Genomic DNA, 288,358 nt, shown 5'->3' with positions numbered 1-288,358 from the left:
CTTTTGCATATTCTGCTTGATGGTAAGGGGAGGAGAGAGAATATCCAGAAAGGCTGCAGTCTTTGATTGTGATGGCTGCTTTACTGAGGCAGCGAGAAGAGTAGATGCAGTCCATGATATGCTGAGTTGTGTCCACAATTCTCAGCAGCTTCTTGCAATCTTGGGCAGAGCTGTTGCCATACCCAAACCATGATACATCTAAAAATTGGTGAGTGTCAAAAGGGACTTGCAAATTTTTTTTAGCCTCCTGGGAATTTGAGGCCCTGCTGCTTTTTCTTTGCTGTGACATCAATGTGGTTGGACCAGGAGTCTATTGGTGATGTTCACTCTTGGGAACTTGAAGTTCTTAAATCTCTCAAGCTCAGCACCACTGATGCAAACAGGAACTTCTGCACTGCCCCCTTTTCTGAAGTTAATGACCAACTTTTCTATTTTACAAACATTGAGGGAGAGGTTGTTATCATGACACCATTCCACTCAGCTCCCTTTCTCTTCCTGTACTCAAACTCATCATTATCAGCAATTCAGCTCACTACAGTGGTGTCATCTGCAAACTGGAAGATGGAATCTGAGCAGAATCACAGTAATGAATGTATAGGAAGGGAAGTAGAGGGCTAAGGACAGAGCCTTACCATAGAGGTATTCCTGCCAATCCTTACTGATTGTGGCCTGTTGGTCAAGAAGTCAAGAATCCAGTTGTAAAGAGCAGTGTTGAGTATGTTTGAAATCATAGATTTGAAGGCAAAAATATAGTCAAAAAACAACTGTTTAATGGAGTTGTCTGCTGTCCATATGCTACAAAGATAAATGCAGGCTTGCTGAGATGGTGTCCTTTGTGAACCTGTTCTATCAGTAGGCAAATAGTAGTTGGTCGAAATTATCTGGGAGACTAGTGTGGGGGCTTTGGAAGTGATAAAGAAAAGTTTCACCAAGATATTGCTTTAATACAGTGTATTAATTATAAGGAAAAATTAGACAAACTTGGATGGTTTTCTCTGGAGCATCGAAGACTGAGGAGATAAGCTGACAGAAATATATAAAACAAAACTGAATAAGATAGACGGAGTCTTTTTAATCCCCCAGCAGGAAATGTCAGTCTCTTGAGGACATAGGTCAGAGGGAGAACATTTAAAGGAGATGTGCAGGGCAAGTGTTGATTTTTACACAGAAAGATAGAAGATGCTACTAGGGGAGGTGGGTAGAAACAATTATGCCAGCAATGTTTAAGAGGCATTTACTCAGGTGAAGGCAGAAATTGGAGATATATAGACCAAGTATATGTAGGTGGGATTAACTTAGACTGGCATCATTGTTAATGCCCATACGGTGGACAGATTGACCTATTTCTGTGCAATATTGTTCGATGTTCTACATTCTGTATACTGCGGTGGAAAGTGATAGGAAAGAAAGGGAAGAAGGAAATCACTCCTGCGTGTTTGAATGCTATTGGAAGAAATGATATTGACTATGTTTTGAACAGCTATTGCCAACAGTCCTTGATCACCAGCAGCTGACAATGATGTCAATGTGTATTTCCTGCTTTCTCTTCTCACCTGCCATTGCACAAGTTTGACCATATAGTTTAGCTCCCTTCTCTTCAAGCCAGCTTAAAGAGTCTCACTGTGAACCTTGTACTGAGAGCAGATCATCACGGCAAGTTTGGGCTGTAAATGCAGACCAAAATTTTGGAGTTGCCTCCATGCAACTCAGCCTTGAATTAGACTTGGCTATGCAGCAGCAAACAAATGGCAGCAGTTTATTTGGCCACTGTGGCACTGACACCAAGCTATTCTCAATTTCATGACATTTTCCAGTTTGCAATGGCACAGCCACGAGTACTATGTGTCAAAATAGTAATGGTGACAGTTATCAGGGTTACACAATGATCCACAACCCAATCTTTGTATGCTACCACCAGTTGTTAGATACAGCTTTATTAATACAGTGTCTGCCAGTCACATCACACCGAATAATTTCCTGCTTCAGGAGCCCTCAAAGTGCCTCAAAAAGTGAACAACACAAAGCGCAGCTTCACCACCAGGCCCTCTGGAAAAGTGGCTGTGGTTACAAGGATTCCACTGCAGCAGTAAGTTTGAAGAAAGTACTAATAGTTCACTCAGAACCCATTCCCGTCATCTCCAAGCTTAATTAGACAGTAAGTTCTGAAAGCTGAGCAGGAGGAAAGCTGAATAATTTGCAGCATAGGTCATGAATCGTCTGTCATTTGAAACAAGGTTTAATTTGTAGCTTTATTGTAAATAGATTATGAACAAAGCATATCTCAAATGAAGACAAAATCTGAATTTGTAGTGCTTTCTCGCCATCTGACTCGGGTATCCTTTGCAAATTAACATGTATTTTCTTGACTCTTTTTAAAAAAAAAAATAGGCTAACAAATTATTAAGCTTGCTACCTTGTATTTTTGCCTTGTTCCTGTACACTCTTCTGTCTCCTCTTAGCCTTGGGCATCTACATCATTTTGGTCTCCTAACAAAATGCTGTATTTTCCGTATTATAGATCAGCTGAATCTATGGGAAGTATTTTCAGTTTTGATTCTGAATTTGATATTTGACTTTTTGCATTAAAGTCATTTGATCTGAATAATCTTTTAAACCTGAAAAGCAGCTGTCATTTTCAATGCTTATAAATCATTTACAATGCAGATGAACTCTAAATCAAATGAGCCCTTGAAATAATGTGGTAGGAATTTGTTTTCAGGAAAAGGTAATATCTTATAATTCATTTCAATACTTCAGACCTGGAGTATATGCTGACACAGAAAAGCAGTCAGCTAACCTCACAGTAGAATTTAAGTAGAATTCCTGCACAGCATTGTGATTGGAAACAGCACAAGCTAAAGAACTGTGTGCCTTGAGATAATAAGTAAAACAATTATAATCACTTAGAGAGCTGAGAGTACAAATTGTCCTAAGTAACAAATGGATTCCACGTGGATATGGATGTCAATATGTTGGAAAATAATGGCACCAAAAGCACTTAAAGACTGATAAGGAAGAACAATGAAGTAACTAGTTCTGTCATTTGTCGAAACACAATGTAAGTTCAAGACACAAGGTGCTGGAATCTGAAGCAATGATCTACTAGAGTAACTCAAGTAGCATTTGTGGGAGGAAAATAATTGTCAATGTTTTAGGTTGAAACCCTTCATCACAACAGAGGGTGGAGAGGTAAGATGATCAGTATAGACAGGAGAAGGGAAGTATCATGAAAAGATGACTGAGGGGAGGTGCAAGATGATGGGCAGGTAGTGCCAGCTAGGGAGGTCAGTGGGACTGGAGTTGGGAGACTGGCAGGTGAATGATTATGGGAGCTAGACAAAGTGAGAGGATAAAGAAAAGAAAACAGATGGAGAAATGTCGGGGTGGAGAGTGTGAAGATGAGAGAAAGCTTCAGGAAGGAGATAAGCAGGGAGGCAGCACTACCAGAGCTGATTAAGAATAAGTAAAGGAAGTAAGAATGGGAACCATTAGAGAAGGGAGAGGTGAACAACAGCTGGAGCTAAAGGGGGAGTGGGCGGAAAAAACCTGTGGGTGAATTGGGTGAATGTAGTCAGGAGGAGGAAGGGGACTAAGATGGGTGAAGGGTGGCTGGGGGAAACGTGGGAAAGGGGACAAAAATGAGGAGACTGGTGAATCAGGGGAGGAAGAGACAATAAGAGCGTAAGACATAGCAGCAGAATTAGGCCATTCGGCCTAGTGAGTGTGCTCCACCATTCCATCATGGCTGATTTTATTATCCCACTCAACCCCATTCTCCTGCCTTCTCCCCTAACCTTTGACACCCTTAGGAGGGGAGCAAGGAGTGGGGAAGATGGAACAATCAAAGGGCTGAGGTTTATCTAAAACTGGAAAACTCAATATCCATGCCATTAGATTGTAGACTACAGCGGAAAAATACACTGTAAGTTGTCGCTCCACAGGTTTGCATTAGGCTTCTTCCTGGCAATAGAGAAGGTCAAGGATGAACAGGTCACTCACTGTGGCACAGGAAGAACAGTTGAAATTGTAACTTGAAGCTCAGAGTGGCCATTATGGATGTTATTTGTTAGTCAGACTTCTAAATTTAATAATAATAAGGGAGCACATTCAAATATAGGGTATGTTGGGTGATTGTAACCCATATGCATCCTGATCTGGGGATTCTTTACCATAAAGATGAATATATTCAAGACAGACTTTGATAGATGCTTGGATACAGAGGAGAATTAAGGGACATGTGGATAGTGATGGAAACATGAACAGATATATTAGTTCATATTATTTAATGGCTGACCAGCTTTGAGAGGACTCTTGTACATGTTTCCTCTGATCTTGCTCTCTAGTCACCTCCCTAGTTCATTCTTGACGTTGAATGGCTTATCTTTGGAAAAAGATTAAGTTTTTGTATATTACTAAGATTTTATATGATTCTCCTCAGCTCCCTTCTCAAAGCACTGACCACCAACTCTGCACGTAATCGCAAGAAACTGCAGAATTGCGAACACAACTGAGCACATCATGGAAATGAGCCTCTCTCTGTGGACTTTGACTATACTTCTCACAGCCTCAGTAAAGCAGTCAGCATAATCAAAGACCTCACACACCATAGAGATTCTCTCTTCTCCCCTCTTCCATTACGCAGAAGATATAAAAGTCTGAAAGCAGGCACCAACAGACTCAAGAACTATTTCAACCCTGCTATTTTAATAATATTAAGTAATTTCTTAGTTCAATAAGATGGAATCTTGACCTTAATGTACCTTATTATGATCTTTCACCTTATTGTTTACATGCACTGCACTTTCTGTGTAGCTATTAAACTTTACCTTGCATTGTTACTGTTTTACCTTATACTGCCTTAAGATCTGATCTGTATGAAAAATATGCAAGACAAATATTTCACTGTATCTCGGTACAGGAGACAATAATAAACCAATTCCAATTCCGATTTCAGCCATAACCTTCAATTGGCTAGCATCAGCCTGGAATCTACAACAGAGTATTTCAGATCAGCAGGGCTCAGCTTTGTAGGGTTTTCGCCATGATACCAAGGTCTCTCACATACTCTCCAATTCCCCTTTAAAACTTACCTGCACATTTATCCTTTTACACTTTGTGGAGCTGTGCTGTGCAAATAATTGCAACAGAGGCTATACTTGAAAAAACTTCAGTTGGTTGTGTAGCATCTGGAGACATCCTAAAGTTATAAAAGATCCTATATAAATTTAAATCTATCCTTTCTAAGTTGCTCATTTTATTTTCCTGATCCTTAATAACTCACTTTTACCAAAATAAAAAAATAAATGTTCACATTTCAAGAGAATGCAAAAAACAGTTAGAATGTATGCTTAAGGAGATATAAAGATAGTGGAAAAATCTAATGGAAAATCAGAGTGCCTTTAAATATGGATTAGAATGAGAAACCATTGATATGATAACGCTTACAATTTCTCTTATTGTTAGTACTAGACGACACTTCAAAGCACATGATTGAATCTGAATTGAGTCCTCACTCATCTGCACGCAACATACAGTTTCTGGGAAAGTATGAAGTTTGTACTTTGAGAGGTCAACTGCAAGCTGAAAGTATACCCTTAATGCAGAGACTTTTAACAGCATTAATATACAGAGAAATCTTGGAGTCCAAGTCCATAACTTCCTGAGAGTGGCCATACAAGTATACAGAAAATGAAGTTATATGGCATACCTAGATCCAAGATGGCGGCACGATGCAGCTTGCAGCGGCCACTCCAGAACTGATTATCTGTTATTTGTGAAGTGGGGTGCCGTGCGCAATCATAATCGATTGAAAATGGACATGGAAGCACGGAGAAACATCGGGAAATTCCAGGTAGACCTTCTTTGTTGCTGCTGCTGCTGAGAGGTTCGGGACTCTGCTGGGAAGAACAGGCCCCCAGTCCTCGGGGTCGCGTTGCCGATGGCCGTTGGCGGGGCCATCTTAATATGCTTGGCAGAGGATGGTGCTCGGAGAAGCTGTGCTGGAGGAGATGGTCGTCGGCTCGGAGTCCTTTCGACGGACTCAGGTCGCTTTCGGTGTGTGCTGCTTCTGCGAGGCTGAGTCGGGCGGTGCCTTAGAAGTCCATAGCGGGGGTACTCCCTTCTGCCACCAGCGTGGGATGGCGAGTCTGTCGGGACCGTGGGGACTTGTGGAAACTGTGGTGATTTCTTTTGAACTTACAGTTCTTTAACATCTTGGACTATTTTTACTGTGCCCATAGTCTGTTTTTTTTAATCAATTATGCTATTGTTTACACTGTTGTAACTATGTGGTTTTGTGCAGGTCTTGTAGCTTTAGTTTTTGGTCTTGTATTTGTCTGGTGGATTTGGAGCTCCTTTCCGGGGAACACGCTAGATGATAGCGCGATATTAATACGCAGCAGCCTCTCCGGACTCTGGATTGGGGATTGCCAAACGTAATGTGGATTTTCTGGTGTAGTCTGTTTTGTCATGTGCTTTTGTGATATCATTCTGGGGAAACGTCGTCTCATTTTTTAACTGCATTGCATTTGTGGTTTCTAAATGACAATAAACTGAATCTGAATCTGAATGCTTGCTTTCATTAGTCATGGCATTGAGTATAAGATTAAGGAAGTCAATTTGTAGCTATATAAAAAACCTTTGGTTAGACTACACTTGGAGTATAGTGTGCAAACCTGGTTGCCACATTAGAGAAAACCATTGGATAAGGTGCAGAAGAGGTTTTAGCAGAACCATGAGCTATAAGGAGAGATTGAACACAGTTGAGTTGTTTACTCTGAACAATCGAGGATGAGGGCAGACCTGATAAAATCATAAGGTCATGATTGGTGGACCACAGCTTTTTCACGAGGTAGAAATGCCAAATGCTAGAGGACATACACTGAAGGTGAGATGGGGAAAATGTAAAACAGATGCATGATGAAACAAACACAAGAAAATCTGCAGATGCTGGAAATCCAAAGCAACACATAAAATGCAGCAGGAACTCAGCAGGCCAGGAAGCATCTATGGAAAAGAGTGAACAGTTGACATTTTGAGCCAAGACCTGAATCCTGAGGAAGGATATATTCAAATTTTAATGGAACAAAATTATTGACATTCAGAATTTCCAAGTTTACAATTCCAATAATGAAGTGGAATAAAATTTAAATCTTAATTCAGAATGTTGACTGTAAACATGCTTTTTTATTCTAGTCCTTCATATTTTGTCCAAAATCATTTGAAACAGTAGGTAAAATAATTCTACTTGACAAAAGGTCAAAATGAAATATTGTAATATTAGGCTTCTACATATTTCACTTGGCAGGATTTTTCATTTAATTTAAATTAGCTTTGCAATATGATTAGGTTCTCTATTGCAAAATTAAAGGCCCATTGCAAAATTTGCATCATACATTTTTGAGATGTTTAAAAAACTTTTAATCATTGATCAATAAGTGTTCGGGAATGCTAATGAGCTACATCATAGAGTAATTGCTTTTTTTTGGCATAATTTATATTCTCTCTGTGTTAAGATAGTAAGAAATTACTGAGCATGCCCCAGAACAATTTATATCCTGACATTAAAACTGCTTTTTTATTCAATATGTCCAACAGGGAGCATAAGTAAATAGATAATTGGTGCAATGAAGATCCATGCTGAAAATGTTCATTTAAAATGACAATTTTCATTGGTATCTCAGAAATCAAGACTTATAACACCATGGGTAGCAATTTCACTTGTGCCTACTGCCAATGAGTAGAAGTATAGAACGATTAGATAGATGAAAGTATGGCTAAGGAATTGATGCAGGAACAAGGTTTCATATTTCAGAACTCTTCTGGGGAAGATATGAATTCTCTACAAAGGCTGGATTACATCTGAACTCCAGGAGGACTAATATTCTAACAGGCAGGTTTGCTAGAACTGTTGGGGAATGCTTATAGTAATTTGGCAGGTGGATGGGAACTGGAGAATTGGGCAGTGGGTGGGGCAGTTTGTATACAAGTAAATGCAATGCGTAGTGAGGTTGTGAGGAATGACAGGCAGATGAGTAGAAAAACTTTCAGTCAATGATTGAAGTGTGTCTTTAAACTAAATAATAAGTTCTACAGTTTGGAAAAGTGAGAATAAGTTCAAAGGGAATGAGTGTTTAGGAGAATTTAGGTAATGAAAGTCAGCAAGATAAATAAAAAGACAAGAAGTTTTAAAAAGGGAGAAGAATTTAACTTCTTGCAACATGGGACAAAACTGAAAAGACATTTGGCCATTAGTCAAAGGGTCATGAATAAAGGACTGAAACTGTTATATTTGAATACACATAGTATATAGAATAAGGTAGATGATCTTGTAGCACAGTTAGAGATTGGCAAATATGGTGCTGTGGACATTACTGAGGTGAGGCATGGCTGAAAGAAGGTAACAGTTAGGAGCATAACATAAGACTATAAGATCATAAGACCATATGACAGAATTAGGCTATCTGGCCCATCGAGTCTGCTCCGCCATTCAATCATGGCTGATCCCTTTTTCTATCTCCTCCTCAACCCCAGTTCCCATCCTTCTCCCCATAACCTTTGATGCCTTGTCCAATGAAGAACTTATCAATCTCAGCCTTAAATACATCCAATGACCTGGCCTCCATAGCTGCATGTGGCAACAAATTCCACAAATTTACCACCCTTTGGCTAAAGAAATTTCTCCGCATCTCTGTTTTGAAAGGGCACCCCCCTAGCCTGGGGCTGTGCCCTCTTGTCCTAGACACTCCCATCATAGAAAATGTCCTTTCCACATCTACTCTGTCTAGGCATTTCAACTTTCAAAAGGTTACAATGAGATTCCCCCCCTCTCCATCCTTCTGAATTCCAGAGAGTACAGACCCAGAGCCATCAAACGTTCTTCGTATGATAACCCTTTCATTCCTGGAATCATCCTTGTGAACCTTCTCTGGACCCTCTCTAATGCCAGAACATCTTTTCCAAGATGAGGGGCCCAAAACTGTTCATGCTATTCAAGGTGAGGCCTCACCAGTGCCTTATAAAGCCTCACCATCACATCCTTGCTCTTGAATTCTAGGCCTCTTGAAATGAATGTTAACATGGCAATTGCCTTCCTCATCACTGACTCAACCTGCAAGTTAACCTTCAGGGTTTTCCTGCATATAAAAAAAAGGCAATGTTATAATTATCATGGGAGATATCAATATGCAGCTAGATTCTCATCACAAACAATAGCTAGTAACTTCTCTTTGGAGTTAGATGACATATTAAATGTGCCTGTAAAAGTAGACAGATGCTGTCAACCAAAAACACTGTAATAAAGACACACATGAGCAAGACAGAGCATACGGAGACTCACACTCTGTGATTGAAGATATTTTGCACACTTTATCTGTTTCAGGACACAGAGATGGCAATTGGGTGACCCTGCGGTTGGATGGGGCTGCAGTGAGGATCCAGGTGAATGCAGGTGCAGCAGCATTGCTGGTATCAAAGATAGCTTACAAAGAGAAATTGCAGCAACTCACGCCAGAGGGGGCAAGGTTGATTTTAAAGATTTACACTGGTGAGGTTGTTCCAGTGACGAGAGTAGTACTTGTTACAGTGAAGAATAATGAACAGAGAAAGAAACTTCCACTGTGCATTGTCGAAGATGGTTATCTCGTGCTTCTGGGCCACTTGTGGTTGGAACAGCTCAAATACAACTGACACAAAGTGCATTTGATTGATGGGAGCACTGGTCTACAAGAAGTAATAAAAAAGCACATAGACAAATTCAGTAGAGAACTGGGCAGTATGAAAGGTGTCCTGCTGAAGGGTTCTGGTCCGCAAATCACTCTTTTCCTAGATGCTGCCTGGCCTGCTGAGTTCCTCCAGCATTTTGTGTATGTTGCTTGGATTTCCATCAACTGCAGATATTCTCTTGTTTGAGTATGAAAGGAATTACTATTAAACTGGCTGTTAATCTTGACACAACACCTGAATGCAAGATCTATTCCATACACCCTCAAACACAAGGTAGAGGCTGAATTTGAAAGACTGGTGCAGAGTAAGGTATTGGAACCAGTGTGTGCATACACATGGGTAGCTCTTGTAGTTCGTGTCCTAGAAAGGGATGGGTTTTTAAGGCTTTCTGGAGACTTCAAGGTAACCATTAACTCAGTTCTTACAGCTGATCAATACTCTCTTCCCCATATTGATGTCCTTTTTGCAGGGTTGGCCAGAGAACAGATATTTAACAATAGACAATAGGTGCAGAAGTAGACCATTCGGCCCTTTGAGCCTGCACCACCATTCTGAGATAATGGCTGATCATCTACTATCAATACCCGGTTCCTGCCTTGTCCCCATATCCCTTGATTCCCCTATCCATAAGATACCTATCTAGCTCCTTCTTGAAAGCATCCAGAGAACTGGCCTTCACTGCCTTCTGAGGCAGTGCATTCCACACCCCCACAACTCTCTGGGAGAAGAAGTTTTTCCTTAACTCTGTCCTAAATGACCTACCCCTTATTCTTAAACCATGCCCTCTGGTACTGGACTCTCCCAGCATCTGGAACATATTTCCTGCCTCTATCTTGTCCAATCCCTTAATAATCTTATATGTTGCAATCAGATCCCCTCTCAATCTCCTTAATTCCAGCGTGTACAAGCCCAGTCTCTCTAACCTCTCTGCGTAAGACAGTCCGGACATCCCAGGAATTAACCTCGTGAATCTACGCTGCACTTCCTCTACAGCCAGGATGTCCTTCCTTAACCCTGGAGACCAAAACTGTACACAATACTCCAGGTGTGGTCTCATCAGGGTCCTGTACAAATGCAAAAGGATTTCCTTGCTCTTGTACTCAATTCCCTTTGTAATAAAGGCCAACATTCCATTAGCCTTCTTCACTGCCTGCTGCACTTGCTCATTCACCTTCAGTGACTGATGAACAAGGACTCCTAGATCTCTTTGTATTTCTCCCTTACCTAACTCTACACCATTCAGATAATAATCTGCCTTCCTGTTCTTACTCCCAAAGTGGATAACCTCACACTTATTCACATTAAACGTCATCTGCCAAGTATCTCCCACCCACCCAGCCTATCCAAGTCAACCTGAATTCTCCTAACATCCTCATCACATGTCACACTGCCACCCAGCTTAGTATCATCAGCAAACTTGCTGATGTTATTCTCAATGCCTTCATCTAAATCGTTGATGTAAATTGTAAACAGCTGTGGTCCCAATACCGAGCCCTGTGGCACCCCACTAGTCACCACCTGCCATTCCGAGAAACACCCATTCACCGCTACCCTTTGCTTTCTATCTGCCAACCAGTTTTCTATCCATGTCAATATCTTCTCCCCAATGCCATGAGCTCTGATTTTACCCACCAATCTCCTATGTGGGACCTTATCAAATACCTTCTGAAAATCGAGGTACACTACATCCACTGGATCTCCCCCATCTAACTTCCTGGTTACATCCTCGAAAAACTCCAATAGATTAGTCAAGCATGATTTGCCCTTGGTAAATCCATGCTGGCTTGGCCAAATCCTATCACTGCTATCTAGATATGCCACTATTTCATCTTTAATAATGGACTTTAGCATCTTCCCCACTACTGATAGGGCATAGCTGACAGGACGATAGTTCTCTGTTTTCTCCCTCCCGCCTTTCTTAAAAAGTGGGATAACATTAGCCATTCTCCAATCCTCAGGAACTGATCCTGAATCTAAGGAACATTGGAAAATGATTACCAATGCATCCACAATTTCCAGAGCCACCTCCTTTAGTACCCTAGGATGCAGACCATCTGGACCTGGGGATTTGTTAGCCTTCAGTCCCATCAGTCTACTCATCACTGTTTCCTTCCGAATGTCAATCTGTTTCATTTCCTCTGTTACCCTATGTCCTTGGCCCATCCATACATCTGGGAGATTGCTTGTGTCTTCCCTAGTGAAGACAGATCTAAAGTACTTATTAAATTCTTCTGCCATTTCTCTGTTTCCCATAACAATTTCACCCAATTCATTCTTCAAGGGCCCAACATTGTTCTTAACCATCTTCTTTCTCTTCACATACCTAAAAAAGCTTTTGCTATCCTCCTTTATATTCCTGGCTAGCTTGCGTTTGTACCTCATTTTTTCTCCCCGTATTGCCTTTTTAGTTAAGTTCTGTTGTTCCTTAAAAATTTCCCAATCATCTGTCTTCCCACTCACCTTAGCTCTGTCATACTTTTTTTTTAATGCTATGCAATCTCTGACCTCCTTTGTCAACCACTGTGGCCCCTTTCCCCCCTTTGAATCCTTCCTTCTCCGGGGGATGAACCGATTTTGCACCTTGTGCATTATTCCCAAGAATACCTGCCATTGCTGTTCCACTGTCTTTTGTGCTAGGATATCCGTCCAGTTAACTTTGGCCAGCTCCTCCCTCATGGCTCCATAGTCTCCGATCTGCCCTTATCCTTCTCAAATTGCAGATAAAAACTTATCATATTATGGTCACTACCTCCTAATGGCTCCTTTACTTCAAGATCGCTTATCAAATCCTGTTAATTACACAACACTAAATCCAGAATAGCCTTGTCCCTGGTCGGCTCTCGTACAAGCTGTTCCAAGAATGCATCCTGTAGGCACTCTACAAACTCCCTATCCTGGGGTCCAGCATCAACCTGATTCTTCCAGTTCACCTGCATGTTGAAATCCCCCATAACTACTGCGACATTACCTTTGCCACATGCCAATGTGGCAAGATTTACTTGTGTCAAGATTTACTTGTGTCAAGCGTACTTGCAGATGCATGTGGAGCCAAGGTCACAGAACTATAGTGACTCACAAAGGAAGGTTCAGATACTAAAGGCTTCTGTTTGACATCACCTTGGCTCCTGCACTTTTTCAATGAGCAATGGCCCAAATCCTGAGTGGGCTGGCAGGGGTGCAATGATCTTCGGATGACTTACTCATTCCTGGAAAAATGAGTGTGAGCACCTACAAGGCTTGGATGCTGCACTACAAATAATCCAGGAATATGGGCTAAGAGTCCGGATGAACAAGTATGAGTTCTTTTGACCTTCGAATGAATACTTGGGCCGTGTGATCGACATCTCAGGGCTTCATAAGGCGTCATCAAAGATTAAGGCAATCATAGAGGCTCTATCACCACAGGATGTAAGACAATTCTTTGGACCACTAACATACTACACAAACTTTGTTCCTAACCTAGCTACCATGCTGAAACCACTTTATGAGCTTTAAAATAAATCAACACACTGCTAGTGGACAGACCATTGTGTAGAGGCTTTTAAAAAGGCCAAAGTACAATCTGAAGTGCTCACACATTTCAACCCATCTTTGCCCATACAGTTGGCCTGCGACACATCACCCTATTGTGTGAGTGCAGTTATCTCACACATCATGCCAGCAGGTGAAGAGCATCCAATCACTTTCATATCAAGGACATTAAGCAAGTCAGAAATTCACTATGGCCAGAGTGGGTAGCACTCACTATTGTCTTTGGAGTTACAAAATTCCGTCAATTCCTCTTTGGCTGATGATTTACACTACTGACAGATCATCGCCCCTTGCCGTCAATTTCTGGTCCACATGTGGGTAGGCCTTCCCTGGCTGCTAGTCGAATGCAACATTGGGCTCTGTTATTATCTGCACATTGGTATGATATAAATCACAGAAGGACAGAGCACCTTTCAAATGCTGATAGACCATCCAGACTTCCTTTAGCTGTTACTGCTCCAGAGCCATCCCTGAAAGAGATCTTTTACTCCAAGGAAGTACTACAGCTCTGCTAACTGTAGTGCAAGTTCTATCTAAAGTGGTGAACAGGGCAACTCGTGAATGGGAAGGAGATCCAGCCATAGAACTGAAATCTGACCAGCCTCGATGGAAGAAGCTCACAGTCCAATCAGTAAGTTTAATATGGGGCTACTCTGTTGTCATTCCTATACCATTCCTACAAGTGGTTGACGGATGTGGTAGAAACATAGAAAACCTGCAGCACAATACAGGCCCTTCGGCCCACAATGCTATGCAAACATGTACTTACTTTAGAAATTACATAGGTTTACCCATAGCCCTCTACTGTTCTAAGCTCCATGTACCTATCCAGGAATCTCTTAAAGACCCTATCCTATCCGCCTTCAACACCGTCGCCGGCTGCCCATTTCAAGCACTCACCACTCTTTGCGTAAAAAATAATAGTTCAGATTTTATTTGAAATGGTGAGAGGACAGATGCTGTGGAAATACAGAGAGATTCGGAGCAATGTGCATAAAAAACCTACGCCTGACGTTTCCTCTGTACCTATTTCCAAGCACCTTAGAACATTGTCTCAATACATTGTCTCATCAGGGTTCTATAAAGCTGGACAAGACAACTCCACATTTGTACTCAAATCCTCTTGCAACAAAAGCCAACATACTTAGATCCTTTATTTACAAGTTTCATCTATTCATAGATTTTCTTGCACCATTTATTTGGAAAGTCATCTTTTACTATTTTCAGCAAGAAGATCACAGTTTCACACTGTTTGCCTGAATTCTCCCATGACAAACACGGCAATGCCTTGTTAATGTCAATTTATATACCAGCAAGAAATCACATTGAGAGAAGAGACTGACCAGCCTTTCATTTGTGATACAGTTTAGGGCCAATATTGCCAGTGAAAAGTTTTGCTTTGTGACCAATATGAATGGTATGTCACATTGAAACTTTTCAAAGGCAGTTCCTAATCTGTTTGATTCTCACTTTTCATTAAGGCAGACACAAACTGACATCATCCATTACATAACATATATGACAGCTCCTCCTCCATAAAGCCAAGCAGCAGACAAAATCACCACTATAACATGTTCTTTTGCAGCAAACTAACACAGTCTCCTTTTCCTTGTGTCTCTCATAAGTCAAATGCTGTTTGATGTTCCTTGCCAAGACTCCTCTCTGGTCAGAAAGTGGTATAATGACACTAGAAAATTGTAAGATTTGATAATAGAATACCATAACATTGTACCACATCTTGGACTCGTATGACTTCCACAATATTTTCAGATTTTCTTGCCTTTGAAGTTGTACATTCAAAATTGATATCAGCAGACTTTTGGATATTAAGGAAATCTACAGAAAACTACTGAGGTGGAGGATCAGCTCTGATCTTACTAAATAGCAGAGCAGGTATGATTGGCCAAATATTTTTTCTGTTTCTGCCTTTTCCTGGACTTGTAACAATCAATTGCTTCTACTTTAATCCAAGTGTAAGCAATTTATATCTGGACAAATGAACATCTGCTTTTTAAGTTTTGCAACACATTGTACGTTTCCTGAAAAATTCTAATATTCAAAAATGTTCTACCTCAGTCCTCTTGGCTATTTGCACAATAATTGAATATTTATTCATCCTTACCTTGCAGTGAACTTTCCACTGTAAATTGGAATGAAAATTTCATATCATACAGTAGTTTTATGCAGGAATAAAGGGCATTATGTAAACTGATGGTCAAATATTCTCAACTTTTCACACTCACATTCAACTGTCATTCAAATGCTGTCCTATGAAGACTCCTACCAGATCTGCATATAGTCAGCCCATAACGTTTGGCTGCAACTGCTTAGTTAAATATCACCTTGTAGTCACCACAAAGTCAAACTGTTTTGTGTAATTTAGGTATTTCCGCAGCTGGTGTGCCCAGATCCTGGGTTGTCTTCTCCAGAAACTCATTTTGCTTCAGTTTCTGCAGTTCTGTCTCCATCTGGTTCTTCGATATGTAGAGAAGATTGCCTTTACATCTGGTTTGGTAAGATGAATTCTGTATGCTATCATACGCATGTAGGTATTTCAGAACACTTTTGCATTTTCCCCCTTTTATATACCTATTTATGATTTTGTAATATACATATGACTTATGACTTTCCAATCTAGCCTTCATTTCTGAGACAACTTCCTGTGCAATCTTTACTTCTCTGTTCTTTGTCCGACTGCTCAAATTTTAGCCCTAAAAAAGTCAAGATTCCCTCAGAAACCACAGTAAAGAAAGGAGTTATTCACATTTACTCCATGCACGTTCCTGCAACTGTTTCAGCTTTCATTTCTAAACACTTCCAGAACCTCACCACTTAGCCATTTGAAAAGAACAAATCTTGCCAGGAGTGAATTTTATTTGAGCCAATGAAAAGAAGCAAGGTGTAAGCAGAGCAGACAAGGTGGGAGCAACCATTGTGGGAGTGGGCCAGTGTTAGAGTGGTTAGGATTTGGCTCAACAGGCTTTGACGAGAACAGGCAGAGGTTAAGGTCATTTGTTATCATTTGTTTCGATTGTGCAACTTGGTTTTGAGAAGTTGGAGCCAAAAGTGTAAGAAGTCCAGCGAGAAGTAAGTGACCTGAGTGTGAAACTCAAAATTTTCAGAGAGGAGGCACAGGTAAGAGCAGGTAAGCTTTTTTCTATTGTCTGTAAATCCTTACTCCTTAGTTCGGTGTAGGCAGTATCATTAAGGCAGTGAAATGCTTCTCCTGTGAGATGTGGGATTTCAGACACCCCTTGTTTGAGGGAATCTCTGCTCCAGGCAAAGCCCAGTGGAAACTCTCAAAGTTGATATGCTGGGTTTAACTTTTTGGAGTGAAGGAAGCCAAGGGAAGACCCAGTAGAGATATATAAATTAGTTGGCCTAGATAGGGTAGATAGTAGGAAATTTTTCACCATAACATGGATATCTAAAGTCAGAAGGCAAAAATTTAAGGTGAGGAGTAAGAAGATTAGATAAAAACCAAGGATTTTTAAATGCAAACATTATTTGCTTTCTGAAACATACCGCCTAAGGATATGGTGAAGATACTCTAATAAGATTGCGTGGAAGACTTCTGAAGTATTTAAGAAATGGCTGACGTGCTGCGATATGGAGCTGCAGAGGAAATCAAGCAGAGTTCTTCTGTTTATTGATAACTGTGAAACATTCCTTAATGTAGAATGCTTGAGAAATACCCAGCTGCAATTTCTGCCTGTCAATACAACATTATTGGTGCAGCCAATGGATATGGGAATCATAAAAAAAATTAAAATGTTGTGTCACAGGAAGTTGGTGAACCACATTCTCAAAGCATTTGGAGAAAGTCTACTGATATCTCCTTCAGCAGCTGAGGAAATGAGTGCAAGGGTTAACTTTTTTCGGATAGTGCAGTTTGTCAATGATAGTTGGCAAGAGATAAGCAGCAAGACAATTCCAAACTGTTTTGTTCACTGCACTTTCAAGCATACGGGTGTGGAGATGCCAGAAAAGGGCAGGAGTGAAAATGAAATGATTTCACTACTTCAATAATTTGGGGACTACACAGAATTTGATGGAATCGACAATAATCTTGAACGTTACAATGAAAATGAAGATTTGGGAGATGCATTGTATCACAACACCAAGGTGGGGAACACGGAGATGCGGAAAGTGATGAGGATGAAGCAACGGAACCTGAGCTAGTGACTACACAGAATGCCAGGAAATTTATTGTTGGATTATGACATTACTTCATGCAGGAAAGCAGTGAAGCAGCCCATTATCGGCACTAGGTGTCTACACTGATTTTGTTCATTTGCAGTCAATCAAAAGAACACATCAGCACACACTCGATTAATTCCTCTGTTGGTAACCATTATGAACTAATACATAGTTTTACAGTACTGTAGTAATTATGATTATGTTCTAATTTGTTCTACATTTCATTTAAATCCTTAATATGTTACTCAGTTAAACAGTAGTTTGTCTCGTTTAATGCCTTTTCAAGTACTTCCATGAAACTCTGGATAATTGGACCAGCTACTGAACTGGGCCAAAACATTCTGGTCCCAAAGTCCACATTAACCAGAATCCACAGCACATTATTATTTATTTAGGGAGATGACTAGTGATCTGAATGTATGAATCCAAATCTGACCATGGCAGCTGGGGGATTAAATTTATTTATTTATATAATCCTAGAATAATATAACTGGCAAGCTCTGCAACAGATAATGCTAGTTCACCATAGCTCCAGTGAACTATTTTGAGCCTCACCTCCAGCGTTCCTTGCATGGAGTTTGTATGTTCTCTACCACTGTTGGGTCCTCTCTCAGTCTTCTCTACATCTGTGCAGTGAAAGGAATCTATTGGATTACCATAAAACCAAACTGGTTCATCAACAATCTGCAATGAAGGAAATCTGCCAGGCTCAACTGGTCCAGCCCATATGGTCAGTTAATGTGGTTAAATCTTTACTGCTCTCTGAAATAGGCTCATATAGGCTTTAGCAATAAATCCTTTGTCGACAGTCACGTGCACAGGCCATGAAACAAGCAAGCAAAAATGTCCGTACAACACGCATATTTACAAATTTATTGCATTCAAGTGTATTTCAAGTACATGGAAGTAAAACCTCTATAATATTTTCAAATACAGTTACAACAGTGAAGTAGAGTATCAACTCCAACACTGTATATGGAAAAATATCTTTAAACCATACATGGCAACAAAGGTGAACATAGATTGATAGAGCTATACAGTCCTTCAGTCTAGCTTGACAATTTTAAATATTGGAATTGTACTCACTCCACCACTTCATCTGGCAGCCTGTTCTATATACACACAAACCTCTGTGTGAAAGTCAAAACCCTCAGACCCTCTTTAAATCTTCCCTCTCTCACCTTCAACCTACAACCTATGATCTGTAGGTTTAGACTCTCCTACTCTGGGAAACAGACTATAATTTGAAGTTGCTTATAATCTGAAGAAATTTGGGCGTTACCCAAGCTTCCTTTGCTCCAGGGAAATAGGCCCCACATATTCAATCTCTCCTTAGAACTCAACCCCTTCAGACAAGGCAATATCCTTGTGAATCCTTTCTATGACCTTTTTAACGTCAAGAGCCTGGGACATGAATGCCAAATATTAAACTTTCTCAAGTTTGAAATAGTGCAATGACGCAATTTGTTCAATGTCACCCAAAATCTGGCCCTGCGTGTCATAGCCCATTCAGTTTTCAATCAGCTGGTATCCACCTGTGAGTACCAGTGGCAGGGTGTCTATTTTGAATCATGTTTAACATGTTGCCCTGTTGCATTAATCATGTCTTTCTAATGTCAGACAGCTAAGCTGAACTGAAGGCAAGTTGGTGTAAGGCCATATTTGAACTTGCGAGGCTGGGTAAAGGGAAGCAAGAGCCATTTTTGTTTCTTCTTGCCCCAGAAAAATATATCAGCACTGCTCCTGTGGTCCTCTTCAGTTGGACTCGCAGCCAAGGATGGGACAGAAATTCAGGCAGTGATCTCTACCAGTGGGTCAGGGTGCTGTGAGTTTCTGGAGCCCCAGTGCGCCAATTGACTTTTAGTGATTAGAAATAAGTAGGCCACAGTTAGATTTATAAAAAGAAAGTAAATCCCATCTAATTTAAATTTAGTATGTTTCCGAGAAGATTTGATTTTCTCAAAACAGAGTCAAAAATAGTTTTGCTGGGCAAAAATAAACTAGCTATTAATGAGGCTCAGCACTCTATATCAAGAAACACATCACCCATACGTTGACAAACAACACTTACAGGTGCAGAAATCCCACTTGAAAGTAACAATTCATCATCAGCAAGCATCTCAGAGAGAAATGATTCACAAGGGGTCAACACAGCAGGTTCCCACTACTCCAGTTAAACTTCTTGCCTCCTACTCATGCCTGTGCAATGATTCATCTAATCCAGCCCCCGCCAACTCCCCATCTGCAAAATGTAGGCAGTCCATAGCTGTGCTGGTACTTGCAGCAGGTTGTATGAGAAACACAAATTCTGTGAACTCCCACTTGTTTCCTTGCTCTTGGACCTCAAGCTAGATTTTTGCAGTAAGCTTCCAAATATAAGTAAATGTTACATAATAATACAGGGAACTCAAACATTCACAAATGGCCTTAACTTAATAACCTAGGAATTCTGCACTCGTTTGTCTGACAGTAAACAGGTTACCACATACACAATGCAGCAGGCATGCAGTGCTCCTCAGGTACATACTTAAGTGTCAATTTATTATTGAATTTTCTTTCCACACATCAATCAGAAATGGTTCCTGGTTTCAGAGTGCATGTCCATCACCACACATTGATCTCAAACAGCTTCAGACTTGCAAATGACATGAAGGCCCACCACACCCTACACAATTCAAAGGCATCATTCGGTTCTCACATGTTAAGATGCTGGTTTCTCATGTCAAGCTGGTCCATTTCAGGATATTTTTGCACCATTCTTCTCCTGTACTTTGTTAATTTAGAAAGTTCACTTCTTTATGTAAAAGAAATGTTGTTTTATTGCAGTATTTGTGCTTCTTGATCTTCTGGCTGAGGGTTTGGAACATTCAAAATGAGGCTGGAGAAAAAGAAAGGAAAGACGAGAGGAAGGCAGTGTAATCAGGAACCAGAAGGGGCTGTTCACCTTCATCTCACTGACCATCATGCAGCACTGGAAAATCTCAGAGCCAGCTCAACCCCTTCAGTGTTGCCTCCAGGCTCGGCTGAATAACTCGTTTAATCATTAGGGATGGTCATTAGTCATGGGTATCTGATGTCTTCCTCTATTCCTTTACAGCTTCAAAGTTAAGAAGTTCATTGGACTCATGGTTCCTACTGGGGAGCTGAAATTTTTTCGTTCACCTAGCCCGTGTGTTGTATTTTTTTCCATTATCTGCCAAGCATAAGCAAAGCCTTTCCTGTCTTCTGAGAAGAGCTTCAAAGTAGGGAAAGGTTTACAGTCAGGAGACTCAAGTATCACCCTTTCTCCAAACACAGTAGAGTTGTAACAAAACAGCATAATTTTTATTCCCCTCTGTCCCAAGTTCCCCACCTTAACCTAGACGTAATGGTTTAACTTGCTATCAGATGAGGAAGTATAGAGAAGAGAGCACCTCTGAAGAGTGCTGGCTGGAGGAAAATGATTCAAAGGAAGTGATGGGTTGATTAAGAAACTGTAATAGATTGAGTATTGGTGAAGAGGGTGATCAGATGAGTAGATTGCTGAAACTCTTTATTCAGAAGGGAAGTTCACATGCCCGATAATGGAGTTGAAGTCTGCTTAATGTAATGGCATGTTGAAAGCTCCAGCTTCTCCTAGGCTCAAGCAACATCACAAAAGCTCTTCCCTTTTGCACACAATTCTCTTGTCTTGAAATTACAGAAACTTAAAAGAAAGCAAGAAGAAACCTCGTAAAATAAAAATCACACACACTGAATCTAACTTCCGGATAGTGCATTGGTCAAGCACACCCCTTATCTAACTTGCTTGAAAAATAATTGTGCTCGAGAAGGGTTAGATCTCTATTTGTTATTTTCTTAACTTTATTTGCCATCTGGGGGTGGTGGGGAAGATGGCAAAGGAGTTATGTTTTTGATGGCCTCACATACAGGTTTCACAAATACCCAACAATATCAAAGATTTCTTTTTCATTTGTTTATACAACAGACAGCCAAGTTGATCGACATGCAACAATGTCACAGGTAATGAGAAGATGCTGCCAGTATCCTCTAGGGAGGTGGATGAGATTGTGGCGGAAAGAGGAAATGGTGATCAAGAGCAGCAGATTGTGACTGGGAGTCTGACTATGGGGATTAAGGATAGAAGATGGGAGTGAAAAGGGTGCAAGATCACTATCAGGAAGGAACGATCACACAGGAATGAAAGAATATTGGTTGAGGAGGTGAGTCCTATTGCTAGGGGGCCATACATATGGTGGAGTTTAGTGTTAGATTGTAGACTAACTTGCTAGATTAGAGGAAGGACTCTATCAATAAGGAGAATATGTCCATACAGATGGAAACTTTAGATCTTTTGTGCCAAGCAGCACCACCACTTTAGTGGATTAACAGCCCTACCTTCTTTATCTGCATCATGGTTTAACAAATTGGATCCAGGCATGTCACTAGTGCAGGATCAGCTCAATAAATTGAGCTTCACAACAATGGGTTAATCTCGAGCAAGAGCAGAAGAATGCAAATTGACATGAGCTAAATACCAGGCAAATATTCCACTGTAACTCTTCTGTCCCAGGAGGCCCTGTAATGGGAAAGCTACAATATAAAGTAAGAAGTTTTGTTTTTTGCTATTGATATGATTTACAGCCTTGTAAAATAGATGAAATAATGGTGATAATATAACTTCTGAAAACAAACTGCCTTTGTCATAAATGGGATGTGAGCAAGTGTGCACAAATGGGTCAAAGCTTGATCATGTGACTCTCTTTTACCATTGGAGTGACCTTTATTGGTGACCTCATTCCACAGCTTAAATTTATCAGACTGGCAAGACTCTCTCAGAGTAATGAAACAATGTAAGAAAACTAGTTTGAATCAATATGTTTAATTAAAAATGGTAGTAATCTGTTAATGGTGTAGTTAATGCACAGTAAGTTTGTTTACATATTGCTACATTAAAGTAAAATGGAATGAAGTTTTGACTGAGAATAGAGAAAAATAAATGCTGATGTTATTTGATACAAACATTACACAAAGCCAGATAGTTTTCCTGATAAATACATGCATAAATATTTAAATCACTGTTTCAAATTTCATGAATTACTGTAAATTTTTTAGAGGAATCATGGTCAACTGTAACTATATATTCAGAGAATATACATGTATGAATTAACCTATAAAGAAGTCTTCTTGCATGCTAATTCACCAAGAAGTTGCATTGAATATAAATGTTTCAGAGAAGAGCTTCAATATGAAAGTTTTATTCTGTATAGGATTTTTAAGGAGTATTCCCTCCCAAAAGAAAAAGATTTGGAGGTAATGTACTTAAAATTTTAAATAAATTGGAGTAATACACTTTCTATGATCCTGTTGAAAATAAGCATCCTAAACCAAGCATTTACCATAAAAATATGGATTAATTTACTAAATGTCAGCTTAACCAGTAAAAATTCAAGCAGATAGCAAAAATGGTGATAGTTTTGTTAATTTAGCAGCATAGGAAATACTAGACTATATTCTATTTAGAGATATAGTGCAGAAAAGACCCTTCTGGACCAACAGGCTACAGGACAGCTTCTTTCTACAAGCCATTAGACTTATAAATTCACAAATCTGTACATTGCAACAGAGTCATTATGCAAAGATTTTTACTCCCTCAAGTTGTGGGACAGATGAATTTAAATAAATTCAATTCAATGGCCCTTCAATCGCAGAAGTTACCACGGCTCCAACAATTTCTAACAACTATAGAAATCTAGAAGTTTTTTCTGCCAAAGGCACTCCATGCAAAAACAATTCAAGGACATGTAATTGTTCACAGCTCTCCACCATACATCTGTAGAAATATACAAGAGACTTCAGTGACAAATCTCTTCAAACTCCAAATGAAGTATAACTGCTGGGGTGCCTTCTTCATAATTGCATCAATGTATTGGGCCCAGGACAGATCCTCCAAAATGCTGACACCAGGAACTTGAAGCTCCTTATCCTTCCCTCTGCTCACCTCTCAATGAGGAATGGTGTGTATTATCGTAAGTTCTTCTTCTTAATGCCCACAATTAATTCCTTGGTCTTGCTGACACTGAGCGTGAGATTGCTGTGGTGCAGCTAGGCAATCAGTCTTATTTTTGTAAGTCTCCTCTTCGCCGTCTGAGATTCGACCAACTATGGTGTCATTGGCAAATGTATGGATGGCATGCGAGCTGTGCCTAGCATCTATGTTGATTGTCAACAAGGAGATTTTATTAACAATCTGCGCTGCTGCCCAATAAGGAAGCAAAGGATCCATTTGTAGAGGAAGGGACAGTGGCCCAGGCAGTTTAAATTTCGGCATGGACTAGTTGGGTTAAAGTGTTTTTCTGTGACTCATGACTCTAAGCCCGAGATTCTGTTACAGAGGGAGGTGTTGAGACCAAACGTACAGTTTAACAGCCAGCATCTGTGGAATGTGGGGAATGATGATATTGAATGCTGAACTGAAGTTGATGAGCAACATTTTAAAGTATATTTATTATCAAAGTAGTATATAGTGTACTACCCTGGGATATGTCTTCCTGCAGGTAGCCATGAAACAAAGAAACACCTTTGAACCTGTTCAAAGAAACCAAAGAACAAATCATGCAAATGGCAAAAGTGAATGATTGACACACAGAATATTAAAGATCAAACCGCAGAGTCCTTGTAGTGATATATGGTTGTTCAGTTTAGTGTTGTGTCATTCGCTGACTGCTGCCTGCAGAGCCAGCCTGCGCCATAGTGCCCCAAACAAATTGTACAAAATAACAACAGAAACCAGGAACACATGGAACATGAAGCACAGAGTCCTCCAAAAATGAGTCCACAGCCATGAGCCACTCTGGTCAAACCCTGCAGCTTGAGGAAGACTCTTGCATCTTCCTCCAGGAGCAGTGAGCGAGAGGGAGAGGGAGGCTGGTCAAACACAGATAGACAACACTGAACACCCACTCTCCTTCTGCTCTTGTCCCCATTAATCTCAATCTTGCTCAGTGCTTTAATCAGTGAGGAGCAATGGAGCTTATCATAGGTTTGCACTCCGCCTCTAGACCACACACACTGCTTTCAAGCTTGTCAAATTTCCCCGGAGACAGCAAATGCACCAGATCACTTAGTCAGCTCAAAGACACATATTAAAATGTAAATTATAGCCTCCTATTGCACACTGTTCAGTAATAGAAGTATATTTAAAAGAAGTAGTTTTGTGAACTGTGTAGAACTTCACTGTTAGTCATGCTGATCACTGACACCATCTTGTCTTAGATTCTGACGTAAGAGACACTATTCTTCAGGTGGAACAGAACTGAGTGGAGGGCAGAGGCTATTGCAACATTAGTGGACCACTTTGAGTGATATCCAAACTGGTAGAAGTCCAATATAATGGGAAGGCAGAATTTAATGCAGTTTATGAGCAGCTGCTCAAAGCACTTCATTGTTATTGATGTTAGTGCCACTGGACAGGAGGTGTAAGGCAGATTACCATTGGCCTCTTTGGCACTGGGATGATGGTAGTGACTTTTGGCAGGCATGATGGACTGTTTCAGAAAGATGTTAAAGATGTCCGCGAGAATATCTGCTAGCTGGGCTGCACAGTCTCTCAGCACCTGGCCAGGTAAGTTGTCGGACACCACAGCTCTGCGTGGGTTGACCCCGACTAGGGTCTTCCTTACCTCGGCTGTGGCAAGTCAGGGTGCCTGCTTGTCAGAAAGAGGGGGCCTTCTCCTACACATTGTTCAGTGCATTAAGCCATGTGTAGAAGACATTCAACCAATCAGGAAGAGAGGTGTCACTGTCATTGATACACAGTGTGGTACATTATGACCTGAATACACTGCTACATTCATCATGTGTTCCTGCTATCACAGGAATGACTGTAGGTTCTCTATGTGTAGTCCCATTTCACTTTCCTGATGGCACAGGAAAGCACATCTCTTTTTGACCTAAGAGTCGTCTTATCCCGTGGACTGAAGCACAAAATGTTGTGCTTTCAGCAATGCCTAGACCTCTGCTGTCACTCATGGCTTCTGATTGGTGCAAATGGTAATGGATTTAATGACAACACCATCTTTGATACACTTCACCGGATCACTGCATATGTACCAATGTTTATATGATGATCATAATTACGATCTTCTCTCAGCCACAACTCAGTGATGCTCATGACATCATATCTGCAAATATTTAACTGCATTACATAATCATCTAACTTATTCAAAGTTTAAAGCCCAAAGTAAATTTATTATCAACGCACGCATATGTCACCATATACTAACCTCAGATTCATTTTCATGTGGACATTCACAGTGAATACAAAGAAATGCAATAGAATCAATGAAAAAGCACAGGCAAGATGGATAAGATGGGCAAGATTGAACCAATGTTCAAAAAAACTGTGCAATTATAAAAAAACAACAAAACAATAATAATAAATAAATAAATAAACAGCAGTGAGAAGAGAGCATGGCCTGGATGGTGGAGGTCCTTGATGATAGATGCCACTGTCCTTCAGCAGTGCTTCTTGTAGATGTGCTCAGTGCTGGGGAGGGTTTTACTCACGATGGACCGGGCTGCACCCACTACTTTTTGAAGGCTTTTCCATTCAATAGTTTTGTTGTTTCCATACCAGGTTGTGGTGTAACCAATTAATATACTCTCCACCACACATCTATAGAAGTTTGTTATGCTGTGTGTTTCATATACTGTGTTCAAATAAAGCTCCTTCAGTTCTGTATTTATCATCCTTTTAAATTCGCCCCGATGTGACTGAAAGTCAAATTTTCACCCTTTTCTAAACTTCTTGTCTCTTTATTTATTCTGGAGATTTCTGTACCTCTGTTGCACTGTCCTTCACTTTTACTTATTCCTCACTTTTCTAAACTGTTCAAACTTCTTCAAACCTACTATTTAGTTTAAAGACACAACTTCAATACATACCAGAGGCTGCAATTTTTCCATGTTAACCACCTATCCTTCCTCAGAGAGTCTCCACATGCTGCATCTCTGTCCTATCACTCCAGTTTCCATCTCCCTGGCAAATTAGTTTAAACCATCCCCAACAGCTCTATCAAACCTGCCCTGAGGGATATTGGTTTCCTGCAAGTTCAGGTGTAACAGTTCCTTTTTGTATAGATCATGCCTTCCCAAGAAGAGATCCCAATGATCCAGTAATCAGAAACCCTGTTCCCTGCACCAATTCTTTAGCCATGATGAGAGGCATTGATCGTGTGGATAGCCAGAGGCTTTTTCCCAGGGCTGAAATGGTTGCCACAAGAGGACACGGGTTTAAGGTCTGGGGAGTGGGTGCAGAGAAGATGTCAGGGGTAAGTTTTTTACTGAGAGAGTGATGAGTGCATGGAATAGGCTACTGGCAACGGTGGTGGAGGCGGATACGATAGGGTCTTTTAAGAGACTTTTGGACAGGTACATGGAGCTTAGTAAAATAGAGGGCTATGGGTAAGCCTAGTAATTTCTAAGGTAGGGACATGTTCGGCACAACTTTGTGGGCCGAAGGGCCTGTATTGTGCTGTAGGTTTTCTATGTTTCATGCATTCATCTGCCAAATCATCCTATTCTTTCGTTCACTGACACCTAGCTGAAATGTGAAGTATTAAAGTGCTTGCTAGTCAAAAGTTGCTTCTACCGTGTCAGTTGTTCATTGGCTCTTACCCAATGGTTGCCTTATGTGCTACAGCACCATCTTCCAATTCTAGGTGCCCCAGCAGTATGAGACTAGCACATACGACAGACTCATTCTCTTTTCTTTATCTCCAGGCGCTCAGCTTCACACAGAGGTCACGATCAGTGCTGAAGAACCATTGCAGATATAGGAGGCCCTCACGCACACTCAGATAAGTATCTGTTCATTGAATCTTTAGTTTTGTAGTCTTGAAGAGACTTAACAAAGTATCTGTTGAATTAGAAGTGTTACTGAATGTTCAGTGTCGTAGTTTTTGTAACTTAGGGTGCCTTAGATGTTTGGTCGCGTGTTTTACTGTTAGTAAGTAAATGGTTAATGTGCTTACTCATGTGCTCACCCTCCCCCTTTCTCGGTCTGATCCAAGAAATCACCAACCCTGGCATCTGGGAGAGGCAACGTACCATCCAGGTGTCTCTTCACATCAATAGAATCTCCTGTCTGCTCCTGTAACTATTGAATTCCCTATCAATACTGTATCTTCCCCCCTTCCTTTCTGAGCCACAATACCGGAATCAGTTCCAGAGACCTGGTTACTGCAGCTTTCCCCTGGTAGGTTGTTCCTCACCCCATCCCCCAACAGTATCCAAAATGACATACTTATTATTGAGGGACATTGGCACAGGGTACTCTGCTCTGTTTTCCTATTCCCTTTCCCTCTCCGGACAGTCACCCAGCTACCTGCCTCCTGCAACTTAGGGCTGACTACCTCCCTATAACTTCTATCTATCAACTCCCCATTCTCCCAAGTGAAATGAAGGTCATTCAGCTGCAGCTGCAGTTCCCTAACATGGTTTGCAAAGAGCTGTAGCTAGATGCACCTCATACAAATGTAGTCATCATGGAGACTGGAGGTCTCCTGGAGTTCTGGAGTCATTGAGTCGTGAAGAACACACCACCTGACCCTGGATTCATTCTCACTGCACTTGCTATGCACTAAGACAATAAAAGAAAGGAACTTACCTGGAGCCTTTCCATCTTTGAGCTTAAGACTTAAGCCAAAGCCTGATTAAGTGGTGTTGCAAAAACAACATCACATCCAACATTATTAAGGCCAAGGAAACCACTATGGACTTCAGGAAAGGGAAGTCAGGAGAACACCTCATTGATGGGTGAGTGGTGGAAAGAGTGAACAGTATCAAGTTTCTGGGCATTAACATCTTAGATCCTGAGTCCAACAGGTTGATGCTATCATGAAAAAGCAATGCCAGCAGTTATATCGTGTTAGGAGTTTGAGACTTGGCATGTCACCAAAGACTCTTCTAGCTTCGGCCCACTTCTCAATCACCATATTTCATCAATCTTCAGCAGTGGTGTTAATACAATCACAGCATCTTTCAGAAAACTTCCATAATGTTAGAACATGTTTCATGTTTTCTAATCTTGTTGTGAAGTGGTGCATGAAATAAAGATGAAGATTAGTTTTATTTGTTACATGTACATTGAAATATTGAAACATAGGTTGAAATACGTTCTGGATTAAAATGCACGTCCTCAGATCAACACAGACCGAGGATGTGCTGGGGGCAGTCCACGTGTCACCATGCTTCCAGCACCAACATAACATGCCCACAACTTACTAAACCTAGCCACTACATCGTTAAAATACCTGAAGACACTGGAGCACATGGAGGAAACCCACTCAGAAATGTGAGAATGTACAAATTCCTTACAGACGGTGACAGGATGTGAAACCTGATCAGCAGCTCTCAAAAGCATTACACTAGCTGCTACATTCCAATATGCATTTTTCCATTTTAAAACTTTCAGCCAGCCTTTTCTGGTCTGTAAGCATAGTAAGCTACTATTACTGGCAGCTTTACAATGTGACCATTATGAGAAAGTACGAACGCAAGAAAATCTGCAGATGCTGGGAAGTGCTTATTACAGCTGAGCTAGTTTCAGTGTCTGACTGGTACATGTTTTTAAATTCAGCATGCTTTTTAAATAATGGCAATTTACTCAAGGGTACAACTCAGAGTAAAGGGACTGAGATGAGGAGAGAGTTCTTCAGACTGAGGGCGGTGAATTTGTTACCAAGTCACTTGACTTGAGGTCAAGTTACTGAGTCTATTTAAGGCAGAGATAGATAGATTCTTGATTGGTAAGGCAAATAAGGATTATTGGGGGAAGGCAAGAGGATGGAGATAAAGAAATGAACCAGGATTTATTTCTGCAGCGGAGTCCAGAATTGGCCCAGCTCTGTTTCCATATTTTATGGTCTTAATGTCAATAGAAACCTCTAAGCTGTGCCCATAATCTGATAGTCAGCTACCAGCAGTGTTTATATTAATGTGCTAGTTGTTAACTGGTATTTCAATTTTATTGTCACCATATTTCCACTCATTATTGCCACTCATAATGTTTAAGCTGTTTTTGTTTTTTCTGTTCAATCTGTTAATAATCCTTTTTTTTTGTTGCAAGAACAGGAAAACAGATTATTATCTGAACGGTGGCCGATTAGGAAAAGGGGAGGTGCAACGAGACCTGGGTGTCATTGTACACCAGTCATTCAAGGTGGGCATGCAGGTACAGCAGGCGGTGAAAAGGGTAAATGGTATGTTGGCATTCATAGCAAAAGGATTTGAGTACAGGAGCAGGGAGGTTCTACTGCAGTTGTACAAGGCCTTGGTGAGACCGCACCTAGAGTGTTGTGTGCAGTTTTGGTCCCCTAATCTGAGAAAAGGCATTCTTGCCATAGAGGGAGTACAAAGAAGGTTCACCAGATTGATTCCTGGGATGGCAGGACTTTCATATGAAGAAAGACTGGATCGACTAGGCTTATACTCAATGGAATTTAGAAGATTGAGGGGAGATCGTGTTGAAACGTATAAAATTCTAAAGGGATTGGACAGGCTAGATGTAGGAAGATTGTTTCCGATGTTGGGGAAGTCCAGAACGAGGGGTCACAGTTTAAGGATAAAGGGGAAGCCTTTTAGGACCGAGATGAGGAAAAACTTCTTCACACAGAGAGTGGTGAATCTGTGGAATTCTCTGCCACAGGAAACAGTTGAGGCTGGTTCATTGGCTATATTTAAGAGGAAGTTAGATATGGCCCTTGTGGCTAAAGGGATCAGGGGGTATGGAGAGAAAGCAGGTACAGGGTTCTGAGTTGGATGATCAGCCATGATCATACTGAATGGCGATGCAGGCTCGAAGGGCCGAATGGCCTACTCCTGCCCCTATTTTCTATGTTTCTATGTTTCTATGTAAGCTTCATTCCCCATGCACTGTTGAGGAAGCAGATGTCTGCAGAAGGACTTAGACAGATTGGAGGAATGGGCAAAGAAGTGGCAGATGGAATATATGCAGGGAAATGCGTAGTCATTTTCTATGGCACAAGGAATTTTCTAAATGGGAAAAAGTCAGAAATCAGAGGTTCAGAAGGATTTGGGAGTCCTTGTGCAGGATTCCCTGAAGATTTACGCAGGTTGGGGCAGTTGTAAGGAAGGCAAATGCAATGTTAGCATTCATTTCAAGAGGACCAGAATATAAAAGCAAGAATATAATGCTGAGGCTTGATAAGGTATTGGTCAGACAACTCTTAGAGTATTGTGAAGAGTTCTGGGTCCCTTATCTAAGAAAAGATGTGCTGGCATTGGAAAAAGTCTAGATGAGGTTCACAAGAATGATCCTAGGATTGAAAGGGTTAACATTTGTGGAGCATTTGATGGCTCTGGGCCTGTACTTGCTGGAGTTTAGGAGAATAAGGGGACCATTGAACATAGAACATTGAAATCTATCAAACGTTGAAAGGTCTGGATAGAGTGTATATGGAGAGGATGTTTCCTATATTGGGGAACATCTAGGACCAGAAACCATAGCCTCAGAACTGAGAGGCATCCATTTGGAACAGAGAGGAGGAAAGATTTCTTCAGCCAGAGGGTGATGAATCTATGGAATTCACTGCCACAGATGGCTATGCAGGCCATTAGGTAAATTTAGGTAGAGGTTTATAGGTTCTTGATTTCAGGGAGAAGGCAGGAGAATGGCATCGAGAGGCATGACGGTTCAACCATGATGGAGTGACAGAGCAGACTCAATAGGCCGAATGGCCTAATTCTGCACTATGTCTTATGGATTTTACGCTCAAATGGATTGTATCATATTTTTGATTTAATATAGTAATTTAAATTGAAATTATTTGTCCAGGATAATTGATGATGATTCACGAATGCCCTTTATTTATGACCACTTTCACAAAATGCAGATAGAATGATTGAACATTGATCTCGAGGAAGCTTTTGTTCTAAAGATGAATAGCATGAAAAATAGATATATGATCATTTTAAAACAATGCAACAAGACTATTGGAAGTTTTTATTTTGTTTTGATGTAATTGACTCACAGTTAATACTTGAATGGATAAGTTTCTACCAAAGTGAAAACAATCCAGAGTAATGAGCACTGATTCGGTCACACTATTTAATGATGTTTCATGCCAAAATATGTAGTTGGCACTTCAGATCACTTTCAGATCAAAGGTTCAATTGGAAACTGTAATAAAACAAACTGTCTGCGGCTTGTCTCAGAGTTGACTCCCTTCAGCCTTGACATTTATGATAGTTCTTGCTATTTCATATTGCAGTTTACAGTTGCGACCACATGATGCTTATCAATGGAGAATTGGCAGATCTTTTTGCAAATACATCAAATCTATATTACTACCTTTTGATTTCTTAATCGCTATCTAGTTTTCACCACCTTCTTTCCATATTCTACTTTTAAGTCCAGATATTGCCTCGTCAATGTGAATCAGAAGCCTGATATTTTTTAATAATTTATTGTATTTATATTTATTTATTTAGAGATTCAGCACAGTAATTGGCCCTTCCAGGCCAAAGAGCCAATTATACCCATGTGAACAATTAACCTACTAACCTGTACGTCTTTGGGATGTGGGAAGAAACTGGAGCACCCGAAGGAATCCCATGCAGTCTCAGGGAGAATATATAAACCCCTTATAGGTGGCAGTGGGAGTTGAACTTGGACTGCTGGCACCGTAAGACATTGCACTAACTGCTACATTATTGTGCTGCATCCAAATTTAATTTAATATTTAAAATCTCACAATAAGGAGATTTTAATCACCTTGAAATGGAACCCTGCAAGGGAACAAAACTTTCTGCTGCTGTTCTTTAAAATTGTGATATTAGAACCTTCAATATTAAATAAAGTTTTGCTGCTGGGCATTGAATATAGTCTGAAGGAAGTTTGGCCTGTTGCACACACAGCATACACATAACATAACATTGAGTTCTAAATCCACCATTATACACACAAAATCCATTTCCAATATTCCAACACAAAATGCTGGCAGAACTCAGCAGGCTAGACAGCATCTATGGGAGGAGGTAGTGACGACGTTTCGGGCCGAAACCCTTCATCAGGAGTGAAGTAACATGGGATGGTCGAGGGGGGATAAGAAGTGAGGGGAGGGATGAAGTAGAGAGCTGGGAAGTGATAGGCTGGAGGGAAATGGGCTGGGGGAAGGTGGAGAATTATGGGGAATAAAAGAGAAAGAAAGGTAGGGCTGGGGGGAGATTATAGTGAGGGGGGTAAAAGAGAGAGAAAGAGAACCAGACTAAAATAATAGATAGGGATGGGGGTAAGGGGGGGCAAGGGTATCAATGGAGGTCTGTGAGTTGGATGTTCATGCCGGCAGGTGGGAGGCTACCTAGGCGGGAGATAAGGTATTGCTCCATCGACCTGCGTGTGGCCTCATCTTGACGGTAGAGGAGGCCATGGACAGACATGTCGGAGTGGGAGTGGTCTGTGGAATTGAAGTGTGTGGTCACAGAGAGATCCCGCCACTGCTGGAGGACTGAGCGCCGGAGTTCGGCGAAACGGTCTCCCAGTCTGTGGCGGGTCTCCCCAATGTATAAATGGCCACATCGGGAGCATCGGATACAGTATATCACCCCAGTTGACTCGCAGGTGAAGAGGTGGCTCACCTGAAAGGACTGTCTGGGGCCTAGGATGGTGGTGAAGGAAGAAGTGTGGGGGCAGGTGTCGTACTTCTTCCGTTTGCAGGGATGAGTGCCCGGAGGGAGGTTGGTGGGGAGGGATGGGGGGGGGGGATAAATGGACAAGGGAGTCGCATAGGGAGCGATCCCTGCAGAAAGCCGAGAGTGGGGGGGAGGGGAAGATGTGGCTGGTGGTGGGATCCCGTAGGAGGGGGCGGAAGTTACGGAGGATTATACGTTGGATCTGTAGGCTGGTAGGGTGATAGGTGAGGACCAGGGGGACTCTATCCCTGATGGGCTGGCAGGGGGATGGGGTGAGGGCAGAGGTGCATGATATACAGGAGACGCGATGGAGGACAGAGTTGATAGTGGACGAAAGGAAGCCCCTTTCTTTAAAAAAGGAAGACATCTCCTTTGTCCTAGAATGAAAGGCCTCATCCTGAGAGCAGATGCGGCGGAGGCGGAGGAATTGAGAGAAAGGGATAGCATTTTTGCAGGAGACAGGGTGGGAAGAGGAATAGTCTAGGTAGCTGTGGGAGTCTGTAGGTTTGTAGTAGGCATTGGTGGATAAGCTGTCTCCAGAGATAGAAACAGAAAGATCTAGAAAGGGGAGGGAGGTGTCAGAAATAGACCAGGTGAATTTGAGGGCGGGGTGAAAGTTGGAGGCGAAGTTAATGAAGTCGATGAGCTCAGCATGTGTGCAGGAAGCAGCGCTGATGCTGTCGTCGATATAACACAAGAAAAGAGGAGGACAGATACCGGTGTACGCTTGGAACATAGATTGCTCCACATGGCCGACAAAAAGGCAGGCATAGCAAGGACCCATGTGGGTGCCCATGGCTACACCTTTAGTTTGGAGGAAGTGGGAGGAGCCAAAGGAGAAATTGTTAAGGATGAGGACTAATTCCGCAAGGTGGAGTAGAGGGTGACTGGCTGGGTCTGGAGTCCAGGAAGAAATGGAGAGCTTGGAGACCTTCCTTGTGGGGGATGGAGGTATATAGGGACTGGACGTCCATGGTGAAAGTGTGGCGGTTGGGGCCAGGGAACTTGAAATCTTCAAAGAGATGTAAAGCATGGGAAGTATCACGGACATAGGTGGGAAGGGATTGAACAAGGGGAGATAAAACAGAGTCGAGATAGGCAGAAATGAGTTCAGTGGAGCAGGAGCAAGCAGAGACAATGGGTCTGCCTGGACAGGCAGGTTTGTGAATCTTAGGTGGGAGGTAGAAACGGGAAGTGCGGGTTGTGGGAACTATAAGTTTGGTGGCCGTGGATGGGAGATCTCCCGAGCTGATGAGATTGGAGATGGTTTGGGAGACAATGGACTGGTGCTCCCTGGTGGGGTCATTGTCCAGGGGTAGATAAGAGGAGGTGTCAGCGAGTTGTCGTGGTGCCTCCGCTATGTACAGGTCAGTGCGCCAGATGACAACAGCACCCCCCTTATCAGCGGGTTTGATGGTAAGGTTGGGATTATTACGGAGGGAATGGAGAGCTAATGATTAGTCATTCAGTATTTTCATAAATAAAAAGGACAATTAAGGAATTGGGGCATAAGACCATTAGACCATAAGACGTAGGAGCAGAATTCGGCATTTCAGCCCATCAGATCTGTTCTGCTATTTATTATCCGTGGCTGATTTATTATTCCTCTCAACCCCATCCTTCCGCATTCTCCCCATAACCTTTCCCGCCCTGACTAACCAAGAATCTATCAATTCTGCATTAAAAATACACAATATCTTGCCCTCCACAGCTGACTGTGGCAATGAATTCTACCAATTCACCACCCTCTAGCTAAAGAAATTCTTCCTCATTTCTGTTCTAAAGGGACATCTTTCATTTCCGAGCCTGTGCTTTCTGGTCCTCAACTCCCCCATGATAGGAAGCATCAACATTCGATAAATTTCAATCAGATTCCGCGCCCCCCCCCCCCCCCCCACACTTCTAAACTCTAGAAAATACAGGCACAGAGTCATAAAATGCTCCTCATGCATTACCGTTTCATTCCAGGATCATTCTCATGAACCTCTTCTGGACCTGTTCCAATGCCAGCACATCCTTCCTTAGATAAGAGGCCCAAAACTCCAAGATAAGGGTCACTATTCTCCAAGTGCAGTCTGAACAATACCTTGTAAAGCTTCAGCATAATGTCTTTGCTTTTATATTCTTGTCCTCTTAAAATGAATGCTGAGACTCCCACCCAGTGTCCACTTGTGACATTGGATCAAACAGTGATAGAAATAGCTGACAGCCCTCTGAAACAGGCATTAAAAAAGGTGAGAAACACTCAGAAGATCAAGCTGCTTCTCTTCTGTGATATGTTGGGTCTGTTGTGCACACTAATGAGGAGTAATAATGCTTGGTTCCTGACACAGGTGCAAATCACATTGAGACTGATTAGAAATTATGGTAGGTTCATTTGCCATCTTCCCAACAGTTCTAAAAGGCATTGCTGAAGGTTTCCAACAAAAAGGAGAACTTTAGAGTATTAATTTGGTATTGAAGCTGGGAGACTGCAGCCAGCCAATGCTCATGTGCTATACACTTTCTGCAACCTCTCCCAACTTTCAGCATAGCCACCAACTTAGGTAGGCGGTGCAGCCTCACACCTTGTAAGCTACTGGTCCACATCAGCAGAGACTCACATTAAGCCATTACCTCAGGTGTTGTCTTTTGTGGAGATTGTACATTCGTTGTGTTACCAAGTGGTGATCCAGTTTACACCCAATCCTAAAGACATGTATATTAGTCGGTTTATTGTTCGTTGTAAATTACCCATAGTATGTAGGGCTTTGGAGAAGTTGATAGGAATTTGAAGAAAACAAGAAAATATGGATTAATTGAAAATTAGTTGTAAATAGACATTTGATGTTTGGCATGGTCTTGGTGAGCCAAAAGTATCTCTTAAGGCACAAGATCATCTATCACAAGGTCATCTGCTTCAGTAAAAAAATAGTCACATTTACCAAGAGTTATATTGATGAAGCCCGAGTCTTAATTTTGAATGAGGTGCAGATCATTGAGTTCTAGAGTATAGTCCAAAAGAGACAATTGTTTCATGTCCAAAAATAGGCATAACTAACATTGCTTATCTGACACTCCAACAATCAAGACAGAAAGACCATTGCTGCAAACATTATTCTCATAGCTGAATTTAATTGTGGATCCTTTTTTCAACCATCTACCACACTATCCAATATCTGTTTATACTTTTGATCTTAATGCTATTCCAGCAATTATTGATTCACCTATCCGGATGCATCATAGTTTGGTTTGGCAACTGCCCTCCCTTTGTCTGCATAAAACTGCAGAGAATTGTGGACACCGTGCAGCACATCACAGAAACCAACCTCCCCTCCATGGACTGACTACACCTTGCTGCCTTGTTCAGCAGCCAACACAATCAAATACCCTAACTCATCCCCTTTCCCATCCAGACATTCTCACCTCTCCCCACTCCCATCAAGCAAAAGCTTGAAACCCGGCTCCAGGACAGCTTCTATTCCACTCTTATAAAATTACTGAACAGTCCACTAGTATGATAAGATGAGCCCTTGACCTCACAATTTATCTTGTTACGGCCTTGCATCTTATTTGCAGCCTGCATAACTGTAGCACTTTATTCTGTATTCTGTTATTGTTCTTCCGAGTACTGCTCAGAGCACTATTATAATGAAATTATGTGCATGGATAGCATGCAATACAAAGTTTTTCACTGGACCTCTGTACATGTAACAATAATAAATCAATTCCAATTATTCCCACATCCTGTGGACATGTCAGGGTGAAAATAATCACCAAACCTTTGGAAAAGTAATTTCTGTAATGCTGTCTATACATCAAATATTTCAAGCAACAAACCGGTTACAAAGGAAAAGATTTTGAACAAGGTCATGAAAAATATAGCACATATCAATTAGAACAGAATTACTTGAAAAAAATAATTGACCTGGTGAGTAAAATCAATGGCAAGATAATTGAGAGTGAAACTTCCAAATCATACTACAAATGAGACAGATTCAAAGCATCGTAATAAGGGTGCATGGGCAATCTGTTTGCATATTTTTTTCTGAATTGCAGAAAATAATAGCTTATATTGCACTTTCAATCGTATTAATAATTTGCATTCTCCAAATTTATCCATTTTGATGCACTTGTAATGTATTCTAGTAATAAAGATAGAAAATATTTTCAACAGGCAAACATTTAATATGCTCACTTGAGATTTCTCCCATTTGTAAATTTAATTGCTGAGGCTCATACCTCTAGTGGATACATAAAACAACTTAGGCAGTATTTCCAGTTTATACATACAATGCAGCTTGAAAAATCTGCAGAACATGAAAACGATTATTTGCTTCTTATGGTATGCTTTTCCTTGAGCTCAAAGCAATTTACTTTATTGATAATCTCTATTATTGTTAAAAATGTGATTGTTTAAAATATGTAAATACATTTGCTATGCAAGATGTAGATGTGGTTTCACCACAGAGATCCTCAGATAAGACAGAGAAGCAGAATTAAGCCATATGGCCCATCGACTCAGTTCTCATTTCTAGTGATGAGTGCTAACTTGGACTATAGTCCTCAGACATTGAAAGTTAAAATATGCATTCCCAACTCTTGATAATAGTTTTATCAAATGGTTTCAGCATTTTCTTGATTTACCTGGTTATACATTGAGAATTAAGCTGAATTCTTTCAAGTTGAGTAATTGAAAACAAATATTTTGTATAATACAATTCCGAGAGCATTTAAATTTGATTGAAAGCAAACACTCCCTGTATTACACTTACTGCCATTGTATATTTCACTTCAGCAAAATGATCACATCTGCCCATTACAGAGTCTCACAACTGTCAGAATCATTACTAATCAAATATCTCCACCTTCACTCTCCACATGATAGCTACTGAGTGAGTACTACTGACAGAAATCTTGGTATATAGTCTTAATTTTCTAAAATATATAATAAAATCTGTGTTTACACTTCACATGCCGTCCTACACTAACAGGAAATTGCAAATCCCATATTAACTCACTCAGGTAAAATGCATATACAGATTTATGAAAATGATCCAATCATAAACCTCCAAATACACACTATTCTATTACCAAGCTCTTATCCCAGTCAATCTTTCATGTTTTCTTACAAATTCACACTCAGTCCTCATTTGGAAGTTATCACAATGCATTTTTCTTTCATCATGAAGAAACATATTTACAAAACAACATTTGAGGTATCTTTATTTAGGAAGAAACTACACAAAGCAACTATGTATCTAGCAAATAAATAATCCTTTTTAATGAAATTATGAAAAAGGTTTACTTTTGTTTGCATGAATTTTACTGTTGTACATAATATTTAGAATGTGCTTCAACAAAATAGGATATTTCCCTGCTATTGGTGAGTGTGATTGTGGTTGACCAATAATAATATTATTATTAATATTGTTATTACAGGATCAAACTCAAGAATTACCTCATAGCTATTTATTTATTGCAACACTTTAAGGTTCTTTCAGCTAAATAAATTTTGAAGTTCCACCAAACAACAGGAACAATTTTCAGGAAAGGATAACTTACCATAATTCAGAGTTCCCTCTGAAAGGTATCTGATGTTTTGCAAATAAATACAATCCGTTCCTTCCAGAACAAAACGCTGAATGCTGCCTTTTCTAAGCAATTGCTAATTATGGTATGAAAATAGGACACATCAGTTCTAATCATTGTATTTGCTACCTTGAATATTTTAATCTCAGTGGGATTTCTATATCCAGTAATTGCTGAAGAAATTGCTCTGTGGATACTGGCTGAGATTGCCAGAGGCAAGCAGCTACCTTTGCAGTGATTGTTATCCACGTTTGCATGATTTCACACTTACTCCATACGTTCAGTTGTCAGATGGAATATATGCCACAACATGAGTAACCTGATGTGCTTTGACAGATAGACAGAGAGCAAAAAGAATCATTTAAAGTTCTTCACTGCTGAAACCTGAACACAAACTTACTGGAACATTATGATGCACCTGTTAAGTAGTTTGCATTTTGAAGTCCAGTAACTTTTAAATATTTCCCAGCTAGTTTAGGTAATAGCAATGTTAGAAAGTTCCAACTCATTCTGAGTTTATCTGTCTCTGGAAATGAAACATTATACATTCTGTTTTGTCTTATAAATCTGAGGGCTTGTGCCAGATGTCACATTTCTTAGCTTGATAGACATTCGTATAATCTCATTGATCAGGGCTGGACAAGAAGAAATTTGAATATATAATAGATTTATCATTATTTAATATTTAGCTGATTACAATTGTTGCATTGAACTGTGTAATTATTACTCTCTTTGTAGTTTAACTTTTCTATGCTTATTTGTGTTATTATATTGTTACCAACATACAGTAATGTTACTGTTCATTGCGATTTCTAGTGGTTGTGGCTGCTTTTGTAACAAGTTAGTTGCAGTTGTGCATATCATATTACTTGAATAGGGACTATCTGATTGGTTAATTGTTATCAATGGAAATTCAATGGATTTAGCAATCTGATTTAAAAAGACTTCAAGCTGTCTCAGTCTCTTTTCTCTCTATTCTTTCCCCCTTTGTTCTTTCCCCTGTCACTCAGACTGACAATTCGCCTAGATCTTGCTTCAATATACCATCTAGTGGAAGCCTAAGGGTGGAGGAAAACTATTATATGTTGCTATCCTGAAAAAACAAATCAGCACTAAAAGTAACATTATATTCAAATATAGTTCATACAAACCAGAGGAGTACCTAAGAAATCTTCCAATTGTCATCTAGTGTTTAATAAAAAGCATTTAGATTGCAATCCGATGAGGAAAAAAATATCATTTGAATACCAATAAAATATTGATTGTAATCCTTCAAAATATCAACAGCAATCCTATAAAATTCTGATTGTAATCCTAAATTCCAGCTGCGATCCTATAAACTTCCTATCAAATAAAAGTCTAATTATAATCTTAAAATAATATTTCAATTCTAATCCTAAAAAGATTATTCCAATCACAATCATAAGATATTTTGATTGGAATCCAATATTTTCACACAATCCAGTCATATTTCAATCACTGTCCAAGTGATTGAAAAGTATGTAAATTCAGTGTTCTGTAAGCTTGAATTAAGACAATTGTCAAAGTCATGAAACCCACTTCAGAATAAGGGGGACCTGAACCACTTGTGTGTGAACAAATGACTGAGCGTTTGAGTTCTTACCTGAAAAAAATATTTCAATTTGATGAGATTAATGAAAAAATCTAGATGAAATATACCATCGCTGTTGATTCTATTACAAAGCATATAGTAAGGTTGAGAGAATGCCTGAGGGAAAAGATAATTTGGATGAGTTTTTGCAGTTTTATTGTAGTTAAAGATATGAACTCATAATCGAATGCATGAACAAATGAAAATGTTAATGGAGCAAATGGAAAAGCTAACTGAACTATTGGAAAAAGAAACAGTGAGTTGTGATAAACTATGAAAGCAGCTTGATAGAGAAAGTAAAAAGTCTAAAGACCAAGTCTTTGAATGAGCAAAAAAACAACATATATGTTGTAATCAAATCGCAATGCATTGTACAGAGCAAATAGAAGCAGTTATCAGAAAGCTCAGCAGGGATGTCAAGTAGGTGTTTCAGCCAGTGACACCTCTCCTTGGGTAACAGCCCCCAATATTCGACAGTATTCTGAGACAGCACCACCATCCAAACCTCAAGGAGTTATGACATGGACTCTACAGTGACCTCTTGTGACTCAAGTGAGGAAGACAGTGAAGAAACAAGAGGATTAGCACTTGTTCTAATAAAGACCAAGGAAGTGAAGATGCAGAACAATGAAGATGGAACCTATGAAAGAAGACAGATGGCTTTCCATCAACCTTCTGAACCAGAAAAGATAGATAAGAAGTCCAGAGAAGTTTCACATCCTAAAAAAGGAAATTTGAAAACCTGAAATGAGCTCCAACGTATTAAGAACATGTACAAACTGTACTCATATGATGGCATCCAGATTTTGACTACTATGTTGTGTCTTCAGCAAAGCAGACAGTTGACTTGTAGAGTTGTCTATAAAGTGGGAGATGATATACAATATGGTTGGAATGCTATTAAGAGGAAGAACAGGCCTAATGCCAACTCATTGGAGGAAAATGATTAATTGCAAGCAAAAAGATTTCTTAGGATGTTTCTGAATATGAAAAAAGCTGCAGGACAGTGTGGTTAAGTTATTCAGGAGTTCCAGAAGTAAATGAAGATAACATAGTGGTCTATATGTATGGTCCCTTGAATTCCAATTTTATGGCTGGGTTTGAAACCACATTTTTCCACAATGGTGAAGCTGACAAAACGGAATTGTATTGAAGTTGGTGGTCCATATAGTGAGCTAATGCAAGCTGCTAAACAAGGGCACTGGGATATCAATATCCAAATAAGGTCATCATAGGTGGATCAGTTATCTGTTACCCAACAGCCACTGACCATGGGTCAACAGTCATCGCTTGCCAGTCAACCGCCACAGCTACTGCAGGTGAGTCAAGAGCCAACACCTTACGAACCAACAGAAGAAGCCAGACATTAGAGGAACTCCTAACTAGAAAACTAAACTAAGTCCATTTGAGGTGGTAACAAGCAATCATATGCCACTGCCGGGAGCCCTCAATCTGAGACAGGCTGATATTATGGCAGACAGTTTAGCTAACTATTATGTGGAATTAGCCCAAGCTGTACAGTCTGGTCCCTCAACAGGTTTCTGCTGCTTGGCGTGATTCAACAGAAGAAGGGCACAATCTGATTCCTGGTGAGTGGGTCCTATTTAAAAACCACATAAGGAACGACAAGGAACTCAGTGGGAAAGTCCTATCAGGTGCTGTTAATTAGCAACTCGGCAGTGAAAGCAGAGGATAAAAGTAAGTGGATATATGCTAGCCATTGAAAGCGAGCCAAAGTTGTACCTGATGAAGACAACAAGCGCTGTGGTTAATGTACTAGTAACCTCTGGCGCATTGCCAATGTTGCTCGGTTACAGTGAGCAAATCACTTACCAGCCAGAAGACTTCAAACAAAGTCGACAACCATTATGAAGTTTATTCTAATATTATTTGCTGTTATTATATTTTTGACAATTTTCCCTACTCATACTATGCCAATTGAAATGACCAATAACATATACTTGTGAGTTCACACGAATTTACTGATACTGTTGACACCTCTAGCTGTTGGGTAGGTCAATATATACCACACAAGCTGAAATAGTCATCATGTGTAAGGTAGTTCATCAAAATCATATGGCATTAGATTTTTCTCTTCACAGTTAAGGGGGGGGGGGGGGGAAGATGTGCAGTTCTAGGCAAGGAATGTTGCACTTACATACCTGATGAGTCTGTAGGCAAATGATTTGGCTGATCATATTCATAAAGAAAATGCTAAAGCAAATCAGTCTGATGGATGGGATTTCTTTGACTGGATTTATTTAAGTCTAGGGAGCTGGGGTTACTCATTATTTCGAGTCATATTATTTGTCCTGATATGCATTATCATAATTTACATCTTTTTCACTTGTATAAGGGTGATTATTAATTGACAATTCAAACTCACATTATTGTGCCTCCTTGCAAAGGCAATCTACCTAACAGTGACATAATCCTATGAAGTTCCAGAAGTTTGATATTTTGATATTTTGGTAAGTTTGATATTTCCATAACTTTTTAATTTTTAATTATTTTATACGTACTATAGGTACCACGTTTATCTGCCTATACATTTTTGGATGTAATGATTTTGGATGTGTGATTGAGAATCAAAGGGGGAAATGTAGGATTAGGCTGAATATTTGTTACTTCCCTTGTAGATTAACTTTCTCATGCTTGTTTGTGTTTTTGTATAATTGCCTATAATTGTTCAATGTGTTCTCTCATGATTGCTGTTGCTCTTGTAACAATGGCTGCAGTTGAGGCTATCACATTACTTAACTATGGGCAATCTGATTATCTCTAATATGCTTTAACTAACTATGCTCTGATTATCTAATTATCTATGGAAATTCAATGGAATGAGCAACCTGGTATAAGAAGACCACTCCACATTGTCTCAGTCTCTTTTGTCTCCCATCTTTTTTCCCCTTTGTTCTTTCCCATGCCACCTGGTTTTCTTTCTTTCTCTCTCTCTCTCTCTCTCCCCCTCTCCCTCTTACTTTATCACTCCCTCTATCTCCCTCTCCCTCTCCCTCTCCATCTTCCAGTCTCTCTCTATCTCTGTCTCTCTCTTGCTTCTTCTTCCTGCTTTCATCTGCTTTGTCCTTGTAACAATAAACAATTGTTAGCAACAAGTTTATGCCTCATTCTTGACTTCTGAAGAACCGTGGATCAAATTCTTTCACAGAAAAAACTTAGAGATTGCTTTAAGCAGGAATTAATCAATGATCAATAAATCACTCCCTCAGGATATTTCTCTCAATTTATTTCATTTAAGAAAACTACTGAGCTTCTTAAGTTAACATTTCTAAGCAGTGCCTTTATCCAAAAACAAGAGAAAAAGTCCTGATAAAATTCCTCCTGCATTTTGTGTGAATGACCTTTACCCAAAAGTGGAGTTCCACATATTACCAAAAATCCATTTGCCTTTGTACAAAGAATGCATTTATACAGCAGATCTGGCAGAACTACTTACCACATAGAAGAAAATTTAGAGCATACGAAGCTCAATGTGTTGAGTGTTGTTAACGATCTTTCAACCAATGCTAAAGTAATCTTTCCAGTTAGTCTGGATTTTTTTAATACTGCCTTCAATTTTCAAGAGTTAACAAGAATCAATAAAGAATAAATGAGACTTATGTGACTGATGTTTCATCTTCTGAATTTGTTGCAAATTGCAATTTATCTGAAATCCAAGGTATAAAGCAAACTCCACTTATCAATAATAATGATGAAGTTCTGATGAAGGGTCTCGGTCCAAAACATTGACTGTTTATTCCTCTCCATAAATGTTGCCTGATCTTTTGAGTTCCTCCAGCATTTTGTATATGTTCCTCTTATCAATATGACCTATTTCACAGACTATATCAATACATGAAATATTGCATATGTTAAAATGCTGCTGTCAGAATAAATTACGTATGACTAGTGTGTATGCTACAATAAAATAACTTTATTTCCTACTCCAGTATGATAGATCATTTTGATTGACCATACTTGATATAGACTCAAAGACACAAATAGACCAGGGTGCCACTCATAATAAAGCAAAGTATTTTAATTTTAAAATAATTGCCATTACCTAGGCTGCGCAAAATCCAGGAAAGTGGTCAGTCATTTCCACAACAGAAGAGAATCAGATGGTTTGATATACTGAGAGCATTAAAAGAAGAAAAAGCTCCCAAGTTTGAAAACAAATTAAACCTTCTTAGCCCTCATTTCAAATAGAAACAAATACAGTACAAATCAACCCTGGAGGCTGGAAATATGGTGAATCTGGAGGCAGGATGGTATGATCATTCATTATAGAAGAACCGTATTAGCATAAATTTCTCTTTAAGTTCCATCGAATGTCATGCAGATTCACCAGCTGGCTGATGACAATAGTAAACCAATTTACCATTTTAATCTGTGGATTGGGTAGAACAGTTTATTCAGTCTGCATTCATATAGGAGATTATCTATTGTGGATTGGGTGTTGTTTGATAAACCAGATTGATTAAGGAGCTTAAGGTAAAGGAACCCTTAGGAGAGGGTGATTATAATATGATAGAATTCAGTCTGCAATTTGAGATGGAGAAATGAGGTCAATGTATCAGTATCACAGTGGAGTAAAGGGAATTACAAGGGCATAAGAGAGGAGCTGGCCAAAGTTTATTGGAAGGGATCACTAGCATGGATGGCAGCGGAGCAGCAACGGCTGGAGATTCTGGGAGCATATCAGAAGGCACTGGATAGATGCATCTCAAAGAAGAAGGAGCATTCTAAAGGCAGGATGATGCAACCATAACTGACAAGGGAAGACAAAGCCAACACAAAGGCAAAAGAGAGGGCATATAATAGATCAAAAATTAGTGGGAATCAGAGGTTTAGGAAACTTTAAAAAAACAACAGAAGTCTTTTTGGGTTGAGACCCTTCAGCAGGACTGGAGAAATAAGGATTCTCAGCCTGAAAAGTCCACTGTACTTTTTTCCATAGATGCTTCCTGGCCTTCAGCATTTTGTTGGAGTATTATGAGCAGTTCTGGGCTCATTTAAGGAAGGAGGTGATGGCATTGCATCATATGTGCAGCCTTTACTCACTGGAATTTAGAAGAATGAGAGGGGATCTCATTGAAACCTATCAAATGTTGAAAGGCCTAGATAGAGTGGATGTGGAGAGGGTGTTTTCAATGATGGAGGTGTCTAGATCCAGGGGACACAGCCTCAGAATAAAGGGATGCCCATTTAGAACAGAGATGAGGAGGAATTTCTTTAGTCAAAGGAATTTGACTCTATGGGCAGCTGTGGAGGCAAAGTCATTGATTGTATGTAAGGTGGAGATAGGCTCTTGATTAGATAATGTGTGAAAGTTTACAGGGAGAAGGCAGGAGAAAGTGGATGAGAAGGAAATGGATTGGCCACGATGAAATGGTGGTGCAGATTCAATTGGCCAAATGAGCTAATTCTGCTGCCATGTCTTATGATCTTGTGTTCTTGTATGGCAAACCTGCCATCCCGTTAATTAATCTGGTGAGATTACTTTCCACATTATCTGTAGCATGTATCTCTTTATGTAGGAGAATAGACTGGTACAAAATATTCAGGATTCAGTCTTTCCAGATTGCTTTATGACAGATCCAATTGTCTTTATCCTTGCACTAAAATTACTCTTTTGATAACCTAACCTGGTCCCACAACACCACCTCAATAGCATTTTCTGAGGAGATTCAGGTGTGCAAAGCCACCCTTCAAACAAATTTCTGCAGGAGCACCATCCAGAGTGTTTGGTTTGGCTGCATCATTGTATGGTATGGAAGCTGCAAGGCATCGAACCACAAGACCCCAGAGTATAGTAAAAACTGCTGAGAGGACTCCCTCCCCCTTATCTGTGATACTTACTGAGAACATTTTATATTTAGGTCCCAAAGCATTGTTGAGGATCCCAGCCACTCATTTCTTTGATCCATTGCCATCAAGAAGGAGGTATGGGAGCATCAGCGCTCAGACTGCCAGACTAGGTAACAGCTTCTTCCCTCAGGCTGTGAGAATACTGGGTACCCTGCCACCAACAAGGTCTTCTCACTAAGACAGTGAGCTGTGAGCTGTTTACTGTTTACTCTGCTGTTTATTGTTTACTGTTTACCTGTGCTGTGTACTACATGCACTTTGAATTATATTTTCTTAACTTATTTGTGGTAATATTTTGTTTTTCATGCTGTGTGTGACTTATGGGATCATGGGTACACAATAGTCCATAAGACCATAAGGTATAGGAGCAGAAGTAGGCCATTTGGCCCATTGACTCTGTAGCACCATTCAATCATGGGCTGATCTAATTCTTCCAGTCATCCCCACTCCCCTGTCTTTTCCCCATACCCTTTGATGCCCTGGCTAATCAAGAACCTATCTATCTCTGCCTTAAATGCTTACAATGACTTGGCCTCTACAGTCACTCATGGCAATAAATTCCACAGATTTACCACCCTTTGACTAAAGTAATTTCTCTGCATCTCTGTTCTAAATGGACGCCCTTCAATCCTGAAATTGTGCCCTTTTGCCCTAGACTCCCCCGCCATGAGAAATAACTTTGCCATATCTAATCTTTTCAGGCCTTTTCACATTTGGAATGTGTCTATGTGATTCCACCTCATTCTCCTGAACTCCAGGGAATACAGCCCAAGAACTGCCAGATGTTCCTCATACAGTAACCCTTTCATTCCTGGAATCATTCTTGTGAATCTTCTCTGAACCCTCTCCAATATCCTTTCTAAAATAAGGAGCCCAAAACTGCACACAATATTCAAAATGTGGTCTTACGAGTGCCTTATTGAGCCTCAACATCACATCCCTGCTCTTATATTCTATACCTCGAGGAATGAATGCCAACATTGCATTCACCTTCTTCACCACCCACTCAACCTGGAGGTTAACCTTTAGGGTATCCTGCACAAGGACTCCCAAGTCTCTTTGCATCTCTGCATTTTGAATTCTCTCCCCATCTAAATAGTAGTCTGCCCATTTAGTTCTTCCACCAAAGTGCACGACCATATATTTTCCAACATTCTTCACCTATTCCCCTAAACTCCCTAAGTCTCTCTGCAGGCTCTCTGTTTCCTCAACACTACTTGCTCCTCCACCTATCTTTGTATCATTGGAAAATTTAGCCACAAATCCATTAATCCCATAGTCCAAATCATTGACATACATTGGAAAAAACAGTGGTCCCAACACCAACCCCTGTGGAACTCCACTGGTAACCAGCAGCCAGCCAGAATAGGATCCTTTTATTCCCACTCTCTGTTTTCTGTCGGTTAGCCAATGCTCCACCCATGTTAGTAACCCCCCTGTAATGCCATGAGCTCAAACCTTGCCAAGCAGCCTCATGTGCGGCACCTTGTCAAAGGCCTTCTGAAAATCCAAGTACACCATATCAACCGCACCTCCTTTGTCAGTCCTGTTTGTAACTTCCTCAAAAAATTGCAGTAGGTTAGTCAGGCAGGGTTTTCCTTTCAGGAAACCATGCTGGCTTTGGCCTGTCTTGTCATGTGCCTCCAGGTACTCTGTAACCTCATCCCTAACAATCAATTCCAACAACATTCCAATCACTGATGTCAGGCTAACAGGTCTATAGTTTCCTTTCTACTTCCTCCCACCCTTCTTAAATAGCAGAGTAACAGAATCTATCAATTCTTGAAAGATCATTGTTAATGCCTCTACAATCTTTCCAGCTACTTCCTTCAGAACCCAAGGACGCATTCCATCAGGTCCAGGAGATCTATTCACCCTCAGACCATTAAGTTTCCTGAGCACCTTCTCAGTTGTAATTTTCACTGCACATACTTCACTTCCCTGACACTCTTGAATGTCCGCTATACTGCAGATGTCTTCCACTGTGAAGATTGATGCAAAATGCACATTCGGTTCTTCTGCCATCTCTGTGTCATTTTCTATTGGTCCTATATCTACCCTCAACTCTCTTTTACCCTTTATATACTTAAAAAATCTTTTAGTTTCTTCTTTGATATTAGTCACCAGCTTCCTTTCATAATTCATCTTTTCCTTCCAGAGGAACATTATCATTTTTTGATTGTATATATAGTCCCTCTCATATTCCCCTGAAATATTTCACCTTTTGCCATTTAGCCATGACCTCCAGTTATAGTCTCACCCAACTTTTGAAGAATTTTTCTTTAAATGACAATACCGAACCTGCCTCTACCACTTCTACTGGAAACTCATTCCACACAACTACCACTCTCTGAGTAAAGAAATTCCCCCTCATGTTACCTTTAAACTTTTGCCCCCAACTCTCAAATCATGTCCTCTTGTTTGAATCTCCCCTACTCTCAATGGAAAAAGCCTATCCACGTCAACTTGATCTATCCCCCTCATTATTTTAAATACCTCTATCAAGTCCCCCCTCAACCTTCTACGCTCCAAAGAATAAAGACCTAACTTGTTCAGCCTTTCTCTGTAACTTAGGTGCTGAAACCCAGGTAACATTCTAGTAAATCTTCTCTGTACTCTCTCTATTTTGTTGATATCATTCCTATAATTCGGTGACCAGAACTGTACACAATACTCCAAGTTCAGCCTTACCAATGCCTTGTACAATTTTAACATTACATCCCAACTCCTATACTCAATGCTCTGATTTATAAAGGCCAGCATACCAAAAGCTTTCTTCACCACCCTATCCACATGAGATTCCACCTTCAGGGAACTATGCACCATTATTCCTAGATCACTCTGTTCTACTGCATTCCTCAATGCCCTACCATTTACCATGTAAGTACTATTTGGATTATTCCTACCAAAATGTAGCACCTCACACTTATCAGCATTAAACTCCATCTGCCATCGTTCAGCCCACTCTTCTAACTGGCCTAAATCTCTCTGCAAGCTTTGAAAACCTACTTCATTATCCACAACACCTCCTACCTTAGTATCATCTGCATATTTACTAATCCAATTTACCACCCCATCATCCAGATCATTAATGTATATGACAAACAACAGTGGACCCAATACAGATCCCTGAGGCACACCACCAGTCACCGGCCTCCAACCTGACAAACAGTTATCCACCACTACTCTCTGGCATCTCCCATCTAGCCACTGTTGAATCCATTTTACTACTTCAATATTAATACCTAACGATTGAACCTTCCTAACTAACCTTCCATGCGGACCCTTGTCAAAGACCTTACTGAAGTTCATATAGACAACATCCACTGCCTTACCCTCGTCAACTTTCCTCATAACCTCTTCAAAAAATTCAATAAGATTTGTCAAACATGACCTTCCACGTACAAATCCATGCTGACTATTCCTAATCAGACCCTGTCTATCCAGATAGTTATATATACCATCTCTAAGAATACTTTCCATTAATTTACCCACCACTGATGTCAAACTGACAGGCCTATAATTGCTAGGTTTATTCTTAGAACACTTTTTAAACAATGGAACCACATGAGCAATACGCCAATCCTCCGGCACCATCCCCATTTCTAATGACATTTGAAATATTTCTGTCAGAGCCCCTGCTATTTCTACACCAACTTCCCTCAAGTTCCTAGGGAATATCTTGTCAGGACCCGGAGATTTATCCACTTTTATATTCCTTAAAGGTGCCAGTACTTCCTCCTCTTTAATTGTCATAGTTATCATAACTTCCCTACTTGTTTCCCTTACCTTACACAATTCAATATCCTTCTCCTCAGTGAATACGAAAGAAAAGAAATTGTTCAAAATATCCCCCATCCCTTTCGGCTCCACACATAACTGTCCACTCTGATTCTCTAAGGGACCAATTTTATCCCTCACTATCCTTTTGCTATTAATATAACTGTGGAAACCTTCGGATTTATTTTCACCTTACTTGCCAAAGGAACCTCGTATCTTTTACCTTTTCTAATTTATTTCTTAAGATGCTTTTTACATTCTTTATATTCCTCGAGCACCTCATTTACTCCATGCTGCCTATATTTATTATAGATCTCCCTCTTTTTCCGAACCAAGTTTCCAATATCCCTTGAAAACCATGGCGCTCTCAAACTTTTAACCTTTCCTTTCAACCTAACAGGAACATAAAGATTCTGTACCCTCAAAATTTCACCTTTAAATGACCTCCATTTCCTCATTGCCTCCTTCCCAAAAAACAAATTGTCCCAATCCACTCCTTCTAAGTCCTTTCACATCTCCTCAAAGTTAGCCTTGCTCCAATCAAAAATCTCAACCCTGGGTCCAGTCCTTTCCTTCTCCCTAATTATATTGAAACTAATGGTATTGTGATCACTGGACTTGAAGTGCTCCCCAACACATACGTCTGTCACCTGACCTATCTCATTCCCTAACAGGAGATCCAACACTGCCCCTTCTCTAGTCGGTACCTCTATGTATTGCTGCAAAAAACTATCCTGCACACATTTTACAAACTCCAAACCATCCAGCCCTTTTACAGAATGGGCTTCCCAGTCTATGTGTGGAAAATTAAAATCTCCCACAATTACAACCTTGTGCTTACTGCAAATATCTGCTATCTCCTTACAAATTTGCTCCTCCAATTCTCGCTCCCCATTAGGTGGTCTATAATACACCCCTATAAGTGTTACTACACCTTTCCCATTCTTCAATTCCACCCAAATAGTCACCCTAAATGAGCCCTTTAATCTATCCTACCAAAGCACTGCTGTAATATTTTCTCGGACATACAATGCAACACCTCCTCCTCTTGCCTCTCCGATTCTATCACACCTGAAGCAACAAAATCCAGGAATATTTAGTTGCCAATCACACCCCTCCTGCAACCATGTTTCACTAATAGCTACAACATCATATTTCCAGGTATCAATCCATGCTCTAAGCTCATCCACCTTTCTTACAATGCTCCTAGCATTAAAATAGATGCATTTAAGAAACTCTCCACCTCTTCCTCTCTGTTTATCCCTAACGATGTAATCAACTTTATTATCTTTTTCTTCCTTCTCCCCTACATCTTCGGTCTGAGCGCTCCCCTTCTCTATCACCTGCCTATCCTCCCTCACACACTGTCTACTAGCTTTCTCTATTTGTGAACTAACCTCCTCTCTCCTAGTCTCTTCAAACTGATTCCCACCCCCTAACCATTCTGGTTTAAAGTCTCCCCAGTAGCCTTAGCAAATCTCCCCACCAGGATATTGGTCCCCCTAGGATTCAAGTGTAACCCATCCTTTTTGTACAGGTCACACCTGCCCCAAAAGAAGTCCCAATGATCCAGAAACTTGAATCCCTGCCCTCTGCTCCAATCCCTCAGCCATGCATTTATCCTCCACCTCATTGCATTCCTACTCTCACTGTCGTGTGGCACAGGCAGTAATCCTGGGATTACTACCTTTGCGGTCCTTCTTCTCAACTGCCTTCCTAACTATATTCTCCTTTCAGGACCTCTTCCCTTTTCCTACCTATGTCATTGGTACCTATATATACCATGACATATGCTGTAATATTTTCTCGGACAAGCAATGCAACACCTCCTCCTCTTGCCTCTCCGATTCTATCACACCTGATGCAACAAAATCCAGGAATATTTAGCTCCTCACCCTCCCACTTCAGGATATCTTGGACGTGATCAGAAACATCCTGAACCCTGGCACCAGGGAGGCACACCACTGACATGTGTTGTGCATTTTGTTATTTTGTGTCAGCAGTGCAGTGCAAGACATAATGGTTGGTGTCAAAATGGTTGATGTGACATGTCTTAGTGTGTTAGTGTAGTGGATAGTGCTTGTCGCTCTCACTTTCAGCTTCCACTGCTGGCTAGCAGTCCTGCAAAAAGGAGAGCTGAATGTGTAATTCTCTCCCTGCCAGCACATACCCTCTCCAACAGCAAGCCTCATGCAGTGCCTCCTCACTGGCGACACATGGAATCTGAACTCCTTTTGGATTCAGGCTGAACTACGGAGGATGGGGAGGAGGTCTGGCCCCTGCACACATAGCACACAGGCTCACCTGTGTGTGGACACGCCATGGTGCTCATGAACCAGATCCCCAGCTATGGGTAAATAGCCCCACTGCCTTGTGGGCAGGTTTGGGAGAGATGAAAGCTATGGGAGTAAACCCAGACAACAGATCCGGAGTGGAGCCCTTAAGGCAGCTGGACATCATTGAACATCCTTCTGTCACCTCCTGCAGCCAAGCTGCTGCCAAATATAATGCTTCATTAGCTTTCCTTTGGACTACAGTGGTGAGGCCGAGAGGGGGATCTCGATGCTGGGCAACTTAGGAATCTCCATACCTTCCGTCCAGGCTTGTGATGTTGACCATCATACATTATCCTTCGAGACAGACAGATGCCAACCTCCAACCATAGTGCAAGGCATAAGAAGTTATAAAAATAAATAGTACAAAAGATGCTGTTCTTGGGATCACAAACAATTCAGAAATCTGATGGTAGTGGGAAGAAAGCTATTCCTAAAACATTGGGCGAGAGTCTTTAGGCTCTTGTACCTACTCCCTGATGGTAGTTATGAGAAGAAGGCCTATCCAAGATGGTGAGTGTCCTCCAACGATGGATGCCAACCCTCTTGAAGCACCATTTCTTGAACATGTTCTTGATGCTGGGGAGCTGTATGCCCATGATGCTGAGTCTACAGCCTCTGTAGCTTGGAGCCTCCATACCAGACTATGACACAGCCAGTCAGAATGCTCTCCTCCGTACAGCTGTAGAAAGTTGGTGCTTTCTTTCATGGTATACCAAATCTCCTCACATTCCTAAAGAAATACAGCCTCTGGTGTGCGTTCTTTGTCATTGCATTATTGTGCTGAACTCAAGATTGTTCCTTTTGAAGCAGTTGGGAACCTCTGATTATAGCAGTGAAAGTTTGAAGATGTCCTTGAACATTCTAATCAGTAGTCAGCATAAAATTTCAGTATCCAGCCAGGTACACCATCAGAGCCACCTTGCAGTGGTTCAGTCTCTGGAAATATAGTCTGATATCAATCTCCAAGACAGATCACAGGGTCACCAGATGCTACGGAGATTCAAAATGTGCATAAAAGGCATAGAGATCATAGGGGAGTGAAGAATCACTGCCATTTATGCTGTTAGGTTTCACCTTATAGAAAGTAATGGCAGTAAAATTCTGCCACAGCTCCCATGACTCTGATTGCCAGAGATCTAGCCCTCAGCAACTTCAGATATCCTTGTTCATCCAGGGCTTTTGGGTTGGGAAAACTCAGTATGTTCTCAAAGGCACACACTCATCAATGCAGGTCTTGATGAAGTCAGTGATGGCTGTGGAATATTTGTCCAAGTCCTGAATGATTCAAAGTTGTCCTGTAAATTGCTCCTCCACCTTCCTTGACCATATCTTCATGGTCTTCTCAACTGGTGCTGTGGTCATCAGTCTCTGCGCATATGTTGGGAATAAAAATGTAACCAGGTGATCGGGCTTGCCAAAGCAAAGGCACAGTATGGCTCAGTAATCGTTCTTGATGGAAGTGTGATAGTGATTGAGTGTGTTGGCTCATCTGGTTCTGCAGATGAAATGTTGATGATAGTTTGTCAAAAACTTCTTCAATCTGGCCTAGCTAAAGACACTACGATAATAGGAAAGGCATCAGGATATACTGTCTCATGAATGCTGATCACAATGCTCAACATATTCAGTGGCAGCTTGATATTTGACTGGGTTGAAATGTACACTGTTACCAAGATGACAGTGTTGAACTCCATTGGCAGATCAAACAGATGACACTTGACTGCCAGATGTTCCTGGTTGGAGGAGAAGAGGACTGAGACAGAACTGCTACATCTTTGTACCACCATGAGTTAATAATGATAGAAATTCTAACATTTCTTTTGCCTGCTGCTGCCATTTAGTCCACACTGCAGACGTTGAAGCCCTCTTGTTGATGCACTGTGTCTGGAGAGCTGTGTGTGAGCCATGTCTCTTTGGAACAGAGTACACAACAGTCTCTGATGACCCCTGGTACTGCAGACCCCAGCCAGCCTACTTGCACTGCAGCTCATACCTAAGATAACTTTGAGGTGGAATATATACAGAGTGAGATGTGGGAATGAACAGCATGTTTACAGGGTAATAAATGAAAGAGGCCCAGGATTTATTAAAACACAGCTGGAGACTATTCAGTCCATCAAGATCAAGCTAATTTCCAAAAGAGCAATCCCTCTTTCTATTTCCCTGTAACCATATAACTTACTCTCTCTAATATGCTGATCAAATTGTCTTTGATTATTTTGTCACACACCCTTACTAAGAAACATTTTATCTTGGCCAATTAACCTACCAACGTGGGAGGAAACTGGAGCAATTTATGAAAACGCAGCCAACAGGCAAATTTGCAAACTCTACATAGATTCAAACCCAAATCCTTGAAATTCTGGGACTGCAACACCACCTTAATACATTGCTGCAGTGAAATCTAAAAATAATTTTAAAGCTACTTATCATACACTATCAGTCTGCTCTCCCCACACTCAGAGATTCCTTATTCTAGCATCCACTGACTAAATCTCCCTTCTACTTGTCATTTGCCATTTACTAGCTATAGACAGTATATTAAGGTCAAATAAATAAACAGAATCTCAGGTCCTCGAGCTTGTTGAGTTTTTTGATGATTTTTATCCTCCGGTAATAATTGGGTGTAGCATAACTAATGACTGGCTCAACTAGTCTCATTATAATTGGATTTGTGCAGCAGCTGCAAATTGAAGTTGTAGTATTTACAACTTTTAGAGTATCCACTGGAACATTGCAGATTACTACTAAGTTGGGTGATAAAATATAGTTGACAGATATGTTTGGTGCCCTTGCTGCACTTTATGGATGGTTAGATCAGTTATTGGAGATCAAGGCTACAATGTCCCTTTCCCTTGGCTGGTATCCTGATGTGCTGGATGATTACCCTGGTGATTCCAGAGGACTACTTGAATGACAAAGCTTCTACCTTTTTCTGCCCAGTGTCATTAACAAGAATTTCTCCTCAGTGGTTGAATCAAACTATACCAATTGAAGGTTCTGAGACATTAGCTGAATACCTACAGGCATTTTAAAATGATTATTTGATTACATTATAAAGGAAGCCAGTGGGCAAGTGAATATATTTTTCTATAATGACACACTACCTGGTCGTTTTGATTTTGTTATGGGAAAACTGAGTGCCTTAAAGCCTAAATGTCCAGCAATAGCAACATCACACATAGCAAAAACTCTCAAACAAGTTTCCAAACCTCTTTTATTACTTTATTGTGAACATCTCAGAGTTTACGCATTTAATCCAAAGGAAAATTCAACACACAAGGATCTAATATTCTTAATTGATCTGTGATTTCTTATGAATTACAACTAACATAATGCTATTCACAAATTAAACAGATTTTGCAAATTAAAGACTCCATTACTGAGATCAGTCCAGACATAAACTTCACTTGGCAAGTAAGTGTTTGGTGCTAATAACATACTTGTTTAGTTAGTGTCATTGCAATCCTTTAAGCCACATGAGTATACAACAAAAGCCTTCTCGTTATGTATAAAATTCATTAAACTGTGACAAAGAAGAATGTTATGCTGATTAAAGTTATTACTTTATTCTTCTCAATATGACCATCAATTTAATTCATCGCCTGAGACTGTAATCTTCTTGCAAGTGCAATTATATTTTACAGATAGCCAGCTGATTATGCAAAAACAGAAATAATTCATCAGAAGATTTAAAAAAAGACTAATCAACAAAATATTTAGTGAAAGTTATATCCTCAGCTGTTATACAATAATGAAATCTTACTAACAAATATATTAGTCAAGCTGCATTGGGGATGCACAAAGCATGCTTGATTTTTTGAAAATTAATACATTTAAAAGAATCATTTTAATAAGCATCTGAGAGCTGCAGCTTCAACTAAAAGCATATCGATCATTCACCGGATGACTGCCCACCAATGCTGACAATATCTCTTGAAGATCTATCTTTGTTTCTCTTGCAAATAACTTTTTTTCAATGTTAAATCCTGCAAGTAAACCAAGCAATTGCCATTATAAGTAACTAATTATGAAAGACAAACACACTGAGTAAAATGCATACAATCCATGTTGCTGGATAATTTGCACCAATGAAAATAATTAGATTTTGTATAAATGGTGTTATCCAATTAGCCACCTTTGGTACACTAAGTTTAATTATCACTTCCATTCATTTCATCTGAAATTATCATCTAACAGTGAACCCAGGAAAATATAGTGCCACTTTCTGCTGCTGTGTAATCATTCTGACTGAATTCATCCCCTTAAAGTGTTGGGGACTCAGTACTGAGTAAGGTACACAAACTCTGACAAGCATAACAGTATTAAACCACCAGCTACACTAGTGAACCCTCAGGCCTAAACTTCTCCAACTGGCACGTAGGATTTTTTTCGGATTGGGATGAAGTGGGAAAACCCCATTTATTCATTTAATATTTGTGAACTTTCTAACTCAAGCAGTAGCATCCTTGATGTGTATCATGGAGCCTGCTACTGAATTTGATCTGTGAGCATTTAACTACAGGGTGCTGTGTGGTTTGGTCAGTACTGCAGCAGAGTATCACAGAGACACCACTAATGCTGGTCATTTGCATAGAGGCCTTGGATACTCCAGAAATGGTCAAAAAGAGATGCACTGATGACATTGCAGGTGAAATATAAGCACTATGACAAGGAACTTCTTTGTGACTGACGCCTAATGCCAGGGACACCTTAGTCTTGTCATCCAATCCACAGATGTAAACAGGTGGGCAGAAATGGACTCTGATCATTGCCAGACTCATTTGGCAAAAATGCATGAGATTGTGCAGTTAACTCACAAATCAGCAAGCCAGGTTCTACTCTGACCTCAGACACCATCTGTGTGAGCTCACACCATTCTCCCTGTGACAGTGGGGGCTTCCCCTGGGCAATCTGGGTTCCTCCCACATTCCGAAAAGTGCTGGTTTGTTCATATGGCTGGCTACCAAATAACATTGTGTAGCAGGATGGTAGGAAATGTGTGTGCGACTATTTCAGAAGTGCAGAGAGGATTCACCATGATGTTGTCTGGGATGCAGCATTTCCAGGCTCTCCTGTCTGTGAAGAGGGACAGGAGAGCTGGGCTAGTTTCCCTTGGAGCAGAGGAGGATGTGGTGTTCTTGATATCAGTATATATGATGAAGAGCATAAAAAAGGTAGCTAGTGAGAAAAGAATTCCTTAGTGTTACCCTCAACAAGAGAACACTGTTTTCATGTAAGCGGGAGGAGATTCAGAGTGGATTTCAGAAAGGGCTTTTTTTTCACCCAGCTCTACCTGCGGCTGTAGTGGAGGTGCATACCCCAGCAACATTTAAGTAGAATTTAGATGACCACTAGAAAAGCTGTAGTATAGAAGACTACGGATCAAGGTACTAGATAATGAGATCAGTATAAGTCTTTTCTTATGCCTTATTTACTAGCACCAAAGGATTCTTACCTGTAGAGCAGCAATTCATTTCCCATTCCCCTCTGCAACTGCTGATTGATAACCATCACTGTGTCAAGCACGGAGAGCTGAACGATGTGCAGCTGCTTTATCGAATTGTACAGTTCTGAAATAATGGCTTTTAAAAAACTACATCCACACCGACCTGTCTGCCCGTCAACAGTAACCACACAACAGACCACATTAACTTTTTTTCTCAGCAGACAGCAATCAGCCCGAGAGGCCATTTGTTGGTGACACAGCACAAGGTTTAAAAAGAGCTCCGCTGCTTTTAGGCTTTGTTCTCAGCAGGCAGTGATCAGTCCAAGAGATTGTTCATTGGTGATACAGTGTGGGGTTTAAAAATAGCTCAGGTTTTCTTTTTGGCTTTTTTCTCAGTTGCGTGGCAATTAGAGCTGGGCCAATAAAAAGAAAGAAGGTGTAAATGGAACAGTCATTATTGGAGTGGGGCAGTGTTAGAGTGGTCTGGCTTTGGCTCAACAGGCTTAGGTGAGAACAGACTTGAGCAAGCACAGACAGAGGATCTAAATAAACAAGGAAGTTTCTAGTAAGGTTTTTTTTAGTACATAAGGTTTTTTTTTCTTTTAGTGCACTGAGAATCGTTGCAGGGGTAGTGGTATGTTTCCTGCGTGAGATATGGGAGACCTACAGTCTCCCTAATAACTACTTCTACACAAAGGTTACAGAGTTGCAGCTCTTTAGATACCATGTTAAGGAAATGGAGCTGCAGCTGGATGATTCTGGCTCTGCGACTCAGAAGGGACGGGAGAGAGAAGACGAGTGATAGGGGATTTGATCAGAGGAGTGGAAAGCAGATTCTGTGAAAGAGACACCCAGATGGTATGTTGCCTCCTAGGTGCCAGGGTCAGGGGTATCTTAGATCTCAGCCAGATGTTGTACAGCATATTGGTACCAATGACATAGATAGGAAAAGGGACGAAGTCCTTAAGAGAGAATATAGAGGGTTAGGCAGAAAGCTGAAAAGCAAGATCTCCAGCATCGTAATCTCTGGATTTCTGCCTGTGCCACGTGTTCGTGAGGTTAAGAATAGGACAATATGGCAGGTGAATGTGTGGCTGAAGAATTTGTGCTGGGGACAGGGTTTCATATTTCTGGATTATTTGGATCTCTTCAGGAGAAGCTATATCCTGTACAAAATGGATGGGTTACACCTGATCCCAAGGGGAGCCAATATCTTGCAGGCAGGTTTGCTAAAGCTGTTGGGTAAGGTTTAAACTAATTTGGCAGGAAGACTGAAACTGGAGTAATAGGGCTGAGGATAGGGCAGTTGATACACAAGTAGATGCAGTGTATGGGGTGTCAGGGAGAGGTAGCACCTCTGGGGGAGCATGTTGCGTCCTTTTTAGGCGGATTGTCCACCTTTGGTCCCTACCTGGCACTCAGCTCTCACCTGTGGCTCCCCATAGCTGTTTGCATGTGACAGCGGCCACACCTTGGGCAACGGCTTCAACAAACCGGCTAAACCAGGTGAGGGTAGCCGACAGGTCTCAAACCCTCGGTGAGATAGGGAGTTGTCTATCCCAGCATGTGAAGACAGACTCCGGTGGATTGAGCGGATGAGACCAATGGAAGGTCCAGCAGTCAAGAAGGCGGTCTCTGCAAGCGTCGTGCAATGTGTAGAGCATGACATAGACACAGATGATGTCCTGGTCATCCACTGCACCTATTCCTATCTCCAGCCGTCTCAACTTTTCTTGCCACTGGATCCAGATAGGAATTGGCAAGAGAGAGTGAAGCTGATGCTAAAACCAAGCGCTAGTCTCAACACCATAGCCGGCTGGTGGCATAGTGGCAGCAGCGCTGGACTTCGGGGCGAGAGGTCCCGAGTTCGAATCCAGCTGGCTCCTTTGCACACTTTCCATCCGTGCTGGGTTGAGCATCGAGATAGCAACTCGACCTTGTAAAAAGTACTAATGGTGTCAAGGTCTTCATTGATGACGATGGACAAACTTATTATTATCATTAGATGCAGTGTGTAGTGAGATTGTGAGATGATAGGGCAAAATTGCAGTCAGTGGGATGAGTTAAATTGTAATGGGGGACAAAGTCAAAAAGAGTGATGCATACAGGACTGAAGGCGATATATTTGAATGCATACAGTATACAGAATAAAGCAGATAATCTTGTGTACTTAGAGATTGTCAATATGATGTTGTGGGCATCTTTGAGTCATGGCTGAGAGAAGGTGATAGTTGGGAACTTAAAATTCAAGGATAAATATTGTAACAAGACAGGCAGATAGGAAGAGGGTGTGTGGTGGCTCTAATGGTAAAAAATTATATCAAATCCTTGTAAAGAGGTGACATACCTCTAGGATTGGAAAATATAGAGTTCCTGTGGGTAGATTTAAGAAAATGCAAGGATACAAAGACACTAATGATATAGGCCTCCAAACAGCAGCCAGGTTGTCAGCAACAAATTACATCAGGAGATAAGAAAAAGCATGTAAAATGGGCAAAGTTGTGATAATCATGGGGGATTTCAATATGCAGGTAGATTGGAAAAATTTGGCTGGTGCTGGATCCCAAAGAGGGAATTTGTAGAATGCCTACAAGATGGCATTTTAGAACAGCTTGTGGCTGAGCCCACTAGAAGAATGAAAATTCTGGATTGGATTTTATGTAATGACCCAGGTTTGATTAGGAAGCTCAAGGTAAAGGAACCCTTCATATGATAGCATTTTTCCGGCAGTTTGAGAAGGAGAAGCTAAAATTGGAGGAATCAGTATTACAGTGGAGTAAAGGGAGATACAGAGGCATGAGAGAGGAGCTGGCCAAAGTTGATTGGAAGGAGACACTTGCAAGGATGACAGCAGAACAGCAATGGCTGATGTTTCGGGAGGAAATTTGTAAGGCGTAGGAAAGATACATCCCAAAGATGAAGAAGTATTCTAAAGGGAGGATGATGCAAACATGGCTGACAAGGTTATGTCAAAGTCAACATTAAAGCAAAAGAGAGGGCATATTATATAGGGAAAAAAATAAAAGGAAAATAGATTGGGAAACTTTTAAAAACCAACAGAAGGCAATTAAAAAGCCATAAAAAAAGAAAGGATGAAATATGAAGGGAAGCTAGCCAATAATATAAAAGAGGACACATAAAACATTTTTTTCAGATACATAAGGAGAAAATAGGGACAAGAGTGAAATTTGAAAATGACACTGGGAAGGTAGTAATGGGGGACAAAGAAACAGCGGAGCAACTCTGTAAGTGTTTTGTGTCAGATTTCACTGTGGAAGACACTAGCAGAATTCCAGAAATGTGAGAGTATTGAGGGCAACAATGATTGCTGTTGCTACTACCAAGGAGAAGGTGCTTGCGAAATTGAAAACTCAGAAGGTCGATAAGTCAGTATGACCAGATGGGCTGCACTCCAGGGTTCTGAAGGATGTAGTTAAAGAGATTGTGGAGGCATCAGTAATAATCTTTCAAGAATCACTAGGTATTAGAATGGTTCCTGAGGACTGGAAAATTGTAAATTCCACTCCACTCTTTAAGAAGTCAGGGAAGCAAAAGAAAGGAAATTATAGGCTAGTTAGCTTGACTTTGGAGGTTGGTTGGAAAGATGTTCGAGCCTATTATTAAGGATGAGGTTTCGGAGTACTTGGATGCACACGATAAAGTGGTTTTCTAAAGAGGAAATCTTGCCTGACAAACCTGTTGGAAATAACAGGCAGGATAAATAAAGGAGAGTCAGTGGATGTTTTTTTCTTGGATTTCCAGAAGTCTTTTGATGAGGTGACACATGAGCCTACTGAACAAGATAGATCCCATGGCATTACAGGAAAGGTACGAGCATGGATAGAGCATTGGCTGATTAGCAGGAGGCAAAGAGTGGGAAAAAAGGAGCCTTTTCTGGTTGGCCGATGGTGACTAGTGGTGTTCTGCAGGGGTCTGTGTTGGGCCCACTTCTTTCCACGTTATATGTCAACGATTTGGATGAAGGAATTGATGGCTTTGTGGCCAAGTTTCCAAATGATATGAAGATAGGTTGAGGGGCAGATAGTGTTGAGGAAGCAGGGTGGTTGCAGGAGGATTTAGACAGATTGGAGGAATAGACAAAGACGTGTCAGATGGAATATAGTGCATGGAAATGCATGATCATGCAATTTGATAGAAAGAATAAAAGCATAGTCTACTTTCTAAATGGGGAGAAAATTTAAAAATCTGAGGCGCAAAGAGATTTGGGAGTCCTCATGCAGGATTGCCTAAAGATTAACTTGCAGGTTGAGTCAATGGTAAGGTTTGCAGATGTAATGTTAGCAATCATTTCAAGAGGACTAGAATACAAAAGTAAGGATGTAATGCTATGGCTTTATAAGGCATTGGTCAGACAGCACTTCTGAGCATACTGAACTGTTCTGGTCCCATTATCTAAGAAAGAATGTGCTGACATTGGAGAGGGTCCAGAGGACGTTCACATGAATGATTCCAGGAATGAAAGGGTTAACATATGAGAGGTGTTTGATAGTTCTGGGCTTGTAGTCACTGAAGTTTATAAGATTGAATGGGGATCTCATTGAAACCTATCGAATATTGAAAGGTCTGGATAGAGTGGATGTGGAGAGGATGTTTACCCTAGTAGAGATGTCTAAGACCAGAGGGCACAGCCTTAGAATTGGGGGACTCCATTTTGAACAGAGGTGAGGAAAAATTTCTTTAGTCGGAGGATGGTGAATCTGTAGAATTCTTTGCCACAGATGGCTGTGCAGGCCAAGTCATTGAGTATATTTAAGGTGGTGGTTCATAGGTTCTTGATTAACGAGGGTGTCAAAGGTTATGGGAATAAAGCTGAAGAATGAGGTTGAGAAGGATAATGAAGCCATGATGGAATGGCAGACCATATTTGATGGGCCATATTGCTCCTATGTCTTATGGTCGGTCTTGTGGTCTTAATGTCTTAAATTCTTCCATGCCTTGCCTATTCAACTGCCTGTTTATAACTGTCATTGTAATTACATCATATTCTACCACCTCCTCTGACAGTGCACTCCAAGTATCAACCACTCACTGTGGGAAAAATCCTTCTACTCAAACCCACTTTAAAACTCCCTCCTTTCCTCTTTAACCTATGACCTCTTGTTTTTGATACCCCTACCATAGGGAAAAGTTCTGACTGTCTAGTTAATGTGTGCCTCTTATTGTTTTATGCAATTCTGTTAGGTCGATCTCAGCTTTCTCTCCGGGGAAAATAAACCCAGCCTCTGTGGTTTCTCCCCATTACTGGCTCAATCCAGTCAACAACCAAGTGAATCTCTGCTGCACCCTTTTCACTGCAATCACATCCTTCCTGTGGTGCGGTTACCATAACTGCACACAAGATTCTAAACAGCGTTTTGTGAAGTTGCAAGATAATGTCACAATACTTTTATGATCTTCAGTAAAGGGTGGGCATATCTTATACATACAGACTGCAGTTGCGGGAATATGAAGCAGGAAACAACATTCAAATCAAGTAACATCTGTGGGGAGAATGAAGGTCAAAACTTATTGAGTCCTGATGCAGGGCTTCGACCCAAAACGTTGAGACTTCCTTTCCATCCACAGGTATTGCTTGACTTGCTGACTTCTTCCAACAAATTGTTATGCTATTTACCTGCTTCATGACATTGTCTCCCTCTGTTGCAACTTTCAGGGAACTATGGACTTGGGCCCTAACGTCTCTGTTCATCAACATTCCTTGCCACCAACTAGTTACTGGAGATTAGGACAATGAGGGGAATCTCATTGAATATTGAAAGGTGTGGGGAGTGGGGGAGTCTAGGACCAGAATGCACAGCCTCAGAATGGAAGAACGTCCCTCTAGAACAGAGATGAGGTGGAATTTCTTCAGCCAGAATGGCAAACCTGCAGAATTCATTGCTACTGATGGCTGAGGAGGCCAAGTCAATAAATATATTTAGAGTGGAGGCTGATAGGTTCTTGATTAGTAAGGACACCAGAAGTTACAGGGAGAAGGCAGGAAAATGGGCTTGAAGGGATAGTAAATCTGTTATGATGGAATTCTGCTCCTATGTCTTATGGTCTTATGGTTCCTGTATTTGCCCTAACCCTACTTGACTGCCCAAAATGGACATTAGGATTAACTTTCATCTGTGAGTGTTATATCCAGCTTTCCATTGGATCTGTATGCAACTACATCCCTCAATAATTTCCTTTGCTCTTCGCAATGCTACCAGTTTTTATGTCACCTCAAAATATATGTTAAAAAGGTGATCTAAAAATAAGGTGAATTAAATATATTAAAAATAATTAGCAAACCATCCTTTACTAACAAATTGCTGGTTAAGAAATATCATCCACAGAATATCTTGATTTACCTTATCATTCGGTTAGGGTCTGGAGCACGGGCCACAGTCCTCATTTGTTATTTTCATAACCATCTGGAAAAACGTAAGAGCACAGAGTCACTTTAATATGTATGCATAAGAATATACAACAAATTAATACATTTTACAATCAGAAAATTTCTAGTAATTCTCTCTCTTTCTTATGAGTACATTGAAGATTTAATTTGGCAAAAGAACGCTAATTTCTGCTAATAGTCTGAGATTAATGGTGAGCAATATCCAATGTTGTGTCCAAAAACACTGTGGCTGGCTGATGTGTATAAAGCATTAGAATCATTTTACACAATATTGATATTTTGTCTTTGTAAACACTGTGTTACTAGCTCATTTACAGCCTTATAACATGCGAGGAATAGTGGACAGCAAAAATGCAGCACTTGATACATTCTCCTAAATTTCAAGCTTGTTAATCTAGTGTACATGCTGAACCAATATTTCTGGATCAATATTCGTTTATTTTTTTCCTCAATAAGTAACTTCATGAAGTATTGTGAGTGTATGTTAAACCAATTGATGTGTATCATTGAGGTCCATCAAGTGATTTAACTCAATGGTAGGTTATTACAAAATGGTTCCAGTTAAATGTTATATTTTACTTGATGAATCCCCACATAAATCCAGATAAACTGCCATCTTGGTTTTGTAAAGTACTAAATCTTACCAAGTCTGTGCACCTAATAAACCTACCCTTGAACTTTGCTGACCTCCTTAAATGAAATCCAGTTTTCTGAATTTCTCCTGTCCCCTTGATACCTGAAATGTACACCATGACCTTTCAGCCAAGTCTTCCAATTTCCTTAAATGACACATCTAGCACAACTAGAAGTGTCATTGTTCTATCCAACCACCAAACATATACCGTAGGTTCTGATGTCCTGAACTAGAGAGTAGTAGGTAGCAGTAAGCATGAATAGTATGTTTTTTTCACAGACTTTCTTTAGGAGAAGAAAACCTTGTTTCTAAATAAATGTTTTATCTGGTATTTAAAGCAGATAACCAAGTTACAACCTTTATAATCACAAAAAAGGGACATAATTAAATCTTTGGGCAAAACTAATAGGTAAAACACTTTTATTCCAAAGTGATAATGTTTAAAAAAATAATTAATAAAGGGAAGCATAATTAAAGGACAAATTTTTAATTAAATATCTTTAATAAATACTGTAAATCCAGCCACAAAAGAGGTGCTTAAGAAGAAGGACAAAGATCAACAAGGACTGAGAAGAGTAAGAAACAGAATCTGGCAACTATTGTTCCAGTTAAGGCTGACACCAACAGGAAAAAGCGAATCTCGGTTCAGTCGCTGGGATGTGCCTAAGGAGAAGGTCTTGCTGGAATAAAAATTGTAGCGCACTATTGGACACAATGTTGAGGGGGAAAATAAATCGGCCATGACTCCTGCTTTTGATTATTCTTTTCATATAGAAATCAGATGACAGCAGGGTCAATTGAGACACATGGAACTCCAGTAGTTATCTCCAATCTTCAGACTCTACTCCATCCACCTTGATTTGTCTGTTTTCCTTCTCTCTCTGCGTCCCCTTCCATCGGTCAATTGCCAGTCTTCTGACTCCACCCTACTCGCCTCTTCCACCAATCATCACCTCCCAGTCATCTTAAACCCCTCCTCAGTTCACCAATTACCCTCAAAGCTCAAAGTAAATTTATTGTGAAAATACATACAGTACTGCACAAATGTCTTAGGCACAAATATGTACTGTAACTAGGATGGCCAAGACTTTTGCACAGCACTGTATTTGTGCTGGAGAGTGAGTTTGTAAATCTGGCAGGAGCAAAGGATGTTGTAAATGGCAAGGGTGGAGTGGCATGGAGGAGAGTAGGATGGGTGGCAGAGAAGGAGTGCCAGCAGTGGTAGGGGTTGCAGACTCACCCAGCCCTGAGACACCAGGCAAGGCCATTTGGTTCCAAACAATTGGATTATTGATCATTACAGAACGTCGCTCTGGTGCTGCCTGCTCCCTCCACTCTCTTTTCACCAATTTCCAATCACTATTCTCCTCTCCCTGCCTCCTCCCCACTCTCAATCCAAAACAGAGACCCATAGTAGAGCTAGATTTATCATCACCTACATATGTAGTAAAATTTGTTTTTTTTTTGCAGTAGTACAGTGCAATACATAAACTTACTACAGTACGGTACAAAAATCGTAGGCACCCTATCTATATATATGCGCCTAAGACTTTTGCACAGCACTGTATATATTACCATATACTACTACTTTGGGGTTCATTTTCTTGTTGCAATTTACAGAGAACATAGAACAATACAGCACAGTACAGGCCCTTTAACAGGTCCTTTAACATCTGCCGGATGATGCTGAGGATGTTCTACGAGTCTGTGGTGGCCAGTGTTATCATGTTTGTTGTTGTGTGCTGGGGCAGAAGGCTGAGGGTAGCAGACACCAACAGAATCAACAGACTCATTCGTAAGGGTTGTGGGGGTAGAACTGGACTCTGACGGTGGTGTCTGGAAAGAGGATGCTGTCCAAGTTGCATGCCATCTTGGACAACGTCTCCCATCCACTCTATAATGTACTGGTTAGGCACAGGAGTACGTTTAGCTAAAGACTCATTCCACTGAGATGCAACACTGAGCGTCACAGGAAGTCATTCCTGCCTGTGGCCATCAAACTTTACAACTCCTCCCTCGGAATGTCAGACACCCTGAGCCAATAGGCTGGTCCTGGACTTATTTCCACTTGGCATATTTTACTTATGATTGTTTAATTATTTATGGTTTTATTTTGCTATATTTCTACACTATTCTTGGTTGGTGTGACTGTAACAAAACCCAATTTCCCTGGGGATCAATAAAGTATATCTGTCTGTCTTCAGCCCACGATGTTATGCTGACCCTTAAACCCTGTCTCCCATATAACCCCCACCTTAAATTCCTCCATATACCTGTCTAGTAGTCTCCTAAATTTCACTAGTGTGTCTGCCTCCACCACTGACTCAGGTAGCGCATTCCACGCCCAACCACCCTCTGAATAAAAAAACCTTCCTCTAATATCCCCCTTGAACTTTCCACCCTTTACCTTAAAGCCATGTCCTCTTGTATTGAGCAGTGGTGCCCTGGGGAAGAGGTGCTGGCTGTCCACTCTATCTATTCCTCTTAATATCTTGTATACCTCTATCATGTCTCCTCTCATTCTCCTTCTCTCTGGAGAGTAAAGCCCTAGCTCCCTTAATCTCGGTTTAAGAAGGAAGAAATATGATAGAATTTTACTAAAAACTACACATAAACAGACAAAGACTGTCAAATAGGTAATGTGTCAAAAATGACAAACTGCAGGTTAAGATAATATTGCGAAAATGTATTGTAAAAAGTCCTTGAAATTGAGTCTGCAGACGTTAAGATTAGCTCAGACTAGTGGTAAATGAAGTTATCCATGCCAGTTCAGGTGGCTGATGTTTGTAGGGTAATAACTGCTCCTGAACCTGGTGGTGTGGAACCCAAGGGTGCTGTATCTGCTACCTTATAATGGTCCAAGAAAAGCATATTGCCTGGATGGTGAGGCCTTTGATTATGGATGCTGGTTTCCTGTGGCAGTGCTCTGTGTAAATGTGCTCAATAGTAGTGAGAGCTTTGTCTATGACGGACTGGACTATATCCACAACTTCTGTATGCTTTTTTGTTCCTGGGTATGGTGTTTCCATACCAAACTGTAATACAACAAAATAAGATGCTCTTTACCGTGCATCTATGGGCATTTGTCAAAGTGTTTTGGTGACATTCCGAATGTGCGCAAACTTCTAAGAAAGTACAGGTGCTGTCATGCCTTCTTTCTGATGGCACATATGTGCTGGTCCCTGGACAGATTCTCTGATATGTTGACACCAATGTATTTAAAGCTAATGACCTTCTACACCTCCCTTCCTCTAATAAGGACTGGCTCTGGACACTGGATTTTTTTCCTCCCGTAGTTGATAAACAGCTCTTGGTTTTGCTAATGTTGAGTGAGAGGATGCTGTTGAAGTACCATTTGATCATATTTACAACCTCCCTCCTGTACGTCGACCCATCACTACCTTTAATTCGGCCAACGACAGTGGCGTTATCCGCAAACTTAAATAAAGTATTGGAGCTGTACTTTGCCACACAATCATAAGAACAAAAGAGAGTGGAGCAGATCACTAAGCACACAGCCCAGTGCTGAACCTGTGCTGATGGTGAGTTTGGAGGAGATGTTGTTGCAATCCATACTAACTGGAAAGTTGAGCATGTAGTGATGCCAGTGAGGAGATTGAGGATCCAGTTGCACAGGGAAGTACTGCGGTTCAGTTCTTGCAGCTTAGTGATTAGTTATGAGGGATAATAGTGTTGAAAATACCTTGGAATCCATTCTTGCAATTTCCCTTCTTTCTATGTTGGCCACCTCGCCACTCCACTCTTAAACTTGGTGCAGCATTTTGCCCCAGAACATTTTATCCTTCCACCAATGCTGCTCGACCCACTGAGTTCTTCCAGCAGATCATGTGATCAAGCTTTGCTACCATAACCCATGTATGACTTAGTTGGAAACATAGAAACTATGTTTCCAGTTTTCTATGTTCTATGTTTCTTTGCTATAATAACCCATGTATGACTTAGTTGATCAAGTGGATGAGGAACTAAAGAGAGAAATTGGGCAAGAAGCCCAAAAAAAATCAAAACTTTAACGAGATCAGTGGAGAAAATTGAACAAATAAAAATAAACAGGCTACAGTGACTGACTAGAATCGCTGCAGTTTACACCTGAGTGTTTGATTCAGCCATGTAGAACCTTCAGACTGTTATTTTAACCAAAGTATTTCTAAATGGGGAAGCTATTATGTGGTCATATGAGGAAACATACTTCACAATAACAGTGCTTCTCTTTAAGTGCAAATATGTTCGTGCATAGATAAAATGTTAAAAGATAGGAGATCAATGGCATGTTGCTATCATCTGTTATAAATACTGGCTGAAAATTCTACCAGTTCCATCTGGTTCAGTCCCAAATGCGAAGTTCTTCCAATTACTCTTCAGGATAAAGGTGAGATCTGCCTTTTGGCAAAGGTAAGACTGGCAACGTTTAATAATACAAGATTTGACCATCTCTCTCTCCCTGTACCCTGAGCAGAGGCTGCTCCATTATAACCAAAGATTCAGTTCCAAAGCACAAAATACTATATAATAATAATTCATGCTCTTGCTTGATTGCTAAAGGTTTAAAACTTGCCCATGGCAAAATTACAAACTGTTCCTGCTGTGCTGCTCAACTATCATTTCAATTCTCACTAAACATTATACTCGCTATCCACAAAATTATTTCAAAACTCTCACTCTTGTTACGACCTAAGCTTTGCAACTTTCGTCAGTCCATGTGCAAGCTTGTGTCTCATACTTCTCTGATTCCGGATCACTACTGCTCATCTTCCCTTCACTTCATGCCTCTGCCATTGTCACAATGGCAAAGGCATGAAGATTGCTTCCCAATGTTCACCACTTTGCAGATTTGTACCCCCCCCCCCCTTTAAAGGAATGTGCTCAATAGCACCATCAATTTCTGATTTCTGCTCAGTGCCTGGCTCCTCATTAAGCATTTCATAATCATTGCAAATGCACAGTGTAAGGGAGCACATTGAATTTGTTATTATACACTTGCTAGAAATAAAATCTCTTCTAGGTGCTAAATGCCTCTATAATAAGTGGTTACTGTTCATTGATCAGAAAATTCAGAATGCAGAATTAAAAATTATAGTGTTGCTCGAAGAAAAAGGCTGACAATGTTTTCTTAATGGGTCACTAATCATGTCGTATTGAAACTACTAGATCAATGTCTCCAAGAGTTTATGCTGAAAACAGTGATATTTTCATTCCTCTTTGGGTAGCTTTAAACATTACAATAGACAATAGACAATAGGTGCAGAAGTAGACCATTCGGCCCTTCGAGCCTGCACCGCTATTCTGAGATCATGGCTGATCATCTACTATCAATACCCAGTTCCTGCCTTGTCCCAATATCCCTTGATTCCCCTATCATTACCATATAAATCTACTTAGAATGAAATTTTCTAAAATTTATATCAACTGATACCAATGCAAAAATGTCAGAAGAGTTTGCACTAAACCCCTCCTCCACATTACGTAAATGGAGACAGGCTATGGAGCCGAAAAAAAGACTTCTGCTCAGCACTCACCATTCAATAAAACATCTTTTGTTCCTTCTTGCTCTCAGACTGTTGACCAGGATCCACTTTATGCCAAGATGTCCTCCCTTACAGCAAAACATGTTGAGGCAAATTTCCCAAGATTCCTTACAGGAAGATGACTATCAGGATTTCAGAACTATCATACTGCACCTAGTCTTCATAGGTCCATTTCTCACTTAAAAATGCATCTCTTCATTTGGACCAACAACCATTTGCAGAGTGAAGTTATGTATATGCAGTTCTCCACTGTTTGCCTACAGCTCAACCCGAATGACATTGACACACCATTCTGAACATAACTTGGCCTCTTTGTCTTAATGTGCTAAAACTTAATCTGTTTTCATTTACTGAAATGATCCTGTCTTGACAATTTGTATATTTGCAAAGGCTGCATCTTTCATCATTTCGTCAGGTGGTGAAAATGTTATAAAGCTTCAAAAACAACAGAAAATCTACAGATTTTGGAAATCCAAGCAACACACACAAAATGCTGGAGGAACCCAGCAGGCCAGACAGCATCTATGGAAAAAAGTATAGTCGACATTTTGGGCCAAGACCCTTCAGCAGGACTGGAGAAAAAAAGATGAGGAGTAGATTTAAAAGATGGGGGAGGGAGAGAGATACACAAGGTGACAGCTAAAACCGGGAGGGGGAGGGATGAAGTAAAGAGCTGGGAAGTTGATTATTGAAAGAGTTTCAGGGCTGGAGAAGGGGGATCCAATAGGAGAGAACAAAGGGCCATGGAAGAAAGAGAAGGGGGAGCATTGGAGCACCAGAGAGTGGAGTTGGGTGGGCAAGGAGGTAAGGTGAGAGAGGGAATAGGGCATGGGGAATAGTGAAGTATGGGGGGTACGGGCGTGCTGCATTACCAGAAGTTTGAGAAATTGTTCATCCCATCAGATTGGAGGCTACCCAGATGGAATATAAGGTGTTGGTCCTCCAACTTGAGTGGCCTCAGCGCGACACGAGAGGAGACCATAGATTGACATATCGGAATGGGAATGGGTAGTGGAATTAAAATAGGTGGTCACTGAGAGATCCCACTTCTTCTGGCAGATGAAGTATATGTTATAAAGCTTGTTTATTATCATTTCTATGTTTCTGGGCACAGTGCATCTAATTATAAAACCAAAGACCCCATATCCTTTGGGAAACGGGTGTCAGCCAAGCCTCATCTGTCTGCTTTTATACCTGAATCAAAGTTCAATGTCCACTCCAACAAAAGATCTCATCAGAAAAGTCATCAACCTGAGACACATTTCTTCCACCACAAATACTGCCTGACATGCTATTTCCTTTGTTTTCTGTTTAAATTCAAGTAGTTTCACCATGGAATGACTGAAGAGATCGGTTTTATTATTTCAACCCTGTACAGCAGCAAAGACCAGGTCATTCTCCTCAATGCAGGCTTATGATGCCAACTGTCTCCAAGAATTCATATATATTCTCTAGAAGGCTCACAAGATCTTCACATTAATGTGGTTTCCTCAAAGACAATGTGGGATTTATAAAATAAAAATGGCCATCAAACATTCTCATGAGAAGACTTGGGTCTCAATTAATGGAGGATTCTTGCTTAATGTCAGGACATCATTTAAGAAGTTTGTCAACTCTTTTAGTTGGCCTAGCTCTACTTTCATTCTCCTTCACTCCACAGGCTCTGGGTAGTTGAGACATGGGAAATGGGGCACATTAATGAGCTGTTTGCCTCAAGCGTTTCAACTGAGCAGGAATATGCTTACTCTGAATCTGGTCCCAGTTTCTAAGTATAAATCTTGAAGTACAAATTTCAGAAGGATACAATATAATGTGAATCCCTTACAGCTGCAACTTCAGCTTGCCTGATGAATGATTCAACACATAGGGAGATGCACATGTTTGCGCATCATCTAATGACAAGGAACACCATTTGTATTGTGCTTTTAGATCTGCTAAACTTGAGACAGAGAGTCACTTGTGGGGATTTTTTTTTACTCAACTGCAACTCTTGTTCAAATCATTACATCAGTGATTGTCAGTCTATATAAGGAGGCAAGTAAGGTGTCTATTCAGCCCAAATTACTGGTTCTTAGACAACAGGCCAAGATGCATCACTCCTCCAAAACAGCATTGTCTTTTATTTGATGATAGAACAATGTGTCATGGAAACAAGTCATCACACCATCCACCAATCATTTTCCTATATTCATCCCCCATCTTTTGCATTCCCATCAACTCCCTTCCTCCCCAACCAATTCTCCTACCACCAACTCAACACTGGGGGCAATTTATAACAACCAGTTAAACAATTGGTATGTCTTTGCCCTGCGGGTGCAAACCAGAACACCAGAGATAAATGCATCTAGGCACAGGAAGACCTCCGTACAAACAGGATTGAATCCATGTCATTGGATCTGTGTGGTGGTACCTAACACATTAGCTGAGACATAATAAATCATATACAAAGGTTATTGATAACTTGTTGGATTCAGTACTCAGTATTTCTATTTATACTCTCCAAAATGCTTTATTTAAACAGGTGTCAGTTATGTCTCATTTAGTTAATTTATACTTCAATCAAAGACAGAAATCTCACTCTGAAGAGCTGAGTTCCAATTTTGCAATACAGAGGGGGTGCTTTATTTCTGTTGGAGATGTTAAAGTGTGGCCTAGGGCTGACTCTTCAGAAGGAAATTAATGGTGTCAGGGTATGGTTTCAAAGAGCACCAGAGAAGGAAAATTATGCCAAGTGTCCTAGCCAATATGTTTTCCACACTCAATATTATTGAGAGACATTTATCATTTTGCTGTTTGTGGGAGCCAACAGTGTAGAAATTTGCTAAAAGCACACTGGGTGATATTAAAAAGCACAGGATATATGAAACTATATTTTTATTGAAAATATAATTCTTATCCCCTACCTCCACTTTCAATGTAAATAAATTCCTGGTTCTCTTTTAACTATACCATTTGATTACATTTCCCTTTTTCATATTTCCTTGCAAACTGTGTAACTTTACAATTGCAATCAAATTTATCTGCCATGTACTTATCTATCTCATTGTCTCTGTCTTCATGAAGTCTGCTACAAACATCTTCACTGTATACTAGATTCAAATAAAATTGAAAATAATAAAATGGTTCAGTTGATTGGCAAGCGTATTATATATTAAAGAGTGAAATATCATTTTAATCCATGTAGGACACAATTTACTTCAGGGACAAAATAAAATAGTGGTTATATTCCTAATCAACTCTCCAGAGGTTTGGACAATTGATCCAGAAACAAAAGTTTAATTCTCACCAAGGCAACTGGTAAATTTAATTTCAAGTGCTTAAGTATGTCTAGAATAAAATAATGAGTATCAACATCTTTGAAAAGAATTCAGTGGAACTCTTTTTCACTGCTCTCCAACACTTTGACTATGTGCTCAACCAGAATTGCTACTATAACTCCTTTCCCTTACCTCTTCTTCAATTCCCCACTCTGGCCCGTCTTTTCCTCCTCACTTCTCCTAACCTGCCTTTTCACCTCTTTCTAGTGCCCTCCTCCTTCCCTTTCCAAATGGCTCACCCTCCTCTCCTATCAGATTCCTTCTTCCCTAGCCCTTTATATTTTCCACCTGTCACCTCTCAGCTTCTTACTTCATCCCCCCTTCCCCCACCAACCTGGCTTCACCTATCACCTTCTAGCTTGTACTCCTGCCCCTAAATTCTTATTCTAGCTTCTTTCTCCTTCCTTTCCAGTCCTGATAAAGTGTCTTGGCCTGAAAATTCAACTGTTTATTCATTCCATAGATGCTGCCTGACCTGCCAAGTTCCTCCAGCATTTTGTGTGTATTGCTATGGATTTCCAACATTTGCAGAATGTCTTGTGTGTATGCTTTGCTGTTCCACTGCAAAGTCTCTTCGAGGTATGCCTACCCTGAAGAGATTTAAACCTCTGCAAAGAGAGTTCAGTGAGACCATCTCTCATAGCTCCCCCTCTGTGATCTCTGTTACTCTCTGACTGTTCAAACACGCACTCACACAGCTACATGTCCCTCTCCCCTTCCCTTTTCATCAATTGTCCACACTAGCCCCCCCCCCCCCACCTCTTCTCTTCTCCTTGCCTGCCCATCATTGCCCCCTGGTGCCCCTCTTCCTTTCCTTTCTCCCATTGTTCACTCTTCTCTCCTATTAGATTCTATTTTCTCCAGTCTTTACCTTTTCCTATCACCTCCAAGCTTCTTAATTCATCCCCCTTCCCCCACCCACATGGTTTCATCTACCATCTTCTACCTTATTATATCTCCCCTCCCTCCACCTTCTTATTCTGGCCTATTCCCCCTTCCTTTCTAGTTCTGATAAAGGGTTTTGGCCCATAACATCGACTGTTTATTCACTTCCATAGATACTCCCTATCTTTCTGAGTTCCTCCAGCATTTTGTGCGTGTTGCTTTAGATTATGAACACTTCTGCATGCCAAGATCTTTGATGTGTTGAATCCAACTAGCACAGATAGCATTTGAGGTAAGGGGTACATCACCCATGATCACATTAAATGGTAGTTATGCTTAAGGAGCCAAATGGCCTATTCTTGCTCCCATTTTATTGTGATCTTGTACTTCTTTGTAAATTTTCGCTCCTCCCATATTGGCAAACTACAAGAAGTCCCCTCCCACACCACTGTTGATTGTGATGAACTCTCTCCATACGACAGATGTACTTTTTGGAGTGCATCCTATTTAACAAGATTCCAACCAGAAAAAGAGGCAAACACAATGGACAAAGTTCCACTGCAGCATTTTTCTGGAGAGTTAAGGTTGCCCATATCCTTCTACAAACAAGGGAAAATCTGCAGATGCTGGAAATCCACGCAACACACACAAATTGCTGGAGGAACTCAGCAGGCCCGGCAGCATTTATGGAAAAGAGTAAACATTCAATGTTTTGGGCCAAGACCCTTCAGCAGGACTGCCCACAAGTAAGAGAAAATCTGAAACAAACAAAAGAAAATCTGCAGACCCTGGGAATCTAAGCGGAGTCCTTCTGAAGAGTCTCAGACTGAAACGTCAACTGTTTACTTTTTCCATAGAAGCTACCTGGCCAGCTGAGTTCCTCCAGCAATTTGTGAGTGTCGTCCATATCCTTCTATCTTGTTTGAGTTTTGAAATGTCTTCTTTACAAACATAAAATAGGTGCCTATGCATTCAAATTGGTAAGTATTGCCATCTAGAGACAACGCTTTGTAACATCCTTACAGTTTGGCTCAACATTATTCAGAATAAAGAGTATGAATCTTCAATCAAAAAGTCACTCTTAAAGGAAATAAGAATAATTAATTACCTATATGAAAATTACAAGGAACAGGGGAAAATGATAGTCAAGGAGCAGGGTGGACATCTCATCCCATGATCTAACTTTTCCTACATCAACTTACACCTAACCCCCTGCAAGAAAAACAGCTTCCATACATGACCAGATACAATGGGCTGGCAATTATGTCTTTTTTAACTTAGACCATGATTCTTACGGTGGAGTCAGAGTCATACAACATGAAAACATGCTCTTCAACCTTCCGAGTCCATGCCAAACATTAGCTACTTAATTACACCAAACCTAGTTATTCTATGAACAAACAGACAGAGTTTAGATCTAAGATCATAATGTAAGGTTGGTATTATCCATTATTAAAGGGAGCAGTCCTTTTAATATATGCAAAATAAAGTCTGCTTAAGGAATGAATTATGTGCTGTTTATAATGTAGCAGTTCTTATGTTGCCCCAAGATCATCTGGCCACTTGACTCTTCTGGCTTGACTCTGGGCCTATTGTCCCACAGGGAAGCTAGTTCTTGGCTCATAAGCATGGCTCAATGCTGCAAAGTAGGGCACAGGGCTGCAAAGTGGGGTCGAGTACCAGTGGCTGGCCACATTCCTAGAATGGTTTTGACAGTCAGTGGGGTTGCACCTGCAGACCCACGGACTGTCAAAGTTCTCGTTGAGTGTCAATGGCATTCACCATATTCAAAAGGACTTGGGAGCTATTACAAAATGCAGGTAATATTTTAACACACCTCCCTCCAATTCCCTTCTTTACTTCCTTGCGTTTATTCCCTGGTCCACTGTTCTCTCATCAGATCCCACCTTCTTCAGCCCTTTGTTGCTTCCACCTATCACCTCCCACCTTCTTACATCATTGCCAATCTCACTATCGCCCACCTACCTATTTTCCCCCTCTCACCTGCATCCCCATCACATGACAGTTCTTGCTCCATCTGCTCCCCCCACCCCTCTACTCTGGCTTCTGCCTTCTTCCTTTCCATTCCTGAGATAAGGTCTTGACCTGAAACATTAGCTGTCTGCTTCCTTCTGTAAGTAATGCTTGATCTGCTGAAATCACCCAGCATTTTGTAAATTACTGAAAAAGTTATTTTGAAATTAGTGTACTGAAGCCAGCATTTATATATACAAAGCATTTACAAAGATTTAAAGTAACCTAAAACAAAGAAGTATCACTGACCATCTGTCAACAGATATTCTCAAACTGAAGTCACTCTCCTTGCAGTGGGTTTACCTTGGGACATGTTTATTTGGTAGATTTTCCAGCCTGGAACCTGTGATGGCTTGCTGGACTCCATAAGGAATCCAGGTGTACTGTACAGGAGCAGCCAGAGGCACTGGTGACCTTGTGGATAATGCCACCCCTGGATTAAGTCCAGTGCTGCTTACTTGAGTCTTTCCAGCACAAGAGCCAGAATCTGGCACAGGATTAGCCTCAGTGTTTATGGTCATGATCCTATGTTCATTAAATCTATGTCCCATAACAGGGAAGGGCCTTTTTTTTCACCATCCTGTCTCTTGGCCTTAATCATGGTTTGACTGTCTTTTTGATGTGAAAGCTCAAACAGGCTTTCAATTTTACATTCCTAAACTATTCCTCTCTTAGTGTATCCCAGATAAAACTAACTCAGCAAACAGCATACTTTTCACTTCAATAAATCTATGATGGTCTTCATTCAATTGGATTTCCTGAGTTTTGCTTTCAGCTGCTTTGTATGGTGTACAAACAATAATAGAGCAAAATTTCACATCTTTAGATCAATCTTCGCTGAAACAATTAACTACCGCATATCGATAATGCAGTTGATGCTCATTAAGTTCCTCAACAGTGCTAACCTTTTCTAACTCTGATACTTCATCAACATGCTCTTGCTTCTCTGCAGGTTCATGCCATCTTTCAGACTTAATTGATACTGGGTCTTTCTGAGTAGATTGTTCTGAAGCCACACCTGCAATTTCGTCATCATGGGTTGCGTGATAGACTTCATTCCCTGCATCCTCTTGTTCATGATAAAGTCCATCTGTTGGTGACGGTAGTGCATCTGAATTCTCCAATACTCTGGTATTATGGTCAGTATTATTAGGCAGACCATCCTCTTTAGTTTTACTGTATTCTTGAATATTTTCTACCAGTCCATCTTCATCCCCTGTCCACCCATTTGGATCATTCCACTGCTCTTTTATCATCCCATAATCTTCCATTCCATGAAGTAGATCTTCATCTTTATGGTTATTTGCGGATGTATCATTGTCATAAGGTGGAATCTCTTCCTCGTGAACAATCTCAGCGGGGACCTGTAAAATAAGTAATATTAGTTTTACCAAATTAGAAATTGTAGTATGGTTATCATAGTCTTCACATAGGAATCATTTCAGCATTCTGGTTGAAGGTTCATTACCTTTGCACTGGATATCAACATTACAACATGTGAATTAGGAACAGAAATAGACCATCTGGAACTTTGAATCTGCTCTGCCATTCATCCACACTGTGACTGATCTCCCACCGCAGTACCACTTTTTTTTAAGAAGTAACACCACATCCCCTAAATCCTTAAATGTCCAGAAATTTAACAATCTCAGTCATAAATGAAAATAACTCCACAATTACTCCGCTTCTTTGTAAAAGGACAGAATCTAATAGTTTTCATTTTTTAATTCCACCTGCCATTCCCCGCCCGCTCACTTGCTTGTTCATATTCCCCTTATGCCTCTGTACTCACAATTCCACCTATTTCAGTGTTATTAGCAGACATTGATATAGAGAGTACTTTTAGCCAAGTGAAATCCTTTTAATTCTGCACTAGTCACAATTTTCAATTTCCCCCCACCGTGAAGGATTTACTTATTTCACTTATTACTCTCAGTTTCTTAGTCAAACCTCAATGGGTTTCAGAATATCACTCTTACATGCTCTACCTTGCTGCCCCAACCTCCTGAGCAGGACTTTATTGAAAGCCTTCAGAAAATCCGTTTATCTATTGGTTCCCTCTTTAATATTGTGGCGAGCATTTGGTTCATAATGTCCCACCATAATCCCACAAAGGCATTTTAATGCAAGAACAATAAACAGTGCTGGTTATTAGAAATGCAGGGCGGATTGTTGACCCCCGGAGCATCACAATGTTCTAGTTGTTACATCTTCAATGAAATCCAGAAGATCGTTCAAACACTACTTTTCTTTCATAAACCTACGTTGATTGCACAAACCTATTATTCTTTTTAAGATATTTTGTTATTGTATAATTTCATAATATTATTTTATAATTGTTTTCCTACCACTGATATTAGGTTCTCTCACTGAGCCTAGCAGGCTGTAACTATGCATATATTAAGAAAACGCTTAAGATCAATTAGATTCCCACTCATCTTTCTCTTACTATCTCTGCCACCAATCTTTGCTAATAATTCCATTGGATTAATGGCTCAATTATCACTTCTCTTGCTCTGTCAGGGTATAAAGCTATCTCCTTTCCTCTTACAGGAGGTGAAATAATAATTCCACTTGTTGGAGTTCATTCTATGTCATTGGAACCCTTCTTTTGTGACTCTAATCAGCACAACTCTGCAGGGAGGTCAAAATTATGGCTGCTGCTTTGAACTCAAAGCATTTCACACTCTATCACGGTTAAGCTCATTCATTGATATTGAACATGTCAGGAACAGACCTTCAGACACAGGTAAGGCAGAATTTAAGATCATGGGAAGTTGTGTTCACAGGTTTCTAGTGAAAATAAAAGGAACTGCAGATACTGAAAACAGAAAACACCTAGCAAATTGGGCAGCATCTGCGAAAGAGAAAAAAACACTTCAGGTCTGGGACCTTTCATCAGAGTTCTGTCTAATGAATAGAGTTTCATCAGGACTTACATCAGAATTCCAGACATCCAAAGGTCAGCTGGTGGTTGACCTCTGTCTCTGGCTGAATGCACTACTGTTTAATAATCAAACACCAGGACTGCTCAGAAGGATTCCCAGAAAGAGATAGCTCTTTGGTGTATCCCTGACCTCCTGCAGATTGCCAGAAGCTGACCAAAAGCCAACCGGTGATTTTACACTAATTTAATTTTACAACTCCCTCTCAAGAATTTCAATGGATAGTCAAGCAGTCTGGATGCAAGTCAGAGCTGGCTCTGGTCTTGGATTGAGAGGTAGCTGTGTACCTGACACTACAGGCACTGCTCCTGACATTCCAGCCAGCTCTAAGCTTTGCCAGCAGATCAGCTTGATTGGTCGAGGAGTGGAAATCCACTTGCACTGGGGACTAACACCTCCTATACACTGTTAATGAACTGTTCAGCACCTAAACGATCTGCATTGAGATGTGCAGAACAAGAGGCCTGGGCTGTAGAATACATTTATTTTATAAACTATAGGAGGCCTTTCTCCTTCTCGATTGACTTTTTAATCATTCATATATTGAATTACGTTGTTAAGCAACTGTGGGTAAAAACTCTTTAATCTCTGCTATCCAAAGTGCATATATATTCATTTGGCAATTTATACATTGTTTGAAATATCTTCTTTGAGTAAATATACTTTGAAGAGTAATCCTCAAGGTCAGCAGTGGTGATCCTCCTCTTTCAGCATTTTCGCCCCGTTCAGAAGGGCAACAGTGTGGTACTGCAGTAGTTCTGCTGCTTCACAGCTCCAGCAGTCTGAGTTAACCCTGACCTCCAGTACCGACTTTGTAAACACATGGTTCTTGCTTGTATGCTCCACTTTCCTCCCACATCCCAAAGATGTGCTGGCTGCTATCTTAGATGGCCACTGCAAATAGCCCTAGAGCAGAAACGAGAGACTGCAGATACCAACATCGGGAGCAACAAACAATCTTCTAGAGGAACTTTATGGGTCAAGCAGCATATGTTGGGGGGGGGGAAATGTTAATGTTTTGGGTCTAGTGCAGTCTAGGTGTAGGAGAATCAGGAGACAGGGAACAGTTAATGGCCACGTACAGGAGAATAGGACATGGGGTAAAGGGACTGATGGGATTGTTCTGTGAGCCAGTGCTGGCTCAATGCACTGAATGACTTCTTTCTATTTCATAAGGAAACAAAGAAATATGAGCAATTCATGAAAAATTCTTGTCCAATAATGTATTCTTAAAGCTGTTTCTTTAACAAGGAACCATACTTGCAATTTATATCTTGCCTTCTAACTCATAAGAGATACATGCTTTCTAACAGCTACCCTATCAATTTGGTGCACATAAAAATTCAATTAAAACCACCCATGACTTCAATGTGAATTAATTTTTAAACTCTGGCATGCTTCTCATCAGTCAGTCAATACTGAGTTAGACCATGGACTGCTGAGTGTCATTCAAAATTATTTTTCTCCCAAACTAACTCATCAAAGGAAGAAGATGGATAAATTACTCCAGTGAACTAAAGGGTATTTTGTCCTGGGCTAAAATAAATGAATATTTTTCACTGAAATACATGTAGATTAAATGGAGGAGAGAGATTTTACTAATTCTTTCAGATTATTTCAATGACTCCTGGTGCCCTGGAAACTCTGGAAACCAAAGTTGTATTTGCACACTGTATGGAGCAACTAATCGTAAGCAGTATTTCCCCACTAATGATCTGTTCAGGAACTGAAGAAGTGCTTGAACACAATTTCCTTCTACTGGAACGGTTTTACAAACACAAGATCTAATTTTTACATAAGATCAATAAAGCATTAAGAGTTTCCATGGTGCTCAAGTTTACATGAAAAATAGGTGAATATACATTCCACTACACAGGGCGCTACGATAGCATAGCAGTTACTGTGGTGCTATTACAGCTCAATGTTCAATTCTGCTGTCATCTGTAAGGGCCCTGTATGCCCTCCCTGTGGCACGCGTGGGTTTTCTTCTGGTGCTCTGGTTTCCTCCCACAGTCCAATGACATATCATTAAGTAGGTTAATTGGTCATTGTAGATTATCCCATGATTAGACTAGGGTTAAATCAGGGATTGCTGACTGCATGGCTCAAAGGGCCGGAGGGGCCTATTCTGCGCTGTAATGAATATTAATTTTACATAAACTTCAAGCATCATTAAAGGAATTGGGACCAAATTATCACCTTGAATTAGTACCAATTATAGATTGAAACATGAGATGATAGCATGCTCACACTTTTAAGGAAGTGAGAACCAACTCACAAGTCACAACAGATCATCTGCTGTTGTGTTCATCAACAGATTATATTAAAATGAGTCAACTATAAACAAACACAAAAGTATTTACATCAGCAATTAACATTGAATGCAATTGAATATGAATTTTATTCTCCTTTAAGCTTACAACATAATGAAATAAGATCACAATTCTTTGTTGCTGTAATATATTCCCCATATACAGTATATTACTCCACATGTGGTCTATATATATGCAATTTCTTTTCAAAAACTAAAGCTGGGAAATCCACCCAACATAAAATCATTTGAACTGCAAGAGCAAAGTTGGCTAATAGGCAGCTGGAATTGTGTGAACTCTACAGAAATATTAGCTCCATGTAATGTACTTAACTATGATCAAAGCTTCAGGGAGACTCAAGCTGAAACTTAGCATTAAATTAAAATTATGAATTCAGAAAGCTCTTTCATAATCAAGGGCTTGATGCCTACTTCCTTTTAGTTTATTCTTGTGATGTGGGCATTTTTGGCAAGGCTGTCAGTTCCTTCACATTATAATGTCTGTGGTCCTTCTTCTTAAATAGCTGTACTTTAAGCTTGAAGGTACTCCCATGCTGCTATTACATATATAATTTCACAGGTCTTACCCAATGTTGGAATTAGAATGGCTTTCTGTGATTGTTGCCTTGGAAGGGGAAGTGGAACTCCAGAACATCAAGAGCACTTGTGATTCTGTGTAGTGAAGCTCACGGATTTAAAGAGTGCTGCTAAGGATATATTCATCAGCTGCTGCAGTTCCTGCAGTATGAGCCTGTGAAGGGTATACCATGCAGCTGTGAAATGCTGTTGGATGGCGTGCATGTTGGTTGTCAGACTGCAAATCGAGTAAACACTTTGTCATAGATGGAAGTGAAGTTCCTGAGTGATCCTAGAGTTGTACCCATGTAGGAAAATGATTAACTCCATTACCTGGCTGAATTGAGGATGTTGTCATTTTATTAGAGGGGGAGGCAGTGATGATCCACTTGCCATTGGGAATTATCTCCTTGAATTTCTCGTTATTGGTTGCATTGTGATGTTGATAATGAGAAATTAGAGAACAACATTGCTGTTGGTTGGTAAATATATTGGTAATTTCATTTAATATAGTCACATGTACTGAGGTAGACTGAAATCTTGGTTTTGCATTTTATCCTATGGATTATTTCTTTACAACAGTGCATTAAGGTAGTACAGGGGACAGCAATTACAGACTGCAGAATAAAGAACTACAGTTACAGAGTGCATTGCAGGTAGACAATAGGTGCCAGGCCATAACAAGGTAGACTGTGAGGTCAATGGTCTGTCTCATTGTACTCGGGACCATTTAATTGTCTTATAATGGTGGGATTGAAGCTGTCCTTGAGTTTGGTGGCATGTACTTTTAAGGCAATTGCATTTTCTGCCTGATTGGAGGGGCGGAGAGGACAGAATGATTGGGGTGGGCAGGGTCACTGTCTAATGGATGTGGTAGAAGCAGAAATATCAGTAATATGTAAAGTCCTATAAATAACAAAATTTCAACTTACTTTCTGAAAGAGAACCCACTCTTACTTAGTTTTGCAGATCGCAGAAAGGTCACCTGTGTTCTGGCCACAACAGCCATTTTGAGCTTGACGTCACATGTCATAAGTACAACAGGTCCTGCAGATGCTGGAAATCCAGAGTAACACATACAAAATGCAGGTGGAACTCAGCAGGTCAGGCAGCTTTAATCAAAAGGACGTTTTGGTCCAAGATTAAGGGTCTGAACCCAAAACACCAATTATTTATTCCTTTTCATAGATTCTGCCTGACCTGCAGAGTTCCTCCAGCATTTTGTATGTGTTACTCCATGTTACATGTCATTCTAGCCCTCTTTCCCACTCCTACACCAACTTGACTGCCCTTGGCTTTCTCCATTTCTGTGAAAAGGCCAAGAACAAAATGGAAAAATCACATCTTACTGTATATTCCAGTGACTAGCTTACAATGTAATGGTATGAACATTGAATGTTCCAGTTTGAGGAAACAGACACCTTTCTGTTCCCCCAAACACACTTATCTGTCCTGGTTTTCTCCTTCCTTTGTTCGCCTACCCTCTGCAACCCTCCTCCCACCTGATCTATCTACCCATCATTCCTCCCCATATGTTTTCACCTATCACCTGCCAGTCTTTCGCTCACTGCTATATACTGGTAAACTTTTATTTCAGTCCAGATGCAGGGTCTCAGCCTGAAATATCGACTTCCTCCTTTTGTCTGCACAGATACTGCACTGCTCAACCTGGTATTCTGTTATATTTTGTGATACTAGTTTGTTACTTTTTGCTGATGTTAGTCCAGAGATGGACTTGCCTATCACCATTCATCTTCTACCAGGCAATAAAGCTGGAAGGTTAATTTTAAGAGTAGAAACAAGGTAAATAAGTGAGTCTTGTTTGAGGAGTAGAGGATATAAACTCTGATCCCATTGGACCAACTGGTTATTTTGGCACTAAACCAATTTTCGGATAGAACAAGCATGAAGCCAGAGCTGAGAGAACTGGTAAAGAGGGCTCATAGGTCTAGGTGTCCTACTCCTTATCCTAATACTTAACTTTTTATATCACCAATAAAAACAAACCATGATAAAAATTGCTCAAACAGAATTGTCTGGAAAAAAGAATTTGATTAATTATTTGGTCAAATATATACCTTGCCTTTGAAATAAGATATTAAAATGTTTCAAAACAGCTTGATGGTTATCAGCAGTAGCATCTGGTAAACATTCAAGTTTATTAATGATATTTAGGAACCTTGCAAAATCATATTATGCATCTACAAAAGAACAAGAAAAACAAGCACATCAAAGAATGACAAATTTTAACCTGATCAATAGGTAGATCCACTCTCATGTCTGCATCTTCCCTCACCTCAGCAGCATCTTGGGTTTCTTTCCGAGGATCTTGAGCTTTAAACACTCCATTATCTTCTAATCCAAACAAACATAATATCCATCTTGTTACACACAAATGCAATAATGTTTACTTTACATCAACTAACGTTGCTTTGCTGGAAGTATACCATATATTGTGTGACAATCAAATAGCCCAGAAGAATTACTGCCTTGCATTTAATTTTATCAAAACAATGGTCACCATTTCTTATTCACACCTACTCTTCCAGCAACAACATTAGCAATGTGAATCTGACTCTAAGGCTCAGTGCTGATGTTAACTTCATTAGTACAGTGTTCCTAGATGGCTGAATTCTCCAGTTGTGAGGTGAGTTGTAATAACTTCTGCAACATTCAATGCTATTAAATCAAGAAAAATATTCAAGAATTTTAATGCAATGGTTTATTTCATTAAAGATTTACTTTCAGACAAATCATGAATTTGGGCCATAAGATTACTTGAATGCCTTTTGTCAAATCTATCCCAAGCTTCATGTAGTTGATTAACATTATGTGTTTTACTTAGACCATAATACCATAAAACCTTAAGATATAGGAGCAGAATTAGGCCTTTCGTCCCATTGAGTCTGTTTCACCATTCCATCATGGCTGATTTATTATCCCTCTCAACCCAATTCCCCTGGCTTCTACCCATAACCTTAGACACTGTTACTGATTCAGAACCTATTAAGCTCCACTTTAAATATACCCAGTGACTTGGCCTCCACAGCTGTTGGTAGCAACGAATTCCACAGATTCCCTACCCTCTGGCAAAACAAATTCCTCCTCATCTCTGTTCTAAGTGAATGTCCTTCTTCTGACCTTTCCATACTTCCGAGACTTATCTCTTAATAACAAGACCCAAATGTGTTGGAGGCTGCTCTCAAGAGTATATGGCCTTGTTTACCTACTTTCCCTTTTTCCCCATTTCTTCTAACAATATTAATTTCTTGATTCTGTACAAATATTTGCTTTTATATTCTGGCTTTTACATCCTTGCTTTTATATTCCTACTAGAATATAAAAGCAAGGATGTAATGTTGAGGCTGTATAAGGCACTGGTGAGGCCTCACTTGGAGTATTGTGAGCAGCTTTGGGCTCCTTATCTAAGAAAGGATGTGTTGACATTGGAGAGTGTTCAAAGGAGGTTCACAAAAATGATTCCAGGATTGAAAGAACAACACACACGAAGGACGAAGGGTCTTGGCCCAAAACGTCAACAGTGCTTCTCCTATAGATGCTGCCTGGCCTGCTGTGTTCCACCAGCATTTTGTGTGTGTTGCTGTTTGAATTTCCAGCATCTGCAGATTTCCTCGTGTTTGCTCCAGGATTGAAAGGCCTACCATATTGAGGAGCATTTGATGGCTTTTGGCCTGTACTCACTAGAGTTCAGAAGAATACCCGGGGGGGGGGGGGGATCTAATTGAAACCTACCAAATGTTGAAAAGCCTTGATAGTGTGGACGTGAAAAGGATGTTTCCTCCGGTGGGGGGGGGGGGCTAGGACCGGGGTCACAAGAATTTATTTAGCTAGAGAGATTGGTGAATCTGTGGAATTTGTTGCCACAGGCAGCTGTGCAGACCAAGTCAAAGGGTATATTTAAGACAGAGGTTAAGACATTGCTGATTAATCAGGGCATGAAGGATTACAGGTAGAAGGCAGAAGACTGGGGCTGAGAGGTTGATGGATCAGCCATGATGAAATGGTGGAGTAAACTCAATGAGCAAAATGGCCTAACTCTGCTCCTATATCTTATGGTCATAATTGATAGATTTTGAATGTTGTCCAGGACAGGTCCTTATTCATATACAATCCTCGTCAGCTGATTATTAAATTAGAGGAAACATCATGGCTGCCAAATTCTGGCCCCTGTAAACAGTTATTAAAGCAGAGCTTGTTTTTATCACCTTGAAGTGTTAACATTCTATTTGGTTTTGAGTAGATCTCCAAGTACGAAGACATACCTTTTTCCATCTTCATAAAGAACCCTAAGGCATCTCCTACTAAGATTTTCCTTCCCCTCCCAGACCACCACCTGCAGCCATATTCTAGTTAAAAAACCCAGTCGCTGATTTCAAGAAGTAGCATTCTAATAACATCCTGATCTTAATAACAGTCAGACCTACCTTATTGTGGTTGTAAATGATTCATAATAATCACGTTTTCAATGAGGAAGAAAATTCAAGCCTAAAGTCTTTAAAAGTTCAAAATATCTCCTGAGCTAACTTTAAGATAGTTATATGTTATTTTTTTTAAATTAAAAAAAAATGTTCAACAGTAGTTCAATACCGGTGAACAAATTCTAGCAGTGAAGTTACTGACCATACATACAACTTCACTTCCTATGATTAGAATGTAGTCCTGTAGTGCCATGGATATATGGTTACGGGGTCTTGTTAATCTCCTTGTAGAGAATGTGGACAACATTCAAAATCCTCCCTGTTTGGGCATGTTCCATCTCTACCACTCCCTATTCCAATGGAAAATGGGCAATATAATGAGCTAATTAGCTGCTGTCTGATGTTAGATTCAGACAGCTGTTCCTGCTCTAAAAAAAGTATTGAGAATATTGCATTTGACCTGCGGAATGCACAGAGATTTAGTTCCATGTTGATCCTTGCATGAAATTCTTTGCATGTGTTGCTTATTGTACTCAATTTGTTTATTCACCAATCATACCTGGAATATCACTGATAGCCTCTTAATCTGTAAAATAGCTAGCTCTTAACATAGCCCTACTGTTAAATCACGTAATAATCTCAGGGGCTTTGTGACAAAGGAACAATATAAACCTGTAGGCATGACATTACCATTTAAAAATAGCATAAAGTGAAAGGCAAGACAAATGGAGAATTTTGTGCTAGAGATAGGTGAGAGAGCAGTGCTTCCAGAATAATGAAACAGGAATCAAAGTACTTAAGGAAATAGATTAGCCGTTTGTCACAAGAATAGATAGTGTATCAGCTGCAATCGCACCAGATGAGGGGAAATGAGAACAATGTTCAGCCTATACACCAGTACTCATAGAACATAAAACATTGAGCAGAGAACAGAAAGTAAAGGAGCTGTGCCAAACATGACACCAAATTAAACTTATCCCATCTGTCTGCATCCCATAACCTTCCATTTCTTGCCAGTTCATATGTGTGTGTCAAAATGGCTCTTAAACATCACTCTCATATCTGCTTTTACTACACCACTCAGCACACCCACCCTCCAACAGCCCACAGCAATGTGTTCCAGACACCTAATATTCTCTCTGTAAATAAAACTTGTCTCATGTATCTCACCTTACCACATCTCACCTTAAAGCTATGCCAACTGATATTTGACATTTTCACCTGTGGAAAAACACTCCATTTACCCTGCCTGTGCCTCTCATAATTTAATCAAGCTTCTACTTAACTTTGAACACTCCAGAGAAACAAATTCCCCTCAGCCACCAACAATCCCGAGAAGGTCCAACCTCTTCTTATGGCGAATACTCCCTAATCCAGGCAACATCCTGGTAAAAGGTCTGAGGGTAGATGGGTAGATAAATCACTTGGACTAGAAGGACTGCACCCTAGGGTTCTGTAAGAGGTAGCTGATATGTTTGTGGAGGTATTAGTAGTGATCTTTCAAGAACTGCCAGATTCTTGAGTGTTTCCAGAGGACTGTAAAAATGCAAATATCTCTCCATTCTTTAAGAAGGGAGGGAGGCAAAGATAGGAAATTATAGGTTAGTTATCCTGAAGTCAGTGGGTGGCATAATGTTAGAGTTTATTATTAATGATGAGGCTTTGGGGTACATGGAGGCACAGAATGAAGTAGGATGAAGTTAGCATGGTTTCCTTAAAGGGAAATATTGCCTAACAAATCTGTTAGAATTCTTCAAGGAAATAGCAGGCAAGATAGGTAAAGGAGCATCAACGGACGTGAGGGGCAGAAGGCTAGGAGTGGGAATAATGGGAACTGTTTCTGAGTGTTTGCTTGTGTCTAGTGTTGCTCCAAATGTGTTAGTGTTGGGTCTGCTACTTTTCACGTTATTTATTAATAATCTGGATGACAGAGTGATGACTTGTGCCAATTTTGCAGATGATACAAAGGTAGATGGAGGGACTGCCAATGTTGATGAAGCAGTGAGTTTGCAGAAGGACTTGGAGTGGTTAAGAGAATGGAGAAAGTAGTGACTGACGGAATACAGAGTTTGATCTTGCACAATAAAAGCAGGGAGCAAATTCAGAACTAAGAAGTTAAAAAGGACTTAGGAGTATTGGTGCAGCATTCCCTAAAGGTTAACTTACAGGTTGTGTTGGTAGAAAGGAAGGCAACTGCAATGTTAGCATTCATTTTGAGAGGACTAGAATATAAAAACAAGAATGTAATACTAAGACTAATACTAAGAATTGGTCAGATGATATTTGGAGTATTGTAAGCATTTTAGGTGCCATACTTAAGAAAGGATATGCTGGCATTTGAGAGGATACAGAGGAGGTTCACAAGAATGATTCCAGGAATGAAAAACTTGTTGTATGAGAAGAGTTTGATTATTTTGGGCTTGTACACAATGGAGTTTAGAAGAATGAGGGGAAAACTCATACTTAGTGTCAAAAGTCTAGATCAGGGGTGTCAAACTCATTTTAGGTCACGGGCCGGATTGAGCAAAATGCAGCTTCATGCGGGCCGGATCAGTCGGACGCGTGCGAACGCAGCTTTCGTTGCCTCCGTTTTTTCAGCTTGCTCTCATGTGTCTCAGTCTCTGCTATAACTACAAAGTGTTTCACTTTACAAATTCCGTTTCTTATGAAGAAGACTGCCGAGCAAGACTGCCGAATAAACACCAAAAACCCTGAAAACCTGGTACCTGAATAAACTCAGCATTAGCCATATCATACGCCATAGGTGCTTCGATTACTGGGGCCAGCTTTAATAGTAATTAGATATTATCTCGCGGGCCAAAGATAATTCCACCGCGGGCCGGATTTGGCCCGTGGGCCTTGAGTTTGACATATATTTTCTAGATAGATTGGACATGGAGAGGATGTTTCCAATAATGGGAATGTCTAGAACCAGAGGGCACAGCCTCAGAATAAAAGGGTGTCCCTTTAGAACAGAGATGAGAAGGAATTGTTTAGCCAGTGGGTGGTAGATCTGTGGAATTCATTGGCACAGGTGACTGTGGAAACCAAGTCATTGAGTATATTTAAAGTGGAGCTTGATAGATTCTTGATTATTAAGGGCATCATGGGTTAGGGGCGAAGGCAGAAGAATGGGGTTGCGAGGGAAAATAAAGGCAGCTACAAAGGAATGGGTGAGCAGACTCGATGGGCTGAATGGACTAATTCTGCTTCTATGTCTTATGGTCTTACAGTCTAAACCTTAGAAATGCTTCTTTGTTCCTTTTAGACTAAAATTACACCTTTTATCATCCAAATTTTCCAAACATTCTCTTTCTTTCTCTCTGTACATAGTAGTCCTAAGCTCTAGTCAGATAGCCTTTAAATGACTCCCTCATGTCAGATGTGAATTTATGCAATAACAGCCACTCCCAGTCTATTCTTCTCAGCTCCAATTGTCATTTACCTTCCCCTAATTTAGCATTTTCCTCTGAAGTCCAGACTTATCCTTGTCTACACTCATTTTGCACAAATTAACAAGGATGTACAGTATTCCTAACATAAGTATGCTAAATTTTAGTTTCAAAACCTTATTATATCCTACCGTATTTTGCCAAAGGGCCAGTTGAATGCTTGTGGTGTTTGACCTTCATGGGCTTTGCACGAAAAATTGAATTTTTCTCCCTGGATGGTTTTGCTTCCAGATATTTTGATTGCCCTTGAACCATTTGTGGAGCTCCCACAAGTACTTGTCCATCTGTTGTAGAATGGGAGCTATCACCTTCAGACTGGGTATGTGAGAGAGAAAAACATTTTTCACGTTCTTAAAATTGTTTCTTATCCATATATAAAAAGATAAAACACTTGCCCAATTAGTATGTGTGACATATTCATTTCTCATTAATCCTTTTTTAATTATCCTTAAAGCTCATGGTAATAGTCAGCAATTCATTTTCCCTTAATTCCTCTGCTAGCTTGCTGAACAGTGTATCAGTCATCAATCTGGGCAAGCTCATGATTAGCTGGCTGATAAAAGCACTATTATTTACAAAAAAAATCATCACTGTATTGGGAAAAGCAAGGGACTCTTATGCTACAGCAGTAAAGCTGTAAAATGTTCTTAACAGAAGATAATTTATTTAATTCATTATTCCTATTTGTACAAAATAGCTGCAATATTGATGTTGAGATGGAGATGGTAAAGGTTGGGAGTATAGTCAATTCAAAATAATAACTTGCTTCAAATTGTACTCCATGACATCAGAAATACTTTCTATCCTACCACTTTGAAACAGATTATTTCTCTGGACTTCATTCAGTTTCAAAGATCACACAGTGAAAAGTTGTTTGCATTTTTATGGCAGGTTTGAAGTAGAAAACAAATGTCCCAAGTTACTTCACAGAGATGTAATTAGGGAAGCAAAAGCATCACAGCTTTCAACTCCAACAACAACTCTTACATTCCGATCCAAATAGCAAATTATATAATCTTACATCTCCCATTCTCAGACTTGAGAAATGGAGATGAGACTAAACAAATTAATTCTCTTGACATATAAAAAAGTCCTTGCCTCATCAGCCTAAATTGAACTTAAAGAAAGATCCAGAGATTTTAAGGAAGGGCAATATTGACGATTGAAACAAAATTCAATACTGTTCCTAGATCTTTTAGCTTTGATATAAGATGAATCAGATGTAGAATAAAATTTCACCATAGAGCCTTATAACGTCTCTGAACACCAGTGTCAAAGTAGACTTCCTCCCGATCTTATGTAGAAGTTTACACTTCACATTGCTTTTCTGGACGGAATTAATAAATTATGTCTATTTTGGAGTATTAAAGTAGAACCATGAGGGACCATGTTGTGAATTTCACAATTCAGCCTAAGTCAGATTCAAATCCCTATCCAAAAGAGAAATAACATGTCAAAGGGAGCCAATCCAGTTAGAAATCTCCTAAACTCCATTGTGAATTTCACTGAGATAAATTGATGCTGCTTTTTTAATTGAGCCAACTTTTGCTGCTTTGTTATATTTCCCAAAATGTTCTGCATACTACTGAAGGATTATTGACTTGAACTGTTTAACTTTTGCCACAGATGCTGTCTACTCACTTGACTAAGTCAGCATCAGATTTTTAATTTCATATTTCTTGCACCTGCAGTATTTTTGCTATTCTAAGACTAGGTAACTAATAAATATTATTTTGAGAACAGCTGGGATGCACCCTGTTCAAAGCCTGGAGATCTGGTGATGATGAAAATGATTTCAGTTAGCCATCTGAGAATCATGTGATGTGGCTTAAGTTCAAGGGAGAGATTTTGGATTTTTTAAGCAGAAGGGATATACGGATTCTTTCAAACATTTGGCAGCATTCGAGAGCAGATCACAGAGTACCATTAAAAGTTTAGCAACTACAAAAGCCAAGGCTGGATCTACTGAAAACCAGGACAGATGATTTAACAGCATAACAGTGACAGTCATTGTTGGGTCGGAGCAATGAACTTACATCTGGACAAATAACTTCTAAAGAAATATCCAGTGCTGTAAACGTCGACTGGACTTTTTCCCACAGATGCTGCATGGCCTGTTGAGTTCCTACAGCACTCTGTGTGTGTTGCACAGTGGATTTAATTTGGGATTTTTTACACTGACCAACAGAAAAATAGTCAACAGAAAACAGATCTCTACAAAGTGATTGAAATTAATTACAAATATAAAACACAAAATAGATTGCACAAGTATTCACCCCCTTTAACATGCCACACCAAGTCAACAGTGTTGCAGCCCATTGCTTTTAGATGTCATATAATTAGTTAAATGGAGATCACCTGTGTGCAGTCAAGGAGCTTCGATTGATTGTAGTAAAAATGCAGCTGTATTTGAAGGACCAACTGCTGGTGAGTCCTGGCAAAAATTACTCCATGAAGACAAAAGATCATTCCAAGCAACTCCTTTCAAAAGCACAAGTCAGAAGATGGATACAAGAAAAATTCCAAGTCACTGAATATCCCTTGGAGTGCAGTTAAGTCAATCAAGAAATGGAAAGAATATGGTGCAGCTGTAAATCTGCCTCGAGCAGGCTATCCTCAAAAACTGAGTGACTATGCAAGAAGGGGACTAGTGAGGGAGGCCACTAAGAGACCCATGACAACTCTGGAGGAGTTACAAGCTTCAGTGGCTGAGATGGGAGAGACTGCACATGTAAAATCTCCTGCCCAGGTGCTTCATCAGTCAGTGCTTTGTGGGAAGGTGGCAAAGAGAAAGCCACTGTTTAAAAAAAAAATACACATACAATCTTGGCTAGAGTCTGGCAGAAAGCATGTGGGAGTCTCAAAAGTCAACTGGAAGAAGGTTCTGTGGTCTGATGAAACCAAAATTGAGCTTTTTAGCCAACAAACTAAATGCTGGTTGGTGTAAGCCAAATACCACACATCATCAAAAACAAAGCAACCCTACCGTAAAGCATGGTGATGGCTGTGGGGAGCTTCACTGCAGCAGGCCCTGGAAGGCTAATGAAGGTAGAGGGTAAAATGAATGCAGCAAAATGCAGGGAAATCCCTGAGGAAAACCTGATGCAGTCTGCAACTTGGGAGATTTTGTTTTCCAGCAAGACGATGACCCAAAGCATAAAGCTAAAGCTACATAGGAATAGCTTAAAAACAACAAAGTTAATGTCCTGGAGTGGCCAAGTCAAGGTCCAGACCTCAATTCAGTTGAGAATGTGGCTGAACTTGAGAGGGGCTGTTCACTCACACTCCCCATGCACTCTGACAGAGCTTGAGCAGTTTTGGAAAGAAGAATAGGGAAACATTGCAGAGCTGTAGAGACCTATCCACACAGACTCAAGGCAGTAATTGCTGCCAAATGTGCATCTACTAAATATTGAACAAAGGGGTGAGTAATTATGAACTTAATTATTGTTTACAATTGTAATAAATTTTGATCACTTTGTAGCGATCTGTTTTCACTTTGACATGTCTTTTCTGTTGATCTCTGTCAAAAAAGCCAAATTAAATCCACTGTGATTCAATGTTGTAAAACAATAAAACATGAAAACCTCTAATGGGGGGGAAATACCTTTTATAGGCACGTTACATTGAAATGTACATGTTGCGTCTGTCTATTTGCAGAAATAATTGGTCAGTGCTAGTAACATAAAACTAAATCATAATGATTGGCACCCTTTTTATGTTTATTGTCTTTTGAAGTGTACAGAAGTAATACGGAGTTACAGAGAAAGGTTGAGTAGGTTAGGACTTTATTCCCTGGAGCGTAGGAGAATGAGGGGTGATTTGATAGATGTGTATAAAATTATGATGGGTATAGATAGAGTGAATGCAAGTAGGCTTTTTCCACAGAGGCCAGGGGAGAAAAAAACAGAGGTCATGGGTTAAGGGTGAAGGGGGAAAGTTTAAAGGGAACATGGGGGGGGGGCTTCTTCACACAGAGAGTGGTGGGAGTGTGGAATGAGCTGCCAGATGAAGTGGTGAATGCCGGCTCACTTTTGACATTTAGGAAAAACTTGGACAGGTACATGGATGAGAGGGGTTTGGAGGGATATGGGCCATGTGGAGGTCAGTGGGACTAGGCAGAAAAATGGTTTGGCACAGCCAAGAAGGGCCAAAAGGCCTGTTTCTGTGCTGTAATGTTCTATGGTTCTAAGTGAAAATGAAGTACTATGAAACGTGGACTACCAGCTCACTCGGAGCCTCTCTCACACCATAGTGCAGCCTAATTACATCCCCAGATTTGAACTGAGCTGATTCTGACCTTCTGATCTAGGAGTGTGAGTGTATAGTTCCATGAAAGTGGCATCACAGACAGATAAAGTGGTGGGGGAAAAAAGCACTTGGCACTGTAACATTCATAAGTCAGGGAATTCAGTGTGGTAGTTGGGACATTGTGTTGCAGTTATACAGGATGTTGGTGAAGACACACTGTTGTGCTGTGTACAGTTTTAATTACCCTGTTCTAGGAAAGCTGTTAAGCTGGAAAGGGTGCAAAGATGATTTGTGAGAATGGTGCCATGACCTAAAGGCTTGAGTTTTAGAGAGAGGCTGAGCAAGCTATGACTTCATTCTTTAAAACATAGGAGAGTGAGGAGGATGAGCCCTCAAATTTACTTCGTCCTTCTCTGACACCTTTCTACACATTCTTGATCTCTCTGTCTCCATCACTGAAGACAGACTACAGACTATAAACCTACTGACTCTCACAGCTATATAGACTATGCCTCTTCCCATCCTGTCATTTGTAAAAATGCAATTCCATTTTCCCTGCTCCTCTGCCTCCGCCACATCTGCTCTCAGGGTAAGGGCATTCCATGCAAGAACTTCCAAAATGTCCTCCTCCAAAGAATGGGGTTTCCCTCCCACCACTATTGAGAGGTGACCTAATAGAGGTGTATAAGATGATGACAGGCATTGACCATATGGCTAGTCAGAGGCTTTTTCCAAAGGCTGAAATGGTTGCCACAAGAGGACACAGGTTTAAAGTGCTGGGAAGCAGGTACAGAGGAGATATCGGGGGTAATTTATTTACGCGGTGAGTGCATGGAATGGGCTGCCAGCAATGGTGGTGGAGGCGGATACGATAAGGTCTTTTAAGAGACCTTTGGATAGGTACATGGAGCTTAGTAAAATAGAGGGTTTATAGGTAAGCCTAGTGATTTCTAAGGTAGGGACATGTTTGGCACAACTTTGTAGGCCGAAGGGCCTGTATTGTGCTGTAGGTTTTCTGTTTCTACTATCGATGCTGACCTCACCCACATCTCCTTGATTTCCAACACATCTGCCCTCATTCCATCTTCCTGCCACCATAACAGGGATAGAGTTTCTCTTGTCCATATCTGCCACCCCATGAGCCTCTAATTTTCCAACACCTATGCCATCTATAATGGGATTCTATCACTAAGCACATTTTTTGTCCCACTCCCCCACCACTCACTGCTTTCCATAAGAAGCACTCTCTGTGTAACTGCCTTGTCCAGTCATTCCCATCGTCCCCACAGTCCCCACCCACTTATCTCCCTCCCAGCGCTTATCCCTGCAAGTGGGGCAAATGCAACACCTGCCCCTACACCTTCTCCCATTCAGGGCCCCAAACAGTCCTTTCAGGTGAGCTGACACTTAACTTATGAATTTCAGTGTCATCTATTGTATCTGCTGCTCCCAGTACAACTTCTTCTACATCGGTGAGACCCAACGTAGATTGGGAAACTGCATCATTGGACATCTAATGCAGGATTTCCTGATGATCTCCATTTCAATATAACTTCTCATTCCCACTCCAACACGCTAGACCATTGCCTCCTTAGACTGATCATAGCTAAAAGGTTGATACAACATAGTGGACAAGGGCCATACTGTCATGCGTTCTACTGCCACGATGAGACCACACTCGGGTTGGAGGTGTGATACCTCATAATCTGTCCCAGTAGCCTCCAACCTGATGGCACAAATATCGACTTCTCTAAATTCAGATAGTATCGCCCCCTCACCCCTCTCTCTTTCTGCATTCAGATTCTCCACTCACCCTTTCTCTTCTCACCTGCTCTTCACCTCCCACTGGTGCCCCTCCTCTTTCCCTTTCTTTGATGATCCATTCTCCTCTGCTAACAGACTCCTTCAGCCCTCTTCTAGCTATCACCTCCCATCTTCTTGCTTCATACCTCCCCCAACTCACACACTCACCTTTTCTTCTCACCTGGATTTACCAATCACCTTCCAGCTTACAGCCCCCTCCCCTCCCCCACCATCATATTCTGTCATTTTCTCCCTTCCGTTTGAGTTCTGACAAATGTTCTCAGCACAAAACATTGATTGTTTATTCCCTTCATAGATGCTGCATGACTTCCTCCAGCATTTTGTGCATGTTGCTCAAGACTTCCAGCATCTGTAGAATCTCTTGTGTTTATGATATGCCATTGAAAGTGTTTGAGATACATACAATAACAACACTTAATCAACAGGTAGATGGACAGGAAAGGTTGAGAAAGATATGAGCAAAATGTGGGTAAATGGAACTTGCTTAGATGGGCATCTTGCTTAGCATGGATAAATTGGGCTGAAGTGTCTATGAGCATGCTGTCTTACTATATAACTCAGTCTATAATGCTGTCTCTGCGTCAAAATAAATTTAACTGAGGTGTCTGGAATCAAATTACAAATATTTATCATCTTCCACAAAAATCTTTCACTATTTTCATTAAGCTATCAATATCTCCACTAAAGTAGCAAGAAAAAAAACAAACATTAAAAATACTTTTTTAAAAAATTACTTTGTCTATTAAAAGTAATGAAAATTAAAAAGAAACAGCAAGAGATTGTTGACAGAATATTTTCTTTTTGCATGTCAACACTTCAATCATATCAAACGTCCAAAATATTGTCAATCAGTTATGACAAAAAATCAATAATCGAAGTACCAGATAAGAATGAATCATAAAATTAGTAAACAAGTTCAGACGGTAAAATAGGCCTGGAGTGTTGACCTCAGTGGATAAGAAAATGTTAGTTGTGGTATAATAGGATCTGTTGGCTTAAAATAACAAATGACAAAGGGTGGAGCTACCAAGGCACTAGAGAGTAGTTTCTTCAAGCTTATCTGCAAAAACAGCTTAATTTCTACTTTTAATGTGTCTTTTTCTTATGGTGGATAGAGTTCTGTCAGTGTCTTTGACCTGCGGCTGCACTCAAACTGTGGTTCTTTATGGCGATAGACCCTGCTCCCAGAGCTCAATGATCGGCTGTTTTTGGATTATGCCAAGGGTGCCGTCTAGAATGCCTTTGAAAGTCATGCATGCCTTTGGAGTTCTGATGCTTTGCGACCCTGTGGATGAGCCAATTTCTGGCCAGTGTTGCTGGCCGTGGCATCACGGGAGAAAACGGAATATCAGGAACAGTGGATCAGCTGTCAGAGGTCTCAGTACTCAGCGAATCAGGGTCTTGTTGAACGATTGTCAGATGAATGATTAGTTTTTTGTACTACAGATCATGGACTCTCTTGGAGGGCTTTGCTATTGCTTGCTTGGTGGGTGGTGACTGTTGATGCTTTCGTCTGGAAATATATGGGGGTAAGGGACAGTTGGTGCTTTGCTGTGTTTATGTGGGAGAGGGAAAAGAGGGATTTGGGGCTCTAACATTTTAAAATTACTCATTCTTTGGGGTACTCTTCTGTTTACATGGATGTCTGTGAAGAGCAAGAATTTCAGGTTGTATAATGTATAATTCTCTGATATTAAATTGAACTACTGATTTCACATCCCATATTTTTACCATGCATCATCTTCTAACCCACTAATGTACAGAGAAAGAATTCTACTTGTATAAAGGGGCTAAATGTGGGACTGTTGTTTTCCAAGCTAATCAACTGCTGGACACAGCCAATTTACCTGTTGGGGAGAGGATAAAAATCCAGAATCACTTGATTCACCATGGGATATGTCATGCAGCTCAAACTGAGAAGACAAAAATTCAAATTAATGGCAATTTAGCAGAATTATAAGCCCAAAATCTGGGATAGGGAACATACAGGTCTTTGTCAAAGCAGAAAATTAAAATGATCATGCACTCTAAAACTAGCAAATTGGCACTTCCAATTACCACAGGCTATAGAATTTCAGAAATATAGTTTGGATTTTATTCAGACGCAAAGATTAAAGGCCCAGTGTTTTCCTTTTATATTCATTGCCAATCTTCCTCTGTTGAACATAGAATCCATCTTGAAAATTAAGAGTGGTGCCATTACATGTGGTTTGCTTTTACACACCAAACAGCTGGAATGTATAAACAGGAGCTTAACTTAACTGTACCTCACAGAATAATCCCAATAAACATAGATCAAACAGAAAGTGACAGACAGTAGTAACACAAGAAAAGATCTTCAAGCGCACCAGCATGAAGATCATTTTGGCAGATATTAAAGAGTAAATCTGCTTTGGTAGATGATAGCCAAAGTGAGTAAATATGAAATTGAACAGATTTTGTGTTATTGTTAAATCAAGTGAACTCCTAATCAATATTGACTGGTATTGAATAGGAATCAAGAACCAGGCCTTTTTGCCTTAACATCCTCTCTGGTTTTTAAAAAATTCAAAAAACAAAATACTATGGTGTGTCTTAGAAGAATACATCATGAAACCTTTTGGGCCTAGATTCATCCAGCCCATTAATAATGACTGCTCAACAAAAAGGCAAAGGCAAATCCCTCCAGAATCTTTCGTACACTGCCTGCAATACTTGCGAAATGCCTCATTTCTCGAGATTTCAAGAGAGAAAGGACACAGTAGTGGCAAAGAAAGGAGCAGAATCAAGAGGTGATGGTAAGCTGTACCGTAATCTCTTCATGGTGCTGTCCCTTCCTTCCTCCTGCCCCAAACACACTTCATTCCCTTCCAGTCACATACTGATTGCTTCTTTCAGACTTGCCAGTGGCATTGTAGCTTCTTCAGACAGTCCCAAGGCTAGATTAAGTTTGAATTCAAAGATTCTTGGAATTCTTGTTTTTTTTTAAGATAAGGGATAAGTTCAAGTACTCAGTTTACATTGGAATATACAACAAAACCGGAATACCTGGAGATGATCCATGCAGTCACAGAGAGGATGTGTAAACTCCAAACAGAAAACACCTGATATTTAGTTATTTTAATATATCTGAATTAATCAATAACCAATAACAAGACCATTCTTGGACTTCAGCATGAACAGTTCTTGAAAGCATCATTTTATAAAACATATTCTTTGCTTCATGATGGTACTAATGAGATAAATGTTCCAAATCCATGCTCATTTTCTTTTTAGATTTATTCTTGCCCACACCATTGGAGGGTGTAATAAACTCTTTAGTTCTTTTCTTCCATTTCAGAATATGGATTGAACAAAAGGTCGATCAAAATCACATCCTTAATTTCTTTGCTCCTCTCCAAAAATATATGTGCAGCAAATGATATTTACTTACATTAATGGAATAACAGCATTTTAATATAAGAACGTAAGAAATAGGAGCAGGAGTAGGCCATCCAGCCCATCGAGCCTGCCCTGCCATTCAATAAGATCATGGCTGATCTGTCCCTAAACTCAGCTCCATCTACCTGCCTTTTCCCCATAACCCTTAATTCCCCTACTATGTAAAAACCTATCTAACTGCATCTTAAATATAGTTAGTGAAGAAGCCTCAAGCTGCTTCCCTGGGCAAAGAATTCCACAGATTCACCACTCTCTGGGAAAAACAGTTTCTCCTCATCTCCATCCTAAATCTTCTCCCCGAATATTGAGGCAATGCCCCCTAGTTCTCGTCTCACCTACCAATGGAAACAACTTTCCTACTTCTATCTTATCTATTCAAAATTTTGAATGTTTCTATAAGATCCCCTCTCATTCTTCTGAATTTTAGAGAGTACAGTCCCAGGCAACTCAAATTCCCCTTCATCTCTGGAATCAACCTGCACGACCTTCAAAGCCAGTATAGACGTACAAACAAGCTGGATGAACTCAGCAGATCGGGCAGCATCTGTTGAAATGAGCAGTCAACGTTTTGGGCCAGTATATCCTTCCTCAAGTACGAAGACCAGAACTGCACACAGTACTCCAGGTGTGGCCTCACCAGTAACTTGTATAGTTGCAGCATGACCTCCCTGCTCTTGATTTGCAAGATATTCCAATTTTGTGGTACCATCTCAAACTGCAAAGAAAAACTACATCACAAAACACCAATAATTCTTCTCCCATTCACCATCCCAATCCGGCTTTTCAATCTGTGCTATACTGTTATAATGAGAATCAACACTTCATCCAGGCAGATTGGTACCCACAGAATTCTGGCTCTTTGCTTGGCAATATTTTTCTCTTTCCTGTGCTTTTTTTGTTTAGTTAGACCATACAAGATTACACAGACTACTCAACATTAGCAACACATTGAACTGAATAAGAATCTTAATCTTCTCTAACTAGCCCATAATTTCACCCTATAAAGAGAGATGTGGATATATCCCAGACCATTATAGGCACAGTCCTCGCCACCACTGATAGAATCTACATAAGGTTCTGCTGTATCCATCACCAAGGAACAGCATTTCCCAGCTAATACCCTCTTGTTACTGCTACCATTGGGTAGGAGGTACAGGAGCTTGAAGTTCCACAAATATCTGGTAATTGAGCTGACCAGCACAACCTTAATCTTAACTCAGCTATAGAACTCCACAGACCAGCCCTTGCACTACCATGGACTATTTCTAATTGTGTTTTTTAATTTGATGTCTTGTTTTGCAGCCTTTTTCTTCATTAGCTTGTAGAGTTTGTTTATGTTCTGTGTGTTATCTGAATGATATGCTGTTGGAAATCAGAAGCCAGTTTTCATTGCGCTTGTACCTCAGCAACTTGACTTGCTCAGATTTCATTTGTTCCACCCATTGCCCACCTCCATTTTCCCTGCCAGCTAGATAAATTGAATATATTTTCTTTTTCTCTCAGCTCTGTAAATTTAACTGTTAATCTTTGCATAGATGCTGTCTGGCTTGCTGAATTATTTCAGTATTTTCTGTTTTGTTTTCACAATTCCAGCATCTGCAGTGTTTTTTTAAATTTTCTTATCTTATTGTACAACAGCTTATTTTCCCACAAGAGTTTCTGCAGATGCTGGAAATCCAGGGTAACACATACAAAAATGCTGGAGGAACTCAACAGTCAGGCAGCATCTATGTAAAAGAATAGACAGTCAAGGTTTGGACCAAGACCATTCATCATGACTCTATCAGTTTACTTTACCATTGTAGAAATCCAACTAAAGGTTTTTCTTTAATGAAAGAAAATTTAAACCACATTTTAAGGGTAGGTTTACTGTGTCCTTTAATTGTTTACAAAGTTTTGTGAAATTAGTTTTACTTTTGGATTTTTTGCTTCATGTTATTAAGTTGTATTAAATAATAAATTGCTAGTACAATTCCCCAAAGCAGGAATCAAGCAAAGCCTTTGTTATGGGCTATTAAGCTTGGCAAACCTATCTGAAATTATCAACTACAACAGGTTCTTACAGTTTAAAACAATACTTTGCTGTCAGATTTTGTTTTCAAGTTGTCTAGAGGTCCCTCATGTGGTTTGATCTCTTGATGCTTCGCTGTAGTGAAAGCTCACACTGTTAATGTACCCTGACTAATTTAGAGGTAAAGTACAGACTATTTGCATTACAATCATGCTTTTAAGTAGATGCATGATTTAATTTATAATTACATAACATTGCCATAACTTTTGAAAAGCAATGAGACAAGAAGTTATACGCTAAAGGTATTGCATTCATTGCAATAGGTGTGATAATGTGTTTAAAAATTATAAGGTATCTTAAAAATAAATAAAAGATGTTTCCCTTTATATCAGAATTGGTAAAGCAAGAAGGAGCATGACTATTGATTCAGATTCATTAGATGTAGGATCCTTGGCTGTATTCTCAATAGATTTTGAAATGTTATAACCATGCTGGATACTCGGGCAATGACTGCTCTGATTCTACCAGTTCTACTGGAACAACAGCAGAGTATGGGATGCTCTTTCTACCTCTTACATTTAATTTGTTTCATCTTGTATTCATATACTGTATACACAAACAAATAAATTATAGCACCATGGAATTAGAAAAGTCTTAAAATATTGTGGTCCTTGGTGATAAACTTTACTGAAATGAAAATGTTCTTTGGTAATTCCCAAACCTGCTTCTAGCATTCATCATCACCTGATGCAGAGTGGGTCTGATATCACCATGCATTTTACAAATGTTGCTACAATGGGAGTGTTATTTTGCCCGCAATTGTTTCCCCATTCACTGTTATTCTATTTGTCTCTCTGAGTTCAGCAATCACTTGCTTGTCTGATATACATATGCTTTTATTCTGCACAACTTTTGTGGTGGCTTAGCAAACAAGCCAATGTCTGACATAAATACATTGCATACAAATGTCTTGTTTATAATGTTTAAAGTAATTCACAGGATTCCTTGGGAATAAACAGTAATAATATTTGAGGGGAAAATTGTGATGCGGTAACGACAAAAGAATCACAAGAATGCTTTAAATACGTCATGATATCCTGATACTATGTATGTGATCTCCACATATAATCAATTATTTTGGACCCAGTCCCTATAAGTAAGTGCAGATGTTATTCTGGCAATGGGATTAAGGAGGAGCTAAAAGGGGGTATGTGGCCCACTCTATACCCAGTTAAGGGTGTAACTGGAGCAAAAGATTTTAACTGTTCTTCTTCAGGGGATGCTGTGAAATCTCTATTGGTTTTCATTATCCATCATGAGGTTTTACATCAATTATTAATTGCTCAGCTTTAGGATGTTAGAAATTTATTTCATTTTAATGTTGAGCATTTTTTTTTCAATAAGATGTGGAATATTAGAAGACCTGGGAATGGAGAATGTTTCCATTTAATGCATCTTTTGCTGCAGGAAAAAAAAATCCAATCCAGAAGTAATTTTTAGCCTTCAAATAAAAGCCACCATAGGACAAACATGACACCTCCCTTGCCAGTAACCAGGAAATGTGTAAGAGTCTGATTATGTGGTATCAATCAGTGTCCTATTACATTTCTGGATTAGAATTACCCTAAAACTCATTACTTTGCAGCCACTTGATAGATGAAATTTTTATTTAAGGCTGATTTTAAATCCAAATTTTAGGAGTGAAAACAACCAATGAATAGTATCAACTTTCCCTCAATATATAGTTAGCTTTGTACAGTAATTGGAAGTGGGAATCTGCCCATGTATGAAATTGCAATGTGGCAGAGTTAATATCAGTGCAAATGATTCCACAAAGTATGTGGTCAAACTATACATAGTTATTAAACTAAACACTCCAATTCATCTTTTTGTGAAAAGAAATGACTACTGCCAACTAAAGGCATCATGCTTTACTCTTAATTAGAACCAATTCTTTCCTCAGAGACTACTTATTTGATATTTTTTGCATGTCCAATCTAATTATTCATTAAAGTGGAAAGAAAGGTATAATGTCTAAACTGTGACATATTTCCTTGCTGTTGCTGATTGATGGTATGACGTTTTATTGAGAAATATTGGCTACCTGCAGTATCAATTATGCTTCGTAGAAAGCATTGGCAATTATGAAATGTCATGGCCTATCCATCATTCACGGATTCTTTCGGTTTTGTTTTCAGTTTGCAGACTAACTCAGCAAACTTCAAGTAACTGAGTAAATTTTTGATAAAATAAAAAGAAACTGGTAAAATGGAAAGATTTTAGCATAAAATGTGCTGGTATAAAAGTTGATGTCTTTTTCTAAAATGTTTATCAAAGAGAATTAGTTCAATTCTCCATGCAAATTTTTTAAACTTTCAATTAACCAACTTTTTTGCTGAAGGGGATTGATGGGGTTGCTCATAGTATTGATAAACTGAATTAACCCCTCATTGCTATTTGAAACTGAGAAAATATGAAGATGCTCAGCCCTTGACTGAAGTCAGCCTGACTATGCGTTTGATAGTTGTGAGGTCCAAAATACACTGCATCAAAGATAGAAAAGCAATAAAGTTTCAGCCTTAGTGATTAAATAGTAAAGGAACTGCATTACAAAATTAATTGAAAGCTTCTAATTACTAAGTATATTTGTCCCTTCAAGCCACTGAATCATTAAATCTGCCTGGAATGCTGAGGAGCTATTAAAATAACTTATGGGAACTGGAAAGTTGTTTCAACTGCTCAAGCAGCATAAACAAATTTTTTAAAAAACTCTGATTTGAACAGGGCAGCATTGGAAATAATGGCTGAGGAGTTTTGACAGATATGTGATTGGCACATATAAAACGATAATGGAAATTTACCTTTAACCCAATGACAAGACATATGGAAACTAAACATATTAGTATTCTAACAGTGTAACAAGTTTGTGAGTGTTGATAATGCAATTTATAGCATATTCAATTGTTTGAACACACATTCTAAAAGGGAGGATACAAAACTGTTCCAGTTAATCTCAAATGTACTTTCATAAGGGTACCCTAGTCCAAGTATAGTCTACAGATGAAGTAAACCAGAAACTTATGGGAGAGTTAGACATGCAAACATATCCAAACTTTTTGTTTTAATTTATCTACAATATTTGATTGGGCAATATTATCCAGTATATACAGTTAAAGAGATAAAGCTATTACTTCCTTTCACACAGTCAATTGATTTGAATGCAACTACAGCATCAAACTTAACACAAAGTACACTGCAGATGCTGTGGTCAAATCAACACATACAAACAAGCTGGAGGAACTCAGCAGGTCGGGCAGTATCTGTTGAAACGAGCATCAAACTTATAACCATACAACAATTACAGCATGGAAACAGGCCATCTTGGCCCTTCTAGTCCGTGCCGAACTTTTACTCTCACCTAGTCCCACCTACCTGCACTCAGCCCATAACCCTCCATTCCTTTCCTGTCCATTTACCCATCCATTTTTTTAAATGACTTGCATGGTCTGTATGCTTTATACACTAAATGGCCACATTATTAGCTACACCTACCTGATAACGCAAATATCTAATAACATTAGATTAGATTCGATTCAACTTTATTGTCATTGTGCTGAGTACAGATACAAAGCCAATGAAATATTATTAGCATCCAACCAGAAGTGCAAAAGAATGTTATTTACAAAATAACTGCAAATAAAATGTAAGTGCTACAGCATACAGATATAAAAGTCCTGAGACAGTACAATATGGGTGGAATACTGCTTAGCGTTGTGATGTGAGGTTCAGCAGGGTCACAGCCTCAGGGAAGAAGCTCTTCCTGTGCCTGCTGGTGCGGGAGCGGAGGTTCCTGTGGTGCCTACCGGATGGGAGGAGAGTAAAAAGTCCATGGTTAGGGTGAGATGCATCCTTGATAATGCTTTTTGCACTGCCCAGGCAAGCGTTTATGGTAGATATTCTCAATGGTGGGCAACTGGGTGCCAATAATCCGCTGGGCAGTTTTCACCACACACTGGAGTGCTTTGCAATCCGATACAAGACAACTGCCATACCACACTGAGATGCAGTTGGTGAGTATGCTCTCAGTGGTACAGCGATAAAAGTCCATCAGTATCCTGGGACAGAGGTGAGCTTTCTTGATGCTTTGCAGGAAATAAAGGCACTGTTGCACCTTTTTGATCAAGACGGAGGAGTTCAGGAACCAGGTGAGATCATGGGAAATGTGGACACCAAGGAATTTGAAGCTTGATACACGCTCTACTACAGCTCCGTTGATGTAGGTGGGGATGTGTGTGTGGCTCCTAGCATGCCTGAAATCCACAATGATCTCCTTGGTCTTCTGGGCGTTAAGGGCCAGGTTGTTGTCGGCACACCACGCGGCCAGGTGCTGGACCTCGTCCCTGTAGGCCATCTCATCATCCCCTCTGATCAGCCCAATCACCGTGGTGTCATCTGTGAACTGGATTATGGAGTTAAAACCTTGTACAGGAATGCAGTCATAGGTGAAAAGGGAGTATAGAAGAGGGCTCAGCACACGGCCTTGAGATATGCAGGTATTCAGAGTGAGAATGGAGGAGGAGAGGTTGTCTAACTTAACAGATTGGGGTCTGTTAGTCAGAAAGTCCAAGGTCCAATTGCAGAGGGATGAGCTGATACCAAGCTGGTGAAGTTTGGTGATCAGCTTGGAGGGGATCACAGTATTGAAGGCCAACCTAAAGTCAATGAACAGCATTCTGATGTAAGAGTTGGGGTCGTCCAGGTGGGTCAGGGCAGACTGAAGTGCCATGGAGATGGCGTCCTCTGTTGACCTGTTGGTGCGATAGGCAAATTGATGGGGGTCCAGGGTAGTGGGCAGACAGGATTTCAGATGTGATAGAACCAGTCTCTCAAACCACTTTGCAATGATGGGGGTGAGTGTAACTGGACAGAAGTCATTCAGGCTTGTGGCTGTGGAATGCTTCGGCACTGGCATGATGGTGGCAATAAACCAATCATGTAGCAGAACGCAATGAATAAAAGCATGCAGACATGATCAAGAGCTTTGCTCGTTCAGATCAAACAACAGAACTGGGAAGAAACATCATCTAAGTAAGTCACTTGGTCAATGGAATGATTATTGGTGCCAGATGGGGTGGTTTGAGTATCACAGAAACTGATGATCTCCTGTGTTCACTCAACCATAAGAGATGGGAGTAGAATTAAGCTATTTGGCCCATTGAATCTGCTCCAATATTCTAGCATGGCTGATTTATTATCCCTCTCAACCGCATTATGCTGCCTTCTCCCCAAAATCTTTGATGCCCTGACTAATCAGGAACCTATAACCTCCACTTTAAATATATTCAAAGATTTGGCCTCCACAGCTGTCCATAACAATAAATTCCATAGAATCACTGCCCTCCAACCAAAGAAATTCTTCCTCAACTCCATTCTAAATGGAAATCCCTCTATTCGGGGGCTGTGGCCACTGGTCTTACACTCGCCTACTATAGGAAACATCCACTCTATCTAGGCCTTTCAATATTCGATAGATTTCATTGAGATCCCCCCCCCCCCCCATACTTCTAGACTCCAGCAAGTACAGGCCCAGAGCTACCAAACACTCCTCATATGTTAACCCTTTCATTTGTGGAATCATTCTCATGAACCTTTTCTGGAACCTTTTCTCCAGCGGGTTCAACCACAAGCTGCTGTAAAAAGCCATTTCATGGTATTCTTCAAATTACCTCTCTTGGGATCCAGCACCAAACTGATATTCCCAATTTATCTGCAAATTGAAATCCCCTATGACTATCATAACATTGTCCTTACTACGTGGCTTTTCAATCTTCTGTTGTAATTTATATCTTGGCTACTGTTCAAAGGTCTGTATATAACTGCCATCAGGATCATTTTACAATTGCAATTTCTTAACTCTACCCACAAGGATCCTACATAATTTAGAAAATGTGTAGCTCGGATGGTTGATGGATTCTACATCTTTTGACCCTACAGTACGACCCTACTGATTTGGTTTTATTTTTTACCAATAGGGTCACCCCAGCCCCTCTGCCTACCTGCCTCTAGATCTCTACAGTTTTTCAAAGAATGGTGTGGGAAACAATAAACATACAGTGAGCGGCAGTTCTATGGGTGAAAATGCCTTGTAAATAAGAGAGGTCAGAGGGCAATGGTTTAAGCCGACAAGAAAGCAACCATATCTCAAATAGCCACACATTACAACACTGATGTGCAGAAGAGCATTTCTGAATGCATGTCAAACCTTAAAACAGATGGGCTATAGCAGCAGAAGACCACAAATATACAGAAATACAATCAGTGGCCACTTTATTAGATATCTCCTGTATCTAATAAACTGGCCATTGAGTGTATATTACATTGGTGGAGTACAATGTCAGCTTCAGGTAAGATATGTTGGGAGAAATAATAAAGCAGGAAAAAAATCAAATACAGTACTAAAGCTTTTTTCTTATTTCAAACCAATACATTTTCCCCTATTTTGTATAGTTTCATTGCAAATTGCTATGTTCACAATCATGATTGAAAATACCAATGTAAACTTGTCACCCTGTTACTACACTCACCCATCGTGGCTGCACCAAATTGTGAATTAGGCTGTAAATACACTGTGAAATATGTCCTTTGAATACTTTATGCAGAATATGTGTGGACTACAGAACTAGGAATACATGGAATTTAAAAAATGAGCTGCTGGAAGAACTCAGTGTGTCCCAGCAGCTTCTGTAGTGAGTAATGGACAGATGACAGTTCAGTCCATATGAAGGGCCCCAATCCATAATGTTAACTGTGTATTTCACTCTGCAAATGCCTCCCGACCTGTGAGTGAATCGAGTAGCATGTTGCTTGCTTCAGATTCCAGCATCTGCAGTCTCTTATGTCAAGCTGGAAGGATTTATCTTATGCTATGACACACAAGAACATAAAAAAACAAGAGCAGGAATAGACTAACTGGCTCCTCAAGTCTGCTGCTCCACATTTTATAGTTTCATCGGTGATCTAACATCAGCCTTGCCCCACTTTCCTGTCTTCCCCGCAATACTTGATGCACACCTGCTCCAAAATGGTCCTACCTCAGCCTTGAATATTTCTATTGCCAAGAGACTAGGCACATTTCCACATTTTTATCTGTAAATCCTTCTTTCAAATATTTGTATCAATTTCTGTTGAAGTTATACCCTCTAGGAAGTTGAATTGGGCACTTCCCGTCACAATTTTATGCATGTGATGATGACATCAACATGTGTAACTTATTTGAATTATTTAATGACAGAAATGGGATCAAAAGCAACAGATGACCTTTATAAATAACTCACAATGAAACACTCAGCACACAGTCAGTGCATTAAAAATACCAATTGCTTGTCAAACAATAGCGTCCTCAGCTTTCCTGAGTGGAGAATGCCAAAGGTGCACCATACTCTAAAGAAGAAATTTAACCTCTTCTTCATCTTAAATGAGCAAACCTTCATTCTAAATTATCCTCTTTTAGTATGAGATTCATAGGTGGAAAGGGGCCCTCATCATCACACCAGCCTAATTCCATCCAAATTTAATAAGGTCTACTATTACTCTTTTGAAATTCACAGAATACATGTCCAATACATTCATAAGATAAACCCCCCCCCCCCCATCCTAGAATCAGGATCAATATAATTTTTGAACTGCCTCCAATGCAAGTTCATCCTCCTTTTCATAAAAGTAGACAACCTTCCTTCTGTTTCAACAGCATTATGTAGTCTCCTACCAATTAAACAATTTTCTGCTTTCTGTAGATAACCTCACATTTCCGCACATTATACTCTAACTAGACAGTAGATAATAGAAGGTGTTCTATCTCTTGCTTGAATCATTTGTCATAGAGTTGCAGTTTCTCTCTCTGCTTCTCCACATCTGCTTTCTCCTCTTCCCTTCTCTGCTTTTCCTTCCATTCTCTAACTTCCTTTGGATTCTTCTCCATCTTTTGGCAATGATGTTGTGACTGGAAAGAAAGCCAAGTCATTAAGCTTTTTTTCCCCATTACCTCACTCAAGTATGCAATTAACCCTTCACTTCACTCTCCTATTGGCTCCTGGAACATCATCATCTGGCTACACAGTCCACTTGGAGGTTACACAGAGGCATAGCTAGTAGAGCGCTGCCTCATGTCTCCAGAAACTCAGATTCACTCCTGATTTCTGGTGCTGGCCGTGTGGAATTGGCATGGTTTGCTTGTGATTTCCTCAAGAGCGCTTTGGTTTCCTCTCACATCCTGGAGACATGTAGATTAATTTGCCACAATAAGTTATCCTTAGTGTCTGAGTGAGTAGTAAAATGTGGGGACAATAAAATGGGATTAGTGTACAATTACTGTAAATGGGTGCTTGATGGTCATGTGGTCTCACAAAGCCAAAGGGCTTGATTCCCTGCTGACCAGTTCAATCGGAATTTGGATCCTCCATCACCAATCCCGACAAGTGATAAGAAATATTTAACACTGTTCTGTCATCTCTGTTCTATCTACCAAGTAAATAGCATTTTTCATACCCTAAGAGATTCTAGAATAAATTGAACATTTGTATGAAATGCAGCATGTACCCAAAAGCATATAACATTATTTGAGACAGAATTGAATTCTGTATGTGTTTAAAATTTTACATAGACTATAAAATTTTGACTGAGAGAGACTTTTTTTTTTCCTTGAAGCAGAGGAGCCTGAAGGGGGACCTACAGAGGCATACAAAATTATGAGTGGCCTTTCACTAAAATCAGAGGGCATATGTTTACGGTAAGGAGTGAGAGGTATGGAGGGGATCTAGTGAACATTTTTTTTTTCACTTGCAGAGTAGTTGGAATTTGGAACATATTCTCTGAGAAGATGGTGGAGGCAGATACAATATCTAAACAAGCACCTGAATTGCCAAAACACAGAAGGCTGCAGAGCAAGTGCAGCTGAATGGGATTTGTATAGATGGGTGTTTGTGCTTAATGTGGACATTCTGCAACAAAGAAAATCTTTCTGTGATAAGGGACTCTATCATAAATGGAACTCCCTTGCTCTTTTTAAATCATTTGCAATCTCCTAAATGGCACTTCAGTTTAACATGAATTCCAAAGTTGTGCTTCTAACAATATAGTACTTTCTAGTTTACACAATATTCTGGAGTGGGATTTGACCTGTGCACAAGGCCAAGGCATAGCTGTTACCATTAGGTCAGCTGTCACAACAAACTAAAGGAGAAAAATGGCTTACCACTTCCAATCCTATTAAAAACATTGTATCTGCCAATTAAAATTACAGTTCTCTGCAACCCTTTTGATTCATTTATAAAGCACTTTCTAAACTAATTATAGCCTGTGAAGGATTAACTTCATTGTCTATTAATTACTGAGATCTGCCAAATAGAACTTACCTTGCTTTATAAGCGTAATCTATTTGCCGTATGTTACTGTTTAAAATAAACAGCTTCATATGCTTGAATACGTTGGCAAGCTGCACATTTATACTCCTCTTAAATGTTAAGAGAAGAAGTGGGATGGGGATTTGGAAAATCTGTTTAAGGAGTGCAGTAGTGAAGTTACAATCAGATCAATCATGATCTCATCAAATGGTGGAGCAGATTCAAGGGGCCAAGTGGCCTAATTCATTATTCTCAAGAGTACATTCATGTGAAAAAGCCGTATCAAAGGAGGCCAGAAGGACACCTATCATGACTGATACAGCAGAGTTGGGAATGCAAACCAGCTGAAAATATTCAAGGATGAAATCAATAGATTATCAGACTCTCTGGGTATCAGAATATACAGGGGATAGGACAGCAGAGTGGACTTGGGCTCAGGATATTCCAAGGTATTGATTTTCGGAGCAGAGGAGGTACATGGCATACTTATTTAATCTCTTCCAAACTTCCATTCCTCTAACAGAATCTCTCTGTCAGCCAGATAGACAGTTGTTCATTGCTCCCTCATTTGAGAATGTCTCTTCCACTTCTGCAGGCAAGTATTCCAGATTGAACCATGGCAAAACGGAAGATTTCCTGGTAGAGGACTCAAGGCATTCTGATGGCACCACAGCTTGAAGCCCAGAAAGGAGGCAAGTAAATCATCTCTTGCACATCAGTGGTTCATTGGTGCCCCTGGGGGAAAAGGAAGCATCTGTTTCTTTCCAGCACACATGCCTGTCTAATCTTATTGTAGGCTTTTGCTTGTACCTGTCATACACTCTCTCAGATGGGACCACATCCAAAGACCCCTGTCAAGGTAGATCCTTTGGTGCCAGACACGCCTAGTCAATTTCAGGCTCTCGTCCTAATCCACAAATCCATCTTGGCTCCTCTTAGACAAAGGTCTGCATTCAATTATGAGCATTTTGACAGCTCTCAATGGCACCATCCCCTGTGAAGCTGGATTATAGTCAGAAAATGGGTAGCGAGCGTACCTGGAGCTTAAGCAGTTTTATCTCCCAAAAGCCATTACAGCTGTTGGTCTAGAAACAGTGTGTTGGCCTAGAAGCAGTGAGGTGCTGTTGTGTATTCAAGTTTTGTCACAGGAAGAGATTACCAGCTGGACGAAGAAAAACATACATCAGCATTTTTAACGCTTCCTTGTAAAGTGAAAAATCCCCTCTGATTTGATGGGAATTCCTGGTCCACGAATGGTCATGATGGCATTGAGGACGGAGTCTTTTCATTCCAAGTCCATAAATACCACCTCCCAAACTCTCGTCCTCCCATCCCAACAAGAACCTTCTGCATCACCTATCTGTCTGCATTCCCATATTAGCCTCATCAGCCATGTCAGAACTCGCACAACACAGAGGAAGTCATTCTGTACCCCAAGGGACCACCTAAGAAGAGAAGTCATTGAAAAGCAGCTAACAAGTTAAAATAAAGAATTCAGATCTGCTTTAAAAAGGAGATCTAATGAGATTTAATGGAGCAATGAAATAGCTAAAACATGTCACAATGATTATAAATTTCCTTCTGGTGTGCTTCAATTTTGGCACAGAATATTCAGGGAAACAACTTAAGTACCACTTTTGTCATTTTCCCAAAATTTCCAAAGTACATCCTCTTATATTAAAGCAAGAGCACCCCTGTGGATATTTACCCTCATTATCTCTGTGTTATAGATATGATAGCCTGCTAACATGCTAGATAATTTGCTGATTTTCATTGATTTGACACTGTTTCCATATTCATTCAACTATTAATTTGTGGACTGTGCCCAGTTAGCCAGGAATGCTGCCATTCCTGTGTATTTGTTTTTCCAAAATTTAATTCTATATAACAACCAGTTCTCTTTTACTAAATCATACGTATAGAGTCTGTAAGAAAAAAAAAGCACCTGCTGCAGTGACCAGATCGGAATGTGCTTTTTTACTTTCATATTATCAAATAGTAATAGAATTGTCAAAGGTGCAAGAGAAGATGTAAAAAGTTTATACCCAATTTATGTTGGTACAATAATAAGCAAAAATTAAACTGGCTGAGATATTTCTTTGCCTTAAGCAAAAAATTCAAGATGGCCTAATCAATGTCTTTGGAAATAATTACGGGATTTGAAATGGTAAACCTGGTGCAGCTTCCTCCTACATGGAGTCATGGAGTCTAGACCCAGGAACCACATGCGTTATGGATCTGGAGCTCGACGCACTCAGGGCCATCCGGGAGGCTGAAAACTTCATAGCTGAGACTTTTACTGAGGTAGTCACACCCGGAGTGCAGGCTTCAGCTCAAAAGTTCAAAGTAAATTTATTATCAAAGTACATACATGTCACCATATACAACCCTGAGATTCATTTTCATACTTGATAAATCAATAGTAGAATAATAACCACAATAGAATCAATGAAAGATCACACCAACTGGGTGTAAGACCACATGAACAAGGCGAGATCCATCTTCAGATAGTACATGGGTGACCACCAGGGGAAGTAAGGGGAGTAAGCAGTCAGTGCAAGGTTTCCCTGTGGCCATTCTCCTCAGCAACAAGTATACTGCTTTGGATAACTGGATACTGCTGGGAGTGATGAAGCATCCAAGTCAGTGGCACTGTGGCTAGCCCTGAGGCTCAGAAGAAAGGGTAAATTCAAACAGAGCAATAGTGATAGGAGACTCGATAACTAGGGGGACAGACAGCATATTCTGTGGCCATGAAAGAGAAGCCAGATTGGTGTGTTGCTTCCCAGGTGCTAGGATTCAAGATATCTCAGAGTAGCTACAGAATATTCTCAAGAGGAAGGGTGATCAGCCAGAGGTCATGGTACATATCAGCTCCAGTGACACAGGAAGAAAGGGGGAAGGGGTCCTGCGCTGTGAGTATAGGGAATTCAGGAGGATGCTGAAGATCAGGACATCTGAGGTACCGATCCCTGGATTACACCCAGATCTATGTGCTAGTCAAGGATGACAGTACAGATAAATAAATGGTTGAGGAAGTGGTGCAGGGTCACGGTTTCTAAGAAAGGCAGTTTATAGAATGCCTACGAGATGGATTTTTAGAGCAGCTTGTGGTTGAACCCATTAGGGGAAAGACAATTCCAGATCTGATGTTGTGCAATAAACCAGATTTGATTAGAGAGCTTAAAGTTGAGGAACCCTGAGGAAGCAGTGATCATAATATGAAAGAATTCACCCTGCTGTTTGAGAGGGAGAAGATAAAGTCAGATGTATCAGAATTACAGTGGAATGAAGAAAATTACAGAGGCATGAGAGAGGAGCTGGTTGGAAAGGCACACCAAGTTGATTGGAAGGGCTCACTAGCAGGGATGATGGCAGAACAGCAATGGCTGGAGTTTCTGAAGCAATTTAGAAGGTGCAGGATGGATACATCTCAAAGATGAAGAAGTATTCTAAAGGGAGATTGAGGCAACCGTAGTTGACAAGGGAAGTCAAAGACAGCAGAAAAGCAAAAGATAGGGCATATAATGTAGCAAAAATTAGTGGGAGGTTAAAGGATTAAAAGGCAGAAGGCAACTAAAAAAAATAAGAACAGAAAAGACTAAATATAAAGGTAAGCTCAAAGAGAATACCAGAAGTTATTTCAGATATTTAAAGAATAAAAGAGATTTGACAGTCAATATTGGACTGTTAGATACAAAGCTGGAGAAGTAATAATAGGGGACAAAGAAATGATGGACAAAATCAGTAAGTATTTTGCATCAGACTTCATTATAGAAGACACTACCAGTATGCCAAAAAATACAAAAGTGTCACGGGCAGAAGTGAGTGTAGTTGCTATTACCTAGAAGGTGCTTGGGATGCCGAAAGGTCTGAAGGTAGACAGGTCATCTGGACCATGTGGACTACACCCTAGGGTTCTGAAAGAGGTAGCTGAAGAGATTGTAGAGGCATTAGTAATGATCTTTCAAGAATCACTAGATTCTGGAATGGTGTTGGAGGATTAGAAAACTGCAAATGTCACTCCACTTTTTAAGAAGGGTGGGAGGCAGAAAAAAGGAAATTATAGGCTAATTAACTTGATTTCAGTGATTGGGAAGGTGTTGGAGTCATGATTAAGAATGATGTTTCAGGGTATTTGGAGACACATGACAAAGTAGGCCAAAGTCAGTATGTTTCCTTAAGAGAAAATTTTGCCTGACAAATCTGTTGGGATTCTTTGAGGAAATAACAGGAAGATAGACCAAAGAGAGTCAGTTGATGTTCTTTACTTGGACTTCCAGAAGAGCTTTGACACGGTACCACATATGAGCTTAACCAAATAATAGCCCATGGTATTACAAGAAGGATACTAGCATGGATTGGAGATTGGCTGTCTAGCAAGAGGCCAAGTGTCAGAATAAAGAGGGCCTATTCTGGTTGGCTGCAGGTGACTAGTGGTGTTCTGCGGGGTTTGGTAATTAACCTCTTATTTTCACATTAATTGATGATGGAATTGATGGCAACGTGGCCAAGCTTGCGGATGACAGGTGGAGGATCAGGTGGTGTTGTGGAAGCTGTGAGTATGCAGACAGATTGGGAGAATGGGCACAAAGAAGTGCAGACGTGCAAACAGACTTGGGGATCCTTGTGCAGGCTTCCCTAAAGGTTAACTTGCTGGTTAAAGAAATGACCAATAAATACAGACAGAAAAGTACTGTTTAACTCAGATTGATTGATAGTTTTACAGTACTTTCAATTCACATGGCTTAAAGATGTTTATTTTAAAGTAGTTCATTCACTTTCTTTCACAACTTTACCAAGACATATTAGTGCCCTTTTGTACTTTAACAATGGAGAATTTGAGAAAAGTCTGTGCAAAGTATTTGTGGAATTATTTTAATTTTGTGAATTATAGTTATGTCATCTAAAATAAACATTATCTAACTGAATTTATAACTTTAGTAGTTATTGTTCAGTAGACATGCTCTAAACAACATGGCAAAGTTTTCCACATTTAAATTAATTTCAGTTTCATAACTGATTTAATTTCATTTTAAACAGTATTAATTACTAATGTCTATGTGGGGTCATAAATGGATTAATAGAAAAATCTGTTCATCATTTTGAAACACTTTAAAGGATTACAAATATGTTAACTCTTTTGACCCATCTCATTTTAAATCATTGCAGAAATAATAGATTTATGAAACTGAGTTATTGCAGTAAACTCTAGCCTAACTGTATAAAATAAATTTAATTATGACAGAGCAAAGATAACGTAACACAATACCTTTCCTCTGGTCTTTTGGCCTCTTCGGATTGGAGGAAGCAGATCAGAATGAAATCTGTAAGGAAATGAAAAACTATCTGCAGCCATTGTCATAAAAAGGGGTCAGAATCTATTGTCTTGACACTTCATTTCCATGTTCACAATTCATCTTATGCATTAATTTAGGAACTATTTCAAATTCTTCACCTTTATTCTATAACATTCTGCAAGTCATTACATTTGATAAATATCAAATTAAGTGCATATATTGTAAATGCCAAGCTTGTCAAAATAAATTAAAGAAAACTATCAAACTGATAGTTTTATGAAGCTGCCATGATAAAGTTTTACAAGATTGGTCAGTTATTAAGATGTAAAATTATAAAGAAATTAACAATGACTGACTTTATTAAATCTACTGACTCACAGCTGTCTTGACTACACCTTAGTTGTAAAATTGCCATTCCTTTTTCCCAGTTCCTCCATCTCTGCCACATGTGTTCCCAGGATGAGGCTTTCCTTTCCTGAACATCAGAGGTATTGTTCTTCCCTTTTAAAACTTTTTTTTAGAGATACAGCATGGTAACAAGCCCTCCTGGCCCAGCGAGCCCACACTGCCCACTTACACCCATATGACCAATGAATCTATTAACCCATACGTATTTCAGAAATCTGAATACCCTGAGGAAACCCACGTGGTCACGGGGAGAAGGTAAAAGCTTCCTATAGACAGTAGCGGGAATTGAGCCCAGATCATTGGTGCTGTAAAGCAATGTTTTTAACCATTAGGCTCCTGTGCTGCCCATGCAGCATCAATATTAGAGGAAGAGAAATGCCGTTCTTTGAAAGGAATTTCCCTTCCTCTACCACTGATGCTGCCCTCACCCATATCCCCTCCATTTCCCAGACCTGCCCTCACCTCTGCCGCCTTAAGAGGGATAGTTCTTTTTATCCTTACCTACAACTCCACGAGTCTTCGCAAGCAGCACATCATTCTCTAAAGGTTATGTCATATTCAGTGGGATCCTACACCAAACACATCTTTACCTTCCTGTCACTCTCTGCTTTCTGCAGGGATCACTCTCTCCATGATTCTCATGTCGCACTCCACCGTTCTCCTTCCTGGAACAAGTGCTACACCTGCCCATTCACCTCCTCCCTTACCACTTGCTATTCAGACCCCCAAATAGTACTTCCAGGTCAAGCAACACTTTACCTGCAAGTCTGTTAGGATCATCTACTGTACCCAGTGTTCCCAGTTTAGCCTCCTCAAAATTGTTGAGACCTGGTGTAGATTGGAAGATCACTATGTCGAGCACCTTCGCTCCATCAGCAACAGGGAAGAATTCCCAGTGGCTAATCACTGTAATTCCACTCCCCATTACCATTCTAACACGGTGTTCCATGGCTTCCTCTACTGCCATGATGAGGCCACTCTCAGGAAGGAGGAGTAACACCTCATATTCCACTTGGGTGGTGTCCAACCTGACAGCATGAACTTCAATTTCTCCATCTTCCAGTAATTTCTCCTCTCTCCCCCTTCTCACCTTTTCCCATTCCCTACTCTGACTCCCTCTTACCCCTTCTCTTCTTCTCATCTGCCTATCGCCTCCCTCTGCTTCCCTTCCTCCTATGAACCACTCTCCTCTCCTATCTTGCTCAGCGTTTTAATTTTTCCACCTATCTTCTCTTCTCCCACCTGCTCACTTCAACTCACCCACCTACCTTCTCTCTCACCTGGCTTTATCTATCACCTTCCAGATTGTACTCCTTCTCCTGCCCCTACCTTCTTATTCTCAATTACTCCCCTTTCTTTTCCAATCCAGATGAAGGGTCTTGTCCCAAATGCCAAAATTTATTCTTCTCCATAGATGCTGCCTGACCTACTGCGTTTCTCCAGCATTCTGGATTTTCAACATCTGCAGAATCTCCTGTGTTTACTGAAACCTGCTTCACTATCACCCAGTCTCACCAACTTACTATCATCATCGAACTTGCTAATCACACTACGAGATTTCAACATAGGCACCCCACTACTCACAGGGTATTGGTCGGAGAATCAAACTTCATACACAAGTTTGCTGACCACACCACAGTGTGGGCAGGATCAAAGGGGTGATGAATCGGCATACAGGAAGGAGATTGAAAACTTGGCTGAGTGGTGTAATAACAACAACCTCCCACTCAATGTCAATTACCAAGGAATTGATTGTAGACTTCAGGAGAGGGAAACCAGAGGTCCATGAATTTCTCAAGGGCCAGTAATCATCGGAGGATCAGAGGTAGAAAGGATCAGTAACTTTAAGTTCCTATGTCACTATCTCAGAGGATCTTGCCTGGACCCATCATATAAATAATATTGCAAAGAAAGTACAACAGCATCTCTACTTGCTCAGGAGTCTGGGGAGGTTTGGCATGTCATCGAAAACCTTCACAAACTTCTAGAGATGTGTGGTGGAAAATGTTCTGACTGGCTCCATTATGGTCTGGTATGGGGGCTCAGAATTCCCTTCAGTAACTGCCCTACAGTCAGGCTCACCAGCCTATAGTTCCCTGGCCTGTTCTTGGTACTATTCTTGAACAATGGAACACCATGAACCACCCTCCAGTTTTCTGAAACTTAGCCAATGGCTAACAACAAAGCCAATATTTCCACAAGGACCTTCGCTGGCCTCCCAGAAGATCCAGGGGTGGAATGGTCAGGTCCTGAGATGTGCCAATCGTAATGTGCTTCAAGGCTGCAAACATCGCCTTCCACATAAATTTCATGTGATCCAAGACTTTACTACTAATTACACACATTTCTTTGGCATCCATGATATTCTCCTTGGCACCAAGGAAAAATATACCTGCGACTCCACACAAAGGCAGTGCTGGTGGTCTTTAAGAGGACCTAGTATACAGTAGATCAAAGATTTCTCACATTCTCTTTGTAATCAACAGAACCTTAATAAACATTTCTCTTTCTTCTCCTCAGTCTTAATCACAATCCCCTCTAAAACCTCCCAAATAGACTGAGCTTCTCTTTCTTTCTTCCTCTGTGAAGCAGTTGCCCATATTTCTCTTAGTTAAGGATATTGTGAGAGAATGTTTCTTCCCTGCTATCAGAGATAGTAGGTGAGGCAATATTACATGAGCCCACCTTGGACGTTCTCTCTTTTCCCCTCTTCCATTGGACAGAAGAAACAAAAGCCTGGCTCAAGGACAGCTTCTATTCCACTTTATAAACCTGTGAATGATCCCCTTGTATAACAAGACCTCACAATCTACCTTGCCGTGGCCCCTGCACCTTATTGTCTGCTTGCAGTGCTTTTCCTCTGTAACTATAACCCAATAATCTGCATTCCATTATTGCTTTTCCCTTGTACTCCCTCAATGTACTGATGTAATGAAATGACTTGTATAGATGGCATGCAGATTTTCTCAATGTTACTTGGTGTGTGTGTGACAGTAATAAACCAGTTTAGCAATACGGGCCAGGATGCCCACCCACTTGTCAAGATTCCATCAGCAATGCTTATGGGTGATTCCTGGTGCTTGGTGGAAGCCAATCCCAGGTTCTGGGGCTCCTCAGAACGGTAACCTTGGCCCAAGCATGTTCACCTGCTTCATCAGTAATCTTAATTTCACAAAATGGAACGTACCCTAACAATTGCACAATGAATTCCAAACTTTATTCCTAGGAAAATAAGGCAGTCCATGCCTGTCTGCAGCAAGATCAACACAATATCTAAGTGGCAGCCAAGTAATTATCAGACAAATAAATTATCATTCCTGTGTAAATACTTCACTTTGCTCAACCATTGCTGTTCCAGCTGCTACCATCCGGGAAATGGTACTGCACCATAAAAGCCATGGCCAACAAACTCCGGGACACCTTCTTCCAACAGGGCATCTGACTGATTAATTCATGCTGATACAAATGTATTTCTGTTACATTGACTGTCCTGTCATACATACTATTTATTATAAATTATTATAAATTGCACATGGCACATTTAAATGGAGACATAACGTAAAGACTTTTACTCATGTATATGAAAGATGTAAATAATAAAGTCAATTCAATTCAACCATTCAAATGATTTTCCACTATTGATTGTCTCATTAGCAACATCCTGAAGGCCACCAATATGCAGAAAATTAATTGCAAATGACATATAAATGCCATTGGGGCTGGAGCAGGTTAGAAACTGGCTAGTATCATTCTCTTTCTCTCTCTCAGTCTTAGTCCCCTCCTGGATTCGCTACCCATAATCTCAAGCCATGATCGTGAAGGGATAATCTTCACGTTGGTTGTTGGGTTTTCCTGGAACAACACACAGCAGATCCATTATCATCCACAGCAGCTGAGACTGCTTGACAAGCTGCTCATCACCTTGTGTATCCAGTCCTTTTCCCAGCAGTATTCAGTGGTTGAAAGGAACTAGTATATACTGCTTGTACTGTGGCACATTGCTTCAACCACATGTCCCAAACGGGGCACTGAACACTGAGAAAGACCAGGACAAGTGATGCAAGGAGTCAATAATATTTTTCCCTCACCTTCCATCCACTCTTCTATTCCCACTCTAACCTCTTACCTGTTCTCACCTGCCTATCACCTCACCCTGGAGCCCCTCATCATTCCCTTTCTCATCTGTACCACTCTCCTCCCCTACCAGATCCTTCCTCTCCAACTTTTCTGTCCTCGCCATGATGTTCAACTCCTGCTAAGCGAATCTGAGGCTTTGAGGCCTAGACCTCACCTATACAAGCATGTATAGATTAGTAAAAACACAACCAGACAAATATATATGTATATGGACCAGACCTTCAGCCCATTCAATTAAACCTTCAATCGCCACAACTACACTACGCCGCCCTGGTACAGCACAATGGCTCAGACACCTCTCCTCCAATGGCTGAAAAGTAGGCGACCCTGCAGCTTGAGGCCTGAGTCCATTGAGTGTGCTAATAGTTCTGCAGTCGGCCACAACAGAGCTTGACTTCTGCTGAGCTAAACTTTGGGAGGGCAGCTCTGACTCTGATCTGGACATCGTGCCACACCAACCCCCGTGAAACGCAACGGCTTTGTCCCCTCAATCTGGAGGGCTGCAAGCAGGTGACACTGCGGCTTGCAATCATTAGGCGTACGTTTAAGTAGAATGGTAGCACCTTTTGGTGACTCCGTAGAAGCTGCTGCCACCATTTGCACCACCATCTTAATGGAACATTTTGTGTGTGTTTCTCTAAATCAAACTCCATTCTTTCTTGGACAAATGGTGACACTTCTTTTTTAATTATGGCTTAGTAAGGACACTAGCGGTCCCTACTTAAACAATTGGAGGGAAAACCCCAGCATTTGCCCTGTTGTAGTGTGGTAAACTATATATACCTGTCTGGACACACCCCTCTGCTGACAGCTCCTGTGGCTCCTCCCACAGACCCCTGTATAAAGGCGATTGGGGCACTGCTCCTCCCTCAGTCTCCGAGATGTTGTGCTCCCTTTAGCCTATCGTTCACTTCCAGTCTCCGAGAGTTATTGATGGTGCATCAATTTTATTAAAAGCAATTTTAAAACATGGAGCGCATTTTATGACCCGACAGATTGGATCTCGCCCCTCAATCCCAGGAAGCCGGCAATGCTTTCGAACTCTGGCTAGCATGCTTCGAATCGTACCTGGAGGAGATTCAAATGACCGATCCTGCCATGATGCACAGAGTTCTCCTCTCCAGGGTCAGTCCACGGGTCTACTCCAAGATCAGGGACCAAACGGACTACCGGGGTGCGCTGGATGCCCTCAAAAGACAATACCTGCGGCCGGTGAACACCGTCTACGCAAGACATCGCTTAGCGACACGGCAGCAGCGGGCCGGAGAGTCGAGCGCTGAGTTTGTCCGGGCCCTACAGACACTTGTGCGGGCCTGCGACTGCAGGGGACTGACGGCCGAACAGCATGCGGAGCTCCTGGTATGAGATGCCTTCGTTACAGGGATCAGGTCACTGTACGTGCGCCAGCGGCTGCTGGAACACACTGATCTTACCTTACGTTCGGCGATCGAGCTGGCCGATACGCTGGAGGCCGCTCCACACAACGCTGATGCTGTCCAGGCGTGCGATCTCCTGCCGGCCTCATGGACGCTGCAGATCCCACAACCCGCCGGTGAATCGACCTCGGCTGCTGCCACTCACGAGTCCATAAAGTCCCCGCAACCCCCCGGCGAATCGACCGCAGCTGCTGCCACTCACGAGTCCGTAAAGTCCCCGCAACCCCCCGGCAAATCGACCGCGGCTGCTGCCAGTTGCAAGTTGGTGAAGTGTTACTTCTGCAGACTTGAAAAGCACCCCCGAAGACGCTGCCTGGCCCGAGAAGCTACTTGCTCCAGCTGCGGAAAGAAGGGCCACTTCGCCAAGGCCTGTAAGTCCAAACCATGAGTGGGGTCAAGTAGCGCCGCGTGCGAGGCATGGGGGTCGCCATCTTTGTTGGTGCCACCTCGCCCCACCTCCGACCCACGGGTGCTTACCGGGCACCAAGACAGTGATTCAACCCTGGCCTCCGTGACCCTCGACCAAAGCGCCCCACACCAGCTTGCAAGGTCAATGATGGTCATCCTGGTGGAGGGGCACAGGACTAGCTGCCTGTTTGACACAGGCAGCACTGAGAGTTTTATTCACCCGGACATGGTGCAACACTGCAGACTTGTGACACGGCCGGTAAGCCAGAGGGTCACCATGGCTTCTGGGTCGCATACAACAGACATCCGGGTGGGTTGTGTAGCGACACTAATGGTGCAGGGCCCAGAGTATCGGGACTTTGTCTTATTGGTGCCCCTGTGCTATTCAGGCTCGACTTCCAGAGCCACTTGAAAAGTGTGACAATGGAGTATGATGGGCCCCTCCCACCAATCACTGTCAGAAATCTTCAGTTCTGTGGGAATTCATCACATACCCCGCTACTGCCCCCACAGACACACACACACCGACCCACACATCCCACCCAACACCATGTCAACAGCCGTGCTACGGACACCACTTGCAGCCTCTCCACCCTCAAGATCCCTCCCCCACCGCTGTTCGCCAACCTGACCCCCGACTGTAAACCTGTGGCAACTAAAAGCAGGAGGTACAGCGCAGGGGACAGGGCCTTCATTAAGTCGGAGGTGCAGCGGCTGCTCAGGGAGGGGATCATCGAGCCAAGCACAAGTCCTTGGAGGGCCCAGGTGGTCGTTATTAGGAACGGGCAGAAAAATAGGATGGTCGTGGACTATAGCCAGACCATCAATAGGTTCATGCAGCTTGACGCGTACCCCCTACCCCACATCGTGGATATGGTCAACCAGATAGCTCAGTACAAGGTGTATTTGACCATAGACCTAAAATTCGCTTACCATCAGCTCCCCATCCGCCCGGAGGACTACCCCTACACCGCCTTCGAGGCGGGCGGCAGGCTCTATCACTTCCTGCGCATCCCCTTCGGTGTCATGAATGGTGCCTCTGTCTTCCAGAGGGAAATAGACCAGATGGTGGACCAGTGCCAACTGGAGGCCACGTTCCCATATTTGGATAACATCACCATCTGTGGTCATGACTGGCAGGATCACGACACCAACCTCCAATCATTTTTCCAAGCGGCCAAAGCTCCTAACCTCACCTATAACAGGGACAAGTCTGTGTTCAGAACCACCCGACTTGCTATCCTTGGGTATGTTGTGGAGAACGGAGTCATTGGCCCTGACCCCGACCGTATGCACCCCCTGTTGGAACTCCCTCTTCCCACCACCCTCAAAGCCCTCAGACGGTGCCTGGGCTTCTTTTCCTATTACGCCCATGGGTCCCTCAGTACAAAGACAAGGCCCACCCCCTGGTCAAGTCCACCACATTTCCCCTCTCAGCCGAGGCCCGCGCAACCTTCAGCTGCATTAAAGGGGACATTGCCAAAGCAACGATGCATGCGGTGGACGAGACCATTCCCTTCCAAGTAGAGAGTGGCGCCTCTGACTTTGCGCTGGCTGCTACCCTCAATCAGGCAGGCAGGCCAGTAGCATTCTTCTCTCGTACCCTTCAAGGCCCTGAAATTCTGACCTCCGCAGTGAAGAAAGAAGCCCAGGCCATAGTGGAAGCTGTTAGGCACTGGAAGCACTATCTCGCCGGCATAAGGTTCACCTTGCTGACCGACCAGCGTTCAGCTGCGTTCATGTTCTGCAACCAACAGCGGGGCAAAATCAAAAATGATAAAATTTTGAGGTGGAGAATCGAACTCTCCACCTACAACTATGACATCCTGTACCGGCCTGGAAGGCTCAATGAGCACCCTGATGCCCTATCCCAGGGAACATGTGCCAGCACGCAGCTCGACCGGCTATACGCCCTCCATGCAGATCTTTGCCACCCGGGGGTCACCCGGCTTTTCCATTTCGTGAAAGCCCGACACCTGCCTTACTCCCTTGAGGAAATCAGGATGATGACCAGGGACTGCCAAGTCTGTGCTGAGTGCAAACCGCACTTCTACCATCCTGAAAAGGCACAACATATCAAGGCCACCCGCCCCTTTGAGCGACTGAGTGTCGACTTTAAGGGCCCCCTTCCCTCCACCGACCGCAATGTGTACTTTCTTAACATAATCGACGAGTACTCGCGGTTTCCCTTTGCCATCCCCTGCCCCGATACCACTGCCACATCCGTGATAAAAGCCCTGCGCCAGCTCTTCACTCTATTCGGATATCCCTGCTATGTCCACAGTGACAGAGGGTCCTCGTTTATGAGTGATGAGCTGTGCCAATACCTGCTGGCTAGAGGTATTGCTACTAGTAGGATCACGAGCTATAATCCCGGGGGAATGGACAGGTGGAGAGGGAGAATGCTACAGTGTGGAAGGCCACACTCTTAGCCCTTAGGTCAAAGGGATTGCCGGTCTCTCGCTGGCAGGAGGTCCTCCCCGAGGCACTCCACTCCATCCGCTCCCTGTTATGCATGTCCACCAATGCCACCCCTCATGAGCGACTCTTTTCTTTTTCCAGGAAGTCTGCCACTGGGACCACCCTACCAGCTTGGCTGACGTCCCCAGGGCCAGTACTGCTCCGGAAACGTGCGAGGAGCAATAAATACTCCCCGATGGTCGAGAGGGTTCACCTACTTCATGCGAACCCCCAGTATGCCTACGTGGTCTTACCTGATGGGCAGGAGGACACGGTCTCTGTCCGCGACCTGGTGCCCACAGGAGCACCAGACCCTGTACCCCAAACACTCACGGTGACAATGAACCCTGCACCCACCGATGTATTTACCCACGAGACACCGTGCATGCCAAGCCCTACACAGACTCCTCACGACACTCCCATACCGGGCGCCACGCACACGCATGAGGGATTACTGATGCCTAATGGGCTGGCACCTCAAGTCAGGCCGGAGCCAGCACAACCACTGTCACTGGTGCAATCACCACTGGTGCTACGTAGATCGCAGCGACAGACTCAACCACCTGATAGACTTAACCTGTAAATATACTTGTAATAAACTTCGCCCCATGGGACTCTCTTTTAAAACAAAGGAGGGGTGAATGTGGTAAACTATGTATACCTGTCTGGACATACCCCTCTGCTGACAGCTCCTGTGGCTCCTCCCACAGACCCCTGTATAAAGGCGATTGGGGCACTGCTCCTCCCTCAGTCTTCAAGATGTCGTGCTCCCTTTTGATGTTAATAAAAGCCTATCGTTCACTTCCAGTCTCCGAGAGTTATTGATGGTGCATCATGTAGGTCAAAAGTATGACTTATTGTTATGTTTTAGAGGGAGTTAAGGTGGACAATAAATTCTGCCTTGACAGTGATGCCCATATTTTAACCAGAACTTTTAGAATAGTTTTGAGAATCCTCTCATCAGAAGCATTTAGAAATCCAGCATAAGCAAAGGTTCAAAGAGGTTCAAAGGTCAAATGGAGCACACCATATCATAAACTACCTGACGATTACCCTGTTGTACAACCACTGCCTCATTTATGGCAGAGTCTGCTGGTCCCACATTGATAAAATTCCATAGAACTGGACTGGAAGCAAAACATCCTTGATTTTGTTAACCCACACTAAGGGTGAAGTCACTTACTTCTATTAAATAGCACTGCAGTCAAGAGCTGTGTGATTTAATCATACACATAGAAGGCAATGCATCAAAAATGATACATATTTTTCCACCCATGCATTTATTTCACAGGTGATTTACTTTCAGATTATAGATGCATGGTGCAATTGGAATCTTAACCGATAATTAACTTGGTTAAATTATCACATCAGTGGGCAGTGAAATTGTCATTTACACTCAGAGAACAAAATCAATAGTCAATTTTGCACTTTCTTGGTTGAACTAATCTTTTCCTGCATGAACAAGTTTTCAGCCTACATACAAGATGAAAGAATAGAGTTTCCAGTATGTTATTATTCTGTTGAGATATTAATTTTTATGCCACTTCACAAAATACATTAAAATGAATTTAACTGTGGTTAGAAGTAATTATGACTTCCAATAAAAATATAAATACTCAGACATTATTGGTATGCTAAGATAGCCGCTGATAGGGCTAAAACACAGGCAAACTGATTTCACATAAAGCATATAAAGTAAGTAAGTCTAGAAATGGGATGCTAAGTTTAAAGTTGAAAGTAAAATTTATTATCCGAGTTCATACATGTCTCCACATACATCCCTGTGATTCTTTTTCTGTGGGATTCAGGAACCGTATCTGTCCGAATCTGAACTCCTGAAAGGGAAAGGTCATTACCCAGCAGTCATAGGACACATCAGTACTATCAACATAAGCAGAAAGAGGGATGAAGTCCTGTAATGTGAATTTAGGCACTGAAATAGGAGGCTAAAAACAGTACCTCCAAGGTTGTAATCTAGCGCGAGTATACAATTATGAAGATAGATTAAATGAATGCACAGTTAAAGCTATGGTGAATGAGGTAGGCCTTTAGGTAGTTGTATCATTGAGGCTGTTTCTGAGGAAAATGCAAATTGTACAAGCAGGACAGTTTGCACCTGAACTAGAAGAGGAGTGATATCCTGCAGGGATGCTTGCTCTTGGTGTTGGAGCAGTGATATTACTGCATTTCTAGTAATGTGATTGATAGAAGGGCAAGGCTAGCTGCTCAGAATATCAAGATTTCAGGTGCGATGCACGGGGAGGATAAAGAGGAAGGGGTATTGCAATGTTGATTAGAACAAACATCACTTTGTACTCAGGGAGAATGTCTTAGAAAGTTCTCCCAACAAGGACATTGAAATAAAACTTAGACATAAGGGAAGGGAAATCACTTTGCTGAGATTATAATGGAGGTCATGCAACAGTCAATACAAGATAGAAAAGCAGATATGTAGTCAAGCAGAAAGTTGTAAAATCAATAGTGTTATAGTTGTAAAGGATTTTAACTTCCTCAAGCTATATAGTTATTTATTTATTTAGAGATACAGCATGGAATAGACACTTCCACCTTTCGAGGTGAGCCGACAACAACCCTGACAACCCCAATTTAACCCTAACCCAATCACAGGACAATTGACAATAACCAATTAAACTACCCAGCATGTCTTTGGACTGTGGAAGGAAACCAGAGCACCCAGGGAAAACAGATAGTACAAACTCCTTACCGAGGACGCTGGTATTGACCTCCGAACACCAATGCCCCAAGCTGTAATGGCAAAACACCAATGGATACAGGATCATCTTAGTGAGAGGAGGAATTTGAAAAGTGCATTCAAGACATTTTTCTTGAACCAATATATAGTTAGTCATAGTGATGGGGCTCTACAAAATATAACTTTAGAAAATGTAGCCAGCGGTGGTTGAACTGTCAGTGGGGTGTATTTTGGGAACAGTGATCATAATTCTGCAAGTTTTAAGACTGTCATGGAGACATCCACAAATTAGCTTTCTAAAGTTGGTGAAGGGAGCAATTTCAATGGGATAAGGGAGGACTTCGCAGAAACAGACTGAGAGCAGCTTCTTTTGAGTAAAACAATATCTAAACATCTTCTAAAAGGGAGGTTGTGAGAGTACAGGGTCAAGGTGTTCCTGTGAGGATGAAAGATTATGATAGCAAAATTAGGGAAGTTTGGATGACATAAAAACATTGAGTCTGAAAGAAGTAAGCATAAAACAGGTATAGGCAACTGAAAACAAGTGAGCTTCAAAAAAGGATATAGCCAGTGTAGGAAAATCCTTAAAGATAAAATTATACCACAAAAAGGGACCATTAAATATCATTAACAGAGAACATTAAGGTGAATCCCTAGACATCGTACAAATATATTAAAAAGAAAAGAGTAACAATGAAAGAGCTTAAGGGCAATATGTGCATGACACCAGCAGATAAATAGAGTAAATGCAAGCAGGCTGTTTCCACTGAGGTTGGGTGAGACTAGAACTGGAGGTCATAGGTTAAGGGTGAAAGGTGAACATGAGGGGGAACTTCTTCACTCAGACGGTGATGCGAGTATTGAGCGAGCTTCCTGAGGAAGTGGATTCAATTTTAATATTTAAGATAAGTTTAGGTAAGTACATGAGGAGTGTGGAGGGCTACAGTCCAGGTGCAGCTCAATGGGACTTTGCAGAATAATAGTTCAGCATGGACTAAATGGGCTGAAGGGCCTGTTTCTTTGCTGTAGATCTCTCCGGCTCTATAACTCTGTGTCAGTATTCACTAAGGAAAAGAATATGGTGTAAGTCGGTGATATTCTGAATATGTTAGCATTAGAAGGGAGGAAGTGCTGGATGCCTTAGGGTGCACTAAGATGGATAAATTCCCAGAAGTCTATGTGATGCATCCTAGGCTGCTAGAGGAGACAAAAGAGAAGATTGTAGTGACAAACATTTTCACATCTTTGTTAGCCATGGTTGAAGTATTGGATGATAGGAGGTTTAACAAATGTTGACCCTTTATTCAAGAAGGGCCGCAGTGACAAACACCTACAAGCCAGGGAGACTCACTTCAGTAAGGAAACTATTGGAAAAGATTCCAAGGGGTAGGATTTAATTGGAAAGGCAAGGATTAATTTGGCATAGTCAGCACAGATATTTTTCATTTGAAATCCCATTTCACAAAGTTGAATAACTTTTTAAGGAAGTACCTAAGCATATTGAAGGCAGGAATGTGGTAGATGTTTATTTTTAAACAAACTTCGGTAAAGCCTTTCACAAGCTCCCATGTGGTAGGCTGGTTAATTGAATCCAAAATTGGCTTGGTAACAGGAGCGGTGGTGGTAGAGGGTTGCTTTACTAATTGGAAGTTTGTGACCAAGAGTATATCACAAGCATTGGAGCTAGTTCATCAGATATTTCTCTCTTGGTAACCAATGATGACAGCAAATGGAAGATAATATTCTCTGCATATGGCCATTGGCACAGCTCACTACACCAATCCAAAGAAGATGTCAACTCAATTAGTGCAAAAAACATTTTATACACATGAAGTAACAAACTAAATGTGAATGTATGAGATGTAAGTTTGCAGATGATATGAAAATTAATGTTGTTGTGGATATTGAGGAAGGTTGTCTAAGGATCTAGCGGGTGTGGATCAGATGGAAACTTGGAGGAAGCATTGGCAAATGGAATTTAACAGACATGCTGGGCTGAGGGGTCAGTTTCTCTGCCATATTACTCTATTATATTAAAATGTCTGCAGACAGGTTAATCACGTATCACACTGGTTGTTAGTAATGGTGAAGACAGGCCTGTCACTTTGTATCACTGGTGGAAGACAGTATTGATGGGAACGGGCTTGTCACAGTGAGAAAGCTGAACCCATCAGGACTGAACACCATTTTTATTTACACCTCCCAGAAATATCCTTCAGTACAATATAGTGGTGGAACTCAGCTCACCAGTGCTGAGAAAATATGTTATATATTAACGAGCATTCACTTATCCAGTGACACAAACAGCTGGTTTGTGGCAACATGATTCAGATCCAATCAATATTTCTGAGAAAATTATTTCATGAAGCATTAGAATACTTTGTCCTGTTAAAATAAACAGCTCTCACAGCCCTTTGCTGGAAGAGACCTGTGGTGAACTACATATACCTGTCTGGACTGCTCCTGTGGCTCCTCCCACAGACCCCTGTATAAAGGCGACTGAGGCCTGTTGCCCAGCCTCATTCCCCAGGATGTAGTGTTGTTCATTCTTCCAGTCAATAAAAGCCGATACCTCGCTTCTTACGTCTCAGAGTGAGTTATTGATGGTGCATCAAGACCCTAAATTTACGAATCTTCAATAGCCCTTAATACCATTCATGATGGCAATTCAAAGGTGTTGCTGGTTCATTTAGCAGAAAAACAAAGAGTTCTCAAGAGAAAACAAAGCAGTGTTCTCACATTGCTTTTGCTCTTGGAAACCAATGATGACAGCAAACGTAAGATAATATTCTCTGCATATGGCCATTCACACACGTCACTACACCAACCCAAAGATGATGTCAATATTTTATACACATCAAGTAACTTTCTGTCATATGATAAGTGCTTCCTGTCACATGCTGGAGAACGACAGCAACCAGCTTCAATCGTGCTGATGACCACAGCCAACTACACCAGCTGTTTTTACAATGTTCACTGCACATGTCGAAGACAGAGGTTATAATGAACTAAACAGATTGTATTTAGAACAATTACAAGTTGTGGCTGCCTTCTGAATCACACAACATGCTGTACCCTAGTTATCACAGCAATGGGAAGTAAAATTGACAAAACTTATTTTGCACTTTCTTTGTTGTACTGGTAACTATGAGTCACCACGTATGCTGGAAATCAGCACTATTGAGCACAGATTTGTTACTGTATAGCACTGTGATTGATACAGACCTGCATTTTATAACACTGTGGCACAGATCCCGATATTACACTGTAGGTCTGGCACCAGTGAGTACTGGTCTATCACTGTATAAGTACTTCAGTACAGTACTTCTGCAGGTTTGTCAATAAGTAACACTGGCATTCAGTCCTATTATTGCATATTCTGGGACCACAGTACCTGTAGTACGGATATATGGTTAATAATGGTCACTCATTGGTGGGCAAGCCCGTTAGATGCCACACTGCATGTATGTTCTCATTCTAATGCGACTGCGCATTCATACAAACTGGCTAAAGCACAAATGCCCTCACCCATAGCCTCCCACTTGTTTATTCTTCCCCTCCCCCACCACAACAATCACCACCTTGTCCCCTGCTACTTTCTTTCTTCTATGGCTTTTAAGTCTTCTCCCATCAGATTCCCCCTTCTCCAGCCCTGTATCGCTTTCAACAATCAACTTCCCAGCTCTTTAATTCACTATTCCCCCCACAGTTTAATCTATCATCTTGCGTTCCTTCCTCCCCTCCCCCACCTTCTTACTCTGACTCATCTTTTTTACCTTCTACTCCTAAGGTAGAAGGAGATGAGTTATTAATTTCAAATGGTGCATTTTCACTCAAAGAGTTGAACTGCACACACATGTAATGAGAGCTGTATAACTCATCTCCTTCTACCATAGGCCACAAACTTATCAATCACCCCTGCTGTGGACCACCTGGAGGTCCAAGACAGTCTCGTTACATGCACATGGAGATCAACTCTTTGAGTGATAATGCAGAAAGTTTGAAGTTAATAACTCATCTCCTTCTACCTTAAGCCATGAACTTATCAATCACCCCGCTGTGGACCACTTCTACAAAGAAGGGATTCATATGCTTCACAACTGCTGGACTAAGTGTGTAAATGTAAGAGGGGACTATGTTGAAAAATAAATGTGCAAGGTTTTCTAAAGTTGACTCCTCCTACCTTAGGCCACAAACCTATCAATCACCCCTCGTACTCTATTGTTTCTGCATTGACCTTATCAGTCAACTTAGAATCCAAAGAAACAAAAAAAGATGACAGTACTGCCAGGTGCTTGGTCTGCCTATTACATTAAAATACTGGGGTACAGGCTAGAAGGGAAGAGGTCTCATAAGCTTCAAGATAAGACTGATGTGATGAGTAAAACAGCAAGGGGTCAGTAAGTGGAGTAGTGAGGGGACAGTGAGGGGTCAGTAAGTGGAGTAGTGAGGGGTCAGTGAGTGGAGTAGTGAGAGGACAGTAAAGGGTCAGTGAGGGGATAGTGGAGGTCAGTGAGAAAGTGGCTAGGGAGAGAGAGGTAGTCAGAGGCAGAGGAGGAGAAGGGCAGTGAACAGTCAGTGGGGGGAAAGTGAGATGGACAGGAAGGGGGAACGAGGGACAATCAGGGGACGTAAAGGGGTTGAGGGAGGGGGAAAGGGGCAGTGAGTGGGCAGTAAAAGGATAGTGATAGGGGACAGTGAAAGCACTGGAAGGGGTTGTGAAGTGGAGTAGGAGGCAGTGACGGAGTGGGGAAGAGGAGGCAGTGAGCGGACCCCGAAGGGACAGTGAGAGGGAGAGAGGATTGAGCAAGGGGACAATGAGGAGGAACGAGTGGAGAGTGAGAGTCAGTGTGGGAATAGTGAAGCGACAATAAAGGGGGAATGAGGGGCAAATGAGGAAGAAAGGGGAGTAGTGATGGGGAAATGAATGAAGCAGTGAGGGACTGAGGGGGCAGATCTTACAACAAAATTACGATTGATAATCTATTCAGGCCTTCTCAATGTACACCGGTGTGAGTGTCTTCAGTCCTGTCCTCTCAGGTGACCTGCAGGGGTTACCCTTTACCTCTGCTTCCTGTGAGTGAGAGAATTATCCACCAGCATTCGGGCTATGATAATAATAGGCTTTCAGAACTTTTGTTTGATCCTTTGCCTTGAAAATTACTGAGCTTTGTTTGTTGCATTTGTTCTGACAGCCCTGTGCTGCAGCTTCACTAGATTGGTACCTTCAGCAGTTTAGGTACTCAAACCAAGCATGCCTTTCTGAACTCCTCATGAGGGTGCAGAAAACAGCTCAGAGCAGGTTAATCAGACTGATAACTGGAATACCCAGGTTGTCTTACGAGGAAAAGTTGAGCAGACAAGGCTTGTATCCATTGAAGCTCAAGTGAATGAGAGAAGACTTAATTGAAATGAAGGAGTCTTGATATAGTGGATGTGAAAAGAATGTCTCTTCTTGTGGAAGAACACTGAAATGCTTATAAAAACAATTCTGATTCCTTTGGCCCAACTGGTCAATGTTTCTTAGACATTGTGAGAATACCTGCATCCTCCACACACTCAGGCAGTGTGTTTCAGTTTCCAAACCATCCAGATGAAAATTCTTCCTTTGATCAATCCTCTCTAAACCTATGCACACCAACTTTAGGTACCTCAGCTTTGGGAAAATGTTGTCTACTATTTACCTGATGCACGTCCCTCATAACTTTGTACACTTCTATCAAAATCAGGTTTAATATCACTGACATATGTTGTGAAATTTCTTCTTATGCGGCAGCAATACATTGCATGACATAATAAAAGCTGTAAATTACAGTAAAAGAGATATATATATATCTGAATGTGGTGAGGTAGTGTTCATGGGTTCAATATCCATTCAGAAATCTGCTGGCAGAGCGTAAGAAGCTATTCCTGAATTGTTGAGAGTGTGTCTTCAGGCTCCCTTACCTTCTTCTTGATGATAGCAGTGAGAACATGGCATGTCCTGGGTAATGGAGGGTCCTTAATGATAGCGCATGCCTTTTTGAGGCATCACCCCTATAGATGTCCTGAATGCTGGGGAGGGTATTGCCCATGATGGAGCTGACTGAGTTTACATCTTTCTGCAGCTTATTTCGACCCTGTGCAGTGACTCCCCCCCCCCCACCACCAAATGGTGATGAAGTCAGTTAGAATGCTCTCCACAGTACATTTGTAGAAATTTGAAGTGTCTTTGGTAACATACCAAATCTCCTCAAACTTTTAATGAAATATAGCTTTTGTCATGCATTCTTTGCAGCTGCTGGGTCCAGGATAGCTTCTCAGAGATACTGACACCCAGGAACTTGAAATTGCTCACCCTTTCTAATTCGATGAGGACTGGTGTGTGTTCCCTTGTCTTACCTTTTCTGAAGTCTACAATCAATTCTTTTGTATGACTGACTTTGCATGCAAGGTTCTTGCTGTGACACCACTCAACCAGCTAATCTATCTCACTATTGTATGCCTTCTCATCACCATTTGGCAATCTGTCAACAATAACTGTGTTGTCAGCAAATTTATACAGGTGTCCGCCGTTTTACAAAAGTTCACTTTACGCCACTTCGCTTTTACGAAAGACCTACATTAGTACCTGTTATCACTAAAAAGGCACCTGCTTTAAACATGTGTTTACCCTGAGAAAGACTACCATGACTGTGAAGCCTTGCGCAGGCAGGTGTGTGCGCATACGTGTACGTGCCGATTTTTTTCTGCAAATTAGTTTTGGCTAAGTCTTCCCGATTCTGTTAAGTGAAACTACACATACATTATTTCTACTTTATATAGGCTGTGTATTTATCATTTCATTCCTGCTTTTACTATATGCTAATGTTATTTTAGGTTTTTTGTGCTATTTGGTATGATTTGGTAGGTTATTTTTTGGGTCTGGGAATGCTCGAAAAATTTTTCCATATAAATTAATGGTAATTGCTTCTTCGTTTTACGCCATTTCGGCTTACGAAAGGTTTCATAGGAACGCTCTACTTTCGGATAGCGGGGAAAACCTGTACATGGCATTTGAGCTGTACCTAGCCACAAAGTCATTGGTGTAGAGACAGTAGACCTAAGCACACATTCTTGAGGTGCACCAGTGTTGATTATTAGCAAGGTGGATATGTTTCTTTCTGATCTGCACAGACTGTGGTCTTCTGTTGAGGAAGTCGAGAATCCAGTTGCAGAGGGAGGAAGAGAGGCTCAAGTTTTGGAGCTTTTTGTAGGAATGTTTGCGTTTAGCACTGAGCTGTAGTAAATAAACCGCAACTTGAAGTATTAGTACTATTCAGGTGATCCAAGGCCATGTGAAGAGCTAATGAGATCGCATCCACTATAGAGAATTGTAGTATTGTGGTGACAGGCAAATTGAAGTGGGTCCAGGTCCATCCTTAGGCAGGAGTTGATTCTAGCCATAACCAACCTCTCAAAGCACTTCATCACTGTAGATGTGAATGCTACGGGATGACAGACGCTACGGCGCTCACCTTGGCTCTTCTCGGGCACTAGTATGATTGTTGCCCTTTTGAGGCAGGTGAGAACTTCCATCTGTAGCAATGAATACACCACTAGGGCCTGTCACCTTACGAAGGTTCACCCTCATCTGACATTAGCCTCTGAGAAGAAGATCACCGGTTCACCGTGTGCTGCAGGGACCCTCATAGCTGTAGTTTTATTCTCCCTTTCAAACTGAGCACAAAAGACATGGAGTTCATCTGGGAGTGATGCACCATTCATTATAAGTTTCACTTTGTAGGAAGCAATGGCCTGCAAACCTTACCAGAGTTGACATACATACAATTCCACCACTAAGCTCAATCAGAATTGTTCTTTTGCTCATGAGATAGCTCTCTGTAAGTCATACCTGGCCTTTGTGTATAGTTCTAGATCACCAGACCTGAATGCCACAGATCCAGCCCCCAGCAGACATCGAATCTGCTGGTTCATCCATGAGTTTTGATTTGAGTATTATGGTTTGTGACAACTGTGTCTATTCATTCAGAATCAAAGATGAATCCCTGAATTCTGTAAAGCCCACAGCTTCAAGATGTCCTGTAAGCATTTTCCGTCTCCCTTTTCCATGCCTTCTTGGTCCTCTCCATTAGTGCTGCAGTCTTCATTCTCTGCCAATAATTAGGGAGTAGAAGTACAGCCAGACGATCAGACTTTCCAAAATGAGGGAGTAGGATGACATGGTCAACGTTCTGGATGGTAGCAAAACAGTGGTCCACTGTGTTGGCTCCTCTGGTTCCACCAGTGATATGTTGATGATAATTATTTAGAGGCTTTTTCAAGCTGACCTGGTTAAAATCCCCAAAATGTTGGGGAATGTATCAAGGTGCACTCTTTCATGCCTGTTGATTACATCACTCAGCTTGTCTAGAGTCTGTTTGACATTGGCCTGAGATGAGATGTACAGTACATTGCTACCAAGATAATGGCCAAAAACTCCTGTGGCAGATAAAATGGATGGCATTATCAGGTTCCCACTCAGCCTGCTCTGCTCCAATGAGAAATCATAGTCAAGTCTCTCCAACTGAAACATTCAATCCCAGCAGCATCCTAGTGAATCTTCTTTGCAGCTTTTCCAGTGAGATTATGCCGTTCCTATAATGTGGCAATCAGTCGAGGTCACAATCAGGCAAGTCATGATCTGACTTATGGAGGTGCATTTCTGAGGTATTGTGTGGTCCTCCCCGACCCTAATTGGTGTATTTGTATGTCTATATATTCCTGTTGCCAATCCCCAATTCACACTACTATTTCAACTTTCACAGCATAGGTCAGTGACAATAACCCCAGTGACAGTGAATGGAGCTACAACTTCAGTATTGTGGTCTTTGCTGAATTCTGAAATGTTCCCCGTCATTGGTATTTCAGCTCTTTTGGCATTATTGCCCTTTGACCTAATGTTACCTTTAACTTCTCCTGTTAGGCACAGCCAAAATAATTTCCCTCTTTCTTTTAAGGTGGAGATTTTTCCACCTTAAAATAAAGATAAATGTTGTAAACTATGTCTCACATTTTCAGTCTTATTGTTGATCAAGAATTGGGGCAGGCTTCTCTAATTTAATTGGAGGAAGGACTGAGAGACCTGAGAAATTATGTGGTTTTGGTTGTAAATACTGACTTTCAGAAGTCAGTACTTACAACTGTGCATCACTCCTGTGAGTCCCTCTAGTGATTGTTATGTTCAAATCTTGTTGTGCTCACTCAGGGAAAAAAGTACCCAGTGCAGAGCAGAGAGAATATGAACAGTAATGATATGACACATTACAGCAGAGAAGCTTAGAGACCATAAAAAAGGAAGCAAGAATAGAAAAAAGGAACAGGAATAAAGTCCAAAGGCAGTACTGATTTGCCTTTTCATTCTTTAATGCCTTAACTCAATCACAAGTTTATTTCTTCATGTGCAGAATCACAAACATGAGAAAATCTGCAGCTACTGGAGATCCAAGCAACACACACAAAATGCTGGAGGAACTCAGCAGGCCAGGCAGCATCTATGGAAAAGAGTACAGTTGACATTTCAGGCCCAGACCCTTCCTCAGGACTGGAAAGAGGAGGTCAGAGTGAGAAGGTAGTGGAAAGGTGGCAGGTGATAGGTGAAACTGGGAGGGGGAGGGGTGAAGTAAAGAGCTGGGAAGTTGATTGGTGAAAGGTTTGGAGGTAGTGGAATCTGATAGAACCATGGAAGAAAAGGAAGGAGAAGAAGCAGCAGAGGGAGGTGAAGGGTAGGTAAAAGATAAGTTGAGAGAGGGAAACAGGAATGGAGAACAGTGGAGGGGGCAGGCCGGACGGGGGGCCATTAACCAGAAGTTCGAGAAATTGATGTTCATGCTATCAGGTTGGAGGCTACCCAGACGGAACACAAGGTGTTGCTTCTCCAACCTGAGTGTAGCCTCATTGCAGCGGCAGAGAGGTCATGGAGTGATATGTTGGAATGGGAATGGGAAGTAAAATTGAAATGGGTAGCTACTGGGAGATCCTGTTTTTTTGGCGGACAGAGAGCAGGTGCTTGGTGAAGCGGTCTACATCATGTCTCACAGGTACAGTAGATATTCCACCCTCTATCAGTTTACTTCACCCCTCCCCCTCTCTCGGCTTCACCTATCATCTGTCACCTTGTACCTCTTCCTCTCCTCTCCCCACCTTCTCACTGACTTCTTATCATTTTCCCAGTCATGGTGAAGGGTCTCAGCCCGAAATGGTGTCTGTTTACTCTTTTCAATAGATGCAGCCTGGCCTGCTGAGGTTTTTTCCAGCACACGATGCAGAAATGGGTTTTATACACTGGAGTATCATGCCATTTAAAAGGTGCCTTTAGCTTCTAAGATCTCCTTCTCTTCTGCTTCTACTGGTTCTCATCTGTTCTGAATCCATGATGCATGCCACATTTGAAGGTGTACTACTTATTTAAAAACACTTGAGTTACATTAAGTATATATATATATATGTCTATTAAATAGTTGGATTAAAATAAGTAGTGCAAAAACAGAAATGACAATGATATCTAGAAACTACTCTCTTACTTTCCCCTCCAAACCAGGAAGCACTTACAAAGAACAAGCAATTACAATGAGAAGCCAGACATACTTCTAGACAAAAAGCAAACCAATTTGTACAGTACCACAAAATTTCAGTGCTCCAATTACATTTTGTACAAGGTAGTTTGATGTTGTTGGGAAGCAACTGGGTTGCATTCAGGGGCTTCAAGCACAGCTGGAATGAATGGAAATGATGTTTTTATTTGTCAATGATGTTGGCAAATATGAATATGTTTCTAATGACTTAGATATTAGGGGAGATGGAAATCATATTACTACTAATGAAACTTCCAAGAGAGAACTTTTTCCAAAATTTAAATATTCCAGCCAGGAACTTCCCGGACTCTCAGTCAGTATTAACATTTAATCTGGGTGTATTTCCCGTTACATCAAAGGGTATATCCTGGAGAAACCACGTTTAAAAATATCAAGCATTGGACTCTGAAAAGAATGGAAATATCTCAGAATGTTTCATCCCAAAGAACAGGCAGAGCTCAATTATGGTTCCCCCTACCAAAAGAGACATTTAAATTGTGATTCTACAAGCTTGTAATTAGCTTTATTTAAATAATACTGTATAATGATATTCTATAAACATGATACAATCATTGTTTTTTCTTTCTACTCATTTTTCTGGGTATACCTCAGATAAATACTTCGTGGAGATTTGTGATATATATGATTATATGATATATATGTACAATGTCTGAAATACATCTTATGAAAATGCTTGTTTGATGATGAACTTCAATTAAAAAAAATAAATTACAAAAAAAAAGGTGCTAATGTGGCTAAAGAAGCTGAGCAAATTGCGCCAAATGATATCACACATGAAATATAGAATAAAGTAGTCATGAACACAGTATAGAGCCTTAATATACCTAATGCAGACTCTACATCAAAGGCTCTCAGCAACATAGGTGATTTCTTACTACATAACATTACTGTTTTGGCCAAGCAGCATATTTGGACTCATAATAAAGGCAGCAGCATATCATCAGCTCTGTCACATTCAGAACTGATTTTAATGTCAGTCACTCTTCACCCACTATTAAGCCAGGTTTGTGTTGCCTCGTTAAACCTTGATGCAGCTGTGATAAAGCTACAGTATTAGAGTAGGCCACTTGACCCATCATGGGTGCTACACAAAACATTCAAGCCTGATTCTATTCCGTTCCTCGTTTACAAACATTTCTCCCCTTCAGGTATCTGTCAGCTTATTACAGTAGTTTTAAATGAGAGCTTCACAATTGTTTGCAGCAAGAGTCCATGTTTTAACAGAATGCAGATTAAGTAATATGGAGCAAAGCACTGGAGCAACTCAAACAAGTCAGACAGCATCTGTGGAAGGAAATGGGCAGGTAACATTTTGGGTTGAAGCCCTTCATCTGGACACATCTTACCTATCCTTGGACCAGTATTCCACCAACAATCATCAAGCCACTCTTTTCTGTACCATCAACAACCTGATCACTTCAGGAGATCTCCCCTCCACAGCCTCCAGTCTTATTATTCCCCAACACTGCACTGCTCATTGAAGCTTTAGGCAGTCCAGATGAAGAGTCTCCACCCAAAATGTGACTGCCCACTTCCTTCCAAGGGTGCTACCTGATCTGCTGAGTTCCTCCAGTGTTATGTACGTTGTCCCACATTTTAATCCTTTCAAGTGCATAGAAATGTTTCTTATATTCTTCATTTATTTCTGATTTTTTTTTAACTTTATGTATCAGTTCTCCAAATAATTTGCTAGCTTGGATTTCTACTCATGTAGTGGTTTTGCTGGTCATCATAAAGCAGTAGTTCTTGCAGTTGAGATCATCATATGTCACTGTTATTGGATTAATACATTGTTATGTGCAAGTGCATAAAGTTTAATTTGTTTCTGACAAATGACTGTTGCACACTCGCAGCCTTCACTTCATCCTGACCGTAGGTATAATAATACATCAATGCCTCTGACTCAGTCTAAACCTGGCAAGGAAACCTTGTCAAATATCAATCATCAGGTTCAGTTCAGTCCACTCAATAAATGGTTTTGTCATGTGTCAATGACTCTGCTCCAGGCAAGAGGCCTAATTGTATATCAGTGCTCCTTCTTCAGGTCCATTCACTACTCCTGGCATCACTGCTGACAGGAGCTCATCAGGTCTTAGTTCTACTGCCTCACTCCAATCTTACAATGAAACTGTGCTTCCCGCTGCGCTCCTGCTGCAAGACTGCATCTTACACTACTGCTCATTCCATGGTTTCAATGAGAAGTGAAGAAGGGGATGCCAAGAGCGGCACTAGGCAAAGCTAAATATCAGGCACTAAGCAAGTCAAGCTGTAATGTAAGACTAATCAGAAAGTCAGCACACCTCACAACCATCGGATCAAGTCAAAGCTCTAATATAATGTGGCATCTAATTATAAATAGAGGTGAATATTTAACCAGATACAGAGAGGTGAATAATTCTGGTGGAATCTACTGTGTTACTGCTAAAGATAAGGCTAAGCTTTTCATCTGGAAGTACTGAATTCATGATTCATCCTAAGATTTCCATCACTACAGAAGCTTGTCCTTAGACAATTCAGATCCCCATCAGATATCAATTAGAAAGCACTGGATACAGCAAAGCCAATGGGACCAAGTATCAGTGTGATTATGGTACTGAAGACCTGGGCTCCAGGACTAGCCAAACTTCCAACCAAGCTGTTTCAATACAGATGTAATACTGGCAGAAGTCCAACAAGCAGGAAAAACAAAACCCAGCTAATTACCACCTAAATGAGTCTATTAATCATTAGCAAAATAATGGATAGTATCATCAAGCAGAACATACTTACCAATTTGGGTTTCACAAGGAACACTACACTCCAAACTTCAGCAAAGCATGGCTTAAACAGGGACCATAGGGCAGAATTCTAGAGTTGAGATGCGGGTCACTAACCTTGACACTGAGGTGGAATTTAATCAAGTGTGGATCAAGGAGCCCTTGTAAAACTGAAGTCAATTGGTATCAAAAGAAATGGTTAAAATCAATGGGGATGTACACTAATGAATATTCAATGCCATAAGTGAATGTAGCAAGATCTAGACAACATTTAGCCTGGGTTGATAATATTGGTGCCACAAACAAGTCAGACAACAATCACCTCCACAAAGACAGAGTCTGACTGCTTACTCTTGACATCCTAAGGTACTACTATTGTCAAGTTTCCTACCATCACCATTGACCAGACACTCAATTAGATCAGACACATTAATACTGCTACTATAGGATAGATATCCCAGAGGAAGTGACTCACCTTCTGATAGCCTGAAATGTTCACATCCACAACCAGCACAAGATTAGAGCACAATGGAGTACTTTTCTCTTGTAGTTCCAGCGATCCTATGCATTCATTTCCTTCCTAAACATTCCACCATCCTGAACATCCATTCCCTTCTCACTGCTACATGAGGGAATGAACACTGTCCAATCATTAGTAAACATCCCCATTGACTAACACGAGGAAATCTGCAGATGCTGGAAATTCAAGCAACACACTCAAAATGCTGGTGGAACGCAGCAGGCCAGGCAGCATCTACAGGAGAAGCACTGTCGACGTTTCGGGCCAAGACCCTTCATCAGGACCCATTGACTGCCATTTACAAAGTGTATTACTGTTCCTTGCCCTAGCTATTCTGAGATCATCTCCCAAACCTGCATCGTCAACTACTATAGAGGACCAGAGATGAGTATCCTCAAAATTCTCATTTTTTGCAATGTGCTGTTGAAATTTTGTAAGTGTATCCCTACAACTACCATTGACTGTAAAAACTCTAGTCAATTATTTTCTCCCAAATTAGGTGCCAACATGAGCAAAGTGTACAATTATGTTCAGATGGAGCAGCAAACTTCATCTCAGATAAGTGAATGCAGATTGAATCAGGTACGTTTATAAGATAGGAGTTGACTGTGGCATCTAGTTAACTGAACTGACAGTTATCCACCCTTAAAATGTAAAAGGTCCAAACTCATTGAGTAAACTGCTGGCAATAAATAGGCATCTTGATAAACTCACTGGATCAAGATGTTTCATCTTATGCTGTCCCAGTCACCATACAGCCCAGGTTAAGAGAGGAATATTTTTAAAGTTAGAGATACAGCATGGCAAAAGGTCCTTCCAGCCTAACTTGTACATCTTTAGAATGTGGGAGGAAACTGGAGCACCCAGAGGACGCAGCCCATGCAGTCACAGGGAGAGCATACAAACTCCTGACAGAATTTAAGCCGGGACGCTGTCACTGCAATAGCATAATGCTAACTGCTATGCTACTGTGCTGCCACGGAAGCATGGTGATTACAGGTGGAGAGGAGAACATTGAGAGGGATCCAAGGAAATGTGAGTCCAGATTCGTTTCGTAGAGGAGTTGTACTGGATTAACAACAGTAAGTTTAAACCTTCAGCCTGCTTGGTTCTTTCTACTCTGTTGCACATTGTTAGGATCTTGGACATCAGCATGTTCAAGTTCACTTTGAAATTTGAGGAGAAACTGAATTCCAATGCGTCGGTATTTCAGTACAATAAAGGAAATTACAATGGCATGAGAGGAGAACTGGCCAAAGTTGACTGGAAAAGGACACTAGCAGGAAGGACAGCAGAGCAGCAATGGCTGAAGGTTTTGCGAAAAATGAGGGAAGTGCAAGACAGATATATTTCAAATAAGAAGAAATTTTTGAATGAAAGAAGGACAATACTATGGCTCACAAGTGAAGTAAGAGCCAAATCCAGTGAGAAGATAGAGGATTGGGAAGCTTTTTAAAACTTGCAGAAGGAAACTAACAAGGTCATTAGGAAGGAAAAGATGAATTATGTAAGGAAGCTGGCGACTGATATCAAAGAAGAAACTAAAAGCTTTTTTAAGTATATAAGGGGTAAAAGAGAGTTGGGGTAGATATAGGACCAATAGAAAGTGAAGCTAGAGATAATGTAATGAGAGATGCAGAGGTGGCAGAGGAACTGAATGCATATTTTGCATCAATCTTTACAGTGGAAGACATCTGCAGTATACCGGACATTCAAGAGTGTCGGGGAAGTGAAGTAGGTACAGTGAAAGTTATGACTGAGAAGGTGCTCAGGAAGCTTAATGGTCTGAGGGTAGATAAGTCTCCTGGAGCTGATGGAAGGCACCCTCGGGTTCTGAAGGAAACAGCTGGAGAGATTGTGGAGGCATTAACAATGATATTTCAAGAATCTATAGATTCTGGCATTGTACCGGATGAATGGAAAATTGCAAATGTTACTCCACTATTTCAGAAGGGTGGGAGGCAGCAGAAAGGAAACAATACACTTGTTAGCCTGACATCAGTGGTTGGGTATTTGTTGGCATTGATTGTTAGGGATGAGATTACGGAATACCTGGAGGCACATGACAAGACAGGCCAAAGCCAGCATGGCTTCCTGAAAGGAAAATTCTGCCTGACTAACCTACTGCAATTTTTTGAGGAAATTACAAGCAGGATAGGCAAAGAAGATGCCATAGACATGGTGTACTTGGATTTTCACAAGGCTTTTGACAAGGCGCCACACATGAGGCTGCTTAGTAAGAGCCCATGGAATTACAAAGAAGTTACTAGCATGGGTAGAACATTGGCTGATCGGCAGAAAACAGAGAGTGGGAATAAAGGGATCCTATTCTGGCTGGCCTTATGGTCTTATGTTGCACCTTAAGCTTAATTCACATCTAGTTTAAGCATGAAATCCTAACTGAAATGCATTTCTATGGAAAACAGAAATATAGGCAGTTGCTTCTTGATTCATTGGGTCATGTAACTACCAGTCCAATTTTGTAGTTGCTGTTAACAGGCCATAACCACACAAAATACTGTAAACATAAAGAAGTCACATGCTGTGAATGCAACCCACACTATTGTTACTTTAATCCTGCCTTCAGCTGGAGGAATACAGTGCTCCCAGAACAATACTGACAACAATATCACTATTTCATTACACAGATATTTTGATATATTGCTTGTAGTAAATAATTAAATGATAAAATATTCTTCTACATGCATGCATTTTATGCAGTTCCAGTGAACAGCTTTGCTCCTGAAAATTTGGCAGTTATTTTAAAGAAACTTTAAAAACAAAATCCACTCCTGAAGAACCTTAAAGTCCTTGCAAGAAGCACTTAATTTTGCACTGTGTAGTATAATTTATGCATTTAATAATGCAATACTGACTAAGCAACTTTTTAAATACACAGTTATATGCTCAGACAATGTAGAACTAATGCAGCGTTTAACACTCACCCTTGTGTCTCTCGTACTGTAATTTTCTTTGACAGGACCTGATAATAGGGCAGCTTCTTGAATTTCTCTGATCCAACAGCCACGTAATATTGGTTATTTTCTAATTCAGCCGCACCAAGCAAGGGCCTTCCATCCAGTGTACAGAGTCTGTGTATTCACAAACAAAAGGAACATTTTAATACCCTACAACAACACACACAAAATGCTGGTGGAACACAGCAGGCCAGGCAGCATCTATAGGGAGAAGCACTGTCGACATTTCGGACCGAGACCCTTCGTCAGGACACAAAGGATTTTAATACCCTTTTTTTTTCAAATCTATGTATTATTTCTGAGTGACTGAATCCTGATGGAAGTGATTAAACTGTGGTGATGAAGTGATTTTCTGCCAATTGTCTAGTCATCAATTGCAAGCCCCATATGACATTTTGTCTAACTTCTGGTCAAACATCTCCAAATAAATACCTATTATTAAGATCAAATATCGACCATAGTAAATTCAAAGGGAATCTAATTACCTACCTAGGAAATCCAAGGACATATAAGGGAGACTCTGGACACGCTGTTCTGATGTAGAGTTTTCGACCTTGTTTTCTTTTAGCAGATGCTGACTGACCTGATGGGTGTTTACAGCATTTCTTTTGGTGAAAAGGAGGATAAAGCTCATTCCCTGAGTCCTAGGTCCTCTCGTTTGTGCTGAGAATTGAATATCCAGGGATTTTAATTAGGAGGATAACCTGTGAGATTAAATCCCTTGATGAAACCATATCTCGTTGAACAGTACCCTTTCTTTACCGGTTTAATAGCCCTTTACTTTTTCCATTTGGAGATACTGAAGGATCATTAGGGCTCAAGTGAAATGTGCATGGGTGGTTTCAGTGTACAAATAAACAATGTTCACCAGAGAAAGAAATGAAAATAGAAAACACCAAAGAAAAATGCAGAACAAGTAATAAGCACTTTAAGGCGAACTAGACAGATCAAAATATCTTTTGGGGCCTGTTACCAACTCCTTTGGTAGTTTATGAGGAAAGATTTAAATGAAAATATTTCCTTGCCTCACTGCTTCAGGTGCTAATTAACCTGCTGTGTATTTCTTGTGTCTGTGTTATGTTCTCCAAAATCACATGATTTGTCTCAAAAGGGGCAAAGCTCACATAAGGAATTTGTCAGGCACACTGACAGGAGCGGGTGACATTTTAATGCCAAATTCCATGATACCATACATTGAAAATTAAAGTGAATTCCCCATAAAACAAGATTTGAAAATAATATAAAGTATTATTTTTCCCCAGTGCCACTCAATCTTGGACAGTCTCCAGATAACAGGCCTTACTCCCAGCCTTGCTCTGTTGCTGAATTGTAAGATTATTCATCTCAGCCAATGCGCTGAGCCAATTCAGTTAATCAGAAAAATAGAGTGGCTGTCTCTGCCAAATAGGAAAGAGTTCAGAGAAGGCAAGTGGCATGGCAAGTACATGTTCCCTCGTCTACTTCTTCGCAAATCACTTGCTTGCTATTCCATATGTTACACTTTGATCTCATAACACGGAGAAAATGCTGCAGACGCCAGGCGAGAAACAGAATACAGTTGCAAATGTTAAGTCAATCAGACAATATTTGTGGAAACTATAACATTCTTGCAGCATCTTTTTTTACATCATGATGGGCAGGTACCATTAGTGCACCATTTCATCATAAATGAAAACACAGAGAAAACTTTATTCACCAGAAAATAACAGTATTTATTCTCTATTGTAAATAGTAAAAACTATGCATTATGCAACTCAAAATGTGTCCTCGCAGAAAGTGATTTAGAGCATAAGCAAATCGGGTCAGGTTATGAATTAGGCCTTCACAATTTATGGATTTGAATTAAGGCTATGGAAAATTAACAGAAAATTCATTAACCTGCTGATAGGAAATTCTTTTATATCTCTTGTCATAAAGTTGTTAATGTTCTTCAAAATTGGATATTTTATTAAACTGACTTGGGCTTACTTTATTATTTCCTCCCCCATCTGGATGCTTCTGTCCATCATCTCTCCCTTATCTGATTTCACATCACCTTTCAGCCTCTAGCTCTATCTTCCCCCTCTCCCCCTTCTTCTGCCTCATTCTGCCCAACATTTTCCCCTAGCCTCTCTATAAAGACTTCTCCCACCCCACCTAGCTCCATTTGTTATTACCATTTTCATCTCTCCTGCTTCCAACCATCACCTACTAGCCCCTGTCTCACCTCTTTACACTTGCAATTTTGCCTCTACATTTTCTGTCCTAATGTAGGGTCTCATCCCAAAGCATCAACTATCCCTTTGTCTTCACAGATAATGCTTGACTTTCCGACTTCCTCCTGCACATTATTGTTCATTCCAGATCCCAGCATCTGTCAGTCTCTTGTGCTCTGAAGCACATTCATATTTGCCACTAGTTTCACATACTATGTATGATGTTAACCTCATAGGTGTATTGTGCTATCAAGGAATTAAATTGCATAATAGTCCTGAGTGTTGCATAATCAAATTCCTATGAAGAATAGAGATTTAATGAAAATCAGACTAGTTGCACATTGTCCAAAATACCCTGGATATGCCCAGTAGAGTCCAACCATGAGCAATGCACATCCAGATGTCCCATCTGTAATTTTCAGAGCTATTTTAATTTTCTTGATGATATGATACCTCTTAATATTGTTTTTTCACTTCAGTCTTCCCTTACTAAACCCTCCGTGCCTCTGTCAGATCTAAAGGGGAACACACAAATCAGTTCTCTGTACAATGTTAGTAACGCAACTTAGTAGGTTCCCTTTAACTAACTAACTTGCTTGGTTCTACTCCTAGCTGTCCATTTTGCTCTCTACTAGAGCAACTACACTGCACATCAATCCAGTTATAAACACAAGGAAATCTACAGATGCTGGAGGAACTCAGCAGGCCAGGCAGCATCTATGGAAAAGAGTGCAGTCGACGTTTCAGGCCAAGACCCTTCATCTGCACTGGAGAAAAAAAAGCCGAGGAGTAGATTTTAAAGGTGGGGGGAGGGGGAGAGAAACACAAGGTGATAGGTGAAACCTGAAGGGGGTGGGATAAGATAAAGGCTGGGAATTTGATGATTGAAAAGGATATTGGGATGGAGAATCGGGAGTCTAATAGAAGAGGACAGAAGGCCATGGAAGATAGAAAATGGGGGAGGAGCACCAGAGGGAGGTGATCAGTGGGCAAGGAGATAAAGTGAGAGAGGGAAAAGGGGATGGGGAATGATGAAGGGGGAGCATTACTGGAAGTTCAAGGAATCAATGGTCATGTCATCAGGTTGGAGGCTACCCAGATGAAATACAAGGTTTTATTCCTCCAGCCTAAGTTTGGTCTCATCACAACATGGATAGACATACCAGAAAGGGAATGGGAAGTGGCATTAAATAGGTGGCCACTGTGAGTTTGCGCTTTGTCTGGCAGACGAAGCGTGGTTGCTCAGTGAAGTGGTCTCCCATAAGGTCTCACCAATATACAGGAGGCCACACGGGGTGCACTAGACACAGTATATAACCACAACAGCCTCACAGGAGAAGTGTCATCCCCCTCTTTCGCTATTCCCCATCCCCTTTTTCCTGTCTCAGCTTATCTCCTTGCCTACCCACTGCCTCTCTCTTTCTTCCATCTTCTTTCTTGCATGGCCTTCTGTCCTACCAGACTCCCCCTTCTTCAGCTAATCTTTCACCAATCAACTTCCCAGCTCTTTACTTCATCCATCCCCCTTCAGGTTTCACCTATCACCTTGTGCTTTACTCTCCCCTCCCCCCACCTTTTATATCTACTCCTCAACTTGTTTTTCTCCAGTCCTGCTGAAGGGTCTCAGCCCAAAATGTCGACTGTACTCTTTTCCATAGATGCTGCCTGGTCTGCTGAATTCCTTCAGCTTTTCCAATCCCCGGCCCCACTCTGTTCCCTAACCCATTCAAAAATCTAAACCAACCTGACCACCTCTGGCATCCAAATATCACACCCAGTACCCTCTCCCACCCATCTCCCAGTAATTTCTCCCATCAACTGCCCTTTTGCATCATGGTACAGTAACCTTAAAGTGTAACCCTGCATTACTTACTTCCAACGTCCTGAACACCTAACCCAACTGGCATCATTCTGGATTGACAACCAGCTTCTTCATATTAATCCAATTCCCATCCCTTCCCACAATCCCCACCCAACATTCCGGCCCCCACTCTCCCCAAGATCAATCTTCGCAGTTCACATGTAGAGAAGGTATGACAAAAATGCTTGATTCAATGGCTAATTTAATGCCACAAATTTTAACTGCATAGTAATTCAAATGTTGGTGATATATTTATCCAATTCTAGAATTTTTGGACATAAATTTAGGATGTGGAGGTTTTACCCTTTTCTACCAGATTCAAAAATCCCACATAACTAAAATCCAGCATAACGAATAGGAGGGTGCACACTACAGCAAAATCAACACAGCTGAAATTTTGAATGTTTCAAGTGTATTAGACATAAAACAAACAACTAATCATTAATTAAAACAGTAATTAATACCAATAATATTTCCATGATCAGAGTAAACCAAAAATAGAAAGTAAATTCGACATCTAGGAAACCAGCAAAATAAATAGATCGATAAATATTGAACAGGCAGAAGGATAACAATCAGTAAAATTCTGCAAAATATCAGTTTCAAGTGCCATCACCCATCATCCTGGTCTCTCAGTACCCTGAGGATGTTCAAAATAGAATTTCAAAGTAATAGGAATGTGCGAAGTTAAATAATTCCCAGCAGAATCAGGAAACCTATTCACAGAGATGTCCATTTATGTTTGAAATCTCCTTAAACATATTTTCACCTCAGGGTTGGATGAGAACCTTAATTTATTGGCCAGATACTTGCATTTCAAAACCCAGAATATACCAGTGTCTGTATGTATCTCGTGAACCACAACTCCCTTATTGCATGCATTTTCTGTTTAAGTCTAGAAACAGTAGTAAATCAAAAAAAACTACCAAGTACCAATATTACCATCCTAGCTCTGATAGAAGGCAATTGACCTGAAACATTAAATATGTTTCTCTCTCAATTGAGTTACCTTTAACAGCATTTTGTGTTATTTTATGATCCTAGTACAGAAAATTTTAAGCTGTACAAGTTTGAAATGGTGATGAAAATATCTGCAAATACATCGCCTCTGGATACTCTGAATTTCATTGAACTGTATAGGAGGAATCAGGCAGATGATTCTCCAGCACCATTTCTACCCCCGAGGACCTTTTTTTGGTGAACAGCTTGATTAAGCAACTTGAGCACATCAAACTTCTTAGATGTAAACTGTGCCCTCACGTCTGGCTTGGATTTTAAAAATGATATAAAGATTTACCTCTGACAAATTATCAATGCAATGAGAAACCTGCTCTTACTAAGTAAATTTCCCTCATTGTCTGTTCATGCGAGTGAACACGTACGGTAAAAGACTGTCAGAAGAAGCTCAATTAGCTGAGAAGCACCATGACATTGGAAAAAGGATTACTCCCATCATATCACTTCCTTCTAAAAGGCTATGGGGAATGGACGAGGGGATGAGAACAATTGTATGGGTCCTTTTTGGAGTGATGACACTGGTATGATGGGCTCCAAGGCCTGTTTCCATGGTATAGAGTTCAATGATTCCATCACAATGATATACAAAGAAATTTCAGGACATAACAATGAAGCAGAAAGTGAGTCACGAATAAACTTCCGGTAATAGATGAATTAATGTGCAGTCTAATTTTTTGCAACAGATTCCATTAAAGCTCAGCAAACAATTTTTTAATGTGAATTTTTCCTTCAAACCCCTATCATCTACCAAAATGATTTCTCATAATTGTTAATGAGATTGTGCTGGAAAAGAGTCGCAGGAATTTTCCAGGCCTTCTAATTGCAGTTCATTCAACTCCATATGAAGGGCTTTAGTTAATAGCAACAATGTGATAAAAGAGAGAGTCTAATTTCTACTGTGGCATTCCAATTAATAAGCTTCAGTGTTATTCATAACCCTAGGTGGAATACAACAGACAAGAAATTGTAACACTTGGCACAACATTATATGCAACTAAGGAATTCCATTTAAATTTTAGCTGGTAAACAGCATCTTCAGCACACCTCCAGGTATTTGATTGAAGCTTTCTGTGTATTCACAAGGAAACCTCAGCATATCTCATGGCACTTGCACGATCTACGAGTACAAAACCAAAAAACTGTGCAGGCCTCAAACTCTGAATCTGACGTTAATCGTTGTTGAGGTCCATGCGATGTTAGTAAGGTGCCTTCTCCCTCAGCACTGGTACCTCAATCTTCACCATTCTTCCCTCATTCGCCAATTGATCTTCAGGGTCATAGTGCTGCTGATTGCCTCTGATTTTGCAATTCCAGTAGTTAGTACAGCAGTGGAGAAAAGCCAACAGCTTTTCTTTTCTCGAGAAGTTGCTTCTTTTTTTAAAAAAGAAACTAGCTCAAAATTTTAAACAGATAGTAGTTTTTATAAATGTACGAAGTGGAAGAGGGAGGCTAAAGTGAACCATAGATCCTTTGGAAGATGAAAAAGGAGGAATTAAAACTGGGTAATATAGAAGGTATTGAACAATTATTTTGTGTCAGTCTTCATGGTGGAGGACCCATCGTGGAGGATGTTTTGGGTAAAATGGGAAATGAGGACCTCAATGTTATCACTAAAGAGGTAGTGCTGAGCAAACTAGTGGACCTGAAGGTAAGTAAGTCCTGATGGAATGCATCCAGGCATTTGTGATAATTTCCCAAAATTCTCTGGACTCTGGGCAAGTACAGCAGATTGGAAGGCAAAATGACTATGCAGAAGGCAAGTAACTATAAGCAAGTTAGCATCTATAGTTATGAAACAGATTGAAGCTATCATTATAGAAAAAATAGTGACACACCTGGATAGAATTGATTCTATCAAGCAGATGCAGCATGGATTCAGGAAGGGCATGCCCTGTTTGACAAACTTACTGGATTCTGTGAGAATATAATGAGCACAGTGGATTGAGAGGAACAGGTGAATGTTGCATACTTGGTTTTCCAGAAGGCTTTCAATAAAGTGCCACACAAGACATCTATAAATCAAGGTTGCATGGAGTTGGGGGCAATATATTAGCATAAATAGAGGACTGGTTAACTAGTAGAAGGCAGACAGTCTGGATACATGGGTGTTTCTCTGCTTGGCAATCAGTGGTGAGCAGAGTGCTGCAGGGTTCAGTGCTGAGCCAGCAACTGTTCACGATATACATTAACAATTTAAGAGAGAGATAGATTGTAGTGTATCTAAATTTGCTGGTGACACTAAATCAAGTGGGAAAGCAGATCGTGCAGAGGATATGGAGAGACTGCAGAGATTATAGATAGGTTAAGTATAAGGGCAAAGGGCTGGCTGATGGATTACAATGTTGGTAATGTGAGATCATCCACTTTGGAAAGAAAATTATTCGATCATATTATTATTTGTAGTGAAATATTACACCATGCTGTCTTGCAGAAGGACTTGAGAGTTCTTGCATATAAATCACAAAAGGTTGGCTTGAGGGGGCAACAGGTTATCAAGAAAGCAAATAGAATGTTGGTCTTCACTGCTAATGGGATTGAGTTTAAGAGCTGCAACAGTACATGGTACCAATGAGGCTACTCCTGGGATACTCTGTGCAGGTCTGGTCTCGTTACTTGAGAGAAGCACTGCTGCTTTTCAAGGTGGTTCACTGGGTTGGTTCTGAAGATGAAGGGTTTACCATATAACCATATAACAATTACAGCACGGAAACAGGCCATCTCGGCCCTTCTAGTCCGTGCCAAATGCTTACTCTCACCTAGTCCCACCGACCTGCACTCAGCCCATAACCCTCCATTCCTTTCCTGTCCATATACCTATCCAATTTTTTTTTAATGACAAAATCGAACCTGCCTCTATCACTTCTACTGGAAGCTCATTCCACACAGCTACCATTCTGAGTAAAGAAGCTCCCCCTCATGTTACCCCTAAACTTTTGCCTCTTAACTCTCAACTCATGTCCTCTTGTTTGAATCTCCCCTACTCTCAATGGAAAAAGCCCATCCACGTCAACTCTATCTATCCCTTTCAACCTTCTTCACTCAAAGAATAAAGACCTAACTTGTTCAACCTTTCTCTGTAACTTAGGTGCTGAAACCCAGGTAACATTCTAGTAAATCTCCTATGTACTCTCTCTATCTTGTTGACATCTTTCCTATAATTCGGTGACCAGAACTGTACACAATACTCCAAATTTAGCCACACCAATGCCTTGTACAATTTTAACATTACATACCAACTCCTATACTCAATGCTCTGATTTATAAAGGCCAGCATACCAAAAGCTTTCTTTACCACCCTATCCACATGAGATTCCACCTTCAGGGAACTATGCACCATTATTCCTAGATCACTCTGTTCTACTGCATTCCTCAATGCCCTACCATTTACCATGTATGTCCCATTTTGATTAGTCCTACCAAAATGTAGCACCTCACACTCATCAGAATTAAACTACAGAATTCAACCCATTCTTCTAACTGGCCTAAATCTCTGCAAGCTTTGAAAACCTACTTCATTATCCACCACGCCACCTACCTTAGTATCAGCTGCATGCTTACTAATCAAATTTACCACCCCATCGTCCAAATCATTAACGTATATGACAAACAACATTGGACCCAGTACAGATCCCTGAGGCACACCACTAGTCACCGGCCTCCAACCTGACAAACAGTTATCCACCACTACTCTCTGGCATCTCCCATCCAGCCACTGTTGAATCCATTTTACTACTTCAATATTAATACCTAATGATTGAACCTTCCTAACTAACCTCCCGTGCGGAACCTTGTCAAAGGCCTTACTGAAGTCCATATAGACAACATCCACTGCTTTACCCTCATCAACTTTCCTAGTAACCTCTTCAAAAACTTCAATAAGATTCATCAAACATGACCTTCTACGCACAAATCCATGTTCCTGTTCCTAATCAGACCCTGTCTATCCAGATAATTACATATACGATCTCTAAGAATAATTTCCATTAATTTACCCACCACTGACATCAAACTTACAGGCCGATAATTGTTAGGTTTACTCTTAGAACCCTTTTTAAACAATGGAACCACATGAGCAATACGCCAATCCTCCGGCACCATCCCCGTTTCTAATGACATTTGAAATATTTCTGCCAGAGCCCCTGCTATTTCTACACTAACTTCCCTCAAGGTCCTAGGAAATATCCTGTCAGGACCCGGAGTCTTATCCACTTTTATATTCTTTAAAAGCGCCAGTATACGCCAGTACTTCCTCTTCTTTAATCATCATAGTTTCCATAACTACCATACTTGTTTCCCTTACCTTAAACAATTCAATATCCTTTTCCTTCGTGAATACCAAAGAAAAGAAATTGTTCAAAATCTCCCCCATCTCTTTTGTCTCCACTCATAGCTGTCCACTCTGATTCTCTAAGGGACCAATTTTATCCCTCACTATCCTTTTGCTATTAATATAACTGTAGAAACCCTTTGGATTTATTCTCACCTTACTTGTCAAAGCAACCTCATATCTTCTTTTAGCTTTTCTAATTTCTTTCTTAAGATTCTTTTACATTCTTTATATTCCTTAAGCACCTCATTTACTCCATGCTGCCTATATTTATTGTAGATCTCTCTCTTTTTCCGAACCAAGTTTCCAATATCCCTTGAAAACCATGGCTCTCTCAAACTTTTAACCTTTCCTTTCAACCTAATAGGAACATAAAGATTCTGTGTGACAAGTTAAAGGATAAGACACTAAAGATCTGTTAAGTTCAAAAATTGTTTAAAGCCAGTGAAAACACATGTTAAAAAGGGCTAAAATACTAACAGGTATTTAATTCATTTCATTGTTTCTTTCATTCTTTATTGTGTAAAGTTAAGCCCTGATAGTATTATCAGTGATCTGCAGAGTAGCCTTGATCTGCTAGCCAGAGGTCGATTGCTTCTGTCTCCACCCACATACCCAGGAGACATCGCGGTACTTTCTTCACCTGAGTAAATTCTCAATGAGGAAACCACATCACGTCTTTGTCGTGATTATCTCTCCCCATTTTTCAGGGGCGTAACATTATGGAGGCACCACTGAGATGGCGCTTCAGATGTCTGTTGTCCACAACCTGGTGGCAGAATTCTGCAGCAGCTAAATTCTCCCCACAATACAACTCTGGCGTGCTGTAATGAGAAAAGGCGCTGCTGTTCGAGGAGAGCTGGAAGCTGGTGGTGGAGTACACGTCATCTGAGGCCAGTCAGGGATCATCAGGAACGTTAAAGGCCATCCAGTTCAGAGCCAACTCCTGCACAGTAAGTTTCTCCTATCCTGTCAACATGCCAGCCTTAGAAGAGCTACAGGAAGCGGTAGGAGGAGGGCTACATACCCTGACTAGAGACAATTTGCTCGAAGTTTGTGATTTTCTTGACCTATCAGGCGAGCGAAGAACAGCTGTTGAAGGAAAGTCTCGCATATCACTAGTGACTCATGTAATGAAATTTCTTGAAAGAGAAGAAGTGGCAGAGTGAGACGATAATGGCCGGTCAGAACTGTTGTGACTGAAAGAGAGAATTGCAGACTTGACCAAGGGTACAAATAATGGAGCAGCCCCAGCCGGGCAAAGTGAGCAGCTCACCCCTGTTAATGCTACTGTTCGTGAGTCTCAGTACCAGTCTCAAACTACCGTGAGCCCACAAGTCAGCAGGCAGCCCTCCGTCAGTGCTCAGCCGCAGCAGCCAAGCCCATGCTGGCGCAAAGATCTCAAAATCTCTGGCCAAATAGGCGAACCAGGCCAAAAGGATAAACTGACATTCTCCAGCTTTGCTCAGCAGATTGAGAATGGACTGAACAAACGTTATCCTGAAATAGAAATAGTAGATGCGGCAATTAGAGCTATTTCTCCAGGCTCACAGTTACACAGCTATTTGGAGGGAAGACCCAACCTGACTCTCCCCGCACTGCGACGCATCCTGCGCTCCCACTTCCAAGAAAAGAGCGTGATGCATCATCAATAACTCTCTCTGAGACGTAAAGGTGAGATATCGGCTTTTATTGACTGGAAGAAGGAACAAGCAGTGGTTGACCACCATACTACATCCTGGAGACAGAGAGGCCGGGCTCAGACCTCAATCGCCTTTATACTGGGGTCTGTGGGAGGAGCCACAGGAGCAGTCAGCAGGGGGTGTGTCCAGACAGGTATATGTAGTTCACCACAGAGCGCCACAGAGCTTTACAAGCAGCTAGCTTCTGAAGCAAAGAACAGCAGAGAAACCCCTCAATTTTCTCATGCGGGTTCTAGATTTGAGGCAGAAAGTGCTGTTTGCTTCCCAAGAGTCAGAATCAGGACTTGGGTATGATCCAGCTTTAGTCCAGCGCATGTGTTTACACACATTACTTACTGGTCACCTTTTAAAGAGGACGTGACCATGTTATTCCAGCCAGACCTGAACCCATAGTGGCCAGATGGTCTTGAGTTTTATGACACACTAGTCAGAGTCAGGAAGGGTGTACTCCCAGTCATCACAGTTGATGTTTCTAACCCAACTGGCCATGACATTGTTCTGCCGAGGCGCACTTTAATCGGCACAGTACAAACTATTATGACGATTCTGCCTGCCCTGATTTCTGAGAAAGTTGCAACACCAGCCACAGTGAGCCACACCAGCATGAGACCCACAGGTAGTGCAAGTGAACAGTGGGACCCACCTGTAGATCTAAGTCACCTCAGTGAGGATCAGAGACCGGTAGTCAGACAGATGCTTAGAGAAGAGGGTCATTCCTTCTCAAGGTCGGTCAATGATATTGGCTGCATTGAAAACTTGCATATGGCTATTTTGCTCAAAGACACCGAACCAGTCAAACGCACATATATATCAGTTCCAGGCCCCCTGTACCAAGAAATGAAGGGTTACCTCCACAATCTGATACCACAGGGCTGGGTCAGGAAGTCAAACTCCTCATACTCCTCCCTGGTTGTGTGCATTAGAAAAAAAGATGGCACCCTCTGGTTGTGCATAGATTACAGAGACCTGAACAGGAAGACCCATCCTGACCGTCAGCCTATCCCTCATGTCCGAGACATCATGGACAGACTAGGTGGTAACTCCTGGTTTTCCCTCCTCAATCAGGGAAAAGCTTACCACCAGGGATTCATGTCAGAAGACAGCAGACCATTGACAGCTTTTGTTACCCCGTGGGGGCTTTATGAGTGGATTTGCATCCCTTTCGGCCTCATGAGCGCCCCTGCGGCCTTCCAACGTTGTATAGAGGAATGTTTGGAAGGGCTTCGGGGTGACATCTGCGTTCCTTATCTGGACGATACGCTGGTTTTCAGTAAAACCTTCGACGACCATGTGAATAATGTATGAACAGTGCTGCAACGCCTCAGAGAGTACGGCATCAAACTCAAGCCAAGTAAGTGTGACTTATTCAAGCGTGAGGTCCGCTGTTTGGGCAGAAGGGTTTCTGCAGAGGGCAACAGAGTTGATCCAGCTGACTTCGAAGCTGTTAGAGCACTAAAAGACATCAGACCTCAGACTCTGGGCCAACTCAGAAAAATACTTGGTTTGCTCACTGGCAGTACATAAAAGACTTTCAACTGAAAGCCAGCTGTCTGTATGAGCTTCTGAAAACAAATCTGGCTGAAGTTCCTGACAACAGAAAACCACAAACAAGGGTAAAGAAAGCGAGCCATGTTGTACCCTCAAACAAGCTGATCATGTGGACAGACCAGCACCAACAGGTACTTGAACAGCTGATTGACTGTCTGCTCCATCCACCAGTGTGTGGTTTCCCTGATTTCACTCAGCCATTCACTGTACACACGGATGCATCACACCAAGGCTTGGGAGCGGTACTGTATCAGAAACAAGACGGCAAGCTTAGAGTTATTGCTTACGGCTCTCGCACATTGACGGCAGCTGAAAGGAACTATCACCTCCATGCAGGCAAACTAGAATTCCTGGCTTTAAAATGGGTGATCACTGACAAGTTCCGCGATTATCTGCACTATGCCCCAACCTTCACTGTGTATAGTGATAACAACCCGCTCATCTACATCCTGTCGACTGCAGAACTGAACGCGACCACTTCCAGGTGGGCTGCAGAGTTGGTGATTTCCACTTTACCATTAAGTACAGACCGGGAAAAGAGAACAGTGATGCCGATGCTTTGTCGAGAATGCTGCTGGATGTAGAGTCAATGATGAGAGAATGTTCAGAGGAACTGCCGCCTAACACCATCGCTGCTGCCATACAAGCTGTTGAGGTACAGAAAGAGTCCCCAGCAACTTGGTCACTCACAGCGGTATCCATGTCATCCTCAGCTGAAAATGAGCCAGCCACTGCGTCAATCAGCCCAATACCAAAAGAGCAGTTAAAAGTAGCACAAAAATCAGACCCCGTCATCTGTCCTGTGTTAGAGAGTAAACTGTCAGGTTCCAAGCCACCAGTCAGAGAGCTGAGAGCATTCAGTCCAAGGACAAAATGCCTGTTCAGAGAATGGGACAAACTGACAATAGACAATGATGGCATTCTACACAGAACCACCACTGCCTGCAAGCAATTAGTCTTGCCGGAAAGCTACAAAGGGAAGGTGTTGGAAGAACTGCATAATCACATGGGACACCAAGGCGCTGATCGCACAGTATCTTTAGTGCGTGACCACTTCTTCTGGCCATATATGCAATCAGACATAGAGCACTATGTGACCAAAGCCTGCACTTGTCTAAAACAGAAAAAGCCCTGCCACGATACCAGGGCCCCCTTGACAAATATTGTGACAACCCAGCCATTTGAATTGGTGTGTATTGACTTCCTCCATCTCGACTGATGCAAAGGTGGATATGAGTACATCCTTGTTATTGTTGATCATTTCACACGTTTTGCTCAGGCATACACAACCACATCAAAGTCAGGGAAAACTGCTGCAAATCTCATCTTCAATGACTATGCCCTGAAGTTTGGCTTCCCCTCTCGCATCCACCATGACCAAGGAGGAGAGTTCGAGAATCAGTTGTTCAGTCAGTTAAAGAAGCTCAGCGGAGTGGCGGGGTCCAGAACAACGCCCTATCACCCGATGGGGAGCGGTCGAGTGGAACGCATGAATAGGACATGGTTGCAAATGCTAAGGACACTGACGGAGACACAGAAATCAAACCGGAAGGAGTCCCTGAACAAACTGGTGTGTGCCTATAAATGCACACACTGCGAAGTGACAGGCTACTCACCATTTTACCTCCTGTATGGGAGATCACCCTGGCTGCCAGTTGATATGCTCTTTGGACTGCGCACAGAGCCAGGTTCCAGTGATCAGCGGAATTATGTGGACAAATGGAAACAAGGTATGGAGGAAGCATACGCCATTGTAAACCAAAATGCTCAAAGGGCTGCCAAAAGGAGTTAAATGTACGATGACACAAAAGTAAGGAGTTCAGTGCTACAACCTGGTGAGCGTGTCCAGACACCCAGAGGAGGACCAGGTAAACTCCGAAACTATTGGGAGGACACAGTCCACACAGTGGTGAGACAAATGGGGTCAGACCTGCCAATTTATGAACTGAGACCAGAAAGGGGTAAGGGATGCTCCAGAGTCCTGCACAGAAACTTGCTAATGCCCTGTGATCACTTACCTTTTGAGACACAACCAGAGATAGCTACAAACGACCAGGGGAGACGGAAAAAGAGACACCAGCCTGCACATCAAACTCGGGAAACGGATGAGGACAGTGAGGATGAGTATGAGCTTCATTATGAGCCACTCCGGCCCCCCACGGTGTCAGCAGAAAGAAATGAGACATTGGGTGAACCAGGGATGGGGCCTGAACACAGGCACCCACCAGCAGAAAGGAGGGTTGAAACGCAAGCTCCTTTTGCACCACCCACGCAGCTTCCTGAAGGGGAGTTTAGTGTACCTGCTGAAAACCCGCCTGGGGAGGAAACAGACTTACCTGCTGGAAATCTGCCTGATGAGCATTCCTCACACCCCTCTTCTTCACCAAGTGCTGCTACTGAAACTGAGGAGCAGCCGTACCAGCTGCCACAAAGGCAGAGATGCCCGCCGAGACGTATGACCTACGATCAACTTGGCATCCCTTCCTGCCACAGTGTCCAGCCAGCACCTCAGATGTTGCCTGTCTACCATACACCAGGACTGGTCCCACGGCTGCCATTCTACTTCCAGCCTCCCCCCGCCCCCCATGTATGGACACCAGCCAGTGTGAGCCTACAGACTTGATGTTTGACTAACATCACGGGCAATGCATAGACTGTTTATGCAGATCATTGCCATGAGAGACTAATGGACTGTTGAAAGACTGCGTATAGACTGTCTCTGTGGCTCGTCACCAGGCAGGGACTGTGGCCCTGTGATTATGGACTATTGACAGTCATCAAACTGTGACCCTTGAGTACCAACTCACAGAAGGTCTTCAGTGCCAAGTTCATAAGAGACTGACAAAAAAAGGGAAAAGAGAAAATTGTTTAATGTTGGGACAACATTTATTTTTGTAGGGGAGTGTGTGACAAGTTAAAGGATAAGACACTAAAGATCTGTTAAGTTCAAAAATTGTTTACAGCCAGTGATGTTAAAAAGGGCTAAAATACTAACAGGTATTTAATTCATTTCATTGTTTCTTTCATTCTTTATTGTGTAAAGTTAAGCCCTGATAGTATTATCAATGATCTGCAGAGTAGCCTTGATCTGCTAGCCAGAGGTCGATTGCTTCTGTCTCCACCCACATACCCAGGGGACATCGCGGTACTTTCTTCACTTGAGTAAATTCTCAATGAGGAAACCACATCACGTCTTTGTCATGATTATCTCTCCCCGTTTTTTAGGGGCGTAACATCTGTACCCTCAAAATTTCACCTTTAAATGACCTCCATTTCTCTATTACATCCTTTCCATAAAACAAATTGACCCAATCCACTCCTTCTAAATCTTTTCACATCTCCTCAAAGTTAGTCTTACTCCAATCAAAAATCTCAACCCTGGGTCCAGTCCTATCCTCCTCCATAATTATATTGAAACTAATGGCATTGTGATCACTGGACCCGAAGTGCTCCCCAACACATATGTCCGTCATCTGACCTCTCTCATTCCCTAACAGGAGATCCAACACTGCCCCTTCTCTAGTTGGTACCTCTATGTATTCCTGCAAAAAACTATCCCGCACACATTTCACAAACTCCAAACCCTATGAAGAGAGATTGAGTCATAGTGGATTACACTCGCAGGAACTCCGAAAAATAAAATTATGCAAAGGAAGACAAGATAGAAGCAGGGAAGTTGCTTCCACTGGTAGATGAAACTAGAAATGGAGGACATCGGCCCAAGAATTAAGGGAGCAGATTTAGGATGGAAATGAGGCTACCTCATTAAATATATTTAAGGCACTGGAAGATTTTTGCATAGTAGGTGAAATGTTTTTAAGTGGATCAAGATTAGCTTCATTTATGACATGAACATCAAAACATTGAAACACATTATTTAGTGAAGTAAGTAGTTTGTGCCAACCACACAGTCTAGATGCTGCTGGTGCCAACATATCATGCCCAAAACTTACTAACCTTAACCATAACTATGTCTTTGGAATATGGGAGGACTGTAGAGTACATGGATGAAACCCACGCAGTCATGGGGGAGAACGTACAAACTCCTCACAGAAAGCAGTGCGAATTGAATCCTGATGGCGCTGGTTAACCACTATGCCGAAGTCAGGATTATGCAGAAAAAGCAGGTAACTGATCTGAGTCAGTTACTCAGATCAGGCACATTCTCAATGAACAGTAGAGCAGACTGCACAGGCCAATTAGCCTACTCCTGTTCCTATTTCTTATATTCCTTCAGAACTCCCTTCACCCCTCAAGCCCCTTGTCAAATCTCCTCTGCTCTTCAAACTGATCGTTCTCTCTACATCCATACCCAATCTGGACCAGCTTCACGGCCTGCTGGATCCCTCAAAATTGTTCTTTTTCCCAGTATCAATCCCTTGTTATTCTCTTTACCTGCCCACCCATACACACACAAACAGCATGAAATGGATATTCTCCCACCTTTCCTGATAGTTACCCCTCAATTTCTACCAAATCTGCAATCCTCTCACAATGCATTTCCACCTCATCTTTTTTCCAGAGCAGAGTTACACCAGCAATCTGCACTGCTACACACTTCCTCCATCACTTCCACTCTCTGCAGTAGCAGGAGGTAATCGGATGTGGCCTTTCTTAATCTTTACACTTTTAAGGCCTGTTCAACTATATGTGGACCTTGGTAGCTTGCTCCAAACTGGTGCAGGCAGCTTTCCCAGCACCTCTTCAATACAAAAGTCTGCACTTCGAAGAATCTTTCCCACTTAAAGGATTATAAAATAAAATTTATCATAGAAAATTTATCATAGGTGTATGGTGTATTGGCCTTCATCAATCATGGAATTGAATTTAGGAGCTGAGAGGTAATGTTACAGCTATATAGGACCCTGGTCAGACCCCACTTGGAGTACTGTGCTCAGTTCTGGTCGCCTCACTACAGGAAGGATGTGGAAGCCATAGAAAGGGTGCAGAGGAGATTTACAAGGATGTTGTCTGGATTGGGGAGCATGCCTTATGAGAATAGGTTGAGTGAACTCGTCCTTTTCTCCTTGGAGTGAAGGAGGATGAGAGGTGACCTGATAGAGGTGTATAAGATGATGAGAGGCATTGATCGTGTGGATAGTCAGAGGCTTTTTTCCAGAGCTGATGTGGTTGCCACAAGAGGACACAGGGCTAAGGTGCTAGGGAGTAGGTAAAGAGGAGATGTCAGGGGTAAGTTTTTCACTCAGAGAGTGGTGAGTGCGTGGAATGGGCTGCCAGCAATGGTGGTGGAGGTGGATACGATAGGGTCTTTTTAGAGGCTTTTAGATAGGTACATGGAGCTTAGAAAAATAAGAGAGCTATAGGTAAGCCTAGTCATTTCTAAGATAGGGACATGTTCGGCACAACTTTGTAGGCTGAAAGGTCTGTATTGTGCTGTAGGTTTTCTATGTTTCTATGTAAAAGCAGATAAGGCTCAGCTAGTCAAATACCTTTAGAACAACAGACCCAATACATAAAGCCTCGCATTCAACCAACCACAACTTGTTCATTATTCATGGTGGTTGGTAGACTTTATAGCATTCCCCTTTAACAAGTTCAAAGTAATCAACTCACCTCAGTTTTAATTTTCCAATTTTCTTTTTTTATGAATGCTCATCCGTTCCTATTTGTTCTTCCCGCAAGTACTTGTTTCAAAACATCCTAACTACTTTATTTTTATACAGTTCAGTTTACCCATTTATAATTACCAAAATCAGATCTGAAAATTGTGCATCCCCTGTACCTGGAAACCATGCACCCAGAAATTATTGCTAGTTACGATTTTGTATACTTTTCCTATTGTAATGTTAATTTAGTTTTAGTTATCATAGGAACTACCGTTAACAATAAGAACATAACTACAAATGCATTAATTTTTAGTCAATAAGAATAATTCTATTTGCACTGCTCTATTTTGATCTGAAAGTGAACTTACATGAACTACATTGCAAAACATGTGAACAGTGTGAAATTTCACAACAAATGTATTTGCATTTCTTACCACTTGATAGTGTTTAATAGTCACCGGCAATGACAGAGAATTCCAGCCATAACAGAAACACATAGTATCTCACATATTTTTATTATCTGACTAGTAAGAGTAAAAGTCTACCTCTGAGCAGCTCCAGTGCGTAAGTGGACTTTTTCTGTGATCAAGGCAAGGACACGGTTCCAGTCTTGAACTGTATGTTTTGGTAGAAGCAATCTCACAGGGGGTATCAGCAGGTCTCCATTGGTAAAGATGCTAATGAACAGTGGAGGAAGATGGAAATGTAGAAAACAAACTGTTGTTACTTCATAAAATTATTTCTTTAAGACAATTCTTACATCTTATACTGAACTCATTACCAGCAAAGAGGGATGAACGATCCAGCAGTCTCTCAGGAAAAAGAGGGATGGTTAGTAAATATTTCAGTTCTTAACAGTTCTCAGGTCGAAGTGACGCTGAAGATGACTAGAATTTTATTAAGTAATGGAAAAGGGGAAGAATCTGGCAAGCAGCAAAAAAGACCTTCAAGGAAACGACAAAACTGAGCAGGACTAAAAAAATGTATCGTAAGAGAAATCAAAGGAATCAAACATAAGCAAAAGCTTTGTGGTAGAGGTCAGAGGAAATGGTGACAAAAATCAGGACCAATGTATATATACTGCCTATAATCCTTTTCATACCAACCTGGTTAGAATAAATCCTTTCGTGGTTTCCAGTACTGAAGCTTCACAGTATCAAAAGGAAACAGTTAAAAAAAAGTTCTAGACAGACACATTTCCAAACAGAGCAAGAAAGCTGTCAATTGAAACAAATTGTTTCATTTACAGCAAGATTATAGATGATTTATGAAACAAAGAAATGCACAAATTTAGATGTCACTTTTATGATATCTTGCAGAAATTATCCAGTGTATCATATTCAATCAACTTAGTTCAGAGTAAAGCAAATGTTAAGTGGACACTATTCCAGCAACTAACAGTCAAAAGAGTTCTTCATAAAGACCTTTATCCCCACTACTTAAAGGAAAAAATTACTATTAAAAGAATGCTTTCATTGAAATCTGTGGTCATAAATCAATTTTTGTTGATATTTTCCAATACGAACCCTGATGAAATGAGCTTCAAATTACCTCGGACTTTTTGGAAAATGTTCCTACAGATGTGAACAGCTGCTCTGAATCTTCTGCCAATTTCAGCAGATGCAGCCCAATTCACAATCTGAATTTAAGCAGCAGCCATTCCCACTCCTGCTCCAGTATTAGCATCACTAGAAGACAGCAGTCTTCTAATTCCAATGGCAGGGAAAAGACCCTGAAAAGCGTGTGCATTTATCCTACAGTACTTTCCTTTATCTCTGTCAAGCGCCAAACTGGAGTGTGTGGGTATAAACGGGACGTTCAGCACCAGGAACATTTCAGAAGGATCTGATTAGTTTAATTCTTTATTGAGGTGACTCGCATATTTTATTAGATCCACAAGGAAATTTCAAATAACACTCATTAAAGGGCCTCCTTGCTGCCAATTTAAGAACTACTTTTTGGTGAATGAACTCATTAATAAAAGCAAAAATTTTATGGAACTCGTCACAATGGAATAGAAATTCTTTTGAGTGGGGCATTCTTTTACTATGCGCTAGATGATACACTGGAAGCCTGGATGAAATAGGCATTCCCTAGTACAGGAGATACATGTTAGGAAAATACACCTTAGTCCTCTGTATGTGATGGAATTACTGACGTGGGATGAGGGTCCTAATGCAGAATTTCAACCTGAAACATTAACAGTTCCTTTCATCCCCCTCCCCTCACACACACAGATGCTGTTCAACATGCTGAGTTTCTCTTGCAGATTTTTGTTGGTAGATTCTAACATCTACAGTCTCTTGTGTCACCAATGAACATTGATTGCTAGATACATCATTCTGTATATACTAATATTTGACATTGCTGTTTCAACATTCATATTTCCATTAGTAGATTGGGCTTAATTCCAAGAGCAGTTCTTCCTAAAGGAAGAAAGTTTGCTCCAGAGCTAGCTAAATGGCCCATTCTTACATGAACCAATCAGAGAAACTGCGACCTAAGTAAACCATGAATCCTTCCGCAGTGGATACAGCCATCCATTTTCCTTGGAGGGGTGGTGGGGGTGGTTTTTTTGGATAAGGCCTGGATAGCATGAACACGGAGAGGATATTTCCATTAGTAGGAGTCTAGGATCTGGGACAGAGGCTCAGAATAAATAGGCAACCCTGAGATGAGGAAGAATTTCTTCAGCCAGAGTGGTGAATCCATGGGATTTTTAGCCACTAAAGGCTGTGAAGGCTGAGTTATTGGGTGTATTTAAGGCAGAGATTCATGGGTTATTGATTGGTAAAGGGTTATGCGGAGAAGCTAGGAGAATAAGATTGGGAACAAAAAATATCAGCCATGATTGAATGGGTCGAAAGGCCTGGTAGTTGAACAGCTCTGCTCATAACTTATGGTCTACAGTGTTATGAGGGAGCCCAGAGTAATCTACCATTTACTTTCCACTCCCAACAACATAATCTTCTACTTGAAGAGTGGTTTCCACTCCCACATGGGCCTCAACCACTACAAACTATCTATCATGCTAGTAGAAGAAGAGATCCCATTTATAACTGCTACTTTAAGAGTTCCCATGCCGGTGTGTAACCATGCTCTTAATTTTGTACTTCCTACATGCACTGGATATTGTCTGCGGTTACCCTGCATATCCACGCTGAAGGCCTAGATTCACAGTGCTTATGGCCATGAACCTTCACACATTGTGCAGGAAAGGAACTCACTGTCCTGCACTAATCCAGGAGGCCAAGTCCTCTGGAGATCACACTTCTCACCTGCTTCAATGCACGCAAGAGTTTCTGGGTCAGTATCTCTTAGCATCTTGGTGGTAGAGCTGGGAAAACTGATACCTCATAGCTCCTGCCACTTTTGGTTTAATCCTGACCTTATCTGTCTGTGCAGGGCTTGCATGTTTTTCATGTGCCTGTATGTGACTCTTGATTTCCTTCCATATCCTTAAAATGTGCGTCAGGAGGTTAATCGGTCATTATAAATTGCCTACAGTATATTTGTGAGTGTTTGGACTTGGGGGGGGGGGGGAAGGGGGATTGATGTGAATGTAGGGTAAAGAAAATAAGTTTAAGTAAAAAGAGGTGCTTGGTAGGCAGCTCACACTAGGTGGGTATAACGGCTTGCTTCAGAGTTGTCTTTTTATGACTGTCTTCTTTAATTGGACCCCAGCAGAGTGAGTTTGTACACTAAATCTGTAAGATATGTCAGGCCATTATCCTCTTGTAGATAAATTCCTGCCAAATAACTCAGCCAAATCAAGTTTTTATGGAGCATTTATTCATGTTATCCCACAACTGATTGCTTTACTTGGAATTTTGGCCTTTAATTTTTACTTTGTATTCCAGGATACACAGTGACATCCAGTGGTATAATTTTGCCTTATATAATCCGTTTTCTACTGTTGGAGTTTGATTATCAGCATTTCAACATTTCACCTCATGTTTCATGAGTAGACTTTCCCATTCCTGTGTCACACAGGCAGCTTTTAAAAGTGAGTCCGTAATGCATGCTCATTTGCACACATAGCACATAGAGAGCATACAGTAGCTATTTTGGTCTCATTTATAACCATCAAGTATCTGACCATCATATTTCTGTTTGCACGATAAGGCAATGTATGAAATAAAATAAACCCAAATGGGACAATGGCTATTTCAAGATCTTAATTGAACACTACAAAAGCACTAACAAGAGAAAATCTTCAGACGCTGGCAATCCGAGGATTACACAGAAAATGCTGAACGGTCTCAGCAGGCCAGGTAGCATCTATAGAAAAAAGAACAGTGAACGTTTCGGGCTGAAACCCTTTGGCAGGAAACTACAAAAGCATTCACCATTAACTTTAAAAAGCAGAGTGAAAGTGAAGCCATTCTCCAAGCTAATGGCTACAGTCATCCTTAATATCTCTACTCATAAACACAGGTAGTACTTCAGTTATTCTCTGAAGTACTGTTTGAAGGACTGCCTGACACAGGAACATTCAACCATAGCTTTCTATACACAGTGCACAAATGCACGGATCTAATTTTGGACTCAGCAAGTCATCAAATGAGGCTGCATCACTATATGCATCATATCAAGAAAGAGTGTATTAGGATGCCAGGAATGTTGGATATTTGGAAAATGAGACTTTGTTCCATGGAAGGAAATTAACATAGGACATGGAACAGTGCAGCTCAGGAACAGGCCTCTGGCCCACAATTTCTGCACTAATCAGTATGCCAATTTAAACTAATCCCACTTACTCCTGCCTATTGTCCGTATCTCTCTGTTCCTTGCCTGTTTATGTCTCTGTCTAAGCCCCTTAAACTTTGCTCGCTTATCCGTTTCTAACAGCTCCCAGGCAGCCAATTCCAGGCACCCATGTGTTTTTAAAAAAAAATTGACTCGCTAATCTCCTTTAAACTTTTCACCATCCCCTCATCTTAAAACTATGCCCTCTAATATTTGACATTTCTATCCTGGATAAAAAGACTTGTTCCTGCTGAACCTCTTGTGCTCCCTCTCCTAAATTCACATCCTTCCTGTAATACAATGACCAGAACCACACACAATATTCTAAATGTGGCCTAACCAAAGTTGCAACTGCATCATGACTTCCTAATGTTTACACAAATGAAAGCAAGCAGGCTATTTACCTTTTCTTTAAAACCAGCCTAAACAGCCAATTTCATGGAGCTTTGGCCTTGCTCCCCAAAGTCCCTCTACAGTACATCTGAACAACTGGCATCCCGTCGCACTTACCTCAATAATAAGCAAAAGCTTCGAGAGGCTGGTTAAGGACTACATCTGCAACATGCTACCACCCACACTGGACCCCCTACAATTTGCCTACCCATACAACCAGTCGACAGATGACACAGTAGCCACAGCTCTACACACCGTCCTTACACATCTGGAGAAGAAGGATGCTTATGTGTGAATGCTGTTCTTGGACTACAGTTCAGCATCACCCTGCCTTGTGCAGTTGGATCCTGGACTTCCCGTCAAATCACCAGCAGATGCTAAAAGTGGGCTCCCTCACTTCTGCCCCTCTGACCCTCAACATAGGTGCCCCTTAGGGCTGAATCCTTTATTCTCTGTATACCCATGACTGTGTCGCCACCCACAGCTCTGATCTGCTAATTAAATTTACTGACGACACTACACTGATTGGCCTAAGCTCAAATAATAACAAGACAGCCGACAGAGAAGAAGTTATCACCCTGACACAGTATCAAGAAAACAACCTCTCCCTAATGTCACGAAAACAAAGGAGCTGGTTGTGGACTACAGGAGGAATGGAGGCAGGCTAACCCTTATTGATATCAATGGGGTTGAGAAGGTGATCAGCTTTAAGTTCCTTGGCATACACAACACTGAGGAACTCACATGGGCTATGTGGTGAAAAATGCACTACAGCACTTCTTTCACATCACACATGTTGAAGAAGTTTGGTATGGGCCCCCAAATCCTAAAAGCTTTCTACAGGGGCATGATTGAGAGCATCCTGACCGGCTGTACCACTGCCTGGTATGGGAGCTGTACTACCCTCAATCACAGGACTCTGCAGAGAGTACTGCAGACAGCCCAGTGCATCTGTAGAAGTGAACAGGTGTGTAAAATGGGCCCGAAGGATCATTGGAGACCCAAGTCACTCCAACCACAAACTGTTCCAGCTGCTACCATCCGGGAAACAGTACCACAGCATAAAAGCCAGGACCAACAAGCTCTGGCACAGCTTCTTCCACCAGGCCATCAGACTGCTTAATTCATGCTGACATAACTGTATTTCTATGTTATATTGGCCATCTTGTTGTACATACTATTACAAATTACTGTAAATTGCACTTTGCACATTTAAATGGAGATGCAACATAAAGATATTTGCTCTTCATATATATGAAGGGTCAAAGTAATAAAGTCAATCCAATTCAATACTCCTAAAGATATGTCTTCACCTCCCAAAAAACATCAACTCACATTTGTCCAAATTAAACTTCATCTGCCAATCCTCTGCCCAGATTTCCAACTGATCTATATCCTGCTGTAACCTTTGACAACCTTCCTCGCTACCCATAACTCCACCAACTCTTGTGTCATCTGCAAATGTACTAAGTGGAGCTTCTACATTTTCATCTAAATTTTTAATACACATATTACAAATAGAGTAGTGATCCTCATGGATCACTACTGGTTACAGAACTCCAGTCTGAAAATCATCCCTCCACTTTTTCTGTCTTCCATGACCAAGTTAACTTACCAATTTATCATCATACTCATGTGACTTAATCTTCTTGAGCAGCCTACCATGAGGGACTTCATCAAATGTTTGACCTAAAGTCCATGTGGACAACAAACACTGCCTCATAACTCATCTTCAAAATTGCCTCAAAATACTCAATTGAGTTTATGAGGAAGGACCTCCTCTGCATAAAGCCATGAAGAACCTAGAATGGCAGTTAAAATTGCCATTTGACTTGGAATACAAAAGATTGTTTTCAATGGTTAATGAACCAATAAGAAGGTTCAGCATACCAACAGAAATTCCTCAACTATCCTCTACTACTCTTCACCGGCTAATGCTAAGGGACCTGAACAAATGGTTAGGAGCTAGATGCCACAGTTCATCTGTGGAAACCAAAATTATACTATTGTGTGTTCAGGAAACCTATACTCAGTCCCTACACTCAGTGGCCACTTTATTAGGTACATCCTGAACATATGGAGTGTACGTTTGTAGTCTTCTGCTGCAGTAGCACATCTATTTCAAGATTCAATGTGTTGTGCATACAGAGACACTCTTCTGTACAGCACCGTTGTAACGTGAGGTTATTTCAATTACTCTCGCCTTCCTGTCAAGCTCGAACCATTCTGGTCATTCTCCCCTGACCTCACTCATTAACAAGACCTTCTCACACCCACACAACTGCCTATCATTCACTGAGTGTTTCTTTTTAACTCCTCACACTATTCCCTGTAAACTCTAGAGACTGTTGTGTATGAAAATCCCAGGAGATCGGCAGTTTCTAAGTTACTCAGACCATCTCATCTGGTATCATTCCACTGACAGAGTCACTGAGATCACATTTCTTCCCCATTTTGATACTTGATCTGAACAACTGAACCTCCTGACCATGTCTGTATGCTTTTATACATTGAGTTGCTGCCACTTGATTGGCTGATTAGATATTTGCTTTTGTGAGCCAGGTATATAGGCGCACCTAATAAAGTAACCACTGTGTGTACATTTCTCATTGGCTAAGTATATATCAATGCATGATTTTATTAAACTTCCCGCCTGATAATTAACTTTAAGCCTTACATTAAGCTTATGACTAGCACCATCTTGTGGATTTGCTTAGCCAAAGCAGAAAAGCACAATACATCTGAAGACAATTCTCTGTCCATTTGCACGGCCAGCTGTCAAAACTACTGGATTTATTTTACAAATATATTTTGACATCTTGTTATTAACATTGTGTGTTTTTCTTAATATCTCCTACATGATCCTAATTTTTATATAAACATATTCCCAGGCAAAAAATGTTAAATTCCTAACATTCACCACCCAAACAGCTGCAACAATTTTTTTCCTGAAACTATCCAGTGGAATTCAGTAGATGAGAGTAAATATATCATAGAGTTATAGAGTACAGCACAGTAAAAGGCCCTTCAGTCCATCTAGTCCATGCTGAAACCATTTAAACTGCCTATTCCCATCAACCTGCACCCAGACCATAGTCATCCATACCCCTACAATCCATGTACCTATCCAAACTTCTCTTAAACTTTGAAGTTGACCTTGCATGCACCACTTGTGCTGGCAACTCACTCCACACCCTCATGACCCTCTGAGTGAAGATGTTTCCTCTCATGTTCCCCTTAAATTGCTCACCTTTCATCCTTAGATCACAACCTCTGGTTGTAGTCTCATCCAACCTTACTGGGAAAAGCCTGCTTGCATTTACCCTTTCTTTACCTATCATCATTGTGCATACCTCCAACAAATCTCCTCTCAATCAGCTACTTTCCAAGGAATAAAGTTCTAATCTATTCAATCTTATAAATCAGGGTCAGACCCGGCAACATCCTTGTAAATTTTCTCTATAATCTTTCAATCTTATTTACATCGTTCCTGACCAAAACTGCACACAATACTCTAAAATAGGCCCCATTAAAGCCTTTTAACAACTTCAATATAACATCCCACTCCTGTACTCAATGCATTGATTTGTGCCCCTATTTACCTGTGAAGCCACATTCAATGAAGAATGTACCTGTATTCCCAGATCCACCTGTCCTACCATATTTCTCAATGCCCTACTGTCCACTGTGTAAAACCTACCCTGGTTGGTCCTACTGAAGTGCAAAACCTCACACTCATCTGCATTAAATTCCATCTGCCATTTTTTGGTCCCTTTTGTCAGCTGATGCAGATCCCTCTGCAAGCCATGATAGCCTTCCTCACTGTCCATTACACCCCCAGTATTGGCACACCACTAGTCACGGGCCTCCTCCAGTCAGAGAGGCAACCAACCTACCACCACACTCTGGCTTCTCCCACAAAATCAATGTCAATGCTCAAGTTGTGCTCAATATTAATACTTATCTTGCAACCAAAGTCTATCATTATTTGAATAAACTGGACATGTTTTCTAATTGGCATGTAGTTATGCATTTAGTGCCATGTTTGTATTTAGAAGGAGCTAACTTTATTAGTGCCAACCAGCAATAAATTCACTCTGGTCCATTTCTGACCCATGAATGCACTAGATAGTAATTTTCATTTAAAACTGATAAAGGCTTCTGTCCTTCAAGTTTGTTTCATAACATGATAAAATCTATGAATAAACTCTTTTCGAGCTTCCAGTCACATACAGGTATCGATTATAATAGAAGTTTCAATGACAAACTGTGCCGCCTTCATCAGGGATGATGCCCAGGCATGTCTAGTCCAGTGGTATTTATACCCCTGTCATCCGTCCCTCAATTGGTTAGTGCTCATCCAATCAGGTTTCTGCTCTCCCACCTTTTTTACAATCAAATTCCAGTTCGTACTTAGTGCAAGACCTTCATCTTTGTTAAAATTCCTTTCATCTAGTTTTACTTCAATGGCTTCCTTTACCAGGTGGTCTCAAAAACCTATGGCCATCGGAAATGCAATGTTCTAATAAAATCTATAACATTTCCCAATGAGATCAAGCTTACAAACTCAAGCCCCAAAGATAAGGCAGCTTGACAATTTATTATCTGAGAGTAAAGTGCCAAGGGTTAAATTGATAACATCAGAGCATGGACTGTATGTTAGAAACTTATCATAGAGGGATGTATAGTATGTCACCATACTTTGGCCTAAATGATAGCACTGTATCATGCGGAAATATGACCATACCCATACCCTGGGTTGTAAGATGTCTCTACATGGGGGTGGGGGGGGTGTGTGAAATCATAACAGATCTGTACGATAGGACTGTTGCAAATGTTGCTGTAAAAGAGATATGATAGCAGAGAGACATGGTATTATGTCATTGTACAGTGGTACATGCTGGTGAGCATCTGGCATATGTGTGCAAGATGACACATAGAAAATTTTGTCAGCACGTAGACTGCCCCTTGATTCTCTAAACCCCACACATAATATAAAAGATACATAATGATTTTCTTTATTGACACATGAAGAAGTGAATTATTTTTACAACCCAAGAGCAGTGAGATGTTTGCACAGGAAATGTCTCACACCGGTTTGATGTCAACTAAACAATTGCAACAACATGTGATGTTGGATGGCACATTTTGAAATCCTCACAGACCTGATAAACACATCAATATTTGAACAGTAGGTGTATGCTTACTGATTAAACTAGTGCTGCTTGCATAGCTCTCAAAACAACCAAATACAAGCGAAATACAAAAAGTTTGTTGCTGTAAGTGCAGCAACAAAAGTCTCATTGAGAGTAAAGTCTGTTTATATTCCTTTCTTTGATCTTTTATGAATATACACCAAAGCTTATAATTTCACGTTCACATTTCTTATGTTATATATGAGGTAAAATAACAAAACTATTTACAAATTATGTTTCGTATTGTCTTTGTAAAAGATTAATATTAATAATGGGTTTTATTAAATGCTTCTTTTATTTCAATCTCTGTTATGCTTTTACTAATATTATGACAATGAATACACATAAACATGCCAAAGCACTCACCCCCTTTTTTTGAAAAAATGCCCATAATTATTGGTTCTAATTCAAAAATCAGTGATAATCTCTGCTCAAAATTACCATAGCATACAAGAGAATTTTTTTTTTAATAAGCTTCTTGCCAATTTGGACCCATGCTTTCAAAAAGGTCCTTGAGTACAGGTTGTATGACTGAATCTTTGCACGATATTTATAAAAACTCATTTGGAGAATCTGAGCGTTGATGGCAAGGTTTACTTTGCACTTTCGGCTCTCACTGAGACCACCTTCCCCAGCTATTTTGTTGTGCCTTGATACAGCTGAATGATTTACTGATCCATCTCAGAACACAGTTACGCCTCATCTATGATGATGTATTCAGATTGGGTAAAGACTGCAAGGCACTTACCCTAGGGGAATGAATAAATCAGTTTATTTTTACAGCAAACCGACAGTATTGAAAATTCATATACAGCAGGTGCCATACTGTGAATCAAATGCCAATTCCTTGAATTAATTACTCAGGCTCATCATCATGCCTTGCCCCTGGTTCAATAGTGTCGTATTAGATGGAGTACTCATCTCTCAAATATCTTCCACTATCCTCCATCTGCACGAGGTGCACCTTGATGACCTTCAGCTCATGTGGGAAAATAACGTGTACAGGGAGGGAAATAGTTTCCCCTAAGTTGTAGGAGACAGGTTCCAGGGTGATTGTCAGAAGAGGGAAAGGAAATAGGCATCCAGTGCAGAGGAGCCCTATGGCCATTGCCCTCAATAACAAGTAGACCACGTTAGATACTATTGCGGGGGTGGGGGGGGAGAACAACCTACCAGGGGGAAATTGCAGCATCTCTGGCACTGAATCTATCTCTATGGCTCATGAAGGAAGTGGTGAGAAGAGGAGCAGACGGATTGTGTGGATGTGAAAGAGACAAGTAGATGGTAGGTTAACTCCCAGGTGCCAGGGTCGGGAATGTCTTGGATTGGGTCCACAGCATTCTAAAAGTGGAGGGTGAACGTCCAGAAGCCATGGCACATATTGGAAACAACAACATAGGTAAGTAAGTAGGTAGAAAGTCTTAAAGAGAGAAAATAGGGTGTTACATAGAAATACATAGAAGTCTGAAAAACGGGACCTCCGTGGTAATAATTTCAGGATTGCTGCCTGTGCTACATGCCAGTGAGGGTAAGAAAGGGATGACTTGGCAGATGAATGCATGGCTGAGGAACCAATGCACGTGGCAGGGGTTCAGATTTAAGGATCAACGGGATCTCTTCTGGGGAAGGTATGAAGTGTACAAAAAGGACAGTTACACCTGAACCCAAGGGTGACCAATATCCTTGCAGTAAGGCTTGCTAGAACTGCTGGGGAGTCATAGAACACTACAGTACAGAAACAGGCCATTTGGTCCTTCCTGTCTGTACTGTACCATTAAACTGATTAATCCAGTCAACCTGCACCCGAACCATAGCCCTCCATATCACTCTCATCCACATAGCTATCCAAACTTCTCTTAAATGCTGAAATTGGACCCACATCCACCAGTCGTGCTGTCAGCTTGTTTCACATTCTCACCACCCTCTGAGTGAAGAAGTTCACCTCATGTTGAAACATTTCACCTTGAACTTATTACCTTTATATCTAGTTACACCCAACCTCGGTGGAAAAAGTCTGCTTGCGTTTACAAAAGCCTGTTTTGTATACCTCTTTCAAATCTCTCCTCAATCTTTTAAATTCTAGGGAATAAAGTCCTAACCAATTCAGCCTTTCCCTATAACTTAGGTACTCAAGTGCTGACAACATCCTTGTAAATTTTCCCTACACTCTTTCAATCATATTTACAGCTTTACTGTAAGTAGGTGACCGAAGCTGTACACAATACTTCAAATTAGGCCTCACCAATGTCTTATACATTTACAACATAACATCCCAACTCCAGAGCTCAGTAACATTGATATATGAAGGCCAGTGTGCCAGAAGCTTTCTTTATGATTGCAACTGTTCTATGTTCAAAGTCAGTTTTATTATCAAAGTACATATATGTCACCACATACAACCCTGAGAATCATTTTCTTACAGGCATACTCAATAAATCTATATAATAAGAACCATAACAGAATCACTAGAAGACTGTAACCACTTGGACGTTCAACCACTGTGCAAAAGACAACAAACTGTACAAATAAAAAAAAAGAAATAATAATAATAAATAAATAAGCAATCAATATCAAGAACATGGGATGAAGAGTCCTTGAAAGTGAGTCCATAATTTGTTGGTACATTTCAATGATGGGGCAAGTGAAGTTGTGAAGTTATCCCCCTTTGTTCAACAGCCTGATGGTTGAGGGGTAATAACTATTCCAGAACCTGATAGTGTGAGTCCTGAGGCTCTTGTACCTTCCTCCTGATGGTGGCAGTGAGAAGAGAGCATGTCCTATGTGGTGGGGGTCCTTGATGATGGATGCTACTTTTCTGCAACAGCATTTCATGTAGATGTGCTCAGTTGTGGGGAGAGCTTTAACCATGATGGACTGGGCCATATCCACTACCTTTTGTCAGATTTTCCATTCAAGGGCCATGGTGTTCCCATACCAGGCTGTGGTGCAGCCAGTCAATATACTCTCCACTACACATCTGTAAAAGATTGTCCAAGTTTGAGTTATCATGCCAAATCTTCACAAACTCCTAAGGAAGTAGAGGCACTGCCGGGCTTTCTTCATAATTGCAATTAAGTGCTGGGCCCAGGACAGATCCTCTGAAATACTGACACCTCGAATGTAAAGTTGCTGACCCTCTCCACCTCTGATCCTCCAATGAGGACAGGCTCATCGACCTCAGGTTCCTTCCTGCTGAAGTCAATAATCAGCTCCTTGGTCTTGCTGACATTGAGTAAGAGGTCGTTGTTGTGGCACCACTCAGCCAGATTTCCAATCTTCTTTCTATATGCTGATTCATCACTACCTTTGATATGGCCGACAGCAGTGGTGTCATCAGCAAACTGGACGATGGCTTTGGTAGTGTGCTTCGCCACACAGTCTAGGTGTAAACTGAGTAGAGCAGAGAGCTAAGCACACAGCCTTGCAGTGCACCTGTAATGCCACTTTCAGGGAATCATGAAACTGTATTCCGATCTCTCTGTTCTACAACAGTACTCAGTGCCCTAAAGCTCATGGTGTAAGAACTACTCTGGTTGGTCCTTCCAAATCAAATCAAGTTTAATTGTCATTCACATCATGCATGGATATAGCCAAATGAGACAACACTCCTCTGGGGCCAAGGCGCCAAAACATATGTGCACATTCAAATAATGAGAAAGGGGTGAAAGAAAAGAACATAGTCATTTTTTTAAGAAAACACATTTTTAGACCAAGTCCCTGAGTGACATCCCACAAATTGATGGTTTCCAGCCTGTAATTCCACTGATCCAGCACTGACAGAGGAGGCCAGCCCCCCACCCCCAACCAAGCCCAGACGCCACACTACAGTACAAGCATGGGGATTGAGGCCTAGTCCTCACCACAACCAAGGCGACACTGCTGCCTCATTGCCTGTCTCACCACCAAATGAAGGAAGCTGGCCTGTGGCAAACGAGGGAAGCTGGCCTTTGGCAAAGTGCAACACCTCACACTTGTCTGCATTTCCATTTGCCATTTTTCAAGCCCATTTTTCCTCCACTTGTCCAGATCCTGCTTCAAGTTTCGATAGTCTTCCTCACTGTTCACTACACCCCCAGTCTTAGTGTCATCCACAAATTTTCTGATCCAGTATACCACATTATAATCCAGATCGTTGATATAGATGATAAACAATGGACCCAGCACCGATCCCTGTGGCACACTACTAGTCACAGGCCTCTAGTCAGAGACAACCATCTACTACTCTCCACCCTTTGAACCTTCCTCAAGGCCAATGTCTAATCTAATTTGATATCTCATCTTGAATGCCAAGCAACTGAACCATCTTGACCAAGCTCCCATATGGAAACTTGTTAAAGGCTTTGCTAAAGTCCATGTAGACTATATCCACTGCCTACAGGAGGAACAGGCTATGGGGTTATAAATACCACCGGACTAGACATATTCAGGCATCATCCTTGAAGAAGATGGTAGAGTTTATCATCTAAACATTGGTTATAATCGATACCTGTGCCCAGCTGGAAGCCCCAGAATAGCTTATTCATCCACTGCCTTGCCTTCATCGTAATTTCTTTGAAAAAATTCTATAAGTTTGATAAGACATGAATTACCATGCACAGAGCTATGCTGACTATCTCTGATCAGCCCCTGTCTACCCAAATACTTATATATACAGTCCTTTAGAATGCCTTCCAATAATTTTCCTACTACTGACATCAGGCTCACCAGCCCATAATTTCCTGGCTTATATTTAGAGCCTTTTTTAAACAACACAACATCATTAGCTATTCTCAAATTCTACGGCACCTCACTTATGGTAAGAGATGTCTAAACATCCCTGAAATTTCTGTACTCAACTCTCATAGGGACCAAGGCAACACCTTGTCAGACCCTGGGGATTTATCCAGATAAAATTTGTTTCAAGAAAGCAAATACATCCTTCTCTGTACAAGGTCCATAACCTCGCTGCATTGCTTCACAATAGATTGCTGTCTGTCTTCCAAGTGGATACAGATGCAAAAAATCCATTTACAATCTCCCCCATCTCTTTCAGTTCTGCTCATAGATTATCTTCCAGGAGACCATTTTATTGCTTGCTCTCCTTTTGCTCTTAATATCTCTTAACATATTTGTAGAAACCCCTTAGGATTCTCCTTCACCTTGTCTACTAGGGCAAACTCATGACTTTTTTAGCCTGCCTGATTTCCTTCTTATGTATTCTCTTGCAATTCTTATCCTTCTCAGGTAGCTCCATTTGTTCCTCATCCTATCCTGCTATGTACCACCTCTTTTTCTTATCCAGGGCTTCAAAACCTCTCAAATACCATTCCATAAGCTTGTTATCCCTGCCGTTTATTCTAACAGAAACATAGGAACTTAGTGCACTCAAAATTTCATTTTTGAAGGCCTCCCTCTTACCAACTACACTTTTGCCAGAAAACAATCTATCTCAATCCACACTTGCCAGACCTGCTCTGATAACTATCAGAATTAGTCTTTCTCCAAATTAGAAGCTCAACTCGAGGACCAGACCTATCGTTTTCAATAATTACCTTGAAACTGAAGGCATTATGATCACTAGGCACAAAGTGTTCCCTGTCCTCTGGGTGCGTGGCTTATTCTGCTTGTCGGAAGACACTTCTGTTGTGATTGGTTAGTTTAGAAACTGTGGCCGCTTTTCCCATTGGCTAGCAGCCTGGTGTCCAGATTCAAATATCCTGGATATATAGAGAGCATGTGTGGGAAGGTATGCTCTGTACATGCTTTTAACTAAGCATGTTTGTTGAATATTCAACTTTGTATTTTCTGTAACTTGGGAAACATGAATGTTTGGTTGAATTTTTAGTTTGTAAATAGATGATTAATATACTTATTCGCAGTCAGTGTTTTCTTGGTTCAATATTACTTTCCCTACAAAAACTTACGTCACCTGCCCTGTCTTATTTCCTAACAGGCGATCTAGTATCTCACTCTTTCTAGTGGGGACTTCTGTGTACTGATTAAGGAAGCTTTCCTGAACACACTTGATAAACTCTTTCCCATCCAGCCCTTTTACTATATGGGAATCCCAGTCAATATGTGGAAAGTTAAAAATCACAACTTTATGTTTCTTGCAACAGTCTAAGAACTTTTTTCAAATCTGATTCTCAAAATCCGGCGGACTGTTGGATAGTCTATCATATAATCCTATTAACATGGGCGTCCATTTCTTTTTCATCAACTCTACCCATTAAAGCCTCACTAGCCAAGTTCTAGTTCCTGTTAAACTAATTTGGTAGGGGGACAGGAACCAGCCTAATAGGGCTGTGGATGGAGCAGTTGGTATACAACTAGATGCAGTGTGTAGGGAGACTGTAAAGAAGGACAGGCAGATGATAGGGCAAAATTGCAGTCAGTGGGGTGAGCTAAAGTGTAACAGGAGGCAAAAATCAAAAAGGGTGAAGAGTACTGTACTGAAGGTATTAGAATGCAGTCAGTTATTTGGAATAAGGTAGATGATCTCGTAGTGCAGTTAGGTATTGGCAGGTATGATGTTGTGGGCACAACCTCCAAGGGTACAATATTGTATTAAATGGACAAGTTTGTGGGCAAAGGGGGTGGGTGGCTCTCTTGGTGAATAAATAAATCCAATCCTTAGAAAGAGCTGACAGAGGATCAGAAGACATAGAATCCTTGTAGGCAGAGTTAAGAAACTACAAGGTTATAAAGACCCTGTTGGGAGTTATATACAGGCCTCTAAAGAGTAGCTAGGATGTGGGCTAAAAGTTACAATGGGAGAGAGAAAAGGCATGTAAAAAGGAGGAATTTTGCAACAGTCATGGTGAATTTCAATATGCAGGTAGATTGGGAAAAGCAGGTTGGTGCTGCATCCCAAAATAGGGAATTTGTAGTATGCCAAAGAGATGGCTTTTTAGGGCATCTTGCGGTTGAGCCCACTATGGGAAGGCAATTCTGGATTTGCTGTTGTATAATGAACCAGATTTGATTAGAGAGCTTAAGAGACAGTGATGTTAATATGATAGAATTCACCCTGCAGTTTGAGAAGGAGATACAAAAGTCAGATGCATCGATATTACAGTGGAGTAAAGGTACTTACAGAGGTGTGAAACCGGAGCTGTCCAAAGTTGATTGGAAGGGGACACCAGCAGGGATGACGGCAGAACAGCAATGGCTGGAGTTTCTGGGAGCAATTCAGAAGGCACAGGAAAGATAAACCTCAAAAATGAAGAAGTATTCTAAAGGGAAAATGAGGCAACTGTGGCTGACAAGAGAAGTCAAAAGTGCATAAAAGCAAAAGAGAGGGCATACAACATCACAAAAATTAGGGGGAAATTAGAGGATTGGTAAGATTTTAAAAACCTACAGAGGGCAACTGAAAAAGCCATAGAGAACAGATGAAATAATGAAGGTAAGATAGCAAATAATTTAAAAGAGGATACAAAACATTTTTTCAGATATATGGAGAGTAAAAGAGATGAGAATATATATCAGACCGCTGGAAAATGTTACTGGAAAGGTAGAAATGTGGAACAAAGACTTAAAGTATTTTGCGTCAGCCTTCACAGTAGAAAACACTAGCAGAATGCCCAAAATGTGAGTGTCAGTGGGCAGAGCTATTACTAAGCAGAAAGTGTTTGGGACACTGAAAAGTCTGAGGGTAGATAAGTCACCTGGAACAAATGAACACCACAGGTTGCTGAAAGAAGTAGCTGAAGAAATTGTGCAGGCATTAGTAATGATCTTACAAGAGTCACTAGATTCTGAAATGTTCCAGAGGACTGGAAAATTGAAATGGCACCCCACTCTTTAGGAAGAGAGGGAGGCAGAAGAAAGGAAATTATAGGCCAGTTACCCTGACTTCAGTGGTTGGAAAGATGCTGGAGTCTATTATTAAGGATAAGGTTTCACACAGTTGGAGTGATGTGACAAAATAGGCCAAAGTCAGCATAGTTTTCTAAAGGGGAAATCTTGCCTGACACATTGGTTGCAATTCTCAGGAAATAACAGGCAGGATAGACAAAGGAGAGAAGTGGATGTTGTTTATTTGGATTTTCAGAAGGCCTTTGACAAGGTGCCACACATGAGGCTGCTCAACAAGATAAGAGCCCATTGTATTACAAGAAAGGTACTAGTATGGATAGAAGATTGGCTGACTGGCAGGAGGCATAGTGGGAATAAAGAAAGCCTTTTCTGTTTGGTTGCCAGTGACTAGTGGTGTGACACAGTGGCAGTGTTTTAACTGCTTCTTTACACATAATATGTCAATGATTTGGATGAAAGAATTGATAACTTTGTGCTAGTTTGCAGACGATACAAAGATAGGTGGAGGGGCAGGTAGTGTTGAGGAAGCAGGGTATCTGCAGAAGAACTTAGACAGATTGGGAGAATGTGCAAAGAAGTGGCAGATGGAATATGGTAGTAGAATTTTATGATGGTACTTTCCCTAATATGGTATGATGTACCATGCCCGAGAATGTTATAGTGCTGTGCATTAAGTTAGTCTGATGTTACTGTGGCACAGGATATGACAATATTTTGCAAACTGAGAATATCCTACCATAGCTAAGTATGAAAGGTCAGTGCCTTAAGATGATATGATAGTACTGTGTCATAAGATGCTATGATGACACCCTGCCATTGAATAGTTTGAAAGAAATCATACATGGTTTCATGGAGGCGCTAGGATGCCAGTCAGCATTTGGGAAGAGTTTAGAACCCTGGGCTGATTGTGATGTAGGTCTTGGGTGCTGGGTCTAGGAGATTTGGGCTGAATTGGGGTTCAGGTTCTGAGCTATTCACACATTTGGAGGAGGTTGTGACACCACTGAGTAAGGGTTTGCGAGGTGGGGAGCATGGTAAACCACAACACTTATTTCAGCGGGGCATCTGTCTGAACTGGTGACAATAGACAACACAGATTCCAAAAGGAGTTTTGGAATGTAAATGATGCCACCTGACATACAATTGGCTGGAAGTTCTGTCAGATGTACAAAGCAATTCTTAAGCAGAAGTGCCTGGTTAAGTCTGTGCAATTTGGCTTGGAAATGCATGCAAATGGATTACTCTCCACAGAAAGCCAAATGCACAGTGATCAACAAAGAGAGCGGGACATTTCAAAATCAGGTCTATTGTGCATTCCTGGAACACAACCTTTCGGCGAGTTAATTACGGTTGGAGGTAATGACTAACGTATCCATGAATAAATAATTAGTGAAAATCAAAAATCTGCAAATGCAAGATGTCAGAAATGTAAAACAAGAATGCCGGGAACACTCTGCAGGACCTGAAAAAAGAGAAACAGGTCAAAGATCCTTCATCAGAACTGGGAAAGATAGTAAACAAGTTAGCTTGAAGTTCAAGTTAGGTGAAACTAACCTGTTTTCGCCCTTTCCCGGTTCTATGACCTAAAATGATAATTCTGTTTCTCATTTCATGAATGGCTCTTTGGCATGTTGAGCATTTCCAGCATTCACTGTTTTTACTTCATGAATAAATAAATTTTATAATTAATTTTGTTCATACCTGGGGGTTATCTATCCACCTGTAATTTGTTTAGGAAGTTAATCAAAATGAATGTTACTGCAGGCAGAGCACAAATTAAATTAATTGAATCCATGAAGCACCTTTATAAACAGGAAACCATGTGTTTCAGTGGAACACGGGCTGCCGTTCTGCTTTGACATTGTATCATTTCAATATTCACGATGTTTCACAACTGTACATTTAAAACATGATTGTACTTCCAGTCATGATGCCTACAATATATTTGTCATCTGTTCTTACATTAAGCATTGAATCTTAAAAGCAAAGTAACCTTTCCTTCACATTAGAATTCCAACACATGGTGGGTTTATCAGGCTGTAAACCAAAATATAACAGGCTATTGCCTAAATTGCCATGCTTCAAGTGCCCCTCACTATTTTTATAAAAGGGCAAATATTCCAAAAATGTACTTACTTGATGGTATATGGTTCATAATTGTATTTCTTCCATCGTGCAGAAACGATAATTCGGCTGTGAACAACTGGTCGAATCTGAAAAAACAAAGCTCTAGATTAACATACTTGTGTTACAGTGTCTTGCTGGAACAAGTTGCATGATGTGCTAGAAGGTGTCAAGTTCAGGCGAGTTGTCCGATCCACTACAAATAGATCCAATTTAATTTAAAAGCATCAGTTCTTAGGCCAATATGATTGGTATTAAGCCTTGGATTAGTCTGCGATTGCAATGATCAGTAAGGTACCTACACCCAGTATGAAGGCATTCACAGATTCTTCCTTGAAATAATTTCATTTGTCATTTATCATCCAATCAGTTCTGTAAATTTTGACCTGTTCAATTTTATCTCACTAATGCTCTGTGAACCAAAACCATCAAGTTAGGCCCAATATGAAATATTACAAGTTTGTTTCCTTAATTAATTTTTAAAGTTACAGATTTAACTTTAAATACAGAAAATACAGTAAGATAAACACAGTAATGAAAATACCATAAGGCATAGGAGCAGAATAAGGCTATTCAGCCCATCGAGTCTGCTCTAGCATTTCATCATGGCTGATCATGGATCCCATTCAACCCCATGCACCTGCCCCTCATCATATCCCTTGATGCCCTGACCAATCAAGAATCTATCAACTTCTGCTTTAAATATACCACAGACTTGGCCTTCACTGCAGTTTGTGGCAGAGCACTCCACAGATTCACTACTCTTTGGCCAAAAAATTCACCCTTACTTCTGTTCTAAAATCGCCCCTCGATTTTGAGGCTGTGCCCTCTAGTGCTGGATACCCCCCCCCCCCCATAGGAAACATCCTTTCCACATTCACCCTATCTAATCCTTTCAACACTTGGTAGTTTTCAACGAGATCCCAAGAACACTCTTCTAAACTCCAGTGAGTACAGGCCCAAAGCTCCCAAACACTCCATACATGTTAACCCCTTCATTTCCGGAATCATCCTCATGAACCTCCTCTGAACTTTCTCTGATGGCAGTACATCCTTTCTGAGATAAGGAGCCCAAAACTGTTGATAATACTCTAAGTGCAGCCTGACCAGTGTCTTATAACGCTTCAGCATTATCTCCTTGTTTTTAATGTTCTATTCTACTTGAAATCAATGCAAACATTGCATTTGACTTCTTTACCACAGATTCAACCTGTGAATTAACCTTCTGGGAGTCTTGCGTGAAGTCTTGCAAGCAGATCAGAATCAGATTTAATATCATCAGGATATGTTATGAAGTGTGTTAACTTTACTGCAGCAGTACAATGCAATACACGCTAAATAAATATAGAAAAAAAACACTAGAGTTACATTAAGTATATATGTGTCTATTAAATAATTACATTAAAATAAGTAGTAAAAAGTAACAGAAATAAAAAAGTAGTGAGGTAGTGTTCATGGGGTCAATGTCCATTTTAGAAATCAGATGGCAGAGCAGAATAAGCTGCTCCTGAATCGCTGAGTGTGTGCCTTCAGGCTTCTGTACCTCCTGGGGTTACCTGTGGGTGCACCTGGACAACAGACTTGAGTGGGGCACCAACACAGAGACTGAGTTCAAGAAGGGTCACCACTACTTCCTCAGGAGACTGAGGTCCTTGGGAGTATGCAGACCTCTCCTTCACATGATCTGCCAGTCTATCGTCGCTAGTACAATCTTCCATGCAGTCGTATGCTGTGGCAATGGCATCAACATGGGGGATGCCAATAGGCTTAATAAACTGATTAGAAAGGCTGGCTCTGTTAAAGGAGTCAAACTGGACACACTGGAGGCTGTGGTAGAATAAAGGACCATACGGAAAATCCTGGCAATTCTGGACAATGTTTCTCACCCTATGCATGACACCTTGGCTGAACACAAGAGCACTTCTATTAATAGACTAAATCAACTGCGATGCTCCAAAGAGTGCTACACAAGGTCATTCTTATCCTCGGCCATTAGGCCATCTCAAAAGTATTAGAATATAAACAGAAATGAGTCTTTGAATTACATCTAAATTCACACTTGTTCCAAAGCTATAGCTATTAGGAGAAATGATTGTTTATTGTTTTATCTGAACTGTATTATAACAATAATAATGAAAAAACACAGTTAGAAATTAGAATATGTACAGCAGGCAGAACATGAACACCTAATACAAAAAGGTTGAAGTCTATTCCATTGAGTTTCATCATTGGTACAAAGAGCTAAAGGAATCTAGGCATTCAGCCAAGTACTGAAGACCTGGAAGACAGGAGCTAAGTAAACAGCCAAGGTACAGTAGACCTTTCAGTTTATAATACATGCATGTCTGATGACTTGAAACTTACCATATCCTATGCAAATATAATCAGATAAAAATGGCACATATTTCAGAGGAAGTTAATCTTTTCCGATATTGTCGTTAATTGTGAGTTCTTCATGTCAGGTTCACAAACCTGATGAAGAACTAAGAAATCAACAAAAACATATCATTGTACTAAATATGGGAAAATTCATTTTGATGAAGATCAAGAGAAAATCTAAACCTCAGGGTGCCTAATTTGAACAGTTAATCAATCACGTCTACTAAATTATCTTTCATTCTTCCTCATATTCATACCAAAGTGCTCTCCTTGTCACTTAAATATTATTAAGCAGCCAGTGGATGGCATTGTAAAATTACAGGCTAAGATGTTTAAATCCAGAAAAATTACTCTTTATCTTAACATTAATAATGCCTGCTTAAAGATTAGGCATATTCAGTACTGAAAGCCTTTGAATGGACATGTGAATGTTACTTTACAAAAATGGTATGGTGGCACAGCTGGTAGAGCTCCAGTCACAAAGGACCAACAACCTGGGATCAATCCGTCTGACCTTAAGCACTGTCTGTCTGGTGTTTGCATGGGGTGAGTTTCCTCTAGCTGCTCCAGTTTCCTCTCACATCCCAAAGATGTTCAGGTTTTAAGGTTAATTGGTCACTGTAAACAGGCCCTAGTGTGTAGATGAGTGGTAGGATCTCAGGGGAGTTGAAAATGTGTGTTGAGGAGGGGATAAAATGGGGTTAACATGGATTTAATGTAAATGGGAAGTGCGGACTTTGTGGACAAAAGGGCTTAATCCTTTGTGCTACATCACTCTCGTATAACTCTATTAATGTTGCTTTGATATTCGATGAAGAAATAGCACCATAAATATGTTGTTGACATTTGGTTTTATCTTTCTGACCCCAGCCCTAACTGCAAGTCCCTGCACTAAGGTAAATTCGTGTTCACCAACTGCCAGCTTAATAGCAGCCAATTGATGACTTACGTGGACTTTGCTTTAACACAATGACAGGTCCAAAGATATCACGCTTGACAATCACCAAAAACTACAATGCCTGGGTGTTTGATTCCTGCTCTCTGTCCGGCAGCTTCCTTGACATGAAAGCACTGCTGGACATTCTCAGTGTTCCATTTGGTCTTAACTGGCCAGAGAACCCAAACGGTGTGCATCACCAAAACTGCTTTCCACCTTCAGTACATTACATGCCTCCGTTACCCTTATCATAGCCCAGCATCCATGTCTTCAAAACCACCATGCTCAAAATTCCAATCCTACCCTCACCCTTCTGTATCAATGATGCTGAGGTGGAAATGGCCGAGTGCTTCAAGTTCCTGGATGTAAATATCATCAGCAATTTGTCCTGGTCCAGCCACGTAGAAACTATGACTGAGAAAGCACACCAGCACCTCAACTTCCTAATAACGCTAAAGAAATTCAACACATCCCATGTGAATTTTTACAGAAAATATCCTGCCTTGATGCATCACAGCTTGGCATGGCTACCCTTAAACAGAAAACATACTGCAAATAATAACACTCGCAGAATACTGGAGGAATTCAATAGGTCAGACAGCATCTTTACAGAGGAATAAAGAGTCAACATTTTGGGCTGAGATCCTTCATTAGGGTCCAGTGAAGGGTTCCAGTCCGAAACATCAACTCTTTATTCCTCTCCATAGATGCCGTCTGACCCGCTGAGTTCCTCCAGGTGTGTGTGCCTCTCTGTGTGTCATTTACTTTGGTATGGCACTGCTCTGCACCAAACCATAGAAAATCACAGTGAGTTCTGAACACAGCTCTGTCCATCATGCAAAGCAGCCTCTCCTCCACTGACTGTGTGTATTGTTCCTACTGCTTTGAGAAAGCAGCAAACATAATCAATGACCTCTTCCACCCCAGTCATTCTCTCTGATCCACCCTCCTGTTGGGAAGAAGATGCAAAAGCTTGAAAGCATGTATCATCAGACTCACAGACAGCTTTTAGCCTGCTGTGATCAGAAAATTGAATGAACTCTTATGTACTATAAGATGAAGTCTTGATCTCTCACTCTGCCTTGTCATGACATGCATCTGTTTACCTGCAGTGCACTTTTTCTTGTAACTGTAACACTATATGTTGAATTCTATTTTCCTACTTATGAGATCAGGGTATTTATAATGGAATGATCTGTCTAATTCAAAGGAAAGCTTTACACACTATCTCGATGTACGCAACAATAATAAACCAGCTCCAGAATTCAAATCAATACTTGCTCTCAGATACCAAATTCACCAACCCTCATTTTCTCATTACACCTGGCTGTAACAGGAGCCAGTGCTGAATGGATTGAATTTTAATTCCACATTTTCAGCCAATAATTGCATCTATGGGGTTCCCTCTTTCCCAAGTCTGCAACATCCTTCAGCCCTCTGTGACACACATCACATTTCTTTTGTTTATTTTACATTTGCAACACCTACCTTACCTCAACTTCACCAGACATTCAGGGGCCAAGTCTGGAACCCTCCCTGAAGGCAAGAGCCAGTGTATTCTCTGGTTTCTTTATCATAGTGCTGAACAATGCTCAAATCAAGTCAAGTCAAGTCACTTTTTAATGTCATTTCAACCATAACTGCTGGTACAGTACACAGTAAAAACAAGACAATGTTTTTCAGGACCATGGTGCTACATGACACAGTACAAAAACTACACTGAACTACGTTAAAAACACAGAAAAAAAACTACACTAGACTACAGACCTACCCAGGACTACATAAAGTGCACAAAACAGTGCAGTCATTACAATAAACAAGACAATAGGCACAGTAGAGGGCAGTAAATTGGTGTGAGTCCAGGCTCTGGGTATTGAGGAGTCTGATAGCTTGGGGGAAGAAACTGTTACATAGTCTACTTCAAATGCTTCGATGCCTTTTCCCAGACAGCAGGAGGGAGAAGAGTTTGTATGAGGGGTGCGTGCAGTCCTTCATAATGCTGTTTGCTTTGCGGATGGAGCGTGTGTGTAAGTGTCTATAATGGTGGGAAGAGAGACCCCAATGATCTTCTCAGCTGACCTCACTATCCGCTGCAGGGTCTTGCGATCCGAGATGGTGCAATTTCCGAACCAGGCAGTGATGCAGCTGCTCAGGATGCTCTCAATACAACCCCTATAGAATGTGATGAGGATGGGGGGTGGGAGATGGACTTTCCTCAACCTTCATAGAAAGTAGAGACTCTGCTGGGCTTTCTTTGCTATGGTGCTGGTGTTGAGGGACCAGGTGAGATTCTCCGCCAGGTGAACACCAAAAAGTTTGGTGCTCTTAACAATCTCTACCGAGGAGCCGTCAATGTTCAGCGGGGAGTGGTTGCTTTGTGCCCTCATGAAGTCAACAACCATCTCTTTTGTTTTGTTCACATTCAGAGACAGGATATTGGCACCAGTCCGTTAGCCACTGCACCTCCTCCCTGTATGCTGACTCGTCATTCTTGCAATATAATTAAATTGTTGGTGAAAGATCACTGATAATAAATCACAAATGAACTGCCCTATTAAAATAAAAATGGATATGCACTGCTTCCCTACTTAAAATTTGATCCAATATCTTATGATTTATGTGGCAGTCTTGAACTTCCATTATTTGTGCCATTTCCTAGTCTGTCCAGAGTCCATTAGATTATTGCACATTCATTTGCTCACTAGTCACACGAACAAATTTTGTACCATGTGAAAATATAGATTTCTTGAATATCACTTTTCCCAAGGGTAGGGGAGTCCTTAGCTAGGAGGCATGGGTTTAGGGTGAAATGGGAAAGATCTAAAAGGGTCTGAGGGGCAACTTTTTCCTCGTAGAAAGTGGTGAGTATATGGTATAACCTACCATTGAAAGTGGTGCCATGAAGCAGGTGCCATGGTGCCAACTAGAGAGCACTTGGTCGGAAGATGGAGGGGAGGGATCTGGAAGGATAATGGCGAAACGTAGGAAATTGGGACTCAATGGGTGGATAATGTGGATGGGATGGACTCATTGGGCTGAAGAGCCTGTACTGTTCTATGAGGAGAAGCTGTTTCTGAAGCAATGTGTTAACCACTGTTAAAAGTCCCGAGCAATTATGGTGTTTCTTCTGTTAAAACTTGTTGAGGACCAAATTATAATGACATTGCAATGAATACATAGTATCTTTCAGGTATGAATGTAGTTAAATTTGCACAGTAGGGGAGCGTAATCAATTATTAATGCTTCCACTTGCAGCAAAAGATTAATGTAAAAGATAACATGTAACAAGCTGAGATGGAATGAATTAAATTAAATTAATTCATCCTCCTGGAGTGCTAACATAAAACACAAGGGGTTACACAATTCAAATTTATTGTTGGATTTCTTCTCAGTTTGGGGAGAAAAATCAGCATTTCACTATAATGCCTTTTGAGACCAGTTACACGTTTCATTTTATCAATATAAATTTACTGTTAAGCACAGCTCACCCTTTTGGACTAAAGGCTTGCTTCAAAATGGATAGTAATTTGAATCTAAAAACTGTGACTGAAACTGAACTCAGCGCTAATTCTGCTCTATTTGCTGGTATAAATGGATTGGGTCACTTTACATGTTTAACACCAAACCTACAGCAAAACCTTAGTGCAGCTGGCTTATGAAATACCATGTGGCTCTGACATTTCAAGGCGGAGTAGGGTGAGCTGAGTGGTAGGTGAGGTGGGATCTGTGTCAATGTACTCATAGCACATAGAACCCTCGACAAATTCCAGGGACCAATGTTCTTGTCTGAGCACCATTTCTCAAAGGGCTGTCTGGATTGCTTTGGAAGCCAGGAAGTTCATGAACACGTTTGTATTTTGCTTAACATTTCCATGTTCTACCAACTTCATACACCACCATCAAACATCATGAATTCCTCCTACAAATAAAACTTCCAATGACATACTATGCAATGCATTCATTCTGTGATTGTTCACCACTGAAACATTTGATAACATATGTGAACCTTGGTTAACTTTTTATAGACTTTGGCCGAGCAAAGATATTTCCTTCCTGAACTTAAAACATGTCACTTTTCATTCAATTTCACCAGCTTCTTACTGAATTAACTTTCCCAAGTATGGACCATTCTCAGGGCAGTTGCTCCTTCTTATAATATGAATCAGAACCTGATTTTTCTCTCTCTGACAGGAGCTAGTATCCACAACACAAACAACATCAGAAACTCCACAGGTAGAATTGGCAGCCATACTGAGGGAGTTTATCATTTCCTTCTCTTCAGACATTTTATTTAGTGCCAATGATTTGGCACAACATGATATCCACATACAATGGTTATTTTTTTTTAATGGAGCTGATTATAGTTGAGGGATTTGTTTAGAGTAAATAACAAAAAGCTATTCTCACAAATAGAAGGATAAATAACCAGAAGACACAGATTTAAGATCATTAACAAATCATAAAGAGAGATTGTGTAGATTAGGACTTTATTCCCTGGGAGATTGAATGGTGACCTGACAGACATATACAGTATAAGATAATAAGAGACACAGATATGGTGAAAGATATGGTCTGCTTCAGAGTGCTGAAAACAAGAAGTCATAAGTTTAAAATCAGAGGCAAGAGATTTATAAAGGACATCAGGGACAGCATCTTCACACAAGGCGTGATGCATATTTGCAATAAGCTGCCAGAAATGGTATTTGAGGCAAGCACATTAGCAACATTTAAAAGCCATCTTCAAAAGTACATGGATAGGAGAGATTAGTGAGCAGTGAACCAAACGTGGGCAGATGGAACTAGCACACTAGACAACTCAGTTGGCATGGATGAGTTGGGCTGATCAGCCGGTTTCTATGCTGTACAACATTACAACTCCACAAGGGAGATGATGGCATTTTTACAGAAAAACATTTGTGTTTTGAAAGGCAAAGTGGAAGGGGTAGAAGTAGATTCAATTGAAATTATTCTCTGTTTTTTTTCAATAAATAAAATATTTGCAGAATTTTGGAGAAAGTACTTGGGGTGGGGGGGGGGGGAAGAATTAATGGATGACTCATTAAAGGAGCCAAGACCAGGAAAAGATGATGAATGAACTTCATTCCTGCTGTCACATTTCTATGAGATCTGATTTTTTGTATACTTGCTACCAAAGTAACACAATTTTACACAGAAGGTCAAGAAGCAAAGGAAACATCTGTTTATAGAGGACTCTGTCTAATGTGAAATTGCAGGTTCTGGTCTGTGAATTCCCTGCACTTGAATGTAGGTACCAGTTTCAAATGATTCATTACTTGTTTGCAGGTGGCAGGGTGAAGATGTTTCTACTAAAGGAGGTGTACACACTCATTCTATCCACTAGCCCACAGATTTAAGTGTATAAGTGTATAGGACACACTTACACCCTGATTAGGGTCACATGAAGCCATGGGAGCAGGTGGCAGATTGCCAAATCAGCATCTGGTACATATCACAAGTCCTGGTTATGTGACGCCAGGCAGACAAATCTCTGAAGAGTATTGATAATGGCTGGGGTCACCTGTCTTGTAAAAACACTGTCCAGAAGGCAATTGCAAACCACTTCTGTAGAAAAATTTGTCAAGAACAATCACGGCCATGGGACCATGATCGCCTACATTACGTGACACTGCACATAACGATGATGATGTTGATGATTAGTTTGATGCCATGCCCAAATTATATGTTCAAATGATCAGATATATAACTTTCAATGATTTGACACTGCACCAATAAAGGTTGGTTAAAATCACAGTTAACAATGTAATCATAAAGGTTGAAAAAGAGTGGCGGTGAGGAGGGAGGCGGGTGGAGGGGGAGAGGAGGGAGGCAGGTGGAGCGAGGAGAGGAGTAAAGGTGGAAGGGAATGTGCAAGAACTGTTGTGTTCTCTGAGGTTTATAGGACTGCATCAGATCACAATAAGCAGTTGAAAAATAAGTGATCAGCAAATGAGTATGAGTACTTTAATCTTAAATTACTGGTGCAGTAACTCAGCAAGCTCAAGGGGGTAGATGGTAGTTTGGCTACAAGGACAAGTGTTGGGAATGAGTTTCAGCTCATGGAGGGCATCAGCTCAATCAGGTCATTCTCAGGACTGGATGCTCCAAATGTATGTTCGAGGGCTGCATTGTCAAGATTGCAGCCATCTGGGTTAAGCTTAAGATGCAGATGAGGAAACCTGTGTAGTCAATTTCAAAAACAATGGCTTCGGACATTACAGAATTCAATTGGAAGAAATTATTGTTCTACTGGGATTGAATATCAGAAAAGAAAACATAAGATTTGGATGGTTAGGACAGCCAATGAGAGGCTGGGCAAGTGTTAGCCACAAATATGTATGATGGAATGCCATGTCTTTTGATGTTGTTACTGAGTAGCATTTGGATGAGAAATAGAAATCAGCAAGGACAGATCCATGGGGAATTCCCGTAGAAATAATACAAAGAAGGTGTAACAAGCCATTGCAGGAAATGCCTGACTATATTTACCAAGAGGGTAAAATCTATTCATCTGTACAATGGAAGAGAAGCACTGAAGATGGATAGAATGGAAAACTGTATGGCTCATGAAAGAGGAGGAAGGGTAGCACACCACGACCATAAACACGAGAATGTCTGCAGATGCTGAAAATCCAAAGCGACACACACAAAATGCTGGAGAAACCCAGCAGGCCAGGCAGCATCTATGGGAAAAATAAATAGTCGACGTTTTAGGCTGACCCTTCTTCAGGACTGAGAAGAAAGGGGCAAGATGTCAGAATGAAAAGCTGTGGTGGGGGGGGGGGGGGGAAGGAAAGAAGGATCGCTAGAAAGTGATAGGTGAAGTCAGGTGAGTAGGAAAGGTCAAAGGCTGAAGAAGAAGGAATCTGATAGGAGAGGATAGATTTGCAGTTTGTGATGTTGATGTAAGAGTGTGTGATGTTGAAAGTAATATACTGGCATTGGTAAAGAATTGGCCAATCAACAGAACACAGAGTCAGGATAAATGAGTTACTTTCAGGTTGTTATGCTGCAACTACTTAGATGTAACTGAGATCAGTGCTGTAATCTCAATTATTTACAACCTGACTGAAGGGACTGACTATATTTTGGCTAAATATTCTACCGACATAAAAATAGGTACAGAAACAATTTGAGAGCAGGATGTAAAGAATCAATAATGAGATATAGACAATTTTGGTGAGTAGGCAAAAAAAAACAGAATTTGGAATCTCTTTTGCAGTTTAATGCAAAACCACGATGTTATTTGCTTGTGCAACTGCTGGAAACCAAGAAGTCAACCATTTTGTAGGACTAGTTCAGCAGGTGTCACAGCATTTGTTGAGAGCTCTGTAAGTTGGTCTACTGCTAAGTAGTAATTCTTTATAAAATAATTCTTTGGTATATTGTGACCAGGTCGGGCACTAACTGTGATGGTATTGGGAAGTCTGACTGCAAAATTCTAAACTCAAACAAAGACCATACGCCCTACTGGGTATAAGTAGCCATGACTACCTTCACTAAAGGGAGGTAGTAATGTAACTACCCAATCTTCAAAGACTTGCCTGTTTATTCTCCGTGGCGAATTTAGCTGCCAGTACCCGCTATTTGAGCAATGAGTACCCCCCTCCCTACCAAGGAGAAGATATTTCCAGCTAACAAGGTAGTTTAAAACATAGTTCATTTATTTTCATTGATACACACTTAAGTTGAAACAGCATTCTTAAAACACATTTAAGACTCAGGGGAATTCTATTTTAAACATTTCCAAATTACAAACCATTTCTAAAACACAAGGTATTTCCAAAAACACAAAGCACCAAGGATTTCCATCTAAACCATTTCCAACACACAAAAGATTTCCAAAATACAGGTACAATTCCTGTAAACTAAAAAGACAAACAAACGAGTTGCAGATGAACAAATCGTCTGTTGCAGAACCCAAAGCTAGTGTAATGATCTCTATTTCAAACTTTGTTTCTTGATGTTCCTTACCTGATTCCTCCTAATAAGCCTGAACTGCTCTCTACATTTATACAGTTTCTTCCACTTGGAAGACTAATATTTCCTCAGATAACTTTTTTTATACAAACAGTCTAAGAGCATCTTAGAGACATAGATCTCAAGTTAATATTCACAGTTACTATTAATGCTGTAAAGATAACTTATTTTAGGACACAAAACCTTTCAACATTAATGGATCAATTCAGTCATTTGCTTCCATCTGATCTGCAAGCTTCCTTGAACCAAGCAACTTAGAAGTCAATGTCTTTCTGAAACAACCCAACTTAACAAAATTGGCTTATACTGCATCTTTTGAGCAGTAACAAAGCAGATGCAGTGAGCTACATCCTACCTACTTATTACAGAGCTTGTTTGCAAAGCTGTACTTTTTAACTTCAAGCTGATTATGGCTCTACATTTACATTTTAAGAACTGAATGAGGCCCATTTACAACCAGAAACTAAATAAAGCAAAATAGTTGGAACTTTACTCACACCTGTTTGATCTCACAAATGGCTGCTGCTGTGCTTAGAAAGTGAGATTAACAAACAACCATGAAGTAAATATCACAATAGGAAAAATCAAAAAAGATGCAGAAACTACAGAACTGAAAAGCAAAAATCATAGAAGCTAAAAATCTGAAACAAAAGTAGAAATTCTCAGCAGGCCAGGTAGCACCTGTAGAGAGAAACATGAAGTCAATGTTTTAGATTAATGACCCCTTCATTAGAACTGTGTTCTGATGGAGTATTATTGGCCTGAAATATTAACATTATTCCGCAGATGTTGTCTGACCTGCTGAGTCAAAGAGAGAGACAATACATAAACAACCCTTCGGGCCCAACCATTTTCACACTTTAATTCCCTCCCCCCATCCATGTTTCTTTTTCTATTCTCCCTATACTCAAGGACTCTAAAACTCATGTTCTCAATATTTATTATTTAATTATTTATTATTATTGTGATTTATCTTTTTTGTATTTGCACAATTTATTGGTTGTTTGTCCATCCTTGTGTGCAGTTTTTAATGGCTTCTATTGTGTTACTTTGTACTTACTGGGACGACTGCAAGAAAATCAGCCTCAGGATAGTACATTATGATATATACATACTTTGATAATCAGTTTACTTTGAGCATTGAAATTTGAAATTCCGATCAGCAATCCTGTCACCACCAATATTCCAAATCCCATCTACACACTAGAGAAAATTTATAAGGTTTACATTAGCCTTTTAAACCTCCAACCTGCACATTTTGTGTATATAGGAGAAGCACCTGGAGGAATCCCATACAATTACAGGGAGAGGTCAAACTCTTCAGCAGCAGAGATCGGGATTGAACCTGGGTCACGGGAGCTATGAGACAGCAGCACCACCAGCTCACCCGGCAGTGCAACTCTCCACTTCCAACATTTGTCTTTATATTTCAGAACTTACAGAATGAGAGAGAATTTTACAGTACTCGTGCATAACATCTTAGTATATACATAAAGTAATCAGAGAGACAAAATTAATGTGTTTTTTTTCTTTATTACAAGGGGAATGGGATTTTTTTACCACTATACTAATGAGATCATGTATGAAGTGGTGTATGCATTTTTGATATTCAGGGAAAGAAGTACTTGCTTTGGAGGAAATTCAGAGGTGCACTGGACTGATTGCTGGCAGTTGCCCTACAAGGAAATGCTGAGAAAATTAGGCTTATACTTGTTTGCATTTAGAAGGAGAGCTAATCTTATTGAAACATAGATTTTGGGAATTATTTTTGTGTGATAGAAACTGGACCTAGAAGCATACCTTCAGCATTTGGGTTTGCCCATTTAAGACATAATACAAGGTCACTTGAAAAGAGTGAAGGAGTACTGCAGCAGAGCAAATAAGTGATTTATAAATTCCATGAGCTCCCTTAGCAAGTTGCTATAAATATATTAGAAGGGACAAGGGCAATATTTAGAAGTTTAAAAGCAGAAAAAATTAAATAGTTATGATTACTATACAGAATGATCCTGAAAAAGTAAGCAGTAGAGCAGATGGAAAGATAATACTTTATGCGACCCAGCCAGAACTAGTGATGAATAGGCAAGCATTATTTCACCAGTCACATTCCAGACTGTGCTCCTTGGACAGAGAGAGAAGATGAGGGCCAAACCATCATGAGCAACTAAACAAAGAGTAAACACAGGCGATTTAGCAGATGCTGGAAATGCAGAGTAATACACACAAAATGCTGGAGGAATTCAGCTCATCAGGCAGCATCTTTGGAGAGAAATAAACAGTCAATGTTTCGGGCCAAGACCCTTATCAGGAATGGATAGAAAGGAGGAAGAACCTAGAATAAGAATGTGGGAGGAGAAACACATATTCATTCCAAAAGCTCTATTTTTCAGCTTTCAATCAAGTGTCAAGGATGGATCAGTGGTGGCACTCATACCAAGTGTAGTAAAGGCTGGGAGCTATTCTGGAAGCAAACATAATGGTTAATGTTCTAGTGCAGGGGTCCCTAACCTTTTTATTGCCATGGACCAATACCATTACACAAGGGGTCCATGGACCTCATGTTGGGAACCCCTTCTCTCGTGCAATGTTGAGGGAGGGCTGCACTGCTGGAAGTGGCACTTGTCAATTGAGATGCTTAAGAGAGGCCCCATTTGCTCCTTTACCCCCGGTAAAAGATTTCATGACACAACCTCCAAGAAAAGCCAACAAGTTCTCACCAGCATCTTAGGCAATAACTACATAGGCTTCCGTTAGTCTCGAGAGACCATAGATTTGCGCTTTGGGAAGTTTTCAGGGCATAGGCCTGGGCAGGGTTGTATAGAAGACCGGCAGTTGTGCTGCAAGTCACTGATGTTGTCCAAGGGAAAGGCAAGGGCTGATAGAGCTTGGCAGAGCAATGTGTGGTTAAGTGCCTTGCTCAAGGACACAACATAGTGCCTTAGCTAAGGCTCGAACTAGCGATCTTCAGATCACTAGACCAATGCCTTAACCACTTGGCCACGCACCAACTAATCATCAAACAACACCAGTAAAACAGATTTTCTGCCTGTTGTCATTTGTGAAAGTCTTCTATGCTCAATTTTGTAATGAAAATAGAATGCAGTTTACTGTTGGTACACTACATTTGCTGCCTTGTTTTTCACATATTTTGTGTCATGTAGTTTATTAATCTCCAATAATCCACTGGTTGTTCAGAAATCCCAATGGTTTGACATCTAGTAAACTTCAAACCATTGGGGCCAGATATCCTTAACTGCTCATCAGGGCTGGGATTATTGCATTCATTTTAAGCTTGTCATGTTCACTGGGGAAAAAGTATATAAATACTGTATAATATCTTTAAAAAGTGAATTAAAAAAACGTCAGGCATTAATACCATCCAGCAGATGGAAAATCTGACAGTCCAACAAAACCAAATCCCAAATGTGTCAGATTATTCCTAGATTTTAAACTTGTTGAATAGTTTATTCTTATATACAAAAGAATGTAACAATATTCTGTTTGCATAAAGCTCACAGAGTAAATGGTATACATGTCAATAATATAACTGTACCTTTCAAATAAGATGTTAATGGATCACAGATATTAAGTTGAACAAGTGAGATTCTGGCTCCAGGTCAGATTGTCTCATACCAGCTTTAACATAATGTAGTGGGTTTGCATCCACGTTGCCAAACACAGTTTCCTACATTGTGGGAGCTAGGGCATGCCATATCAGCACTGTTAATCCTAAGAAAGCACACTGTTAATGGAAAGTCTGCAGCTACTGTAGAGCTGTGAATGCAGTTCATCACATCACCAACACCACCTTCCCCTCCCTGGACTCTATCTACACTTCTTGCCACCTCGGTAAAGCAGCCAACATAATTAAAGACCCCAGACATTCCCTCTTCTCCCCCCTCCAATCGGACAGAAAAGAAATCTCAGAAAGCATGTTTCAAAGAACACGTTATAAATAAAGCGAAAGCCAAACTTAAAAAAAGCACATGCCACCATGTTAAAAGAAGTGTTTATCCTGCTATTATAAGATAACTGAACAGTTGCCTAGTATGATAAGATGAACTCAATATCTACCTCATTGTGGTCTTACACCTTAATGTCTGCCTACATTGCACTTTCTTTGTAAGTGTAACACTCCATACTGCATTCAGTCATTTTTTCCCCTTACCTGAGTAATGAAATGGCATGTATGGATGACATGAAAAGCCTAGTTTGTCACTGTACCTCAATTTGTGTGACAATATTCAACTAAGCTACTGAAAATAGAACCAACTGAAAATAAAGCTACAAGAAATAAGCATCACACACAGAGAAACTCACCATTTCATTTATCTTTTTCTGTGGCTTCTTTGTTGTAATTTGTAAGTAACTGAAGAAAAATAAGAAAAGTTTTTAAGGCTGGCAAATTAAATTCATTGTCAATATTTCATATTCACTTAAGTTTTTTTTGCTCCCCTATATCATGCTCATTAACATATATAATTTCATAATGCATTTTCATAGAAGTCCACTCAACTCAAAAAGTCCAGTGCATTTCTGTCAAACAAAAATAAACAAAAATATTTCTCTTGAATCTTCTTTCATACCCATTATTTATTACAGTAAAGAAAAATCTCAGTGTCTTCTCTCCCTCCAAAGGGGAAATAGATCATTAGTTGTGATGGAGTAACACTTCAACATGAATTATAAAAATTGTGATATTCACACTGATCGTCATAATGACGAATTGTCATAATGATGAAACAAAGCAATATTTTGATGAATTAGTCAAACAAAATTTAATAGATTCAATAAGTTGTAGATTTGGAACTACCCAAAATCAACCACACCAGATTAAAAGATCAAGCACAAATTACAACCCTTGTAAAATACATTGCACTTTATGTTGTTCCTGACCTGGCATACTGGTGCAAGTCCGGCATTCACACAATTGTAACAGTTACCACAGTGAGCTTTTGCAAGCTGCAGCTGTCTGTGGAAGTTAAGCTTTTAAATACTAATGCAAACATGAGGAAATCTGCAGATGCTGGAAATTCAAGCAACACACACAAAATGCTGGTGGAACACAGCAGGCCAGGCAGCATCTATAGGGAGAAGTACAGTCGACGTTTTGGGCCTAGACCCTTTGTCAGGACATGGTCCAAAACGTCGACTGTACTTCTTTCTATAGATGCTGCCTGGCCTGCTGCATTCCACCAGCATTTTGTGTGTGTTGCTTTTAAACACTAACGTGTGTTCAATTTCCAAAAAACTGACTAATATGTGCTAATAAAACATTGAAATAAACCTGTAATTTAAAAAAATTCTTTGAATAGCCTTAAAAATTGTTTTCATACTAATGGTGACACTGATTGTAATGCAACATTTTTAGTGATAAATCTATTACAAGATGTGCTGACAACACTACACATATTCAAACTCCTAAACATACCAAAAGGTGACAATATTTGAACAATATTTAAATAAAAAATGCTATACAATCGTACTTGTTGATTGAATATATTAGGTTCTGTAAACTGCAGTTAATCTTTAGCAGAAAGTTGAATAAAAAGCCATTTTAGAAAATGTGCACAATTTGAGTGCAATTTCCATTTTGATCACCAATATTGAACCCCATAAGAACTGTACTCCATCACTGGTGACTGAAGTACAAGATGAGAATGAGCATAAATAATTTTATAAAGACTTTTTTGTCAGAAGTGTTGAACTTCAAAAGTACCAATTTGACTTCTCAATTAGTCTCAAAGATTTCAGCATAAATGTCCTTTCAGGTGTAATTCTGTTTAGCATTTCTCATTTGTATGTTAATTGGAAAGAAAAGAAAGATGCCAATGTCATTGATATTTTGCTCTGTCTCATTTCTATTAGTTTAGGTCAGACATAGGCTTCAATTTTTGAGTTCTCATCAAAAATGAGAAATTTTTGAGTTTTGATTGTTTAAAACCCGAATTTCCATAATTAACAAGGGAAAATAATTTCAGGCTATGTTGCAATAAGTTAAGATAATTATCAAACTGGTGTTCATAAATAGCCAATACCTAAAATCATAATCAGATATTAGACACAAATTGCACACTGAATATTATGTAAAAAATATATTGTGTGTACTAGATAAAAGTGATTTTTAAATTACATTCGATGCTAATGGAATATAATGGACTGTAAATGTTCTTAATACCCTATCAAACCATTTGCATATTCACTACTGCTTTGAATTGGGTTCGCTATTTATCCTATCTGATTCAGAAAGGCCTTTTTTTTCCTCTGCAAATCTGTGCACAGGGCTATTAGATTGGAATTGTTCACCGTGTACACCCTTCATGCTCTCATCAGTTCTAGGAAAATTACATTGTCTACCCTCACACACATGTAACAAAGAAACAGGTCAACCATCTTACAGAGGACTATCAAACTTACATTGGACCCAAAAAGCAGGCTACACAAAAGTAACAGTGGTATAATACTTACTCCAGGGTTTTAAACTTCTCCACTCCTGCAGCCACATAGCTGCCGCCATTTTCTAGTTCATCCAGATCAAAGACTTTGTTACCCTCCTTAGGAGTGTAGATGTTCCTGACTGCCCCAAAGGGTGCATTAATGCCCTTGGTGACCTGATTAAGGAAAGTGTCAAAGGTGGAGACTTGTTTGTTGATGAGAAACCTTCTGCCAGTGAAGAATGGATCCCCATTTCGGTAAACTATCACACTCTTAGCTGCCGGTGGCTGTGGAGGAGCTCCTCTTGATGCTGTGGCCATGGCCTTTAATGATAACAACAATCATAATAATGATGATAGAAATGTCTGCAGTCACTTTCATTCACAGTCAACGAGTTTCGCATGGACCTTCAAGATAAAGTCTTCTCCATAACGTTCCACAGTCAAATTGTATGAAACATGGAGCCAGTCAGCTTGTGTGTCTGCTACCTTAGTTTTGGCCTCACTACAGTAACTTAAGGAAGCAGTACCTGAACCACAAAATTACCTTTTCTGACTTGGGAGGAAAAATTGTGACCTTGAAATAAAGCAAAACAAAACACCTTAGGTTAAATACCAGGTCTTATTAGGTTAATGCTTGTACATCAGATAACAGTTCAAACTAATGCCCGTCTTGTTAAAATGTTATTAAACATTAAGTAATAATGAGCAAGCAAAACAACATCTTGAAATGCTAATGAATATTACCTACACATGCTCCACACATATTAGGCAGTTGCTTTTACAATTATGCAACAGTAATACAGCTGTCATTTAAATATGGCGTGCAATATAAATAGGGCAGAACATCCCAAGGAAATGGCCAAGGACACAGTGAAGGAGCCTGAGGGATTGTCTGTAAATTGACATTGAGATGGTAATGCACAATACCTTGAGTAGAGTTCTAGATGGTGGGGCTTAGGTTTGAAGGGTCCGTCACTAATGGCGTGGGTAGGCAAAAGGAGATTGCAGAAGTTAAGAGTCAAGGGAGCAGAGGGCTCACGCTAAAACATGGTACTAGTAGAGAAAATGGAGACAGTCAAGAAAGTCACTGGAATTCAGCAAAGCAACTGGTGAGCAGACCTTTGAGCAGGATCAGGTGCATACCTTGTAAAAACTGTTCTTCACGTAATCACAGAGCTAAAATGGCCAGCATAATTTACAGAAGAGGAAGATGAAATAATCAAGTTAAGGCAAAATCTGAAAATAGCACATTCTGGCTGCAGAATGGTGCTCTTTGTTGTAGTTCACAGGACCAGAATTCAATCCTGATGTCAGATGCCTACTATGTGGAGTTTGCACCTTCTCCCTGTGATCATGGGACTGCTGGGTGTTATGATCTCCCCATGCATCCCTAAGGTGTGCTGGTAGGCTATACGCAACTGTAAATTACCCTTTAGAGTAGGTATGTAAGTACAAAAAAGAAGCAAGGGAAGTTGGGGGACAAGTGTGGAGGAGAAGGAGAGTCAGAATGGGCTGAATGGCCTCCTTCTTTGCCGGATGTATTGAGATTTATGTAAACCTTCTTTTCAAGTGTGAAATAAATTAATCACCATCTACAACATAAAATTAGCAGCTAAAGTCCTGGAAAATATGAATAAATAAATTATTTCCTCCAAATGTATAATCTAAACAATGAGCTGATAGAAAATTATATCTTAATTAACAGAGGGAAAAAGAGATTTAGGAAAAAGTTATAATGCGAAACTCATGGAACACAGCAATTAGTTTGAAAATTGCAAGTCAATATTATATAAATACGCATTACAATGTATTTTATCCCGGTGAAATTCATCCCACCTTCACCCCCCTCACCAACCGCTGAGGCTGGGGAATTCCAGTTAACAAAACTTGTGTCATTGTTGGAGACTTCCTAATGATGCACTAATGCATTCATCGGTCTGATGAGTCAGGCTCCCTATTAATATAATAATTCTTAATCAGTTTTAAATCTTGGGATGTGACAATTCTATATTGTTATGATGAGCAACTTCTGACCTGATCTTTATTTCAGAATTGTTCCTGTATACTCGCCAGCAAACAATCGTTTCTTTAAATTCTTTTTTCCCTATGGATCATTATAGAATAGAGATGTTATTTCCTGGCTTTCACATATAGCCACTGGTCAGCATTGTACCCAACCAAAAGGAGATGAAGTTCTGATGGAAGTTTATTAACATGAAATGTGGGGTCTCCATCAGAAACAACCACTCTTTATTCCTTTCCAGAAATGCTACCTGACCTGCTAAGTTCCTGCAGCATATTTTGTATCAGTCTCGATTTCCAGAATCAGCAGAATCTCGTGTGCTTACATTAACTGTTTCTTTCTCCACAGATGCTGCCTTGCCTGCTGAGTGTTCCAGCATTTTTTGTTTAATTTCTAATCCACCCCAATTTCTTCTTCTCATTTATCAATTCAAACAAGTTTTTTAAATTTTCTGCAAATAGTCTGGAAAACATGACCAACCTCCATGAAAGTTATTTTTTAGATCTAAAGAGATTTTTTGTTCGAACTGATGGTGAATATTTACCTGTACTGGAATGGATAGCCCTTAACTTTTACTGCTGCATTTAATGTGAGGAGGACGTGGGGTTAGTCCAGGTAGCAGCCTGAATTGACCAAATCTTACTGTGGAGTTTTTCATAATGTGCAACAACAATTGTCACTCTAAGGCAACACGAGTGAATCTGCAGATGCTGGAATAAAAACACAAAATGCTAGCAGAACTCAGCAGGCCAGACTGCATCTACGGGAGGAGGTAGTGACGACGTTTCGGCCCGAAACATCGTCACTATCTCCTCCCATAGATGCTGTCTGGCCTGCTGAGTTCTGCCAGCATTTTGTGTTCTTAATTGTCACTCTAAACTGGCTAAGCAGTTCAAATGACTGAAAGTGGAAATTTGCAGCACCAAAGACGACAATCTGCCCCTTTGTGTCTATGCTGGCCCAAACATAAATATTAAATTAATCCCGTATCTCTTGATCCTCAACCCTGCAGATTATGGGACTTCAAGTGTGTACACAGTACTTTTCAGATGAACTTGAGGAAGTTCCCGCACCAGTCTTTCAAGCAGCAAGTTCGAGACCTCCCCTCCCCACCACCACTGACTAAGGCAGATTATTCCTCATAGCCTTTCACCGCTTAGTTTATACCGAAGGCCCATGATTACTGATCACTCTGCTAATGTAATGGGTCCTTTCTGTTTATTCAGCCTAAACATCTCACTTCTCAATTATATCTTCTTTGGCAACAACATCATCTATTTGCACCCTCTCCAAAGCTCATATTTTCTTCAATCCACAAGATGATTAATTGTGAAGACTCAGCCCACTATTACATGCAGCATACATTGCACCGTACCACAATAATACTGATCCGCAAACTTACAGTTAGAAACAAAGGTCAAATACTATTCATTTGGCTATGTGAATGGACTGGTTGGATAGGTTTCTTCAAGTTAACTCCTGATGAGCAGGCAGAGAATCTCAGACAAGCCTACCTGAGTTTATTTCATACACCTCCAGGCAACGATTATAAGAACACACTTGATGGTGTATCAAAAGCTGATGCTCTGTATGACCTCAGCCAGGATGCATGATATGGAACATGGGTACCTATAAGGAAAAAAAGTCATTATTATTTAAAAAATGAAATTAAAAGTAATTTTAAAGTTCTATGTCACTAATCATTCCAACATTTGTTTTACTGCATCTTGAATTCAATTAGTGCATGAAATGTTTCAATAATAGCTGGTTGAAATGTTATTAGGGATCATAATTTCCATTAAAGGTAAGTAATTATTTTTATCTTTTGTTGGCCAGCAGCCACTGTGTGGAATGAAATAAATTTTAAAGTCACTGGTATAAGGGCACTTAGTTCAAACAAACATTGAATCACAAACTTATTCGCAAGAAAGTAACATGCAATCAACTGGAGGAACTCAGCGGGTGGAGTAGCATCTGTTGGGAGGGGGAGAATTGTCACTATTTTGGGTCAAAATCCCGCATTTTTGGTCAGATTTGATCTAAAAGAGTGACAATTCCTATTTCTGCTCCTATATCTTATAGTTATATGATCTAAGTGGTTCAGCAGAACTTGCTGACTGAAACTTCAGTGGAGTTTTTCAAACTCAATGTCATGTCCTTTGTTTGTAATTGTATATAACAATGGCTTACATTTAAACGCAGATGATACAAAAATTAGCCATGTGACTGATAGCAAGGAATACAGGAAGATATCAATGGACCCTCCATCCTAAACATCAACCCCATCATCCACGCTATGTCATCTTCGTGCAGCTATCATTGGACAGAGGGTAGAGAATTCTGGAGTCACACACCATTAGGTTCAAGGGTAACTATTTCCCTTCAGCCAATAGGTTCTTTAACCAGCCTGCAGAACCCTAATCACTGCCTCAGTATGTCAACACCATAACCACTTTGACCACTTTGCACTACATTGGTCCTTTTGCTTTTGTTCTAATTGTGCTCTTTTGTGTAAATGTTATTGTATAATTTATTTTTTCCTTGTGAATGTTGTATCTTGTGATACCACTGCAAGTTTTACATTGCACTTGTGTGCACGTATACTTGTGCAAATAACGATAAACTGAACTTTGACTTTGGACTGATCAGCAAGCAAAATTATGGCAGATTGCAACTGAATCCAGAAATGTCAAATGCAATGCATCTAGGAAGGAAAAACAAGGCAAGAAAATACATAAGTAGTGAGATACTGAGAGCTATTGAAGAACAGATGGATATTGATCTGTGTGAACACAGAGTTTCAAATACAACAAGGCAAGTAGATGGAACAGGTGAAAAGATAAAAGGCACACTTGGCTTTAATGGCTCAGCTACAGAACCTAAGAATGGGAAGTTATACCACAACTGTATAAAACATCTAGTGCACCATAGAATCATGAGATTATAAAATCACACAGCACAGAATTGGGCTTTCTTGACCCACCTCATCTACACAAACTGTGATGCCTATCTACTTAAATCTCTTTCACTACATTAGGCCTATATATCTCAATAACTTTCCGATTCAAGTAGCTTTCTAATTACCTTTCAAGCATTATTGTGCCTGCCTCCATTACCTCCTCTGGCAGCTCATTCCAGGTAGGCACCAAGCTCTGTGTGAAAAACTTCCAACTCAGATCTTTGTTAAACTTTTTGCTCACCTTAAACCTTTGCTCTCAAGTCTTGGACTCCACTATTCTGAGAAAAAGACTCAGACTTTTATCCTGTCAATGTTTCTCATAATCTTATAAACTTCTGTAAGGTCCCTCTCAGTTTCCAATGTTGTAGTGAAAATAAACCCACCTGTCTTCTAACACTGTTTCAAGCAAAATCCTTTGATAAGATAAGCAACGTGAATAGGGAAAATTTATTCTGAACATCCCATGGCTTGTTGGGTTTATATAAAGGAAAGACTGGCTTAGTTGGAGTTGCGTTGTTATGAACAGAAGAGGTTGAAAGATTTAATCGAGGTTTATTAAATAATGCAGTATTTATATAGGATGCTTTAGAAAGATCAATTATATTCGAGAGACTGAGGACATCAAATGTTGGGGGTAGGGTTTCATACAAATTTAATGTAAAAGCAAAAATACAGGAGAATTTTCACTTAAAATTTATGATGTTACATTTAGTTATTCCCAGATAGCTTCATCACTAATAAATTATCTGCTCAGTCTTGTTTATTAACTCTGATGACCATGATATTTTATGTACATACAAAACTTCATGAATCTCGTTAGTGAACAAAACTATCCAATAGGTCAAAAAATCTAACTATCCAGCATGCATGCAAATCTTGAAAAATCAGCACAAATAAAAAGGACAATGTGTAGCATACAGCAACTTTGTAATTATCTAAATGAATTTGTCTTAAAGATCAGTATTTCTTATCCATTATTTACATTCCAGTTTTTTGCAGAACTTAAATACACTCTAAGCAAACACATCACCAAAATCCAGACACTGAGAGTTAATACCTCTCTCTACAACTAGATCCTTGACTTTCTGACCCAACAGACTGCAATCAGTAAAAATAGTAGCAACACTGCCACCAGAATTATTCTAAACATCAGTACTCCACAACGTTGCATCCTCAACCCCTTAGTCTACTTCCTGGACACACATGTGGCCAGCGTCTGCTCTAACTCCATTTAGAAGTTTTCAGATGATACCACTGTAGTGGGCCACATCTCAAAATACAATGAGTTGATGGAGATAGTAAGCTTACTGATATGGTTTCATAACAACAACCTTTCCCTCAATGTCAACAAAACCAAAGAACTGGTCATTGACTACAAAAAGGAGAGCAGTGCAAATGCTCCAGTCTACCTCAATGATATTCAGGTTGAGAGATGGCAAGAGCTTCAAGTTCCTAGTCACAAATATCACCAACAGCCTGTCCTGGTCCAACCACAATGATGTTACAGACAAGGCAGCTCACCAGTGCCTCTACTTCTTCAAGAGACTAAATAAATTCAGCCTGTCCCCATCAACTCTTAACAATCTTTAATCAATGCACATTTTGTAGCATTTTTTATGAATGCAGAATTGCTTTGCATGGCAACTGCTTTGCAGATGAAGACAAGAATCTGCAGAGAATTGTGGACAGAACTTAGCACATCACAGGAACCAACCTCCCCTCTATAGACTCTGCCTATCTACTTGCAGCCTCTTAGCCAGAATAATCGGAGACCTCATCAACCCTAAACCTTCTCTTTCCTCCCCTCGCCCTTCAGGCAGAAGGTCCAAAAGTGTAATAGCGTATACTACCAGGCTCAAGGACAGCTTCTATCCCATTGTTATCAGATTTTGAATGGACTTCTTTTACAATAAGATGGACTCCTGGCCTCCCCATTTACCTTGTTATGATCTTGCTCTTATTGTTTACTTGCACTGCACATTTTCTGTAGCTGTAATGCTTTATTCTGCATTGTTATTGTTTTACCTTGTCCTACCTCGATGCACCTAAGCTGTTCACTGTATCCAGGTGCAAGTGACAAAAATCAACCCATACAGCCTCTGAATGCAATTGACATTAACAGCTGAACACTAAAACTTTAAAAAGCAGAAAAAACAGGCTAAATGTGCTCTGTGTAAATTACTACTACTGACCTCTATTCACTGAAGGCCACATCCAAAAGATGTTGCAATACCAATAAATCTAACAGGCCATCTGTTTTACATGGGAACAGCTATCACTATCCACCATGTTTTATTTCAGAACATGTCTGTGTTTTATGTTGGAAACACTAGCAGCATCAGTGAGAAGAGAAGTTATTGCACAGGCAGACACTGCCTGGCCTGATGAGTCCTTGACTCCAAGCAGAGAAAGATCTCTCTAGTCCATCTTGACCATTGTCAATAACAAGTACCCATGTCAATCCCATTTACCAGCACTTGGTCCATAGCCGTCAAATTGATGACTCAAATTCTGGTCCAAAATGTTTCTTAAATACTGTGACAGCACCTGCCTCTGCTACTGTTTTAACGTTTTTTTATTGTTTTTATTTCAGATGTCTATCACATAATGTTTTAATCACATGGATTTTAAATACTTCTGCTCATGATAGAAAAGATCCATCTGTAAATATGAAATGATTGCAACCCGCTATCTTCTATCAAATTATAGTTTACCCCTATCAAAGTGTTGGGAACAGAAATGTAACGCGAGGCCGTTTTCCCGCCTCTCCGTGTGCTGGTTCGGGGGGGGGGGGGGGACCTGTAGAGCTATTCCCACAATCTCCCTAATTGGCCAAAAATGAAGCGATTGTATCCTCTTCCGTGAAATTCTTATTGAAACACACTCCAGAACCTGTTGCAACCACCTTGTTTTGCTCTGGACGGCTGCAGAGAAACAAATCCACTGATTTATGACGGACATTTGAACTTTAAAAAACATCGAACTGCCAATAATGTGGTTTACGTAACGACAGTGACAACACGGTGTTTAAAAATGATAGGTGATGTGCGTAAAATGCACTGGTTGTCAGGCACGGAGTAGTACCTAATTTCCGCAGGTTCGCTGTTAAATCGGAGGATCATAAGGTTTCGCCCTTTCGTTCCGCTTCCTCTTCAAGAAACTTTAAATGTCCTCAAATTCACTGTCGAGCACGAATGATACAGAAATACAGCAGTGTGATAGTTGCTGAAAGTGGGACTTTCCAATACTTACAATAACCGTAGTAGGAATCATGGTCTGTGGTGCAATAGTGAAGCGTCGGATCACAGCACAAATGTACAACGCCGTATCCCGGGGATAGCTCTAAATAGCCGGCCTTACCAGGCTTTTATTCCCAGCATAATGCGTGTTCGATTAGAAGCCAGGACCTTCAGAGGGGTTAAACACGGGCGAACAGAACGGGGGAGAGAGTGGGAAATCCAGGTTCATGGACCCACGGTACAACCCTTCCAGTAGCCCAACAACACGTGAGAGAGAGAGAGAGAGAGAGAGAGATGTAACAGAAGAGGTCGGGAAAAATAACCAAGGTAAAGTGTACCATGTAGCTCACTTACTCTAACCACGTGAGTGAAGGGCTGTGGATGCCCGTGGTGTCGGTGCGTCGCTCCTCTTGTCTTCCTTAGACCTCACTCCCGGCTCAATGCTGGCACTCAGCAGCTGTCCCGACCTCCATTCCTATTGATTAATTCCGATCCACACGAAATACTGGCCCTGGGCGAACAATACAAAGACGCTGACTTTCCTTCCTTCCTTCTATTGGCTGCTGGAAAATGTTGCCAACAGCCAAGGGCGTAAAGTTTAACGAGAGCTCTCCCAGTTCTACTTTAAACTATTGTTTTTGTTCTCACCTTCACATTCTTTCCAATATCACACCTCAATTGCTTTCTTTTCCCGTCGCCGCTCCTTCAGTCCTGTTACCCCTCTCTCCCTTCCTCCTTGGTCCTGTTTTCTCCTATTCTGGTATTTATTCTTACTCAAAGTCTCCCCGTTATTATTTTCATAACACTTGCTTGCTCTCATATTCAAGGTAATTTGAAACTTTGTAGGAGTTAACTTAAGAGAATGCTCATAGCTCTTATAAGACGTTAGTGGTCAAATCTTCCTAACGTGCCTTTCCAACTCTGGCTTCTGCCACCTGGCAACACAAAGGCAGCAGGTCTAAATTTCATTCCCTCACGCCATCCTGATGTGGAGCTGAACCGTTGTTTTCTTACCGACTCTGGATCAGTAACTTCCAGAGTTACCTGATATTCATACCTAAAACTTCATACCTAATATTCACCAATAGGACTGCCTTAGTACACAAAAAGACAGTAGACTGCAACCATGGCATGAAATGTATGACGCCCCTGATGCAAGGGTTAACAAAGAAAAATTCTTAGCCACTTTGCCTCTGAAACCATGCCTTCCAGAAGTAATCACTAATATTAGGAAACCTCAGCTTCATTATACGTAAGATTCTGCCTTTAGTTAACTCCAAAGATATATTACTAATTTGTGCACTGTTGAAATTTTACCTCTGCTAGAACAATTATGACTAATTCTCTGGAAAAGAAATACTGGAATAAGGTTGTATCCTTAACTTGCATGTTTTGAAGAAGAAAAACATTTCTATGAAAACTGCATCTTTAACACGTGTGAGCTGCTTTAATTGTAACTGTCTTTTGAGAGCAGCGAGGCTAGTTTTAGCAACTCCTTAACCCGAAAGCATTCCATGGAGCTGACTGCATGCCTTTTACGGGCATAATTAGCAAATCATTAATCTTGCTTTTTTTTAATCTGATTTTGTGACAACATTTTGAAAATGAAACCAGGTTTCAAAAAAAAAATCCTTATACAATTATAAATAATGAACTGTTGACTGATATCTGTACGGTTGGAGAACAGGCCAGTTTCACTACACAAGCTCTTCACGCTCAAAGCCTTTCGCATGAATCATACCTGCTTTAGATGCTCAGGTCGGCTGCTGTTGCTGTTAATCTTAGAAGTAGTCCTCAAGGTTCTAATAGTTAAGACAAAATCAGCATACTAACATATCAATTCATTCACAACAAGCTCTGAAATGTCTGGGAAAAGTTTTGGAGCAACACTGAGAAAGAAATATCATACAACATATACAGCATATCTCCTGTACTGTATATCATTGGACGCTGTTGCTTAGAAACACATAAACAGTCTCAAGTTTTATGACAGAACCTAAACATGGTGTGATGACAGGTAAGATACTATTTAAAATATTAATAAGTGATTTCAGAATCAGAATCAGGTTTAATATCACCGACATGTGTTGTGAAATTCGGTGTCTTTGCAACAGCAGTACAATAATAATAGAAAAAAAGTCAATTTCAGTAAGTGTATATATAACTATATATATATAAAATTGTTAATTTAAATAATTAGTGCAAAAATAAACAAATTTTAAAAGTAGTGAGGTAGTGTTCATGGTTCAATGTCCATTCAGAAATCAGATGGCAGAGGGGAAGAAGCTGTTTCTGAATCTCTGTGTATGTGCTTTCAAGCTTCTGTACCTCCTTCCTGATGGTAAAAATGAGAAGAGGACATTTCCTGGGTGATGGGGGTCTTTAGTGATGGATGCCGCCTTCTTGAAGCATTGCTCCTTGCACCTTTTTTAAAAGAAAAGCATCAAGTTGGAAATATTTTAAATACAGTACTCAAGTTAAATACTAAAGAATATCCAGATAGTTAAACAATGTGGACAAAATCATGGGTGGCTTCATTAGTATTTGCAGAGGACATGAAAATTGGTCGAATTGTGGATAGTGAGGAGCTTGGCAAAAGGACCAAGAGCTGGTCAGGAAGGTTTAAACTAATTTGGCAGGGGTTTGAGAAACAGAGCAATACTGCTGAAGATGGGCTAGTTGGTTTACAAACTGAGGCAGTGTGTAGTGAGCCTGCAAACAAAGAGAAGCTGATGATACGGCAAATTGCAGTCAACAGGATGAGTTGCAATGTAAAAGGGGGACAAAATCAAAAAGGATGAACATAGGACTGAAGATATTACGTTTGAATGTGTGCAGTATACAGAATAAGGAAATGAAATTGTGGCACAGTTACAGAAACAGAGCGGCAAGGATGATGTTGTAGGCATTACTGAATCATGGCTGAAAGTAAATCATAGCTGGAGCTTAATGTCCAAGGATACACATTGTAATGAAAGGACAGGCAGGAAGGAAGAGAGAGAGACTTGGTAAGAAATGAAATCAAATCGTTAGAAAAAGGTGTCATAGGATCAGAATCATTGTGGGTGGAACTAATTAACTGCAAGGGTAAAAAGACCCTGATGGGAGTTATATCTAGACCAGCAAAAAGTAGTAAAGATGTAGTCTACAAATTACAAAGGAAGGTAGAAAATGTGTGTCAAAAGAGCAATGTTACGATAGTGCAAACACGAGGAAATCTGCAGATGCTGGAAATTCAAACAACACACACAAAATGCTGGTGGAACACAGCAGGCCAGGCAGCATCTATAGGGAGAAGCGCTGTCAACATTTCGGGCCGAGACCCTTCGTCAGGACTAACCGAAAGGAAAGATAGTAAGAGATTTGAAAGTAGTGGGGGGAGGGGAAAATGCGAAATGATAGGAGAAGACCGGAAGGGGTGGGATGAAGCTAAGAGCTGGAAAGGTGATTGGCGAAAGTGATACAGAGCTGGAGAAGGGAAAGGATCATGGGACGGGAGGCCTCAGGAGAAAGAAAGGAGGTGGTGGGAGCACCAGAGGGAGATGGAAAACAGGCAAAAGACTAAATATGTCAGGGATGGAGTAAGAAGGGGAGGAGGGGCATTAACGGAAGTTAGAGAAGTCAATGTTCGTGCCATCAGGTTGGAGGCTACCCAGCCGGTATATAAGGTGTTGTTCCTCCAACCTGAGTTTGGATTCATTTTGACAATAGAGGAGGCCATGGATAGACATATCAGAATGGGAATGGGACGTGGAATTAAAATGTGCGGCCACTGGGAGATCCTGCTTTATCTGGCGGACCGAGCGTAGGTGTTCAGCGAAACGGTCTCCCAGTCTGCGTCAGGTGTATAAAAGGCCGCACCGGGAGCACCGGACACAGTATACCACATCAGCCAACTCACAGGTGAAGTGTTGCCTCACCTGGAAGGACTGTCTGGGGCCCTGAATGGTGGTGAGGGAGGAAGTGTAAGGGCAGGTGTAGCACTTGTTCCACTTGCAAGGATAAGTGCCAGGAGGGAGATCGGTGGGAAGGGATGGGGGGGGGGGGAACGAGTGGACAAGGGTGTCGCGTAGGGAGCGATCCCTGCGAAAATCAGAAAGGGGGGGGAGGGGAAAATGTGTTTGGAAGTGGGATCCCGTTGGAGGTGGCGGAAGTTACGGAGAATTATACGTTGGACCTGGAGGCTGGTGGGGTGGTTGGTAAGGACAAGGGGAACCTTATCCCGAGAGGGGTGGCGGGTGAATGGGGTGAGGGCAGATGTGCGGGAAATGGGAGAGATGTGTTTGAGAACAGAGTTGATGGTGGATGAAGGGAAGCCCCTTTGTTTAAAAAAGGAAGACATTTCCTTCATCCTGGAATGAAAAGCCTCATCCTGAGAGCAGATGCGGCGGAGACGGAGGAATTGTGAGAAGGGGATAGCCTTTTTGCAAGAGACAGGGTGGGAAGAGGAATAGTCCAGGCAGCTGTGAGAGTCTGTAGGCTTATAGTAGATATCAGTAGATAGGCCATCTCCAGAGATGGAGACAGAAAGATCAAGAAAGGGGAGGGAGGTGTCAGAAATGGGCCAGGTAAATTTGAGGGCAGAGTGAAAGTTGGAGGCAAAGTTAATGAAGTCAACGAGCTCAGCATGCGTGCAAGAGGCAGCGCCAATGCAGTGGTCGATGTAGCGAAGGAAAAGAGGGGGATGGATATCGGTATAGACGGAACATGGACTGTTCCACAAAGCCAACAAAAAGGCGGTCATAACTGGGACCCATATGGTTACCCATGACTACACCCTTTTCACTCACCCTCTCAATCTAGATCGAGAGACGTCTCTATCCTGTTTGATCAGAATATATCCTTTATTCAACATAATGTAATTTCTGATACAAATGGGCGCTTTGTTATTGTTTCGGGTAGTCTTGAGAATAAACTAATCGTATTTGCGAATGTATACGCTCCAAATACAGATGACTCCTTGTTCTTTGAACGTCTTTTCTCTTTTCTGCCTGATTTGAATCAGTATTCCTTAGTGATGGGTGGAGATTTTAATTTTTGGCTTGACCCTATATTAGACTACTCTTCAAGTAAAACCCCTGTCACTAATAAATCAGTCCTACTTTTTAATTTTTTTATCTCAATGTGGTATTCTTGACGTGTGGCGTTTTTTACACCCCCAAGAAAAGGAATATTCATATTTCTCTCAGGTTCATCATATGTACTCTCGGATTGATTATTTTTTATAGATAGAAACTTGCTTCCACTGGTACGTTCCTGTGATTATAAGGAGATTGCTTTGTCTGATCATGTACCTGTGCTTCTGGCTTTAAGATTACCTGTTTACTCTGTACCAAATAGAAGTTGGCGTTTTAACTTATCATTTTTATCTGATAAAAATTTTCTAAAGTTTTTGGAAAACCAAATTATTTTTTTCTTTTTAAAGAAAATTTTACAGGAGATACTGCTGGTACTATAGTTTGGGCTACTTTTAAAGCATAAATTCGTGGAGAAATTATCTCTTACTCTACCTATATAAAGAAAAAAGCTGACAAAGAAAGGTCTGACCTAGCAGCGATATTAAAAGATCTTGATCAAAAGTATGCCCTATCTCCAGATCCAAGTATATATAATAAGCATATTGAAATCCAATCCAAGTATAATCTTCTGCTGACTTACCCAATTGAATGACAGCTGTTGAGAGATAAAACTCAATTTTACATTCACGGGGATAGAACTGGTAGTTTATTAGCCAATCGCTTAAAATCTTTTACAGTTAATCGTCAAATCACAGAAATTTTTAAAGATAATGGAACTAAGACATCCGACCATTCTGAAATTAACAACGCATTTAAAGACTTTTACCTTAAGTTGTATCAGTCTGACTCTTCTTCAGATGATACCTATATGAATGCTTTTTTCAGTAATATCAACATTCCTACATTGTCTGCTGATAGTCTAACACAGTTAGATCAGCCTATTTCCAATGAAGAAGTGGCTGAGGCTATACGTGCTTTACATTCTGGTAAGACCCCAGGACCTGATGGCTTTCCTGGGGAGTTTTATAAAACTTTCACTATGTTACTTACACCTTATTTATCCTCTGTTTTATCAGAATCCTTTAAATCAGGTAAACTCCCTCAATCTTTTTATGAAGCTTTTATTTCTCTTATTCTTAAAAAAAAATCTAGCTGAATGTTCTTCATACAGACCGATTTCTTTATTAAATGTTGATGCAAAAATTTTAGCCAAAATCTTAGCTCAAAGACTTGAAAATATTCTACCATCTATTATATCACATGACCAGACAGGATTTATTAAAAATCGTTACCCACATTTTAATATACATCGGTTATTGAATGTGATATATTCACCATCCAAAAAAATATCAGAGTGTATATTATCCTTAGATGCAGAAAAAGCCTTTGAAAGAATTGAGTGGAATTATCTTTTTAAGACCTTAGAAAAGTTTAATTTTGGGCCTAATTTTATTCGTTGGGCTAAATTAATCTACTTGTCTCCTACCGCTCAGGTTATTACTAACTCCCAAATTTCTAAGCCCTTTAAATTACAGCGGGGAACTAGACAAGGTTGTCCTCTTAGTCCTTTGCTTTTTGCTTTAGCTATAGAACCCTTAGCAATAGCACTTCGAGAATCTAAGGATATTTCTGGTATACTAAGGGAAGGTATGTCTCATAAAATTTCATTATACTCTGATGATATTTTACTTTTTATCTCTAACACTGAAACTTCTTTACCTTTGGTTATTTCTTTAATCTCCCAGTTTAGTTCTTTTTCAGGATATAAGCTAAACCTACATAAAAGTGAGCTATTTCCTTTAAATGACCTAATGTCATCAAATGCCAAATTTCCGTTCAAAGTTGTTACAAGTCAATTTACATATCTAGGTGTAACAATTACTAAAAACTTCAAGAATTTATTTAAAGAAAACTTAAACCCCTTATTGAATTATGTGAAAAAGACGCTTTCTAAATGGTTCCCTCTTTCTTTATCCCTAATTGGCCGAATTAATTCGATTAAGATGAAGATTCTTCCTAAATTTTTATATCTTTTTCAGGCCTTACCTATCTTTATTCCTAAGACGTACTTTGATTCTTTAGATTCAATTTTAATCTCTTCTATTTGGAATAATAAACAAGCTCGTTTAAGTAAAGTTTACTTACAAAGAAATAAAGAGATGGGTGGACTAGCCCTACCCAATTTTAGGTTTTACTATTGGGCTGCCAATATAAGGAATATTACTTTCTGGTCCTATTATGTTTATCGTAAAGATTACCCCATCCCTGACATATTTAGTTGTTTGCCTGTTCTCCATCTCCCTCTGGTGCTCCCCCCCCCCTTTCTCCTGAGGCCTCCCGTCCTATGATCCTTTCCCTTCTCCAGCTCTGTATCACTTTCGCCAATTACCTTTCCAGCTCTTAGCTTCATCCCACCCCCTCCGGTCTTCTCCTATCATTTTGCATGTCCCCCTCCCCCCACTACTTTCAAATCTCTTACTATCATTTCTTTCGGTTAGTCCTGACGAAGGGTCTCGGCCCGAAACGTCGACAGCACTTCTCCCTGTAGATGCTGCCTGGCCTGCTGTGTTCCACCAGCATTTTGTGTGTGTTGATGTTATGATAGTCATGGGGGATTTCAATATGCAGGTAGATTGGGAAAGTCAGGTTGATGCTGGATCCCAAGTAGGGAAATTTGTAGAATGCCCATGAGATGACTTTCTAGAGCAACTCATGGGATCACACTAGAAGACCAGCTATTCTGGATTGGGTGTTGTGCAATGAGCCAAAATTGATCAGAGAGCTTAAAGTAAAGGAACCTTAGGGACCAGTGATCATAATATGAGCAAATTCACCCTGCAATTTGAGAGGGAGAAGCTGAAGTCAGATGTATCATTATTACAGGGGAGTAACAGGAATTATAGAGCTATGAGAGAGGAGCTAGCCAAAATTGATTGGAAAGAAACACTAGCGAGGATGATGGCATTGCAACAATGGCTGGATTTTGTAGAGCAATTCAGAAGGTACAGGACATACACATCCCAAAGAAGAAATATTCTAAAGGCAGGATGTTACAACTGTGGCTGACTAGAGAAGTCAAAGTCAACATAAAAGCCAAATGGAGGGCATATAATAGAACAAAAGTTAGTGGAAAGTTACAGATATGAGAAGCTTTTAAACACTAACGGAGGCCAACTAAAAAGTCATAAAGAAGGAAAAGATGGAATATAAAGATAAGCTAGCTAAAATATTAAAGAGGATACCAAAAGTTTCTTCAGATATATAAAGTGTAAAAGAGACAAGTATAGATATCGGACCACTGGAAAATGATACTGGAGAGGTAGTAATGTGGGACAAGAAAATCGCGGATGAACTGAATAAATATTTTTATAGTCTTCACTGTAGGAAACATTTGCAATATGCTGGAAGTTTGAAAGTATCAAGGGGCAGAAGTGTGTGAAGTTGCCATTAATATGGAGAAGGTTCTTGAAAAATTGAAAGGTCTGAAGGCAGTTAAGTTAGTTAGACCAGATGACTACACACTAGGGTTCTAAAAGAGGTGGCTGAAGAGATTGTAGAGGCAATAGTAATGATCTTTTAAGAATGACTAGATCCTGGAATGGTTCTGAGAGACTGGAAAAGGTCACTTTTCAAAAAAGGGAGAAAATGAGAGAAAAGGAAATTACAGGCCAGTTAATCAGACCTCACTGTTTGGGAAGATATTGGAGTCGATTGTTAAGTATGTGGTTTCAGGATACTTGGAAGCATATTATAAAATAGGCCATAGTCAGTTAAAGGCCCATGGCATAATAGGGAAAATACTAGCATGAATAGAGCATTGGTTGATTGGCAGGAGACAAACAGTGGGAATAACGAGAGCCTTTTCTGGTTGGCTGCCAGTAACTAGTGGTATTCTACAGGAGTCTGTGTTGTTAGGACCACTTCTTTTTTCGTTATATGTCAATAATTTGGATAATGGAATTGATAGCTTTGTGGCCAAGTTTGCAGGTGATATGAGGATAGGTGGAGGGGCAGGTAGTTTTAAGGAAGCAGAGAGGCTACAGAAGGATTTAGACAGATTAGGATAATGAGGAAAGAAATGGCAAATGGAACACAGTGCCGAGAAGTGTATGGTCATGCACTTTGGTAGAAGTAATAAAAGTGTAGACTATTTTTAAATGGAGAGTTAATTCAAAAATCTGAGGTACAAAGGGACTTGGTAGTCCTCGTGTAGCATTCCCTAAAGATTAATTTGGAGGTTGAGTCAGTGATGAGGAAGACAAATGCGATGTTAGCATTCATTTCAAGAGGGCAAAATATAAAAGAAAATTTGTAATGTTGAGGCTGTATAAAGCACTGCTTAGACCTCACGTGGAGTATTGTAAGCAGTTTTGGGCCACTTTTGTCAGAAAGAACATGCTGACATTGGAAAGGGTTCAAAGGAGGTTCACAAAAATGATTATGAGTTTGAAAGGCTTGTCATATGAAGAGTGTTTGATGGCTTTGTTCATCTACTCACTGGAACTCATAAGAATGAGAGGTGACCTCATTGAAACCCATCGAATGTTGAAAGGCCTTAATCGAGTGGATGTGGAGAAGATGTTTCCTTTGGTGGGGGAGTCTAACACTAGAGGACAGAGCCTCAGAATAGAGGGATGTCCTTTTAGAATAAAGATGAGGAGGAAACAAGAGAAAACCTGCAGAAGCTGGAAATCAAAGTAATACACACAAAATGCTAGAGGAACTCAGCAGGCCAGGCAGCATCTATGCAAATGAATAAACAATTAACGTTTCAAACTGAGACACTTCATCAGGACAGCAATCCCTATTATGTCTGGTTCTCACAAAGTATCTCTCCCACTTCCAGAAATGTAAATAGTGTGCTTTGTTATACAGTCAACTTAACCATATAACAATTGCAGCACGGAAACAGGCCATCTCGGCCCTTCTAACTCATTTTTTGTAGAAATTCCTCTGAGTTTCTTGTTAAACATTTTAAAGTCCCCTCTTCTACAATGCTAGTTGCTCCTTTACTGTGTTTTCTCACTTATTTAGGATGATTTTCTCTCTAAGGGGCAATAGTTTTCCATAATAATTTCTGTGGTAAAGCATTCTATGAGTCCTGGAGAAATTTCTTCAAAAGACAAGGGCATCACCAAAGCCTCCTACTTGGTCCTAGTAATGTTTAAATTCATAGCTTTACAGCCTTATCAAAAATTTTAAATCCTAAATCTCCCCTCAGACCTGTAAGTTTCATATCAATTCTTAATTTCAACACAGCAAAGAAGCAGGAAGGAAAGAAATGTGGGGAATTCCTCAGAAGGAACAAAAAAGGAATAAAAGTCAAAAGCAACCATCCTCATTAACATTGATGTTGAAGGACAAGCAGGGAGGTTCAGAGACCAGAAGGATGAGAAATGTACCACCCATCAAGTATTGTGTGTGGGGATGTGAGCAAGGTGGTAGCAAAGTCTTCCTCTCACAAGAGACATTTCAGAGGCCTTCTTAGATATAAATGACTGTGGGAAGGCAAGAAACCTAGAACATCTTAAATACCACACCAAATTAAGATTTTGAAGTAACAAGAGGCATTAAGTATTATAAAATCTATCCTTGCTCAATTATTTTTTTTAGTAAAAACCTCCCCATTATGCAATACTCCTCTTAAAACAATCATGTTTAGCAAATTGATAAATTAGTTAGCTTATTGTTGTCATATGTACTGAGGTACAGTTAAAAAAAAGTTGTTTTGCAAGCTATCCATACAGATCGTTTCATTGAGGTAGTACAAGGGAAAACAATAACATTGAAGAAGTGTTTCAGTTACAGAGAAGATAATAAAATGCAAAGTCATAACAAGGTAGATTATGAGGTCAACATGTTTGATCTTGAGGAGGTCAAGATACACTTAAAACTTTGCAGTTACAACTCAAGGCTACCAACCCATTCAATCTGACTGGTTGTCCCCAGGCTAACAGGTAACTGACCACCAGGATCAAATATATAATTGATTTGTCCTTGAATAAGTGGAATAATCATCCCCAGAGAAAGCTTTTTTTGCAAGGTGCTGGAAAATAATTATTAAGATTGAAGAAATTCAATGCACTCAGTCACAACACTGGTCAGGGAAAATGCATTTTTTCCACTACAATGATAATTAGTAGCTTATCTTTCATAGCATGTAATTCTGTCGTAGAATGAGACACAAGATATTTTCTAAAGTCTGATGAAAGAGCTCATGACACCTGCATTGAATGTGGTGCTTCATTTCACACCTAGAGATCCTGACTGAAAGGATTTAATTATACAGATGTATTGTTTATGCTGGCAGGCAATATGTTGGGATTGATGTCAGCAAGATTAGAATCACTGTGTTATGTGAGTTCCCTGCAGTTACAAATACAAGTCCGTCTTTCTTTTGCAGCAGATATTTCCCTTGTCATTTTCCAATTTATTCTAATCTTCTGAACATTTTTGCTGCTTGACTTAAGTTAGTTGAAGAATTGAACAGCATGGCACATTTTGCACTATACAGTACAGGACAATGGTTAAAAGCGTTTTTCTGGAGTAAACACAATCTTTTTTTAAAAATTTTTTTTTATTGAGTTTTCAAATAATTACAGAAATAAAAGAAAATATATGAAAAAAAATGTATATACCCTTCCCCCCTCCCCTTAACCCCTCCCCCTAACACCCCTATAGAAAAAAGAAAGAAAAAAAAGAAAGAGTGCCTGGATATTGGAAGATCCCCACATGCTCCATGGAGTTCGTAATAACTTTAGTATATATATTTCTTTCCCCAAATAACCAATTATTTCATCTTCGGAGCACCTATCTATTTAATCCTGTCTTTTGTAAATAAGGGTGCCAAATTTTCAAAAATGTTTCATATTTATCTCTTAAATTATAAGTAATTTTTTCAAATGGAATACAGCTATAAATTTCCTTCTTCCAATGATCTATACTTAAATATGTATCCAATTTCCAAGTAACTGCAATCGCCTTTTTGGCTACTGCCAGTGCAATTTTTATAAATTCTTTCTGATATTTATTCAATTTGGGTTTCGGTTTTATCCCTTCAATATCGCCTAGTAAAAATAATATTGGATTATGTGGAAGTTGTGTTCCAATAATTTGTTCCAATAAAACTCTTAAATTTGTCCAAAAAGGTTGAATTTTAGAACAAGACCAAGTAGAATGTAAAAAAGTACCGATTTCTTGGTTACATCGGAAACACTGATCGGATAAATCTGGGTTTAATTTATTTATTTTTAGTAAACACGATCTTAACCTTAGGCACATTCTCCATAACCATTCAAAGCTCAAAGTAAATTTATTATTTAAATACGTGTACGTCACCGTATTCTACCCTGATTCATTACGAGATGCATTAGAATGGCCAAGATGACTCAGTCAATGATCTAATAGGAAGTACTTAAACTTTGCTCAGTTCCTTCCTTCTGATAACATCACTGGAATCAAAACTCTATGCATGTGCAATTATGCCCATTGATTATTGTGCTGTAATTAAATTTATCCACTCTCCGCTTCAGCAAAGTCAAGAGCATGGTTGACAAGGCCAGCACTGTCACAAAATTGATAGACTAAATGCCACTTTCAATGCTGTGCTCTTCTGTGAACCCTGTTAAATGGCTTTGTTAAAATCTTGCACATAGGAATTTAATAAAATTGCATTGATTAATGCACTAAAAATAAAACACAGGAAATTAACCATCCCTCTTACGAGGTCTCTCATTTTGCATAGAATCTAACTTTGTAAGAATTGTGTATTGATGGGCTTCGTAATTACACTGAGCTCCAGTCAGCTTTAAACAATAGCAGATATTGTGTGAAGTTGATCTGCAGTTTTTGGGGGATTAGTAAAATCTTAGAGATGTTGCACTGGGCTGTTAGTTGTGAATGGATTTCTCATTGATCAAACCATAGTAAATTTTACTATCAGAGTACATACAGCATATGTCACCACATACAACCCTGAGATTCATTTTCCTGTGGGCATACTCAGCAAACCTATAACAGGGTCAGCCAGAGTGCAGAAAACAACAGACTATGCAGATGCAAATATAAATAAATAGCAATAAATAATGAAAACATGAAACAACAAGATAAAGAGTCTTTAGATTGAGATTATTGGTTGTGGGAACATCTCAGTGGATAGGCAAGTGAGTGTAGATATTCCCTTTTGTTCAAAAGCCTGATGGTAGTAACTGTTTCTGAACCTGGTGGTGTGAGTCCTGAAGCACTTGTACCTTCTACCTGATGGCAGCAGTAAGAAAAGAGCATGGCCTGGGTGGTGAGGATCTTTGATGATGGATGCTGCTTTCCTATGACTGTGTTTCTTGTAGATGTGTTCAATGGTTGGGAGGACTTTACCTGGGCCAAATCCACTACCTTTTGTAGGATTTTCCATTCAAAGGCAGTGGTCTGTCCATACCAGGCCTTGATGCAGCCAGTCAATACACTCTCCAATATACATTTATAGAAGTTAGTCTAAGTTTTTGGTGACATGCCAAATCTGGGCAGACTCTTAAGGACTCTTAAGGAAGTGTTTTCTTTACAATTACACTTACATGCCGGGTCCAGGACAGGTCCTCTGAAATAGTAACACTTGGAAATTTAATGTTGCTAGTCTTCTCTACCTCTGATGCTCCAATGAGGACTGGCTCATGGACCTCTGGTTTCCCTCTCTTGAAGTCTACTTGAATATGGTGTTGGAGCTGTGCTTAGCCACACAGTCATAAATGTAAAACGAGTAGAGCAGGTGGCTAAGTACAAAGCCCTGTAGTGCTCATGGAGGAGCTGTCTTTGTCAATCCAAACTGATTGAGTCTACAAGTGAGGAAATCCGGAATCCAATTGCACAAGGTATTGAGGCCATGGTCTTGGAGTTTATTGATCAGTTTTGAGAGCATGTTGGTATTAAATTCTGAACTGTAATCAATAAAGAGCATCCTGATATAACTTTGCTGTCCAGATGTTACAGGGTTATGTGAAGAGCCAATGAGATGGCATCTGCTGTGGATCAGTCACTCCAGTAGGCAAATTGGAGTGGATCCAAGTCGCCTCTCAGGCAAATTGTGTTCATTGTGGGAAAATGTGTAATCCTCTACTTCGTTTCCAAGTGAGATAGATCTTGGCATTTTCTAAATTTCTCCTCAGAGAAGCAATTTGGTACAGTGCTTCATCACAGGCATCACCAAAGGTCAGTGGGCTAACACTCAGAAGCCTCAGGACTCACACCACCAGGTTCAGCAACAGTTATTAATCCTCAACCATCAGGCTCTTAATACAAAGGGAATAACTTCACTCAAAGCTGAAATGTTCCCACAACCTGTGAACTCACTCTCAAGGACTCTTTATCTTATGCTCTGATACTTGCTTATTTATTTATTATTATTATTATCATTATTATTATTATTTCTTTCTTTTTGTATATGCACAGTTTGTTGTCTTTTGCACACTGGTTGAACATCCAATTAGGTGTAGCTTTTCATCTTGTACAGTTTATGAATAGTTTGAAAACAATTTGTAGAAACACAAGATAGGCATGTCTGGCTTCAATGTCAAAAATCTTCCTAATAATTCCCATACCAAATTCCATAATCCTCAATCATTTGGTTCACAGAGCTAAAAGTCTTAAGGAGTTGTAACATATATTTTGCAATGTATAAATTATTAAAGCATTGTAAACAGTAGCAAATTTCTCGCAGAATGAATCTCAAAACAGCCAAGTTATTCTGTAGTTATTTCCTCGAAACGTTCTTTACATAACTTATAATTAATGGTCTGCAAAGGAAATTTGCATTATTTCACAACCTTCCCAATGGTTGTATATTGTTAAGGCATTTGAAATGTGCTTGTGGTTGGAATATAGGCAAATGCAGCAGAAATCTTGCAGTGGGGAATATACAGACAGAAAATCAGTGAAATAAATTATGATTTCTCTTTTCGATCATGTAAATTTGGAGAATACACTCAGTGGACACTTTATTAGATACCTGCTGTACGTAATAAAGTGACTACTGAGTGTATGTTTGCGATCTTTTGCTGCTGTCGCTCATCTGCTTCAAGGTTGAATGTGTTGTGCTTTCAGAAATGCTGTTGTTGCACATGGTTATTTGTGGTTATTTGAGTTGCTGCTGCCTTCCTGTCATCTTGAACAACTGGCCATTCTCCTCTGACCTCTCTCATAAACAAAGGCATTTTCGCACAAAAAGCTGCTGCTCACTGGATGTTTTTTTTGGGGGGGGGGGGGGTTTGCACTATTCTCTGTAAACTAGAGACCATTATGCATGAACATCCCAGGAGTTCAGTAGTTTCTGAGCTACACAAACCACCTTGTCTGGCACCTGCAATCATTCCACAGTCAAAGTCATTTCTTTCCCTTTCTAATGCTTGGTCTGAAAAACAACTGAACTTCTTGACCATGTCTACATGCTTTTATGCTTTGAGTTGCTGCCAGATGATTGGCTGATTAAATATTTGCCATTAACAAACTGGTGTAGAGGTGTATCTGATGAAGAGCGCACTGACTGTAGAACCTGGTGCTAGAAATCAGACAACTCCTCCATTCTTCAAATAGAGCCTGTGTTCTCTTCTGCAGATCTGAAACATCATTTCCAACCATGCACCCATCCAATCTGTTCTCTAGTGCAGATGTTAAAACACAACCATGAATCCTAAAGTGATATCTAATACTTCCTTTTCAACATCATAATCTCTTCATAGTTTTCACATTTCTTTTAAAATTGATCTTCTTTATTAGATTCTTCTTCAGCTGTCCTTCGAAATCCGATGACGACGTCCACTCCTTTAATGGTGAGATCTTTGATGACTATACAGTCCTGTCCTGGACCCACAAGCTCTATTGCAGGTGGGACATTGCAGGTAGTCGTGGTAGTGATAGCAATCATGGTTGCATTTCTCCTGGCTCTCTTCTGCTGTCTTCTGGTTGTTCTTTCCATCTATGCTGCCTAGAGATGGGATAGGATCTAATACATTTGTAAGGACAATAGGAAGATAAGTATCAAAAAAATTTCCAACTGAAGAGTTAACATGATATTTATGCCCAGCTCCCAACATAAGAATTAACTTTGAGCAGCAGCTTGTCATTTGCAATACCAGGGCTGGGAAATATTATTTAGCCTGCTTCTAAGCATCACAGTAGGTTTCTAATTTGAGCTGACAACCCCCCCCCTCCCCACACACACACACACACACACACACACACACACACACACACACACACACACACACACACACACACACACCACACACCACACAACACACAACACACACACACACAACACACAACACACAACACACACACACACACACACAGGTGACCAGAATATCAGGTAATCACAGACTGTCTGTGGTGCTGCTGGGTCTGTAGGACTATTACTGGTCCACGTGGTCTACTGTGCAGAAAGTTCAACCTCAGAATTGTAAATCTTTTATTGTGGCAGCTATGCCACAAAATATCCTGGACGATCTGAAGGGCTCATATGCTCCGTAATGACTCCTTAAAAGTCATGTTATGCAATACCACAAAAATTTGGTCCCTTTCTTCCCATTGTCCACATGACCATAACAAGGGCCAATTCCTAATGAGTATGTTTGTCCTTGACACAAAATTACTGTGCTATTGTAGTAGTAGATTTAAAATTTAAATTCTACAGAACAACTTGCAATTTCAATTTCCTTTAATATTCAACCAGAATTATTGTGGCTGAGGGCTATGTTCCACCTTTCTGCAGGCTGAGGTCAGATGGGTATTTTAGTTGTGAATAGTTAATCATTTTATTCCACTACATTTTGTCAATGAGGAACGCCTATGCACTTCAGTCTCAGAACAGTCCATTCATTACTGAACTTTTTATTGAGTAAGCAGTGGCATAATGTTTAGCACAACACTGTACATTGCCAACGACCCAGACTCAATCCTCACCATTGTCTGTAAGGAGCATATGTATTCTCCCCATGACCATGTGGGTTTCCTCTGTGTGCTCCAGTTTCCTCCCAATTGGGCTTTGTAAATTGTCTTCTGATTAGGCCAAGGTTAAATTGGGGCTTTTTGGGCAGAGCAGCTTGAAGGCTGGAAGGGTCTATTCCATAATGTAAACAAATATTACATTTTCAGAATATTAGCTACTTAGGAAAATCAGTGAGAAGATTGTTTGCATGCATTTTTGGGACAGAGGAGAATTAAGTACAGTCTTTGGAAAACAAAATTGATGACTTCGGAGCAAGTTTGCAGTACCAGAGGGACATCAGGGAATGCTGTGTACTTGGTTTCACAGAAACATGGCTCATACCTGCCATTTGGATGCTGTGCTGCAGCCTGATGGCTTCACCATTCTCTGCAAAGGCAGGACAACTCAGTCTTTTAAAGGCAGAGAAGGTGGAGTATGCTTTACGTTCAGCGTGATTCTGTCTCACTCCTGCTCAACCAACCTGGAACATCTAGCAATCTAGTGTCATCCATTTTATCTGCCGAGGGAGTTTCCCACCGTCATCCTGGTAGCAGTGCACATTACACCTCAGGCTAACACCAAGCAGGCTTTGAAGGAGCTGAGCACTGTAATCAGCAGTCATGAAACAGCCTACCCTGATGCCTTCCCTGTCATTATGGGAGTTTTCAACTAGTCGAGCTTGAAGAAGTCTCTGAACAACTGCCACCAACATATCTTCTGTGGAACTACTGGAGCCAACACACTTGACCACTCTCATTCCACCAACAAGAACACTGACTGTGCTGTCCCATGGCCACACTTTGGAAAGTTCGATCACCTGACTGCACTTCTATTCCTGGCATCTAGGCACAGACTGAAGACAGCAGCACTAGTGGTGAGGACCAAGTAGGAATTCTCAGGGGAGGTGGTGGAGTGCTTACACAATTTATTTGAGACAGTGGACTGGACAATATTCAGGGATTCATCTTCAAATCTGGATGAATATGCCACAGTTGTCACCAACCTCATCAAGGCCCGTCTGGATGAGTGTTTGTCTTTGAGAACATACCGGACATACCCAAACCTAAAGCCATGGATGAACATGGCATTCTAGACTGGTGATCCAGAACCACACAAAAACTCCAGGTATGACCCATGGGAGGTATGTTAAGGGTGAGAAAACAATTCCTATTGAAGATAGAGATGGAATCCGAGGCATATCAGCTCTGGTAGGGTTTGTAGGCCATTACTTCTTACAAAGTGAAACCCAATAGCATGAATGGCCAACGTCTTTCACTCCCAGATGAGCTCAACACCTTTTATGCATTCTTTGAAAGAGACAATAAAATTACACCTGTGCAAATCCCTACATCTTCTGGTAACCCTGTGATCTCTGTCTCAGAGGCTGATGTCAGAATATCTTTCAAGACATCAGGCCCTAATGAGAATGCATTGAAACCCTGTGCCAACCAATTGGTGGATTGGTCCAAGGGCATCTTAGATTTTAAAATTATTATGTATTGCAATGTATTGCTGCTGTAAAACAATAAATTTCACAACATACTATATGCCTGTGTTATTAATCCTGATTCTGATTCTGAAGTTCATACTCAACAATAATGAAAGAGCCTTTCTGTAATTTCTTCACAATCTCATACAATGGATCATAACCAATTCCAATCACATTGCTCCTTCCTTTCCCTTGATTTCAAATTTTTCTTCATATTTAACCAATTTCATCTAATTAACATGGAAAAGTAATGCTGTTGAGACTAGACAACCTCCAAATGTCAAATGCTAGGGGTGAATTACAGAATTATTCCTGTAGATAAGATGGCAAACCAGAGCGGAACTCAAATCCCCCAGGTTTCTAATTTTTCAAGTTGTCCCACAACAAGATGCAGCTAACAGGCCTGCTGTCAAGTGCTGCAGCAATCCATGCTCATTTATGATCTTGTATTCTCCCTGTGACCATATGCATTTCCTCCAGGTGATCTGGTTTCCTGCAGGTTGAATGGTGACTGTAAATTGCATCTAGTGCAAGTGGATGGTAGAATTGTGAAGCTGATGGAAAATGGGGAAAATAAAAATATCTGTAATTAGTGTAGTATTAGGATAAATGGGTGCTTAATGGTCAGTTCAGACCCATTGGGCTAAAGTGTTTGCTTCTGTATCCTGCAACTTCATGACTAATTACACTATACTGGTCTTTAGAAAACTTCTTTTATATTAAGAATTAATTATGAAGAGCAATAGAAGGCCAATCTCTGGCTTCCAAGCAAATTCTACTGAAAGCGATCAGTAAATATTATGGTATTCGTATCTTCCAAAAGCATATGTACCATCCTTTTATTGCAAATAGAAGACCCTCTGCAAGTTGAAATGAGGAGCAATTAATAAATTACCTTTACAAAATTACCGAAAACAGATGAGGAGAATAATCCCATGACCCTCCCCATCCAAAGTTTTGTCCTTTTGTGTATCAACCAAATGTTGTATGGCATGACTATAGATGATCAAAAGATTAGGAACAAAGTTTAGCTTCAAGGCAAATCAGTGATCAGAAACCTCATTATGCATTAACACTACCACCTCAAAGTGCATAGATCACAAATTTTTGCCCATTGTGTTTTTCCACTGAAGCCTTTCCCATTGCTTCAGTGAAGACATTACTGAAACTAATCCACATTCACCATCCTCAATTATTGAACAATGAGGCTATTCAAAAAATGTCCAATAATTGACAGCTATATATCAAAATCACCAAACAATCAAGTTATTAAAGAGCAAAACAGTGCAGTTGCTGGTAGTCTGATGTATCAACAGAACCTGAAAATGAACAGTAAATCTGTCCTAACAGTTTAAAGCAAGTCTTAAACTGGTATTAATGGAATGTTTGCATTACTACGTTGTCGTTCTTACATGGAGCAGTTCAAATCACATTCCAGGAGCTGCTAAAACCAGCAGCACAGGAGAATGACTGCAATTAATTGCCACTAATTTTAACTGGAAATTTAGTGAGATCATCATATTTAAACATTACATTTTCATGGTGTGGCAGGCATATTGCAACATAGTCCTCAGAAGCTTCTGTTTGGACAGAAGAAACACAAGAAAACTTGTGAATGTTGTTTGTGATCTGATGCCACGTCAGTCCAAATTTCACAGCAGATCTGCTAACAGTAGTCCATCTATTGATTGCACTGTTCAACAGTCTGTATCTAAAATAAAACAATGAATTCCAGCTGATCCACACACGTCCTCAGACCTCTAGTGCAATTGTAAGGTTTGTGCAAATGGTTCTGCCAAAATCTGTCAGTCTGAAGCTCGTGATGCTAATGAAATGTGGGTTTTTACTGTGAGTTTACAACAAACGCATGTCATCTTAAATTTTATCAGTCCCTTACCAGTCTTGAGATTATAATGGAGCTGGAATTGAATTGGCTAGTGTCATTGTATCCCTGTCTATAGATATTAATTTTTCATATATGTTTCCATTATTCATACCATGGCCAATCATGCATTCACCCCATTAAAGTACTCAACATCTGTGATTAATTACTTTTTTGTCCCTGTTGTCTCTTTCTGTTACTTTGTTTTATGCATTGTCATTTTATACAGTGTTTGTCAGAGTGAATATTTCACTTGAATGTCTAAGAGTATGTCACTAGCTTACAGGTGCTATTCATACCACTTACATACCCCAGTGTTTGGGGCAAATGAGCATCGCGTTGCCTTTCACCTCACAGAATGAAGTAGGTCTGAAGCTCACCATCAAGTGATGACACCACGAATCAGTGGCATGGTGATCAATATCTTTGATTTAGTTTCTTGCTAAACTAGTAAATCCAATTTTCTTGTATAAAGGAGTACTAAGGGAGAAATTGTCAAAAAATTAAATTAGCTTGTGGAAAATTGATGAGAAAATCCACAAAGAACAATATAGCAAAATGGAGGCAAAAATTATCTCAGTTATAGGAAGCAACCTGGTCAATGGGTGCAAAGCAATGTTGCAGGTGGGCTCACTACCATGTCGTGACTGTCAGTAAAGCCACTTTCAGATTCTTTAGATTGTTTCCAAAGAAACAAGACATACAGATCTCCAGAGAAAGGGGAGAAGCACGTCCCCAGTACGGCCCATGTCCCAATGGTTACCTTCATCAAGCTGTGAATAGACCCTGGATAAGCAAACACCAAGTGCTACCACATGTTGAGGTTCCATCTAACAAAAAGTATGTTGTAAAGGATGGATCATTCCATTTTGCTGCATGTTTATTTAGTGGAAATACTTCTGCGGAAGAACACTTTGACCACAAATTAATGAAACAGCGGACTGCCCAGAGTATTCTCATGACCCAACAGGAAAGAAGATGGTTGATCCTGTCAGATCATTCTCTAAGCAGGTTTAGGGAGCCAGTAGATGAGTGCATTATTATTAAAACTTTTAACCTAGCTCCAATATCTTGCTTGACTGTTGGTGGGAAGAGCTTCCTCACTCAGATCCTTCATGAACAATCTGAATCTACATCTCACCACATATTGTTACTAAGGATATTGATATCATCCATCTACCAGCAAAACGTCCATTTGCCAAAAAGATATAGAAAGGTGTGCCATGATCTTTGTTGAGGTCTGTTCTGAACAGGCATGTAACACAGAACTCCCCATTCTAGGGGTTAGTCCCAGGAACGCACATTGAGACAAACAGCAGTTGCTGCTGGAAGATTCTTAATTTGGTAAAAGATGCACTTTGATCTGCTGGTCTTCCAGTACATGGTGCTGTTCATGACCGAACGTTGCAGATTGCTGTGGTAAAAGGTCCTCTACTCTGTTGAATCATATAACCACGAGAGCTTTCAAACCATCATTTCAGAGCTATTCGAAAAAAAAGAGTCACTGGACTTAATTCAGTCTTCCAGTTGTTGGCCTACAGCCCTGCAGGTCACAGATTTTAAATACATATCCTAGCACTACAGAGGTATGATGAGAGTTTCTGACTCCATTGCATCCTCAAGTAATTACATCCAACTTCTTTTTTTCATTTCCCCTTTAATTCTTTTAACAATCACTTTAAACATGTGGTTTTTTGATCACTTTGCTCAGGGAAATAGATCCTTCCTACTTACTCAATTTAGGTATGTTGGAATTTTATACATCTTAGTTAAGTCTGGTTTTGATCTGCCTTCTTACAAAGAAAACAAAATGCTACTCTATCAAATCCTTCCTCATTGCTATAATTTTCTACACCTAGAAACATCTTCATAAATTTCTCTGGGTCTTTTGCAGTGTATTTGTACTTTCCTGTAATTTTATACCAGAGCTGTATGGATGAGGCTGTGGTCCAATTACTGTTATTTTCTAGTGACATCTCTTTATGTTTGTATTTTTTGCCTCAGCTAATAAAGGAAAACATCTCTAAGCTTTTTTTAACAACATTATCTACCTGGCCTGCTACCTTTAAGGATGTATGGACACTTAGTCTACAATCACCTAGCTCTCTCCTTCACACTTGGCAAAATCATCCTACTTAATATATTTTGTTGCACATCCCCAAATGTATTATCTCACATGTGCTTTGATTAAAGTCTGTCTGTCATTTTTCTGTACAACTGACCAACCACCTATATCTTCTTGAAGTCAAAATCCTTCATCCGCCTGGCAAACATAAGGCTAGGTTCCATACCACCTGCTGACTTCTTCATTATACTTCTCATATGAAGAAGGTTGGTGTGTATTATCCACATAAGTTTGCAGATCTCGGTACACGAAGACCAAGAAGCACGCCACTTTAACTGGGACACTGTGGAAATTCTGCCTCAGGCAAACATGAAGCAGGCACAAGAATTTGTTAAAAACGTGGTTCTCTTTTGATAACTCCATAAACAAACATAGCAAAATAAATGCCATCTACAAACCCTTAAGAGCCAAAGAAACATGAGCCAATAGAATTCAAAGCAACTGAAGGGGTAGCCAATCTGGACTGAGGCAAATGTAAGGGAGCCTATATAAATGTGAGCACTCCCATGGAAAAACACCCACAACTGTGCACTAAGAATGTCTCAACTGGTGATGAAATGTCTGCAAGCTAATTGCCAAGCTCGATGAACACCACAACGTTAAACACCTCAAACCAAGCTCCCAATACTCACCACCATCCTAAACATAAGTTCTATGTAGAAAATCCAGTGTCAAGGATCCTCTTGTCATGACACAGCTGGAACCTGTGCAAAACCCACTAACTGTTTGACCATAAAATTATATAGAGGAAATCTTGGTGACATGCATATATAATAGAAATATTGTACATTATTAGAGAGATCTGTCCTGCACTATAAATGATGGTATTTGAAGTTCTTGTATTATATAGAGTGGATTGCAGTGAAATGGAACACATCGGGACTACTGCATTTTGGCCCAATTTAGAGGCTAAACCAATTAGCCGAAGTTTCATGGAAATAATTAAAAAGGTATAAAAAAAACAAATAACAAATTGTGTATAATATTAAATACAGAACAAATGATAACACTACCAATATTACTACAGTACTATTAAACTGTGTATTAATTCCTAATAGTTTTCAATGGAGAAATTCACCTAGTGTACAGAATGAATAAAATCAGCACATGCACCTAGTGCAGATAATAGACTGCCTTCATACAATGATTGCATCCTCAAAATCTTCATTTTCACTATAACATTCAAGAATGATTGTCAATACCTTCAAATTCTCTGTAGTTCCTAACTTGTTGAAGTAGTAAAGTTGTTCACTCACAGCAGTTTCTAGAAGTTCCAAGCCTGAATGCTTGAAAACACAATGAACAGAACAGTTCTGAATTGTCGTACTGCTTATTTTTCACCAACTACCAGTGACAAAGATCACTGCTTTTTAAACACAAACACACGCTACTGCTGCTATTTAAAAACTGTTTGCTCTAAGCGCAGTGTAGGGTCTAACAGTCACACAAGTGCACACAACTGATGCTAGTTAGTCTACACACACTTGTGTGGCCAGTAGATGGTTCGGCAACAGTCTGCTGTCCTAATTAAGCAGCATGGTGTCCCAAATAAACAAAGGGAATCCTAATCGAGAATAATTTTCTCGATTAATTTTTATTCTTTGTGTTGTCACAAATGTAGCTGCCCCAATCAACCGATGCCCCAATTAACCGATAACCCAATTAAATAGAATCCACTGTATTTTAAAAAAATTATAAATGTATTTTTGGTAACTGTGGCATTCATAGTATCAAGAGGTCTTTCAGGAATTTGGGAGTATATCCCATTTGTGAGCACGTGTGTTTCTATTAATTAAAATGAATGGATAGGCATTTCTCTGTCTTATGAGAAAAAAACACATTGTCCTGAAACATCAAAGTTCTCAGCCTCCTACATATTATGATTAATCTGCTGTGTGGCCACAGCAATTTTTTTTATTTTGATCTTGAGCATATGCAGTATTTCACTCATCACTTGCTTTCAATTGCCCAGCCAGATTCAACACAGCACGCTAAAGTGCATTTAAATCCAAGGTTCACTACCTTCTTTAATAGTTTGTGCTTGAGAACCTGATGAAATGTTTTCTGCAAGTTCAGGTACATTACACCCACTGGCAAACTGTGTTCTAATTTTAGTTACCTCCTCAAAGAATATCAGTGGATTAGTGAGGTGTGAGCAATTGCTTCAGAATCTCTGGTTGCCTCTTTTGGTTTCTCTGCTCTTTGCAGGAATACTAAAATATCACGTAAACACAAAAGCAATTTTCCACAGTGGATGTTTGTTATTCAGTACCTGATGTGTTTTGTAAGTCTCCATTTAGAACAATCCTCAAGGTTATTTCCATACATCGAGTCGGGGAAATTTCTTAATCCTACCAGATCAAATGTAGCTGATTAACTCACAAAAGATGCAGCAACTTTTATTGTTTGACATCTATCCAAAGTAAGTTTGGCAGAGTGGTCCATCAAAGCTGCAAGATGCTGAGTTCAGTCCTGATGAATGGTGCAGCCTCCTGTACGTTCTCCCTGTGGCTGCATAGGCGTCATGGTTTCCTTCCACATCCCAAAGATGGACAGCTTGATAAGCAAATTGGCTGCTGTAAATGACCCCAGAATGGACAAGAGGGTCAGAGTGGAGTTGATGACCACATGAGAGAGAGAAGTTTGCAGTGAAATAAATGGGGGATTGAGATTAATGGGATTTCTCTAACAGTGGGCATAGACTCGATGGGCTGAATAACCTTTTTTTATGTAGTGAGGAATGTGAAAGACTTGTTGATCTTGAAATGAGCACTCTAAGTGTGCATGGCTTCCTCCCAACTAATCTGGTTGTCACACTGAACATTCAGTCAATGTTCATTCAAAACATGATGGCCATCAAACTCGGTAACTGATCTATGTTTCTTTTCATGTACAAATGCTGCTGAGATCTGGAACAAAATTCCTTCTGGACCCCTGAAAGCCACAAGAATAATTAAAATTCTGCATTGTTCTTCACCAGTTAACATTGGAGAATATCAATAAAAATCTACCTTACTTCACTTGGATGGATGCAGTGCAGTGATTAAGATACTTAACTCATAATATTGGATCCAAAATACAAGTTCCATCACAGTAGCTGGGGAATTTCAATGCAGTTTATTGATTAATTAAAATTCGATTAAAATCTAGAATTTAAAACCTGTGTTAAGTAATGGTGATAGTGAAGCTGCTGGGTTGTCATAAAAATAATATAATTCACTCTTCTCCTGCAGGCATAGAATCGTGCCATCTTTTCCCAGCTCTGAGCTATATGTGATTATACTACCACTGCATCATAGTCCTTTATTAACTACCCTCTAAAATCAGCTACTTAGTTCAAGAGCATTTAAATATTATCATTGCCAGTAACATACACATCCAGTGAATAAATCCTAAAATAAAAATTATAATTCCTGCATTATTTAGCACAACACGCCCTCACTCAATAAATAATTCCTGAGCATACACCTTCCGAGGTTTTTTTTTTCACCCTGGAGATAAACATGATATTTTTAGCATAAACAAAGGGAGCATCCAATTCTTTAGTAAACCTGAAACACAATCAGTGAAACTCCGCCTTCTGTTTTTATTTTTAAAGATAAATCAGACACGGACTTAGGTGAGCTTCACACTGTGGAAAAAATAAATTTGATATGACTTCTCTCTTTGTCCCCTTTCTTAGGTGTGAAATCCTTTTGAAGTGTCGTCACTGGTCTAATGTGGAAAATACAAAAGTCTCCCACAAAACATCAATGTGTTGAAAATCCTCATTTTGATTATTTATCCTATCTTATCAATCCAGAAAGCATCCACATTATATATAAAACATCTTTAATGTAAGATAAATGTAAAAAAACAGCAGACTTTGAACTGAGATTTTTACATTTTTCTCATTTTCAAATATTTATTTGACTCCTGTTCCCCTGCAATGGTACAGGGCTGGCATTTAAAGAGGAAAATAACACAAATAACTAGGAAGTTTTATTACACAAATTACTCACTGCTACAAATTATGGTTACATACTCTTATAGGGAAGACATAAACTAAAATGGGTTAGAAATGTTTATTATTTCACAAACTGACTTGTATAATCTTCTCTGATAGTTTAATAGAGCCATTGGTGTTATCATCTCATACTAATTAACAGAGGTAACTTTGTTGCAGGCACGTTGCTTGTTCGTATAGAAACATCCCTGACAGTAATTGTCTCCCACCATGGCAAATTTATATTTTATATACAATACAGTAATTCTAATTGTGTTACTCATTTGTGAGAAATTGTCTCAACTAACTGCTGACTGCTCCAACTCAGTGCTAGGCTAAATATGACAAAGGTGGAGAGAGGCCTGTGCTTTAAATAAAACTCTCAAGTCTATCTTTCAGTTCCATCATGAATGCAGCTCATTTAGGTACCTCCTCAATATCTCCATGGATGGAAGAAAGGTCCCCCAGACAAGTAGAAGTGGGAATCACTGTGGAATTCTCGTCATTTACGGATCTGATTTCTATGCAAAAGGCTTAATATTCCCATTCACTATTAAATTTAGAGGCAGGGCCAATGTAGCCCAACTAAGCAGCAAATTCTGCTGCATTTACCTGTCCTTTTTGATGCAGGAGGTGTTCAACCAGGCACAAATACCCCCTGGTTTTATTTCAATGAGGGAACCTCCCTGGTACAAAGACTCCATGGAGGTTCCCTCATTATAAAGTGATCAAGAGGCATTTTTGTATTTGATTTTATCCAATAAGTACAAACACTATGAAATTAGAATAAAATTGCTTTTTAAAAAACTATTTTTGTGAATAAAGTTGTACTTTGTCAATAAGTGTGAAGCATGCAGATTTACATTTTACTAGATTTTGCTTTCAGACTGCTGCATAGGATTTTCAAAGTGCTCATCTTGACATCTAACCTAAACCATTTATTTGTGAGATATGTTGGCCCACGATGATCTGATGGACTCATATAAATTTTAGTGCTGATGTGACTTTAAATGTGTATGCTTGGTTATTAATAGCCCAATCAAGAGAAAATTAGCAGATGCTGGAAAGCCAAGCAACACACACAAAATGCTGGTGGAACTCAGCAAGCCAGGCAGCATCTATGGAAAAAAGTACAGTCAACGTTTCAGGCTGAGACCCTTTGGCAGAACTAAATTGTTTATTAGCACTTTCAATTTGTTATGCTTTATATAGACTACAAGCTGATACATTTCAGTTTCTAATAACCAAAAGAGACTAATTTTGTTGAACACCTAAATCAAACTGAGCCAAAAATTACAGTTAGAAAATTAAAACCCTGCAAAGAATTCAGCCAAGGCGGAGAAAATGCTGACACCAAGACATGCATTTGAATCTGGATCTTTAATTTATATTTAGAATCACAAGATCAGGTCTGCTAATGCCTGCATATAACATCAGTGCCTCCACAGTCCATACATTTGTAAAGGGTAAATGTCAAGATCAATTTATGAGAGAAGACATTTTTCACAGGAGACAATTATTAGCATCAATGACATAAGACACTCTGCAATAAAGATAAGTTTGCAGTCTATGATAGTCTAACAAGGCTGAAATGGTACCTAAGAGAAGAATTTACAAAGTATTAATGAGAAGCTTCACAGATTCATCGAGGGAAGGAACATGGGTGTCCCATTAGCCGCATCCTACTAATCCCACCGTCTGGTTTAATCGTCAGCCTCACATGAGTTACAACATCTTGCATTTTGATGGAGAAGAAATGCTGCTGGTGTGGTTTCAGCTAAAATTGAAAGAGAAAGGATTATGAAAGGAAGGGGCATTCTTTCCAAGGGAAACTGATTAAACACTTTTGTGGAGATGAGGAAGAATAGGAAAATTTCTTTCACCATGTCACTCTCTACAAGTGGAAGGTGCTTCCACACAGAGTCAGTGAAATCACTACTTGGTCCTATATCTCTGCATAATCTCATTATCTTTTAATTTTATTATTATCCTTTACAAATTTACACCAATAAACCAAAATGGTTAGTTAAAATATTTTACTGTTGGAATAATTGAATGGCAATGTTTTGGTTTTACATAAATATAATGCTTTACATCATCAGCAATCAGAAGATTGGGGCTCAATGCCCACTACTCTCTGTCAGGAGTTTGCACCTTCTCCCCGTGACTACGTACATGGATTTCTTTGCAGTGCTCCAGTTTCCCCTCATCTTTCCCCACATTCCAAAAAGATGTGCAGTTAGGTTTAGTAAGTTGTGGACATGCTACGTAGGCCGGAACCATGGTGATATTTGCAGGCTGCCCCCAGCATATTCTTGGATGGTGTTGGTCATTTCACTGCGTGTCTTGATGTACATGTGACAAATAAAGCTAATCTTCCTTTATCAAGGGAATTAATGGTGTTGAGTCACATTTTAGGGAGAAATAAAATGAGAAATTATAATTGTAGGCTTGGAACATAGACTATTCCATGTACCATAGCTGGAGGCCATGCAGGTGCCCACGGCTACACCTTTGGTTTGGAGAAAGAGGGAGGAGCTGAAAGAGAAATTATTCAAGGGCAAGAAACAGTTCCACCAGATAGAGGAGGGAGGTTGGGGGGAACTAGATAGGTCTATAATCTACAAAGAAACAGAGAGCATCCTGGTGCGCAATGGAAGTATATGGGGATTGGAGGTCCTGAATAAAAATAAGGGCCAGGAAACTGAAAGTGATGGAGAGCATCCAAAGTATCCCAGATGGAGGTAGGAAGGGACTGAGCCAAGAGGGACAAAATGGAGTCGCGGTATGTGGACACGCACGCTGTAGGGCAACAGGCAGAAACAATGGGCTTTCTGGGACAATTATGTTTATGTGGATCTTGGGTGGGAGGTAGAAACTGGCAGTGCAGGGTATAGAGTATTTCCCTCCATAAATGCTGCCTGACATACTGATTTCCTCTAGCTTTTGCCAGCATCTGCAGTCTCTCTTGTCCCTGAGAAATTAGAAGAATATCTTAGAACAACAAATAAGGAAACAGACATTAAAACTCATTGGGAGTAAAAAAGCGGTAGACAGAGATGCTCAGAAATGAGTGGCAAGCAACAGCAATGTGGAAGTACATTGGTCTGCCCCTATCATCTTACATTGGATCATAATATACCGATTAATCAATAGAGAGCACAGATTGTGGAGGACAATCAAACATCTTCCTCCACAAACAATGTACAGACATAGTAGCAGGTATGTAATCAGTCTGTAAACCGATTCACAAACAGTTGAAGGCAACCTCGGGAAGTAGAAACTGGGCTCAGAAATGGCAGTATATATGAAAGAGAATTCTCTTCAGCAATCACATGCATAAAGTCCAGGAGCAGTGAACTACCACTTGAAACAGAAGTAATCCACATAGCAAACCTGAACCCCAAATAATTGACTGTAGCTGATGTTGTTAAAACTTGGCCTCCAGAAAGTGAACATGGCTTGTGGTCTGTGGTTTGCCATAGAATTTCTCAGTCTGTGCTGTCGGCATGAAACTGTAATGTTTAGAGGAGCTGTTAATCAAAAACAGACTTTAACAATTCCTGGCACATCTGAGCTGAGTCTTGCTCTTCAAGGAAAGTGAAAGGGCATAGCCAAGGGGGAACAAGTGCTAAAGTCATGTGAATTGAGCAGTTAGCGATTATATTTTAACAAAGGAACTAAATTCTTCCTTATTGATACTGATGTAGAATTAGCCAAACTGCTGACCCCAACAAAGTAAATTTATATTTTTCTAGCTCCCCCATCCACAATTATGGGAAGGAATGTTTACTTAAATATTAACCTGTTCCTTATATGAAACTAATCATTAACCACCTCAACTAACCAAATCAGCTTTACAGCCATGAGGAAGACATAAGTTTGTGAAAGCCCTTAAGTGCTTACATCAAGCAGAAATTTCCAAACAGAACAAACAACTGCAAAAACAATCTATTCTTATTCCTGAAAAAGATATATTTTACACAGTTTAAATAAATCAATAATGTTTTACCTCTATCAAGGATTTTCAATATGTAAATCAGTTAAAATTTTATAAGCTTCTGAAGAATTTCTACTTTTTGTAATATGTAAATAAACTTTGAATCTCATGATGAACCCATTAATGGGACATCAAAAACATTCCTACTAAGGATTAATGAAAGCAGGGCAGTGGACATTGTCTATATCGAGTTTAGTAAGCCACTTAACAAGATCCCCCATGGTGGCTCCTGTTCAGAGCAGAGAAATTTAGAACAGTACAGCATGGGACTCTGTTGTAGTGCCCTATTTCTCTATGACTCTAGAAACAGATTCTTTGGCCCACAATGTTGTGCTGAACTAATTAAATTAGTAACAAAATGCAACTAAGCTAATCTCTTCCGCCAATACGATGTCCATATCACTCCATTCTCTATGCATTCATATGCCTGACTAAGAGGCTAAATACCTCTATTATATTTGCCTCCACCACCACCTTTGTGAATGTATACCAGGCACTCAGTATTCCCTCTGTAAAAATCTTGCCCCACACATCTCCTTTGAACTTAACAAAAAAGATTCTGCAGATGCTGGAAATCTTGAAAAATGCACAAAAATTGCTGGAGGATGTCAGCAAGTCTATGGAGAGGAATAAACAGTTGATGAGTTGGGAGGGCTCTCAGCCCAAATCATCGACTGCTTATCCCCACCCACCGCGTCAACGTTACCTGACTTGTTGAGTTCCTCCAGCATTCTGTGAACTTACCTCCTCTCATCTGAAATACATGCCCTCTGGTATTAGACATTTAAACCTTGGGAAAAGGATACCAACTATCCACTCAATGCCTCTCATAATCTTATAAATGTATATTATATCTGCCTCAGTCTCTGCTGCCCCAGAGAAAACAACCCAATCCAGCCTCTCCTTATTAGCAAGTATATCCGCTCTAATCCAATCAGCATCCTTGTAAACCTCTTCTGCACCCAATATACAATATAAAAATATACAGGAAGCTAAAAATAAACAAATAATTAATTAAATATTTTTTAAATTCACATACATGGGGGTCTAGACCCAAAATTAAGGGGCCATACACAATGTGCAACAAGCTTCTTTGTTCAGAGCACCTTGGATTTAATGGGAAATCCAGCAGCAGAGAAGTCTTAGGTCCTTGTGCAGCCTAATCTGGATTGCTGTTAAATTAAGGTATCACACTAATTTCTTCTACGTAAATGGGTTTTGAGTCTTTCGAATATTCTGCCGCAAAATACAATGGAAACAATCTTTGAACAAGGTACATTCAGATAGATTCTTGATAAGGGTCCTATCACTGATCCCTGCAGTACACCACTGATCACAGTAGCCAATCAGTAAAGCAGCCTTCCACTTTATGCCAATTTATATTGCAATTAGCCTAAAAAATTCAACAAATTAATGAGGCAGGATTTTGCCCTCACAAAGCCCTCATCAACTCTTGCCTTTCAAAATGTATATAAATCTGATCCTTTAGGCATTTCTGCAATAATTTTTCTACCTCAGATGTACCACTCACTGGTCCTATAGTTACCTGGCTTATGCTAGCTATACTTCTTAAATAAAGGAGTATTAGCTCTCCTTCATGCTTCTACCACCTTACATGTGGCCAAAAAACACACTCTGGCTCCATCAGCAACCCAGCTATGGAGTCCTAGCACAGAAACAGGCCCTAGGGCCCATCAAGTCCATGCGGAACCATTTAATCTGCCTACTCCCATCAATCTGCACTGGGACCACAGCACTCCATACCCCTTCTATCCATGTACTTATTCAAACTTCTCTTCCCTTACTTCGCATAGCGTACTAGCATTTATCTCACCTGGCCCTGAGGGTTTATCCATTTTTATGCATTTCACATCTTCTAAAACATTCTCAATACTGACCTGTTCTAAATTATCCACAAACTTATTATCTTGGTGAAGTCAGCTGAGAAATATTCAGATAAGACCTCACCTGCATTCTCTGGCTCCTCACATACTTATTCAATGGCAGAACGTACCTGAGGGTCCAAGTGGCCTATTTATGCTCTTAAGTCAAATGCTTGAACATTTGAATACACCTGCATCGTACAGGTAACTTATTCCTAACTTCCAAGTTACACTGCAAAGGGGCAGGTCTGCATTACATTATTCATCAGCCCACTCTGGCTCTATGGTTCGTGTAGCCATTGATTAATGGAGCACAAATTACCCTACAACCAACAGGCTCCTGAACCAGCATGGAGAACTTCATTCACCACTACTCTGAGTTGATTCTGTGACCTCACTTTCAAAGACTCTTTACAGACTCCTGCTCTCAGTATTATTCTTATTCACAGTTTGTCTTCTTTCTATGTTTATGTAATTTTTTTCAAAAAGTTCTATTGTATTTCTCTTTTTTTTTGTAGATACCTGCAAGAAAATGAATCTCGTGATAGTAAAAGGTAACATGTTTGTATTTTGAACTTTGAACTTAAACAATTCAGCCTATTGTGCCTACTTCAGTTCCTTGAAAGGTTAGACTCAAATCCCACTCCTTCCAAATAGCCCTGAAATGTTCTGCTTTGATCATGAGCAAATACTAATTCATGTAGTCTTCACTCCTCCATGATCACCGATTTTGAGCACCCACATGGCTCTATAGTCTTAAGTACACATCATTCTGAAGCCGACTAATTGAAGTTTTCTCACCACGTACCTTAGTAATTGGCAGCAGTATTTTCCATTTCAAGCTCATGCAGCTTTTCCACTCTGTTTTGATGTTTTCTCTCTCCTCCGCTGGACTGATGGCACACCCTTCAATTAGGCAACTATCTGGGAAGTTACCTAGTGACAGAAAGCTTTTTCCTTAACAATGCCATTCAGGTCTACATCCAATAAGACAATTCTACTCATCTGAAGTTAGCTGTTGAAATATATTGGAATGAACTTTAACCCCCAGCTGGACGGGGTGGGGGGTGAGGTGTCGGAAGAATAAAATCCCCCCTCTGGCTCTAAAACCATTACAAATGCAACTCTGCCAAGGTGAATTGGAGGTCAGGGTACTGGTCCATTCAGAAACACAAGAGATTCCGCAGGTGCCAAAAATTTTGAGCAACACACACAAAATGGCTGACAGCCTAGCAGGTTAGGCAGCATCTATGGAGGAAAATGAACAGGTGACATTTCGGGCCAAAACCCTTCATCAACACTGGGAAGAAGGTGGCAGAAGCTAGAATAAATGGTTAGGGGAGAGGCACAAGCTGGCAGGCAATAGGTGAATCGAGGTGAGAGGGGAAGATAGGTGGATGGGGGGAGAGGGATGAAAGGGAATGATGTGAGAAACTAGGAGGTGATAGGTAGAAAAGATGAGGGAGGAAGAAACTGATAGGAGAGGACAGTAGACCACAAAATAAAGGAAAGGAGGTGAGGAACCAGAGGGAGGTGATGAGTACATTGTGAGGGTGAGAAGGGGAAGTGAAGGAGTGAGAGGGCCACCAGAATGAAGGAAAATGGGGAGGGGGCATGAAGCAAGGCAACCAGAGGGGAGTAGTTACCGGAAGTTAGTGGTTGCCTTTTCTCTCTCTACTATTCAGCGCCCTAAACAATCCTTCCAGGTGACATGGTGACCTGCAAGTTTGTCAGTGTTATTTCTTGCATCCAGCACTCCTGATATGGCTCCTCTTTATCAGTGCGACCATAAACAAATTGGGGGACATTTTGTCAAGCACCATTGCTCAGTTCCCTGCAACAGCCGGGATCTCCCAGTGGCTGCCCATTTCAAGTCCACTTCCCATTCCCACACTGAAAAGTCTATCCACAGCCTCCTCTTTTGCCGTGATGGAGCCCGACACAAGTTGGAGGAGGAACATCTCATATTCTGCCTGGGTCACCTCCAACCTAACTGCGACAACATCTATACGACTTCCAGTGTCAACTTCGCTCTGTTTCCCTTGCTTTTTTCAAACCACCCCCCTCCACTATTTTTGCCCATCTGGTCACCCTCTTACCTTTCTCAACCGGGTCCCTGCCCTCATGACCTGCCAGTCATCTCATTCTAGTTCCTTCCCCACTTTTATTCCATGGTCTACTGTTCACCTTCTTCAGCCCTTTGCCTATACCACCTATCATCTCTTAGCTTCTCACATCATTCCTTCTCATCCCCTACCCCAACCACTGACCTTCCCCCCTCACTTGGACTCATCTTCTATCTGCAAGCTTGTGCTTCTCCCACCCAACCCCACCTGCCACCACCACCTTTTTATTCTGGCTTCTGCCTCCTTCTTTTACAGCCTCGATGAACAGCCTTAGCCAAAACCTCGACTGTTCATTTACCTCCATAGATGCTGTTTGAGTTGTGGAGTTCCTCTAGCACTTTTTGTGTGTTGGTGATTTAACACTGTGGTCCAGTCTTCCTGAGAGTATGGAGACACAGAAGATGAAATCAGGAGCGAACCTCTGGAACCTCGTGAACTAGGATGAGTAGGGCTGTTTATTCCTACTCTTAACCAAACCTATAATGATTTCCCCAAGTCCCTACCGTCAGCCATTCAACATCCCACATTCTATTTCTTAACATTAGCCTGTGAAACCAGATCTTAAATTTGTGACATTTTAAATTTCATCAGAGTTTAATCTAGTTATGCATTTTAAAATATTAAAAATATGACCAGCTTCTCCCTGGAGTCTTCTCGTTCTACCAATATACCAATCATTTTTATTTCTCCTTATATATCAGATGCTCTAGTTTCAGAGGATCAAGTTTTCTTTTGGAAACTTGAGCAAATATCGAAACTGAATGCTCCCAATGTATTTCTGATGATTTGCTTGGATGAAATATCTAACTGGTCATGTCTACCCCTTTAGGTCAATCAAAAGGACTCTATGAAATTATTTTCATGGCATAAGCAGGATCCTTTCAGTGCCCTGGCCACCATGTATCTTTCAATCAGGTTAACACAGATTATTCAGGTATGTTGAGACAGAACCAATAAATTAAGCTCCATGAACCTGGTCTGCCATTCATGACTGATCAGCATCTCAATGCATAGGACTGGCTGACTAACAACAACCTTGCACTCAACATCAGTAAGTCCAAGGGATTGATTGTGGAGTTCTGGAAGAGAAAGTCAAAGGAGCACACATCAGACTTCATTGCGAGGACAGCAGTGGAATGGGTGAGCAGTTTCAAGCTCCTGGGTGTCAACGTCTCTGAAGATCTACCCTGGACCAAAAATATTGATGCAATCAGGATGAAGGCATGTAGCAGCTATAGTTTATTAGCAGTTTGAGGAGATTGGGTATGTCAGCAAATACTCTAGCAAATTTCTACAGATGGACCATGGAGAACATTCCAACTGGTTGCATCATCATCTGGTATGGCAGGGTCATTGAACAGGATTGGTAAAAGCCACAGAGGAATGCCAGCTCTATCATGAGCACTAGCCTTCTTACATCTTCAAAAAGTGATGTCTCAAAAAGGCAGCATCCATCATTAAGGACACTCACCATCCAGAACATGACCTCCTCTCATTAATACCATCAAAGAGAAGGTACAGGAGCCTGAAAATGTACTCTCAGCATTTCAGGAACAGCTTCTTTCACGTTGCCATCAGGTTTCTATATTATCTCACTATTTTTGCGCTACTTGTATATATACTGTATATATTTCTCACTGTAATTTATTGTGTATACTTTACGTATGATACTATACTGCATCTGCAAAACAATTTTCACTGATACATCAGTGATAATAAACCTGATTTTGAGCTGCATTTACTCACTGAACCATCAAAACCTTTTTGGATTTTGAGAAATTGTCATCAGCAAGCAGTTGCCAAGTTACTTACGTAACAAGAATTTCAATTGAAAATCAATTTACTCACAGTAAAACTGTTTTAAGACATTCTGAGATCTTGGCAGATGTCCAATTAATATAATTCTATCTTTCATTAAATTGGATATGAGAGAACATAATAATATAAAGTTTCTTTAAATGCAAAATAGGCATTACAGTTTTAAAGAAGTGTATTGCTTAGGAAATATAATGCAACTTAAGTAGGCATGAAATGGATTTCAAGATAATCAAGGGAATCTTCTGGATTTCATTTTTGTCCTCTCATTATACCTTTAAAATGGTTTGTGTCGATCTCAATGTCCGTTATTAAGCCAGGATGCCCAAGCTTAAAAATGGCCCATTCACAGCCAGGTACCTGTAAAATACCTTGGTCATCTGCCTGGAAAAAAAAATTTAAAAATCCAAATCAATTGATATTTATTTAGAAGTTATGGGTTGGAAAATTACGTATGTGCGTACAGGCTGCTATCACTATCATCAATTGGCAAAATGTTGGTTTCCTACCTTTAATATTGCTGGTCTGTCCAGTCTCCGGGCAGTTTCCCATCCATCAGACATAACTTTGGATCTTCCAATACCTTCATATATAAGTCTTAAAATGTTAGGAATATTAAAATAGTTGGAAAAAAAAGAAATTAAAATAGAGGAAGGATTATTTAAAACAAAAAGAGAACATGCTGAAAAAACACAGTGGGTAAGGCAGCATCCGTAGAGAGACAAACAGTTAGTGCTCAAGTTCACTGACCATTTGTAGAAGGCTTTGTGTGAAAGATTAACTACTTGAAATATTAATTCTGTTTCTCCTTCTACTGATGCTATCTGACCTGCTTTTTGATAAAGGGTTATTTAATTTGCCTCTGGGAAGAGTATTACATGAAAAGTATACCTCTAATTACAAAATAATGTGATGTTACACCTGTAAATTCTGTTGTTAATTTGTGTCAAACACATTATTGCCTAATTATATCTGGATATGTCCATCTTATTACCAAAACAATAAAGAAATTGCTGCATGTACAAAAATGAAATTTTGGAAACTTTACATAATGGACACTGGATATTGGTTCTTTTAATGAAATGAATGCTTCATTGGTGGAACTAATTGCTACTATCATTGATAGGATTAATTCTTCTACTAGTAATTAGTTGCATAAAATTACACAAATCCTTTTAGATAATATAAATAGATACAGTGTAAGGTGCCTATTTTGTGTGACTGTTAAGGGCTGTAGCTCCAAATTTCCACCCCCTGCCTCATATTATGCTTAATTTTCTAGACAGTAGAGCATCTACATGAAAATGATGATAATATGAGTAAAGTTGGATTGGGCTGTTGAGGATTTGATACTCAACGTTATTCTATTATGAAAATTTCTTCCAAGAATAATAAGAATATTGAATATATATCTCAGAACTTTAAATATATATTTTATTAAACTGAATAAAGTAAATCATCCTGCTCCTTTAATAAAATTCCTTGAAATGAAATGTAATGTAACTACATCACCTATAATGTTGTTAGGGAGTCCAAAATGAGCATTGCTGAATCCCATGCATACACCTCCGTTGGCCATTGCAACCAAATCTATTGTTTGCCTCTGTGAAATTGCTGACCAATCATTGTGGCCTATGCCATAAACCCTCAGCCGTGCAATCCCTCCATCTGAAGAAAGAAAGCATAGTATTACATGATTTTTGCTCAGATTTACTGCAAAGTTGACAATATCACCAAATAAAATTATTGCATGACAAACCTATGTGTGTAACGTCACGCATCTATGAAACATGCCCTACTACCTGTAAGCAAATTTCCCAAGTGGCATGCAATAAGTAAAGTTGGTATTTCCTATTTTTCAGAATGATCAAGACTCTGAGGTGTCTCTAACCTCAGTCTGTTGCTCAGTCTCCTCCCTCATCAAGTTGCACCAGGCTCAGCCAGTTGCCTGCCTAAAATTGTATAGGAAATGCCAATAGTATGCAACTGCTATCCTGTTTCTTTCACCACAGTCATCCTGCTGTGTTGCTAAGATCAAATGAGCAATTCTAATTCAGTATTAAAGTAGATAACTGATATATGATTGCGCTGCATCATGGTTTATGGGAAAGTCAGGATGATAATGCAGCTGTTTTGTCAATGGCTTGGCAGAAAAAACAATATCCAGTGAGCTCATCATGTCAGTCTTGCTGTCTCCTACAGCAAGAGCTATGGACCCTCTGTTTCCCTCCACAAGCTCCACATACTTCTAACTAAACTGAGGATGGGAAACCATAGGCCCCAATAGTGCCTTTCCTATTACAGGCTTTGTGCACCAAAATTGGGCTCTTTAGCAGATAGAATAAATAACAACTCTCTAAGCAAGTTTTATGGTAGATTGGATGTTAGAGTGGACTATGAGACTATTAAAATAGATAAAGCAGTTTTAAAGCTGCTCATACAAGTAGCTATTGCTAGGGGAATGGTATCCATGATTTGAGTCACACCTATCCACTTTTAAAGGATAATTATGTGTTGGAATGCCATGCTGTACTAAGGGACATTTTTTGTGCAGAAGCAGGATGAGGCAGTTAGATGTCAGTGAGAGTCCTGTGGAGCCACACCAGGGATTCTCACTTCCTCTTTCTTCCTATTTAGTTTCTAGTTAGCCCTGTTGCAATTTATTATGTCACCACAAGAAAAGCCCTTTCACCATTGAGCACATCTACAAGGAGCACAGTCACAGTAAAGAGGTATCGATCATCAAGGTCTCCCATCGTCCAGCCCACACTCTCATCTCGTTGCAGCCATTGGGAAGGAGGTACAGGAGCCTTAGGTCCCATACCACCAGGTTCAGGAGCAGTTATTACCCTTCAACCAACCATCAGGTTCCTGAACCAGAGTGGATAACTTCACTCACCTCAACACTGAACTAATTCCACATTTCAAAGACTACAACTCACATTATCAATATTATTTAGTACTTTTTTTTTCTTTTTGTATTTGCTCAATTTGTTGCCTTTTGCACATTGGTTGTTTTTTGTGTAGTTAAATCTATTGTGTTACTTTGTATCTACTGTGAATGTCCACAAGAAAATAAATTTCACGGTAGTATATGGTGCTATATATGTACTTCGATAATAAATTTACCCTGAATTTTGAAGACTTGAGAAGTATTGTTTTTAGTAATATTACAGTTTTGACAGATACATTTCAAATCAAAGATGTTGTTTTAATTAACTTGAGAAACATTCAATTCATTGGAACAGGAATTTAAATTTTAGTTATGAGCTCTAATACTTCATGATGCATAGCATTGCAGCTGGCACTGACAAAATCCTTCATGCATCCTAGGACTATATCCTTTAAAAACACAAATTTTGAATCACCCACTTGGTCTTTTCTGATTTTACTTGCTTTTTCATTTCAGCTTTGACATTCTAGGGAATGTTGGATTACTTCACTACTGCATTATTCAATTAGAAAGCCTTTGAATGGTTACCTGGGTACATGTTAAGCCGGATATGAGTCCATCGCTTCTGCTGCTGAACAGGGAAGTAATGATGGCAGGTGTCAACGTAGCCTGGTTGTAGAATTGTCATTGGAACTAACTCAGTCCAGCTCTCTGATTTCAACTGATATAGAAAGAGTAAAATGTGAAAGACTTATCAACTTTCTCCTGGTAGTCACCATCTTACTTATCCTCTGTAAAATGATGGTAAACCAAAATAAAATCAAATGAGCTTCCTAATATACAAACCCCATTTCCAGAAAAGTTGGGATATTTTCCAAAATGCAATACAACCAAAAATCTGTGACATGTTAATTCACATGAACCTTTATTTAACTGACAAAGGTACAAAGAAAAGATTTTCAATAGTTTTACTGACCAACTTAATTGTATTTTGTAAATATACACAAATTTAGAATTTGATGGCTGCAACACACTCAACAAAAGTTGGGACAGAGGCATGTTTACCATTGTGTTACATCACCTTTCCTTTTAATAACACTTTTTAATCGTTTTGGAACTGAGGATACTAATTGTAGTAGATTTGCAATTGGAAATTTTGTCCATTCTTGCTTGATATAAGACTTCAGCTGCTCAACAGTCCGTGGTCTCCATTGTCTGATTCTCCTCTTCATGATGCGCCATACATTTTCAATAGGAGATAGATCTGGACTGGCAGCAAGCCAGTCAAGCACACACACTCTGTGTCTACAAAGCCACGCTGTTGTAGCCCGTGCAGAATGTGGTCTGGCATTGTCCTGCTGAAATAAGCATGGACGTCCCTGGAAGAGACGTCGCCTTGATGGCAACATATGTCTCTCTAAAATCTTAATATACGCCTCAGTGTCAATGGTACCTTCACATACATGCAACTCACCCATGCCGTGGGCACTGATGCATCCCCGTACCATCACAGATGCTGGCTTTTGCACCTTTCGCTGATAACAATCAGGATGGTCGTTTTCATCTTTGGCACGGAGAAATCGACGCTCGTTTTTTCCAAAAACTAGCTGAAATGTGGACTCATCTGACCACAGCACATGGTTCCACAGTCTTTCGGTCCATCTAAGATGAGATCGGGCCCAGAGAACTCGCCGGCGTTTCTGCATAGAGTTGATGTATGGCTTCCTCCTTGCGTAATACAGTTTCAAGTTGCATTTCTGGATGTAGCGACGGACTGTGTTAAGTGACAATGGTTTTCCGAAGTACTCCTGAGCCCAGGTGGCTATAATTGTCACAGTAGCATGACGGTTTCTTAGGCAGTGCCGCCTGAGGGCTTGAAAATCACACACATTCAACAGTGGTTTCCGATCTTGCCCTTTACAACTGAGATGTCTCTGAATTCTCTGAATCTTTTCACAATATTATGTACTGTAGATGTTGAAAGACCTAAATTCTCTGCAATCTTGCGTTGGGAAATGTTCCTTTTGAACTGACTAACTATTCTCTCACGAATTTTGGCACAAAGGGGTGAGCCATGACCCATCCTTGCTTGCAAAGACTGAGCCTTTGATGGATGCTACTTTTATACCCAGTCATGATACCTCACCTGCTACCAATTAGCCTGCTTAGTGTGGAGTCTTCCAAACCGGTGTTACTTGAATATTCTGTTCACTTTTCAATCTTATTTTAACTCTGTCCCAACTTTTGTTGAGTGTGTTGCAGCCATCAAATTCTAAATTTGTGTATATTTAGAAAATACAATTAAGTTGGTCAGTAAAACTATTGAAAATCTTTTCTTTGTACTTTTGTCAGTTAAATAAAGGTTCACGTGAATTAACATATCACAGATTTTTGTTTTTATTGTATTTTGGAAAATATCCCAACTTTTCTGGAAATGGTGTTTGTATTTCTGAACAAAAGAACCCAAGAGAGTTGGAGTAGAATTAGATCACTTATCGTTTCAGCCCTGTTCTAAAATTCTTTGCCAGTCTGCCTCATTCTCCCCTTCTGCAACAGTTCACTAAAGTCCTCAGTTCATTGATGATCCAAAAATTTATCAGCTTCCTTTTTAAATACCACCAATGATCTAGCTTCCACAACCCTCTATAGTAGAGAAATCCAGAGATTCTCTACCCTCTGTGAGAAGTACTTACACCTTTAAAAGACCACCCTAACTTTCCCCTCATTTGAAATTCTCCCACCAAAGAAGCATCTCTACACCTATTCTGTCACAACTCTTCAAAATCATGTTTCAATAATGTTGCCCCTCATTCTTCAAAATTCCAAAGGAAAGAAAGATAATGACAGAAAGGTCTATACCTTTGTGGCAGAAGTATAACAGTTAAATAGTCAAATCAAGTTTATTGTCATGTGCAGTACAGTAAGGAACAAGTGCAATGAAAAATTTGCTTGCTGCAACATCACAGGGATATAGTGCAAGAGATGATCCAAAGTATTCCATTGCTGAGAAATAATTTGGGTTGTGTAGGTTGGTTCAAGAAGCTGATGGTTTTAGGAAAACAACTGTTCCTGAATCTGGTGGTGAGGGACTTCAAGCATCTGTACCTCTTGCCAAATGGTAGCAGAAAGAAGAGTGTGTGACCCAGATGGTTGAGTTGCTTAATGATACAAGCCCCTTCTTGAGGCAGAACAACCCTAACATCTGGGTCAATAGAAGGGAGAACTGTGCCTGTGATGAAACAAGCTGTGACTACTACCTCTGCAGCCTCTTGTATAGAAAATGCCATAACACAATCAGTCAGGATACTGTCAACTGTGCCTCTGTAGAAATTAGAGCATTTGGCATACAACTGTACAATAATTTATATATGGCACAGACTTCATTGTAGTGGGGCCTGCAACAGAATTTGCTAACAGTTAAAGATTAAGCATGTTTCAGTCTCAGTCTATATTGTGTGTTAGAAGGGATGCCAATGCTGTATGGTGAGGGGAAAAGGAAAAAAGAAATAACAGTAAATTGCTTTGACTGATTGGATTGAGGACATAAGAAATAAACAGCAGAAGGAATGTGGGGATAAGAAAAAAGAGAGGTTAGATTAAGATAAAGGGCAGAATATGAAACTATGATTGAAAGAAAAATCAGAGAAAAGTCTTAATTTTATATGTTTATATTTCCAGTAACAATTTCTGCAAGAATAAGTTTTGTCACTACTTTATTTTCAATAACAGAGAGGTTGATTAACATAGCAATTGTCACATTTTTTAAAATTGTAATGACAAGACAACTCACTGAGACATGATCATTTCAATAAAATATGCAAATACAGGACAATTTGATACAGTTATGGGAGTTCCATTCTTAATAGGAATACCATTGTTATAAAGCTAATATTGCAGTAGTTTAACTTAGAGAGATATTTTTGATATATAAATGTATTTGTGCAACTTTCCTCAAAGTGGGTTTGCCATTTACTACTAAATGATCATGAACAATATTAACCTCACAGTCTCAAATCTACCCACTGATTTTGTGCTAATGCGTCACTGAATTTGACAAATGGTTGAGTAAAGGGAGAGAGAGTTTAAAAAAAGCATGTAGGGGCAGTCGGCACTTTCTGCGTGCCACTATCCTGAAGAGATACCGGACTGCGTGAACGGAGAGAAAGGGATAAACAGCCAATGCGCAGTAACTCTTTTGTTGTTTTCTTCAACAACAGGTATAATGCTTTGGATACTCTTGGGAAGAATGACCTAGCAGAAGAAAGCCACACGAGTCAGGTCTCTGTTACTGAGTCTGGCTCTGTGGCTCAGAAGGGAAGAAGGGGAAGAAGAAGCGAGCTGTGATGATAGAGGATTTATTGGTTAGGGGAAACAAGGAGATTTTGTGGACAAAAATGATGTTCCCAGATGGTTCATTACCCCCTGGGTGACAGGATAAGGGACATTTTTGATTGAGTCTATGACATTCTTAAGTGGTAGGGTGAAGAACCAATGGTCATGGCCCATGTTGGTACCAATGACATGGGTAGGATGGGTGATGAGGTCCTACAAAGTGAGTTCAGGGAGTTGTGTTCTATGTAAAGGATAGGATCTCCAGGGTTGTGATCTCAGGATTGCTACTCAGACCATGTGCGGAAGAGGCCAGAAATAGGAAGATCATATGGTTTAACACATGGCTAAAGAGTTGGTGCAGGAGGGAGGGCTTCATATTTTTTGATAATTGGCCTCACTTCCAGGGAAGGTTGGACCTGTACTGAAGGGATGTTTTGCAATTCAATTTGGGGGGGGGGGGGTACTAATATCCCAGCAGTAACGTTTGCTAGTGCTGCACAGGAGTGGGGGGTGGGTTAAACTAGAGTTGCAGGAGGATGGGAACCAGAGCAGCAGAACAAATAGTGGAGTGGTTGTGAAGAAATATGTTGTTAAGCCTCCATACAAAGTCAGGAATCAAAATGACAAGCATGGTGAGACTAATGTTCTGAGCTGCATGTATTTCAATTCAAAGAATATTGTAGGAAAGGCAGATGAGCTCAGGCATGGAATTATGACATTGTAGCCATTAGCAAGACTTATTTGCAGGAAGGGCAGGACTGGCAGCTCAATCTTCCAGACTTCCATTGTTTTAGACCTGATAAAGCAGGAGGGATTTAAGGGGGAGGGGGTGGTGTTACTACTTGGGAAAAATGTCACAGCAATGCTCTGTCAGGACAGACTGGAGGGCTCTTCTAGTGAGAGTTTATGGGTATAACTGAGGAATAACGTGTTCAGAAAAGTTTCCTTAATCAGTACATAAAGGTCCCATCAAGAGAGAATGTGATAACGGGGGCTGAGATAAGATAGGTGATAAAAGTTTGAACAAGAGAACAGTTAGTATCTATTTATCATAATCCAAAAGTTTCAAGATAATTATGCAAAAGGATAGGTCTGGTTCTCAAATTGAGATTCTAAGTTGGAGAAAGGCTAATTTTGATGATATCAGAAAGGATCTGGCAAGTGTGGATTGGGACAGGTTATTTTCTGGCAAAGGTGTTCTTGGAAAGTGGGAGGCCTTCAAGAGTGAAGTTTTGAGAGTACAAAGGCTTGTACATGCCTGTAGAATAAAAGGCAAGGATAATACATTTAGGGAACCTAGATATTGATGCCCTGGAAAGTTAAAATGGAGGTGCATAGCAGATATAGATAGAAGGGAACAAATGGCATCTAGAGTACAAGTAGTACAAGAGAACATGTAAGATGGAAATCAGAAGGGCTTAAAGAAGTCATGAGGTTGCCCTAGAAGACAAGATGAAAGAGAATCTTAAGGTCTTCTACAGATTTATTAAGAGTAAAAGGATAGCAGGGGTCAAAATTGATCCTCTGGAAGATCAGAGTGGCAATCTGTGCATGGAGCCAAAAGAGATGGGGGAGATCTTTAATATAGTTTTTGCATCTGTATTTATTCAGGAGATGGACACAGATTCTATAGATGTTAACAATCCAGCAGTGAGGTCATGGACCTGATACAGATTACAGAGAAGGAGGTGTTTGCTGTCTTGAGACAGATTACAGTGGATAAATCCCCAGGGCCTGAAAATGTGTTCCCTCAGACCCTGTGGGAGACAAGTGCAGAAATTGCAGGGGGATAGCAGAGATTTTTCAAACATGGGTGAGGTGCCGGAGGATTGGAGGGCAGTTAATGGTGTTCCATTGTTTAAGAAAAACTCTAAGAATAAACTAGGGAATTATAAGCTGGTGAACCTGACAGCAGAAGTGGGAAAGATATTGGGAAGTATTCTAAGGGACCGAATATAAGGAGGTAAGTATTTGGTCAGACAGGGATGGATTAGCTTTAGTCAGCATGGCTTTGTGCATGGTAAGTCATGCCTAACGAGTGATACAGTGTTTTTTGAAGGAGCTTCCATGAAAGTTGATGAAGTTAAGTGAGTGGATGTTGTCTACATGGACTTTAGCAAGGTCTTTGACAAAGTCCCGCATGTGACCTTGGACAGAAGCTTCAGTCATTTGGCATTCAAGATGTGGTAGTAAATTGGATTAAACATTGGTTTCCCAGAAGAAGTCAGAGTGGCTGTAGATGGTTACCTCTCTGACTGGAGATCTGTGATTATTGGTGTGCACAGAGATCGATGCTGGGTCCGTTGTTGTTCATCATATACATCAATGATCTTGATGAGAATGTTAACTTTGCGAATTAAACAAATAGGGATGTAGTGGACAGTGAGGAAGACTATCAAAGCAGGATCTGAACCAGCTGGAAAAATGGACCGAAAAATGGCAGAGGAAATTCAATGCAGACACGAGTGTGGTGTTACATTCTGTGAGCACCAACCAGGGTAGGTCTTAACCTGTAGGACACTGAGGAGTACAGTAGAACAAAGGGCTCTGGGAATACAGATCCATAATTCTTTGAAAGTGGCATCACAAGTAGATATGGCTGTAAAGAAAGCTTCTGGAATATTGGCTTTCATAAATCAATGTACAGTATTGAGTTCAGGAACTGGCATGTTATGTTGAAATTGTATGTGATGTTAGTAAGTCCTAATTTGGAGGATTGTGTGCAGTTTTAGTCACCTACCTACAAAAAAGACATAAATAATATTGAAAGAGTGCAGAGAAAATTTAGAAGGATGTTGCTGGGACTTGAGCTACAGGGAAAGGTTGAATTGGTTAGGATTTTATTTCCCAGAACATTGAAAATTGAGGAGCGATTTGATAGAGGTACTCAAAATTGCAAGCAGGCTTTTCCCACCGAGGTTAGGTGAGACCACAAGTAAAGGCCATGGATTAAGGGTGAAACATGAGGGGGAATGTCTTCACTCAGAAGGAGGTGAGAGTATGAAACAAGATGCCAGCACAAGTGGTGGATATGGGATTCTAAGTGAAATTTGGATATGTAGACAATAGACAATAGACAGTAGGTGCAGGAGTAGGCTATTCGGCCCTTCTAGCCAGCACCGCCATTCACTGTGATTATGGCTGATCATACACAATCAGTACCCCGTTCTTGCCCTCTCCCCATATCCTTTGACCCCACTATCTATAAGAGCTCTATCTAACTCTCTCTTGAATGCATCCAGAGACTTGACCTCCACTGCCTTCTGGGGCAGAGCATTCAACATATCCACCACTCTCTGGGTGAAAAAGTTTTTCCGCATCTCTGTTCTAAATGGCCTACCCCTTATTCTTAAACTGTGGCCTCTAGTTCTGGACTCACCCATCAGCGGGAACGTGCTTCCTTCCTCCAGCATGTCCAATCCCTTAATAATCTTATATGTTTCAATCAGATCCCCTCTCATCCTTCTAAATTCCAGTGTATACAAGCCCAGTCGCTCCAATCTTTCAACATATGACAGTCCTGCCATTCCAGGAATTAACCTTGTGAACCTATGCTGCACTCCCTCAATAGCAAGAATGTCCTTCCTCAAATTTGGAGACCAAAACTGCACACAATACTCCAGGTGGGGTCTCACCAGGGCCTGTACAGCTGCAGAAGGACCTCTTTACTCCTATACTCAATTCCTCTTGTTATAAAAGCCAGCATGCCATTAGCTTTCTTCACTGCCTGCTGTACTTGCATGCTTGCTTTCATTGACTGATGTACAAGAACACCTAGATCTCGTTGTACATGAATGGGAGGTGTGTGGAGAGCAATGATCAGGGTGAAGGTTGATGGGACGAGGGAGATTAATGATTCAGCACGGGCTAGGTCAGTTGAAGGGCCTGTTTCTATGCTGTAGAGTTCTATGACTCTTCCTGGCTTGAAAATCCAGAAGATACAGTTCCTTCAAACTCTACACCAGTGGCATTGGAAAATATATAGCACTATCTTTTAGTGCTCTGCTTTATTAGAAAAGAAATATCTTGATGTTACAGAATATATTTTCTGAAGTTTAACATGTGATAATGTACTTGACCCACTGGTTATACAGTGTGAATATTCACAGACCATTCACTATATTGACCTACTCACACACACAGCAGGAAGGCACTTTAATGGAACAGTCTTCACTACTTTATACCTTTGTAAAGACTTTAACCAAGATTGCCAAACAGAGATCACGGTTATCTACAATAAGGAAATTGCAAGAACATTTTTGACAAACCTTTCCAATAGCTTCATATTCCTCCTCTGAAGCTGCAGTTCCAATTTTTTCTCCTCTTGGAGGTAGGTCTGAAACAGCATCTGGTAAGATAGACAGATATGTGATCATATTGTAGATAAAATGCAAAGAGCACATGATGCACAGGTGTAAGGTAAGGGAGATTACAGACCATGCCTAGTGATGGAAAATGGTAGCTCTGGATTCTTCTTACCTTCAGATTGACATCGGAGACTACTCATGTAAAGCTGAACACAATAAAGATTTTCCCCCAAGTATTTAATCATATCTATCATGCACATACTGATGAACAATACATACTTGAGGAGTTAAAGTTGGACATTACATCCATGTGGGTATGAGAAGCTGAGGAATTCTGAGGAATTTGATATGGAAGGGAACAATTGGTAATAACTCATGCTCAAGGGAGCAGCATTAGAAAGCTACATGTCAAACCACACAAGTTAGACTGAGTGGTACTGAGGATGTGTACCTTTGAATGAAACATTAATCCTGGTCCAGGTTATCCTCTCAGGCAGATAGAAAAGAAAATGGCTTGGTAGCTGTAATACTTTATTCTGCATTCTGTTTTTGTTTTCCTTAGTATGACATCAATGCATTGATCTGGTGAAATGATCCAAATGGATGGGCATGCAAAACAAAGTTTTCACTGCACCTCAGTACACATGGCAATAGCAAACCAATTAACCAAAGATCCCACGGTTCTATTCAGAAAAGTGCAGGCAGGAGCTTCTCACAGTTCCTGAGCTAACATTCACTAAAAGAAACAGATTAATTTATTATTCTTGCTTACAGGACCTTGAAGTTTGCAAGTTTTTTAGGAAGGGCTTTCGACTGTTCTGCAAATGGGAGAAGCAATAAGCAGAAGGCAATTCCTACTTTTTTTGAGGTACAGACATAATCATACTAGGTGTCCCCTGCTTTATGAATGTCGCTTTATGCCACTTTGCTTTTACAAAAGAACTACATTAGTAACCTGTTTTCACATTACAAAGAGGATTTTCGTTTTTACAAAAAATTTTCCCATATAAATTAATGGTTCTTCGCTTTACTCCATTTCGGCTTAAGAAAAGTTTCATAGTAACGCTCTACCATTGTAAAAGGGATGACACCTGTAATTAGGAATTAAGAAAAATAATCTATTATGAACATGAGATACATAATGTAGGAATGTGTGCCTATTTAATTATTTTTTCTGAAATTCAGTTCTTTTCACATTCCTGGAACTAAATTACAGAAGCAGGGTTCAAAGACCATATTTCACAACATCACATTACACCAGGAGTACTTGGCATGTACAATGAAGGTCATCAGCTCACCTGTGGCACATGTCTGCAACAGTGGAAAATAAATAAACTGGGAGAAGTGGCAATTATTGTAAAATCAAAAACAACTTGGGCAATGGAGCTGTAATATGTAAAATCTGCTCATACAAGCCTGATTCGATCCCGACCTCAGATGCTTTGTGGACGTGATCGCATGAGTTTCCCCCATGCTGCAGTTTCCTCACGTCACAGAAGCTCACAGGTTAGTAGGTAAATTTGGCACTCTTAAGTTGTCTCAAGGCTGTGTGCTTTGCCTCCTCCTCTATTTTTGAGTGGTGTTACTACAACAACCTCTTACTTAAGGTCAATACAACTAAAAAACTGGTTGTTGACTTCAGGAAGTTGAAGGAGAAGGAATATGAGCCCGCCTACATTAACAAATTGATGACAGAGAGGGTCAGCAGCTTTAAATTTCTGAGCATTAACATATCAGATGACCTGTCCTGGGCTCAGAACATACTGTAGATGTAATATAATCACAAGTAAGATGTGCCAGGGTCTATGCTTTCTTAGAAGGTTAAGAAAGTTCAGACTATCACCAAACACTATCAAACTTCTACATATGTACTGTTGGAAGTAGCCTGACTGGTTGCATCAAGGTACAGTAATTTGAATGTACAGGAACATCAAAAACTGCAGAGAGTAAATGACTCAGCCCAATGCATCAAGACATATCCCTGCCCACCATTGGTATCATCTACATGAGGCACTGATTCTGGAAGACAACATCGAACATCCCCACCAGCCAGACCATGGCTTCTTTTCGTAACTACCAGGAGATACAGAAACCTGAAATGCCACACCAACAGCTACTTCTCTTCAACCATCAAGTTCATGAACCAACACGACTTCAGGATTTAGGGCGTCCATTTAGAACAGAGATGCGGAGAAATTACTTTAGTCAGAGGGTGGTAAATCTGTGGAATTTGTTGCCACGAGCGGCTGTGGAGGCCAAGTCATTGGGTGCATTTAAGACAGAGATATATGGGTTCTTGATTAGCCAGGGCATCAAGGAGTATGGGGAGAAGGCAGAGGAGTGGGTATGACTCGAAGAATTGGATCAGCCCATGATTGAACGGCAGAGCAGAATGACCTACTTCTGCTCCTATATCTTATGGTCTTATCAACCTGTACAAGGTTGAAAAGGTCATATATGGGCTGAATTGAGCCAGCAGGGCCCAGACCTGAGAGTGTACCAAAGCAGCAGGGCCTGGGTCCAAGAGCAAGGAATGACCCGCTGTTCGTCCGATTTTAAATGCCAGGCCAAATTGAACAGGTTGGCTATGAGCCAAATCGAAGTGGCAGGACTCGCATCTGAGAGCAAGAAATTACCTGAAGTTTGGCCGATTTAAGTGTCAGAGAAGATTGAAGAGGTCAGGGTGTCAGGGCCAGAGAGAGGGCCAGGCCTGTATTCAGCTCACTGCTCCATGAGGTTTACTTGTCTCTGCACTGAACCGAGGCTGTGGTCTGCAATAACAGGCTCCTGGATGACTGGCCACATACTGTGGGCTCACTTTCATGACCTTCAGTTCTGAGTGTTATTTTACTTACTTTTATTGTTTACACAATTTTTTCTGCACATTGTGTGTTTTGGTCTTTTTTTAATGGGCTCTGTTGGGTTTCTTTATTTTGTGGCTACCTGTAAGGAGATGAATCTCAAAATTGTATACTTGATAATAATGTACTTGAACTTTTCCTTTCGGCCACATAGGTTTGCTGTAGATGCTCCAGTTTCCTCCTATAAGCCAAAGGCAAGTTGACAGTTTAAGTTGTCCCTTATACACTGGGCAACAGGGAGGTTAATAGATACGTGAAGGAGAACTGACTGGGGGAAATAAGCTAGGCAATTGGACTGGCAGGATTTCTCCGAGAGCCCGCATAGCCCTTCATGTCATAGAGATCTATGGGACGCTGGTGAGACAAAACCTGGAGCATTGTGAGTGGTTATGGTCATTTCCCCCCCCCCCCCCCCCCCCACCACCCCATAGGAGTCATGTGATTAAGCTACAGAGGGTGTTGAAAAGATTCACAAAGATGTTGTCAGGGCTTGATTTGGGAGGAAAAACAGGACGGACTGGGAGTGTTGCCCCTGGAGAGCAGGAAGCTGCAAGTGAACTTACAGAAGTTTCTAAAATCATGAGTGGATTAGATAAAGTGGATGGTCACAGTCTTTTTCCCAGGATAGGGAAGCCTAAAACTAGAGGGCATAAGTTTAATGTAAGAAGCGAGTGATTTAAAGAGGATCAGAGCAGCAAGAGTGGTAGGTGTATATGGTGAACTACATATACTGCTCCTGTGGCTCCTCCCACAGACCCCTGCTGACTGCTCCTGTGGCTCCTCCCACAGACCCCTGTATAAAGGCGATTGAGGCCTGAGCCCAGCCTCATTCTCCAGGATGTAGGGTTGTTCATTCTTCCAGTCAATAAAAGCCGATATCTCGCTTCTTACGTCTCAGAGTGAGTTATTGATGGTGCATCAATTTTATTTTGAATGTGGTGAACTACAGTGTATGGAATGAGCTGCCAAAGAAAGTGGTAGAGGCAGGGTACAATTACAACAGCAGAAAAACATTTAGGCAGGTGCATATCTGTAAATAGGAAAGGTTTAGAGGAATCAGGTAAATACACTCTTTGGCATGGACAAGTTGAGCTAAAGGGCCTGTTTCTGTTTTGTATAATTCTAGGACTCTGTAACCAGTGGTTGATACATCACAGAAACAGACCCTCTCAGTTCACTGAGTCTGCACCATCCATTAGACACTCACTTATACTACTTACTAGAGCACAGAACAGTGTAGCACAAAGGATAGGCCCTTTGCCCACAGTGTTGAGCTGAACTGATTAAATTAGTAAATCCCAAGCTAAACGAATCCTGGCTGTCTACACAATGTTTACTATTCTCACATTCCTATCAAGATTCTTCCACCCAGCTATACCCTAAGGGCAATTTACAATGGTTATTTAACCTGACAACATGCAGATATTTGGGATGTTGGAGGAGACCCATGTAGTAATAGGGAGAACATCCAAACACCCACCCATTGAAAGTATGGGAGGCCTGGATTGAACTTGTGTTGCTAGAGTTGTGAATCAACAGCACTACTAACTATGCTATTGTGCCACTCTCTGTCATAAGGAGATTTTTAAAAACTTAGAAGGACATTGTGTACAACTCATTCCATATTGCAAGTACGTAAGTTGTTAATTGTTAGTACCTTTTTTGATGTCTCAGAACTTTTTTATGGTTATACATATTTGCTAGGTCAGTATGTGTGGTCACATTCTGAAATTATTAAAATATTGACAAATAGTACCACTGAATGTTTATTTTGTGCTTTAAACCAAAAATACATTGGTCAAAAAGGTTAAATAGATGCTTCACAATGTGTAACATCCATTGTTGAAAATAGAAAATAACTTAAATATGTGTGAAGCACAGAAGTCAGTGGCAGATTTAAAATAAGTCACAAGTACTGTTAACTCTGAATTATAACCATAATGTATTTAAACCAGTTCACTTGATGATGAAGTATACATCAATGAATCAGGCAAACATATTGATGCACCATATCAGTACAACAATGGTCACAGCAGGAATACCTGATTTCAAATGAAGCAAAGGGGTATTTCAAAGTTCAAGTTCAAAATATTTATTATCAAATTATGTATACATTATACAACTTTGAGATTTGTCTCCTTACAGGCAGCCACAAAACAGAAACTCAAAAGAACCCATTAAAAAGACCATCAAACACCCAATGTGCAGAGAGAAAAAACAAATCATGCAAATAGTAAGAGTAAGCAAATAGCATTCAGAACAAAAATGAGTCCACAGGCACGAAGCCCAGTGCAGATCACAACTTCAGTCTCCATTCAGCAAAGAGCCAAGTAAACATTGCGGAGCCCACAGGCACAGAGCCCAGAGCAGTTGGAACAGATCACAGCCTGGAATCTCAGAGATACCTTGGGAAATCAGACTGACCTATAGTCTACCAGTGTCATATGCAAAGGTGTGTTTCTAACCATTTTCCCACCCGTCTGCATAAAAGTGGCACATGCTTTTTAGAGATCCAAAACATAGTAAGAATAAATGAAAACTATAATTAGTGTGCAGAACTTCCATTGCTTTTCAATGTATTGAAATTATGTAGGAGTTTTAGTAAATTACAGCTTACTAACCAGCATTTAAGCAGGCTGCTTGAATTGACATACGAGGCGCATAATTGCCAGTGAAGTAAGAAGTATCTATATCAATTCCATGTATGACTCCAGGCACACCCAGCTGGATAACACACCAGTCGTGACCTATGAAATACAAACATAAACTGAGGTATGAAAGTTAGGCTTCATTATGCTGGAGGTAAGAAAAGTTAAGAATATGCTCAGAATCAAGCACAATTTGAAGGATTCGACTTTTTGAATGATGGGAATTCCTGGAAAGCCAGTATTAAGGCACAACTTCCTGTCTGAAAATAAAATTGGCCACTTGAAAGCCCAACTCACTCTATTACATTATTTACATATTAGAGGAAAAATCTATAAAATTGTCCAATTCTGATCAATTTTAATTAATAAAAAATGTTCAAGTAGACGTATGTCTTGGAGGGCTTGTGATAAACAAAGTACAATTGTTCAAATTTACTTCCAAAACTAACTGACTAATGACTGCAGCTGAACACCATAAAAGAGATCTTAGCACTGCTAATCAGAGATAAATTTCTATTACATTCAAGTCAAGTAGAAAAAGAGTCCTTCAAGAAAAATGCAGTGCAGGTCACTGACAAATAAAAATATGGAGAGTAAATTTAACCCTTTAAAATGGTGTACGTGGTTGGTTAAGAAGTATAGAAATTACTGGCCTATTTCTGCTAAGCAGCACACTTCCAATTTGTTTTCCGGAGAGTGATTGTTGAAAACTCTTAGAGAAGCTCTGTTCCTTCAATTTAAGTGTTTCTATATCTCATTTGAAAAGAACTGGAACCATCATCTCAGAACTGTACAGCTGTATTTTTGGGTCAGAAGAAACTTCCTCCTGGTCTGACAAATAAACTGGCAAAAATGGGTCTCAACTTTCTACTCTCATTGTTCTTTTCTGCAGCATTCACCACCCAACCAGGAGCTAAATTTATCAATCAGGACAAGCCTCCAGGCAGGGAATCAGATTAAATGAAAACATGCACATTGTGGAGATTTAGGTTTCAGGGAAACTTCATAACTCCTTTACAGTACAGCAAAAGAATGCCAGATGATGTTAGACATCAGGATGCTGGGGATGTGAATGTAGAGTTAAGGAAGATAAAGAAAACAAAATTGTCAGCTGATGATTTGAACCCTCCTCAGGAGCGATGCACAACCTCCGACTGTCTTACGTGCTCAAGAGTTCAAGGTAGGATTGGAGTCATGGCAACAGGCTCATCAGGGCACAGTGTGCTTGCCTTCCATCAACCACAAATTCTCCTCTTACTCACATTAATGTCTCTCCAGTTAATCTCTCACATGCACACTATGGATAGTTTAAATTTCCCAGTTAATCTACCAACCCACATATCTTCCAGATATGGGGAAGGAAACTGGAACATCCAGAGAAGATCAATCCAGTCACAAGAGGAACCTAAAGAAAGTACTCAAGAGCAGAATTGATCTTGGGATGCTGGTGTTACGGCGTAGTGGCTCTCCTCGATGCACTACTGTGCCATCCTTGGGTTTATTCACAGGGACAAGAGAGAGTCTGTCTCTTCAACCAGTTTCCACCCTGAACAGCCTGAACAATTAGCTTCTGCCATAATATGAGGCATCACCTTGATTGAAGCTTTCAGAAACCATGATCCAGATTCAAAAGCTGTCATGATCAAATGTCCATTTGAAATGCAGTCATACTGTGCTTTACCAGAAGCAAAGAGCTCTGCTGTATTGATTGAAGATATTTTATATTTTTAATGCTGAATAATATTTCTTCTCCGACTTCAAAACACTAGATCACACAGTACTCCATCGTGCATTTAACAGATGACTGGAGCATGAATCTTTATTCCCGATTCTGCCTGTTCTTTGTCTTTACACTCTGTTAGTGCCTACCCAAATGGGCCATAAGGGGCAATCTTTTCTCTCACCTGTACTTTCTAGCATGTTAGCTGCAAAGTCTAAAGCATTTGTCATGCTGCTCTCCTTTAGATTAAATAAGAGTTCCTGTTTTATCAATTAAATATACAGTATGTTATAGAGTTCTACCTGGTAAGATTCTAGTAGGATATATAGATCAGTTTTAAATATGTATATATTCTAGATTTTGACCCACCTGGAATTCGCTTTCTCCTAGTTTCCCATCCATCCATCCATTTGCCAAAATTTGTAAATTCTTGAGACTTCCATTGTGGTGCTTCAGACTAAAAATATGTTTTAAAAATTAAGATATGCAGTCTGAGTGTGTGGTATTCAATACATTTCCCTTGTACCCGGCTCTGTTCACAGAATGAAGTTACCATCTTTAAGAACTGTTTGTCCAACGGGTGTCAATTGCCTGCTCCTATTGTAGTGAATGGCTGGTGGACAGATGTCAAAGGTAGTCTAGGGGAGTACCCTCAGAAATTTTCTCCAATACTCCCTCTAATCAGCGGCATACAGAACAACAAAATCTTCATCTATATTAACAAGGAAGTATTGATGGGCATGGGGCAAGGGAATATCACTCGGGCAGGCTGTTCTCCCGAGGTAAATGTTCACCGAGTTCAATTTTAGTTCTGTGAGCACAGGATTCAAGCCAGCACCAGAACAGCATTGACTCTCCAATGTGCTTTTCTCAAAGATCAGGTAAGTTATCCCTAGTGTCCAATATTCACCATTCAGTCAGCATCACAAGCACATTTATTTGTTGCCACGCTCTAGATTTTGCTTCTGATTTCTCACCTAAGACTCTGAACAGAGAGGCAATTGGTAGTTTACTCTGGAGTCACCTACAGAAAGTGTAAGGATGGGAGATCTCCGAAGGACATTAGTAACACAGGCAGATTTTTGCAATTTTTTTTGCAACTCGATGTTATTGATGTTCTTGTTAAGTCCAGGTTTGTTTCAGTATTTGAACTTAAATACCTGTACCTGGTTTCACCAGTATTTTTGTTTCCCTCATCTGTTTCCACCTGTCACCTATGAGTCTGTGTCTTAACAATCCCCTCCCCGCATCCCCTACTATCTGTGTATCGATGTATCATTCCCGCATCTTGTCTGGTTCCACCTATCACCTACCAGCCTCTGCCACATCCCTTCCTCTCACATCTATATATTGGCTATTTTCCCTCTACAGTTTCAGTCTTTATACAGGGCGGGGTGAGAAACGTCAACTAGCTGATGTTGCTTGACACACCCCACCCCCTCAACCCCGAGTTCCACCAGCAATACTTTTCTACTTCAGATTTCAGCATCTGTCAGTGGTGGAATGTAATCCAAATCTTTGGATCAATGGTCCAAATCTCTCACTGCTCTTTCATTAACAGTCACTATGCTACTGTACCCAGTATTACTATGTGCACAATATTACATTGATGTCCATCGAACAAAAATGGCCGCTATGTTTTCTACACTAAATATACTTCTGTGACTGTTGTTCCAATTTGATGTTTACGTTTTTGTTCAGTGCTGAGAAGTTGCTACAATGTCAGAAGTGCAGTTCTCTGAATAAGATATCATACTGAAATATTCTCTTTTTGTTCCAGAGATTTACTAAAATGCTAAAAGCTCCGAGGAATATTTTTCTTGTTAGAACTTGGGAAATAAATCATTGTACAGGCGGAACATTCCTGAAATAACTGAGAAGTTTGGAATGCACACCTTTAATATATGCCTCCAAATTTTTGGTCATCTGGAAACTGAATGACATTCAGATTGTCTCTGTTACCATCACACTGTGCTCCTAACAGTGTGGACAAATGGAATTTGTCTTAAACCTACCAGTTCAAAGATGCAAAGATGTAAGTAGATATGCTGAAGGAGGAACAACAGGTGGGATGCAAGTTTTAGGCACCACGATGGTGTAGTGGTTAATGTAATGCTTCAGACAAAGTTAGGAATCCAAAGGTTGAACATGGTGTGACACAATCGAGGAGTGAATACAGGCCTGAAGCTGTTGTATCTGAATGTGCGCAGTATACAGAATAAGGTAGATGAACTTGCAGAACAGTTGCAGTTTGGCAGATATTATATTATAGGCATTACGGAATCATGGCTGAAAGATTATAACTGGGAGCTTAATGTCCAAGGATACACATCGTTTTGGAAGGATAGGCAGGAAAGCAGAGGGTGCGGCATTGCTCTGCTGTTAAAAAATAAAATCAATTCATTAGAAAGAGGGGCCATAGGATCAGAAGGTACTTAATCATTGTGGATAGGGCTAAGGAACTACAAAAGTAAAAAGACTCTGATGGGAGTTATATACAGACCTCCAAACAATAGTAAGCATGTGGCCTACAAAGTAAATGGGAGATAGAAAATGCATGCCTAAAGGACAATGTTACAATAGTGGTGGAGGATTGGTGCTGCTTTACAGGAGGGGGAATTTCTGGAGTGCCTACGAGATGGCTTTTTAGAGCAGCCTGTGGTTGAACCCACTAGAGGATCGACTATTCTGGATTGGGTGTTGTGCAATTAATTAGAATTGATTAGAGAACTTAAGGTAAAAGAACCCTTCGGGATAAGTGATCATAATATGATCGAATTCACCCTGAAATGTGAGAAGGAGAAGCTAAATTCAGATGTTTCAATATTACAGTGGAGTAAAGGAATTTACAGAGGCATGAGAGGAGGTGGCCAGAATTGATTGGAAAAGAACACTGGCAGGGATGACAGCAGAGCAGCAATGGCAGGAATTTCTGAAAGCAATTTGGAAGGCATACGATACATACATCCTAGGGAGGAAGAAGTATTCTAAAGGAGAGATGACACAACCATGGCTAACAAGAGTGGTCAAAACCAACATGAAAGCCAAAGAGTGTGTATATAATAGAGCAAAGATTCATGGAGGTTAGAGGATTGGAAACCTTTTCAAAACTAACAGAAGGCAACTATAAAAGTCATTAAGAAGGTATAGATGGAATATGAAAGTAAGCTAGCCAATAATATTAACAGGAATACCAAAAGTTTCTTCAGATACACAAAGTGTAAAAGAGAGGTGAGAGTGGATTTTGGATTGCTGGAGAACATTGCTAGAGAGGTAATAATGGAAGACAATGAAATAGCGGATGGACTAAATAACTATTTTGCATCAGTCTTCACTTTGGAAGATACTAGCAGTATGGTGAAAGTTCCAGGTGTCGGGGGGGGGGGGGGGCATGAAGTGTGTGAAGTTACCATAACTAGAGAGAAGATTCTTTGGAAACTGAAAGTTCTGAAGGTAGGTAAGTCACCTAGAGCTGATGGTGTATACCCCAGATATCTCTGGTGTATATCTCTGCAGCTCGCTGTCCTAGTAACAAGACCTTGGTGATGGCAGGGTATTCATTGGTCTCACAGCTTGAGGAAGAAGCTGTTACCCAGTCTGCCAGTCCCAGTCCTGATCTTGATGGGGGATGAGGGAGACAGGCATTGGTGATTTTTACTATCCTCTCTGGGGTCTTGCAGTCCAATGCCTTACAACATCCAATGATTCAGCCGGACAAGACGCTCTCAATGATGGTCCTGTAGAAAGCTGTTGGAATGTTGTCAGAAAGTGTAGACAAATGCTGTGGCTTCTTGTCTAATGAGGAGGTGTTGTGGGACAGATAGATCATCCATTAAGTGCACACCAAGGAACTTTGCGTTCTTTACTCCCTCCACAGCAGAGCTATTGATGTGCACTGGAGAGTGGTCAACCTGTACCTTCCTAAAATACACAATTATCTCTTTTGCCTAGTCTACGTTAAGACTCCGGTTGTTGTCCTCACACTTGACAAGCTTCCTTACATCCTCTCTGTATGCCAACTCATTGTTGCTGACGAGGCCAACCACTGTCATACCATCAGTGAACTTGATGATGTGGTTTGAGCTGAGTCTGGCAGTGCAGTCATGAGTTAGCAAGATGACCAGCAGCAGGCTGAGTACACATCCCTGGGGGCAGGGGGGACCAGCAGTGCTCAGCAAGATATTGCTGCAAGGGTGGATTTTCTGCTAAAAAGTCCTAGAATCAGTTACAGAGAGGGATGTTGAGTCCCAGTGAGGACAGTTTACCCACTAGCCTCTGAGGGATGACCATGTTAAACTTGGAACTGAAGTTGATGAACAATATCCTGCTGTCTGAGGCACCATTTTCTTGGTGGGACATGAGAAAGTGGAGGGCCGAGGCTATGGCGTCGTTAGTGGTCTGGTTTAAGTGGTAGTAAACTGGAAAAGGTCCAATAAAGCATTTCATTAATGTTGAGGTTAGTGCAACTGGGTGGTAATTGTTTAGGCCTGTTGCCGTCCCTCCCTTAGGAACCAGAATGATGGTAGCTGCCTTGAAGCCTGCAGGGACAAAGAACTGTTGTAAAGAAATGTTAAAGGTGTTTGTTAAGACGCCTTTTAGATGGGCCACACAATCCCTCTGCACCTGACCACAGCTAGACCCAAAACTTTCTGGGCTTTACCCTAGCTAGGATCCTCCTCGCCTCAGCTGCGTCCAGACAGGAAGCCTGTCCCTTGGTGGCGGAGGGGTTTTCCTTGATGTAAGACCATAAGAACATAAGATATAGGAGCAGAAGTAGGCCTTCAGCCCATTGAGTTTACTCCGCCATTCAATCATGGGCTGATCCAATTTTTCCAGTCATCCCCACACCTCTTGATGCCCTGGCTAATCATGAACCCATCTATCTCTGCCTTAAATGCACCCAATGACTTGGCCTCCACAGCCGCTCATGGTAACAAATTCCATAGATTTAATACCTTCTGACTGAAGTTATTTCTCCACATCTCTGTTCTAAATGGACATCCTTCAATCCTGAAGTTGTGCCCTCTTGTCCTAGACACCCCTACCATGGGAAATAACTTTGCCATATGTAATCTGTTCAGGCCTTTTAACATTCAGAATGTCAATGAAAGTTATGTCATTCATTGCGTCAAATTGTGCATAGAAGGAATTCAGCCTATCGGGAAGGTTGGTGTCACTGTTGTTGATGTGCAGGGTGAATTTGCACTTCCAGATCGAATACAGTGAATTCTTATGGCCAAAGGAATAAAGCCGTAAACTTTTTTCTAATCAGGGAGCAAATTTAGAAATTAGAAGTTCAAAGGGATGTGGAAATCCTACTGCCGGTTCTCCAAAGGTTAACTTGTAGGCTGAATGTTTAGTAAGGAAGGCAAATGCAATGTTATTATTCACTTCCAGAGGCCTAGAATATAAAAGCAAGGATGTAATGCTGAGGCTTTATAAGGAATTGGTCAGATGACATTTGGAGAGTTGTGAGTAGTTTAAGCCATGTATTGAAGAAAGGAAGAGTTAGAATTGGAGAGGGTCCAGAGGAGGTTAACTAGAAAGATCCCTGGAATAAAAGGTTGATGTATTAGGAACATTTGATAGCTTTGGGCCTGTATTCACTGTAGTCTAGAAAAATGAGGAGAAATCTCATTGAAACCTACGGAATATTGAAAAGCCTATACAGAGTGGACATGGAGAGTGTATTTCCAATAATGGGAGGGTCTAAAACCAGACAGCACAGTTTCAGTATAGAAGGATGTTCCTTCAGAACAGAGCTGAGAAGGAATTTTTTTTGATAGCGGGTGGTGAATCTGTGGAATTCATTGCCACAGAAGGCTGTGGAGCCCATGTCATTGGAATTGAAGGTTTTCAGGTTGTTGATTATTTAGGGTGTCAAAGTTTATGGGGAGAGAGCAGGACAGATAATAAATCAGCCATGATCGAAAGGCAGAGCAGACTCGCTGGTCCAAATGGCTGAATTCTACTTCTATGATTTACTATCTTATTGTAATGCAGGGCACAAGCAGTAAACGGATTACTTCAATGTGCAGCCATTTCAGCACCTGTAAAATAAACCAATATGTTCCGTGCTTTTCACTTACCTTCAAAAGATTCTCTGCAGCTGCAAACCAATCATCTGTTGCAAATAGGACCTGGAAGACAGAAAGGTTGAAATAGCGAATTTGTCCCTAGTGTAGATAGATTTTTTTTTAATCTATCAACAAGGGAAGAGACTGAACAGGGAAAGTCATTTTCCTGTAGGTGGTGGGAAGTATCTGCCAGAGTCCCTGCAGAATGTAACTAACAATCTGCTAGAGGGACTCAACGAGTCAAGCAGCAATTAAATATTGATGTTTCAGATGTAGTGCTTGTCAGCAATGCCTTGCCTCCCATAGATGCTACTCAATCCATTGAGATCCATCAGCAGACTGATGCTTACTCCATATTCCTGCATCTGCAGTCTCCATTCCAGGCTGCTCTCATTATAAGCACTAGAACTTTCTAGGAGAGTCTTGGAAAAGGTCACATGTAGACTAGTGTCTTGAAGTTAGCGGTGAAAATCAAACGGACCAAAATAAAGAAAGGAAAAAGCACAAAAAATGGTAAAGAGAATTGAAAAGGGTTAGGGTTCGGGTTAGAATTCAGGCTAAAATAATGGTTTAAACTAATACAGCAGGGGGATGGGAATCAGTATGATAGAGCTGAGGATGAGCCAACAGGTTTACAAGTAGATGATGGGTGTAACATGAACGTAAGGAAGGACAAACCAATGATTGGGTACAAATGCAAACAGTGCAAGGAATTAAAATGTACCACAGAGGCAACATTTAAAAGGGTGAAGAATGCAGGACTGAAGGTGCTGTATTTTAATGCATGTAGCATTCAGAATAAGGTGGATGAACTCGTGCTGCAATTAGAAATTAAAGGGTATGATGGTGTGGGCATCACTGAGTCATGGCTGAAAGGAGATCATAGTTAAGAGCTTAACATCAAAGGATATACTTTGCATTGAAAGGAGAGGCAGGAAGGCATAGGTGATGGTATGGCTCTGTTGAGAAGAGATGGAATTACATCTTTAGAAAGAGGTGTCATAGGGTCAGAAAATGTTGAATCTTTGTGGGTGGAGTTAAGAAACTGCAAGGGTAAAAAACCATTTTGGGAATCATACATAGGCCTCCAAATAGTAGCCAAGATGTGAGGTTGAGATTGCAAAGGGAGCTGGAAAGGGCATGTAATGGAGGGCTTCAATATGTAAAGGAATTGGAAACATCAGGTTGGTGTCAGATCGCAAGATGGGGAATTTGTTGAATGCTTATGAGCTGTGTTTTTAGAACAGCTTGTTTCATGAGTGTGGTAACTTCTACTTTACAACAGGACCACTCAACAATTTCATGGCTAAAAGAACATCTTTATCAGGGACGGCAAATGATATTTACACTACAGAGGCTTACAGGTACCTCGTGCGGCATGGGTATTGGGACTACATACAATGCATACTGGAAATAAAATCCCGCCAACCCCAGAACCCACCTCTTGTTACCAGCAGCTTCCCAATTAGTATTAACTTATTGTTAATAACACTCACATTACAACAATGAGCTGCTAGGGGAAAGGTGATTTTAGATTGGGTGTAGTGTAATAATCCAGATTCTATTAGGAGCTTACAGTAAAGGAATCCTTAGGATTCAGTGATTATAATGTGATTAAATTCATACTGCAACTTGAGAGGGGGAAGCATAAGTCAGATATATCAGTATCGCAATGGAATAAAGTACATTGCAGAGGCATGAGAGAGGAGCTTGCTCAGGTGGATTGGAGAAGGATACTGATGGGGATGGTGGCTGAGTGGAGATGGCTGAAGTTTCTGGGAATAGTTCACAAGGCACAGGATAGATATGTCCTACAGAATAGGTTGTTCTCAAATGGCAGTGGTAGGCAACCATGACTGACAAGAGAAGTTGAGGGCTCAAAAAAAGCCAAGGAAAGGACATATAATGTAGCAAAAGTGAGTGAGAAGTTGGACAATTGGGAAGCTTTTAAAATCCAACAAAAGGCAACTAAGAAGGGAAAAGATGAAATATGAGGGGGAACTATCCAATAATATAAAGCAGGATGCTAAAGGATTTTCAGTTTTATAAAGAGTAAAAAGGAGGTGAGAGTTGATATTGGACCACTGAAAAATGATGTTGGCGAGGTAGTAATGGGAGAACAAAGAAACTGCAGATGAATTGAACAAGTACTTAGCTTCTGTCTTCACTGTGGAAGACACTAGGAGCATGCCAGAGGTCTGTGAGTGTCAGGGAGAGCAGTGAGTATCAATGCTATTACAAAGGAAAAAGTGCTAGGCAAACTCAAAGGTCTTAAGGTGGATAAGTCACCTGGACCAGACTGATTACATCCCAGAGTTCTGAAAAATGTTGCTGAAGCAATAACAGATGCATTGCTTATGATCTTTCAAGAATCACTTGATTCTGGCATGGTTCCAGAGAACTGGAAAATTGCAAATATCATTCAACTCTTTAAGAAAGGAGGAAAGCAAAAGAAAGATATTTATCGGCCAGTTAGCTTTACCTCAGTGGTAAGGGAAGTGTTGCAGTCCATCATTAAGGACGACGTTTCAGGGTACTTAGAGACTAATGATAAAATAAGTCAAAGTCAGCACGATTTTTGTAAAGGGAAATCTTGTCTGACGAATCTGTTAAGAGTTCTTCGAGGAAGTTACAAGCAGGGTGGACAATGGAGAGGCAGTGGATGTCATTTACTTGGATTTTCAGAAGGCATTTGATAAGGTACCACGCATGAGGCTGCTTAAGAAGATAAAATCCTATGATGTTACGAGAAATATACTGGCATGGATAGAGGAACGGCTGACAGGCAGGAGGCAACAAGCGGGAATAAAGGGGGACTTTTCTCGTTGGCTGCCAGTGACTAGTGGTGTTTATTGGGACCACTGCTTTTCACACTATTTGTCAGTGATTTGGATAATGGAATTGATGGCTTTGTGGGAAAGTTTTCAGATGATACAAAATAGGTGGAAGGGTAGGCAGTGCTGAGGAACTAATGCAATTGCAGAGGACTTAGACAAATTGGAATAATGGGCAAGAAAGTGGCAGATGGAATATATTGTTGGGAAATGTATGATTATGCATTTTGGTAAAAGGAACAAAAGTGGAGACCATTATCTAAATGGGGAGAAAATTCAAACATCAGAGGTATGAAGGGACTTAGGAGTCCTCATGAAAGACTCCCAGAAGGTTAATTTACAGGTTGAGTCTGTGGTAAAGAAGGCAACTGCAATGTTGGCATTTATTTCAAGGGGACTAGAATAATGGTGCATACTTCCCTGAAGGTGGAATCTCATGTGGATAGGGTGGTGAAGAAAACTTTTGGTTTGTTGGCCTTTATAAATCAGAGCATTGAGTATAGGAGTTGGGATGTAATATTAAAATTATACAAGGCATTGTTAAGGCCAAATTTGGAGTATTGTTTACAGTTCCGGTCACCGAATTATAGGAAAGATGTCAACAAAATAGAGAGAGTACAGAGAAGATTTACTAGAATGTTACCTCAGTGGTAAGGAAAGTGTTGCAGTCCATTATTAAGGACGACGTTTCGGGGTACTTGGAGACTAATGATAAAATAAGTCAAAGTCAGCATGGTTTTTGTAAAGGGAAATCTTGCCTGACAAATCTGTTAAGAGTTCTTCAAGGAAATTACAAGCAGGGTGGACAAAGGAGAGGCAGTGGATGTCATTTACTTGGATTTTCAGAAGGCATTTGATAAGGTACCACACATGAGGCTGCTTAACAAGATAAAATCCTATGATGTTACAAGAAATATACTGGCATGGATAGAGGAACGGCTGACTGGCCTGCTGTGTTCCACCATCATTTTGTGTGTGTTGTTACTAGAATGTTACCTGGGTTTCAGCACCTAAGTTACAGGGAAAGGTTGAACAGGTTAGGTCTTTATTCTTTGGAGCATAGAAGGTTGAGGGGGGACTTGATACAGGTATTTAAAATTATGAGGGGGATAGATAGAGTTGACGTGGATAGGCTTTTTCCATTGAAAGTAGGGGAGATTCAAACAAGAGGACATGAGTTGAGACTTAGGGGGCAAAAGTTTAAGGGTAACATGAGGGGGAATTTCTTTACTCAGAGAGTGGTAGCTGTGTGGAATGAGCTTCCAGTAGAAGTTGTAGAGGCAGGTTTGGTATTGTCATTTAAAGTAAAATTGGATAGGTATATGGACAGGAAAGAAATGGAGGGTTATGGGCTGAGTGCGGGTCAGTGGGATTAGGTGAGATTAAGCGTTCAGCGCGGACTAGAAGGGCTGAGATGGCCTGTCTCCATGCTGTAATTGTTATTTGGTTATATGATTATAAAAACAAAGAAATAATGCTGAAGCTTTATAAGAAACTAGTCAGGCCCCACTTGGAAAATTGTCAACAGTTTTGGGCCCCATATTTCAGAAAGGATGCATTGTCATTGAAGAGAGTCCAGAGGAGGTTCATGATGATTATTCTGGGAATGAATGGGTTAACATATGAGGGGCATTTGCCAGCTTTAGGCCTGTAATCAATGGACTCTTGAAGAATGTGGGGGGTTCTCATTGAAACATACAGAATGGTGAAAGGACTAGATAAAGTGTATGTGGAGAGGATGTTCCCTATGGTGGGGGTATCCAGAACCAGAGGGCACAGCCTCAGAATTGAAGGACGACCTGTTACAACAGAGTTAAGGGTTTTTTTTTTAGCCAGAGAATGTTGAATCTCTGGAATGCTCTGCCACAAACAGCTGTGGAGGCCAAGTCCGTAGGTATATTTAAGGCGCAAGTGGATCATTTTCTGATTGGTCAGGGTATCAAAGAGTATGATAAGAAGGTAGGTGTATGGGTTTGAATGGGATGTGGATCAGCCATGATGGAATGGCGGAGCAGACTCAATGGGCTAAATGGCCTAATTCTGCTCCTATAATCTTATGGGCTAGGAGCACCACAGTGTGTGGAGTTAACTTTCATTTATTAGGTGCTTTCAGTGTGGCATCTGTCTCACATAGTTTCACCCTTCTTCTATGCTGGAAATAATTTTATAATGAAAGCACCAGCAATAACTTAGAGTGATCTGAGGACTCAGAACATCATTAATGTATCTCAAAACAACACACATAGTAGTGCAATATTGTATAAACTGTGGCCAACTCATCTAAATCTTGTCATTCAAATTATCTTGGAATTTTATAGATCATATATTGATTTGCTGTTTGTGAAATTTAGAGTCAGACAACAATTTAGAATCAGACAACACAGAAACATGTCATTCTGTCCAATAATCCATGCTACTGTCAGTTACCCATCCAACTAATCCCATTCAATCTAACATTGACAATTTAATTCAATCATTGTATGAGGCTAACTCATTAGGAATGGTAGAATGAACTGGCGATGAAATTAATGGTATTTGTACCATTCTGACGCTGATTATCTTGATTTTGTGAGACTGGGATCATAAACTCATCAAATGTTCATTACAATAGAAACAACCCATGTCTATGCACCATCTTTAACGTAATAAACTATTCAGAAAAAGAAACTGAGCCACAGGCAGATAACTAAAAGCTTGAACAGAGTGCTAGATAATAAGGAATGTCTTAAAGTAGAGAAGTTGGTGCCAGGTGGAAGGATCTCACATTAGAAAAGACAAAAACAGTTACTGTGGACATCAAGAAGAAAAAAAAGAAATGAAATCTACTCAAACATATGTGACATGCTTTCTTTTGCAAAAAACATTGTAAGTCATTACCTTTTACACAATTATTGTAAATAATTACTGATAATAATTCCTCTATTAACATAAATGCAATGAATTCTGTAAATTTTCAGCAATAATATAAGCCTGCAAGAATTTCCATTCTCTATCATCACATTTGAATGCATCAATTGGCAAACTTTCCCTTGTTGTCTACTGACTTTGGTTTTATTAAAATTCTTGGCACTATACTCAGCCAACATCTGCTGTAAAGTCAAAGGCATTCAAAATCATCATTTTTCTGGAATAAGATTGGTTTTATCCTCATTTAGATCATTTGTAAATAGTTCTGGGAAGAGTGAAACCCAGTGTAGGTTATATGGTGAATGTGCACGTTGAAAAAAATTGCTGTTAATTTCAGTTATCATTTCCCTGATGATTGACAGAGCATCAATTTGGATGAAAAGTTATTAGCCTGAAACATTAGCTCCTCAGATCCTGAAACAGAAGATTGAAGGTACTGGAATCTGGAGCAACAATCAATCCACTAGAGGAACTCAGCTGGTCAAGCAGAATCTGTGGGTGGAAAGGAATTGTTGACATTTCACTGTTGATGAAACTTGATGCAGGGTTTCGACTAGAAACAACGGCAATTCCTTTCCTCTTACAGATGCCACTTGCCACTTGACCTTCTGAGTGTCTCCTACAGATTGCTTGTTTCTCCACAGACCATGCCTAACCTGCAGAGATTTCTTTTCTCTCATTTTCTGGTTTTGTTTCTGACTTCTGACATCTGCATTATTTTTATTCCTTTTCTGTTTCTGTCAATTCCACCAGGGCAATTTTCATATGGTCAATAATTATCAATGTTATCATTGATCTAGAACAACTTCACAGAAAATATGGGGTGCCTCATTCTAGGACACATGCTTCATTCTTAGAGCCTTTTCCTCATCTTTGCTGTGTGGGCTCATTGTCACAGCATAAATTGGATTATCTAAGTATTGGCACCTGTGAAGATAAACTCAGAAGGTTAATTCTCTTAGCCCAAATTTGCCAGAGCTTCAGGCTTATGTTTGATCCTCATGTTAATTTAACACTTATCTAAATTCAAATGTTGGTAGAAAAATTGCTTTATTGTCAGAAGTGCTTATTTTTTGAATCAGATATTAAACCAAGATACTTAAATATTAAAAATTCCATTCCACAAATTGACCTATCCAACGTTCTAATAACATATTACTTAAAAATTTATTCATTGATCTGACATTAAGCTAAGTAGTTGACCCATTTCTCTATACAGCAATAAATGCCCTTCCAAACTGTTCCAGTTAAATCACTTTGGGAAATTGAGGACATGGAAGCATCTATGTAAATGAAACTTACAGCGCAGAATAGGTCCTTCCAGCCCTTTGAGCCATGCCGCCCACCAATCCCCCGATTTATTCCTAGCTAATCAAGGGACAATTTACAATGACCAATTAACCTACCTACCAATATATCTTTGAACAGTGGGAGGAAACAAGGGTGTCCAAAGGAAACACACATGGTCCCAGAGAGAACATACTTCTAACAGGCAGCGGCAGGAGCTGAACCCAGGTTGCCTGTACTGTAACGTGGTGCTAACCACTACACTACCATGCTGCTCTAAGCCCTTCCAAAATTCATTTGTGCCATGTAGCTTACCTTTGCTCCAGTTATTTCACAAGCCAGGTCATTCATATGGACAAAGTCTGGAAGTTTTTCTATGTTGCTCTGGATTGGACGAGCTGCCATTCTTCAATCTATTCTAACAGATTAAATGCTGTTTTTATTTTGTTTGCTGAAATACAAAGATTGTGACAAAGGAACCTTTTAAAAATGCATGGACACTTTCTGGCTGAGCATGACTCTTAGACAACCCTCTCCATGAAACAGTTTTTCACCTTAAAAGTAGTATCCACGTGCAAGCTTTCTTACCTAATATGTCACTTTCCACAGTACTTTACAGCTGTTACTAAGTTTTTTCTTTAACTCTTTAGTTATGCATTAACCAAAATATGAAATGCATTGCAAATATAAGCTGTAATATTCAGCAGGTGCTGTTCCAAGAAAAATAGACTTCAAATAGTTTTTTCCAACTTTCTATAAAAGTAGGTTGCTTATAAATCTAAATAAAAGTAAAACAAAGGAACAGAATTAAAGAAAGGTTTTGCATCACTCAAAATCCTAAAGAAAGAAAAATCACATCACAAATTCAAAGCCCAGTGTCTAGTTATATTTGGATATTTGCAAATTGCAGGTCCACTGACTCTCGATTAAGTTGTTAAGTTGAAACTTGCAATTGTACATTTGATCAATGACTTACCAGTTTTCCTTCTGACAAGCTAGTTTGCAACTGTACCAAACAGCCAGTGAGTTTAAAGTGCAAAAAAAAAGTTGAACAGCAAAACTGTAAACCTGCAGATTGAACTTAAGATCACAAAGTTTATGACCTAAAGGTAGCTAGCTGCATTATTGAGCATTTCAAATTTCTAAATGGAAAACAGATTAGTTTTCTCATACAGGTTCAAAATGTATACCCAGGAATTGAATGGGAACTTGTTCTGGTAATAAAATGGCAGTTTTTGCCAAATCTGAAAACACCAATAAAATCTACTATGATAGAGTGAGTTATCTATCAAGGTCTTGAATGGCAACCTTTGGAGCTATGAGCTATTAGTGTATGTTGATAACATTACCACAGATAATTGGGAGTAAATGTTCTTCTAATACATCTTCAAGTCTACAAGTCTACATACTACCTTCATCAAATGATATGGTAGTAGCTTTGTATATGATAGGCTTACACAATACATAAATATTTTGCTTACACATTCAAACACAGAAACTTCCATGATGCTAGGTCCCTCATTTTCATCAAATATTTTAATTAAAGTTGTGTGATATTAAAATTTCTCACCAACTGCCCAATTACAATGAAGAGGCAATTTCTCTGCAGCAAGATTCTTGCAGGGTTAATTTATCATTTAAACCAGGAGACTGTGATCTGCACAATACCAGTCCTGACTGATGGTAACTGTTCAAATATTTCTGAAGCTCTTTGGAAGTTAGGGTTGAAATAGAAGAACTGGTGATATCTACATCTGATCAGCAGTAGCCAGAAACATCATGAAATTTGGTATTTTCTTGCTTTAAGGAATTATTAACATTGGTTCACAGATTGAGAGGTCTGTGACCTGTGGTTATTAATTCACAGATCTCTCAGTCATACAATAGGCAGACAGCAACATAATTTCAGACAAGTAAAAGTTACTTAGCATCATTTTTACACAAAAAAAAGTTTTATCTAGGCTGGGAAGAGAGAATATCACCAAGTTCACTGTTTTAACAGATGTACTCTTCGTTGAATTTTTAAGGATTATGAAGTTCTAAGTTGCAAACTTAGAACTTCTATATGCAAGTAATTAATGGGCATGTACACATGGTGGTTTCGTGCACAAAGTATGATGGGGATTTATGCAACGTTTACATTATATAAAACATTAACAATTCATTGAGTTGCGAGTTGACAGAGGTTTTAATGCCAAGAGTAATCATTCTGCAGTTCCACAAATTCCTAGGCTCTGCAAAATTAATTTTTGTATGAAGTACTAGTTCCTCAAATATGACAGTTAAAATCTAATGATTTTTTAAAAGACTTGTTATAATTATATTTGTTTTATTTAAATTCCATATACATGCCCAGTTTATTTCATTTTCTGAAAAATGATGAAAATGTTATTAGAAGTTATGCTCTCTGAATTCCTCATTCCCTTATCCTTGAGGATTAGATAGATAGATAGATAGATAGATAGATAGATAGATAGATAGATAGATAGATAGATAGATAGATAGATAGATAGATAGATAGATAGATAGATAGATAGATAGATAGATACTTTATTCATCCCCATGGGGAAATTCAACTTTTTTTCCAATGTCCCATACACTTGTTGTAGCAAAACTAATTACATACAATACTTAACTCAGTAAAAATATGATATGCATCTAAATCACTATCTCAAAAAGCATTAATAATAGCTTTTAAAAAGTTCTTAAGTCCTGGCGGTTGAATTGTAAAGCCTAATGGCATTGGGGAGTATTGACCTCTTCATCCTGTCTGAGGAGCATTGCATCGATAGTAACCTGTCGCTGAAACTGCTTCTCTGTCTCTGGATGGTGCTATGTAGAGGATGTTCAGAGTTTTCCATAATTGACCGTAGCCTACTCAGCGCCCTTCGCTCAGCTACCGATGTTAAACTCTCCAGTACTTTGCCCACGACAGAGCCCGCCTTCCTTACCAGCTTATTAAGATGTGAGGCGTCCCTCTTCTTAATGTTTCCTCCCCAACACGCCACCACAAAGAAGAGGGCGCTCTCCACAACTGACCTATAGAACATCTTCAGCATCTCACTACAGACATTGAATGACGCCAACCTTCTAAGGAAGTATAGTCGACTCTGTGCCTTCCTACACAAGGCATCTGTGTTGGCAGTCCAGTCTAGCTTCTCGTCTAACTGTACTCCCAGATACTTGTAGGTCTTAACCTGCTCCACACATTCTCCATTAATGATCACTGGCTCCATATGAGGCCTAGATCTCCTAAAGTCCACCACCATCTCCTTGGTCTTGGTGATATTGAGACGCAGGTAGTTTGAGTTGCACCATATCACAAAGTCCTGTATCAGTTTCCTATACTCCTCCTCCTGTCCATTCCTGACACACCCCACTATGGCCATGTCATCAGCGAACTTCTGCACATGGCAGGACTCCGAGTTATATTGGAAGTCTGATTTGTACAGGGTGAACAGGACTGGAGAGAGTACGGTTCCCTGCGGCGCTCCTGTGCTGCTGACCACCGTGTCAGACCTACAGTCTCCCAACCGCACATACTGAGGTCTATCTGTCAAGTAGTCCACTATCCAATCCACCATGTGAGAGTCTACTCCCATCTCCGTTAGTTTGTGCCTTAAGATCTTGGGCTGGATGGTGTTAAAGACACTAGAGAAGTCAAGGAATGTAATCCTCACAGCACAACTGACCCCATCTAGGTGAGAGAGTGATTTGTGCAGCAAATACGTGATAGCATCCTCCACTCCCACCTTCTCCTTATACGCAAACTGAAGAGGATCCTGGGCGTGCCTGGTTTGTGGCCTCAGATTCTGTATTATCAGCCGCTCCATGGTCTTCATCACGTGCGACATCAAGGCAACAGGTCTGAAGTCATTCAACTCCTTTGGTTGTGGTTTCTTCGGTACCGGGACAATACAAGATGTTTTCCACTGTCTGGGTACTCTTCTCTGCTCCAGGCTCATGTTGAAGATGCGCTGTAGTGGTTCTCCCAGCTCAGTCGCACAGGCCCTCAGTAATCGTGGGGAAACTCCATCCGGTCCAGCCGCCTTGCTGGTACAGATCTTCCTCAGTTGACCTTCCACCTGTGCAGCCGTAATCCTGGGCGTGGGTAAGGTCTCCTGTGAGTGGCTATTTTCCTGTGAGGGAAGTAAGCCTGGTGTGGATTTCTGCGGTGAGGATGAGATTGAGCTGTCGAACCTGTTGAAGAAGTTGTTCAGCTGGTTCGCTTTCTCCACATCTCCACTTATGTTCGCCCCTCGCTTTGCACCGCATCCGGTGATGATCTTCATCCCATCCCACACCTCCTTCATGCTTTTTTTCCGCAGCTTTCTTCAGTCAGATTGGCTGCTCAGTTTGTTTGATGGCTTCACTCATCTGACAATGGGACTCCCATTAATAGGGCAGGAGTGAAGGCCAGGTTAGAAAGGGGAAAGTCTGTGGCTCATACTTCAAAAAATCTCTATAGATGGTGAATTGCAAAATCTGGCCAAAATATTATGGCTGGAATAATAGGACCACAAGGTATAGGAGCAAAACAAAGTCATTTGGCCCATTAAGTTTGCTCTACTGATCATGACCGATTTATTATTTCTCTCAATCCCATTCTTCTGCTTTCTCCTCATTATCCTCAACATCTTGACTAACCCTGACTATCAATTTCTACTTTAAATAATTCCAATGACGTAGCCTCCCCAGACTCACAACTCTCTGGCGAAAGAAATTCCTCCTCATCTATGTTCTGAAAGAACATCCTTCTATTCTGAGCTTTTGCCCTCTGGTCCTAGGCTCCCCTACATTCCCTCCTTGTCCTCTCTATCTCGGACTTTCAATATTCGATAGGTTTCAGTGAGATGTTCCCCATGCCCCCCCCCCCCCCCCCACTTCTTCTAAGCTCCATTGAGTACAGGCCTAGAGCAACAAGCACTCCTCATTTACTAGCTAAGTCTTTCATTCCCGGCATCATTCACATGGACCTCTTCTGGACTCTCTCCAATGCCAGCACATCCTTTCTCAGACAAGGGGCCCAAAACTGCCCATAATACTCCAAGTGCAGCCTGACCGATGCCTTATTAAGCCTCATGATTACATTCTTGCTTTTATATTCTTGACCTCTCGAAATAAATGATAACATTGTATTCGCCTACCTTACCGCCGACTCAACTTGCAAGTTAACCTGTAGGGAACTTTCACGAGGACTCTCAAGTCCTTTTGCACCTCTGATTTCTTAATTTTCTGCCCATTTAGGAAATAGCCCATGCCTTCTATCAAAGTGCATGACCAATCACTACATTTCCCTACACTGTATACAGTCTGCCATTTTTTGCCCATTCTCCTAATCTGACTAAGTCCTTCTGCAGACTCACCCTTCCAACTACATTCATATCATCTGCAATCTTGGCTAAAAACACGACAATTCAATTATCTCAATCCTTGGCATATAACATGAGTAGAAGCAGTCCTAACACTGACCCTGTGGAACACCACTAGTCACCAGTCCAAAAAAAGATCCCTTTATTCCCACTCTTTGCCTCCAGACAGTCAGCCAATCTTCTACCTGTGCTAGTATCTTTCCTGGGTTCTTGTTTAGCAGCCTAAAGTGTGACACCTTGTCAAAAGCCTTCTAAAATCAAAATAAACAACATATACTGATTCACCTTTGTCAATCCTCCCTGTTATTTCCTCAAAGAATTCCAACAGATTTGTTAGGCAAGATTTCCCTTTGCAGAAACCTTACTGATTTTTATTTATTGTGGACTTCCAAGTATCCCCATTCTTCATACTAAATAATGGACTCCAATATCTTACCAGCCACTGAAGTCAAACTAACTGATCTATAATATCTTGCCTTTTGCCTCTCTTCCCTCTTAAATAGTGGGGTGACAATTTTTCAGTCCTCCAGAAGCATTTCAGAATCTAGTGATCATAAACTCTTGATTCTGCAGATGCTGGAAATCCAGAGCTACATACTAGAAGAATTCAGGAGGCCAGGCTCTATCAATGAAAAAATGAACGAACAGTCGGCATTTTGGGCTGAGACCCTTCATCAGGACTGGAAAGAAATGAGGAAGATGCCAGAATAAGCAAGTGGGGGGGAGGGATAAGAAGAAGGACAAGCTAGAAAATGAGAGGTAAAGCAATGTGGGTGAGGGAGACTGGATGAGGTAAGAGGTTGGGAGGTGATAGGTGGAAAAGGCAAAGGGATGATAGGAGAGGAGAGTGAATCAGTGAAGGAAGGGGAGGGTTGGGGGGGAGATGATAGGCAGGAGAAGCAGTGTGAGGCCCAACTGGGGAAAAGAAGAAGAGGGAAGGGGGAGGGAGAAAATCACCCATTATTGGAAAATTCAATGTTCATGCCATCAGGTTGGAGGCTATCTAGACAGAATATGAGGTGTTGCTTCTCCAACCTGAAATTGGCTTCATCATGGCAGAAGAGACTATAAGATATAGGGACAGAATTGGGCCATTTGGCCCAATGAGTCTTCTCTGCCATTTCATCATGGCTGATCCAATTTTCCTCTCAGCTCCAATCTCCTGCCTTCTTCCCATACCCATTCATGCCAAGAATCTGTCAACCTCTGCCTTAAATATACATAAAGACTTGGCCTCCACAGCTGCCTATGGCAACAAATTCCACAGATTCACCACTCCCTAGCTAAAAATATTCCTCCTTATTTCCATTCTAAAAGTACACCCCTCTATTCTGAGGCTGTGTTTTTAGACTCTCCCATTATAGGAAATATCCTTTCCACATTCACTCTAACAAAATTCTGGAACCATTCCAGAATCTAATGACCATAAACACTAGATGCTTCTTTTCACCAGCTGGTAGGTATCAATGAGGTCACCCCTCATTGAAAAAAGCCACTGAGCCATCAGCCGCTCTTCATATGACAAGCAATTCAATCCTGGAATAATTTTCATGAACCTGGACTGAATTGGCAGAATGGGAATGGGCATAGAGTTAAACTGTTTGGCCAAAGGGAAAGTCTGCTTTTTGCAGATGCAGCAGAGTTGCTCAACAATCTGGCCCCCCAATCCATGTCATGTCTCACCAATTGAAAGGAGACCACATCAGAAGCACCAGATACAGTACATGACCCCAACAGATTCACAGCCAAAGTGTTGCCTAGCCTAGGAGGACTGTTTTGGATCCTAAATGGAGATGGAGGAGGAGGCAAATGGACAGGTGTAACATTTTTACTGATTGCAGATATAAGTGCCAGGTAGGAGATTAGTTGGGAGGGACAAATGGACAAGGTATTGAATGAGGAAGTGATCCCTGCAGAAAGTGGTGAATGAGGGAAGGGGAGGGAGGTAAAATGTGTTTGATGGTAGGTGTATAAGAAATAATATTAAATCATTAGAAAGAGATGACATACGATCGGAAGGTGTCGAGCGTCTATGGGTTGAGTTAAGAAATGGCAAGGGTAAAAGGACCCTATTGGCAGTTGTATACAGGCCTCCAAACAGCAGCCAGGATGTGGATTACAAATTACAGCAGGAGATAGAAAAGACGTGTCAGAAGGGCAATGTCATGATAATCGTTGGGGATTTTAACATGGAAGTGGATCAAGAAAACTAGGCTAGTACTGGACCTCAAGAGAGAGAACTTGTAGAATGTCTAAGGGAAGGCTTTTTAGAACAGCTTGTTGTGTCACGGTCTGGTCTGTGGACTCCGCATTCCAGTTATTTCCTGTTCCCCGTGATCTGTTGGGCACCTTGATTGAGGCTCCTGATCCTCATTTCGAGCCTGTAACATAAATAGCTCCGGGGTTCAGCTATTCCTTTGCTGGACTGTCATCAGAAACTCACACCAAGAAGCTCGTCACCAGAGGCCAGTTACTGGAAGCTTGTCACCGGAAGCCAGGCCAGCAGATTCAGGCTCCAGTCTGCCGAGAAGTCTGGACCATCAGCAGAGCCGCTGTGAATCATGGACTCTAAGTTGCTTTGGTGCCTGTGGCTGCTTAGCGAATTCAGTCGTTTTCATGGCCGGCTGAGATTTGCTGGTTGTTTGCTGTCATGTGGTTTTGTGTCCTAGTTGTCCAAGTCCTGTCCAGCTGAGTGGGTCTGGCCGTTCACCACTGCTCCAAGTTGGGTATTCTGTCTCTTCGTTGTCCGAGTCCCTCCAGCTGAGTGGGTCCGGCCCTTTGCCGCAGCTCTGAGTTAGGTATTCTGTCTTTTCATTGTCCAAGTCTGTGTTCCAGTCCAGTCAAGTCCGAGTTCCAAGTCAAGTCAAGACAAGTCCGAGTTTCAAGTCAGGTTGAGATCCAAGTCCCAAGTCCAAGTCAAGACCCTAGTCTCGAGTCCAAGTCAAGATCCAAGTCCCGAGTCCGAGTCAAGATCCAAGTCCCCAATCCAAGTTAAGTCCAAGTCAAGTCCAGTTTTTACCGGTGTGTTATCCAGCGTTTACGTCCATGTTGACATTTTGTCCTCATTCTTCCTAGTAACTCTTCCTAGTAATTCTCAATAAATACAGTTCAGTTTATACAATCTCAGTGTTTGTGTCTTGCACTTGGTTCTGCTCCCAATGCCCCCTTGTAACATGTTGTTGAGCCCACTAGGGGATTGGCTGTGCTTGATTGGGTGTTGTGCAATGATCCAGAGGTGATAAGAGAGCTTAAGGTTAAGGAACCCTTTGGGAACAGTGATCACAATATGATCACGTTCACTTTGAAACTTGAGAAGGAGAAACTAAATTCCAATATGTTGGTATTTCAGTGGAATAAATCATTGGACTTGGACATAATGCCAGAGGACTGGAAAATTACAAATGTCACTCCACTCTTTAAGAAAGGAGCAAGGCAGCAGAAAGGAAATTATAGACCAGTTAATCTGACCTCAGTGGTTGGGAAGATGTCAATTGTTAAGGATGAGGTGATGGAGTACTTGGTGACAAAGAACAAGATAATACAAAGCATGGTTCCCTTCAGGGAAAATCCTGTTGCAATTCTTTGAAGAGATTATAAGTAGGATAGAGAAAGGGTATGCAGTGGATGTTGTATATTTGGACTTTAAGAAGGCACTTGTCAAGGTGCCACACATGAGGCTGCTTACCAAGTTAAGAGCACATGGTATTTCAGGAAAATTACCAACATGGTTAGAACATTGGCTGATTGGTAGGAGGCAGTGAGTGGGAATAAAAAGATCCTTTTCTGGTTGGCTGCCAGAGATTAGTGGTGTTCCGCTGGGCTCGGAGTTGGGACCACTTCTTTTTATGCAGTATATCAATGATTCAGATGATAGAATAGATGGCTTTGTTGCCAGGTTTGTAGATGATACGAAGATTGGTGGAGGGGCAGGTAGTGTTGAGGAAATAGCTAGGATGCAAAAGGTCTTAGACAGATTAGGAGAATAGGCAAGAAAGTGGCCAATGAAATATAATGTTGGAAAATGCATGGTCATGCACTTTGGTAGTAAAAATAAACATGCGGACTATTTTCTAAGCGGGGAGAAAATCCAAATATCTGAGATGCAAAGGGACTTGGGAGTCCTTGTGCAGAACACCCTGAAGGTTAACTTGCAGGTTGAGTTGGCGGTGTGGAAGGCAAATGCCATGTTAGCATTCATTTCAAGAAGTCTAGAATACAAGAGCAAGGATGTGATGCTGAGGCTTTATAAGGCACTGGTGAGGCCTCTCCTTGAGTATTAAGAACAGTTTGGGGCCCTTTATCCTAGAAAAGATATGCTGGCATTGGAGAGGGTCCAGAGGGGGTCACAAGGATGATTCCAGGAATGAAAGGGTTAATCAAATGAGAAATGTTTGATGGCTCTGGGTCTGTACTCGCTGGAATTCAAAGGATGAGGGGGGATCTCATTGAAACCTTTCAAATGTTGAAAGGCCTAGGCAGAGTAGATGTGGAAAGGATGTTTCCCATGGTGGGAGAGTCTAGGATGAGAGGGCACATCCTCCGGATAGAGGGGCACCCTTTCAAAACAGAGATGTGGAGAAATTTATTTAGCCAAAGGGTGGTGAATTTGTGGAATTTGTTGCCGCATTCAGCTGTGGAGGCCAGGTCATTGGGTGTATTTAAGGCAAAGATTGATAGATTCTTGATTGGACAAGGCGTCAAAGGTTATGGGGAGAAGGCCAAGAAATAGGGTTGGGGAGGAGATAGAAAAAAAGGATTGGCCACAATTGAATGGCAGAGCAGGCTCGATGGGCCAGATGGCCTAATTCTGCTCCTATGTCTTATGGTCTTATTATACCATTGCCCTTTTTACATGCTTTTTTTAAATCTCCCATTGTAAATGGTACCCCATATCCTGGCTACTCTTCAGATTTCTGTTTATAACTCTCATCAGGGTCATTTTATCCTTGCAGTTTCTTAATTCTATCCACAAAGATACTATATCTTCGGATCCTATGCCATCTCTTTATAAAGGTTTGATTTCATTTTTTGCCAACAGAGCCATCTGATCCACTCTGGCTACCTGCCTGTCATTTTGATACACCGTGTATCCTTGACTGTTAAGCTCCCATCTATGATCTTCTTTCAGCCATGAATCAGTGATGCCAATGACATCATACCTGCCAGTTTCTAACGGCACTACAAGATCATTTACGTAATTCCATACATTGCTTGCATTCAAATATAACACCTTCAGTCCAGTACTCACCAGCTTTTTCTATTTTGCCCCCATGTTGCCCTTGTATAATAATTGCCCATGTATAATAATTGCCTTATTCTCTGCCCTATCACTCCTGTTCCCATCTCCCTACCAAATTAGTTTAAACCCTCCCCAACAACTCTAGCAAAGCTGCCCTCAGAGATATTGGTCCCACTCTAGTTCAGGTGTAAC

At 40.5% G+C, this 288,358-nt stretch overlaps 2 protein-coding genes and 1 long non-coding RNA gene across 22 annotated transcripts; 1 reads left to right on the top strand and 2 right to left on the bottom strand.

Moving 5' to 3' along the window:
- Positions 1-55,516: 55,516 nt before the first annotated feature.
- LOC140733465 (doublecortin domain-containing protein 2) lies at positions 55,517-211,182 on the bottom strand. Of its 14 annotated transcripts, none has more exons than XM_073056834.1 (16): positions 211,134-211,171; positions 209,747-209,903; positions 209,238-209,334; positions 204,709-204,823; positions 201,203-201,745; positions 199,055-199,103; positions 183,433-183,509; positions 163,705-163,836; positions 144,909-145,055; positions 116,485-116,539; positions 98,231-98,296; positions 90,440-90,623; positions 84,669-84,772; positions 77,491-77,949; positions 64,126-64,188; positions 55,517-56,306 (listed from the first exon to the last, which is right to left on the bottom strand). In XM_073056834.1, exons 5-15 carry the CDS (start codon positions 201,487-201,489, stop codon positions 64,138-64,140), a joined length of 1,611 nt encoding a protein of 536 aa, XP_072912935.1. In that variant the 5' UTR covers positions 201,490-201,745; positions 204,709-204,823; positions 209,238-209,334; positions 209,747-209,903; positions 211,134-211,171; the 3' UTR covers positions 55,517-56,306; positions 64,126-64,137. The 14 variants fall into 14 exon arrangements, with proteins under 14 accessions (XP_072912935.1, XP_072912938.1, XP_072912942.1 ...); XM_073056837.1 differs by having other exon boundaries at positions 201,203-201,492; positions 211,134-211,170; XM_073056841.1 differs by lacking the exon at positions 209,238-209,334 and having other exon boundaries at positions 84,714-84,769; positions 211,134-211,182.
- LOC140733468 (uncharacterized) lies at positions 211,085-248,841 on the top strand. Its single transcript, XR_012100292.1, has 3 exons — positions 211,085-211,409; positions 242,267-242,302; positions 244,704-248,841. It is a non-coding gene; the product is annotated as an uncharacterized lncRNA (long non-coding RNA).
- Positions 237,227-279,140, bottom strand: allc (allantoicase). Of its 7 annotated transcripts, none has more exons than XM_073056847.1 (12): positions 279,126-279,140; positions 277,871-278,006; positions 270,540-270,590; positions 264,820-264,907; positions 262,704-262,829; positions 257,183-257,262; positions 249,171-249,303; positions 247,202-247,357; positions 246,199-246,272; positions 245,965-246,073; positions 242,557-242,684; positions 237,227-237,642 (listed from the first exon to the last, which is right to left on the bottom strand). In XM_073056847.1, exons 2-12 carry the CDS (start codon positions 277,958-277,960, stop codon positions 237,508-237,510), a joined length of 1,170 nt encoding a protein of 389 aa, XP_072912948.1. In that variant the 5' UTR covers positions 277,961-278,006; positions 279,126-279,140; the 3' UTR covers positions 237,227-237,507. The 7 variants fall into 7 exon arrangements, with proteins under 7 accessions (XP_072912948.1, XP_072912950.1, XP_072912946.1 ...); XM_073056849.1 differs by lacking the exon at positions 279,126-279,140 and adding an exon at positions 278,532-278,715 and having other exon boundaries at positions 277,871-277,973; XM_073056845.1 differs by lacking the exon at positions 279,126-279,140 and adding an exon at positions 278,532-278,714.
- Positions 279,141-288,358: the final 9,218 nt, after the last annotated feature.

Source organism: Hemitrygon akajei, chromosome 9 (assembly GCF_048418815.1).
Source record: "Hemitrygon akajei chromosome 9, sHemAka1.3, whole genome shotgun sequence".
Taxonomy (NCBI): Eukaryota; Metazoa; Chordata; class Chondrichthyes; order Myliobatiformes; family Dasyatidae; genus Hemitrygon; species Hemitrygon akajei.
This window is presented reverse-complemented; position numbering and strand designations above follow the sequence as displayed.

Bases quoted from the DNA above. Each gene is read 5' to 3' on its own strand.
- LOC140733465 (XM_073056830.1), bottom strand. From the start codon at position 201,489: ATGGCCACAGCATCAAGAGGAGCTCCTCCACAGCCACCGGCAGCTAAG. The intron at 199,104-201,202 runs GTAAGTATTATA...ATTTTTCTTCAG, and splicing joins GAGAAGTTTAAAACCCTGGA to TTACTTACAAATTACAACAA. The intron at 116,540-144,908 runs GTGAGTGTTAAA...ATTTCCTTACAG, and splicing joins ACAGTACGAGAGACACAAGG to ATTTCATTCTGATCTGCTTC.
- allc (XM_073056847.1), bottom strand. From the start codon at position 277,960: ATGGCAGCTCGTCCAATCCAGAGCAACATAGAAAAACTTCCAGACTTT. The intron at 246,074-246,198 runs GTAGGAAACCAA...TTTTTTTTCCAG, and splicing joins ACAGACCAGCAATATTAAAG to GCAGATGACCAAGGTATTTT. The intron at 242,685-245,964 runs GTATAATGAGAG...TTCTGTCACTAG, and splicing joins CGACACAAACCATTTTAAAG to GTAACTTCCCAGATAGTTGC.